The sequence below is a fragment of the Barbatula barbatula genome (genome assembly GCF_947034865.1).
Source record: "Barbatula barbatula genome assembly, chromosome: 5".
Lineage (NCBI taxonomy): Eukaryota > Metazoa > Chordata > Actinopteri > Cypriniformes > Nemacheilidae > Barbatula > Barbatula barbatula.
The window spans coordinates 11,875,820-12,116,290 of record NC_136769.1 but is presented as its reverse complement, the minus strand read 5'-3'; the positions used below and the strand labels follow the sequence as shown (position 1 = coordinate 12,116,290).

General features: G+C 39.3%; 18 protein-coding genes across 35 annotated transcripts; 13 read left to right on the top strand and 5 right to left on the bottom strand.

The window, feature by feature from the left end:
* The first annotated feature begins 3,334 nt into the window (after positions 1-3,334).
* On the top strand, positions 3,335-30,502 carry smg1 (SMG1 nonsense mediated mRNA decay associated PI3K related kinase). Of its 5 annotated transcripts, none has more exons than XM_079456755.1 (62): positions 3,335-3,501; positions 4,910-5,067; positions 6,266-6,418; positions 6,527-6,663; positions 6,750-6,808; positions 6,963-7,176; positions 7,271-7,396; positions 7,565-7,637; positions 7,719-7,816; positions 7,902-8,072; positions 8,203-8,424; positions 8,531-8,632; positions 8,714-8,983; positions 9,082-9,212; positions 9,519-9,680; positions 9,919-10,037; positions 10,119-10,206; positions 10,521-10,622; positions 10,737-10,877; positions 11,107-11,306; positions 11,485-11,681; positions 12,336-12,497; positions 12,631-12,785; positions 13,183-13,319; positions 13,402-13,603; positions 13,700-13,809; positions 13,973-14,117; positions 14,207-14,363; positions 14,469-14,589; positions 14,781-15,020; positions 15,166-15,435; positions 15,558-15,702; positions 18,317-18,455; positions 19,102-19,323; positions 19,411-19,591; positions 19,679-19,840; positions 19,992-20,212; positions 20,307-20,461; positions 20,577-20,799; positions 20,881-21,127; positions 21,215-21,444; positions 22,274-22,522; positions 22,727-22,865; positions 22,944-23,053; positions 23,127-23,345; positions 23,430-23,623; positions 24,119-24,291; positions 24,395-24,674; positions 24,891-25,163; positions 25,317-25,551; positions 25,664-25,890; positions 25,981-26,137; positions 26,257-26,446; positions 26,527-26,999; positions 27,103-27,240; positions 27,326-27,658; positions 27,802-28,029; positions 28,122-28,333; positions 28,439-28,539; positions 28,762-28,938; positions 29,046-29,152; positions 29,242-30,502. In XM_079456755.1, the coding sequence occupies exons 1-62, from the start codon at positions 3,425-3,427 to the stop codon at positions 29,317-29,319; spliced, it is 10,917 nt and encodes a 3,638-aa protein (XP_079312881.1). In that variant the 5' UTR covers positions 3,335-3,424; the 3' UTR covers positions 29,320-30,502. The 5 variants fall into 5 exon arrangements, with proteins under 5 accessions (XP_079312881.1, XP_079312880.1, XP_079312879.1 ...); XM_079456754.1 differs by having other exon boundaries at positions 10,734-10,877; XM_079456753.1 differs by having other exon boundaries at positions 4,859-5,067.
* Positions 30,503-30,579: 77 nt separating this feature from the next.
* Positions 30,580-36,439, top strand: arl6ip1 (ARL6 interacting reticulophagy regulator 1). Of its 2 annotated transcripts, none has more exons than XM_079456797.1 (6): positions 30,580-30,891; positions 32,516-32,649; positions 33,069-33,188; positions 34,768-34,885; positions 35,120-35,204; positions 35,551-36,433. In XM_079456797.1, exons 1-6 carry the CDS (start codon positions 30,859-30,861, stop codon positions 35,667-35,669), a joined length of 609 nt encoding a protein of 202 aa, XP_079312923.1. In that variant the 5' UTR covers positions 30,580-30,858; the 3' UTR covers positions 35,670-36,433. The 2 variants fall into 2 exon arrangements, with proteins under 2 accessions (XP_079312923.1, XP_079312922.1); XM_079456796.1 differs by lacking the exon at positions 30,580-30,891 and adding an exon at positions 31,301-31,538 and having other exon boundaries at positions 35,551-36,439.
* A 174-nt stretch (positions 36,440-36,613) lies between these two features.
* Positions 36,614-39,346, bottom strand: LOC306894057 (uncharacterized protein). The gene is made up of 4 exons (XM_079456286.1): positions 38,851-39,346; positions 38,487-38,648; positions 36,942-37,143; positions 36,614-36,789 (listed from the first exon to the last, which is right to left on the bottom strand). Exons 1-4 carry the CDS (start codon positions 38,974-38,976, stop codon positions 36,677-36,679), a joined length of 603 nt encoding a protein of 200 aa, XP_079312412.1. The 5' UTR covers positions 38,977-39,346; the 3' UTR covers positions 36,614-36,676.
* LOC306894055 (uncharacterized protein) lies at positions 39,295-43,347 on the top strand. 6 transcript variants are annotated; one of them, XM_079456284.1, is made up of 13 exons: positions 39,295-39,512; positions 40,416-40,614; positions 40,752-40,778; positions 40,902-40,960; positions 41,071-41,173; positions 41,263-41,316; positions 41,403-41,489; positions 41,580-41,819; positions 41,911-42,014; positions 42,115-42,280; positions 42,440-42,527; positions 42,632-42,676; positions 42,834-43,332. In XM_079456284.1, exons 1-12 carry the CDS (start codon positions 39,424-39,426, stop codon positions 42,661-42,663), a joined length of 1,248 nt encoding a protein of 415 aa, XP_079312410.1. In that variant the 5' UTR covers positions 39,295-39,423; the 3' UTR covers positions 42,664-42,676; positions 42,834-43,332. The 6 variants fall into 6 exon arrangements, 4 of the variants coding, with proteins under 4 accessions (XP_079312410.1, XP_079312408.1, XP_079312407.1 ...); XM_079456282.1 differs by having other exon boundaries at positions 39,339-39,512; positions 41,263-41,334; positions 42,834-43,347; XR_013786653.1 differs by having other exon boundaries at positions 39,347-39,512; positions 41,263-41,334; positions 42,115-42,284; positions 42,834-43,114.
* Positions 43,188-47,251, top strand: elob (elongin B). The gene is made up of 4 exons (XM_079456287.1): positions 43,188-43,743; positions 44,788-44,922; positions 45,418-45,526; positions 45,624-47,251. Exons 1-4 carry the CDS (start codon positions 43,588-43,590, stop codon positions 45,734-45,736), a joined length of 513 nt encoding a protein of 170 aa, XP_079312413.1. The 5' UTR covers positions 43,188-43,587; the 3' UTR covers positions 45,737-47,251.
* Positions 47,252-47,693: 442 nt separating this feature from the next.
* Positions 47,694-49,617, top strand: LOC306894052 (uncharacterized protein). 2 transcript variants are annotated; one of them, XM_079456278.1, is made up of 3 exons: positions 47,694-48,291; positions 48,369-48,609; positions 48,796-49,617. In XM_079456278.1, the coding sequence occupies exons 1-3, from the start codon at positions 47,968-47,970 to the stop codon at positions 49,512-49,514; spliced, it is 1,284 nt and encodes a 427-aa protein (XP_079312404.1). In that variant the 5' UTR covers positions 47,694-47,967; the 3' UTR covers positions 49,515-49,617. The 2 variants fall into 2 exon arrangements, with proteins under 2 accessions (XP_079312404.1, XP_079312403.1); XM_079456277.1 differs by having other exon boundaries at positions 47,697-48,276.
* Positions 49,618-51,407, bottom strand: LOC306894053 (uncharacterized protein). Its single transcript, XM_079456279.1, has 2 exons — positions 50,878-51,407; positions 49,618-50,514 (listed from the first exon to the last, which is right to left on the bottom strand). The coding sequence occupies exons 1-2, from the start codon at positions 50,969-50,971 to the stop codon at positions 49,877-49,879; spliced, it is 732 nt and encodes a 243-aa protein (XP_079312405.1). The 5' UTR covers positions 50,972-51,407; the 3' UTR covers positions 49,618-49,876.
* On the top strand, positions 51,396-57,205 carry armc5 (armadillo repeat containing 5). Its single transcript, XM_079456276.1, has 8 exons — positions 51,396-51,690; positions 51,923-52,308; positions 52,390-52,420; positions 52,528-52,638; positions 52,793-53,684; positions 53,923-54,713; positions 55,168-55,300; positions 55,399-57,205. Exons 1-8 carry the CDS (start codon positions 51,615-51,617, stop codon positions 56,684-56,686), a joined length of 3,708 nt encoding a protein of 1,235 aa, XP_079312402.1. The 5' UTR covers positions 51,396-51,614; the 3' UTR covers positions 56,687-57,205.
* Positions 57,206-57,446: 241 nt separating this feature from the next.
* cox6a2 (cytochrome c oxidase subunit 6A2) lies at positions 57,447-58,882 on the bottom strand. Its single transcript, XM_079456280.1, has 4 exons — positions 58,750-58,882; positions 58,257-58,334; positions 57,842-57,984; positions 57,447-57,650 (listed from the first exon to the last, which is right to left on the bottom strand). The coding sequence occupies exons 2-4, from the start codon at positions 58,330-58,332 to the stop codon at positions 57,561-57,563; spliced, it is 309 nt and encodes a 102-aa protein (XP_079312406.1). The 5' UTR covers positions 58,333-58,334; positions 58,750-58,882; the 3' UTR covers positions 57,447-57,560.
* Positions 58,883-67,369: 8,487 nt separating this feature from the next.
* On the top strand, positions 67,370-78,701 carry LOC306893740 (uncharacterized protein). Of its 7 annotated transcripts, none has more exons than XM_079455750.1 (21): positions 67,382-67,528; positions 69,489-69,536; positions 70,002-70,058; positions 70,341-70,358; positions 70,480-70,545; positions 70,633-70,749; positions 70,832-70,864; positions 71,246-71,281; positions 72,459-72,515; positions 72,790-72,861; positions 74,161-74,220; positions 74,328-74,378; positions 74,854-74,910; positions 75,387-75,512; positions 75,694-75,843; positions 76,045-76,080; positions 76,192-76,251; positions 77,379-77,453; positions 77,570-77,626; positions 77,723-77,779; positions 77,976-78,546. In XM_079455750.1, exons 1-21 carry the CDS (start codon positions 67,462-67,464, stop codon positions 77,978-77,980), a joined length of 1,305 nt encoding a protein of 434 aa, XP_079311876.1. In that variant the 5' UTR covers positions 67,382-67,461; the 3' UTR covers positions 77,981-78,546. The 7 variants fall into 7 exon arrangements, with proteins under 7 accessions (XP_079311879.1, XP_079311876.1, XP_079311875.1 ...); XM_079455749.1 differs by having other exon boundaries at positions 70,477-70,545; XM_079455753.1 differs by lacking the exon at positions 75,694-75,843 and having other exon boundaries at positions 67,370-67,528; positions 77,976-78,701.
* Positions 78,702-78,709: 8 nt separating this feature from the next.
* prf1.1 (perforin 1.1) lies at positions 78,710-82,160 on the bottom strand. Its single transcript, XM_079455748.1, has 5 exons — positions 82,139-82,160; positions 81,185-81,738; positions 80,903-81,041; positions 80,006-80,223; positions 78,710-79,929 (listed from the first exon to the last, which is right to left on the bottom strand). The coding sequence occupies exons 2-5, from the start codon at positions 81,694-81,696 to the stop codon at positions 79,062-79,064; spliced, it is 1,737 nt and encodes a 578-aa protein (XP_079311874.1). The 5' UTR covers positions 81,697-81,738; positions 82,139-82,160; the 3' UTR covers positions 78,710-79,061.
* A 3,600-nt stretch (positions 82,161-85,760) lies between these two features.
* paqr4a (progestin and adipoQ receptor family member IVa) lies at positions 85,761-97,587 on the top strand. The gene is made up of 3 exons (XM_079457395.1): positions 85,761-87,768; positions 91,864-92,082; positions 92,925-97,587. The coding sequence occupies exons 1-3, from the start codon at positions 87,603-87,605 to the stop codon at positions 93,356-93,358; spliced, it is 819 nt and encodes a 272-aa protein (XP_079313521.1). The 5' UTR covers positions 85,761-87,602; the 3' UTR covers positions 93,359-97,587.
* Positions 97,588-100,148: 2,561 nt separating this feature from the next.
* On the top strand, positions 100,149-107,249 carry coro1a (coronin, actin binding protein, 1A). The gene is made up of 11 exons (XM_079456910.1): positions 100,149-100,310; positions 101,842-102,045; positions 103,529-103,651; positions 103,770-103,899; positions 104,864-105,042; positions 105,142-105,261; positions 105,568-105,672; positions 106,128-106,273; positions 106,411-106,468; positions 106,585-106,800; positions 106,896-107,249. The coding sequence occupies exons 2-11, from the start codon at positions 101,848-101,850 to the stop codon at positions 106,983-106,985; spliced, it is 1,365 nt and encodes a 454-aa protein (XP_079313036.1). The 5' UTR covers positions 100,149-100,310; positions 101,842-101,847; the 3' UTR covers positions 106,986-107,249.
* cldni (claudin i) lies at positions 107,127-109,643 on the bottom strand. The gene is made up of 3 exons (XM_079456911.1): positions 109,515-109,643; positions 108,311-108,443; positions 107,127-108,217 (listed from the first exon to the last, which is right to left on the bottom strand). Exons 2-3 carry the CDS (start codon positions 108,440-108,442, stop codon positions 107,714-107,716), a joined length of 636 nt encoding a protein of 211 aa, XP_079313037.1. The 5' UTR covers position 108,443; positions 109,515-109,643; the 3' UTR covers positions 107,127-107,713.
* A 7,702-nt stretch (positions 109,644-117,345) lies between these two features.
* On the top strand, positions 117,346-124,205 carry ppp1caa (protein phosphatase 1, catalytic subunit, alpha isozyme a). The gene is made up of 7 exons (XM_079456652.1): positions 117,346-117,835; positions 121,194-121,325; positions 121,780-122,010; positions 122,179-122,283; positions 122,619-122,842; positions 122,940-123,074; positions 123,351-124,205. The coding sequence occupies exons 1-7, from the start codon at positions 117,781-117,783 to the stop codon at positions 123,462-123,464; spliced, it is 996 nt and encodes a 331-aa protein (XP_079312778.1). The 5' UTR covers positions 117,346-117,780; the 3' UTR covers positions 123,465-124,205.
* Positions 124,206-126,639: 2,434 nt separating this feature from the next.
* kmt5c (lysine methyltransferase 5C) lies at positions 126,640-137,549 on the top strand. The gene is made up of 9 exons (XM_079457189.1): positions 126,640-126,930; positions 128,061-128,193; positions 128,403-128,568; positions 129,443-129,552; positions 129,655-129,818; positions 130,001-130,020; positions 130,227-130,363; positions 130,493-130,653; positions 130,872-137,549. The coding sequence occupies exons 2-9, from the start codon at positions 128,081-128,083 to the stop codon at positions 136,280-136,282; spliced, it is 6,282 nt and encodes a 2,093-aa protein (XP_079313315.1). The 5' UTR covers positions 126,640-126,930; positions 128,061-128,080; the 3' UTR covers positions 136,283-137,549.
* Positions 137,550-143,342: 5,793 nt separating this feature from the next.
* Positions 143,343-221,119, top strand: shank1 (SH3 and multiple ankyrin repeat domains 1). The gene is made up of 26 exons (XM_079456612.1): positions 143,343-143,395; positions 173,209-173,736; positions 181,708-181,911; positions 182,632-182,703; positions 182,804-182,912; positions 183,973-184,127; positions 184,207-184,374; positions 185,225-185,341; positions 185,555-185,632; positions 186,005-186,071; positions 187,050-187,219; positions 187,460-187,584; positions 187,743-187,891; positions 188,807-188,920; positions 189,232-189,307; positions 207,701-207,783; positions 207,998-208,122; positions 208,254-208,389; positions 208,699-208,779; positions 211,372-211,398; positions 211,488-211,544; positions 212,054-212,166; positions 212,253-212,373; positions 213,237-216,771; positions 217,437-218,339; positions 218,601-221,119. The coding sequence occupies exons 2-26, from the start codon at positions 173,260-173,262 to the stop codon at positions 218,686-218,688; spliced, it is 7,350 nt and encodes a 2,449-aa protein (XP_079312738.1). The 5' UTR covers positions 143,343-143,395; positions 173,209-173,259; the 3' UTR covers positions 218,689-221,119.
* Positions 221,120-222,964: 1,845 nt separating this feature from the next.
* On the top strand, positions 222,965-232,496 carry LOC306893736 (protein kinase C and casein kinase substrate in neurons protein 3). Its single transcript, XM_079455732.1, has 10 exons — positions 222,965-223,549; positions 225,260-225,327; positions 227,655-227,811; positions 228,199-228,434; positions 228,724-228,879; positions 229,054-229,229; positions 229,966-230,086; positions 230,667-230,740; positions 231,086-231,165; positions 231,253-232,496. The coding sequence occupies exons 2-10, from the start codon at positions 225,268-225,270 to the stop codon at positions 231,360-231,362; spliced, it is 1,170 nt and encodes a 389-aa protein (XP_079311858.1). The 5' UTR covers positions 222,965-223,549; positions 225,260-225,267; the 3' UTR covers positions 231,363-232,496.
* Positions 232,497-240,471: the final 7,975 nt, after the last annotated feature.

The window sequence follows — 240,471 nt, the reverse complement described above, 5'->3', positions numbered from 1 at the left end:
AATACATCTTACAGCATCATTAACCTGTGTGACCTCTATAATACTAATATCAAACTAAATCTTTAAACATTATATTTATAGAATCTAATTCCTATCACTGGATCACCAAGCATTAAACAAAGCCAACAATGTTTCTAGACATTTCCAGTGCCTGTGTACCCATGATCTGTGTGAGAAGATGAACTCAGACAAGTGAGCTAAAAATATCCTGTTGAGTCTAGTATTGATTTTTAGTCAAATAAGCTGATATGCCAATAAGATAAAACATTTCACTCTTCATTATTGTTGTAGAGCTTACAAATGATACCTGCTCATACAACAAAATTACATTAAATAGCGATTTATATGGGTGATGACATTGGTGATTGGTGGTAATGTCACAACCAGTTATTATGTCATAATTGGTGATGATATCATGTAAACTATCAGATATAGCATAATGAGTGCTTAACAATTAGCACAATGAGTTTGATTTGCGTGTTATACATTCTATCTGAATTCATATTTTTCAAAGAATGCTAAAAACTGTTTTATTCATCCTTCTCCTTTAAAAACATGTCCAGGAATCCTGAAAGACAATGAGATTAGGACTGTTTTGCCTAATCTGTCTCAACTCCCAAAATAATATATGCCACATTAACTTTATTTAGTTCAAAAGACATTTTCCAAGAGTTGAGGCAAATGAGGGCTTTTATAAATAAATACTTACCCACTGCCAAAATAAATTTGGCTATACTAAAGTACCATAGGCTACTTTTTAAGTGCTCTTCTTGGTCTTGCTGATCCTAAGGTCTGTGCAAGCCTAAATTTATATTTTTCTTCTAGGTAGTCTTCTGTGATAATTTATTTTCTTCAATTGGTTGTAATCCCTCTGGTGTTTTGCAGACGATAATGCGTGAGAGATATGCAACATCTATTACATGTCCTGTGTCACTTCCCGTAGATTACTTCAGCCGCTTTTAACTTGCTGTAGATCAGAGAACACGTTTACAAATAAAAAATGTTTTCCATGTGCAATTGAAATAGGTCATTTTGAGAGTAGTTATATCTTATGTTGACCCGAACACTAAGAACAGACAGATCATCTCCATAAACCTCCATAAGTTACCAGCTGTTATTTCTATGACCTTTCTTGTTTGACATCCTCTTTATTGCCACAGTATTTATTGTGCATATTGTTGCTTAGCAACCTGCATGCATTAGGGTGGGCAGGGGTTGGGCCACAAACCATAGAATCATATTTAAGCACTGCTCTGAAGGACAGAATGTGCAGCTATCAGAGAACATATTTTTTGAACAGCCGAATGGAATGCCATGTTTCATGTAATTGCAAAATGTCATTGTATACCTGTATATTTGTCATAAAAAATAATGAGTAAAATTTTTTATTTCATGATGTCTCAGAAATATCTTTAAGCTCCTTGCTGCCATCTTGTGATACGATTATGCAGTGTGGGTGTGGTGGAAAGATATACAAATATCAATATCTGACCTTGGACAATGAAATGTAATGATATAGCAAACACACCCCGTGAACCTTCAAATAATTTTTTTTAATATTTATTATTCCTCCAATCATTTTGCTTTAGCCACTGAATGATTAAAGTGGTCACAGTTGGGATTTGGTCGGACCAACTTCATGTGGTAAATGTCCAAATCCACAACTCACTATTTTATTAGAAAATATGTTGAAACAAATTCCTTGCTGCAAACTCATAGGCTGGGTAATGAATAGAGAGAACGTTGGAGAAATATGTACTATAGTCCCTACTGAAAAAAAAACTGTCAAACCCTGCCCAAAATACAAAAGAAAATTTATTTAATGGTTATAATGGGAATTGTAATGGTTTTAATGGAAACTATAACTGGTATGTGATGGATTATATTGTGGTGTGTTATATTAAACCTATTGGAATAATTCCCAAAGCAAACTACAAAAGGAAATGTGTATCTATTTTGTTGAAAAAGCTATGGTTTATAATGCTTTTTTAATGGAAACCATTAGATTCTCTGTGATGTTTTCTATTGGGTATTTTTCAGCAGTGTTACTTGCATGTGTGATATGAAAAGCAATGTAGCAAATATAAAGCCGAAAAATTGAATGGGGATATCTGACTGGGATATAATTCTCCCAAACATCCCATCAAAACAAAACCTTCTTTATAATTGTTTTAATTTACTTAATGCAGAAATCCATTTCTTAGAATTAAATTTTTACCCTACTATAAATAAATTTGAAACCATAGGTTTTTCAACAAAATACATATACATTCCCTGTTGCCGCCCGCATACAGTTCAAAGCTTTGCTCCTGGCCTACAAGACCACCACCTGGTCTGCACCATATCGTATCTTCACTCGCTAATGCAGACCTATGTTCCTGCCAGAACCCTGCGGTCTGCAAAGGAACAACGACTAGTGGTACCATCCCAAAAAGGAAAAAAGTCACTCTCCCGTACCTTCTCTGGATCTGTTCCACATTGGTGGAATGATCTACTGCTACAAGATCAGCAGACTCTGTTGCCATCTTTAAAAAACACCTGAAAACGCATCTCTTCCGTCAACATGTCGCGGATTGATTTTAACCTAATTATTTTCCCTTTCTTTCTTCTTATTCAAAAAAATATATACTAACCTCACTATTCTTAGCTTTGTATACTGTGCTAGGCTTTAATGGACTAGTTTTGATGCACTTATGTATTTTGTTGCCTATGTTGATATAATTGCTTCCGATGTTTCCTTATCTGTAAGTCGCTTTGGATAAAAGCGTCTGCTAAATGACTAAATGTAATATCTTGAATAAATATGCCACATAAGTGCCACAAAGAGCTTTGATCACCTGAAGGCAATAGGTAACATAATATCCTTGTAAATGTATGACTGATTGACTAGACAAGTTTTAACAGCAATGAATGCGCTGTTTACAACGATTTCTTGCTCCCATGGTGGTTCCACCTGCAGATCTCCGTATTTTCAACACATTCCTGGTGTCACTAGGCAACCACACAGTAAGAGAATATAGCTAAAGCAACAGATGTTTCCATTTTCTCCTTCGAGTCAAATAAGGATCAAATGTCACATTCATCTTTTGTTTGTTAAGCTTTCGTATTATTCACCTTCAGCTACGAATAAAAAAACAACTAGATTAAAAATTCCATGTTTCTGCCATTGACAATTGTGCATTTACACCGTGTGAAATGCGTTTGTCTCAGCGACACTCCTATTAACAATAGAGGTGACGCTATTTTATTTACCGGCAGATGGCGCTGACGCTGTGTGAACTAACCGCCCGCGCTGAATCGAAGAGCGGAGAAATAGATGGGAGGGTCGGTGTATTTCAAACCTGTGCATGGACAAAAAGTGAAAGCTGAAATTAGGAGTTGCTTTTCCCCGTGTTAGACGGGTCATGCTGTCTTCGTAAAGGTAATGAGCCGCAAAGCCTTCGGGTCTCGGCTGAGCAGCGCCCACAAACTGCAGCGAAACTGGAATGACTGGCAGCACAGGTCAGTAGCGCAACTATCGGTTGAGTCCTCGCACTATAGACCGAGGCTATAGCGAGGCCTTGCTCTCGTCCGTCCTTTTATTGAACAGCAGCGCTGTCTTTATTCAAGTGAGGTGGTTTTTCAAACGCCATTTCGAGCTAGTAACCTTTCATCACATTTTACGACGCCGTTGTTACTAAAGTGTGTGAAAATATTTGATAAGATGTCACGCGGCGAAGCTGACAAACGTTAAACGCTCACGTTCTTTGAGGCTGGCGAGCTAGCGCTAGCACAAGCTAACGTTAACCCGATAATCGTCGAACACTGACGAAATTGACCATGTGGATTTTTGTCCTCCAGCTGGATTTCTATAAATTGAGCAAAATGTGACCTTACGTGCCGTGATTGGTGTGTCTTTGGCGGACGTAATGTTGTGTCGTGGCATTCATTTATGGGTTATGAGAGGAAACACGCGTGTGTGGTCTTACACGTTTAGCCATCAGCTATTGTCTTATTATTAGTGAGGGTAAAAGTGTGGTGGTTTTATTACGCGAGGTACAATAACGTCACTCGTTTTAGAGAATTGAATTCGTTTTCAAGTCGTTCAGTAAGTTAGCGTTACAGCCTAATACTATTGCCACATGCTCATGTCACTTCGCAAACCAGCAACATATTTTTTGCGCTCTTTGCTCGTGCAACGGTTGTGTGATAAACGCATTTAAAACATACACATTTTTATCTTCATATTTCCATATTTGAATCAGCTTAACGATCAGAATTTGTCTGAATGTCAAAGTCAGCTTTCTGTGTGCTTGTGTTTGCCAGGAAAGCAAACGGATCAGAGGTGAATGTGAGTGCATTGAACTTTGCGTGAACACTGTAGTTACAGCGTGTCTGCCAATCAAATAGTTAGCCATATAAGTATTAACCTCGATGCCGCCAAAACTACATAACATACTTGTAACTTATCGATGAATAAATGTTAAACATCAGGCTGTTCATTGTGGATGATTATTAACAGGTTGTACAATAACGTAAGCGTCACGGAAGTCAAATTTAGATTTTCCTCGTTAGTTAGGTTGCTGTGTAGAATGACATCTCAGTAACGTCAATTGACGTCATCTCCATCATTTCTGGATACAGAGAATTGCCTGTGCGATTCATAGATAACGTTAATTTGCGGTGACTGCGTTTTATTAGTTCGTAGTTTCTACAATGTAAAAAAAATAAACCAACCTCAGAGATAATGTTACTTGATGTGGGGTTTTATACGTGTGATGTTATATATCTGACTGAGTAACCTCCAAGGCTTTTCTATCTAGTAAAAAATAACAAATGTAATGTCAGTCATCATTGTTATGCCCTCCTCTTCTGAAAGTGGGGCTCAACTTGGACAGGTTGGTCTGACCCAGTATGGCATGGTTTACAGAAGCGACGGTGTGTCAGCCAGCCAGGACGGTGTGAAGTGCAGTGTCTCTAGAGACCACGGTTCAGAAGTTCTTTTCAACACTCTGCCCTCTGACCGGCCTGGCACCCCACCACTGCACAATGACGACTTCCCTGCCTCAGACATACACGAAGAAGGAGGTGTGTGCTGCTTGAGACCTTAGCCTTATGTTTAAGAAACTAAATTACATCCAGTTTGTTTTACCGTTTTTTATTAAAGGATCTTTGGTCTCTTTCACTGTTTAAGGTTTCAGTTTAGAGAAAGAGAAAGAGAAAGTGTCCAAGGCGATTGTTTGTTATTGCTTGGAAGATCCCTGTGTTTCCTTGTGTGGATCTTTTTTTTACCTAAACAAGCTCAACTTGTTCACATATTTTGATATGTCAATCTGGTGACGTATTATGAAGCATATACCACTGTATGATTTAACCCCAAAAATAAAATTTTTCGATACGTGAAGTAAGCTGGGTCCTTCGCACGAAACCACGCTGAACATCACGGAGTAAAGATTTGAATTATAAAACATACAAGTCGGTAACACAAAAAAATTATCATCATATAGATAATTGTGTTCTCTACCTTGGACAAAACATATTTTTGACATGAGAGTTAATTTATTCCCTCGCTTTTTCTTCTGAAATTCTTATTACTGTAACGCGTCTCGATTTGTCTGAGTCAGTAAAAACACACACAAATATATTTACATTACATAGATTTTATGTGAAGAAACACATCTACTAGTGCCTTATAAATGGCAAACAAGTTAACAGATTACTTTATATTTGTTAAGTTAAAAATGTAATATTCTGTTTTCAAGCTGTCTACACAACTTTTTCCATTCTTATACCATACATAGGTAGTTTTCTGCATGTTAAGATGTTAAATGTATAATTTTCTATCAAAAAAATATTCATGTTGTCTTATGTATGTATGCTTTTAGCTTGCTTAGGCATCATGGCTTGTTTTTATTTTTAAATGGTTACGGTAATGAGAATTTTGAAGGCCTTAAAAAATTGTGTTAGACTCCGTTTTAAAATGGCCATTAGACAATCAAACCTTGTTTCAAATAAATATAATGGATTTTTTGATAAGTGTTTTTAACAAAATTATGTTTACATGATCTTGAAACCAATATTTAGTAAGAATCGCCCAACTAAATGAAAAATAACTCTCCATTCACAAGCTCATTATTCATGTTTTTGTTATTTGTGCAGATCTCACAAGAAAGTTTTCTAGATTAGGAAGGACACAATAGATGGATAGAGCCTACATTTTTACATGTCTTTTTCTAATAACCATTCTTATGTAAATTTAGAAAAATAACAGTGTTTCTGTTTGTAGGAGGATATGACGCTGATGGAGGCCTTTCTGAAAATACTTATGGTTGGAAGTCGCTGGGGCAAGAGTTGAGAATCAATGATGTGACAACTGATATAACCACTTTTCAGCATGGAAACCGTGCTTTAGCTACAAAGGACATGAGGAAATCACAGGGTACATGTTTTGAATAGATTACTTTTATAGATAGTGCAAAATTTATGACAAAGAGTTATGGAGTTCAATGTATTTATTTACTCTGTCACATTTTCTTTAATCTCGCAGACCGACCGTTGGCTCACTCTGAGGAGTCTCGTCTGGCCAATCTTCTGCGGCGAGCATCACGGGAAGATGACCGAGAACGCAGACTGGCCACTGTGAAACAAATGAGGGAGTTCATTGTGCACTCAGAAAATAAAGTGGTAGGTTAAAAACAAATGTATGTGTAAGGCTTTTAAAACCGTCATTAACAGTTGTATTCTGTTTTGTTTGCATATATAATTTACAGGTCCTTGTGAAACAGTTGGATTCCATTTTGAGTACCCTGAATGACATATTGAATGAGAGGTATGATTGTGCGCTCTATTTCTAACACAATGGGTGTTGTCAGAGCTCACTTTATTTTTAGCTGTGTTCCTGGAGCTAATGATGATGCACTTACGTTGGCTAGTTCTCAGATGTAAAAGCACTGTCGGACAAGTGTTTCTGTTTGGCCTTGTAGTAGTAAGCTCCTGCAGGAGCTCAGACAGGAGGCTGCATGCTGCCTGGGATTGCTCTGTGCCGCCCTCAGTTATGAAGCCGAAAGGATCTTCAAATGGATCTTCCTCAAGTTCAGTGTGTCCACAAAGGATGAGGTGAAGCTTCTCTTCCTGGTGGCAGTGCACAAGGCACTTGAAACGGCAGGGGAGAAGAAAGCTTTTTCGACTGTGGTGCAGGTATTTTTACAGCTCGGCCCATTCAATGGCACAACAATAGAGAATCTTATGTATGATTACTGTGGCCTGATCGCTGAAATGTTTTGTTGTTCAGTTGGTGATGAGCAGCCTTCAGTCAATTTTGGAGAACTTGGACACACCAGAACTGTTGTGCCAAAGTGTGAAGTGTATTTTGTTGGTGGCCCGATGTTATCCACACATATTCAGCACCAACTTCAGAGTAAGTAGACTGACTTAACAGAAGAGTTCATATTAATCATTTGTAGTGGCATGTCTAAATTTAACTGCATGATCTTAATCCAGCAATGTGGTTTCAGCTTCTTTTAATTTGTATTTGAGACTTGTATTAGAGACTGTGTGAAAATAAACTCTTGTCTTTGTTTTGCAGGACACGGTGGATATTTTGGTGGGTTGGCATATAGATCACACCCAGAGACAGTATCTTACTCAACAGGTGTCTGGTAAGACTTGTTATATTTTTAGTTTTAACCTTTTTTATAATGTTAATATTTAAGGCTGATCTGTTTTATTGTGTCTTCCAGGCTGGTTACAGAGTCTGGAGCAGTTTTGGGTGGCAGATTTGGCCTTTTCTACTACGCTGTTAGGTCAGTTTTTGGAAGATATGGAGGCGTATGCTGAGGTAATGTTAAGTTTCTTGTAGATTCATTTCCTGTTTTACAGTAATCTGAAGATGTTTGAAGTCACTCAGGTTTTTTTTTTTGTAGGATTTGAGTCATGTATCAGGAGAATCAGGGGATGAGGATATTCCCCCACCCACAGTATCCCTCCCCAAGCTTGCAGCCCTGTTAAGGGTCTTTAGCACTGTAGTGCACAGCATCGGAGAACGTTTCAATCCTCTCCGAGGACCACCAATCACAGAGCCATATGTTGCTGATGTATGTATCCAGTCATCAGTCCTAATCAATTTCAACAGCAAATATGTTTGGTGTTTATTTGGAAGTATTTATGCATAGTCATTTAGTGATCTGTTTACAATCTCACGTTTTCCCACTCTGTTCACGGCAGGTTTTGAACCGTGTTTTGGCTTGCGTCACTGCAGCCAAGCAGGTGTTCTTCTCCGAAATAGTGCTGACTGCTGGAAATGAGTGTGTGTGTGTTCTGCTGGTAAGCATGGACCTTGGCAGTCAGCTGATTGATGCTGTAATCTCTTATGGACTGGACCAGCTAGACTGCTGCCAAGGCTGTGGGCCAGAATACAGCATGTCCGTCCTCACCCTGCTAACACTGGTAAGTGTTCAGTCCATTAACTGGCTCTTAGGTGAACAATATGTTATGATCATCTACAATTGGTGTTCGCTTACACACTTCTTTAAGATTTGTTTGGTTTTTGCAGATTGTCGATCAGATAAACACCAAACTCCCCGGCACTTTCGTGGAAAAGTTGTTGGCCCCTAATTCTCAACTACTGGAGCTGCGTTTCCACAGAAAACGAGAAGTACGTCTTTATAACATCACATTAAATGAATTCACTCAGCGTGTCGAGTAAACAGCACTGAATCTTGGGTTTCTGTTACAGGTGATGGCAGCAGCACATGGTGTATATCATGCTGTACTGAGTCTGAAGAACATCCCTGTCCTGGAGGCAGCTTATAAACTGGTCTTGGGAGAGATGGTTTGTGCGTTGAACAGTTTGCTGAGTCCCCTGGGTCTGCCTGCTGCATGTCCCCATATACAACACCCTGCCTTCAGCCACCTGCAGTTCAGCCCACAGAGAGCAGAGTTTATCCTCATCTTCAATCTCAGTGCTCTCACCACCATTGGCAACACCAAAAACTCACTCATCGGGGTCAGTTGTAACTCACTTTTTTAAAGGAATTCAGAAAGGGTTCAGCAATGTACCTATAAACTGTAAAAGTAATGACATGAAATTACCTTTTTTTGCAGATGTGGGCTTTGTCACCTACCGTGTTTGCCCTGCTCAGTCAAAATATGGTTGTGGTTCACTCTGAATTGGCAGTCCATCACCCGGCGGTCCAATATGCAGTTCTTTACACCCTCTACTCTCACTGCACCAGGTAAAATTGTTCACAGGATTCTCTATAAATGTAACCATTAAAACCATTGACTGATGTTAATGTTGTTTCAAACTTGTATTCCTTTGATCTTTTTTAACGCAAGAGACATTTTGAAGAATGTTGACTTTTATTCAATGGAAGTAAATAATTTACTAACATTATGTGTAGTATGTCTTATCCTGGAAGTCAGTGTCGGTTCTCAAATAGTGCCTTATGATTGCATTGTGACCCTTTGTTCAGCTCACACATTACAAGCCTCTCTCTCTCTCTCGCTTTTTCTGTCTCTCTCTCTCTGTTTTACCCAAGGCATGATCATTTTATCTCAAGCAGCCTGAGCACCTCATCCCCATCCCTTTTCGACGGTGCTGTCATCAGCACAGTTACCACGGCAACCAAAAGGCATTTCAGTACGCTTCTTAATTTGCTGGGTTTGCTGCTCAGCAAGGATCATCTCAACCCTGAGGCGAGGTACACAGCTGACACGACCTCTCTATAATGAGGCCTGTTCTGATTTCATTCATCTGAACCACTGGCTCTTTCAGCTGCTGTAATCACTTACACACTGATGAGTGTAATTACACCTTTCTTTTAGATGCCTTCCTTGTTTTCTTTTAGTAGGGCAACAGGATTTAGGTAAATTAAGGATTGTTATTGGATAATCTACCTTGAATCAAGATGAGTTTATTTAGTCTCTGTTGGTTTTTAGGAAGCTGTTACTTACCTGGTCATTAGAGGTGTCTATGATGATGAAGAAATCAGAAACATACTCCCCCCTGTTCTCGCTTCCATCCTTTCACAAATTCTGCAAAGGGATACTGGCCAATTGTGAGTGTTTTTCTGTGTTAAGACTATATTGTACTGTAGTCTGATGAATGAACATTAATGTGATGGGTTTCCTCTCTTTAGCTTTGAGTGAAGACCCCACCATATGCCTGCAAGCATGTAACAGTCTACAGGTTCTGTCAACCTCCTTGTCCACAGAGCTTCTTCAAAGGTAATCATGCATTCTCTCTCCACAGGAACATTCATTAGTATTGCAGCTTTTTCTCCTCCAGCTCTTGTCAAGTAAAACTTTGGGTCTGATCCGCACTGCTTCTGTCTCCTCTCTATAATCAAATTTTATAGTTTTATTTAATTAACACTGCATATAGGCATTTATAGTCTGTCTTATATTTGACCTGTGTTTTGACTCGCATAACCTTATAGGTTTTGCTTTTAGTCAATGTTTTCTTGTACAGCTGGTTTGTTAAAATGAAAATTGTAAACAGCCCTATATAAATAAAGCTGACATGACTTGACTTTGTGCAGGTGTGAGGACGTGTGCCGAGTTCAGCTAGTTCACTCAGCAGTGCGAGTCCGGCAGGCCTTCGGGAAATTGCTGAGATCCATTCCCATGCACGTCGCATTAAGGTGACTGTCTAGATTCCACACGATAAAAAAAACAAAGTGGGAAAAATCTCACCTCGTAGTTGCACCTCAAGCTGGTGTTGAGTCGGTGGTAATTGTCAGCTTGTCTCCCAGCAGCGCTCAGAGTCACTCTGAGATTAAGGAGATCTCACTGGCCATCCGCCGACACATGAGCAAAGTGCCTAGCAACACCTTCCACCCACAGGACTTCTCTGACCTTATTGGGTTTATACTGTATGGAACTGTCCATCGTGGGGGGTGAGTAGGAGACTGATATGTACATTCATTAATGTGGCCGCCTTTTCGTTCATCTACAAATATGTTGCACATGCATGTTTGTTTGCCTATTGAATATAAAGTCCCTGTCTTATAAACGCCTGCAATGTGGCTGGATTCTCACTTAAAAGCAATTTGTGTCAAATTAGTTAAGTTAAAGTGTTATATTGTAAATTTTGATGTCTTTGTTTTCATTCCATGTGATTTGCAGTAAAGAGCCGTGGTTGGAGCGCCTTTACCACAGCTGTCAGCGGCTGGAGAAGAAGGACTCTGCCATGGTGCCTCGTGCCCTGCTAAAGACAGAGGCTGTGCTGTGGCAGTGGGCCGTATGGGAGGCTGCTCAGTTTACAGTGCTTTCCAAGCTCCGCACCCCGCTGGGCCGAGCCCAGGACACCTTCCAGACCATAGAAGGTTACTTTTCAAATGTTTTATTAAGATGTGCATTGCAGAAGGTGCTTTGTAACTTAATTTCAAATTTTAATTAACTGAGATATGGTATCCTCAGGGCAGGCGGGGGACATACTTATACAAAGTATACAAATATATACTTCATGTGTGTGTACGAAGTCTCTTAATCTCTGTGTTGTAGGTATGATCCGCAGTCTGGCGGCTCACAGTCTGAACACAGACCAGGAGTTGAGTCAATGGAGCGGTGGCGAGAGTGATGAGGGTCACCACACCAATCAGCTCCGCCTGGCTCTGCTGCTGCAGTTCCTGGAGAACCTGGAGAAACTCATGTATAACGCTTACGAAGGCTGTGCTAGCGCGCTCACTGCACCTCCAAAGGTCTGTGTATATGCAGCTATCTATTAGGGGTGTAACAATACATCAATATGGATCGATGTATCGATTAATTTTCGAATCATACGATGCATTGATACCACATGTAAAATATCGATATGAGGTACCTTCATTTTGACACTGTCTGTGTCCCCCATTCCTCACGTAACGTCATCATATGTGTATTTTTTGTTAGTTCAGTTTTCGCTGGATTTGTTTTGGCGTGGAGAGCGTTCACACCAAAAATCCAGACCACCGCGGCTGCAGCTTCTCGGAGACGAGACAATTAATTCCAAATTTTTCTCACCAGTGTTGCTAAGTTAGCTACTCTTTCACTAGTTTTAGTGGCTTTTTTTCAGTAGTAGTATAAAAAATATATAGCATATAAAAAAAACTTAGCATTTATTTTGGATAAACCGTAGCTTTCATTCAGTGGGAAATTGTCGGTAGTAGTATTACCCTGCAAGCACAAGGTCTCCCTTTCCTGGAGCAGGGATCACCTCTCTAACTTGTCTAACTTACTACTCTGGGAAGGGAGAAGCCAAAACCACTAGAGGTTAAGCCTACAAAAAGCATAAAGGACGAATTGCATGTCAAAGAGCGGTCTGCGAACCTTTCATGAGCTTTTGTTTGACATACTTGTCCTTACTTCTTATTTAGGGCATAAGAACGTTTTTCTACACAAACCGACAGACGTGCCAGGATTGGCTAACAAGAATTCGTTTGGCACTGATGAGGGTGGGCCTTCTCTCTGGCCAGCCTGAGGTCACGGTCCGGCACGGCTTTGACCTGCTAACTGAGATCAAGAACAACAGTGCGCAGGTGAAATTTTAATCACACGTCTGTATCTAGGGTACTTTGCGCTACCATTTTAAGATGTCAATCCCTTAAGTGTAAAGCTGCTTCTCCAAATCTGCACCATTCTGATTTGAACCTTATTTGTTTTCTCCTGAAGGGGCCAGAGATAGAAGTGCCAATCACCATGCTGGTGGAGGCATTGTGTGAGCTGCGATGCCCGGAGGCCATACAAGGTCTGGCAGCCTGGAGTCTAGCTAACACTGGCAAGAGTCTGGGCTGGCTGAGCTCAGTAGCCCTGCAAGCTGAGGGAAAGTAAGCGATATTTGTACTGAAAATAAGGAGTAGGTCTTTTCATGTGAATTATAGAATCTTATAGCTTTCCTGTAGCATTTCCTGTAGTTAACAACGCAAGGTTGTGGGTTTGATCCCAGGGGATTGCAGATACCTATGTATAAATGTATAGGATAATGCAATATAAGTTGCTTTGGATAAAGGCGTCTGCCAAATGCGTAAATGTAAATGTTACTGAACTGTTTTATACTTTATGTATGATAATGGTGTTGAATTTGAAATGGTATCTCATAACTTTTTAGGTTTGTATGTTAACAAAAATAAAACGTCAAAGATCATTTGCATATAGAAAATGTTGCTTCTTTTGTGTGTCATGTCTTTAAATAAGATTTACATTACACATTTCTTCCATGTCAAGGTTTGAAAAGGCCGCTTTGGAATACCAGGAGCAGCTGTGTGCTGTTACAGGAATGGACTGCTCCATTAAAGGCTTTGATCGATCTCTTCTCAAGCTCACAGGCACCATCTCGTCCAGCCCTAAACACACCAGCAACAGTGAGAATCTTAACAAACACTTCAGGTCATTCTTTATATGGTTTTTATATTTGATTCTGGTTGTTTTTATTTATTTTAGTAGCAGAGGGTAGAAAGACTGTCCTGTTAAAGTCCAGTGATTGTTCTCAAGAGGTGCTGAACTTCCTGGCCAACAAGGCGTGTGAGTGTTACATGGCCCTGAGCGACTGGGAGTCCGTACAGGAGTGGCAGGTCAGCATGATGAACCTCAAGAAGAACAGCAGCAGTTCTGGTGTCAACCTCAAGACTGACTTAAACTTCATCAGGTGTGCAGCACTGGTGCAACTGTCAGTCTCTATACGTCTCGTGATTTTAGATGAGCGAAATATTCATGGGAATACTTGTGTGTCTTGCTGCTCCAGAGCTCTGAGCAGTTTCGAGGAGGGAGATTTTGCAGAATGTCGGGCCCAATTGGAGTTGTTGCCTGGGGAGGATTACTGCCGGCTTAACTCCACAACAAAGGATAAGATTGGTATGCTCACAGTCTGTATTATCAACATCTGGATAGCCGAAGAAGCTTGGGGTCAATGAAAGCCTAGCGATATGCAGAAATGTTTGTGGTGTTGTTGCTAATGTCATAAAAAAAACATTAGTTTCACTCGATGATTTAGAGATTTGGTCTCTTGCTTTGACAGACCTGAAGAGGCTTCTTCCTGCTGTGTTGAGTCCAGACCCCTCAGAGCTCCAGAAGGCCATTGAGGTTCAGCTGCTCAGAAGCGCTGTAGGAACCATCACCTCAACCAATCACGAACAGGACCAGAAGGTTCTTTCCTCATCCGAGTAAGTAAATACAGCTGGCTTAGATTTCCATATTAAGCTGTGTGGTGTTTGTTCATAATGGCGGTGCTCATTTTGCTTTTCACCTTAAGCAATCTGGTGAAGTATCTGAAGCAGACGGGGCGCATCTCTTTGGGTCCCTTGCGTCTCTCCACCCTGACACTGTCTGCCAACCTGCCAACCCTCAGCACACTACAGCTTCACTGTGCCAACTCTCTGGAGAACTCACTTTGCAACCAGCAGCCAGAGGTTCGAGTCACCACATGAACGCAAGAAACATCCAAACGCTCAAATGTGTTTTCACATTATTGCTTGGCTCTTTTGTAAGATATTTTGTTTTCTGTCTGTATGTAGGACTGTCTTATTCCACTGTTCAGTGAAGCCTTGATCACCTGCAAGCAGCAGGACGTTCAGCCATGGCTCCATGCTCTTCGATACACCACCTTCCAGCGCCAGCTTTTTCAAAAACTAAAAGGTAAGGTCTCCTGCACCTACGTGTGAGTGTTTCAAGTTTGACTACTTTTGGCCGGTGGACTTCTAGAAAACACACCTTATTGCATTTCCTGTAAATTAATTTATACCTAAGCATTGTCCAAACGCTTCTAGGTGAACAAACTGAAGTGTCTGCCATTATAAGAAGTATGATGTCTTTTATGGTTCTCCCAGGTTCCTCTGCTCCGGTGGACTCGCATCTAATGGAGCTTTGTCTGACTGCAGTCAAGTTTGCCCGTAAGCAGGGTAATATCGCCCTGGCCACACGTCTGCTTGGTCAGTGTGGCGCACCCTCAGCAAGTGATTCTGAAGATCTGGTGCAAAGCTTCAAGCAGCTATCACTAGTGGGCATTGTGGGAGAGAAGTGGGGACCCGAGCTGGAGATTGAGAAGGCCAAAGTTTTGTTTGTTGCTGGTAAGTTTCCATTATTGACACAACTAAGATGACTGATCTTCTAAATTAACTTTAGTACTTTTTTCATAAAATGCTGTCTGGTTCTCATTGTATGATCTTAACAGAATACATGCTTATGTGTGGATATGTCTTTGCTGTTATTCAGGCCAGACTGTATCTGCTATGGAAATGCTGAGTTCCTGCGCGCTGTCATATTGTCAGTCCGGGAAGTGTGAACGCGCTGCCTGTCGCTCTGTGCTCACGCTGTGCAAGTGGCTTTTGGCAGACTGGAAAGATCTGACACCGCAACTCAAAATGGTGGTGAAAAGAAACTCTGGGTCTACCAGTCTCTCCAACCTCTCCAAGAACATCGCTGGCCTGTTGGAGCTGCCACTGGAGGATCAGGGAATGCCAAACATTACTACAGAGACCACAGGTAAATCTGGCCTGACACTATTTCCATATCAACATAGGGTTTCATGTTTAGATGTTGTGTAGTTGATTGTTATTTGTAATTTTCCTTAAATATGATGAATTTAATGTTTATTATGTCTCCAGTGAATGTTGGTGTTGGGGAGCCAGATTTTGTCTTGGGGCAGCTGTACCAGCTCTCCACAACTCAGGCTCCTGAAATGGCCAAATCCTGGGCTGCTTTGGCCAGCTGGGCATACAGATGGGGCAGGAAGGTTGTGGACAATGCCAGGTACTTAACCCTCTTGATCCATTAACTCAGTAAAGCTGTTTTAAAGGTCCCATTCCGTGCGATCACATTTTCCAACCTTTAGTTAGTGTGTAATGTTGCTGTTAGAGCACAAACAATACCTGCAAATACCAGCTCAAAGTTCAGCGCCAAGGGAGATATTGTCTATAACAGAAGTCGCTTTTCAATGACTACAGAGAATGGCTGGAATCGGACTACAGCCCTCTACTTCCCGGATACATGTTGTCACTATTCCGAGTGCTTTTAATAACCCCCGCCCACAGGAATATGCCAAAAATGGGGCGAGGCCTTCTTTAGAGAAGAGGAAGAGCCGCTGGAGTAGTGTTTGGTTATCAGGGATTGTAAACATTTGACTGAGCTACGCGCTAAACTACTTTCACTTTCATCAGTCCTACAGCTTGTAATGAGAATTCAGCTACATACATTCTGGTAACCAATGGTCAAATAACAGATTCCAAGACTTTAACATCGGTTGTAAAAGCTGTTCTGTGTAATACACTGTTATTGTGTGTGTGTGTGTGCGCGCATATCTCTCAAACACTTCTATGAAACTTCCTTTCAAGTCCTGCTGGCATATGTGTCTTGGTCAATCTGCTTGTTTTATTATCCAACTCGGGTCCAATATAAAATGGCAAGACTAACGCTTCTGTTATTGGTGTTAATTAATATATCCGGTCTGACGCCATTCGGTCCGGTGTCATTTCCCTCGCCGCAGTAGGACTTTTTTTATCTCTAGCAAAGATTGACGTTTGCACATGCAATTGCAGACTTCCGTTACACTTTGATTGTCACTGTTTATTGCTAAATGCCAATCTTTATAAATACACATGCACTGAGAGGGTACCGACCATTCACAACAGCCTGAGAAGCGGAAGCTCGCTGATATGGTATTGGTCGGACATCTTCACACACACACTCTAAGCAGGAAACCAATCACGACAGACCAGTCGTTTTGTTAGCAGAGGGACAGCGGTGAACAATGGACTTGAAATATAAAGCCTTTTACTATATATAAACGTGAACATCTATTAAAAAGCATAATTAAAGCCTCAAAAACAAGAACAAACGGGAGCTTTAAGTTGTTTTATCTGCAACCACTATTGTTGTGAAGTGTAAGGGTGCTCCGATTGATCAGTGATCTGTATAACAGCTGATCAAAAGAGCCGATCAAATGACACAAAACGTGTAGAACGTAGGTGTGTTCAACTGCTGCGCTGTGCAGACCGAGTCAGTAACTCACTCGGTCTGTATTTATATTTTTTAAGATCCAAAAGTCTCTTATATCCGCTAATGACCATTTTTTACACTTAGGCCCTATTCACATTTTGTGTCTAAAACCGTGCGGCGAATGCAAGCCGTACTGGATTCTTTCTTTAAATGACCCGCTGTGCCGACCAATTGGTTCACCGCACTCCAAAAAAATTTACTATTTCCGTCTCGATGCAGTGCCGACATACCTAGAAAAATGCATTGCCTGCTGCACGTCTATATTTAAAATAATAAATATGCACGTGTTTGTCAGAGGTATTTTTGTTTTAATTGATGGACCAAGCGAATCTTGGCTGAAAAATAACAGATACCAAACGGTTTGTATTCTTACAGCTGCGAGACTTCAGAACATTGATATGGTTACAAGTGTGTCAATCATCACAATTGTGGACACATGGAACTATCTGGGCATTGTCATCTCTCAATTCATTAGGGAATATTAAGGGCATGCTTTGGCAAGGGCCTTGCGATATGATACATATCACGATAATTGAGTCACGATACAATATATTGTAATGTATTTCAGTCCAATACACACTAATAGTAGACATCACTATAGTTTCCATTAAAACCAATACAATTCTAAGTATAACCATTAAAGCCATTACATTTTCTATTGTGCTTTGGTCAGGATTCTATGTATGCTCACTCCTGCTTGGCTGTATAGACTGTTTATGACGTTAAATGTGATTTAAAAAAATGTAGATGTTGGACTATCGATACACTATCGTGAGAATTTTTTTGTGGTGGTTTGCTGTATATTTTTGCCCAGCCCTAGGTAATATACACTGGTCTTTAAAATTGTTATATAAATAATATACTACATGATAAATGGAAGGCTTCATATAGATCGTGTGATTATATCAGCCGATACTGGTTCTAACCATCGTTATCGGTAATCGGCCCCCAAAAAAATCGGTAATCGTCGACTTAAAAAGTCGACTCTCGAACGACAGATGACTCGTTCACATGATTCAATTTAAGTTCTGGGTCAGATTTGCATCACACTGTGTAATGTCCGTCTGTTTCATTTGCGACACTGCACACGTTAGACCAATCACAGCAGACTAGACCATCTGACTAATCCGACCGATGAATTGCCGAACAAGTAATTTTAGGGTCAGTCAAGAAGTAAGGTAACACTGCCTGTTATTCGAAAATTAGTGTGTTTTTACACCGTGTATGTACGTTAACTTGTTGGACATTCCATAAACCAGATCACAAAAATATTGACTCTTTAAATCTACAAAGTCCTTAGCATCACATTATCCCACATACTCACTGGTCACGTTTTGTTGTTTGTCTGTTTTCCTGTGTTTGCTAATAGTCAAGGACAGGGGGTTCCTCTGCTGCTTGAAGAGAAGAAGGACATCGAGGAATTGCTCCCAGCAAGCACAACCGATGTGGACAAGGACGCCATTTTCAGCATATTGGGTCAAGCCATGTGTCGCCCAGCTGGAATTCAGGTCTCAGAGTTTGCAGTATTATGCAGCCTTTTGAAATTCTTTCCTCAATCGTTGTTACTTTCCCAGCTTTTTTTATTTCTTGGTCAAGTGAGTTTTTTTTAGCCTAACGGTTCTAGATTAAGAGTTGTCAAGCTTGTGGCGTGACATGTCATTTTGCAGAATACAATTTAAAAATGGCTATTGCGCATACAGATTTGGAACAACTCGAAGGTGAGTAAATGATGACAGCATTTTTTTTTTTGAGTGAACTATCCCTTTAATCTATGTTATAATGTTACTCACACGTCAGTTTTTAAAGGTGTTTCTTGGCTTGAAAAGCGTTAAAGTGAGGTTTCACCAATAAATGAATATTCTGTCATAATTTACTCGCCTTCAAGCTGTTCCAAATCTGTATAAATTTCTTTGTTCTGATGAACACAGAGAAAGATATTTGGAAGAATGCTTTTAACCAAATGGGTCTCAAGCCCCATTGACTACCATAGTAGGAAAAATTACTTTGAAATTGTAGAACACAAAACAAGACATTTTGAAGAATGTTGGACAGCAAACAGCATTTTTGGTGCTGTATCACTTTAAGACCACTGGATGATTGTTCCTGATTGTCTGGTTCTGTTTTAATGTTTGTACCTGTTGGTGTTTACTGCAGGATGAGGACATGGCCCTGCAGAATGAAGAGAATGAGGAGGATGACATGGTGGATGTGATTGGAAGACAGCTACTGAGTGCCTGTCCATGGCTCTCTGATGTAGAAGACATTGTGCCTGATGGGCTTATTGGAGTTTGGAGGCGAGTGGTTGATCGGATCTTCAGCCTTTATCGGGTGTCCTGTAAAGCGTACTTCACCTTCCTCAAACTCAATGCTGGACAGGTTAGATGATTCTTATGAAAATTAGACCAATCACTGATCAGAAATTAAACCGGTCCTCTTTTGTACTAAACATGTTCTGTTTATCAGGTGCCCATTGATGAAGATGATCCCAAACTGCTCTTGAACAGTCAGAGCAGCAAACAGAGTAGCGACGATGTTATTGTCATGGCGACCCTCCGTCTGCTACGCTTGCTCGTGAAGCATGCTGGGGAGCTGAGGGAAGGCCTGGAGCATGGCCTGGCATCCACCCCCACTGCGCCATGGAGAGGTAAAAATTATTTTATGTAGTAATTAACCCCTTCAACTTGCCATCTTGAAAACAAGATTTGGATTTATATGTCTGTTTTCTCTTTAGGTATCATCCCTCAGTTGTTCTCCAGACTGAATCATCCTGAGGCCTACATCCGCCAGAGCATCTGCAGTCTGCTGTGCCGAGTGGCCCAGGATTCACCCCACCTCATCCTCTACCCTGCCATCGTGGGTTCTATCTCTCTTGGAGGAGAGGCCCAGACTGCAGGTACATGTTTGACATACAGGCATCCTGACCTTCTTATTAAGCATTCTATTATCTCATCCGTCAGGTTGTTGTACCTGTAGCATTTGCTGTAATGAGTTACCACATGGTTTGTTGCATCTGGTATAACTGACAGCTGTCCTGCTTTTATCAGGTAACAAGCTGCCATCGTCTCTGCCCACGTTGCTGGGCAACATGCAAGGGGAGGCTCTTTGCGGTGGGGAGAGTGAGATGGGCAGTGGTCCGACCTCTCAGGAGAGCAGCCGTGGCGAGGAGATGGTGATGTATTCCAGCGAGGACCAAGCCATGATGCAGGACTGCTACAGCAAGATCGTAGACAAGTTGTCCTCTGCCAACCCCACCATGGTGCTTCAGGTATTGCTGTACAATTTGATGCTGATGTTCTTGGATGTATGATACTTTGGGAGTCAAATTCAAACCTTGTTGTATGAATCGTGTGTGTGTGCAGGTGCAGATGTTGGTGGGAGAGCTGAGGAGGGTGACCCTCCTTTGGGATGAACTCTGGCTGGGGGTCCTGCAGCAGCAACACATGCACGTCCTGCGCAGGATTCAACAACTGGAGGACGAAGTGAAAAGAGTCCAGAACAACAATACTCTACGCAAGTGAGTCACGACCCCTGCTAGACAGTTAAATGCAAAGAGAGCATGACTCATTTAGCTTCTTGGTCATTTTAATACAATTCTTAACCTCTTGCTCTCTTGTCTCATTGATGAAAAGGGATGAAAAACTGGCTATTATGAGAGAGAAGCACTCCGCTCTAATGAAGCCTGTGGTTTTCGCACTGGATCACGTTCGTAGCATCACAGCCGCTCCGGCAGAGACTCCTCACGAAGCATGGTTTCAGGAGACGTACGGTGACGCCATCCACAATGCGCTAGAGAGACTGAGAAACCCTCTTAATCCCGCTAATCCTGCAAGCAGCTGGGCGCCCTTCAAACAGGTCAGGACTGATGCGTGCATATGTTCTGATTGTACATGCACCACATTTTGCAGTTTGTAAATATATTTTATCCTTTTGCAGATCATGCTGAGCTTGCAGCAGCGGGCACAGAAACGAGCCAGTTACCTTCTGCGACTGGATGAGATCAGTCCCCGTCTGACGGCTATGGCTAACACTGAGATGGCATTGCCGGGGGAAGTGTCTGCCACAGATGCGGTCACCATCCAGAGCGTAGGCAACACTATTACCATCTTGCCTACTAAAACCAAACCCAAGAAACTTTACTTTCTCGGCTCAGATGGAAGAAACTACCCCTACCTCTTTAAAGGTTTGAGAAAAGTTTTAGACACAGTTACGGGCATCGTCTTCCAAATGCATTTTGCGGTGAATTATAATGTGAACCTCTGTGGTTTAGGACTAGAGGATCTGCATCTGGATGAGCGGATCATGCAGTTCCTGTCCATTGTCAACACCATGTTTACTAAAATAAATCAGCAGGAGAGTCCGAGGTTTCATGCCCGTCACTACTCTGTCACGCCTCTGGGCACCAGATCAGGACTCATCCAGTGGGTAGACGGAGCCACTCCTCTCTTTGGACTTTACAAACGCTGGCAGCAGCGTGAGGCTGTGCTCCAAGCTCAGAAGGTAAGGGAAAAAAGAAAGGTATCGCACTTAACACTTAAAGGTCTAGTGCGTGATTTTGGGGATGATCTGTTGCTAGAAATGCAATATTATATACATAGCTATGTTGTCAGAGGTGTATTAAGAGCTTACACAATTAAGCGTTATGTTTTTATTACCTTAGAATAAGCTATTTCTATCTACGTACACAGAGGGTCCCCTTGCATTTAATTTGTCATGTTCTGTCAGCTGTGTTTCGAAGGGGAGGGGGAGGGGTGAAGTGAGCGGTTGGTTGCAATTCGCAACCTTGCTGCTAGATATTACTGACCAGGGTTTGTCCTGGCTCAAAATGAGTCTGAGGTGGTGCCATTCTGACCTTGTACATATGCACATTTGAAGGCCTACCGTCCCTTTAAGTGGATTAACAAAAAACTACAAACAACATATAAAAGTTCAAACAATTAGATGAAAATGACAATTATTAAGTAATATAAAACATAAAATGTATCCAACCAACAGAAAAGTTGCTTAAAATCAAATATAAGCTTTTTATCATTTCAACTAGCTTTTCAGCCCACAATAGCCTGAATTCACCAGTTTTACTAAATGAGTGACTGGACCTTTACAGACACAGTTTACTTTAAAAAAAACTGTAATCATGTACTTATCCTTGGTTGTTCTAAATCTGTATAAATGTCTTTGTTCTGATGAAAACAGAGAAAAATATTTGGAGGGATGTTTGTTACCAAACAGTTCTTTACAGCAGTAGTCAAAAGTGTCCCAGATTTGTTTTCTTTCCTACATTCTGCAAAATATTTTATTTTGTGTTTAACATCCATTATCTTAACTATAGGCACAGGACTCATTCCAGCAGCCCCAAAACCTTCCAATGGTGCCCCGGCCCAGTGAGCTCTACTATAGTAAGATTGGTCCTGCCTTAAAGGCTGTTGGGCACAGTTTGGATGTGTCACGCCGGGATTGGCCGCTAAGTGTCATGAGAGATGTTCTGAGAGAGCTGATGGAATCCACGCCCCCTAACCTCTTGGCGAAAGAGCTGTGGTGCTCCTGTACCACCCCTAATGAGTGGTGGAGTGTAACTCAGGTTAGAGGAGCCCAAGTTACACCATGTCTTAACCATGTGCAGCATGAGATGTTCCCAGTGACAAGTGATTTTACTGTGTGGGCTAAAATAGCTAGATATAACCAGCTGGATTGATTATTGGTTTGGTTAGAGATTTGTTAAAAGTCATTGTGGACCAGCGACAAAACAAGGACATTATAATAGATTCTTGCGTGTTTCATTTAGTCTTACGCCAGATCGACTGCTGTAATGTCAATGGTGGGATACATCATTGGTTTGGGGGATCGTCACCTTGACAACGTGCTGATTGATATGACAACTGGTGAGGTGGTGCATATTGACTACAACGTCTGTTTTGAGAAAGGTGAGTGTTTGTTCACTAAGAATCAAATCCTAACCCTTGCATACATTTTATGAACACATAAATGCTTTATCCTAACAGGAAAGAGCTTGAGAGTACCCGAGAAGGTTCCTTTCCGTATGACGCACAACATTGAGACTGCTTTGGGGGTCACTGGAGTGGAGGGCATCTTTAGACTGTCTTGTGAACAGGTGAGTCTTTTTCGTGTTGTTTAGAAAATGCATGCATGTCAAATTGGTGTCTTTACTTTTACGTGCCTTTTAGGTGATCCAGATAATGCGTAGAGGAAGGGAGACCCTCCTGACCCTGTTGGAGGCATTTGTGTACGATCCCCTGGTGGACTGGACAGCTGGTGGGGAGGTGGGGTTTGCAGGGGCCGTATATGGAGGAGGAGGACAGCAAGCAGAGAACAAGCAGAGCAAGAGAGAGATGGAAAGAGACATCACCCGTAGCCTGTTCTCCTCTCGTGTGGCTGAGATCAAGGTAAAAATACATGAAGTGTTCTGCAAATCGTGCAGAATTTAAATTTTGCCAGTTTTTACAGTTTTTTTCCCCCTTGTTTCTTAGGTGAACTGGTTTAAGAACCGAGATGAGATGACAGGTGTGGTACCACAGATGGAGGAGGCGGTGGACGAGTATCTTAGCCTGCAACAGCAGCTCTCACAGGTGGAGAAAGTACAGGGCAAGCTCCTGGAGGAGATGGAGTTTCTGGAAGGAGCTGACACCAGAGCGGATCATCCCATCCACACCCTGGAGCACAGGTCAGCAGAAGAATCTAGATTTAGGCCTAGTCCACATGTACAAAATCATTATCATTAACACGAAAATGCCAAAACACGCTGTCTAGAGCATGCCAAACCAACACCTGGCAATATAACCCTGACCATAATGCCACGTTGGCCAATCAAAAACCTGGAATCTGCCGTCAAACAAAGGAGAAAGCTGCATGCATTCCAACATCATATACCAAAGCTCTGGTTTCACCATCTGCTCGACAAAACTAAAACTGTAGTTTATAAAAATCTTCACCCTGGTAGGATTTTTCAAAAAGAGTTCAGTTTCAGTGACCGGGTACTGCGTGTGGACAAACTGCATTGAAAAAGCTGCAGTTTTGAAAATACATGGCCTTAGATTCAGCTCATTAAAATCTCTTCTTGATCGTTCATCTTACTGGATCTGTTTCACATTTGGTGTCTTAATATTTGTACAAGCATACATTTAATGTAACAGTTTGAAGGTCCTTGTTCTCTTAACAGATACTCTGAGCACACTCAGTTGCAGTCCAGGCAGAGAACAGTACAGGATGCCATTCAGGGGAAGCTGTCTGATTTAGATCAGTGGATTTCTCAGTATCAAGCTGCCTTTGCCAGTCTAGAGGCCACTCAGCTTGCCAGCCTCCTGCAGGAGATCAGCAGCCCTATTGATTTAGGTAAATAGAAAATTACTTGAACTATTCTGGTGGTCAAGTAAATGATCATTCCTGTGCAAACCAACCCCTTTCCTGTTTTTGTTTTGGTGATTTTAAACTGTAGGACCTCCAAGCTATGTGCCTGCCACCACCTTCCTGCAGAACGCAGGTCAGGCACACCTGATCAGTCAGTGCGAGGCTCTGGAGGCGGAGGTGAGCGCTCTGTTACAGCAGCGGCGCTCTCAGCTGCGTGGCTGTCTCGAGCACCTGCATAGCTATGCCACAGTGGCTTTGCTGTACCCCCGTGCCGTGCTGCACAGACACAGAGTCCATGCGTGGAAACAGTGGATGGAAGAGCTGGTGTGTGACATGACAGTGGAGCACTGTCAGACCATGTATCATCAGTAAGTGCAACTGCTGCTTGTCTTCAGTTTAAGTTTAGTATATGTCAAATTATAATTTATATTCACTACAAAACTCAATTCAAGCATTTTAAGCATTACACTTTTGAAGTGTCTTTCCATATAAAAACTTAAAATGGAAACCGGGAAAATTCCTGTAAAATAATTGTTGGAAAAGCATACATGTTAATGCACTAAAGAGACGGCTCTTTTCTCTAGGTATGAAATGCAGTTTGCCCCTCAGCCCCCTCCCACCACATGTCAGTTCCTTTCCAGCATTGAGTTGGCACTGCAGCACCATGCGGCAGAGACCAACACTCGTCTGCTGCGGCAGGCGGAGCGTCTGAAGGCAGAGGGCGTCAGTGTGCCCGTGTGTGAGGAGCAGCTGCAGGAGATTGAAAGATGCATTAAAGTGTTTCTGCATGAGGACGCTGAGCTGAGTTCCTTAAGTCAGGCTGCAATCATTATCTCTGCTCTCTGTGCCCTCACCAGGTCTGTGTGTGACATTGAAAGGCTATTAAATATTAAATGTAGGAATTGTAAAAGCCTTTTAACGGAAACCCAAGTTATGATCTGTATTTAACTAGTTTCCTCACAGTCTAGTGACTTTGTTTTTAAGTACTCAAAATGTCTTTGTGTCAATAGGCGTAACTTAGTCATGGAGGGAGCAGCAGCTAGTGCTGGAGAGCAGCTGGTGGAGCTGACGTCCCGGGATGGCGCCTGGTTCCTCGAGGAACTCTGCAGCATGAGTGGAAACATCACATGTCTTGTGCAGCTGCTGCAGCAGTGCCAACTCCTGTCACATGACCTGGACATCCTCAGTCCTTCAGAGACCTTGCAAGCTGTCTACCTGTCCAATGGTGTCTACACCTGCCTCCAGGTACGAATGTTTTCTGTGTTTAAAGTGCAAGTTGTTTTGCTCACCAAATCCTAAAAGGAGTAATGTAGTGTTGTGCTCGGGTAATAATTTAGTTGTCTTTTTATATTTGCAGGAGCTTAACACAAACTTCCGTCAGATCATCTTCCCAGAAGCTCTGCGCTGCATGATAAAGGGCGAGAGCACGCTAGACACAATGCTAGCTGAGCTGGATGCGCTTATCGATCAGTGTGCAGACGGGGTTTCGCTGCAGGGTCTGGGGGAGGTTCTGCAGGCTCAACTTCGCAACACGGCTATGGGTCTAGATGAGGATGCGGATGACCACTGTCTGGAGGTCACCAGGTAACATGGAGTTTAGAAATGGTTGCTGTACTGTCTATGTTTAGGTGTTGTTACTTCTCTGTAGTCTTAACTTTTGTTGTTTTGTGTCAGGGTTTTACGGGCCCAGTATTCAGAGTTGATCCAGCCACGCAACATGGAGAGCTCAGTTCAGGAAACGACCAAGATGAGTGCTGGGCAGATGTTGTTGGTAGCCTTTGATGGCATGTTTTCCCAGCTGGAGACTGCTTTTGGACTTTTAATAGACAAGGTAAAAAATTTAAAGCTATTTGGTTATTTATTTTGGATAGTTGTAAGGGTTTTAGGAGATCTTTTGTGCAACCCGCATTTGAGGAATACATCTTATTAGAGTGATCGTTATTATTTCAGCTCCACTTTATGGATGTGCCTGCTGCCTGGAGAAAGGTTGATGTGATCCGGGAGGCTAGAGCTACACAGGTCCATTTCTTTGATAATGTGCAGACCAGACAGGTGTTGGAAGAGATCTTCTTCTTGAAGAGACTCCAGACCATCAGAGATTTCTTCCGTCTGTGCAGCTCATTTGCACAGACACTCTCTGGTAAATCACTACCAAATAGAAAATTAACAGTGTTACTATTTCACATTATAATACTTTGTTCCTCCCATATTGTCCAATAGGAGCCTGCCCTACACCCACTGATGAGCCTCCGTCCTCTAATGGTCCAGTCCCCACAGTGAAGCCCTTGTACCGTGGCTCCACTGTGGTCAGTGAGGACCAGATGACGAGGCCAATCAAAGCCTTTACCGCTGATTTTGTGAGGCAGATGCTAATGGGGCTTCCTATTCAGGCTCTGGGCCTGGCCATATGTAGTGCTCTTAGCGCCCTTGGCATGGATCTCATCGCCCAGGTAGAGGCCAAGGACTTTGGTGCTGAAGGAAAAGTGTCTTTGGATGATCTTTGTAAGAAAGCGGTTGAGCAGGGCGTGCAGTCTGGGCGGCTGTCCCAGCTGCTACTCAACAGGGCTACGGTGCTGGCTAGCTCTTACGACACAGCTTGGAAAAAACTAGACCTGGTACGACGTCTGGAGGTCAGCATTGAAGCCTGTAAAGTCAGCCTGCAGAGAACTCAGCTTCATATTGCCATGTTTCAGGTATGGATATGTTTCAGGTTCCTTGACAATGTGTATGTAATGTATCTTGTTAACACACCAACACAATATTTTGTGGCTGTAATCGTCTTGTGACTTTCAACAGTGGCAGCACGAGGACATTCTTGGTGTGAGAACTCAGCCCATGACAGTCAGCCCCCCTCCTCGATCCATCATCCTCAGCAACATGAAGAAGAAGCTTTACAAACTCAGTCAAGATGAAGCTTCTATAGCTGGTGTCCAGGTTAAAGGCCTTCCTTGCTTCCAGAATTTAACCATTTTGTTTGATTCTACTCCAACTGTGTTTTGTTTTGTGGTTTGTATTGCAGGACAAGTTGGCATCTCTAGAGGGCAGTATAGAGCAAAGGCTTAAATGGGCTGGTGGTGCAAACCCAGCACTTGCCCCTGTACTGCAGGACTTCGATGCCACTATAGCAGAGCGCCGTGCCCTTGTGATGAAGGAAAGTCAGCGAGCCAATCAGGTCACGTTCCTCTGCAGCACCATCATCAACTTTGAAGGTCTGCGTACACGCACCCCAGATGCTTTGAACATGGATGCTGCGCTTTTTGAACTTGTGAAGCGATGCCAGGCCACGTGTTCCTACGCTGCCCAGTTTAGCACCTCCGTTTCCTCTTTGGAGCTTCAGCTGCTGCATCGACTGGTATGTGTTGCTCCTAGTTTTACTTCCATGTATAATTGACAGGGATTGTTCAATTTCAGAATCTATGTTTGTCTGCACAGGATGTGGTGATACAAATTGTTTAACCTTTTAAACCACATTGATACACTAAACTGTCCTTGCAGAGTCCTGCCATGGATCTGTCTATTGGTGGGCCTGAGTGGCTGGTTTATGCACAAAACCACCTCACCCAGGAGATGTCCGGTCAGAGAGCAATGCAGGAGGAGAGAGAGCAACAGCTGGAGAATGTGATGGAGACCCTGCAGCTGCTGGTGGACTCCATTAAAGGAATCCTGTCCAATCACAACCGCCAGCTCGCTGATGTTAAACACTTACTGCGTACTATGGCAAAGGTATTTAATGACATTCTGTAAACAATGGCATGTTTAACTTTTTTTGCAAACTGATTTAAAAATAGTAAATGTTTTTTTGATGATTTTGGCAGGATGAGGAAAACGCACTTGCAGAGGGAGAGGAAGTAACATATGAGGGCAGTGTTCGTCAGTTCCTGTCAGAATACAAGGCATGGCAGGATAATGTGCAGATTGTGCTGTTTACCATAGTGCAAGCTACAGGGCAACCACGCAGTCAAGAGCAGGTTGAGCTGCTTCAGGAGATCCCAGCCACCCTGAAGGAGCTCAAAGTTCAGAGCCAGAAGTAAGCACTTGCCCACAGCTCTCCTGTGATTAATTTCAGTGTTGTGTTTTGCTTATAGGAGAATTTAATACCTTTTATAGTTTAAAATATTTGTTCTTTTCATAGCATCTACAATGGCCTGGTAAGCTTCGCCTCTCCCCTGGTTACAGAGAGGGGAACTGACTGTGCAAGTCCTACTTCAACAGTCCAGACAAGCTTTGCTGCTGGTAAGTTTAAGATATCGCATAGTTTTTCTGTCATCATGTGTTCAGATTAATTTAACTTTGTAGCTTTCCTGTAGCTCAGGAGAATGGCGCTAGCAAAACCAAGGTCATGGGTTCCATCCCAGGGATTGCACATAATCAATACAAATGTATAGTATCATGCAATGTAAGTTGCTTGATAAAAGCATCTGCCAAATGCATAAAATGTACAAATGTCATAAACAGCAGTGCGCTGCAGTGGAGCGAAGACCCAGCCTGATAACATGTCCCAGAATGCCCGCAAAGCTCTTCCTCGGAACTTTGGGACACCAGTGGATACTCCCTCAAGCACCCTGATGATCAACAGTAAAGGTCTAGCACCCAGCCCCAAGAGAGCTGTGCGTGATCCTAAAACTGGCAGAGGTTAGTACAGATTCAAATGCCTATCTATGAAATGCTTATGGATCTGATCGACTTAAAACTTTTCTCTTCAAAACAACGTATATGACCGATTATCAATTTTCTCTCAGCTGTGCAAGAGAGGAATTCCTATGCTGTAAGCGTGTGGAAGAGGGTCAAGGCCAAACTGGAAGGGAGAGATTTGGACCCTAACAGGAGAATGAGTGTCACAGAGCAGGTACTTGCTCAAGAAAGCAATTCCCTCTTTTGATCTGTTACCTTGTGGCTCCTGTTCTTAATGATCCTTTGGTTGGTTACTTGCTTTAGGTGGATTATGTCATCAAGGAGGCTACGAACGTAGACAACCTGGCACAGTTGTACGAGGGATGGACGGCTTGGGTGTGAATGGGATCCTTGTAGATCACTTTGGTCCAGCGAAGGTAGAAATATACCAAAATCCACTGGGTCTGGGGCATTGGAGCCACAGAGCACCATGCGGGAAAGGGGGAAACCCTCCCTCAGGCCCACATCGGATCCCCGTAGCACAGCTGCACCCGGCGATCCAGCTAACACACATGGGTCTGCATCTGTCTCCCTGAGATGTGTAGGGAGGTCACAAAGATGGGGAGGCAGGGTGGGGGGAACAAGGCACATGGCTTGAACTACCCCCCAACCAACCCCTGTATCAACAACAACAACAATAAACATCTGTCAACTATCAAAATAAATATGATTTGCAGCAGGGAAATGATTTTGCAGGGACAGTTTATCCACTCTTAGAGCAGAGGTCTGCATTATTTAGGAAGCTTCTTTACTATATTTGCGAGCAAGTGGAAGGAAGAGAGAGTGATCCAGTCATCGAGGGATCCTCCGGCGTCTGTTTTTGGAAGCCTCGGAGTCGGGCACAGGTTGCGGCTGAGCTATCTTCTGCTGGAGCGAATGTTAGAGGGCTGTGGAGCCACAAGACTCCAGGGACTCCATTTAAAGTCAGAAGACCTTTGTCAGACCTTAGAGTTCTTGACCACAAAAGACCTTTTCCCCTCAAGTTTAAATTGAACAACACTGAAAAACTTATTTTACACTTCACTAATGTAGTGCACATATTTCACAATTAAAAGGCAAAATGCAATCAAGTGGCTTTGGGAACATTCACTGTCGTGCGAGTATGTGGCAAAACAAATGTGCTTCATGTTGGTAAGTTCTCGGTCTGAGATCTCTTTGATTTAATTCTCGATAAAGAAGAAAGCCAGACGACTGAGATATGAGGCCCAGACTCAATATGATGAGATGTGTAAATCAGTTTCTAAATGCGTTTTTTCTTAGTATGCATCTCTAGTCTTGTTTGTATATTGTAGATTCTTTCTCCCTTTCCTTTACTACAGATTTTGTCTCGATTGCTTCTTTTTTGACTTGGCTGTGGAGGTGTATCATTTGATACATGTCCCCATTAAAGCTTGCGTTTTACTGATCTTGACCTAGTTTTACATTTTTAGTGGGAGAAATAAGTATTGGATTGTGATGTGGTGATGGTTAAATTGTTGTCTCTTAATGCTTTTACGTTAATGAAATAAAACTATAATTAAAACTTTCTGGTCTTCACAAGAGCATTTGCTTGTATTACAACCGTTGCGTTATTGACACTTTGACCTTTTTAGACTTTAACCCACAATCAATTTGTTGGATGTTTAAAACCGCTCATACTTTACTGTGTTAGTACACAGTAATTTCATTTACAGACCTTTGAATGCTGTAACTACCCTGATTTACAATAATAATACTGAGCAACACCGGATTAAAAAAAGCACTCCCTCAAAATGTGTTCGTACAAGACTAACCATGGGTACGGTTAAAGGGGAACTCCACCGAAGAAATGAAAACTCAAGTGGTTCGATATGTCTATAGGCAGGAGTCAGAAAGCTTGCTCAATTTGAATTGCGATGATGAATGGATGTCCTAGGCTTGTCGAACGACTGGAGGGTGAGTAATTCCCCTTCAAAGTCCCTGTGAACTGGAAGTTGCGATAATTTTTACTCGTGTATTCTGACACATTTCCGAGTGAAATGGAATTTAAAATGAGAAAAAATAGAAATAACCAAGAGAGAAAAATGCGCGTGACTTGTTTTTCACTACGATTTTATTGTAGGCTATGTATAAAACAGCCCATTTTGAAATGGTACTGGCAGCAGACTGACAGGAGTTAGTCAAACTATATCTTGTCACCAGGGACGCAAGTGAATTTTCAAATTTTAGCTGCAGATTATGAGGGCACGTTAATTTGAATAAGAGTGACCCATATTGGTAAGATGTTTATAATAAAGGTTGATATATTTCATGAAAAATAGGAATTGTTATTTTTATTTCACAGGGACTTTAAACGTAGGCCTATGGTTCAAAGCTTATTTGTCCCCAAGCATCGATGAGAGTTCGTTGGTTTTGAACGTAAACTACACTTCCCATGAAGCATTGCGATCTGAGTTTACATAAAAACATCCTGAAAATAACGGTCAGTTGACAGACCGCCGCAACAGAGACTAGCCGCTTTCATGTACTCGTGCTCCCCTAAAAACACAGATCCTAAAGACTAAACAATGGCTGAGGGCGACAACAAAAGCGCAAACCTGTTGGTAAGATGGCTGTTAACGTTATTTAGACGTTGGCCTGGCGTCGAATATGCTATTAGTCGAGGCGTGTACATTAGCAGTATGCTAAACGGACTGCTGCTGGCATTAGCTTGGCCATGTTGAAAAACGACATGAAATGAATGTGTAATGCTTTAATCGGTCGTTTATTTGTAAATGTTAAGCGTGTGAATACAGTGAATGTGAGGTACGTATGAACTGCGTGACGTAACTTAATGTTACATGCTAGCAAATGAACATATGGAGCTAAAGTCCTGTGTGTGATTGGTATACCTACATTAGTGTGCATAAAAACGGCTAATGTTCGCAATACAGGGTGAATTCAGATTGATGATGACGGGTTTGACAGTTCCAGTTTATTCGTATTCAGTATCGCAATAGCAAGGGTATTATATAACGTTAGTCACATTATTAAGATTAGCTGTCTGGTGGAATAACTTAATCCAATAAATGCATTTTAGTTCTTGCAAAGCATTAGGTGTTTTAAGTTTATCGGTTGTTTCGCATGGTTTATGTACAATTTAATGTAATTTATAGATTGTGAAACTGTAGCCAATATACGCCTGCCTTTCTGCGGGTTTTGACGTAATGATTCTGGGAGGGGGGGTGTGGCGTATTGGGGATTTTAATTTCAAACTACCCTATTTTTAAGTAATATTACCATCTTATCACACAAGTGTCTTGCTGTTTCAGCTGTAGTTGCTCATTACAGAAGAAACAAGATTTGCTAGTCGATTTTCTGGGTGTTCCTTTTAGTGTGTGAATACATTTACTAGCGTTATTCCTCCTCACAATTCACTTCCTGCCTTCATTGATTTAACATGCTTCACATTCCACTTGGTTGTGCAATCCCAGAACTTGTGACACTCCCATGTTACAACAATCACCTATAATACCATGTCATCTGTCCTAAATGACGCCCATTGTTCATACTGTGCTATTGACGGTAAACAATCTTCTAGGCTCAAGAGACGAGTCAGCTAGAAGAGCAACTGCAAGGATGGGGAGAGGTCATCCTGGCTGGAGATCGCTTCCTGCGTTGGCAGAAGCCCTGGTACCCAGGAGCATTAGTGGGCGCCACCACAGTCATCTTCCTGTGAGTGTGCAGCACGTAAAAGCATTCGTCCTGCTTCTTAAGACTAAATCTTTCAGTTTAGCTAATCAGATGAAGCCAGTCAGACAAAGTGAAGAAATATTTTACCGTCATCACTTTCTCACTGTTTCCCAAGCTTCTGTTCTTCAAAATCTAATAGGATTTGTTTATTTATCATGCTTTTAACATTTAATGGGTTGTTCTGAACCCTTGTGCAATGCAAACATGTTGAACTTCACAAGGTTAACTAAGGTTAACTGTTTTTTTACTTCTGGTACAGCACAACAGATGCTTCCATGCAATGCTGAGTAGAATGGGAGCGATTTAGTTTTTATATATGGCAGTCAGATCTGGTTTTAACACTTTTTGAAGAACTTTTTTTTAAGAGATCTTTCACCACAATTTTTCAAAAAATTTTACAGGTTGGTCTACTACTTGGACCCATCTGTGCTTACTGGTCTGTCCTGCACTGTAATGATTCTGTGCCTGGCTGATTACCTGGTGCCCACTCTTGCCCCCCGTGTCTTTGGTTCCAACAAATGGTGAGTGATAATCTTCAAAGCCTGTGGATTTAATACCATCAGTTTATCATAGTAGCCTCTGAAGAGGGTCTGCTTTTAGGATTGAATGGATACTCGCCTTCAGTTGTTCCAAATTTGTATACATTTCTTTGTTCTGATGAAAACAGAAGAATGCTTATAACTAGACAGATTTTGTCCCCCATTGACTACTATAGTTTGAGAAAAGGCAATGGTAGTCAAAAGTGACCCAGAACTGTTTGCTGTACATTCTTTAAAAATATCATCTTTTCTGTTCAACAGAACAAAAATATGATATAAGTATTTTTTCCTGTTATGGCAGTAAATGGGGGGCAAAATCTGTTTTGTTATAAGCATTCTTCCAAATCTCTCTGTGTTCATCAGAGCAAATACATTTATACAGATTTGGAACAACTCAAAGGTTTGTAAAATGTGTCCCCCTTAATCTAGTTAGCAATTCTAAATCAGATCATCTATGACTATGAATATTCAAAGATATTTGTACAGCATGTGCAGTTCCCCCCCTCTGGTTTCATTATAGTCTCTCAGTACCCCTGGCGATTTCAGTTGCTCCAGTTTGGGATCAGAGTCTTGAGTGGCAGCTTGCAGTTGCTGCTGAATATCCAGTGTCAGACCACGGTGTTAATTTGACTCAGCAGATGTCCACTGTGCTGATTCGGCCTGTACGCTCTGCACAGACGCATCAACTCTGAGGTTGTGATATGCACCCCCATTCTACAGAACGAGTCTAGATGAGAGCACTGCTGTTTATTTTAGAGTCTGGCAGCATCCCATTGCTCCTAACCTTGAATATGGTCATGTATGTCCAGAAATAAAATGTAGTGCATAAGCACAAAAGGATGCTGCTTCCCTGTAAAACTGTGGACTCTTTATAATCCTCTACTGCAATTTTTCTGTTCATAGTTATAAATATTTATGATTGTGTGCTGCATTTAACAAGTTAATTTTAGGTATCAAATGTTGTTATAAAAGACTAGGGCAGGCCGGTATGCCGGAAATTGCCATTACCGCGGAATAAAATGTCAATCGTGATAGTGTTCACACCAAACGCGACTTGCGCAAATATTCAAAAATGCATTTGAGTAAAAATTAAGCTTTCGCTGGGTTTTTGACCTGAGGAAGGGGTTCAAACAGACCAATCACAGCGCTTGCGGTTTGTGTACAGTCTGCGTTGAGTTGACGCATTGTTCCATTTTTTGGAGATCAGGCTACGGCGTAGGGTATGCAGGTCAGTGTAGGCTACGGTGTAGGACCTACGCACAAGCATGAACTGAACTTGAAAGTAGTGGAGTCACCCGTGTCACCAAGCTAAATTATGATGGGAGATGTTACCGTGAAATATATCATTGCTGTTAAATAAAAAGACTCATTCCGTGAAATAGATTTTTGGTCATTCTGCCCACCCCTATAAAAGACCATTATTGCTAAAGAAACCCTGTCAGGGTGAAGACACTCTGCTTTGCATCATGGATCTTATCAAGACTGAAGCGATTGCATATTATCCTTTGCATATTTGGTATAAAGGAAATTTTAAATATGGTATTTTGTAATCCCTGTACAGGACCACAGAGCAGCAGCAGCGTTTCCATGAGATCTGTGGCAACCTTGTGAAGACCCAGCGGCGTATGCTCGGCTGGTGGAAACGTCTGTTTGCTCTGAAGGAAGAAAAGCCAAAAATGGTACACGTAAACTGTTTTCACTATCACTTGAAGAACAGCAGCGTCATTGTTTCAACGCTAATGACTCATAAGCTGATTTACCACTCTGTGCGGCCTCCCATTTCACACCACTGGGTCGACTTTATCACTGTTAGAACACATGAATCAAAACCTAATGTTTGTGTCACAGTATTGTAACTTCTGAAGAAGATAGGTTGCAGCTGTATGTAATGCATTTGTTTTTCTTTTCTGCAGTATTTCCTTTCTGTGATCAGCAGTCTTCTGGCAGTAGCCTGGATTGGGCAACAGGTTCATAACCTCTTTCTTACCTACTTGGTTGGTAAGTACTTCGTTACATGAGAGCCGTACGACCCATTTTAACATCACAAAATGTGTGTAAATTTTTTCAACCAATTACTAAAAATTACATTGAAAAAATATTTTGTATTTGTTGCAAAACACTGGGACTGCCTTTTGGAAAGTGTAATCTATGCACAGAAAGGCCATTGTATTTCAATAGACACCGTTCTAATTCAGAAATATGCTACTTATTCTCTTCCCTGTACACAAAATTGATGTTTAGTTGGAGTGAAAGATTGCCTCTATTTCCCCAACTGTTGAAGGTTACTTGTGGGTGTACAATTTAAAATGCCGATTCATACAGAGCTTTCTGTTACTTTTCACAGTGAGCTTCCTTCTCCTTTTGCCTGGCCTCAACCAGCATGGCATCATCACCAAATATGCTGGCATGGCAAAGAGAGAGATCAACAAACTTATGAAACAAAAGGAAAAGAAGAATGAGTAAGAAAAAAAGTTAAAGGTGGAAGAAAGAGTTATCTTCCCTTACTTATTGTCAAATCTCCGTAGACCACAGAACTTGGTTCTTGCAGAAACAAATTCCTAAAACAGTGAAAATTAACCACAAATAGCCTGCTTATTTTAGGCAGATAGTACTTGAGGTTCACATGTCATTTTGTTTGCTCTACAAGTATCTTTAAAACTATGATTGGCATTTTTTGTATGATTGGTAAGTTTTTTTCTTTGCCGTCAGACTCGTCACCATTTGTTCCGGGGTTTTTTTACATCCACGTATTTGTATGTCATAGTAAGTGTGGTAAGTGCAAAATAAAGATCGCTTTATTGCTTGTATTCTGTTTTTAAGCCAATAAGGCAACTACTGAATTACGTTAGGTGCACAGAACACAATCAGAGGGCTTCAAATGTTGCCTTGTGATTCAATGGCTTGGAAACATTCATTTCTGCACTGTTCTGAAAATTGCACTGTAAACGGAAGTAACTGGAGTGAGACGGTTGTTTGTGTAAAGGAATTCGACCCACACTGCTGTACTAGTACTGTTTGGACCTTATGACTGTCCTCAAGCTCTAGCCTCTTCTTAATCCAACACATGTTGCTGGGCTGTAAATATATCTTCAGTTTCACTCCTGGTCATGTGTGTTTCTTTGTATCTACTGGCTTGTCTTAAGTTTGTCTTCTCTATTTGTTCTTTTAATTGTCATTTTTGTTTTGATTTTGTTCAGCACAATAATAAACTAAGATTAGAAACTATCAACTATATTTGTTGGTGTTTTAATTCCAGTACGCTTTCATTTTGTTTTTGGGCCACGACAGAAACCATTTTCCAGATAGCAGCTCCATGCTAGCAGAGAGGAAATGTGGAAATATGCTGGCAAGCTAAATATCTGTTCCCCAAACAATGTGTGGAATGATATGCACAAGATAGAATTCTTAGTTGAAGAGTTCTGATCAGACGAATGAAGTAAGACTTTATTAGTTGCTTACTAGTACTTGCACTAATTTGATTGGTTCAAAGGAAAGTGTCTGTCCCAGCGCCGGGACGCCCACAGAACCATGTCTCCAGACTGTCTTCTAGATCGCCCAGGTCCAGCTGGAGTCTTCTCTTCTCCTGTTGTCCAAAATAGCAATATAGGTCTTAGAAAAGTCATTTTAGGGTGCTTGCATATTGAAGCACACAAACATCTAATGCTTATCTAGAAATGAGTTATATGACCTCTGATTTTTTTCTAAATAATTAGGAGCAGTTGACTACTGAAGTACCTGTGATAATATTATGGCTGTGCCAGAAGATTGGCTGTCCACTGGATTCATCTGTTAGACGTCTAGGGGAAGTGTTGCAGTGCTCCTTGTGATATGTGGTCTGGTACAGAGTGATCTCGTTGGGGTGTGTGATGCCTTTCATCTCAAGACCCCTACGGTTCCATGTTTTGTTCTGTTGCCCGGTGCTGTGCAGTACATGATGCTGTGTGCATATCGGGGTTGTACAAAATTCAGAATTGAATTGAGAATGACCCCTAAATTCCAATTCAATTCTTGAATTTGAATTGAGATTGCAAACAGGAAGCTGTAAAGTACTTGAATAGATGATAATTGCATTTACCAAAACATTGTCTCACTTGATTACTTTGAAGTGAAGATATTGCTTATTATTCAACATTAAGGGAATGTATGCTTAATGTTAGTGCCTGTACTTCCATCAGGAAAAGAATGTATGTGAAAAGAATGAAGTTCTCGGAATTGCAATGAATTCAAGTCAATATCCTGTAGGTCAATACAAATTCATTCATTTAATTCAATTTGAATTGTGCACATCCCTGGTGCATATACAAAACAGCGGCGTAGTTAAGGGGGTTAAGTAAGGCTATTCTAAGGGCCCACACACTTTTGTGGCCCCCAGAGATCTGTTTTATTAGTAGTAACCGTACAAAATACATCTTCGCATTATCACTGCATATCTCTTTATTCAATATGGCTCGGTTTCAAAGACACAGCTCAGCTTAAGCCCAGACTGTGCCTTAATATCTAAGATATTTATGTAGCTATTATAAAAATGCCTTAGAATAATACATTACTGGTGTGCATATCAAGAACAAAACAATGGCACTGATATATTTTAGTCTGGGACTAGCCTTAAGCCTTGTCTGTTGAACCGGGCGTGTACCTTATGTACATATACGCCGATTGCCAACAAAACACAGGCATGTACCGTTCATGACCGGAATCTTTTATCGTTGGGACCGCTCCACCTTTCAGACAATCTCCAAATCCAGCGTTATCCACCGTTTATACAACATCCCTCACCAAAATGCAGTGAACAAACAAGCAGCTGATCTTCGCGAACGAAGAAGCACATCTCCGTGGTTGACGTGTGGTTGTGCTTTTCCATAAGAATCGTCCAATAAGGAACTGAGAAAAGTTGTTACTTAAGGGAATTTCATGTTAAAAAAAACTTTCCGAAACCTAGACGAACCTTCTCGGAGTGTATCAAGCACAGAAATACGTCAAACCACCAAGTTGACCATGAGAAGCCAGCACGTTTAACGCTGTAAATAAGTCAGAATGCATGATGCACAGACCCTTTTAGAAGAAATCTTAGGACTTTGGCTCAAGAAGGAACTAAAGCACGATTTTGTGGTTCAGGATGACTGCCGTACTTCGATAGCAAGGCACATACCCAAACTCAGTTTTATTAACTTCAACCTAACACCGCCTCCTACTGTGAATATGTGATACTACATGACTGTAAATCGCGTTAAATCGACCGAAATACTATCTGCTTTTGAAAAGTAAGCACTCTGCGCTTACTGGTACAATGTCCTTCGGTCCGTGCACATCTCTGGAGTGTGTATTGGCAGGTGTTAAAGTCATGTTACTTGCGTCCAGCTTTCCTGTTTGCTGCGAAGGATGGAGGGAATCTCGAGACAGAAAGACCAGCGGATGACCATCGCGTCCTCTCCCAGAAAAACTCTTTGGGGGAAAAACAGGATTGAAACTGTACCTACCGTCACCATGATCATCTATCGTACTTCAGTGGCATATACTTTATAATATATGTATTTGGATTACATTACTTTAAATAAATTCATTTGGTAGAAGCTTTTGTCCGAAAGTGCCCTGGGAATAAACCCATGATCAGCCTATTGTGTTACAGCAACATCTCGCCTCTTACCTCTGCGTGTGTTGTAGAATAAAATGAATTAATCTGATCGCCTAGAACCAATGTGCTTTGGTGCATGGATCGTTTGCCCTTCGCGACAGCTGTGTTCGGCGTGTCACGCTCTTCAATCGATGTCATCGGTTGACGGTTTAATGCTTTGTTAAAACGCAAAGATCACAAGAACACGAAATCCCGCTACGATATTCCCCAGGATGTTGGCACGTGAACCTAATATATTTCTGTTTTGTTCACTGTAGTTGTAGCAACGTGCAAACAAACGACATGTGCCGCGTCAAATATCAGGGAAAAGTGCGCAGACAGTTTCGAAAGGAAACTTTAGGATCATATCAACGCAGCTCATCTCCAAACAGAGTACCTGACAGAGTCAGTGATGATATGGAGCTATTCCGTCTGTTTACAACAATTAATTTCATATTTGACATCGGGGATGTTAGTTGCTGTAATCGCGTGAAATGTCCGATAGGTGGCGTAAATACAGCTCACGTGTGGCAATCCGCATTATCATCACACGAGAAGAAGACCAAACGCCTTTTAAAATAAAATACAACTTTGTGCATTGGAACGATGCCTGTTTGTTCAGCTTTTAACTGTAAGAAGCGTTCAGACGGGTTATATAAAGAGGCATACAAACGGGGCGAGTTTTCTTTCCACACGTAAGTTTTATATAGGCTTGTTACGAGTAATGTGAATGAAGCTTTGAGTAAATCGCATATATTTACACAGCTCATACAAATATTTATCTTCGAAACTAACCTTAACAGTATCTATTCAGTAACGCGATGGTTTTGCCAAAATGCTAGTGCGCGTCGCTTTGTGCCAGTACGCGTGTTGTTGTACGTCTGATAAATAAAGTGGATTGTAATGTGTGCAGGTATGAGAAGGCAAAGAATATGAAAGTGCTTTTAAGTTAAAGAACCTGCACAACGCAATTGTATTTGCCTAAAACAAGAAGAATTGTATTGATGTATTTGTGCAGAGCTTCCAGAATACCTATCTCGCATCAATAAAATCGTTACCAATAATAATAACGTCTGATTACACGAGTACACTCCCATCAGAACAAACAAAAAACAGACGAGACAGTGGTTTTAATCAGAAAGTCAAAAGGATATTGTTATGTATATGCACCAATATGTTATAGCATATTATATCCACGGCCACAGCGATATGCTTAATTCTTGTCAAATGTCCAGTGTGTGGCAATCGCGATACTCCATGCTGTAAAATCTCGCGCGAAGAACTTCAGCTTCCGGAAATACAAAATACGTTCAGTGATGTTTGTCACGTTACAGTTGCTTTAAGTAAGGCATTCCTGTTTCTTACAATGCCTGTCTGCTCAGCTTTTAAGTGCAAGAAACGATCAGATAGGGAGTATAAAGAGGCATACAAAAGGGGAGAGTTTTCTTTTCACAAGTAAGTTTTAGATTGTCTGATGTGCGTGTTTGCTATGAGCTGAGTTTTAAGAAACATTACAACACCCTCTATACACAGCACGTTTTCATCTGTAGCTGCTATATGCATTTACATGCTTGCGTGTTTCTGTATGCATGCGTAAGGTTTCCATTAGCAGACGGCTTGAGAGTGAGAGAATGGCTCCGGCGAATGAGATGGAAGAACTGGTGGCCAACTGGGAACTCGGTGCTGTGCTCGGATCATTTCGAGAAGGATTGCTTCGAGCAAGTGGGAAATCATAAACGATTGCGTCGCAACGCAGTCCCAACTATCTTTAATTTCCCTAAACACCTCCAGTGGAAGGTAATTCTTCAGGTCATTTGTATATTTCTTTAAAGTGTTGCAAGTGTAAGGTTTGCTTTAATTTGTCTCTTGTTCATAAGTGCCTAAGGAGGCAATATTGGCTTTTTGCATTTATTTTTAAATGTATCCACACACAGGTGCCAGCTGTCAAAAGACGATCCGTGGTTCGTATTGGAGTTTAAATGAATTTCTCTATGAATTAATAACCGAATAGTACTAACATGACATTATTTATAATTTCGTATTATTTTCAAACCCAATATTTGTATTTATTTTGGACGTTTCAGAACCGTAAAACAGTAGTGCCTGTTATACCAGAAACAACACCAAAGCAAGGAACACCAGGGTAGTGTATTTTCAAGCATCATATTTATTTCTGACAAAATAAGTCCTCAGTGGTTGTTTCCCTATATATCTATATATTCAATATATCTCTTGTGTTTATGCTTTTGGCAGCCTTGATGGGAGGTTTGTACGTGTGGCTCAACCGGATTCTGATGGTTCCAGTCCTGGCCCTCTTCATGCTGGTAGCTTTCATGATGACTACTGTAAACCGCAGGTTTGTAATTGTTGAGTTTTGGTTTCATGTTTATAATTGTAGTGCATGTTAATTACTGGTACACTGTGACATGTTTATTTTTTCTATAGAGCATACAGTGGATGAAGCTGGCAGAAGATGATGATGAGGGTGTTGACACCAGTGTATTTAGACCTTTCATTGTATGTATTTCTTTATATTTGAGCTAATACCCTGGCAGTGTCCTGAATGGTGTTATGTTTTTCCACAGGACTCTGGAAATGATGTCACTTGTCATGCTGCATCTTTAAATACACCTAAACATTCAAACAAAGTTCAAAATTCAAAGTTTATAAGGGTATGTTTTTCTTAGAGATTTACATGCATGAACTCATTCTGTAACTATTTTAGTACCACTGGTCTTTTACGTAATGTCTGCACTTTACAGGTGACAGAGAGATGGCAATGGCTGAGTATAGATGTAACCGGGCCATTTCCAGACAGCAAAGGCCCCTATAGCCACATAGTGGTCATCTGTGATTATTACACCAAATGGATTGAAATATTTCCATCAGAAAAGCCTAACTCTGATTCCATAGCCCTGCTTATGTGCGATGCCATTTCCCGATATGGCTTTCCTTTGGGATTTCTCACACCGTGGGGGGCCAGAGGAGTTCAGGTCAGAACGGTAAGTCCTGTTACCTCTTAGGTGCAAAAAAGGTAATTCAACAGACAGATTTTTGATTTTGTCTCGCCTTTTGCTTACTTCTGGTGTCAAGGTTAACAGAGCACTCAGTAATATTTTGAAGATGGAGATTTCCCTTGCGTTTCACCATTATCAGGCCTCACAACTTGAACCATACACCCAATACCACATTGTCAAGTATGTTTGAAATTGTACAGATTTTATCATAAAGTTAAGTGAGCAATTGGGCTCAGAGCAAGACTTATCAGTTTAAAAAAAAAATCTTGTTTGTGTACAGAATGGTGGAAAATCTGATAAAGAAGTATCCAGACAATTGGCATGTACATTTACCCATCGACGTGCTGCGTTTCAACTGCAGTGTTCACCCAGACACCAACTACCGCCCTCTGTTCCTCCATCGTTGCGAGGGAACTAAACCCTCTACATCACCTAAAGATCAGCCAGTATGTATGTTTAAAATGAATTTCTCACACAAAGTATGGGACATGACATCCTAGTCAGACTTGCAAACTTTGTGTTGTTGCTATCCATGCAACAATCACACCAGTAGTGTCTAAATTGTCTAAATTATATATGTGATTCATTGCTTTTGTCCAATCAAGCTCAGTGAAGACCACCTTGCAAAGTGCACTTTCAAAATAGAGAAACCAAACCCTTTAAAAGAGGTCGAGGCACTGAAACGAATTTTCAGTGAGTATAAGTACAATGATAAATCATTACACCTCTTTGTCAACCTTACCTTCACATTTGTTGTCATTATCCTGTAAGTTAGAGGTCTAATTTTGTTTACACAGGAGAATCAGCTGACTGCATAGTTGTATCATGAAAGTGGGAAACTGGTAAGTTTAAAACAGAATGTTATCTAGATAGTTAAATAGATTTTTATATATAAATATGTTATGTGCGTACCTCTCATAAAAAGAGAACAGGATATTTATATTACAAAATAATTTACATAATATTTTTTTCATTTATTTTCTTTTGTTTTACTTCCAGTTTGCCTGATTACTGTTATTGGTTTGTGACTTCAAACTGGAGGTCCAGTGAGAAAGAAGCTCAGTACAGATGGATAACAATGACCAGAAAGTCTAAAGAAGAAACCTAGACTGATGTATTATTTATTTGTGACTTTCATATTGAAATGTTATGCATCATATTGCGTAGATGCCATTAAAGATATTTAGAAAAAAATGACTGACATAAACCAACAGTTTACAAGCAAGATAAAAAATACATGATTTAGTCATTTGTAGTTAACCCACTGTCAGATTAAGGCTAATTAAAAATTGAATGATGGTAATTATCCACAGCAATGTTGTTAAAATAAATGATGCTTTCCGAAAATCTCTTGTCACCAAATTTTCTTAAAATAGACCGTGGTTTAGCTTATGCCAGGACTATGCCTTAGTTGAATTAGCATATTAAAGTATCTTTTGTAAAATTCTTTAAAAATACACTACTGGTGTTAATCTTAAAATAAAGCAATGGCACTGACATATTTTGAGATATGTTAGGGTGAATTGTCTTCAGTTAAAACAGCTCAAACATTTTAGTCTGGGACTATAGTCTGTGAAACCAGGCCTGAGTTTGTTCTGAAATCCGTGATTGACTAAATTTACGATGTTCTCAGTCAATCTTTTCAACCCTCTTGACCAAATGTATTATCAGTTATTAAAAACAAACCATTTTGCAGTATGTCAAGCAGTTTAGGCGCGAGGATAGTGCATTAATCTAAAAATCAAGTTTAGCTATGGCCGATAGAGGGCGAACGTCGTCATCATACAAAAGAGTTACGGTAGCTCACGCAAAGACGTCTGGGATTTTGGAGGACTGGATCGAGCGCTTTGATTTCCGCAGTGCAGCGTGGGATAGTGGAAGAAGTCAGCGAAACAGTCATTCAGAAATGGTGAGTGAGAAAGGAATATATAATATATCTAGTTTATTTTGATGTTTTGCTGTCGATTTTTTAACAATAAAGGGTTATAACAAAACCAGCGGCTTAACAAAGTCGCTAGCGTGTTTAAATGCGGCTTTATACAAAGCTCTTTGTTTCGCAATATTTTTAGCATTTTGGCTAACTGTTAACATTCCCGGTTAAATCGTCTAATTTACCTTGTCACTAAGTAGATCGTGAATAAATCGCGTGCGGCGTATGAGCCGTTAGCTTATATTAACAAATAGGCCATCGATCCATTGCTGTTTGTGTTATTTATTTGTAAGCTAACGTTACGTATCTGACTGTCGCGGTGAGGATTTCATGACAGCGCTATAATGTAGGAACGGGTTGGTCCTGCCACGGATCATTGTGGACTGTGACTGTTAGATTTATGAAATGACTTATTTTAAAATAATGTAGGATATTTTTTGTTTTTCGATTGCAGCGCTGTAGAGTTGATTCGCCGCCTGATTCAAAATAAGGTGTTGTCAACTCCACTTTGCGGTTCTTCAAAAATGACTGAAGGAATAATACATTTGCTCGTCTTTAAAGATTCGCGGGGGTTGTCCAGTTGTTGTTCACATATAGAGTTTGATAAGTCGGTCCTACATAAACAGCACAGCAACGCGTTACATTTCCTAGGTGTAGCCAGTAACTGTGTACATACAACGCAACACAAACGCAGCTGGCAGCGTTTATTTTGTATAGGGTCGATCATGAGTCCCCTAAAGTGTAGATCTTCACAGTTGTCACTGTATAGTTAAATGTCCTGACGAGTTTCAGCTGTTCACCATCTGCTTTTCTCTTTATTAACTTGCATTAAAATGCCAGTTCTAGTTTGATGCTTATTCTGTTGCCATTCATTTGCTCGGTTTAAGTAGTTTGGGTTGTTTACTCAAAATGACAAAATAATACTTAGAAGGACAATAAATGCTCTGAATTGGTTTATAACCAAACACATTTATCAACTATAAAACAGTTTCTCTTTAAGTGAACTCTTGTTTTTTTCCTCAGGATGTGTTTTTAATGATCAGACGTCACAAGACAACCATCTTTACAGATGCGAAGGAGTCTACCACAGTCTATGAGCTGAAGCGAATTGTGGAGGGCATCCTTAAGCGAGCACCAGAGGATCAAAGACTTTATAAGGTCAGCAAAAATGGTTATTATAACTCTACCGACTTTTGTTTTATTTTTAATTTCAAGGTTTGATTTGAATACCTTTATCTTCACCAAAAAATTCACAATGTCATTCACTCCCATTTTGTTTTACCTTTACGTTTGGAATGCATAAGGACGTTTATTATACTTAAAATTGTATTTGATCTTTGTCTGTTTGTTCCACACTTTTATAATTTGACAACCCCATTCACTTTTAAATAGAAAATAATAGCAAAGATATTCCCTGAAATGCTTTTTATGTTCTATTGGAAAAGCCAGACAGGTTTAAGCGAACAAAAAATACTATATTTGAGGTGAGCTGTCACTTTCAAATAATACGGTAACTTTTCATATGTTAAGCATTTCTTGCTCTATACAGAAACTACAAAAAATCTTGAGATTGTGCTAATCCCTTGCAATTGAGTTTGTAGTGCTTTTGAGCATTTAATTAATTTTATTAGATATTTTCTCTTTGTTCCCTAGGATGATATGCTGCTAGAAGATAGTAAGACTCTTGGGGACTGTGGATTTACAAATCAGACAGCCAGACCTCAGGCTCCAGCCACAGTAGGACTGGCTTTTCGTATCAATGGTTAGTTCCCGTTCTTCTGCGTTCTTCTTCTACTTGCCTTCTTATTATATGATGTTTTCGTTACTGCATTTGTTTAATGTGTGTGCTTGTATCGCAGATGATGCTTTTGAACCATTAAGAATAGAGCCCTTCTCCAGCCCTCCTGAACTACCTGATGTTATGAAGCCTCAGGACTCGGGCAGCACTGCCAATGAACAAGCCGTGCAGTGAAGAAAGAACAGATAATAAGGGGGGGGGGATGTGTGGGGGAAGCGGTACAGGGTATAGAGTTTCCAGAACAGCGGACAAGCAAATGTGTTTTAAGATGGTGATGTGTATTGAGTTCTAAAGGATGGGGAAGCATGAGTGAGAGTGATCCTGTGTGATATTGTAACTTTGCTGAGATTTTGAATATCGCTCTCCCTGTTACCCCTCACTTGCCATCTAGCATTAGCAGCTTAACTTTCACTGAATTGTCGCAGTTCCTTCCGGCATCAAGTCTTTGCTCATCTACAGATGAATCCACAGGCACAGGTCCCTTTTGATTTGTTAAAGTGTTCCCCCTCATTGCTGAATGAATCTGTCAGTCAGCTGTCATAGCTTAGTCATATTAAAACCTGTGCTTATTATTTAATTCACGCATATGTTATGTTTGGAGAGTTAAACGTCTTGTGCGTTTTTTTGTGTGTTTTGATCTGTTGGGGCTGGGGTGGGTTTGTGTTGGTGGTTGTAAGCTTTCACAAATGCCCACTTTACTGATTGCATTTACAGTATGCTGTTGTGTCCTAATGAGTAATGGTATTAAAATTATTCTTATTTAGAGCTGTCATAATTTTACTAGTGCAAAGGCCACAAGCTTAACAGTTTTATGTTACCAACTTAAGTGTAAATGCACTTGGAACTTACTGGAAATCAGAACGGGCTCGGATGCCGCCAGGTTATACCTGTACATTAATATACAGCATATGAATTTGTTGAATTCTGAAATACGGTGGTTTCATTGTAAATACATTTTTCCATTTGCATCATTGCTTCTTAAAGTGTGTGTTGCTTTTCTTTACAGTTTTGTGTTGTTCACGTCTGCTTGTACCTTTTGAACTTTTGTTTGTAGTATTGACATGTTATTCTCTGATTTTGTATTTAAAACCAGATCATGGGAGTGTACATGCTTTTCAGTTTTTCCTTTGTGTGAGGCATTTTAAAATGTGGCAAGTTTCAAGTAAAAATCGAATGATCAATAAGATTTTGGGCAAAGTTGCTTAAGTGAATGTTTAACTTTAACAAAAACGCTGACATTGTGTTTATCCCCCAGACAAAAGCCCCTGATGTTTTTGCGAACACTTTTATCCTGCAGTGTTCTTTCACGATGCTCTCGCAAGAAACAAGTTACAAATGATAATAATAAAATCATGCTGCAGTAACTGTAACTGCATTTCAATGAAAATTAAAATCAGCCCTTTTCCACTCCTTGTCTAATGTTCAATGTCTGTTTATTATTGCCTTTTTCATAGTTGTGATTCAGAACTATATTTTACAGGAGAATGGACCGATTACAACAATTAAACATGCGCATGGTTTTCTCTTTCTTGGCATCAAGGAAACCCATGCAGAGGTTAACCTGTGGCACTGAGATACAGTGAGATGTATAAAACTAAATATGGCTATAGGGGATTTGGATGCATTCATACAATATGCAAAAAAAAGCTGGGGCTCAGACAAGTCAATATAAAACCTTTCTAACACTGTGACTAGTGAATCTTTAATATAGTTGCTGTGATTGTATGGTACAGCATGGCGAAGTGAAGCCTTTAGAAAGACTAACGAATGAAGCATAGATCATTTGTGATTAAAGTGTGTTCCTTAATGCACGCCATGAAACAACATCATATCTACAATGATCTGTAAATATACTCAAACAAAATGATAAACTAGAAATAGTTGGTTTGCCAATCGTCATAAAACAGAAATGTTGTAAGTTGCCGTAAATATGAAATAGAAATGCAGGCTATAATAGACGAAAGGCTACAATTCTAGGACTAAGTGCTAAACTGGTGATCACGGCAATAGATTTGTTTTGTAATAAAAAAATATGTTGTTAAAACATTTATATTATATATGAACAATAATATATTGTTATATTAAAACAATAAATTATGACTACATTTAGGAGTAGTTATCACCGGAAGATGGCAGTGTAATGCAACACATTGGATGCAAGCTGCTGTTTTAACTAACGAAGAAGTCTAAATGTTTTTTTTATTTTAGCTTCTCGCGTCCTTTCTTATCACTTATTTTAACAAAACACATATGACTGAACTGACATATGGGACGGTTTTTCGTAAATAATTGCTCCTTTTGAATCTGTTCTGTAAGCGGAATCACCGCGTGCTTTTTTGAAGAGACTCGTTTTGGTTGAAATAATAACGTTACGTTTCTCCAACTTTAACACAATTGTATTGTAGATGGAGTCACGTAATACCTTTGTGGCGGCAGCAGGACGGGGGATTATGGACCTCATGCAGTCTGAATGGGAGCCACTGTCTTACTGGGAGCTTGATCAACGTCTGGACCGGGCAGTTGAGGAAATGTTAGAGGCTGACCTCATGGCACAGGCACAGGGGCAGTCCTCTTCCGTTTTTATTCAAGTGTCTCCAAAAGAAGGTTCAGAACCAATTCAGCTGACAACCGAGTCAGGGCCACCTGTGTACGAATCTGTCTCTGGTTACCGCGCACAGCTTCCTGACCCCACCGAGGGACACCCTGCAGTTAAAGTGAGGTTACTTTCTGTAAGTACATTTGGTATTTCTATTGCTGTAAATAAATTATTTATTTATTGTACTTTTATTATTATTATTGCTGTCAGTATGTGACCAATCTTCTGCAAAGATCCAGCACAAACCAAAGCAAGAACCGATTGTCTGGAAGAGCTCGGTTGTCCCTGTCTCACACAGTCCTCCTGTCCCTCACCCTCCTTTCCAAACGCATCAGCTATCGCAATGTGTCCTCTAGTTTCCATCTGGAGAAAGGAAACATACATAGGATTTTCTTTTCGTTCTGTGAACGAGTGACAGCACTACAAGATCAGCTCATTCAATGGCCTACAGGTATGAATCAGTAGTTCATGGTTAATCATTTACAGTGTCTTTAAATTATTATCGGGCAATAAAAATGCAGTATTGGTTACTAAATGCATTTAAAAGATTCAGCTGTTTACATATTTTTAACCACATACAGGTCATAATTTTGGTCAGTCTTCTTTTTTTTAATGTTGTTGTCTCATCCATTTGTAGGACAGGGGGCAGTTCATCTGCTTCCTTTCTCCAGCTGGCTGGCTCGCAACGAATGCCTGGAAGAGAGAGGTCTCCCTCAAGTGCTTGGGGTACTGGGAGACACACGCATACCCATCCGCATACTCACTACTAAGCAGGATTGTGAAAGCGACACTCCTGATGCAAAGAGACTAAAGAATGATCCCCATCCGGATTCATGGCTGAACTTGGAACTGGTCTGCAACAGAGAGGGGAGGTTCATTTACTGCCACATTAGCAAAGGCTCAGAAAAAAACAGAGGAAGTGCATTAGTTGAACATCTTCAGAAAAACCCTGAGATGGTGCCTCCAGGGACCTGCCTTATAGCCGGAGTTGGATACCCACTCACAGTGCAAATACTTACTCCATTTGCTACAGGTCAAAGCCCTCAAGAAAACCTTTATAATAGAGTGTTGGCGACCCATCTGGGCCGATTCGAGCAGGCGGTGGCTGACCTAAAACAGCGATTCCTGAAACTGACATATTTGGATATGGGAAACTTTGAAAGGGCAAAAGCTGTTGTTCTGACGGCTTGTATATTAAATAATGCTTTTTTGGATATGGGGGATGTGACAAAGGGACTAATTGAGAAAACCACAAAAGAAGATATGAAAGAGGTGAAAGACGATGTGGATGGGGTGGAAATGAGGGAAACTGTTGTGAATCTGCTTTTCAGCAGATTGGAAACAGGGTCTTCTTAAGCAGAACAAAAGCATTTTATGACCAATGTAAAAATATTCTAAAATACCAAATATTTTGTGGTAAGAGTAAAAATAAACACATTTTGTATTCACTTTTTTTATTAAAACACAAAAATAACATGAACAACGTTTTTCATTTACTTCTGTTACATGATTATGACATGAACTGCTCAGTAATGTTAACTCATTTTTTTTTCAATGGATGAAAACAGAGGCTACTTTGAAGAAAGTGACTAAGCAATAAGGTAACACTACGTTATTCATTTTGTTACATGTCGGAACAGTTCTATAAAGGGATTCACAATATCTCCAAAAATAGAAATCCACTGCCTTAATCTAACATGAACATACCAAAAACATGACTATTGTTGGGAAATCTTGATATCTGGCATGACACATTCTTGAGTCAGCTGAACATTACTGTCCTGTGCCAGACAAGTAATGGCACGTGCCAGATTATTGATGGCTTCAATCTTCCTCTCTTCCAGAGCTTTTTGCTGTGCCCACATGTTCAATTTCCTGTCCTGCAGCTCTAGGTACAACTGCAGCAAATCCTGAGGGGGCTTGGTGTTTGGTATCTGTGTAGCTGTGACGGAGGTGGGCGTTGGTAGTATTGGCGTAAAACGTTTACTGGCTATTGCCTTGCCAAGCTTCGTGCCATTAAGCTTTGCCTTCCGCTGAGCCTCGATTTCCTCATAGCTTCTACCCAGCACCTCGTGCATCTCCTTGAAGAACTCCCAGTGTACGCTATTGATTCCCAGTCTTTTGGCTCGTTCAGCATTTTTGCGGTATGTTGCTAACATGTTTCTCCATTTCAGGTCACATTCAAAGGCTTTGACTGGAATGTCTGTGCAGCCGTCTGCCTTTAACTTTTCAGAAACTCTCTCAGCCACCGTCTCCCACAGCTTCTTCTTTTTGCACACAGGCTGGTCAAACTTTTGGTCCATTTCCAATCGAACATGGACCAGATGCCATGTTGCTTGTAGTGTCCACACAAACTCTAAATAAAAACCATATCAAAATTATTAATAGCAGTTATTGAATGAAAACAAGACACCGCAGAACGTTTTGCAGTTTTACAACATTTATTAAACGTTATTATAACTTTTTATTAAAAGTTAAAAAAATTCTCTTAACAATAAGAACACAATTTGTATATTCTCGTTGTGTTCATTAGATATAACTAACGTACAATGCTGTAATAAGCGTATAAAAAATATGTGTTGGGGGAAATCGACCAAAATGAAAAACTACGGAAGGTTTAGAACTCTCCTTAACAAGCCAATGCATCAAGCTCATCGTATGTCCTCCTCGCTTGCAATCCCCAGTGCGCATACTGCTGCATTGCCTACTCCAAACTCACCTGTTTTTGACTTTTCTGTCTCCAAAGTTGAAATTGTAGTCGTTGATTCTTCCACTTCAATGCCGTCTGTGACAATTGATTCTATGACCTCCATTCTGAAATTATTTTGTATTTATTGTCTGATACTTCGATTAACCGTGGACTTTAACAACTCCAGCGATGATTTTCCGCGATAGTCCAAAACAGCGATGATAATAACAACGACCTTGTTCGCACCAGATCCAGCGCTGAAAAGGGTGTTGTTTTTTCCGGAAATAGACAGATCGTGCCACGGAGGATTGTGGGAAATGGATTCCACTATTTTCTAAGCGATTCATGCGCATGGTAAAAATCAAGGTGCTCAAAATATTTTCTTTATTGGGAGTACATTTTACCTTCGTATACATAATATTCACATGTTCGTACGTTAAGGTATCCTATGTATTATATAAAGCCACCGGCACAGTTATCCTGAAACTACAACTCCCATTTTAAGAGACCGAGTCTACATATGCCCCCTCCCCTTTCTGACGAACCTTTCTGTTTGTCGCTCTGCTAAAGATGGCGCCTGTGCTAATCTGAGGCGATTGCGCTTTGTTGCGCATAGGAAAATTGACGTGAGTAGGATGAAAGGTTAATAAAGCCTTCTTACTCTTCATCGAAACACCAAAATACACCCAAATAGAGTACTCTTAGGCAGCATTGTCAGTGCTTTAGTCGTTGTGGCCTACCTTTCGAGGCGTAGGCCTTAATGAAGTATGTCGCACTCTGAAAAGACTCAATTTCCCAGAAGTCAATGCTCGGATGTTGCGCTAGCTCTGATTGGTGAACACGGTAGGTGTAGTTTTAAATGTTTATTTCTCGGTTAGACTTAATGTACCAATTATTTACTACTAGTTTAAAATATTGTTGTTTCAATTTGTATTGCATCTTGTTTAAGAATATCCTTTTGGCGTTGTACTTAGCCGTAACGTTATTTAAAGTCACCGAAACGTATAAAACTAAATAATTAAGCTGCTGAGAAATGTGGTGGGGTTCTGCAGTTTCATCATGTCCACACTTTTAGGACAAGAAATAAAAAAAAGTTCTAAAGGTTCAACCAGCGCTCCGGAGGTCCCAGAATGCTCTCTCACCTGGTGTTTGACTCAGTTGTCCAAAGCAAGTACACTGACAGATAGTGGACTGACTGAAGCTGGCAATAAGCCCATCAATGCAGGAGAGAAATCCAGGGATGCAGACAAAAGACTTCGAGCTTCACAATGGAGGGCGCTGGTGGCAATTCGAACCCAGCACATCAAAGGAGGTGGCAGTAGGATCGCAAGGTACAGAGCACGAGGAGGACTGCCACCTTTGCTGGATCTCCTAAGACGACCAGAAAGCTCCAGAAAGTTACTGGACCTGGCACTAAGCATCCTGGCCAATTGCTGTACTGAAAAAGGGACGAGAACCGAAGTAAGAGCATAATGTATCATTATTATCAAATTAGCCACATTTCATATGTTGTTTTATGTTTGAGTTTATTTGTCCTCGTAGGTACGGAAGCTTGGTGGTGTATCTGCTGTTGGTAAGTCAGTGTAGGTTTTTTTGAAAACCACATTTCTATACTACATTTTATAAACAAATTCTGTATACATAAAGTAGTCAAGTCATAATAATCTTGAATTGTTCTAGTTGATGTACTCCAGAGGAATGTCTCTGTGGATACGGTGCAAAATCGAGCTGCAAGAGCTCTGGGAAATCTCGCCATGGACCCAGAGGGTTCAGCTGAGGTCCATTCTGCAGGTAAGTTTATGGATTTTTTTAACTTATAATAGTCATCACAAATCTTAAAAAATGTCTCCGTCTATTCTCAAGTATAATTTAATTATGTACTGTCAGCTTTTTATTTTAAAATGCTGAGCTGGTAAATTAATATGTTGTTGTCTCATTCTCTTAGGTGGTGTTCCACTTCTCCTTCTCTGTCTATCTCCACCCCCGTCCTCTCCCTCGTCCCTGACTCCAACTCCTGAGCTCTCCGCTCCGAAACTGGAATGTGCACAGTCTGCTGCTCGAGCACTTGTCTACCTTTCAGACACGCCTGCCAACCGACATCTGCTGCTTTCAGAAGGAGCTCTACCTGCTCTTGCTTCATTCATTGCTCCAGAGTACCCTTTAGTACTACAGCGGGCTTCTCTTCGTGCCCTTCATGAGCTTACCAGAGGCTGCAGTGCAGAGTGTGCCAGGGAGATGTCAAGGTCTGGGGCAATGACACAGTTGGGTGTCTTTGCCTCAGGGGAAGACAGTCAGCCGTTGGAAGAATTAGCTCTGAAGACTCTGGCAAACTTGTGCTCTCAAGGCTGCTTGAGGCCACTGATTGGTTCACTGGGTGTCATTCAGAAGTTTGCAGAGGAAGTGAAGAAGGAGCCTCTTAAATCGGGTGTGTTTTTCAAGGCCCTGTGTTTGTGCTGCAGAGAGGCTGTGAACAGGGCCAAAGTCAAAGAGTGCGGTGGTCTGGAGGTGCTCATCGGCTTTTTATCCGCCCATCAGAATCATCCGCTCACGCGATTTGCCTTTTTAGCATGTGTTGACTTTGTCTATGATGAATCAGCCCTTGAACAGCTGCAAGAACTGGGGTTGGTGCCTCTGCTGATCAAGCGGTTGGTAGAACTTTCTAAAGAAGAGGAACTGACTGCTGGAAAGATGGACGCTAACCTGTCGTCTTGTTCTACGAGCTCCGAACTGATGACATCGTGCTTCGAGTCGTTTGACTTTTCACCCTTTGAGGGGAACAAGAGGGATGATGTGAGCAAAGACCAGGCATCAGGATCTTCCAGCTTTCTCAGCCTCAGGTTAGCTATGAGTCACTATTTATATTGGTTACATTAGATATACAAAATTTTTGCAGATATCTACTGCTTACTTTTCACAAATTTGTATTCCTGGCAGTTTGGTGATGGTCCTAATTTTTAGTGACATAATATATACTTGGTTCTTTGTTTCAATTGCATTTTTTATTGATATGTTTTATATTTAATTATTTTTTGGGACTAATGTTGTTAATTTTCTTTGTGTTTGCCTTCCTTCCAGGTCCTGGCTGGTTTCTGAAGGTCTGATCTCCTCTGAAGGAGAGCTGACTGAATCACAGAGTGGAAGTGATGTTGTCGGTGGCAGCCCTCAATCCGGTCTCTCGCCTTCACTATTTACGCCTTCTTCCGAGCTCCCCGAAATGCAAACAATGCGTCAGCCCCACTTGTCTCCCCCCTCCCGCTCTAAATCCAATCGTCTCTCTTCACCCTCTTCTTCAACTCCTGTATCTCCTCATACCATACGACTGAGAAACCTACCTGCATCACCATCCTCTATACACCCTTCCTTTACCTCCACCCCTCAGCCTGAGCAACCAATAATAAAACTTTCCACCACCCCCTCATCTCCTGTCTCGATCTCCTCTCCTCCCAGAAAGAGATTTCGTGCATCTTCATCCTCTTCTACATCTTCACGCTATAGCCTTGTGGCCCTGGACAGTCCCCCTATGCTGTCTAAAACCCAAATGTGTCATCATCCATATCACCCTGAGCCCTGGGCCCCAGAGTCCCCCATTCTTCTGCTTCTGTCACGCTTCTCACATGCTTCTGACCCTAGCACATCACTCATTAACGCAAACGTGTTTTCGGGGCTGTTGTACTACCTCACCCAGCACCATGACCCCAGTGGGAGGTGCTTTCGGATGCTAGGAAGGCTCAGCTGTAACCCAAACTGCTTGCAGGCTCTGGTTAGAACAGGAGCTGTTGCTTTGATCAGACAGAGACTGTGTGTGAGAGGAGAAGAGACTCAAAACAAACAGTCAGAAAAAGGAAAAGCCAGAATTACGCAACTAGGTGTGTGACGTTTTATTAATATACAATTATATTGCATATTATTTGTAAGTTCTTTAAGGGATAGTTCACCCTAAAATGTAAATTCATTTATTCGCCTTCGTGTGATTCCAAACCTGTATGAGACATTTTGAGAAATGTCTCATTGGTTTTGTGTCCAGATAGTGGACGTCTGTGGGGTCCAGTGTTGTTTGGTTACCAGTGTTCTTCAAAATATCTGTTGTGTTGTGCAGAAGAAATAAATGCGAAGACAATGATGACACATTTTTGTGAACTATCCCTTTAAGAACTTTTGTTATTTACACGTCCTAATGAAATTCCAAACAGACTGTTTTTTCTGTAGAGCACAAATATGCATAGTTTAAGAATTTTATGCTGACAGAATATACATTTTTGGCTTATTTATACTCTCCAGACTGCTCTTTATTCAAAGCTAACATGTTCTCTTGTTCCTTAGGTTTGGGTCTGCTCTGTAATCTGAAGGTTCAGGGTGAGTCTGGCTTTGGCTCTGGAGTTCTTACTCATATCATGCTGTCAGGTTCCGAATCCGACAAGTTGTATTGTGCTCTTTCTCTGCCTCTGATTATTAGGTATGCTTTATTATCACTCTTTCAAAACTTTGCATATTTCAAGGACTAATGTGGTATGTAACTGACCTGATCACCTGAATGTTTGTTTCCTGCTACAGCAACAGAGTTATTTTAAAGAAGCTGCTGTTGGACAATGGAGGGCTGGCAGCAGCTCTTGATCTGATTGGTTGTCACAGTCAAGATGATGATACGCTTGATAAGTACAAGTTATTTCTTGCTGCTTGGTTACATCCTGTTGAGCAAGTGTCCTCTTTCAAACTCAGTTTCTTGTACTTCTCCCTCCTGATTGGCTGCCTCTCCAGTCTTTTGTCAAGCTCCAATGAGGGCAGAAATAGTTGTAGCATAGATTGTGGGACCACCTCAAGCCCCATGAAAACAACCCAAGTTCTGGACAGAAACTCTTATTATTGTTCCCAACCACAACAGAACCAATTGTGTCCGTACCAGGAGGCAACACATGACCTAAACTTCCTTCTCGACGATGGAACCCTTGTTCCAGCCAATCATCAGGTTGTTGCTGGAGAAGAAGGAGCAAAAGAGGTTGGGTCTGACTATTTCAGAGCCCTGTTGACGGGAGGATTCGGTGAGTCCCAGAAAGCTAAAGGCGAGGCCATTTGTATCAAGGATGTTAACAGTGGGATGCTTTTACCAGTTTTGCACTACCTGCATGGATGTCGGTTGACTGATGGAACTGAAGGCCAGAGGACAGAAGAGTCAAAGCAAGATGCAAATTGTCCTGTTTTGGGATCTCTAGGCTCTGTTGGGTTGGGAAGACAAGAGGATGGATTTGAGTCAAGCTTTCAAGCAACCCCACTTGCCAAAGTGATGATTGGTGCTTGTAGATTTTTAGTACCTTGTTTACAAAGGGCAGTTGAGGACTTGTGTGTTGGCCTTCTTTCATCGGCAGTCTCATCTGTCCTAAAAAGTCGGACCAGATGTTGCTCTTCTGATGATATCAGTACAGATGTGGATTTGGCTTGCAAAGTCCCAACACGCCCAGTTCTAGAAAGATCTCAGTTGTCTAAAATGAAAGCATCAGATGCCCAGCCAACAGTCACAAGATCTTTGTTGAAACGTTGTAAACATCATCCCATAGCCTCTAAACGGGTTGAAAAATCTGTTTCATCTTCCTCTTTGGAAAATGACACTGAAGGAGCTTGGCTCAAGTCTTTTCTGCCCCAGGTGTACTGGTTCTCACAGCGCTACTCATACCTGCGACTGGGCAAAGCGTGTCTCTCCATGCTGCTGGGTCCTCAAGGGTCCCTCCCTGCTGCTCTTCATCCCTCTCTTTCTGCTGACTGCTTCCTGCGGTTAGCTCAAGAGGCAGATTGTACTGAAGGGCTTAGACAGGACATCTTGAACCTTGTCAGAACAGCCCTCAGCTAAAAAAAGCTAACAGTTGTGGATAGTAAAATGTATGTAAAAATGTGAAAATTTGGTAGCTGCTGTAATACACAAATTATAGAAAGGGAAATACTGTTTTTTTTTTTGGTGTATTGATGTTGATTTTTTTCCCCTTATTAAAATGTATGTAAATATATGTTATAACATAGGCCTACTCTAAATATTTGAATATCTGCAATCTTGAATATTTTTATGCAAATCTTCCCCGAGAAATTGTGTTTGTATATGAAGTAGAACGAACGACCAACTGTTAGTACCTTTTTTTTTATATATATTGTATTTTGTGTTAATTTGCTGTTAATTCTTTCATCTTTCTTTTGCCAAAAAGGGGATGGATGCTAAAACTACACATTTATTAGAGTGCATCCAGATATATTATGCGTTTTTGTACAGAATGTTTTTGTGAATAAGATGTCAGTGACAGAGCTGTTTATGTTAGATATATTTTCTTTTTGTACATGGCTCTATACAGTTCATTTTTCAGAAAAATAAATGAGCTCTGCAGTATTTTGTCTAGGCTATCTTCTTTACAGTTGTGTAATACATGTTGGTGTTACTATATTTTGTATCTTTTCCATAGTTTAAAATAATGCTGTTCTATCGCAAAGGGTAAAAATGCTATGAAATATGGGATCGGTCATATGTCTAACAAAAAACTGTTCTAATGACAAATATAATTTCTGCAAGGAAATAGAATCTTTGTGTATTTAGATTAAGACAAAATTATTCTCACAGTGAAAACACTTCTTTATTTCTTTTAAAAGTGTCAAAGGTTTGTCAGTCATTCTGGTGATTGACATTACAGGAGACACTGTGAAGCCGTTCAGTATAGTGCGGACAGTAGAGGGCGTCCTGCTCAGTGATGAGGTCCCTCATAACCGGTTGGCAGAGCGTTTGTGTGTTGGTTGTGGAAAAGAGAGTGATTTCCATCACCCCAGGGCCACGGCTTCGAGACAAAGAAAAAGCTAATTGAAAATTCATGTTCTAGCTGTTAAACATAAACCCAACATTTTTGCCTTGTTTTGTTTCAGCATTTTTACCGTTTTAGTTTTGCTTACAGACTACATAAACGGAACATTTGCTGATTCACATTATGGCACATATACAGGTAGGGGTGTACGGGGAGGTATGCGTCACCTTCGTTCGAATCCGCAGGTGTGGATATGGAACAAACTCTGGGTTGTCGTGTGAATGGGCCTGCATCTTCAGGTAACAATTTGCCATGCAGACACTCACACCGGGCAGGGCCAATACAAAGGACAGGATCTTCCAGGTCCTTGCTGTGTATGATTCAAATTATTAAACCATCAGATTACATAATTTAAGGTTTGTAATATATAACAATATGCTTGTTCAAGTAAAATAAATCATATTTAATATTAATATGAATAATAATGAATAGATAAATTCATTTTTTGATTGATGTATCTTCACAGTGTTTTGAATGGTTTATATGTTTTGTCTATGAATCAGCCATTGTCATAAACCAAGAGTGAGTCCAATTTAAACCCCAATCTTTTAAAAATAAACTTAAATACACTAAATGTCAAACCTCCTCCTTCATGACCCCCATGTGAGGCAGCTGTGAGGGCCCGCCTGGCCACCATAGCAGTGGAAGACATGGTCATATCTGTATACAGACAATAAGCAATGCCTAAGGTTATTATCCTTTACGTATATACAAAGATGATTATGACTGAAAATGGTACAAAAATACTTATTCTCTTAAACATTATGCAAATGTTGCAGATTTCACGATGAAAGTCCCTTTAAAGAGCTTCAGCCCTGAATGCTATTTGATATTTGAGCTTCGACCCCTTTTGAACTATGTAGCACCATTAATATCAAAACTTTATTTTGAAACACTTGGATAGGACTGTTTATGATCATCACATAACCCACATGTCCCTCGCACAAGGACAAACAACCTTTCCGTTGTGTTGCATTACTGCTGTTAAAAGAAGGAAATTCTTCCCCATTGCTCTTAATATTTTACATGCACAGGAAAAACAGCATAGTATGCATCTAATGCAATAAACACTTACATTTTCTTCTTCAAAAATGTATGAGGAGACCTTTTTAATTCTTTGTTGTCGCAGTTATTAGCCACTTTCTCTTTCTACGCCTCTGTCTGTTTGTCCTTCGGTCTGTCCTGGCCTAAACCACGAGACTCCTCCCCCACCGATCTGTCTGTCTGCCAAGAATCATGAAGTTTATATTTGGTCAAGTGCGTGAGCAGATCTGTAGAGAGGAAGGTAATGAGTACAAGGCCCCTGCCAACAGGGAGAATTCTCACAGGTGCAGGGCTATGTGTGAGATAAACTATGAATAAAGTAATGAATGCAAATGAGATAAAATCAAATTGTCACTTTACATTTATAATGAAACTCTGTTTCTCTCTTTGCGGCTGTTTCGGGTTATACACACGGGTTGGGTTTCTACATGTGTCCTCGCATGACCGCAGTGGCGGTTCTACATTGAATTGCACCCCGGGCGAGAACATCTTTGAGCGCCCCCCCCTCGAAAAAACTAAATGATGTCATAGTTTTCTTGACCTAAACTACAGTGGTACAAATTGAATTTGTCATTAAAATGTAATTGTACCACTGTAGTTGAGGTCAAGAAAAGTATACATGACATTGTTATAAAACAATTTGACAGAGTATTAACACTTAATGATATTTTACTGACATTCAATTTGTACCACTGGAAAAAAGTGGTCGGAAAAAGATTCATGACAGTTATAATGGCCTCATGACAGCCAATGTCAAAACCAATATGACGGTTAACCCAGCTGTAGTGGCCTTAATTCATTTATCTTCTTATTGGTTATTTGTAATCACGTGTTTTGTTGTGTTCACTTCCGTTTCCTTTATATCCGGTGTGTTATATTGTTTGTCGTGGTTGGTAGGGGGTGAGCGATGGGATGGCCAACTTTCTGTTGACCGTACAAGTAAAATGTTTGTTCTGTCAAATAAAACAACTGTGACGCGTACAGAAGTGTCTCTAAGGCAATATGGTTAGATGCCGAAACACCAGCTAAGCAGTGTCTTACATTCAATTATTAATCTGCTATGTCATGTTTTTATGACAATTATGACAGGTTAAGATGTATTGGTTAATGTAAAGTTGTCAACAAAGACCTCAAACAAACAATATTTGCATTAAAAATGTCATAATTGAGCGAATGACACTTAATGACTGTTGTCATAAACATGCATAAAACCTTCATATTCATGACATGTGTGATGTAGCAAATAAATAGCAAAGGTTATGTTCGTCTTAGAAACTAGCTACAGATTGGAAAATTCTGTTTGCTCATTACGGGACCTTACGTTAACCCAACTGATGGAAATAAATAATAATAACTGAACTTGTAACAGTTTTGTTGCAAAGCACAATATTATGGTGAAATTAGATCTCGTGTTTGTTGACTTAAAACCAAATTTGTGTTTTCAGCTACCTGCCCTGCGCGGGCGCCGAACCGGCGTCCATCCGAAATGAAAGTCGGGCGCTCTAACGACAAGGCTAAACAGATGACAACATGGATACCGTAATCATAACACTGAGAGAACATAATAGTTGCATACCTTTATCTTTTCAGCATGCAGGGGCGCCAATTTGCCAATTCCCCACAAAATGAATGAATGATAGATAATAGATAACCGATTTGCGGCGGCCCAGAGTTTTTTTTACTGCTCGTGCCGGTGCCACGTGACATGAAAAAATGCCGCCCCGGGCGACTGCCCGGTTCGCCCGTGCCGAAACCGCCACTGCATGACCGTGTGTCAATCCACTGTCTGTCGCCTTTCTGTTTATTACTAGTTTGTCATGTGTTTGACGCATTACCTGTAAAAGCAAAATCACGTTGCGTTCCCCCTCGGTTTTGGATGTTTTCCACTTCAACTCTGAAATAATTTCTTTTCATGTTAATAAAAAGGCTAGTTTTAATGTGACTACATCTACGTAGGCTAATTCTCGGTTTTGAGGTGGGAAATGCTCCGAGGTTCCCTTTTTGATACGGTTCACTCGCATTGCGTTTAGTAAACGCTACGGGAAAACCAGTGTTATCTGTGAAGCCTATTGACAGTAGGCTGGGAGTCGTTGAGAATCGAGAGTCGATTCCAAAGGTTGCATTAAGGGAACCGACTCCTCTTTAAGCGTAGCAAAGATATTAACATTTGGTGGTTCAAATACCCATGTGAGATCTCTTCAAATTTGTAAAGCACTTGTAAAGCATTTATTTTATGATCTTTCATAGTCCGATAAGTGCCATGAAATTATGATTATTATTATTTTACAATTGTGCGCCTATACTGCTAAGTATTTTTTTCCAAAAAACGAAAATCCATACGCGTCTGTGCAACTTCTCTGTTCTCCACTTATTATGAGAAGCATTCGGCAGAAGTCTGTGTAAATGCCTCACACGAGCACAACACGCATATGAAGGTAAATCATTAGCTAAACTTGAGAGCATTTCGATTTTAATTTCTGAACTTGTAAAGTATTTGTACCTGTACACTAAAATGTACATTCACAGCCCCAACGCTAACTTGTGCGCTTGAAAGCAAAAGAGTCAGAGAAGGAGCTGCATTTGATGACGGCTGAGCCACACCGCCCGGTATAATGGCAGAATATCACAATGAAAGAATCAAGCAAATAATAGTTAAAAAAATGTTTAAATGTTTTAAACTAATTTCAGTGGGGCATATTAAACAATTTACATATATATCATTTACGTTTTTTTTATTATATTCACAATATTACCATATTATATTTCTTATATGCACTTCTAATATAAATATTTGAGTCATTCACATAGGCCTATAGTTAATTTTTTTACTTTCATTTACACAATTTAAATAGTGTATTTAATTAATTCACAGCTTTTAAATTTACTCAAATATTTTGTGTAAATAGTTTCTCGTAAAATCACCGTATAAATGTTTTGAGTGAATTCTTGCACAGCCAGACGTTTTATTGTCGCTTTTCTTTGCAGCTTAAACTGGACAAAAGCGGTTTCTAAGAACCATCCGATTGATATGCATTGCGATCACTAACATTTTGTTTTGCACATTTAACTTAAAGCCGCAGTTGCATAATTCCACAATAGACCAGCATGGAAATGAGTGAACCACAGGCGATAGTAGAGAATAGATAAAATGCGGTGAAATGGTTGAAACTTGATAAAACAGTGGGAGTTTGCAAACCAGTCCATCTGATTAATGTCTCTTTGTGGGCTATATGCATCAGGCGGTTATTGAGCAGACTGTGTGTCACGTCTGACTACAGCCATCCAAAGTGTGAATCTCTTTTGCACACGGTTAGGAGATTCTTTATCATCACTGTCTGCATAACTTCCATTTCCAAAACAAACATATACTGTATATAGCGCCAGACATGAAGTCAGCCTGCAGCCCAGGCAGCAAAAAAGTAGCCAGTCCAAGGAGTCCAGTGATAGTGGGCATATATGCATAGACACTCACAAAATCACATTCACACAGTTTTCATGGAGATTAGATTTCTCTCTCTCTCTCTAAAATAATAATATCTATATCAGATGTACATTTTAGGCAGAAACATAATTAAAGTAAACAGTGCATATGTGGATTGATTGTAAAAGATTAAGGCAGTAGGGGGTCTGAGGCTGTGCAGCTGATGGATGAATGTAGCAGCAGCCGACGTCTGTCTCTTCTGCCCCAGTAACATTTGCATTCGCTCTGTTTCTGAAGACCTATGAAACTCTGGCATTACTTTTAATAACTTTTTAATAATTTTATCACAATGAGCGGCAGTATTTATGTCGGTTTTTCTAGTCGTAAACTGTGCTATTTGAAATTTACTCATTTGGTTGGAAATCTCTTTTGAGCTAATTGCAAATTCAGATTCACATTTAACCATTTGAGTGTTGGGTTCGGTTTGATAAGATTGCTGGGCTTTTGGTTAGTTCTATGAGGTTGCAGAATATTCTTTCTTAACACTTGACAGTGATCTGATAAGGTAGACTGCGGTCTGACTGAATGCACGTAAAGAGGACGGATCTAAATCTGTTATGACGTAATCAACAACACTAATACCAAGAGCTTAGCAGTATGCGTATCGACCTAAAGAGTCCCCTCGGATCCTACCATTAAGCATATACAGACCCAGACCTCAACAGTCTCTCTCTCTCTCTCTCTCTCTCTCTCTCTCTCTCTCTCTCTCTCTCTCTCTCTCTCTCCCTCTCTCCCCCTCTCCCCCTCTCCCCCTCTCTCCATTAATTTCACATACACCTGTTTCTGTAAACTTGGCACATTTCTTGGTTTCAGGAGACGTTTAGACTCAACACAGTAGAAGTTGTGTATACACAGTGTAGTAAAGATTTCTTTGGTTTTGACTGGATCCACAGTAAAGAATAAGGAAATCTTCAACCATAAAAACTGGTAAAAAGCACAACACTATATCATCACTGCCACAGTAGAATTTTCCAGCATGAATTAGAGAACATGCCAGCAACAGTTGCTGGTCAATGTCTCGAAAGGATGAATGTATCTAATTTGTATATCCTGCTATTCCTCATTACTTCTAGTCTTGCTGTTCATTTTTTTTCCTTGTCTGCTTTGTTTTTTTATTTTATTGCTGGTCGTTCTCATGTTCTAGTGTGATTGGCTGCTGCACATGATGCGATAAAGGATATCAACATTGTTTCATTTAGGGATTTATGAATGGAATGGGCATTGTAGTACACATATGTCTCTCTAGTTTCAATATCCCTTCCATAATAAGGTTCATTTAAGCAAAATATAGCCTACTGTGCTTTTTCATTCTTAGTCATTTCTCTATTATTTTCTTAAATATTCTTATAAATAAGCTTAAAGTGTGTCATTTCTTTGCCAGTTTCCACAACTCAACTTTTGTTGACGCTAATGGTGTACAAATAACACTTCACATTTGACCTGAAAAGAAGTCTTTAACGGCAACAGACAAATATAAACAGTCACATGCAATTTAAATGTTTATGTCTGCAAGAAATAGACAGTAGTAATTGTATAATGTCTAAAATGACGAACACGGGTATTTTCAAAACCGCGCAGCTTTTTCTATGTGGTTTGGCCGCCGTCCACACGAAAACGCAGTACTGAAACCAAACTTTTTTGAAAACTCCGGCCAGGGTGAAGATTTTTAGAAGCTCCAGTTTTAGTGTGGTCATGTAAACGGTGAAACTGAAGATTTGGCGTATGACGATGGAATGAGTGCCGCTATCTCCTTTGTTTGACGTCAGATTCCAGGCTTCTGATTGGCCTACCCGGCTTTATGGTTAGGGTTATATTGCCACCTGTTGGTTTGGCATGCTTGTGAAAGTGCTTTACAGAGTGTTTTTTGTCTGTTCCCATCGATGCAGTGTTTTTTTCAAATATTTGTCAAATAAATCAAAATTATTTGTTAAAAGTTGATAAAAGACACAAGTGTATGAAAATTCGCCACGTTTCTGTGGTTCAGTGTGTTTTCCCGCCATATACTGCACACTCAGTGGAGCGCAACGCTAACACAGCACCAGTGCAGGTGTTAGCGGAGTGACTGCAGTACCTGTACATGTGCTGGAAACACAGCATGTTAAACACCATACCAGAAAACACCCTAGACTGTACGTTATGTGTTAGTATAAAGCTAACACTAGGAGGCTAAGAAAGCTAAAAGGCTAAGGTTTATTATACAACCTGACCATATAAGACGAGTTTTAGAGTGATACAAATGTTTCTACAGATCAACACATTCTTACACATACATGTGAAACTTATAGCAGCCTGTGATTATTTGTCTTTACCTCATCCTCAGTCAGACACCCTCAGACTGTGTGTGAGGTAGGCTATATTTAGGAATGTTAAATGTGCTTATTAATGGCCACCAGCTATCAGGTATTGTCCTTTACGACAGTATGTGGTCTGTTCTGTTCTGTTCCAAACTTCTGGGTGGCTTGTGGTTTGTGTCTGGGTGTCCGTTTAAGTGGAGAATTGAACCCAAAGATTTCCAAGTAGCAACAGACTTGCCAGTGCATACATTTGTTTATTTTTCTACACCTCTATCTTCTTAGTGTATATATACATACACACAAGCATATGTGCGATCCCTCTAAGTCTTATTTTTTTATCCCTGTGACATACCTTTTGCCTTCTTTCACTCATATTCATTAAAAAGCAAAAAGTGAAATTAATATCACATGCATAATTAGTTTGACATAATGTTGTTCATTGTTAGTTAATGCACTTAACAATATTAATATATACAACCTTTTTGTAAATTGTTACCAAGAGAATAATTGCTGCTTAAATAAATATATTGGAAAAAGTAATTTCCACAAGATAGTTTTACACCTGTTTATTTTCATGTCTGCTGGGTGTCTATTGCTTAGGGCATTAAAATGAACGGATTTAAAAGGTTGAAACTTTGTCACTGGGATCCAAATACAAGTGCTTTGTCCTCTGTATTTACTTACTGCATGTTCTGTGTTGGTTTGCAAAGTGTTCCTTCATGCCTTTTGAAAATATAAAAGCGGAAAAGAGTGAATGCAAACACACCAAAACGTCTAAAATGGACCTAAACTGTTGAGGCGCTGGCGGAGTCTCTAAATTGCTGTTTAAACATGACTTCACCGGAGTAGGTCTCTGCCAGTGTCTGTCCTTTAGTGGAAAACAAGCTTTTATAAATGCCTAATGTGGAACCTTGCATCTTGACATCCTACTCTGGTTTGTATTATTCCAGGGTATTTCCATGGTCATTAAATGGGAATTGTTTGCAGAAAGCCAATAGCCAGGTCAGTCTTGACTTCATAAGGTCCAGGTAATAACTTCTTAACTTTATTCACAGCAGACTGTGACTGTCCTTATTAATCATGCATGATATGGATGTCATCTAAATATTCTTTATGTCACTTGTAGCTTTTTTTGTTAATGTTGTCAATATACATTTTTAACTTGACAAAACTGTCAAAGTTGACAAGCTCTTTTTAATGCTTTTTATTGGTTAGATATTTGTAAAACCAAGTGACAAACATATAGGGTGACTATTAAAAGTTGACTATTGCGTTTTGAACGAAATATGGAGATACAAGGTTTCAGAAGGACAGCAGTGACATGCTTTTTTAAATGACTAAGGCTGGTTCACACTGACTTGACAAACGCCAACAAACACAGACAATCTAGTTTATCAGTTGTATTTACAATGTTGGATTGGGAATGAAAACTGTCATGGTCACACTGCCAACAAATGGCAATGAACTTCTACACAGGGCTCTCCTGATTTTACCAAATGGTTGATGACCTTAAGGCAACATCATGTTGACCCTGGTGCAACATTTAAATCAACCAATCAGATTTCAGAAATCTTAAAACCAGACGTTAAACCGAGGTCCTGATTCCCTGCAATCATTAAAGATCCCATGGCACTTCTCTTTAAGAGTAGGGGTGCCACCCCGGTGTCCTGGTCAGATTCCCTCCACTAGCCCTTGTCCATCATGGCAATAATCCCCAGCCTCTGAATTGGCTCTTTATCTCTCTCCTCTCCGCCTATAGCTGGTGTGTGGTGACTGTGGCTGCAGTCGCATCATCCAGGTTGATCATACATCCACTGCTGGTAGTTGAGGAGAGACCTCTCTCAGATGATTGTAAAGCGATTTGGGTGTACAGCAATACACAATAATAAATGCCACATGTTGGACACTTGTTATGTTTTTCAATTTGACACATATAACTTGCGAACCAACGGCAACAAATGCCAACATGCGTACCACACTGATTCGACAAAGCCTGACAATTGTGTGATCATTGGGAACTACCCAGTAGTACTAAAGTAGCCTTTAAGGGCTTACAAATATATCTTTATGGCTCAAACGGAACCTCTGAGGACGAAGTTATTGAAAGCAAAAATAAATCCTGTGAACCTGTAGATATTTTTTTCTGATTCATTGCAAACAGGAGCTCTTGCTGTGACTCATAGTGTTTTAACTGCCGTAAATCACGACACTTTCACTCTGTGAGGTGGAGGCCTATCTGGAGTATCAGGCCATGTGTGTGGTAGCAAGCGGACTGATGTGCACCTTTGACCTCAACTGGTTATTAGATCAGCCGACAAGAAAGATAGTAGAGTGACTAAGGAGCTCTGTTTAGAGTTATCTGTAACTGTGTGGATGCAGTGTAAGAGGATTCACTTTGTTTAGATGACTCATTGTGCACATGTTCAAAAAGATGATTCACTTTGTACAGGTTGTCTTAGAACAACAATGTTTGTTATGGTGATGCTATTGTCCAAAATACAAAATGACCAGCTCCCAAACTTATTTTGACAATTCTATCTGAACACCTTCCAAATTTATCAAAGACACCTCAGTGCATGAGTTTTCTCCCACCTCTGTTTCTAGTTTAATAGCGCTTTGATGGCTGCCGAATTGGCATATGCTTTTCCTCTAACATTGACTTGTTAACATACCTGACTGCTTAGAATGTGCATGATTTTTCGGGAACTGACTGTCCTCTTCAGGCTTGGTAGAGCATGAGGAAAGGAGGTGGAATAATGGGATGTGGAGAAAGTGTAAGGGCAGGTGCTTGGTCAGGGGATGCCCAATGGCACAGCAGAGGGCAGGGCTGGTCCGAGGAAAGACACGGCATCCAGAGAATATTTAAAGCACTGGACAGATTACCCAGTAGTGCTACTTGCATAAAAGACCATTTGAAGCTCTACTTGCATTGCACCTGTGAACCTGTCTTTCTACAGTATCTGCCATCATGTTGGCACGAGCCCTCCTGCAGACCTCGCTGGTGCTGTGGCTAGTACAGAACACCATACAAGGAGGTAAGTTATGTCTTCTAAAGTACTTTTCTTGGAGATTTAAAGATGTGGGAAAGATAAAGGTATTCTTTCATTGTGTTTGAAAGAACACAGTAAAATTGCATTGGGATAAGGGAAATTGGTATGATATTTGAGAAAAAATTTATATATCTGATTAATTATAAACAGATTATTAGGAAGAGAATACGTTTGATTTTTATTAATTTTTATTATTATTTATTTAGTGTAATAATGAATATTTGCAAACATTTCCCAAAGGCGAATAAAAAAAGAAATAATGGTTGCCTTTTGGTAAAGACAAAGACCAGGGCAGATCACAGGTGATTGACACAAAGGCTGGAAAGATGCTGATAGTACCAAAAGCATTATGAGAGGGAGGTTCATCAGGTTTAGGGTGGGGTTAGGGGAGGGGCTTCTGTATTGCTTTTTTAATAAATGAATGTTTAATATGATTCAAATTGTACAAATTTATACAAATAAGTCACCTTGTAAAATAGTCACGAATTCCTGTGAGATCACACTCTTAAAAATAAAGGTGCCTCACAATGCCATAGAATCTTTTTTTACAAGGATGTGCAGTCATCGGGTTATACATTTACCTATGCTAGCTTGTTTCAACCCATGGTTGGGTCAAGTTTGAACATTTTTCAACAATGCACTGTGCTTTACATTTACAGTTTTTCTTTTGTTTTTCTGTAAAATGTGGTTTCCCCTTATTTCTAGTAAATCTTTCAGTAATTTGAACATTTTTCAAAAATAAAAGAAAAATCTGATAATAAAAAATGTACATGTAAAATAATGTTTGGCAAGTTTTCCGTACAGATACGTGAAAAACTGTAAAGAAAGTTAAATTCTTTACATTTACGTATTTTACAGTGTGGTTTTCTTACAATGTCAAAAAATGGGTACAAATTGTCAAACCTTCTAAAATAACACCTTTGCACCTATAGAGTAATAATGAGTGCCTTAAAGATACATATAGATTCCGCATCTGTACCTAAATGGTACGTATAAGGACCTTTTTAAAGAGTTCTGTTCTAGTGACAGCATGGGACAATTTTTCAGCGTAGAGTGTAATCTCTGCCATTCTGTCCTTAAAACAATGCATCCTCCTCAAAAAACTAATAAATACAGTGGCATTCTACTGGTGTGAAGGTGTATATTCATGCAGCAGTCACAGATCATAGCATGTCAGATTTAAAGAAAACCTTAGCACTAAAGACATATGACGACTTCATGTTACATTTCGGACAGCTTCGATAAATGGAGAAAAAGCACCTCTGGATGTGATTCAATGTTTGACACATCTGGATCTTCTCCAACCTCCGTTTCCCTGAGTGGAGCTTAAACACTCGTATTTCATGTCTGAAGATCAAACGCTGCGTCCTGAAGGTGGCAGGGTTGCTCAAAATTTGTCGACCTTCTGTCAGTGGTGACTTTCATGAGCCGCACACAGTCCATCTATTTTGTCCCACTGTGTTTGAAAATCAATAGAGGCCTGTGTTTCCTAATATGCTGAGACAGCTGCAGATGCGATGAGATCCACATTGTTAATCGCTTATTACGTCAGCTGTCATAGTTCTCTTTATAGGCTTCAAGAATTTTAACAGGAAGGCTTCAGGAGAAGGGAAGAAATAAGTCAAGCCTTGTTTATCCACATGTTGAAGGTTTTGATCAGGAAATGCCACCCAAAGCCAAAATCTGCCAGCCAGTGTTTACTTTTTTTCAGCTGTTGCTTCAGGACTTTCATTTTCCCACTCAATAACAAAAATTAGCTTTTTTGGTAGTTTTGTATTTTTATTTATTCCACTGATTTATTCTACTGAATAATTGTTATAATAACGTATCAAAACTATTTGGAAAGTTCTGTCACGGTACATGGATTGAAATGTGGCATTATCATGCTAAATGGTAATTATTGTTCTTTTGTAATTTCTGATTGTGTTTCTTTTGTTTTAAACAGGAGTTAGACCACAGACTGGAGCCTTGGGAAGGTTGGGGCAAAGTCGAGGTATATTACATTTATCATATGTAACTGGGATTTTCAGCATAATATATATTACATATGATCATACACACGAATCCTGCCTTTTAACCAGTGGCGAAGCTTGTCTTAAAATGTGCAAATAAGAAATCTCAAATTAGCTAAAAAATTTAAACTTCAAAACTTAAATAAAATAGCTTAGATTTTAGCTTATTTTAGGATGTTTAGGACATATTAATATATTTAGCGCAAGCTAAATTTTCCAAAGTATTATTGCTAGACTAATATACCAAGGCCTTATCTGCATTGGTGCGTGTCACTGTGCTTCAGCTGTGAAGCTTCTACCTCCCCCCTTGATCTCGGTGTGGGTGAGAAAGCCATATTGTGACATCCTTATCTGTATTGCTATACGCCTGCACGTACGTCTATTTCCATATGCATGTACAGTACTTTTTCCTACTTAATTCATTATCTTTGTGTTTGCATGTTTAGTGGCTGGTATTCTTGGAGCCCGTGCATATGGGGTGGGCAAGCCAGGAAAGACTGCTGGTAATTCAAGAATAATCATACTCTGCTACAGTAAAAATAAGTTACAAAGGTTTTGTGAAAATGGGTGACAAAAAGCATCTTCATTGAGTGTCTTTCCCACCAGTACATGCTTTACCGTATAAACCGTATTTACCGAATATACTTTTTTATTTTTATTATAATGTACACTCCAAAATAATGTTTAACATAAAATTACCTTTACATTTTTAAAAGTGTAGCATAAAGGATTTTTATCATTTTGGTTGATGGCAAATAAATATTTTCCATTTTTTACACAAACAGCTGGTCATTATCTTGGAGGTGAGTTAATATATTCTGATTTTGTGTAATTGGTAAAAAATGCATGTGAGCATGGATGCGTGTATAGTATTTTAATATGTGCAATGTCTTGCATTTGTAATTGTATTGTGTCTTTCAGCAGGAGTTTATAGACCCACTGGGATTACAGGAGGACTGAAACAAGGATATGGAGCACTCGGTTATGGAGGTAAAACAAATGCAGATTAATAATTTATTGCCGATACATTTTTGATATACTTGCTTTATTACTTTGCTCTTGTTCTGTTGGTGCTAGCGGGCAACTTTGGAACTGGTCTTGGAGCAAGCCATGCGGGAGCAGGACTGGGACTTGGAAGAGGGTTTGGCCTGGGCAATGGGCTGGGAGCTGCATTGGGTTACCCAGGTGGAAGAGGTGAATACCAAATTTTTTCTTCATTCAGCAAAAATGTAATTTAATTGGAAAAATTATTCAGTAAATGCTTCGTTTTTTTCAGGATATAACGGCAATGGCTATGGTGCCCCACTAGGTGAGTGCATGTGCCATAATGCCACCTCTATGCAACCTGAAGTTGTGTACAAGATTGGATTTAATAAAACCAATCAAACCTGACCCATATATATATAGAGGAGTCAGCTGTGGCCTAGTGGTTAGAGCGTTGGAGCTTGTATTCAGTAGGTTGCCAGCAGGTCATGAATGAAGTGCGCTTGAGCAAGGCACCTTACACTTGATTGCTCTGCAGTAATGTGCCACTGTAAAAAACTTTGTCGCTTTGGATAAAAGCGTCTGCCAAATGAATAAATGTAAATGTAAAATGATGTATGCTCTCCTTTAGCCATGATTATGTGTCAGCTTAAACAGGCAGTTATATCCTCTTCTAACCTTCTCATCTCTTTGGTGTTGTTGCCAGGTTACGGTGTAGGAGGATACCCTGGCGCTGGACGCGGTATGTCCCTTACTCATACTTGTGTGCTTATAATCGGATCTGACCGTCTTTTATATTCACATGATCGTTCACAACTGATTTACCTTTTACGGAATACTTCCCATAATCCTTCAGATTGCTGCAATGGTGATTGACTAGAGGAAAAACCCAATAATTGCAGTCACATAACCACATAATATTTTAACTATTTATTTATGAAATAATGTTTGGTAATAAATAATATTAGGTGTAAAAATTTATATATGAATAAGTATTTAGTAAAGACATACTACAGATCTCCCTTAAGAAGAATAACAATGTTTAACGTTTTATCTAGTTTTTGTAATTTTTTTATATCCTCAGTACATAGTATAAAACTGGCATTAAAGTTTTTCAATATTTTACATTAGTAAGGTATACAAATTAATTTCATGGTATTAAACATTTTTCTGTTCTTGGCTGAAGCACCTGTGTATGCCACTGGTGGGCGCGGCAGGAGGGTGTGCCCACACATGCCAGCCCTCCCATTTCCAGCATTACTTTTGGTCTGCACTTTTTATAGCCTTTTATTGTTTTACCATGATATTGCGTGCCAAGCCTCCCAAAACAAATATGGATTAAATGGTCACATAATTTTATTTTAGGGTGTGCCAGTGTTATCTATGAGAATGCATGTCCTGTGTTTGTTGAGGATGGACGTTTCTCATCACATGCACATCAAATTTGGGAGTAACTAGTTTGGGTATAGTTCCCCCCAAAAAATGACAATGATGTCATCATTTACTTACCCTGTGTGTCTTTGTTCTGCTAAACACAAAGGGAGATGTTTGGAATAATGTCAGTAACCAAACTGATCTCATCCCCCGTTGACTCGCATAGTATTTATTTTCCCTACTATGGCAGTAAATGGTATCGAACTATCTTTTAAGCTAAATGTTTACTGTGGATTTTTGACCCACAAATTTATTGAACATACAAATGAGTTTATTTTCTGTGTTTAACGTCTTTAATGAGAATGCTGAGTTCTTATTCAGATTTTTATGACAAGGTGCTAGAGCTTGATATTGTCCATTGTTTTTTATGACCATAAAGCAGTGTGCACGCTATAACAAAAGAGTTACAGAGAACAAAAGTGCTCATTCTCCTCCAGATCGAGTGTCACAAGACTATGAATAACAAAAAGATTTGTGATCTTCAGGATATGGTGTACCAGCAGGAACGCCCACAGGGCAAAGGTCAAAACCGTCAAAATCGGGTAAACTGTCCAATCCTTACCATCAATCATTGTCCAATCATTCTTCCAGTTTTTTCAGTTTATATTTCAGGCATGATTCACCAGCAAACATTCAAAAAGCTCTAGATTTTAGATATTTTAGACAAGCGTCACCTGCAGATAAGGACGCTTCCTCCACTAATGTGTAAAATTGGATTAATTGCTAATCAAATCTTCAGTAAATCTCTGGTTTTTAAATTTCAATAGATGCAATATGTTTTTTTATATTTCTCACAATTGTAATCTTTGTTTCCAGTTGGTGTGTCTAAATTTACTGGTGTTGGTCCCAGAGTAGGTCAATCCATGTCACAGACAGAAAGGGGCAATGGTAAAACTGCACGTGTGCACACTGTGTGGCTTTCACATGTCTTTTATAGCCTTTAAAGATGTTTGTTTACAACATCTAAGCTGTTTACACTGCATGATGCACTGATCCCCTCAATAGGAAAACAGGCAATCCCGCTTATTGCATCACTTTCGCACCGTTGTGTAGTGTTATGAGAAGTGTTACTTTAGGAAATGCTACCTAGTATTGTGGTGTTTTCTGATGAAGTCATAGAGGAGTCTCAGCTGGACAGGGTGCTGTAACCTTTATCCAAGAATTTAAATTAGATTGATTCCATGTGGAAGTAGCACATTGTAACTCTGGTTGTGGTTCAGATGTTACTCATCAGGACCAGGAGTGACCAATGGAATGCTGTAGCAGCAGCATTTAGCTACAAGTGATGTTTTTGGAGAAGGAACCGTGTAGGATAAGTGATAGAAACTATTCAGCACTTTAACTGTTGAGATTAACTGTTACTGAAATAATACAGGAGCAGTCATGCAAAATGGAAAAGGCACCAAACCAAACACGATTGGAAAACTTTCATAGTTGAACTTTAAATGCATGACACTAGATGGTGTTTTCCAGTCTTACAATACATCAATCCATCCATAAAATGAATTGAAATAAAGAGATGGCAATTAAAAGAGAGTGTTCAGTCAAAATGGACTGGAAAAATGGACCACCGCTTCTCATGAACTCACTGGAGTTGGGTCAATCTTGAGGTGCCCCTCTCTACCACACCTGTTTCTATTACTTTTCATTGTTGTGTGTGCAGAACTGATGCCTCAAAATTTGGTCATTGAGGCTGTTCTGTTTACTTTTCTCTTCACTCTTAAAAATAAAGACGCTGTATGATGCCATAGAAAAAAAAAACATTTTTGCCTGCATGGTTTTGTAAAGAGCCTTTAACATCCTAAGAAACGTATTGTTTTCAGCAACGTTTCACTAAGAAAGGTAAGAAAAATGTTTTTTAAAGAACATTTGACCTAATGGTTCTATGGTGAACAAAAATGGTTCTTCAATGGCATCGGTGTGAAGAACCTTTTATATCACATTTATTTTTAAGAGTGCTTCACCCAAACCTTTGTCTTGCAGCTACATCTAAACCGATGTACGTCCACATGCATGCTGGAATATTTTTTCCCACAGGCCACAAGTATGGAATTATGCTGTGAAATACTTGCATGATCATTCTGTCCTACAGGCCCCCGACCATCATGTCGTTCTGTACCGGGCATGCTTTCTGTTACAATATATTATTGGGCTACGTTTTACAATTGATGTGCTTGTATTTCCCAGGGTACGGCCTTGGTGCAGGTGGCTATCTTGGAACTGGTCTTCCTGATGGATATGGAGCAGGTGTGCATTTTTAGTATGTAAAAGTAAACCTGTACAAAAATGAACTATAGTATAGTCTGTGTATAGTATTGTATGCTTTGATAACAGTTATGTTATTGCTGATGCAGGTTTTGGGGCAGGTGGATATCCACAGGGAGTGCGAGGAGGAAAGCAGATTGGTAAAATCTTTTTTTCTTACAGATGTGCACTTTTTGAAGGCGGGGCTTACTGTCACAAAAGTTGAATGTTTATCTTATTTCTATTTGAGACAGCTGAACTTATATTGTGTCCCCTGGCAGTTTCTTCCTGTGTTTAATCTGTTCTGATCTCTTATTGTACTGAAGTGACACCTTTTGTAATTGGTGCAGCATTGTGGTGCATTACACACATGGTCCAAGTGTGGTCAGTTCTGCTTGTTCAGGACAAAGTCAAGATGAGCTTTAGATGCAGAGCTCCTCTAAGGCATCTTAAATTTCACACTGTTTGTTTTTTCTTTTCTCTGATATGTTTTGGTTACCAAGCGGTTGACCTTGACTGAAAGTACCCAAGGCATTTCCTGTGTTACTTTTACACATCATCGGCTTGAAAAAAAAACGTTGAAGACTTTTTTGTTTTTCAATAGAAGAAAAGAATATAAAAATATCTTCTCAATAGGCTACGGTAATGGATTTGGCAGTGAAATGTACGGTGCTGCAGATGGATACGGGGCAGGTGAGTCAGATCGAGTTGTTACAATGGAGTCTTTCCAAAAATATAGACATGATTAAAATGAAAATTTTAGTCATTATGTCGAAGGGCCCACTGTTTCAGATTAGGTATAGGTGAATGTTTCCAGTGTGATATAATATAATATAATAACATCGCATTCACAATAAAAATGCATGTTTTTTATCATTTAGCCACATTTTGCTAGATACCTCCTTTCAAGCTAAAATTACACATCTGCAGTGACATGATGATACATATAAATCATTTTTTTGGTTGATGTAATCTAGTTAGGTACAATAGTTTGGCCACTAGGGGGAGCAGCACTGTTTTCCCTTATGCAACGATAATTTGAAAATGTTTGCAATTTGCAGCTCAGGAAAATGCTAAAGGTTAGGCCATGTATCTTTGCATACCTTAACTCAAGGCAACATCATCTGCATGACCAGTCAAATTACAGAGACCGGCTTTCGCTCTTGCAGGTCTTGGAGCAGCCGGTCTCGGACATGCTGGCCTTGGAGCTGCTGGTCTTGGTGCTGCGGGCCATGGCGGTCCAGGTCTATTGGCAAGCGCTGGTCTGGGTGTTGATGCCAAGTCTAGAAAGTATGGTAAGAATGTGGAAAGGTCTGCTGTAAGCAAAGACAGTTCACTGTTTGTGGCCGATTCTTGCCAACTCGTATGATGCTTAAGACCCATGCTTAAGCTTGTTTCCCTATCTACATATGTCCTTTATATGACATTACTCCTCCTCCTGTGTGGTTTCGAGTAATACCCCTAATTTGTTTGAAGGGGCAGGTGAGGTACTTGGGGCTGCGGGATCTTTGCCCTATGGAGGCCACCCTGTGGTTTCAGCTGGGCTGGGGCCTCAAGGCATGACTGGTAACTATGGTGGAACTACATTCGGAGAAATTCCAACCCTCGGGCCTGACACTGGCCTGGGTTCGTGCAGTGCACATGTTTGTTATTCAAATGCAGCATGCAAATTTCACTTTTCTGGCTTTCCTAATGCTTTGCCTGAGGATTTGACTCGTGAACGTGTACATGTCTTAGCTGTATGAGAGAAAAAGAGGATTAAGTGAACATGAATACAACTCAATGAGATTAAACAATCAAGCAACACATCTTTTGTTTGTCTTTTAGCTGGGGCAGGTGCAGGAGCACTGGATCCTTTAGTAGGTAAATGCAGTAAATATAGTGATGTCTTCGTAAACATATTTGTAATATTGCACACTATTTATTAAAAGTCTCAAATTCTGATGACCAAATATTGCTGTATTTATCACACAGCTGGAGGTGGTTTAGGTCAGCTTCCTTACAGCGCACCGGTCATTGCAGCTGGGCTTGATGGTAAGTCAATGAGATAAACGCAACACTAAGAAGATGTCTTGAATCAGTCAGTCTGATTTAGACGTACAGTATCCATAGTTGCCTATTTCTATTCGTGTTCTAGATCATTAGATCTACTTTGGAAGTTTGCCTGTAGTCAGTGTCTAAACAACAAAGTTTCAGCCAAAAAGAGAGAGAGAATTGATCTATCGCTAAACCCCTCCTCTGAAACGCAGATGAGCCAATGGCAGCTGAGTATCAGCCAGAACTTTAGGTTTCAGGACCATAGAGAAGCATTGTAAAATCCGATTCGATTTTTACAGTGTTTATGCTTCAAAAATGGTAAAAACAATGTGTTTGTAACACGGATTCCAGGTGTCCTGAGAGGATGGGAAATGTAATTTACATTTAAAAAAAATGTACACTAACCCTCTCTCTTTCTCTCAACAGGTAGTGGTATAGCTTTTGTTGAAACTAGTAACTTTTTATTTGCACCTAGTGTATTATTGCTCCTTTATGACATATCGCTTATTGGTACCTGAACTTTTTATAAGTCACTTGGGATAAAAGCGTCTGCTAAATGACTAAATGTAAGTGTAAATTTTATTATTAATGTCATCATGTGCTTCAGCAAGGTATCAATGGCTAAAAACGGTAAAGTTAGCGAATCCATACTAACATACAAACCTAAATAGCTAACTGTTCTCACGTCATGTTCATGACAGCTGAAAAACGAAGGTCTACATCCCTCTCCACATTAAACTGGTTAAATGTAAATGAATGGAATCTTACCCTGCGGTAAATGAACAGTGTTGTCACTTGCGATCATGACGACCGGCTTCTCCATCTTGGATTGTGATTGTAAACCCTTGCTTCAAAATTGATCTTGTTATCTACCATATAGATGTAAAATATTTGAGCTATCCTTCCATGATATATTTAAGGCCCACTAAAATGCTCCCCAATGAGTGTGTGGGAGCAAAATGTGTGAAAAATCTCTAGGGACAAGGCTTTCACACTGACAGCTCTCATTGAACGGCATTAGGGAACTCAGTATGTTTGTCCGAGCTAGCGAAAGGTCAATTAGAGATCATTATGGATTTCCTGATTGTAAGACATCTCTACATGTTTATGTTTACACCCCAAAGGTGATGCTGGATACCCCTATGGTGCTGAACAACTAAGTTTGGGTGCTGAAGTTGCAAAGACGGCCGCCAAATTTGGTGAGATACACATGTCACAAAACACTTCTTCACACTCAACACATTAGTGGCTAGTAGACATCAATGACTAACACCCTCAAACAAAATATAAATATCTTTGACAAATGTCCTAACAGGAGGTGCTGGAGGTTATGGAGCTGCGCTAAGTACCGGAAGCCATGGTGCCTATGCTGGTGAGTACTGATGCAACTCCAATTACACAAACTGGCAGGTTATGACATCTCTAATGTGTGTTCAACATGACATTGTGTTTCATTTTCCTTCTACAGGACAGAAGGATGGAAGCAAGTCAACCCTAAGTGGTGTTTATGGGAATGGGTACAAAGGTAGATGAAACAAGGCCCGTATTGTTTTTACTTTATTGCATTTGGCAGTTCATTCAAGCTCTTTGTTTTCTCAGTTATATGTTTCTTGGGAATCTACCTCAAGTGTGCTACAAGGACATGCATTTCAAAATCAACATTTTGATTGTCCTGTTTATTTAACTTCGTCTTTTCATCCATCTCTCCTCTGTTTCTGCAGGTTGATTCCTGAGGCCAGACTGTTATTCTCTGCAGTGTTTTTTGGCCCCTTTTCACTAGTGCTCCTCACCTCACCATTGTGCAGTTTGTGACATAGTGTTGTAAGGCATCTTATTTCAGCTTTACTTGTGCCCATTTATGTGGGCATGTGTGTTGTTTGTTTTTTTGTGTGGTGTTTAGAATTGTGGTCCTTATCGTGTTTGTATCTGTTCCCCTTAAATCTTTGTTGTTAATGTGTCTTATGTTGTGTTTTTGTCCCATGTGCCTCTGTATCTAACTAAATCATGCTAAGCATTTCATTGGCTGTTATGTTAATTCTTATGAAACACTAAATCTTCCACCTTCGTGTCCATAGTGTTTGTTTGTGAAAGACACCATAAGGTATATGAATGCCAACAACTGACAACTTCTGCTTAATGGGGTTCAAACCTGCACCATTTCATAACACTGACTAATGAAACTATCCACAACTCAAAGCCTATGTTTTGATCTTATTATGTTGAAGGTATTACATAATGTCTCAAGGCGAGTTAGAGAAATGATGGAAAATAAAAAAAAACTGGTTCAATACCATGAGCTCTCACATATTGTTCTCACTTATCATCCGTTTACAGGAAAACCACATAACATGCATCCTGTTTCACAGCACTGTGGCAGTTAAGATGAATAACCTAATCAGAGTTAACTTTCTGTTACATAAACAACAAAGTTTTGAGTAAATCAAGCTGACGATGTGTGTCTTTTGAGTTTTTATTGATGAAATGCTGCAAAGTTGATTTTGATACATACATTTTATTTGCATACACATGTATCTGACAAATGATTTAAAGTACCATAGTCATAGGAGTATTTATTTATGCTACTTTCGATAAAAAGACAATCAAAGCACTATAACATCGATAACTTCTGCAAAAAAGAAAATAAACAGTGCTGCAAAAAGGACAGAAATAAATACTGAATGTGGCATCTTAAGCTGAGTAATGTTAAAGAATGATAATAAATAGGATATTAAAAAGTGATAAATACACAGAGATTATATCTCCAATGCCTATTGTATTATAAGATCCCACCCAAATCTCAAACTGGACTACAGAATGGTTTTATTGTAAATTGTCTTCTGATTTAAATAAAGCTTATCCAGAAGCACTCCTTTCTCCATCAGCATTTCTGCTGGCACAGGCCTTGCATTTCGAGACACGTATACCTTCTCCAGGTGAAAGTTCATAGGAGAACCAACATACTTTGAGCAATAAGGTCCAGACAAACTCGGGCCGCACGTCACTTCTATTTTGTAGAACAGCTCGCCATGATTCAATACGCAGAAATCTTCCATCAGACCTTGTTTTGTTGGTACTTCACATGCTCCCAGCAAGTCATCATCCCATTTATTATCTTCATCCCACACCTCCAGTCTCAGTATGTTATTTTGCGCAAGTACAACATCACCCAGATCGAAGGTCTTTGCCCAGGAGGGTGAGTTGTTATTCATGATCACATCAGTACGTCCAACCAACATATTTTGTTTGTCAAACACTTTAACATACCCGTCGGTCGCTGTGGAATGGTCACCCCACAGGCCCTGCGCCCTAACAATTGTCACCATTACCCGAGCAAGTCCACGCTGAGAAGGACAACAGCTGGGTGTAATCCCAGGATTGTTGTGACACGTGCAGACACAGGGATCATTAGAATTTGATTTAATGCCGTTCTTGCAAGATGCAGAACAGTTCCTCAAAAGAGATTTTTCTAGGATGTAGTCATGGATGGCTTGGCGCAATTGTTTGCGCACTGATTGTTTGGTGGAGATCAACTCGTGCAGGGGCTCCAGAGAATAAGTGATCACATCAGGGTTTGATGGGAGAGAAGCAAGCCATTCTTTGTAGGCGGATGGGTCTTTGCTTCCTGAGAAAAGAAGCTCAGGCTCTGTTGTATGACCTCCAGTGACCTCAGTGAGTCTTAAATAAAAAAAATATTTCAGTCATTTGAGATGTTAGGACAAGGAACGTAGAATTAACCCTGAATTAAACCCACCTGTCTTGAAAGCGGTTGGAGAAACTGCGTTTGCTCTCTGTTTTCTCCTTATCTTCATTACAATGTTTCATTTCTGCTTTCATGTCTACTTTGCCAAGGACATTGGCACTTGCCTCAACATCTAAACATATCTTCACTTCGTTCACACTTAAGCCTTGAAGAGCGGTCTCACACTGTTTGATGCTGGTCACCGAGTGGACACTTCCACCAAGAGTTACCTGTCAAAAGTGAGAAAAACTAAACATTTACAGGGCTTCAAGGGGAGTTCATGTGTCAGTCTTTGTTAAAACATTTTAGGCCTTTATATATTTGGCAGACACTTTTATTTAAATCAACTTTGTTTATTTCATATTATCCATTCATAAGATCGGGATCTATGACATTGTTAGCACCATGCTTTAGTAGCTGTGCCATTTCAACTAGTGATTTCATACATTTAAAGGGATCCTCCACCCAAAAATGAAACATTAGTGTCATAATTTACTCCCCCTCAAGTTGTTTCAAATCTGTATACATTTCTTTATTCTGATAAACACAAAAAAAACATATTTGCAAAAACGTTAGCAATTAACATTTCTGCGACGTCATTGACTAGTGGAAACATTATTGTTTAATATTTTTGTTCTGTTGAACGCAAAGTAAGACATTTTGAAGAATGTAGGAAAGTAAATCCTTTTTGGAGCACCTTTACTTACCACTTGAATTGTTCTTACTATGGTAGTCAATGATGTTCCAGAAATATCGGTTGCTAACATTTTTTCAAATATTTTTCTATTTTTCTATTTTTTACAGAAATGTATACAGATTTGGAACAACTTGGGGGGAGTAATTAATGACAGAATATTTATTTTTGGGTGGAGTATCCTTTTGATGTATAGGGTATAAAACTGGAATTACCTTAGTGATATAATGGGTTCCATAGGTGTTAATGAACTTGTAGAAGCGCTGTTTGAAATCAATATTGTACGTCTTGGGAAGCTCCTTTATAGAGCGCTTAAACTCAGGGTGGAGACTAGGTTTGTTAGAGACCCTGTAGCTACAGATATAGAGGAAAAAAAAGACATTTTTAGACATTAGTCATTTTTGTCAATGTAGGTGCAGAATACATAATGACTGATTTTTCTTTTTATAAAGAATTCAATATTCAACAATGAAATGAATCAGTGAAAAGGGTTGTACCTGTAAAAGGCACACGATATACTCTGACTGGCAAAACTGAACTTGTCTTTCTTGGTCTTCTCCATCGAGTACTCTGCAAGCTTGGAGTTAGTTCCAGCCATAAGGAACGAGCCTGTATTTTGACGGATGTCTACCCCCAAGTTCACTGCCCAGTTGTTCTCAATGGACGAGCTGCTGGAGCTGACCAGCTCTTCGCTGGAATCATAGAGAGAACTTGAGATTTTCATGATGCACTTCTGACTGGATCTCCAGTCCAACACAGATATAGGAAGCTTTTGTTTTTTCCCATCCATGTAGGGATTCTTGCAAATCATGCACGATTTATCTTTTTGACTCCAGGTGTACGTGTTGATTACGAAGGCTCCTTTGCGCTGCATCTTGGTCACATCATACCCTTCCCCGGCCAGGTTTGACCCAGGGGCAAAATCTGCTTCTGCACATTCTTTTGGTGTACCTTTTGAGCATGACTGCACATTTGGCAGCAAAAGGTAAATGACAAGCCCTACCCACATGACTGAAATAGGTGTTGTAAGGTGTATAGATGCTCTTCTTTCCTATAAAAGAAAACACATTTTTATTGTAATAAAATTTGGTTATGTAAGCATATGTCTATGCATTATTTCAGCTTTAAGTGACCCGTTTGTCATTTCAATCCAGTGCCTTTCTTTCTTATTTAAAATACTTAAAGATATTTCTAAAAATATTGGTAACTTATAGTTCACTATAAATCGCTTTACTTTAATGTTCTAAAATTGTACAAATTCTGAAATATTGAGAGGCCCCAATGTGCTACACAAAACTACTTGTAAATCAATTGTTTATTTGCATAACCATACATCACAGACAAAAATCTTTAAAAAAGCACAGCTAACATTACAAAGACTACACAGAATGTATCCTTGTATATAACATATACAGTATGTTCTTACAGATGATGTCAAATAATTGACTTACCTTGAACCTTGATGTTGTGTTCTGACGCAGAAGCAAACACTGTGAGAGGGCTATATGTAAGCAAGTGGGTGGGCTTTACCGTTAACTTCTACGAATGGCAAAACACACACATATGGTGGGTAGGTGGGGGTTTGGTTATTTCGGTTTAGGAGAATCATGTGGTCTTGATTAGCCACTGCCGTGCTGAAAATGCTCAGTGGTGAGACAGATGGAAAATATGCGTATTCATTAACACATTGACCTTTGCATTGTTAAAATAATTCAGAATGTGTGATGATGGAGGTTGTAAAACTTGATGTACAATACAGTCAGATCAAAACGAATCTACAAATGGTGACTAAGAGGAGCTGTTAGTCACATGGGGCATTGTAATTTCTATTGTGGTATAAGTCAGACCTTTCCCCCCACACTATTTGCAAGTAATAAAGACACAATTATTCATGCTGCTTTTTTTGTTCTTTTATTAACTGCAAAAATGCTTATTTGATAGAATGTAACACATATCTTATATAAATGTATTAAGACAAAGAATAAACAAAGTAAATGACAAAATTATTTGAGCTGCTGCATTTGTTCTTTTATTAACTGCAAAAATGCTTATTTGACAGAATATAGCACATATCTTGTAAAGGTATTAAGACACAAAGAATAAACAAAGTAAAAAAGGCCAGCAAATGCTGTAATGCTCAGATTATTATCAGAGAAAGTTTTCACTCATTTTGTGATTTTCTTCTGTCCCTTTAAAAATCGGTGAATCACTTTTAAGATGACCGCTTTGTTCATCTAACAGCACCCCTCTTTTCAACAGCACATCTTTCGGAAGAGGCCGGGCGTGTCGTGACGCGTATATCTTCTCTAGCTCCAGTGGTTACTGGAATGCCAGTGTACTTTGAGCATGAGGAGCCAGTTAAACCAGGAGTACAAGTTACTTGGGTCTTATAGTACAGCACACTATGGTTAAGTTAGATGTATTACCTGCTTTAAGCTCAATATTACATGCCAGATCATCATCCCACCCGCTGTCCTTATCCCATACCTCTAGTCTCAAAACACCAATCGTAGACAGAACATTGTTACCAAGATTAAAAGCCCAGTTCCAAGTAGGTAAGTTCTGATTCCAAATCACCGCTGTTGACCCGAAAAGAATCTTGTGATTTCTCAGGACTTTGACCACGGTTATCTGAGCATATCCAAGCTATGCCGGGCAGCAGTTGGCTTTCACTGCTGGGTTGTTATGGCAGCTGCACTCACAAGGTTCCTTTGGGTTTCTTGCGATTCCGACCTTGCATGGGGTAGAGCAGTTCCTCCAAAAGGCCCTCTGCAGTATGTAGTCACAAATGGCTCGACGTAACTGGCTTTCCTTAAGGTTCTTGACCGGCAGCAAAAAGGAAATCACATCAGGGTATTCTGGTACTGAGGAGAGCCACTGTCTGTAAGCGCTAGGGTCATTACTGGATGAGAAGAGAAGGGCAGTGTCTTCAGTGTGACCCCCAGTGATCTCCGATAACCCTTAAAGCAAAATATAACTTTTTATTTAGACCGATGTTTACAATTAAATCAAAAGTTTGATGCTAAAATTAAATACGTGCCCTTTCAAATTAAATTATGTTAAAACTACTTAGTTTGGGATAGTTCACACACAAATGAAAAACATTTCATAATTTAATCTCCCACTTTTCATTTCAAACCTGTATGACTTTCTTTCTTCCGCAGAACACAATGGAAGATATGTTTTGAAGAATGTTGGTAACCGAACAGAGACTGTACCCATTCCTTTCTAATGAATGGAAACAAAACCTGTGCAAGTTAATGGATACCGCCACTGTTTGTTGTCACAACATTCTTCAAAATATCTTCTTTTGTGTTGTGGAAGAAAGTCAGACAGGTTTGAAATGACAAGAGGGGGAGTAAATAATGACAGATATTTTTGGGGGTGAACTATCACTTTAAAGTCACTTGACAGCCTTAGGCAAAGAAGTCAATATATAAAATAATTTAATACTTGTGAATATAACATAATACATTGTTAAAATTACAGTATATTAAATAATACATTAGGACTTGCCGCTTTTAATTTATTGAAAACTATAAGCACTTGGTTCAAATATACGGAAGTGTATTATTTAAAATATTGCATTATATCTTCCAATGTATTTTTATAAAACTCAAGTTTAGATTTCCCACTTCTTTAAAGGTCATACAGATAGAACGTTTTAGAAAAGATGTATAACATATTTTTCAGAACACAAACCTGTCACTAATAGTGTGAGCAAAACTGTCCTTGTTCAGTTTTTTGTCTCTGGACTGTTTACAGTGATGGAATCTGTATTTAAACCCACCCTCCCCTTAACACTTATCTCTTTAAAAGACAGTTTTTATAAAATCTAACACTTTACAGGTTAAAATAGTTATCTCTGTATATGCTTGTACATAGTTAATTGAGCTAAAATGTCTATAAGATATTCTGTAAGTAGTCAACCATTATCCCAGAGCAACTTATGTCATCATACCAATTCTGTTCAGTAGCCTTAATGTGGAAGATTTTTAGAACACAGGGCCAGATGCATCTCATGCACCCTCTACTCTTGTCTATTTGTACTCATGGTGCTTATTGTCCTGTAGCTCAACATGAACATTGATCTGAGCTAAAGTGATACTTCACCAAAAAATGAAAATTCTGTCATCATTTACTGACCATCAAGTTGTTCCAAATCTGTATAAATGTCTTTGTTCTGATGAACACAGAGAAAGATATTTGGAAGAATGCTTATAACCAGACAGATTTTGCCAGCAGTTTAACAGCAGTTCTGATGCACTTTTGACTACCATTGTATTTTTCCTACTATGGTTGTCAATGGGGGACAAAAGCTGTCTGGTTATAAGCATTCTTCCAAATAACTTTCTCTGTGTTCATCAGAACAAAGATATTTATACAGATTTGGAACAGATTGAAGGTGAGTAAATGATGATAGTATTGTTTGTCTCTGAACACCTCTCAAAATGATTGCTACGGATGCCCAAAACACAGGAAATCGAACCCAGTCTGAATTTTTTTTGACAGATGAAAATAGCGGAGGCAGTGTGTAAATGTGATTGACACAACGTGAGTGTGACTCGCCTACATTTAGCTCACACCTTTTAGTGGTTGGAATTTTTTTAGGGTTTTGTGTTCTATGTATAAGTATTATTTGTTGATACCTTTATATCTTAAAAAGGAAGAAGATATGTTTAAATACAACAACATATTCACTTCAAGCGAGAATAAAGATCCAGTGTCATTGAAAACGCAACCCTGATAAATTTTTTATATACACCACGTTTACACTAACACTGTTAATATAAGTAATGCACACAACAATTAATTGTAGCTTTTATATTCCATTTGCAAACGAATTCAATCAACTGTGTCAGTATGCCAATATGTCTTCTTCCCTCCCCTTTCATGATAAGTGAAGTCCTGTAAGTAGCGATCCTTGCATTCTATTGGTTGAACCATCGCGTGTTCGGGTGAAAATAAATGCTATTGGCTTGCGTTCAGTGGGTCAGGTACCGATAACCAATCCGCTGGAGTTGTATTTAAAATTACCTGCTAAATAAAGGGATCTTGATTGTCTAACAATTCGACAAATTGTACATCATACTTTTACGCGATAGCCCGCCTTTACAAACGATGCGAAGTAGTCATTTTGACTTTGTATTGTCTCATTATTAGGCCTAATAATCTTAATATAGGCTAATCATCTACATTTGCTTCCTCCTGCTCGAGCTTTCATTATAAATACCATGGGCATTTAAATACAATAGTTTTCTTTTCAATTACTACAAATTTTCTATACAATTATTGTCAGTAAAACAGCTAAATTGAAAAGCATTTAATTTACGGAGCACAAAATTAATCTCTCGTGTCCACGTGCCACCCCCGCCTCTTTCCCGTTGGTCCAGGCGGAATCAAAGCGCTGTGTGTGCAGCATCAGTGGGTGATATCGAGTGAAGGCCGGCCCGCTGCGCCCCTCCACCAGCCGCATGTTCCTGCACGACGCTATCAGAGCGACCATAAGAAATGTGCTGAGGGAATATAAACTTTTGCATATCCGCCTATCAAATCGGATTATTTTACCAAAGCATTTGTTTAAAACTGCTGTCTGAAATCACTGCAAGCTAGCAGCAACATCACTCGGCAACACAGGGAGACGTGCGCCTGGGCTGACCACCGCGTACGTTTCCGTTTGCTGGATGACAGACTCCAAAACGTACGGATGCAGATATTTTATTTGAAGCAGATGGAATACACGGACGCCTTTGCTGCTCTTTTGGCAGACCGGTTGCGATGTCTAACCGTGTAACTCATGTGTTTTGCAGTCAGCACAATCAAGGTGACGACGGCTAACGTTAGCCCGTTAGCTCACGAGGTATTTGGGTAGTGTAAGACCGGGAAACGTATAACGCACTGAGTAAGATATAGAAATATCTTAAGTGAGGAAACGAAAGAACACGCGAAAGTGTGTAAAGATTGTCCTCCGGCTGCACTTCCTCGTAGGATATCAGCGCTAGTCACCGATGGTGTGAGGAACACCAGGCGATGCTTGATATCTGGTGAAAACTTGACATCTGTGAGAACTGTGTAATGTTACATATCCAAGCCGCACGCTTTTTTTTGGCGATTGTTAACTCCATAAGATCCCATGTGGGGTGACATTTTGATAGAGGCTAGTGGTCGGTGCCAAGCAATACAGTCATAGCGTCACAATGTAGACATTATTTTATACAGTAGCGTCTATTTGTCCCAAAAACACAGATCAGGTTGAAGACTTCTGTTAAAGAGTCCTATATTTTTGTACACACGGGTCCTCAAGCGCTGGTAGCCGAGGTCAGAGTGTATGCAAAAGCTTTGGATGGACTGATGATTCACCCTACGGGAATATGAGGAAGTTACCCTCATGCAACGAGGCTACGGCGAGCAATTCCCTACCGCATACAAATTAATAAAACGCCCGTTTCCTCAAAAGCCCAGCGGTTCCCGATGGTGAAACTACCCAGCGACTGTTTCATGAGCAGCAGCAGAAGAAAGCCGCCCGTTCTCGGGTTGCGTCTGAAGTCGAGCTGACAGAAGCTGGTGGGGTTTGTTTGAAAGGGTTTAGCAGGGCGTGACCGCACTTCGTTTAAATGTTACACGCAAAACTGGATATATTAGCGAAGCTCACTATGAACGCGGGCTGCAATTTCTACGTCAACTTGTTAGGATGACACCGCCGCTGTTTAAAGCCAACCAGTGGGATCGAAACGCTCGAAATATTGGTATTTCAGATTAAATTTTTTGTAAGTCATGTAACTGGACATGACCGGACTGGACTCCACCGAGTAATGTCTAGGGTGTCAAATCTTTTTTTAGTCTGTGTTGCACGCGCACGTGTAGATGTATAGTGTAGTTCTTTTGGCGTCGTCGTCGTGACAGTTTCTGGTTGCTATGGCATTTTTAAACGGACCCCGACTGCTGGATTGGGCAAACTCTCCTGCACATCTACAGTTCAACAGATATGTCCTGACCGGCTATAGACCCATCTCATCCGTCCAGGAGTGCATTAAAAGTCTCTTCTATCTGCACAATGAGCTGGGGAACATCTATACTCATGGTGAGTCTGATACTGATGTCAAATATTGTGGTAAGAGAGGAAGATGACCGCAGGACGACTACCTCCGTTTTCGTGAACTGTAAAGTTGATGCACACTTTGAGCATTGCGTTGTATCATTAGGCTGCTTTTCTTCTCCTTGTTGAATTAAATTCCTAAAATCATATCAGAAATGGCCTTGCCCATCCTGGCAGCTGATACCCATTCAAATGTATAGACTCGATTATTTAGCCATTAAGTAATCAGAATTGTTAAATCATCAGTAAAATAAAAATGTCTTCACTATGTCCTCGCATGTGCATTTGCACATGCAGGAATCTCCGTCTGTCATCACACTGTCTCAATACTGTTGTTGTGCTCTATACAATGCAGTTTTCTGTAGCCTATATGTAATTCATAGTTTTTCAATAACCATTTTCTGTCAATAGCACGGCTCCAGAAACAACAAAAGGTCATGGGTTTGTCTCCCTGGAAACACACATGAATGCATGTTTGTCAATTTATGGATGTAAATAACTAGTTTTTATCTTCCACTGACATGTATTAACATTAATCATGCGTGTTGTAAAGCCGTGTTTAAATAAACATTCCAAGGGAACTTGTTATAGAGAACAAATGTTATTATGGTAAAGTCAGGCATAAAAAACAAAGTTTTGCTCCTAAGGAATTTCCGCATGTAAACCTGTTAGTGCAGCGATCAACTGACTGGATCTTTGCCTGCAGAGGCATGTCTTTGTTTCCCTTCTTAGAAATAGGTAAAATGTCACGCTACTGACATTTCTATTGTTTGATGGGAATAGATGGCACATACACCCATATGCTATTGTTGCATTGCTCACATAATGTGAGGTCACGACTGTTTCAACTCGAGGAGTGGCTGCGTGTTCTACATAGAGTACATAGAGTATGTCTGAGAGTGTTGTGGCCTATTGTACATGGTAGTCAAGTCAGCAGAGATCATGGGTTTGAAATGCGTGACACAGCTTAACCTGACCCAAAAGATGACGTTGCTGTTTGAAGTTTGGCCCAAATGTTTGTTTTTTTGAATGCTGAAATACAGGTGCATTTTTGGGAATAACAAATGCCTGATCGGGGTGAAGATAAGTTTGCTTGGGTATTGTCACAGGTGTCTGGTCCTCTGGCTGACCCGAACCAAATCGGATGATTTACATTCTTGAAAAAAGTCATATCCTCCTTTACATTGTTTGCGTAGTTGCATTTGTGTTTTACTTTGCATGATATGTTTGCACACCATGTCTCCACTCCAAGATTTTTCATAGGTCTATTTTTATCTGCAAGTGCTGTTTGTAAAAGGTTCAAAATCAAACAGAATAATCTCATTAACCAACATGTTCCCTCTGTAACCACTGCTTCACTCATATCTTAGTGGCTTGCAAAGCATGTGGGTTTGAACAAAAAACTATGATCTGATAGCAAGTGTTTTGGTTTTTGCATGTACGCACATACCCCTGAACCCCTAATAATTGAATAAGATTAGGAAAGCATGCATCAGCTGTCCAATTACTGCCTTCAATGTATTGACTTGAATATTAGCTATCATTATTGTCAGTAAAGTGAAAAATCTGAAACACTTTAATTTTACACTTTACCTACAAACGGTTTGCTGCCACCCAGATGCAAAAAAAAATTCTGGTGGAGAGTGTGTGTCAGATTGTAAAAGAGTTGGCCAGCAGAGATTACTCACTCAAAATAGACGTGCTAGATGGGATTGATGCTTTTACTTGACCAGAAAAAATCATTTGACATTGGGGAAAAACAGGCCTAGAGAGAGAGAGAGAGTCATGTTTACTCAAAAGCATTTCCGAATGAATTATCCAAGTAAATGTTTTTTTTCTTCTGTATTTAACATCTCAGGCTCATTGCCTCTATCACTGCTGATGCTTCTCAAAGGAGCTGATTCTTTTTTGGCTCTTGTCTTGGTTACACAAGCTACATGGGCACGTGCATTGCCTGTAGACGCAGATGTGTAAATGAAAACCGACACGTACCCTACGGCGTAAAGGGTACAGTGAAGGTCTGACGAACAAGTCAAAATCGGGCTAGACGTCACGCCCACAAACCGTTGGCTTAATGTCTGATACATATGGCACACTTAACTGGAAACAGTTCAGGAATGTCGAAGTCGTCATATGATTAGTAGGATTATACCCAATTTCCGGGAGACGCGAGTGTCGCGTTTATTTTCAGTCCGCCGGTAAACAAAGTGCAGACGTGTGATCGAGGGAGATTACATATAGCTAAACTCTATTGTAACTCCGACCTGAATACAGTGATTTTTAACACAAAAGAAGATATTTTGATAAATGTAGGATAGCAAACAGTTTTGGGGCACTTTTGACTTCCATTGTAATTTGTCCTACTATTGTAGTCAATGGGGTCCATGAACTGTTTGGTTACAAACATTTGTCCACATATCTTTCTCTATGTTCAGCCAAAGAAATGTTTACAAGTTTGAATCTAGAGAGCAGTGATGTATAAAGTACCTAAAATCAATACTTGACAATACTTTTACGTACAATACCTTCCCGGAACCACTTTGGCATTAAACGTTAAAGTCACCTTTTACAATAAGACTTGAGTAAGTCTTAGAGTAACAACTAAATATTGTAGTTAAGTATGAAAAGTACTTTTTTAATTTTAAATGTACTTAAGTATTCAAAGTTAAGTATAGACACGTTTTGTTAACCAAAATGAAATAAAACAAAAATTTAATCATGAAGACCAAAAGTTCAGCTTACATAACAATTCACAACTCTCTCAAAACTTTAAACATGGCAGATGGGAGAAGGATTTCTGACTAAAGTTATTTTTTGTATTGTTTTGTGGATTGTTGTTAAATTAGTACATATTTACATATGTGAATAATTTGAAGCCTACTGTATGTTTTATACACAGCGAACATAGTTGTATTTATTGCACAAAAATTCCAGTTAACACTATACAGGATATACGGATAAAAACACACGCAAGCATGAATCTGGCATCTTCCATTTTTTCTGACAACAAATCACCTGAACACAACCAGCTCGGAACTCATGACTTAAAAAGTGGGAACTGACGAATTTCCAATATCATGTGAAAGCAGCATAAAGCACAGCAGCAACGTTTGGCTAATGTTGCTGGTTACATATCCGAACCAACATAACGTTAATTAAGTAACTGCTGAGTAACTTGGCTGTTAACTCGGTTTTTAAATGCCAGTAATTCTGTATTTTTAGGTAAGCATCTGAGTCAGTGTCTTTCATTCCAACTAAAACATTTCTTGCAAATACGGGCATTGGTGTTTGTCTTCATTACAACCGTTGTTTACCTCTGGAGTAGGAGGTGCTGCTGTGTTCTCTTCTTTTATAAAATTTGTGTCATTATTGTCGCATGGAACTGCGCCATATGATTGTTTGCTACTAGCATCCGACTTGTCCAGGCTTGTGTTGTAAATTCGGGTGTGCCTGTCTGTACTTGCGCATTAAGATTTAACAAATGCTTGGTTAAGCGCCGTCATCATGACTGGATCATTTATTGGTCTGTTTTTTTAAGTAGTAACGAACATACTTAGGGGAAATGTAGTAAAAGAGTAAAAGTATACATTTTGTTCAGGAAATGTAGTGGAGTGAAAGTAAAAGTTTGCAGGATGGTAAAATCTCAAAGTACAGATACTACCAAAAATATAATTAAGTATTTTTAACTTTGTTACATTACAACACTACTAGAGAGTGAATAATTCATGACAGCATTTTTATTTTTGAGTGAACTATCCCTCTAAGATATATCTTTGTTTCAATGGGTAGTTGACATTGTGGCAGCTGTTGCTAAGATTAGCAAAGCAAGCCACTGAAACCCTCAATGTAGTGGGCCGTACCCCAGGCCTTACCCCATAAATCCATGTGTTGTTTACACTGAGATGATTCAGCTCACAAGACACAATAAACCATTGCAGGGGATTGTTTAAGTCTTAGTCCAAATACTGATCTTCTCACACTTTTCACAGGCGGGATGTTTCAGCTGAACTTTTCAGCACTTTGCATGTCAAACTTATTTGTCTCATTCTGTTGTCATCTCTACCATTCCTCTCTCCGTAGGAATCCCTCTGCTCTGCTTCCTGGTGCTGCTCCCACTTAACATCCCCTGGTCTCAGATCAGCGTAACATGGCTCGGCATAGTGCACTTCCTTGCCTGTTTATCTCCTCAGCTGGGATCAGTGGTCTACCATCTCTTCATGAACCATGAGGGCGGCGAGCCTGTCTACAAAAGACTGCTTACGCTCGATATGTGCGGAATCTGCATGATCAACACGCTAGGTCAGCATCTCAGACTGGTGTCGGATGAATCAAAGCTCAGTTAAATAAAGTGCATGATTTTTTGTTTCTTGACATGAGGTTGAATTCTGCATCTGATCATTCTGTTCTTTGTCACATGATGAAGTAATGTTTTTTCAGTGTTTTAGAGCAGCATATGAATAAGTTTTAGAGCAGCATATGAATTTGCTTTTATTGCTTCTGTAACCGAGGAAGTAAAGAAGCATAGAGAAAAACTTAACGAAACAGAGATAGTACACTGTAAAAAATCTACTTGAATGCTTTGAGTCAATTGAACTTCTGTCATCATTTACTTCGATTGTTCCAAACCTGTATACATTTCTTTGTTCAACTAAACACAAAGAAGATATTTGGAAGAATGTCAGTTACCAAACAGATCTCATCCCCCGTTGAATCCCATAGTATTTATTTTCTATGGCAGTAAATGGGGGATGACATCTGTTTGGTTACTGGCATTTTTCTAAATGGGTGGGTGAACTTTCCCTTTAAGGCAGCTGAAATAAGGACATATTTTATAGCGTATTCTGAGGAGAAAAGTGACAAAATAGGCCACAATCACTTTGCATACGCATTCTGACCAATGTTGTATGTTTTTGTATTAATGTTTACGAAATATATATTTTTTTGCCATTTAAATTCTAAAAAACAAAACTAATAACAACTTTCTCTGAGTGTAACATGAAAATGCATCAAAATAGCCATGCCTAAAAAATGTATAATACAATAGTAAGCATATTTTATGCTTGAAAAATAATAAGCATGCACTTTTTATTAAACTAACAAGAGACTGTATCATCACAGTAACGCTGTGCTTTGGTTTCCAGGAGCTCTGCCCATCCTTTACAGCACTCTACTCTGCTACCCTTTCATACGCACAGCAGCTCTGCTGATGTACATCCTGCTATCCAGTTACGCCATCTACTGTGCAATCACAGCGCGCAGCAGAGTGCGGCGCCTGCGTTCCTTTGCCTGGCAAGCACTTTTCCGCTTCTCGTTTTTCATACTGCGTTGGGCGGGTGTGGGCGGAGGGAGTCCCACCTCGTTGCGTCACTTCGTCACCATGGATGCACTAGCGGTGTTGGGCGGGATCATAAATATCACCCGGATTCCTGAGCGTTTCCGCCCGGGCCTATTTGACTACTGGTGCAACAGTCATCAGATCATGCATGTGCTGGTGGTGGTCTCTATACTGTACCTGCACTGGGGGGTACTGGACGATCTACTGTGGATCAACAGCCATGACTGTCACTCTGACTGACAATGACCCTGCTGGTCTGGATTTGTGGGGCGTGAGGACCTCTTTTAGAAATGAAATGTAATCGTAATCGGGCTTGGAAAGGGTGGGGGTGGCTGTTGTGCTTTGTATATATATATATATATATATATATGTGTGCACGAAAGAAGTGTTTTACATGTTTTTAGGGGACACCAGTGCCAGCCTCGACACACATGCTTGTTTGTGGCGTCAGAATGTACATATGTGTTTGCATAAACATTGTCTGTGCATGGCACTGTTCGGATCTATTATCTCAGAGGCAGGTTTTTTATTTATTTATTTTATTTTAGACTTGTGATTTGTAAGCTTACACTCACATTTATATGTACATGCACACACACACATGCATACACAGGGGATCTGACATTAATTGATGTCATATGTTCACCAGCATTGAAAGCGTTTGTTAAATAGCCTCTAGCCGATTCTTTTTCTGAAAATATTAGACAAATCAAGCCCACAAATGATTGGCTCTCAGATTTACAGCATCACATAATCTCAATCTCATTACCCGAAGTAGCTGTTTGAAAGCATGGCTTTTCGGAAAACAGATTATTCTCAATTTTGCTGGTGACACAAACGAGATTACTAGTGCAGAAATGATGTATGCACTGAATTAGACAACCTGTTACACTATTACAGACTATGCAGCATATCAAATGTTACAGCATTGCTCACAGCTAATGCCACACGCACACAAAATGTACTGCATGACCAGTCTAACAGGAACAGTTACTGGAAATACTTGAGTTAACTTTTTTGGTCACATTTTTCTGTTGTCTTGGTATGGGTCCATATTTATTGTGCGAAAGGCAAAGGGGTCGTACTTTGGTTTGTAGCCGTGCCATTTGTATGTTTTCTGGCTAATTCAAGTTGTCGGATGCACTTTACTCAGTATACACTTGTTACCGTCTATAAAGGTCGCCATGTGGAAAGTTACACTACAATAACCTGCAGAAAATGTTTTCTCTACTGTGCCTCTGTATAGTCTAGTTCACCATGTCAATTCGGTTCAATATCCTAATCTACTAGATTGGATTTTGTACTAATTTCATTTCTTTTTGGCCTTTAACCTCAATTATCTGTGTAATCTTGGATTCAACACTGAGCAAACAGAACACGATTATAATACAGTTTGCCTAAAGGCATCAATACTTTGCCGGACATCATCCGCCCTTATGTTGTTTTTTTTATCAGATGTGATGGAGGAATTTTACACATGCCACTATACTATGAATTCCCCATTGAAGATATATATGTTGTCATTGCGCTGGTACTGCTCACTTGAGCCCAATTGATGCCATATATTTTTATCGAAGCAACTCATCAGAGTGTTCTTAGGGTTTGATATCAGCACATGTTAATGGCATGATTTGGATTGCAAATCATGCAGAATGGCTGTACGTTGTAAGTTTAGTTACTAGAAAACATCAGGTTTGATGGAGCTGTATACAAGCTGAACCGCAATCATATTCTACTTTATATCTACTTGAGAATATGATAAAGTGTTAAGTAAATCAGTTCTTAATGCGGATTGCACTATGGAGATGAAGTTCGAAATGGATTGTATTATACGCCTGCAGTTTTTGCAGATTTGTAACCCTTAGACTGCTTATGCACTACTGAGCAAAACAAACCAAGGATGACTCCTCTGACCCTTCCGACTTTATACGTTTTATTTAATGGGTAAATCAACAACAAATTTTGATAGAAACATCTCAATGATTCTATCACAATGTAGCTTTTACAATAAACCTCAATGAGGCCAGCTATTAATTTATAATTTACCCCATCATTTCAGATATTTTTTTATTATTTTTATTATGGTAATTCTGTTTAAAAGATGTTTTATTTAAATTATGTTTGACGAGACCAACTACTACTGATAGTTCTTTTATTTTGATCCATAGGAATCACGTATCTTCAACAGACAACCACACATTACATCAACCAATAGCACTGGTCCGATGTATAAGTGTAAAATCTGTGCATGTTAGATAGAATGTTGCTCAGATGTATCTGACAAACACCGACATAAATATACTCTATGCCAAATTTGAGTCTTCAGGTGTCTGGTGAAGGTGTTTTAAATGCAAGCCGCTGTCACGCAATATCTTTCAGATTTTTAACACAGTCCCTCCTAAGAGGGCCTAGTAACCCCAACCCCTTTAATGTTATGAAATAAAATGGTGAACAATAGGATGTTTCTGAAATAAAGTGGTGCATGTAAATAGATAGAACGCTGATAAATCGATCCCCTTAAATGCAACATAGGATTTGCAGATCTCTAGTGCTTGTGCAATGCAACCACTGACATATGTGCTTAATGTGCAGAAACCAACAAATACATCATACTGTACATATCTGTCTAATGAAAGGGAACGGAATGATATAAAGAGAGCAGCCTAGAGGCAATACAACCATATCAAATAATTAACTGCACTGTTTATTTTATTAACCAAAAGGGCTTTGGGACAAAGTAACAACCAGAACTTAAAATCCATATCAGTAATGTAAATACCTGTATGAAGACTGTATATGCATAAAATGAAAGCAGCATACATACTGACATTTTTACACACGAGTTAGTATATAAAGCAACAATTTAAGAAAATATATGAATGTTTATGTATTTCAGATGTTGATGCTCAATATGAATTGTCCAGTATCCTTTCAAAGATATAGTCGAGATTGGTCATTTAATTATTGAGTGAACAGTTCGAAAGTCATTGAAAAGCTAAAAATTATGATATCACAATGACATTTATTATGGTTGGGGTCTGACAGGGTTGTTAACGCTGTTTAGAGTGATTAGCATCATAGTAATGTGTCTCTATGTATGTCATAGTCTTTTGATTTACGATTAGTGGATTGCAGTTAAGTTTAGTTTAGTTACGCAATTTTTTTACGTAAAGTTTGGAGAGGTCGCAATACAGACGTTTTGGTTTGAGATGTGCGGTCTTAATATGTTCATACCTCTGAAACACACTGGATAACTATGCATAATTAAAATATGTACATATATATATACACACACACAAACATGTTTGTACATGTGAATTCCAAAAAGGAGATGTTTTACCAGTCCTGAAAAGAAACAATCTGTGTATTTACACTAACATATTTTGCTCAGAGTGACATCTTTGCCATGCCATCCTGGGGTTTCTTCTTCTCAGGGTGCCCTGTCAGTGCTCACTTCTACCGAGTGACCTCAACAACTGATTTCGGGCCAGTTTTCTTTTCATCCTGTTGTCTTTTTTCGCTTGAACTGCTTGAAAAGACTGAAACAATGACGGTTTCATAGTTATTTGAGGGGCAGATGTCACAGTGGAATATCATGCGTCTGCACAGTGCATCCTATTTGATGCGTATTGCCTTTGTTGGGGATTGAATGTGTCCGTAAATGCTGATCAAGAATGTGTTTCTTTTTGTAGTTAATAACGTGAGAACTGTAAGAATGTGCAGAGCATGTTAAACTTGAGCTGATCTCTATAGAGGAAATGGATTGCATCACAAACCATGTTTTAGAAGAGGAACAAGGATGTTCTCATGGATGATGTTCTCCTGTCTGTATATTCTAATGTCCTGTGATAAAAAAATAACGACATGGTGTGAAACTATAATTTGTTTTCTTAGTATGCAGGTGCTGGATAGCCTGTTAATAATTTATGACACATTAGTTTTAACATTATTATAACGATGGATATATTGTTATTATTACTATTAATCAGAAACGGAGCCGCTGTCGTTTATAATCTTAATTTACGTACAAAGGCTGAGAAAACTAGTGCACATGGGATGACCGAAGGTACCTGAAAGATCTGTCGAGTTTTGTTTCCACACTGTCCAATATACTTTTGTTTCTGTTGAATTTGATTACTACTTGCCGCCATCTTGTGGCCACGAGGCTTTAGTGACGCTCGTGCGTTTGTACCTGCGTAGTTTTCAGTTCAACAATTGACCTTTGGGAAGATTTCAGGGCATTCGCTGAGATCCATGCGAAATTCATCTTTATTTATTGTTTTTATTTATTTATTGTAGCGTTCAACTTACATGTCTGTAAATGGTTTTATCTACAAGTGTGTATGATGGTTTATTATATGGGCCTAGCTCATGTTTTTTCCACGGTTACATTTGTTCACACAGATCAGATCTTCCAAACCCCTAAGTCTCCTGCAGCGATTGTGCAATAAATTGAGGTTTATATTTTTAAATTGTCTTTGACTCTCATTTTACCCTTTATTTCAGTGAATACTACCACTGACGAGAACCGCATTATGTCTACTTGTTTATTTTCATTTAAGCTCCAGTAGCTTGTGGTGTGACTAGAAGAACAGGTATATATATGTATGTATATATATATATATATATATTAAATAAGGCTGTCAATGTTAACGCATGCGTTTAATATTTTAGCCTTGGTCGGACTTGACTTGAAGTTAAAATTTTATTGCAATTAACGCAGCATCCTTTTGTTTAGTTATCATTTGTCTAGCGTTACATTATATAATCACGCTCTTACAAGTATACTTGAATGAACAGAAACACGCAAGATTATGCCAGATAGCCCGTTTTGTCTAACATTTGTCTAACGTAAGCACAGATTTCCACGTGTTAAATAAAATGAATGAATTAATGAATGAATGAAGAGTTGTGAAAACGGGAAAGGGCCTCAGATCTGCAGGGGCTGCATTCTTAAACCTGCTGCTGTGACTCCTGTCATTAATGTTAATCTAAGAACAAAAGAAAAGAGGAATTCAACATGATATAGCTCTCAATCATACTGTAGGCCAGGGGCGAGATGGGATTTTTTAACCGAGGGGGACCAAGATGTCAGCAAATGATCTCAACTCAGTTCGTTATTTTGCGTAATGTGGGCTTTAACTAGTGCTCAAGTAGTAACTTTGCGTAATTTGGGCTAATGGTTTGCCCTAAAAAGCTATTGGAGGATTTCTATTTGAAATCATGGATAAACAACAATGAACAAAGGTCTACATGTCAAGTTAGCAATGCATGATCAAACTGTTTGTCTAGTATGCCGATCATCCACCAAAACTTCATGCCTTCTGCATAATATGTAAATACATAAATTATGTAGGCCTACATATACATAAATCAGTCAATTTACCCTAGTCAGTTTATACAGTAATTGGGTTAGATGATAATGTTATGCCAGGACCCTAATTTTAGTATTGAAGTCCAGATAAAACATTATTTCCTGATGATAAATTGTTCGATTAATCCAGCTATTCTTTTTGTGTTAATTGGCTATTTACCTCTGTCTACTCACCTTATTACATAGTCATGCTCTCCACAGTCATGCTCTCCACATTTTGCTGTGTTTGCAAAGATCGAAAGACTAGCTACACAAATAAATAACAAAACTAATCTGCCACATATAGGAAAAGTCAACAGGCATAGAATACTTACATTGTTTGTTTTTGGAAAAAAGAGGGGATTGTTTTTTGTTTCTTCGTTGCCTTTATGTGGCAGTTATGCGGTCCAACTTGTTTCAGTCCAGAAAAAATCACCAACTCAGTCTTAGACAATGACATTTTATCACTATGGTTAAAGCTACTACGGGCACAATTGAGGCAGCTAACAGCTACTCATAGGACCCCGGGGGCAGGGTCAGGGGGAGTCGTAGCAGATTAGCAGCAGCAGACAGAGACTGCAAAATTGAGGAGCAGCTGGCCTTTCAGACACTTATTGGCTAATGTACATATATAGCGGAAATCATGGATTAATCCTCAGTTTCACAAATGTTTTTCGCCTTTCATAGGGAAAGTGAGGGGAACAGATCGGGTCACTATGAATCTAAGGGGGTCATGTCCCCCTGTCCCAAGTGCTATCTGCGTACCTGCTGCAAGCTCCTCAATGTTGAACGGCTATAGTTTTTGTTAAAATAAAGAAAAATAAATCGTTGTTGTGGACTACTAATATTATTTTAATGTAAAAGTATATTTAAAAACATTGATGATATTTAAGATGAATCTTAATTACAATGTGTGATTAATCAAATACATTTCTTTAAGCACTAATTATTATACTTTTCAATATAGTATTTTGGCTGCCAAGTGTAATAGATTTGAGGCCTTAAGGGGTAGTAAAAAAACTAAATAATTGATTCTCTCTCATGCTTTTGAAAACCAATGTGAATCTTTATTTTTTGAAACAAAAAAAGTGTTTTTGTGTCAATGGCAGTAAAAAGAGGCCAATGTTAGCTATTTGGTACCAACTTTCTTTAAAACATCTTGTGTTCTGGAAGAAACAGTTATAATATGTGAATAAGGGAAATAATTTTCATTTTATCGGTGAACTATCCCTTTAATCCTTGCCTACAGCAAATTCCAACATATCTTAAAAATTCTGAATTATTATGATTATATTAGTTTATTATAAGATGTTGTTATTAAGCAATAGTCATAATACACTTTAGTGTTTTTAATAGCCCTAAAGTACTTTGTGTGAGCTTAATCCCAGCTTGCTTTGTATAGCATAATTTCTTTTGGGCCAATAAACATAAAATATATTTGACTTTATTGTTTCTGACATCTTATCTGTTTCTGCTAATATAAGATAACTATGGTTACCGTGGTTTGTCATTTATTTCAAAGGTATTCACTTTAATGCAGCGTTTAAGTATTCTGCCATTTAGTACCCTAAAGAAAGTGTGGAAGAACATAAAACCAAACTTGAAAGGTCGCGTTTGTAAAAAAAACGCTTGCAACGTAAAGCGCTTTAAAAGGAAACATAATGCGAAGACACCTCCCATCCTCATCTACATTTCAAACTCTCACTTCCTCCATGATTTAGAGTGAGCTCTGGCCACAACTGCTGGCAATCACCTTCTTCACCCCTTCTCTGTCCGCCGTCAGAATCCAACTCTTCACCCTCACACCTCAGGAGCCAGAGGCCCAGCCACAGCTCTCAGGTAGGTTACGGTGCCCGTCCCGTTACATTATATGTAAGTAGGATGCGCTCGAGCACGGAGCTCAGTGATTTGCATCCCATTGCTTATCTTCAGATGCGTTTTAACTAACTACGAATGTGCCTACCTAGAGAACCTTTTGAGCAGACGTGACTCCAGACGCAATTATAATAGACTACGCCAAGTAAACGGTGTCAGTATGAACCTCAGCACGAGCCTCGAACAGCTCACGCGTCTTAGATTTGAAACACATCCATCTTTAGTTACTAATAAGCGCTGTGTTTTATTTATTTTACTCGTTCTGTTTGATGTGTTTTAATGTTTTATATGGCAAAAGATAAACGGTATTTTAATAATTGTTTAAAATATAATATGTAAAGTGGAACTTCATTTCATATGAGTAGGTGTGCTTTCTGAACTGTGGATGCGGTTGATCGTTTGAGGAAGTTGTGAAGTTGATATATGTTTGACAACAAGAAAAAAATACATGTAACATTAGCGAACTTCAAAAATCTTTCTAGATAAAACGTGGCTTGCTTACATCGACCATAATCGTTGCACAGAAACTAAGGAGCCAATGCAAGTTGCTGCTTTCCATATGCCTTAAATGAGCCATATATGCATGAAAAGGAAAAAACCTGATAAATAGCGATATGTATTTAAAATATACAGTATAGGTAGAAATAACTGTTGGTCGTTTGAGTGGAAGGATGTGGTTTAACTGAACGTCGGTGCTCCCACAGTTGCTGTGGTATTACTCCAATTCTGCTATTGTTACTTTCTATTGTTTCATATATTATACAAAGTGTTGTAACATTTCATATTTCAAATAAATGAAACACTATTGATGTATGCATTGGCCTACAGTGCATTTTTACACTAATGAAATAAAAAAGAGAGCAATAAAAAGGGAGATGCATGAAAAAGGGGGTATACTGTTGAATGCTTTTTGATCTAAATCTCCAGATAACGTGGCATTAGACTTGGAGAAGTAGACAGAGCATTTCCTTCTCTAGTTCTTCATACTAGTTTCCTCTTTCCTTCCTCTTTCTTAGGGTTCATTACCTTCATGTAGTTTGCAACACAGAATCATGAACAGGCAATTGGCCAGATGCTTTCTCTCTAGGCTTTATTTGTTTTTTGGCGTTTCAGTGACTCACAATTTTCTGTAACTATACATTGGTGTTTGTTCAAATCAAAGGCATTTAGGTATTACACCAATAAAACAACTTAAGTGCAGCCAACCTCACCACCAAATTTGAGTCAACCAGCTTCAATGCAAATCACAAAACATAACAAGTCATTGTTACATTTAGGTATTTTGTAAAAAAAAATACCTTTACATTTAAGTCCCACCTTAAAATAACATTCAAGGTGTAAAGTGTGATGTTAATGAATGAAAGGTATGTTTTCTTTTACATGACTAAAATATGTTTTACACTTTATGAAAAAACCATAATATGCTTCATTCTTGTTCATATACCTCTTATGTACTGTGTGTATTTTTTCTCTTTTCGCCTCATCTTTTGTTCAGGTCACCATGTCTAGGAAGGTGGTCAGGTCCAGCAAGTTTCGCCACGTCTTTGGCCAGGCGGTGAAGGCGGATCAATGCTACGATGACATCAGGATCTCCCAGATGACTTGGGACAGCAACTTCTGTTCTGTCAACCCCAAGTTTGTAGCTATGATTGTGGATGCCAGCGGCGGAGGAGCTTTTATTGTCCTATCCCTGAACAAGGTGCATCTACATCACACATTATGCTTTAATTTGTCGCACCACAAAGGCCTAGTGATGGCAAACTAAATATGTGAAAGAAATGGGGACTGGTTACAATAGATAAAGAATATACCATTTGCTCCATAGATTGTTGATTCAATCTGTATTTATATCCATGTTTACATGTGTGTGTGGGCCAGTGTTAAAATCAGAGTTTAATTGTTAAGCTGCAGTCAAGTTCTTATTCAAACTCAAGCACAACTCAAATAGGTACCAGACTGTTACCTGTATCGAATGTTCTTCTGAATGTCAGAATTTTAGACATGCATGAAGTCTAAATAAGGAAGTTCACGGTTGGGTTTCCTTGTTACGTGTCACCAGATCTAGCATCTCTTCTCTTTCTGCTCTCTTGCACTTGTTTTTGCCATATTTGGAGTGTATAGCTGTCAACCCTGCACAGGATGTGGTGACAGCTTGCAGATCGAGTGAGTGAGTGAGAAAACAGTGAGAAAAAAGACAGCTGCCATTTAACGCTTCAAGTGTAACACATGTGATGTGTCTGCTTTCATCGTGTGATTGACTTTTTGTTAATAAGTCAAAATGTGTACAAAGGTCTTTATGGCAAAATATTAAAACCAAGATGAATTTTATTTTAAAGATCTATATCACAAACACATTTTGGGGTTTCTATAGAAATTTATTTTATACCATTTCATTCAGATTTCTTTCTTTCTTACCATTGGTTGCTTTATCTGGATCTTATACTAGAATATGAATAAACATTTAAACATCTTCGATCTGCTGTGCAGTGAATTGCCCAATGGTAGTCATTGTTTCTCTGTGCACACAAAACATTTAAGTCAAGTCAAGGCATTTGTTTGGCTTGAGAGCATTCTTGGGTTTATTGATCATCACATTCCAACAGCTTTCCTGCAACCAAATGTAAATGTAATCAAGTTTTTTATTTTAGTTCAAAAACTGACATTTCATTTAAATGTGAAAATTGTGACGTTGATAATATATGAAAATCTTTACACCCGACTGTATAAAAAGTAAAGCTACTGGTAAAGTTTGAGAACCTAAACTGAATATATTAAAGAAAAGTATTGGACATTGGAGAATCACTTCCACTGTAAATTATCAAATTTTTAAATTTGTTTTAAAGGGAAGTGATTATTTATAAATGCATCCTGCACATGGACATCCACACAATAGTCACATTTGACTTTCAATCTTTCCATGTACATGATGGGAACTCCAGCAGAATGCTGTCCTTTCTAACTGGGTTAGGAGTTAATAGGTATAATTGAAGGCATAGTTGTAAAATTAAGATCAGATGACCAAAGTCACAGAACTCTTTCCCTCCACAGCTCCTAAATTCGCTCCCTCCAGCTCGTTTATGAAAGAGCAAGACATGTTTTATGTTGCAGCTGTGTATTGAATTGTTTGTGTATTTTTTTGTCTATATTTGTCTAAGTTTGCCTCCCTTGGTTCTGTTCCATAGACGGGTCGCATTGACATGTCCTTTCCCACTGTCTGTGGTCACACTGGACCGGTATTAGACATTGAGTTTTGCCCACACAATGACAACATCATTGCCAGTGGCTCTGAAGACTGTAGTGTCATGGTGAGTTACATGTCCTCATATGCTTAACTTCACTGAAGTGATCTATTGTTTTATTTAGCTAGTGTTAAATGATTTATACCAAGCACTTAAATTATTGCATGTTGTTGTTATCTAATAGATCTGGGAGATTCCAGATGGTGGTCTGGTGACACCTATGAAGGATCCTGTAGTCAAGTTGGATGGCCACTCTAAACGTGTGGGCATCCTCAGCTGGCATCCCACTGCCCACAATGTGCTAATGAGTGCAGGTAACCTAACATCTGGTATCCGCTCAAGGGCTAAAAGGGCATTCATTCATGATCCAAACTTTGGATGAAACAGAACAATATCGCCCTCTGCTGTTAATTTACATATACTGTCAAACTCTCTGAAGCCGCGGGTATACTGAACTTTCCGCGTCCCTGTCCGTCTCGTGCACAAACGCATCTGCACAGCTTCTTGACCATACTCATCATGGATTAAGCGCAGACATCTGAGTTTGACACATGCGCAATACAAATGAGTATTTGTGCTCAACCAGACCGAAATGGGAAAAAGTGCACTAGTCCACTAGGGGTCAATACACACACAGAAAGTGTGCAGTGTGCGCTCAAACACGCTCAAACCAACAATAGTAAGATAAGCAGCATATCCTTCTCCATAATGTTTGGTTGTTGTTCTTTGTTGTCTTGCTGTTTGACTTCCTCTGTCATTAATTAGCAGTGGGTCTGTGAATGACGCGACTCAGCGCTGCCCTCTGACGGTATGGTAGACCACACATACTCATTTGTACTGCACATGTGTCGAACTCTGACATCCACGCTTTAATCCGTGAAGAGTATGCTCAAGAAGCTGTGGGGATGCGTTTGTGCTCGAGACCGACACGGATGCGGAAAGTCAAGTATACCCACTCCTTTAGCTTAGTGTTCTTGGTTTCAGCATATTCGTTTTGTATTCTTCTTCTTCAACAATGGCACACTTCCTGTGTGTGTATTGACCCTAGTGCACTTTTCTCACGCATGCGCTTTTGTATGCGTCACGTCTGCGCGGTCTCAAAAAATGCATGCGGACAGGGTATGCAGATAACCGCTGACCCTCCTGATGACGGAATTTACGTCATTGGGGCGGCACGCGGACGGAAGGACCATACTTGCAGCTTTATCTTATCTCTGGATTCCACCACTATGTACTGCACTCACCATATCTCCCTTGTCTCTTTTTTTCTCTCTGAAGGGTGTGATAATGTGATTATTCTCTGGAACGTGGCCCGTGGAGAATCAGTGTTGCGCATTGACTCGCACAGTGATCTGATCTACAGCGCTTGCTGGAACAGAAACGGTTCTCAGATCCTCACCGCCTGCAAGGATAAGAAACTACGCATCTTTGACCCTCGCAAGGGCACGGTCATTTGTGTGCGTGCCTTCTTACAGTGTGATTGAATTGCTTCCATGGCAACTCATGGTACGATCAGTCACATAAATGTCACTACTCATGTGATCTCTGTGTTTCAGGAGAAGGACAAAACTCATGAAGGCTCCAGGCCGATTAGAGCTGTCTTTGTGTCTGATGGGAAGATCCTGACCACCGGTTTCAGTCGCATGAGCGAGCGGCAGGTGGCGCTGTGGGACCCTGTGAGTACATCATGAAGTACACAAAAAAATGTTCTGTCTAGTAACTAATAAAGTTATACATGTGGCAACAAGTCAGAATCTATTTGATTTCATCCTAATCATGTCAAAAAATATAGTTCTCAAAAAAGAACAGCTGCATGTTACCACAGCATGCTAAAGAGTTGCTTATGAAACAAGTGGGAGGTTTTTTTGAAAGTTGGATTTACAGGTCTCCATGGGGTAACTGGGCTCCATAGATTAGGTCAATTGGAAAATCAAAGAAGATTATAAATCAAGTGGTTTCAAACGTGTTCTCTGTGCTTGCAGTTGAACTTTGGGGAGCCTTTGACTCTGCAGGAGCTGGACACCAGCAGTGGAGTGCTGTTACCGTTTTTTGACCCAGACACCGGCATCGTTTACCTTTGTGGCAAGGCGAGAAACATCCACATGCTCTTCTACAAACAATACTTTCCACAAAAGGCCATATTTTAGATGTATTTACTAATTTCATTGTGATTAAATTAGGGCTGTCAAACGGTTGATCTCATCCAGAACATTGTTTGTGTTTATATAATTAATTTCTTTGTGCTGTGCATATATTTTGTATTTCTAAACACATACAAATACATGAATATATTCAGGAAAAAAATTAATGATTTATTAAGTAAATAATCATATAAAAAATATTGCTATATATACATGCATGTGTATGTTTTTGTGTTTAAAATACAAAATGAATATGCACACTACATAGAGATTATGGGATACTTCACCAAAAATGAAAATTCTGTCATCATTTACACACAATTGTAACTGGATTTGTTCCAGTGTAAAGTCTTAAAGTTTTGTTGTTTTTTTAACCCTCTGTACTGTATATAATTCAACAGGGTGACAGCAGCATCAGATACTTTGAGGTGACAGATGAGGCCCCATACGTTCACTATCTCTCCATGTACAGCAGTAAAGAGAGTCAGAAGGGCATGGGCTACATGCCTAAAAGAGGTTTGGAGGTCAACAAGTGTGAGATAGCAAGGTAAACGCATCCAAGCTGTAACACAGATCTATAGTGTACTTGCTTGCAACCATAAACATCCAAAAAAAATATTATTCAGCGTAGCAGAATTCCTTAATCTTAAACCCTTTTTTGTTTGTTAAAACACTTCTCTGAAGGTTCTATAAACTCCATGAAAGAAAGTGTGAGCCTGTTGTGATGACTGTGCCTCGTAAAGTAAGTTGGACTTACACATTTATTCATTATACTAAATCAAACAGCACATGCATTGAGTTGTTATTGACTTGAAATGTAAAAAATTTATTGAATTTATTTCTGTTTCTTTGCTCTAGTCTGACTTGTTTCAAGAGGACCTTTACCCTGACACGATTGGTCCGGAGCCATCGGTGGAAGCAGATGAATGGTTTGATGGTAAAGATGGAGAACCAATCCTGATCTCGTTGAAAGATGGTTTCGTAGCCATCACCAAGAATAAAGAGTTTAAAGTGATCAAGAGCTTGATGAGCACCACATCATCTCCCTCAAGCAACCGACACTCTGACAGTGCGGTAAGAGAATCGAGCAAACAGTGAATTATGTCAAGTATATGACTGAGCTTCAGTCTAAACTGAGCTAGTTCTGTCTTTCTCTGTTTTACATATAGGACGTGCAGGCATTGCAGAATGAGGTGAAGAAACTGAGAGAGATGGTTGAGGGCTTGACCAAGCGAGTGAGTGAACTGGAAAGCAAGTAGCTGATGAGAGAGATGAGACATGAAAGAGAAATTCAGATGGACGTGTAAAAGATTTGTGTATAATGATATAATAAAGAAAGGTGCATCAAAACAAGATAAATAGAATTATGTGAAATGTTTTAAGAGCATACAAATTGTTTTGCCCACATTCAGGGATTTTATTTTGTTAAAAAGATTTCAATGTGATCAGATTTGTTTAAAGCTCATTTACAAATATATGTTTTATAGAATTTGAAATAAATATCTGTTATTTTAACAAATTCATTCATGTGATGTTTATTGTAAAACAGAAATGACTTCAATATTTAACATTTTATTGAAATTCAAAATACATGAAATCTAATGTTAATCTAAATTCCTCAAAAAATAAGTTCTGTCTGAATATTTAGCAATTTAACAGCTTTAAAAAAATGGACAGACACTGTGTGTCCCATGAGTTTTGACCCAAAAGAGTTTTGCACATTACATGCCTTGTGTACATAGCTGCTGATATCTAAACCCGCTTTCTTAGCAATATCATGATACAGATGTTAACTCAAAAGATACGCTTAACATTATTCCACAACAGTTCAATAGCTCAAAAATTATTATTAGCTCAAAAAAGAAGAATTATTCACAGATTTCTAGACTAACCTTGTCTAAACCCAACTACTAAAGCATTTACTAGCACAGATACAGTACTGCAGTTACAATTACCTTGGGTATTCCCTAGTTTAACCAACTCTTATCTACACATAATTCTTGTTTGGAGCGGAGGCGCTATTGCTGTAGTATTTGGCAGCTCCACTTGATCCTCCAGAGCGGGGTCTGCTAAAGCAGCACAGCAGACCTCCAGCCAGCAGCAGCAGGACTCCACCACCCCAGCCCACAAAGATGCAGGCACCCAGCTCTCTCTTATGAGATTGAGGGACCAACGGATCATTGAAATTGCGCACCACGTTGTGAGCAGACCAGCTAACAGGAATGATCAGCAGCAAACCCGCGAGAAGCAGCCCAATAGCGGACAATAGGCTGATTTTGGGTTTGATGTCCTCGTTCTCAATGCAATTGGTGAAATCAGCACCAGCACACAGAATAAGCAATGACAGGCAGATGAGCATGCTGCTGATGATGGTCATGGCCCGGGCTGCCTGCAGGTCAGAACTCAGGATGAGGAGCGAGTCGTAAGCCTTACACTGCTGCTGTCCGGTACTCTGGACCACGCACTCCATCCACAAACCCTGCTCCTCAGTCTGCGAGGGGAAATAGAAAGGTTATTAATGCCAATAACAAATCTTGAAACAATTTTTTTTTTAGATTTTGTTTCTTCAGAAGTGGTTGTGTACCTGGGCAGTGATAATGTTCTGGCCAGTGAAGGAAGAAACTTTCCATCTTGGAACAGCGATGGTTACAATGGCAGCGATGAGACCCAAGATTCCCAGCGCTGTACACACAATCTGTACACCAGATGAGCCCATTCTGAAAGGAAAATAATAGAGATTCTTATAATAAAGAAGAGGTTTTAAATTCTCACTTGTGTTATTTTTCTAGAGCTTCTCTATTTGTTCCTATGTGCAATGGCTCCGCCCTTCAGACCATACAGGAATTTGTACCTCTGAGCTATAATGAAAAACAACGTCTTAAACCTATCATGAAGCAAGCCTCAAGTCTCAACAGGTCCAAACAACCCCACCTATCTTTCCTCTGCTCCTGACCACACAAAACTGCCACTCCCTGAAGAGGGTCTTGAGTTGATCTCTGTGTATTCTAATCTAGTGGCGGGTGCCAGTACAATAATAACTCATTTCCATTTTCCTACACACTCACCTACAAATGTTTGTGGCTGTTTTTCGGAGTTCATTGTGATTAACTTTTTGATTCTTTATAGTATCACTGCATTGTTTTACTAGCACAACGCAAAACTCAATAGATTGGTCAAGAACAAGAGGAGGTAACCAGATTGCGTGTGGGCACAAGCAAAATGACTAACAGTCATTGTAGCGGTTTTTAGTCGTGGGTGAATTACACAACAGGTCTCTGGGTGATTTACATGCTGCTTGCCTAGTAATTATTATTCAGCCGTTTTTAACTGTGCAAAAACATGAATGAGTGAGACATATTGGTGCTTATTTTTATGTGTGCTATAATGTGTATAATTTGGTTTATTCTAAAAAGAGCAAGAGGAAAACAAAGGTGCGCCCTTTATAATACATTTTCATATAAATTACGTATTATATATTGTTACAGTACAAAGAGTTGTATTTTTTAAAAGAGTAATGTTAACATTCATCTACACAGCTTTCTGTCATGAAATAACTGTTTGGTATCGAAACACAAGGGAACCACCCTTGTAACCTTCTTTATTCACTCAGAAGTCTGATCAAAGCTGAAAATGACTAAATTGTGAATTGTTACAGAGATTCACAGTTTTCACTTATTTTGTAGATTATAAATTATTACCTATTTCGCAGGTAAATGATACGCTACTTGATTATAAAATCTCACTATTTTATTCTTTTAGCTATTATTTAAAGAACATTTTATTATTACCTTTTATTGTAGTAAGTGTGGAAAATATGAAGAATTCTCTTGTAGTTTCCTGTTGTTACTTCTCTAAGTCGTCCCGGTTCGATTTGTGCCTTTTTCTTTGTTAGTCTCTCACCTCTGATGAAGTTGGTGTGATATGAGGATGCTTATGTAGAGGAATGCAGGGGGTGGAGTAGAATTGAGAGGCAGGTGGGTCGGTAACAGTAGAAAAGGCCAGACTAGACTTGTTCCTTTTTCCTTCTTCTGCTTTCTTTATCCCCACCATTTACAAACTTTTCAAACTGAAGAGGTCGATCTTTGACTTTTTTCATAATTTGTTATCAATTAATTTTGTAATTCGAAAGGCCTTAAAGAGATCTTTAATAATAAATACAACGTCTTATTTTCAATATCATCATTTGATTCCTTGTACGTTTACATTGTCCATACATTTGTTTTTCATTTACCATCACATGCTTTCTTCTTGCATAATCTATATTTTGAACATACGCATGAGTTTGGGGTTTTGGACCCAACCTCATAATACTTCCTAAAATTCCAAAACATTATGACCTCATAGACTCTGACCAGTCACCATCAAAACTACACATGACGTATAGAAACGATCATGAGATGATTGTGTGGGCTTTGAATTGTGAAACACAGAGATTGGGAGACCCGGGATGCTGTTAGGCAAGACTATGTAGCTAAAATTAAACCAAACAGAAGGCAGATTATCAAAAATATTTAAAAAAATGATTAAGATTAAAGATTTCACAATTTAAAACCAAAGGTTCCTTCAACTTATGCAATATGTCTGGTTTCTGTCCAACTACCTTCTAGTCTTAAAAGTTATTTTAATCACTTATAAAGCCTTAAAGGGTTTAGCCCCTACCTACCTAACAGAGCTTCTATCACACTACAACCCATCACGCTCTCTAAGATCTCAAAACTCAGGACTTTTGATAATACCTAGAATAACTAAATCCGCCAAAGGGGGTCGAGCTTTCTCATACGTAGCACCTAAACTCTGGAATAGACTTCCTGATATTATTCCAGGATCAGACACACTCGCCCAATTTAAATCTAGATTAAAGACACATCTTTTCAGCCAAGCATTCACTTAATGCAAAATATGCTAAATAAATCACCAGGAGATGCTGACATTAGATATTTTTTTTCCCCTGTAAAGCTGCTTTGGAACAATGCAAATTGTGAAAGGCGCTATATAAATAAAATTGAATTGAATTGAATTGAATAGTCTTGATATGCTGTTTTGAAGCATTGAAGTAGTTTCCAAGTATTCTGGGATCACATAGCTGCCTGCTTTTCTTTATTACTCAGTCGTGCATTTCAAAAGGATTTCTATAATAAAATTCTGTTTTCTAAAGAAAGAAATATGTTGGCACAATTATTTATTATTATTTATTAATCAGTTAAACAGTTATTGATAAGCCTAAAATGAAAAGAAAAATCAATCACAGGCAGACAAACAGATACATGTTAGATGTTTACTGTTGAGTAGGCCTACATTACATCAGGAGAGTTGTGACAGTTTCACAGATTTAGATTTTGGTTATTAGTATTTAAAAAAAACATGAATTTACAATATTGATTTGCAAAATTACATATTACAAATCATATATGTGACCCTGGACTACAAAACCAGTCTTAAGTAGCCAAAAATACATTGTATGGGTCAAAATGATCGCATTTGTTTAATTCAAATTGTTTATTAATAAAAACACTTGACGATATTACGCCACTAAGGAGTGTTGATCATAAAGTAAACTCATAAACCAGCCAGTATATAACTGATTTAACTGTAAATCAAGAAATAAAAAAATAACCATGTTTGTAGTGATCTATGGACAGTGATCATCACGGGATAAGTATCACTTAATGTGAAATCTAGCCAAATTTTACTAAACAAACAGAGCCATATGTTTTGTTATTGATATATGTTGATATCTGGCATATTTGACAAACATTATTTATTGGATGACCATAGGTGTAGCCGAAACATCTGGTATTCCCAGGGTATGTGTTTCACAGTGAATAATCACTAAACGTTCCCATCTCATGCCCAGTATGAAACAAGACCATTTAATGCCTTCAAATCCTATAAAAAGCTATACAACATAATAAAAAAATGAACACATAATGTATTATTGATCTTTATTTAAATTTAAGCAATTGAAGTGGCTTGAGTGGACATGATCAAACATTTACAGCCTTTTTCCGTGTTCGAGAGTTAGCTTTAAGGGCATTTATAAAGATCCAGCATAAGTAAAGTATTTCCTACAACCTATGACTGAAGTACACGGTTATGATATATGTAAATTGATGTACAAGGAAGAAGTAGGCTACGTCCTTCAACAGCAGAGCAAATAACTGCAATAAACAAAAAAAATGTTTTATGTAAAAATGTGAGACATTGTGGTTTGATTTATTTTATTAGGCCTATTTTCATTTTTCACACAGTGCCAAAATAGCTCATATCATTTACAATGAAGAGCCTAAAGTTTACACAACCAGGCTCGAGCAGTTGTCGGACATAAAAAACAGTTCTCAATTAAACGAACGCTTCAACCAAGACTCAAATCTCCGACGAGCACACAAGCACCCTCACGACAGACCAGTGGCGGTTCTACGCGGAGGCCTAGGGAGGCCCGTGCCTCTGTAGAAATGTCCCTGGCCACCCCTGTGCTGACCAAAAAATAAGTATCAATTAATGATGATTTTACATGCGAGCGCCAAAAGCGGAACTAATACGACTCAACGTTCTACACGGGTAAATTAAAGCGGCGCACCCAAACACTGTAGCCGCCTGCGCCCTGCGGTGCTGCTCGGCTCAACAACTACTCTTGGAGAGCGGAGCTACAATTTCTCCTGGTGCAAGAGTCGAAGCAGGTAAGAAAAAAAAAAATATTTGATCTCATAAGTGACTTGTTGTTCTTGCACATAACCATGTTACTTTTGCTCCTTACATTGATAATAAAATAAAGATTGTAAATGTCTGGTTTCGATATGTTTAGAAACATATTCATATCTAAGCAAACTTATTGAAGCAGAAGCGAATATCTAAATGTCAGTATCCTTGCTACTAGGTCTACACAATGCCCTTACGGAACAAAAATATATGGGAATGTACTTCAAAATGTAATGCGATATATTACATAATGCATCCTTTTTTGCCCGAATAAACAAAAAAGTGAGAGAAACAAATAAAGGTGTTGAGGAGCAGGAAGAGGCAGAGCCAGATGAGTCAGTGGAGGTTGGAGAGAGAGCATGTGATTAAAGTAAGGGCTCTGACACAGAGAGGGAAATTCCAGAGGGTGATGAGCATGAAGAAGAGGGTGAGGAGGATGAAAATATACAGGGACAGAGAGGGGAACAGCCAGAGGGACAGTAAATGGATCCATGTGGATCAAGTACTGCACCATCAGGTTTGTGATGAAGAAGGTCTTTAGTATTTGCAAAACAGTGCAATGATAATTTCCTTCTTGGCCTACTGTGTGTCCTTAAAATGGTCCTTTCTGCTGTAAATTCCTTTTTGTGACAATATGACTCTAATGTTTATTTTTTTAAGTAAATACTTGGCTTATAAATTTAAATACATGTAGATATACATGCATAAGTCATTAAATGTGTGTTTACTGTACATCTTTCTACAGATATCAGCAAGTCCAAGAATGATGTACCAGTCTTGCCCTGCCATCTTGAATTTATTCCCAACCACTTTGATGGGGGACAGAAAACAGAGCTTCAGGCCAAACTGGTATAATCCAGCATTGTTATGCCAAGTTAAGTGTGGACTCAACTGTCCACAATAGGAAATGGCACGTTGTTGTTCCCTGGATGCATTTTTTATTTTGTATGGCCCTACCTCTTTTGCACCTGCACTCACTCTTGCACTACTGTACAAAATAAATGTTTATATGATTGTAAAGTAAAATAAAGTTTGTAATCTTTAAATATCATTTGTTGCAATTTTTTTAATGTGCCCCTCTGGTTAAACACTGGCCCCTCCTTGGCCCCCCTAGTAAATTTTGTCTGCAATATCCGATATTCCTCGAAAAAGCTATCATCACATGTGACGCGACAGTCTCACAATGGCTTAGCTTTGTAAATAACTGGAAGAGTTTTGAGGGCAGACCTGACCTGTTGAAAAGTGATGGTCTCCACCCCTCCTGGGCTGGAGCTTTTCTTCTGTCTAGAAATATGGCACATAGTCTTAATGCTAAAACTTGACTCACTGGGGCCCAGGTCAGGGAGCAGACAGAATGGCTTAACCAACGGTCTGCTTGCCGTCTCACGTTGCAGAACACACTAAATACACAACATGCGATAATACTTTCTCCCAAACATCATAAAATAGAGACTGTGTCTGTCCCCCGGATTAGCAAACATAAAATAATGCGTAAACCTCTCAAAGGTAATTTAATTAACGTTAAACTAACTAAACATGAACATAATACAGAGAATCAACTGTTTCGACTCGGATTGCTAAATATTAGATCTCTCTCTAATAAAGCACTTTTTGTTAATGATATGATAACAGATCATAAAATAGACATGATCTGTCTGACAGAAACATGGCTGAAGCCAGATGATTATATTGCTTTAAATGAGTCTGTCCCCCAAGATTATTATTATAAACACGAGCCTCGCCTAAAAGGCAGAGGGGGAGGTGTTGCTGCACTTTACCGTAACTCTTTTAGCATTTCTCAGAAGTCTAATCCTAAATATAATTCTTTTGAAGTCATGGTACTTGATGCATCAATACCTAATGCTAAGGACAAAACATCTTTAAAAAAATTTCTGGCTATTGTATATAGGCCTCCAGGGCACCACACAGATTTTATTAAAGAATTTGGTGGGTTCTTATCAGAACTAGTACTAGCTGCAGACAGAGTCCTTGTTGTTGGTGACTTTAACATTCATGTAGATAATGATACAGATGCTTTAGGAATGGCTTTTAAAGACACTCTTAACTCCATGGGCGTTAGTCAACATGTGTCGGGACCTACTCACCTTCGTAATCATACTTTAGATTTAATATTGTCTTACGGTATAAACGTGGGCGACGTAAATATCCTTCAGGAGAGCGAAGACATTTCGGATCATTATCTGGTATCATGCTTGCTTCACTACCCAATGGTGGCAAATCAAACTCCAAGTTACTATTAATATTGTAGAACAATAACTTCAACTACAAAAGATGCGTTTCTTGATAATTTGCCTGAATTGTCTCAAATCTCTAGCATTAGTAATAACGTTGACGATCTTGACTTTACCATTGAAAATATTAATGCCACCTTCTCGGAAACGCTAGACATAGTTGCTCCTCTGCGCTTAAAGAAGATTAAAAATGACAGACCGACACCGTGGAATAATGAACTCACTCAGGCTCTAAAGAAAGCGGCACGAAAAATGGAGCGCAACTTTAAGAAAACTAAATTAGAGGTATTTCATACTGCCTGGAAGGATAGTATTAAAAAATACAGGAAAGCCCTAAAAACGTCTAGATCTGCCTACCTTTCATCACTAATAGAAGAAAACCAGCATAACCCTAGGTTTTTATTTGATACAGTGGCTAAATTAACCAAAAATAAATCGTCAGCGACTTCTGATTTTGTATACCAGCATAGCAGTGATGATTTTATGAACTATTTCACAAATAAAATCCAAGATATTAGAGAAAAAATTATAACTATGCAACCAGAAGTGAATCACTCAGAACAAACGACTAACTACAGCGCCTCTAAGGAGAAATTACGTTTATTTTCTACTATAGATCACGATGAGCTCTCTAAAATCATTAGATCATCTAAATCAACTTAATGCATGTTAGACCCTATACCTACAAATCTACTGAAACTATAGATCCTCTACTCCCAGAAATTATAGATCCTCTACTTAGCATTATTAACTCATCTCTGACATTAGGACATATGCCTAAAGCATATAAGGTGGCTGTTATAAGGCCCCTTGTCAAAAAAAAACATCTGGACCCTGCAGAACTAGTTAACTACAGACCTATTTCGAATCTCCCTTTCTTATCTAAAGTTCTGGAAAAAGTAGTCTCAATTCAAATATGTTCCTTCCTCCAAAGGAATGAGATTAATGAAGATTTCCAGTCTGGATTTAGAGCACATCACAGTACAGAGACTGCTCTGATTAGAGTTACAAATGATCTGCTTATGGCGTCCGACCGAGGTTGTATCTCCTTATATCTAAAATATATCTAAATTACGTCATATGCTGTCACCATCGGATGCAGAGAAGCTTATACATGCCTTTATGACATCAAGACTAGATTACTGTAATGCACTATTAGGTGGTTGCCCTGCAGGCCTATTACAAAAAATCCAACTGGTCCAAAATGCGGCAGCTCGAGTTCTTACGCGTACAAAAAAGTATGAGCATATTAGCCCGGTTCTGTCAACCTTGCACTGGTTACCTATAAAGCATTGCATAAACTTTAAAATCTTGCTTATTACCTATAAAGCCTTGCGTGGTTTAGCTCCTCACTACTTGAGAGAACTTCTAACTTATTAGTCCATCACGTGCACTACGCTCTCAGGTGTCAGGTCAGTTGGTAATACCCAGAATTTCAAAATCAAGTGCAGGCGGCAGATCCTTTTCCTATCTAGCGCCTAAACTTTGGAACAGTATTCCCTGCACTTGTCCGGGAGGCAGACACACTCTGTCAGTTTAAATCTAGACTAAAGACGCATCTTTTTAATCTTGCATACACGACACTATCATATTATATATTTTTCAAAGATCTAGGCTGCACTAGTGAGATCAACCGGAACCAGGGACACTTCCAATAACAACTGATGCATTTGTTGCATCAAAGAGTGCAGAACAGTACTCTACTCTCAGCCAGTCTTGTCTCATTGTTCCAAGGTTACCAGAGCGGGCAGGACGCAGTCCAAGGCTACCGGAGCGGGCAGGGCGCAATCCATTCCCAGACCTGACAAATGCTGGACGAAGGACGTGGCGACTCTACAAAACTTCAGTAGCTATTAGATTATTAATGATAATTTTAAATCTAAATTTGTTTTTTATTTTGCCTTGTTGTGCAAGCACTGTCGAGCTTGTGCAGAGGCAGCAGTTTTTGCCAGAGGGGAACTGGAATCCCCTGGTTAGGCCTGGTCTCCCTCTGAGGTTTTTTTTCTCCTCCAATGGAGTTTTGGGTTCCTCGCCACCGTTTGCATACTGTTTTGCACTGTTTGCCTGGCCGGGGGGGCTGCTAGAATTTGATAGTCTTATTTAATTAACTCTGCATATAGTAATTTATTGTGTGTCTGATATTTGAACTGTGTTTTGACTTCCATTACCTTTTATGTTTTACTTATAGTCAATGTTTTCTTGTACAGCTGCTTTGTAACAATGAAAATTGTAAAAAGCGCTATATAAATAAAGCTGACTTGACTTGACTTAACTTTATAAGAAATGAGATACCGTTTGCGGTTATGTTGAGTTATCTATAGAGGGCAGTGCTGTGTTGGAAAACTGTACTGTAAATGAAAAACGACGAAGCTTAGCACTAAAAAGTTAATATTTCTTTAAATGTGGGCGTCTTGCTAATTATGTGACATTAAAAGTCATTAAGTATTACAATGCTATCTTTGAACATAATGTACGTTATAAGACCAACTAGGTTTATCGTTTTTGTGAATACATCCTCTCACCGTTCTCTCCCTTTTTTTTCTCATTGACGTCATTACTTTACAACTTGGGGCAGGGCTTTGGAAGCATGACGTATGTGAACAGTAGCCAATGAATTACCCCATCCTCAGTTCAAATGTGATATGTAGTCCAATCGTCTCGCAAGATTTCCAATTGAAGGCGGGCCCTACCACCTCCGTCGATTTCGCTCTTCGACAACACGGTCTTTTTTTAAAGTTCCTTAGACGATGAGAGAAGAGGCCGTCAGAATATAGAAAATAAGGATATTCCTTACAGTGGATAGTCGTAAGGCATAAACAACATCAAAAGAGAAAGCGAAGGGGTATTCTTTGTTGGTTTTCTATCATACAAATCGTTTCCTGGTTGGTGTTTAAATACGGGTAGTCTTTAGCTAGCTAGCTAACGGCGGTAGCAGCTAGAGATGAACCAAACGACAAAGGAAATATAGCCAGTCAACTCTCATTCCCATTACGAATTCTTTTATACGAATTGCCTGTTTGTATAGGGGCATTATTTTTCACAAGTTACCGAGAGCATCAAAACAGCGGACCCGACGTTTTTGAATAAACGCGACAAACCCACTAAAATGGCGGAGCCGGACAAATTAAACATCGACTCCATAATACAGCGTCTCCTGGAAGGTGAGAATCGCGCACATCTTTACATGTAATCCATTATTTTGCAGTTATGTCTAAAACAAATAATTGTATACTTGTGTGTGAATTGCATGTTTGTCTTACTAAAATTGTAATTATATTTTATATCCATAAAAACAGCCGAAACGAACAATTCTTGAGGAAGTGGATTAGCCGTTGCTATTCAACCAGACACATCAATGTCCTAAAACTGCCAACGAACAGATAGACAATTTAAAATGGCTATAATTTTAGAGAACGGGTTTAGATACAATTACAGGTTGTTTATTTTCTTTCTTTATGCTCCCGTCTCTTTGAGGTCATGACCCGGTGTGTGTGGAGAATCTGCTGGGTGCTTCAAGCCAATCCGTGTATTAGGCCGCCAGGTTTTATTTTTGTCTGTCCACTGTAAATTGGATGTTTGAAGAACTTCTATTACAGCTGGGGAAACCCTGTGTCTAAAACCGGCATTAATAGGATTACTGTAAATAATGAGGATATAGTTAGGGGAAGTAAATCCTAAGCGATCTTTACAATAGAAGTATTCATAATAGAGTTATATAATATATAATTTCTGATATAATATATAATAGAGATATTTTACTCCTCCTTGTGTCATTCAAAACCTGTTTATGACACTTACTTCTGTGGAACACAAAAGAAGATATTTGGAGAAATGTCTCCATGGTATGGTGTCAATAAAGTGGAAGTCAATGTGGTCTTTAATTGTTTGGTTACCATCGGCATCAAAATATAATCTTTTGGGTTCACAAGAAGTTAATTGTGTCCTTTATATCTTATAGCCACTTTACTTGTTGTGAAATATTGTACAGATTGGCGAAAATACCTTAAGCAAGCACGTCTAAATCAAGATCTAAATCACAGCAAGCATGTGTGTTGCAAACAAAGCATATAAAGTATAAAAAGAGATGCATCGTGGTTGTCAAAACTTTAACTACTGCAGCCTTAATATAATTATCTTTAATGTTTTAATCCAGGAAAATCGTTTTCATTTGGTAGAGGAAAAGGGGACAGAAGGGACACAAAATGTGCACATTACCACGTATACCAAAGCCCTTTTACCTCGTAGCTTTGGGTCCCTTTGGCTGCACTGTTGTGTAAACTGCAGTAAAAGGTTAAAAAGTGCAGTAAAAGTATAAACAAGCCTGATAAGAGTTGTCTTTATATCTTATGTAATACTGCTGTGATTTTCCATCTTATTTCCTGATTCTCTTCGTGTTTTCTTTTTTTATAGTAATGATTCAGGTTTTTGCTTGTTACTCTTCAATTTACATCCATGGTTTACCATTGTTTACCAATTTATAGGTCTTAAACATGTCACAGGTTTTCTAAGCCTCATGGCCAAACAAGTGAAAATTAATTGTACTGCTTACAGGTGACATGATGCATATGTTTGCATTGACCGATGCTTTTGGTTGGTCATTGCTATTTTTGGCCAGCATCTGCTAACAGTTGTCATTTTAGAGCGAGTGTCAGTTAATTTGTTGTTTTCTTCACCTCAGGTTTTCCCTCTGATTGCCTTCATTGGATTAAGTGTTAGGGTATAACCTCTGAGTACATTAAAGGAAAAGAATGCTTGTCAATGTAAGGATGTGTGTGTCCAAACTGATTTAGTCTTCGACTGTCTGTTAAGTGTGTGAGATGCTAGATGTAGTGGACATTTGTACTTTTGTGTACTGAACTCTTGAAGAGTAGTGGGATTTTCCTGTATTGTTATTTGTGGTATTTAGCTTACTTTACCAACCAACTTTCTGCACCCTACCAGTTATATATATCTAAGTGGTTTGTTCTGTTGTTTATCTGACAGGTATACCCCCTCCTCGTGGATGGTTGAACTATTTTAGGCAGTCCTTTTAGCAATTTGGTATGCGTAGCTATAGATTTTTTTGTAGTTTATCAACTAGGTCCTCCTTTTATCAACTAGTTGTAAGCCCTATAACGTTTATTGGCCCTGTGACTAACATTAGTGCAAGTGCTGTCAGAGCATTAGCCGGCTTTAATCTGGGTTTAACGTGACGAGTGGCAGGATCCTATTTATACCCAGTTTTCACTGTTGGAGGCGACTGCCTGTCCCCAAATCACGTATCATCTCATCACAATGTTGGAGACCTCAAAGGCATCCTTTTTAGACACCCTACCCAATTGTTTGTTTACACATTTTGCACACATTGGGCTGAGTTGACTATTGTCTGGTTATTGGTTGCTCTTAAAGTGGAACTGAAATGCGTTTAACATTAGTATCAAATCAATAACCAAAACAAGAAGTGATAGTGCATGATATAAAAACAAAGTTGTTTCGGAAGTATGATCGTTTAATTTGTATGAGGTTGGCATTTTGATGCCATAACACTGATTCAGTGCCACAGGACTGTTTGTGTCCTTGGGGGTTCATCTGTTTAACCCTTATTTTAAAAATGTATTTCGAGGTAGGTTGTATGGATTGATTTTTGTGACAGTGCCCAAATTAGCCATCTCCAAAATTCTTGTGTAACTTCCTGATTATATGAGTCACTGGGATACGCTCTATGTTCTTGCCTGATGCCTGCCAAGTAAATGTATATTTAAACTGAGCATTCCTGGCCTTTCTCAAGATTGATCTTTTTAGAGAAACTCATCAGCTGGCTATATTGACCTTCCGGATATCAAGGAACTCTCAGCTTCCCCCAGGTTCACCACTGCTCTGTCCAAATAGACACAGTATTACTTCTCTCCAGATAAATCATATGCTCTTTAATTGTGCCGATGCCAGCTAAACTCAGAACACTGTGTTATGAAGCCAGTCGAAAAGGGCATGTTTGAATAGTGTCGTAGGTCTGTGTTGTGTGAGATGACATTCTGTTTAGATCCTGCAAGCCTTCTCTGTCACAAAGCAGCAGGAAATCTTTTTGAGGCTTTGTTTTTTTTTTTGCGTAGTTCTATTCTTCGGTTTCTTGTGCAGGCATGAGTACAAGATCTGATTGCTCTAAAACACAAATGCACATGATCTTCAGCAATGGGCAGCAATCCCTCTTAGCTTTGTAAGATCTGTACAGTTTTAATGGTGAAACTGTACACCCAGGTTAAAGTGTTTATGCTGGTTGTCCTAGCGTGTTTGACTTGACAAACACTAGGAAATGCGATAACTAACCTGCTAAATTCCTTATCCGGTTTAGCTTTGTTGGGTCACTTGGGTGCATGTTTCAATAGAGACACATGATACAATGTTTGAGGGCACAACATCTTCACATCACCAGACAGCGCCCCTTCTAGTTCTTCATCTTTGTTTTCAAATGGCAACCCGTTTGCTTTTTTGTTTTGGCTTGTTTCTTGCAACACATTCATTCTGTCCCCCTCTGATTTTCAGTTAAAGGATCAAGGCCAGGCAAGAATGTACAGCTGACAGAAAATGAAATCCGCGGCCTCTGTCTGAAATCTCGGGAAATCTTCCTTAGCCAGCCAATTCTGCTGGAGTTGGAAGCTCCACTCAAGATCTGTGGTGAGTATGTTTATCCTCTGGGGGATGCTCATTTCAAGCATGCAAGGAACGTCATGCATTGCTAATGTCAACGTACATATATTTTAACAACTAGTTTATACTGTGGTGGGTTAGAGTGGCTGGTAAATCATCCAATGGCAGACGTTTTTGTGGGGTTGTACTATTAAGATACTCGGCTCCTTGGAGAGGGTATTAATGTGATGAGTGTTGTGAGATGCAGTGTCAATCAGTTGTAATGGAAACTTATTATTATTGGTTTTCATTATACTGTGTTTCCTGTCTAATGTCCTGTGGAAAAATAAATAGAAACCGGATCGCTTAGCATACTTAGTTGAAATGTGCATATCTTAAGAACTTCCAGAGGGTCTGGCTATTAGATGTCAACATTTTCCACATGGTCATTTTTCTTAAAGTGCAAGGTAAAAAAGAACTTACAGATTAATTTCCTGTGCAGGTGATGTTCATGGTCAGTACTATGACCTCCTACGTCTCTTTGAGTATGGAGGTTTTCCACCTGAGAGCAACTACCTGTTCCTGGGGGATTACGTGGACAGAGGGAAACAGTCTCTAGAAACCATCTGCCTACTGTTGGCCTATAAAGTGAAATATCCTGAAAACTTCTTCCTGCTGCGTGGCAACCATGAGTGCGCCTCTATCAACCGTATATATGGCTTCTATGATGAGTGTAAGCAGTAGAACAATCACTACATGTGCTGCATTTATCGCTTTATATATGCACATAACTGATGTACCTCCACTTATAAGTTAATGTGTTATCACAACTAGGATAAAAAAAACATTATGTGAAAGATTTCTGTCTTCTGATCCTTCAACTTTTCTTTCTGATTTTCAGGTAAGCGACGGTATAACATTAAGCTGTGGAAGACCTTCACAGACTGTTTCAACTGTTTACCTGTGGCTGCCATTGTAGATGAGAAAATCTTCTGTTGCCATGGAGGTGAGTGCATAAAGGTCCTCCGTCCCCATGGTAATTACATGTTCTGTCATAACTCCTGTGTAGACATTGCGATTTTCCCGGAGAAATTAATTGTGGCTGTAGAAAATGTATTGGTTTATAACGTCACGTAGAGACCATGTTTGATTGGCATGAAATCCATTTTCTTAAGCCAACGGTAACAACATTGGATTGCAGGACCCTAATTTAACAGTTTATTTAAACTTCATTTTACCTGGATGCTGCTTTGTAACTGTGGGAGTTATGAAATGTTTACTGTTAAGCAAGCCAGGTTTTGCCCTCAAAACTATTGTACAGCTAATGTTTTTCTGCTCCAGGTCTTTCTCCAGACCTGCAGTCAATGGAGCAGGTGCGACGTGTTATGCGGCCCACTGATGTACCTGACCAGGGGCTACTGTGTGACCTGCTTTGGGCCGACCCAGACAAAGATGTGCTGGGCTGGGGAGAGAATGACCGTGGTGTATCATTCACTTTTGGTGCAGACGTGGTGGCCAAATTCCTTCACAAGCATGACATGGACCTAATATGCAGGGCACATCAGGTTGGTATACTCTGTGACAAGCACCTTTGATGGTCGTTTACAATGCATTTTGTAGACCATTCATGTGGCTAAGCTCTAAACTTCTCTATTTTTGCAGGTGGTGGAGGATGGTTATGAGTTTTTTGCTAAGAGGCAGTTAGTTACCCTGTTCTCTGCTCCTAACTACTGTGGCGAGTTTGATAATGCTGGGGCCATGATGAGTGTGGATGAGACCCTTATGTGTTCCTTTCAGGTAAGAAATTCCCCACGCCCTGTAACTGATTGTGAGGCGTTAGATGCATAAGTATGCTTGGACATAATGGGTCTGGTCATTTACGTACAGCTCTAGATTTGCATGAAATAATTTCCAAAAGTTGTCTGCCCTATAAAAGCAGTGACTCTATCTTGTTCACTATATGCACTGAAGTGCCTAACTCTGTGGGCGGCTGGATCTATATTTGGAAATCCTAGAGGCGAGCATTTGCTGTTGTGCAGTGTTGCTTACCCTCGTCCTATATCTTCCTTTCAGATCCTTAAGCCAGCCGATAAGAAGCTATACTATGGAGGAGGAGGTGGAATGGGCTCAGGTCGTCCGGTCACCCCGCCGAGAAATTCAGCCAAGGGTGGAAAAGCCAAGAAATAACACCTGCTGGAACACCTCCCCTCAACCTTCCTATTCCACAATTCCTCTCTTACCCCACTCTCTTTCTCTACCTCCCTCTACCTTTCATTTGTCTCCAAATGGCTATAAAGCAAAACAGTTCCCAGGGTTGAAGTCCTTTTTTTGTCTTTTACTTTCCTCATGTAACTTTTGAAATGTGTGTTTAATACGTGAGACTGCGTGCGTGAGAGTCGGTTATATTTGTTACACTTTGTGTTTGTCTTTCCGTCCTTCCCCTCCACCGCTCATTGCCCCCTCCATCTCTCCACTTGTCTCTCTGTCAGGGAGCCTCCAAAGAAGCCTCCATGTGAATGCACAGCCAGGCTCTGGGAAAGAGCGAGACAGAGGGGGTTGATAGTGTGTAGTTTTTTGAAAGTCCCTCACTGTTTATGTGCTGGCCCCATTGTTGTTTTAAACACACAGCTGTACATCCCACATTAGTTAGAGAGCCAGTCTGAGTGTAATGTTATACATATATCTGCACACATACACGCACGCAGAGAGAATGGATGTGCAGGAAAAGTGTGAGGTAGAGAGACTGTCACCGGTGCATAATTTCCATTTAGAGATCCAATGATTTCAAAACAATCATGTTGGAACTTTTTACTTTTTGTAGATGGATCACAACAAAAGCTTTGAAATTTTTTGCTTAATGTGTGTTTTTTTAGTGTCTTTTTTGAAAGACAATTATCAATAAAGAGAACTTTATTTAAACATTCTGTACTATCTATCTTACTGTGTCTTCAATTACAACTCCTTTCCTCAGGTGTAAGTTTACTTGGTTTTTTGTGTGTGTGTCTGAATAGAACTCGATGTAGTTTGGTCAGGGTTGACCAGAGATTAGCTGAGATCGATTGTGCTTATCATGACCTGATCATTTTTGTTTGTTCTCATTTCCTGTCTCCTGCTTGCTGTCTCTTTCTCTCCAACTCTACTCCGACTCATTCTTTAGAGCAAACAGTAAACTTGTTTTTATTTTTTTTTCCTTTTAGTTATGCTTCTTTATGGCTCTTTTTGCATTTTTAATCACATAAAACCGTTACGCTTAACCGACCTATTGGTCCTTCTTTTTTCCCAGTTAGCATTATGTGAATTTTAAAACGCCAAGCAATGCATCCTCCTATTTTAAACTGCTTTTGTTGCCAGGCAGAATGTCTGGCTTTAATTAGGATTAAATATCTTCAGCTTGCTTCACAAACTCTTAACACTGATTCCAACAGGTGGTGGATTGCATAAAAAATGGAGTCACTAGTTCTTTAATTTAATGTAGGAATAATGTAGTTATTGCAAAGCAATACATTAGTGCCATCTGCTGCCTCAAAGAAACACTTGAGAAACTAATTTTGTGTGTGTATAATTTAGTTATACAATTTTAACATTACATCAAGCCAGAGTGCTTGATGCTCAAAATAAGTTGCAAAAAATAGAATAATTATTATATAAATATTTAACAGTGGCCAAGTTTTTGTAAATGTAATTACTATGGCTAATTTAAAGATGCTCAGTTCTCATAATTGAGGTGTTCCGGTCAAAATGTGTCTGTCTTTGCTGATGTAATATTGTAGTTAGAGGTGAGAATGCTGATGAATATATTCTAGTGTCAAAGTGCTATTTGTCTTAAGATAACATTTATCGCTTGGCGTCTGATGATCAATGATTCAAATTACACCAGTTGGAGGCATTTCTCTTTTTCTTGTATGTTTTTGATGCTATATGTAGTTGGTGTATTTCCTTTGTATGACAGCGATTCTATTATTGCTGATCTCAGCAAGACTGGTAAATTTGTTAAGATTTGTGCTGCTGTTCAGAAAGATGGTTTACGGTGATAATTGATTTGCCCAATATTGTTACCATAGTAAATTTGAAATGCAGTGAATGATTTTAGAAGACATTAGTTTACATATTTTTATTACAGTTTTTTTAAATCACAGTAGCTTTTTAGTCAAGTCAAGATTAAGAATGAAGAGCAAGTGTAAAAAACCTAGGATGAGAAGAATTGATATATCTTTTTAAGCCTCCTGATATCTTTTTTTGATGCAATTAACAAATGAAAAGCTATGGTGTCAGTTGTAAATCAAAGTGTTGCTATTGACAAGTGAAAGTATTTAAATTTTATATTGTTGTTATCGTGAAAAATGACACGATAATACGGCACATCGCGATTATCGTTATGATGACGTTTATTCTGCCACGCCTAATTTGTGCACATCATAATTGCTTAACAGCAATAGAAGATTGAGTATTTTAGTTGTCGTTGTTTATTGGTATATGATAGTTATTTTATCATGTACCTCTGTTTTATTTGACAAAATGTAGTTAGTTTAGATAATGTGATTCTTCTTCTTAAAACGCAATCAGGGATATTTTCCTCAATGCACTGTAGTAGATTACAAGCATTTTATTTGTACCATAATAACAAACAATACAGGTTAAATAGAAAAATGGTTAAGGTTTTTTTTTCTCAATGCATTTGATTTAAAACCCGAAGTCATGATTCTCATCTACAAGAAACAAAAATAAAACACTATTTCTACTGGATGTTTTGATATTCCTTCTATAACATAGTAAAGCCTTTTAAGTATGAGATGAAGACATTAAAAGAAACTGTTAAATAGTGAGCTGTGTCTTTTAGAGTTTTTTTTAAATACCGGAACCTTACCTTTCAAAGCAGATAACACGATTAATGTCAAATTTAGTCTTAAATAAAACAAATCTTAAAATATGAAAGCTGTAGTAATTCTATTGTTGAGAATTTAAAAACACGTTCAACCCATGTAACAGTATAGCTTGCTGTACATTAAAAACAAAGCATACCTTTGTGGCTTTGGGGAAATAAACGACATAGGGTAAGGTCGGAGCGAGGGAAATCTACATGTTAACATAAAATACGAAGAAGCATAATACCTTAATTTCATCAAAGAAATATTTTAACCCAACCAACACAGCCCCGATTTCCCGTCGCATAAGAGGTCAACAGGACGCAGTCACACAGACGAGGCGGGAAACGGTGTTTCTTTCTCTTCCACTGATTGGAAGAACCTTGTGCTAATGTTCACATCCTAACTTCCATAGGTTTACCTCCATGCCATGTTTTACAACAGCCAATAGAATGAAGCAAAAAACGCCGAGATACGTGTCACCGCTAACATGAACCAATAGGAGAACTAGGATCACGACCGCTAAGGATTGGTTGAATTCACCGCTAGGAGACTTGTATGTTCGAAAACAAATAGAGTACAGAAAAATGATTGGTATTTTCTACGGAAAACTCTTCAATTGATTTCGTTTTATTTTATTATCATATTTATTTTGCACCAGACAAAAAAATTACGTAACATGACCGCAATTGGACTGGCTCTCGTAGCCAACAGGAAGAGCTAGCCTGCTAGCTTTAAAACCAATTTCACTACGGACAAATCGATAAGAAATCTGAAGAAAAGCCCGTCAGGTAACAAACAACTTGCATTTTTTATAAATGGCACTTATTTATGTCGCTATTTACAAAAAAACTCCGGTCAATGATATAGATAGATATTATGCATAGGGATTTTTCCACATGTACAGTGTCGGTCAGGTTATTTTGTCAAGTTAGCTAAGTGGACCCTTTCGCTTCTGGCAGTTTCAGGCTAACTTTAAAATAATTTGCCCCGACTTCCCTTAAACAATCGGTTAAGAAGACGTTTTTTGAGGCGATTACTATTTAGAGTATTTAAACACCAAGGCTCTTTGACATAGTTATGTAACTCTTTTGATCAATGTTTGTTGATCATTCCCTAATTCGTGACAGGATCAACGTTGTTTGACAAGACCATGTGACCTAATTGTAACGTTTAAACCTTTAATGTATGCGCTGTACGTATTTGTTTTCCCCATGGACTGCTAACTGACGTTGTGATCTTTCAGAACTGCTTTTTACAGACAGTCCCGCGTTTTATATTTTCACGCTTGCTTACTATTCAAACTCTTTTACTAGTGTTTTCTCAGTAGCTGCACCGATAACAAAATGCTTTCTGCTTTAGCTGCACGGGTCTATACTAGATCTCATGTTGTTTGACACCATGTTTTACATATGTTATAGTGAACATGGTGTTATTATTGTATCTGTTTAAAGACTTGACTGATCGGCACTTAAAATATTTAAGTAAAGCATTTCATGTGTTTTAATATAGATACCACCAGTATCACATTTTTGCTTTGCTGTTATTTTGAAACGTGATCTTATTTCAGATTTTGATTACAGTCACCCTCATTATGTTTGTAACACTTTCACTATCTCTGTTGCATGTCAATAATATCTAAAAGTCAATGATTATAATAAAGAAGCAGAAGTTACTTGTCACAGTGAGCTCCAAAGGTCTGAAAACACAACGAAAACTTGGGATTAAAAAATAATTGTAAACCTGTTTGCTAGTGGAAGTCACCGTATATGTTTTCTTTTAAAGACCTCGTAATGTTTGTTTAACCATAAGGTGGTGTTGTAAAAGAAAAAATATGCCCTGTTTCCCTGCATTATTGTTCTTGTATAGAATGACTTGCAGCTGTTTGAATGTGTAAGTCATTGGCTACATTTTGTTCCAGCATGTTGATGGTGGGTGACCATGGAGGGATCCAATAGAATGAGTGTGAGAGAGCTTTGCGAGACGGATGATCTGGCAACGAGTCTGGTGCTGGATCCCTTACTGGGGTTCAGCACCCACAAGATGAACATAAGGTGCTTATTTTGCTTAATTCCTTTTATGCCAGTACTGCCACTACTTGCTTCATGCTGCCTGATATACAGATTGAAGGCAAAGTAATTGAAAACAAGACTTAAGCCATTGACTAATGCCATTAATTTAGGGAAATGTTTGTTGTGTAAAACATATTAAAGTGTGTTTTTTTTCCCTACTTTGTCTGTCTGTTCTCTCTTCCTAAATGAAGTCCTCCTCCAGAGATCCGGCGGTTGGGCTACCTCAGAGAGACCCTGCTGCGTTTCAAACGCACTCATGACTTCCAGGTTACATTTGATGCTCTGTTGGATGGAGAATGGGTCAGTGAGTATTTCACTGGGCTGGGTTCACACCGACAGGAACTGTTGAAGCAGCATGTGAGTTATTTTTCTTTTATAAGTTCATGTAGCAGATGATTTTATCCAAAATGATTTACAAATGAAGAACATCACAAGACATTTTTGGGTCTTCAATTAAATTGCTGATAGTTTATCTATCTTCCCTTTTGTAAATGTGTATTCTTCACAACACTATTTATTTGCAAGAAGACTGTATTGTCTGGTTTTGAGGTTTAGCTTAGCGTGTGGCATTATTTCAGTCTTGGTTTGTATTTACAAAATCCATTTCGGTTCGGTCTCTGCACACAGAGGGTGTCAGCAACTGACAGCTGTTATGTGGACTTAAAATGGGAGTGGAGTGGTATTGGTTTTCAAGACATGCGTCTGTGCAGTAATTGTTACGGCACACATATGTTGTTTATTTTGAATTAGCAAAGAACAAGCAATATAGAAATTGCCAGGATGGTTCTGCAGCCTTTTTCCACATCAACAGCAAAACTGTTTTTCATAGATCAATGACTATGATTATTATAATCAATCTCATTATTATAATCAGAGTATGGACATTTACATGACATGAGCAAATGGGTTACATGAATGTTTTATTAGTTATTTGCTATAATACATGCACAAACAATGATCTCAAGAGACTGTAGGTGTGAATCTCTCTATAATCGCATTATGAGGGTACATATACATGTAGTCAGTGTTTATGAAGTTTATTTTTCCACTGGAATTGTGGGGTTAACATAATCTCGAGACCCCTGCATTCTATTTTACTCTGTCGCTTACTTGCTAACTGAATAAAAAACCTGGAAGGTGTGCTGTACATGTGTTGCTGATTCCTTTTTTTAATAGTTGTCATTTTGTTATCATTGTAATAACAGCCTTAATTTCTATGACTTTCTTTTAGATGTATCGGTATATGAAAGCTTTTCTGTTGGACAGTGGGGTGAATATTGAGCCGTGCAACCGGTATTCCTCAGAGACTAATGGAGCTAAAATTACAGCCACTCGACAATGGTTAGAATCACTATTCGCGTTAAACTGTGACTTTTTTTCAACATTTGCATTTTGTTCAACCTGGATCATTTAGAGTATGACTCTACTTTTGAAATTCTCCAGGAGTGTGGGAGAGCGGGTGGAGGTACTTCAGGGTTGCATAGCTGAGCTGAGCCCTGAAGATAGTGCAGTGCTGAGGGCGGGAGTTAACGACTTCAGTGTTATGTACTCTACACGCAAGAGATGTGCTCAGCTTTGGTTGGGGCCTGCTGCTTTCATCAATCATGGTGAGAGAGACTTTTAATTAATTTACTCTTGACTGCCATGGGCAGAAAACAATGAAAGGCGTTTGGAATGTGTGCAAATGTTTGATTTCACTGGCTGAACTCCTGTTATGAGATCTTTGATTCAAAAGGCTTTTCATTAAATATCTGATCATGCTTCTTCCTTCTTCCATGTTCGGGAGAAGACTGCAGGCCGAACTGTAAGGTAGGCTGCTAAATTACAATTTTTACTTGTAAAAAAATATTTTCTGTACCCACTGTATATATATTCGTACAAATCCACCTTGTTTGAATCCGCCATTCCTATTTTCTGGTTTTGTATTTCCTGGTGTGAAAGGAAATTATGAGACATCTTATTAGTATTAATGCATAATTTGTTAATATTGTTTATTTGTGTATTCCCATTATTAGTTTGTCCCAGGAGATAAGAATGGAGCTTGCGTGAAAGTGGTTCGACCCATCTCACCAGGGGAAGAGATTACCTGTTACTATGGGGACAGCTTTTTTGGGGAGAATAATGAAATGTGTGAATGTTGCACGTGTGAGAGGTGAGAGAAAATACATAAATTTAGCTTTAAGCTATAGGCATTATTGTTGGGACAGTAAAATTGAACTGTCGAAATTTTAGTTTAAAAGGCCTTTATTGCAACACGATTTTATAATTTCTATCTATGTAGGAGAGGAGAAGGATCATTTAAGAAGAGAGAGAATTCACCAGACTTGGTTTGCTCCAATGATCCACTTGGACAGAAATATGAGTTCAGAGAGACTGATCTGAGACTTAACAGAAAAAGGGGAAATGGCACTCTAAAGCCATTTCTTACTGTATCAAATTCAGGTATCTATGTATTAATTACTATTTATATTTGCTGATGTATTTTCTTTAACCTAACTAGGGTAAAGGCGTAAAAATAGTTGAATTCATGGAAATGTTCTGTAAGTTAATGATTACAATAAGTCCAAAACATTTTCCTCATGCTTTTGGAGATGCTTTTTAATCTTAAAATTGCCAGCCTCTTATCTCTAAGCTGTCTTTTTCTTCTCACTTTCTGTCAGCCTTGCCAATGAGGAATACCTTTTCCCAACGGGCGAAGAGAAACGCCCTTGTTTTGAGCAAGATGAGAAAGACTGATAGGCGGAGAAGGGAGGAGCAATGCAAACAGGTGGAAAAAAGAACACAAAACCTCCCATCATCTTTGTCTCACCTTGGATTCAAAGAGCTAAGTGTCTGTCTTCATCAGCACACTGCAGAATTTCTGTTGAGCTGTAAGGATCCCACAAGCAAAGAAAGGGCCCTACTATACCTAATTGAGAAAGAAAGACCAAAACCAGAGACGATCACAAGGAACAATAACCAGGATGGACAAGAGGAAGGAAAGGATGAAACCTTGTTAAGGAAAGACCCCATTATTAGGTTTGAACCTTTTACACTTGGATATATTTCTAGTTTCCGGGAAGGAGACGGCATGACAGCCAAGGATCGTAACGTTGATGTATCAGTCAGAATTGTTCACCAAAAGGCTGCTGCTTCAAGGAAAAGAAATATGCTTTGTAGTCGTCTGAGGTGCTTCAGAACACGGAATCGATCTGCACTCTCCATGTTCAATAAAAGGAGGACCCGACTGATCAAGCAAAATTCCAGACTCGCTTCAGACAGAAAGGAATGCTCTGGCTTTCATGCTCGGCAAAAAGAGAGTGAGGCTGAGTGCAAAGACATCCATAATCCTGCTTTAATCTCTACAGGGAAAGCAAGTACTGTTAAACATATTCGCATTGGAGGGGAAGGAAGTAATGATAATAAAACATCAAAAACAGAGCACACAGTGATGCAGCAGAGAATTTTGACAGATTGCCACAGGGAGGTGCCTGGCGGCAAGAGACACACAGACGGTTTCAGTGCTTCTAGGGAAGGTGATGATAGTTCTTGTGCAGCTTCAGGGACCTCAGGGGACAACAGGCAAAACCAGTCACAATCTGTTGCTTCTAGTACTGTAAACATTACACCGTCTCCTTTTGTTCATAATCCTGTCTCTCTCTCAGGGTTAAATCGTTACCTCAAAGTCAGTCTGGTCAGGGTACCCATCCCTGGAGAACCAAAACTTGAAAGCACAGGTCAGAGGCATGCAGACAGTGGGAGAGATGAAAGTAAAACACCAGCAGCAGAGTCAGTTCAGTTAGATGGGAGAAAAGAAGCCAGTAAAGAAGGTAAGAAAGGGGTAAAGGAGATGTATTTCACACCAGTAAATGTTAAAAGTGCAGATAAATTCTTGAAAGTGACATGTAATTTACTACCACATTCTTCATATACCGACACGGATACTAGCGTAAACGCAGATATTTGTACTAAGGCTGATCACAATGAGATTGGTAACCAAGTTAGGGAAAACAATGTTAGTGTCACAATTCCAGATAAGGATAACAATGTTAATGTCACAGTTCCAGAAGATTCAAAAGATTCTATGAGGTGTACGTTTAAGAATGCTTTAAAGAAACTAACACGAGCATCCACAGATAAGAAAAGTGTTCGGAACATACCTGTAGTGCAGGATAAATCAACCACAGCCACCCAGCAGGGAACGGTAATTGTTGGGAGGGAAAATTTTAATAAGAAAGAACTAACTGTGATTTTTGGGAGTAGGACTGTTGTTTTTAAAGAGGCAAGGGTACTGCTGTCAGATATTACAAAGGGTTTGAGTGACAAGTTTAGTCAGCTACATAAAAATGTTAATGATCGCCAGCCTGCACTTGGAACCTCTGAAGACATTGGTGAAGCTGATAATATGAAGACATCATCACTTGCTCACAAGATGGACAAGGATGATAAGCTCAAAACAAGAAATAAGCTTCATAACCAGGACCTCACTTCAGCCAATCAGCCAAGTATACATGAAAACACTCAAGCATCTCATATGCCACAGTCAGAAAGCATGTTGCTTTCGTCCGAGTCTCTCTCCATGGGTAGGGTTTCTCTGGATAACAGCCCACAGAGCAGCATTCCCCTAAAGAAACGTGCATTTCGTGAATCCGCTGATACAGAGCCGGATCAGGATTGTAATGTAACAGCAGCAGCACAATTGTGTATAGATGCCGACAACAAAGAAGCCACATTGGACAATCTGTTACCAAAGCCAAGCGACAACAGTAGTGATGAGACAACAGAACTAAAATCTCAAGAAGCAGAATCGGGTTTAATTCTTCAACACAAATTTGGTGTTGTATCCGTAAAACAAGGTTCTTCCAGAACTTTATCTAAACAGCACTCCAAAGGTCTTCAGAGAGCTCAGTCTAGACCAGTGCAAGGCAAAGTGACATCCCCTTCATCAAAGGATGACACACACAATGCATCTATTGGAGAAAGACAAATCGGTCAAACTAAGAATAAAGCATCTAAAATTAAAGAAGAAAAGGTGGAGTGCCAGAAGAGTGAACGAAAGGAGAATCGAATCGTTTCCTTAAGCAACGAGGAAAGAGTAGAAGAGAAAATAGAACGAATGAGAACTGATGGAAATGAGTCATCTACCTCAAGTGTTTCTGACAAGATGGAGGATGAACACAAACAAAACTTTAGAATCCGCCTTAAGAGGAAAAGGGGAAAAGAATGGGAAATGGAGAGTGAGAATGAAGCTGGAAGTAGTGTGGATGAATCAAGCCCACAGCAATGTTATCCTGTAGTTGACCCTTTTAGGGCCATTTTGGATTCAGTCTCAATTTTAAATGCAGAAATGGAAAAGATTCGCGGTCATGGGGAGACAGATAAGGGCGTTGGATTGAAGAAAGCCACCAAAGCAGTTCAGGACGTCCTTGAGCATTGCAGAAAGGAATGCGCCACTAAGCAATGGACAAGCCAACAAAACCCTACAATGTTTTGCATCAAGAAGCAAAATGTTTCCCCACTGAAGAAAGTCGTTCAAGATGTGTGTGATGTTAGAGATGTGCAAAGACAACAAAATCTGTCTGCCGTAAAAATCGAGGCAGACATCAATGACATTAAACCATTACCACCAATCAGATTGCGGAGGAGGGCTGAAGGCAAGTGGGAGGTAGAGTGGAAAGAAGCTCAGAAACAAGATGGGAATATGAAAAACGATTCAGTGCACACACAGCCAAAGAAATTAACATCTGTCTCTTCTCAAAATGCAATACTTGACCGGATGCTGAACATCAAAGTTAAAGAGGAAACCCTGCCTCTCTGCCAGGAACTGATGATGTCACATAGTTGTGACAAGAGTACAGAGGCCCTCAGAGATCCACTGGGCTTCAAGAATTCAACTCTACCATTATCCCTTTCACCTCTATCGCTTTACTCACCCTGCTATGATGGGCTTACAGAAGTAAGTTATATTGGTGGCGGTATTCAAGCAAAAGAGGATGGTAAAGAGCAGACGTTGGACAACATTGACATAAATGATCGAGGTAAAGAAAGCAACGAGGTATGCTTGAGTCACAACCTGTTTCAGATAAATAAAAGTCTGTCGAGACTACAGGCTCTGAGCCAGCCACAGGTATCTGAAAAAAGTGTGTCTACCAATATAACCTCTTCTGAGATTCAGTCTCCTCCCATATCTCCCTTTACCACAGACTGCAGCTTTGGTAACTATTCAGATGTCGTCCTTGACTTTCCATGTTTGAATCTAGATGGCTACGATCAAATTGCAGCACAAAACATCTTGACCAACTCTTTAATAGATTACTGTCCTGGTGAACCAAACAACACAGGGTCCTTCAACAGCCCCTTCTCTCAAAGTCCCACTGATGGATGGGATCCAGAGACCCCTTACTTAGGATCGCCAAGCCCAGTGAGTAACTTTAGTAACGGTGACGATCTTAGCTTCCCAGACCTTGTCTTCGCGCAATCTGATACGTCCTCATCTAGCAGTGCTCCTAACCTGCTCTTCAAAGATAAATTATGTAATACAGCCATGAGTTCCGCTCCTCTTCAAGACTCTGAGAATGATTTGTACTTGGCGGATGTTGAGTTATCAAAAGGTCCAGAGGTACACCGGGACGATTCAGCAACCCAGTTTCTACGCAAGGATTCAATCATTTTTAATAACACTGTTACAAACGTAAAACAGTCAGTAAACCCAACTGCACGCTCACAGGATAAAAAGTTAAACAGTTTTGACTATCTTGTTAGCACAAAACTCCTATCGTCCGAATCAGGCTGTCCTAAAATTGACGAAAAAGCTCATGGAACTCTCAGCGTGCCCAGCTCGAATAATAAATCCCAATCTGTGTTACTTAGCCAGTCAACACAAAGCCTGACTGGAGCAGGACCTCAGAGTAACCTTGTCACGCCCTTCCATTCCCTTCACGTAGGAAATAAGTCCACCACACATGCTGATTTCCTAGAGGCCTTCAACTCTGGTAATTCACTTTTTCGTGACAGGAAACGTCATTTTTTTCCCAGCTCCAAGAATGTCTTGAAAACCGAGGGAGGTTTGAATGCTTCTAGAGTTTCTGTGGATGCAGGCAGCCCCATATCTAACGACAGCATGGATAACACCTTCACCACATCCCCAGGGCCATCGAGTTCACACGGTGGAAAAGATTCTTCATGCCCTAATGGTGGATTCTCTAAATTAACAGAAAATTGCTCTAAGAATGCCCCGATGAAACAGTATTCTGCCAATCCCCGTCAGCAAAACAATCACATTCACCCTGTTTATTTTGTTAGCTCCAGCAAAACCACAAACGCTTTCAAGAACATTGCAGGTGTAAAGCCCCAAATCCCCCAAAATGATCCTTCCTTGCCCTCATTTTTGTTTTCCTCTGCCCAAAGTCCTCACTGTTACAATGTACCACAAAGCAAAATCCCCAAATTGGAGAAACCCCATGCTGTTGTGGCTCCCACCCAAAACATGCAGCTTTCTGGAGGGTCTCAGCCTAATAAGAATGGGATGGGTCAAAATGTCGCTCATTGTGAACATGCTACTGAGTTCAACTTTAGCTCTACCCTATCACCTCCTTTATCTCAGCACAGCAGTCCTCAACTAGGATACAAAGAGTCAACCCATGGGGTCCCAGTGATTAAAACCACCTTTGAACACACTCAACCTTCTCACCAGTCTTACGTTGTAAACTTTACTGGAGACCATTCTCTTACTCTGGGTTACGGCAATGATGGCCAATGCTTGAATTACTCTGGATCTGGACCTGCAAATTACACTTACCACTGTCTCATGGAGCCTTCGGGGACTCAAGGAAGGCTGGTCGTTGAAGCATGTGGTTCCTCAACCTTCTCACAGTCTCCCTCTGTGGGTAAAAGTGCAGGGTCTAAAGTCAATGGAGGACAAAATGGTAAAGATGCACAGCAGCAGGCCCAGTCTGGAACTCACCCATATAATTCTCTGCACTTCTCCACCTCCCACTCACAAAACACCTCCATAAACGATCGCAAGCCTAAGAGACTGAGACTTGTGGTTACTGACGGTACAGTAGATCTGGACCTACAATATACAGATTGATAATGACCATTTGTTGTTGCAATGGTATTTATTTAAAACAACTTTAATGTGATATGTTTTTGTTTGTTTTCATAAAACATTTTTGGCTTATGTAAATAAAATCCAGTTTTCGCCATCAAATAAGATTTTGTTTGGAAATTTAAGATAAATATTTTATTAATAAATCTGCTGAATTATTATTTGTATGCTACATTTATAATGTGTTCCTGTTTAGTACATTATTTTTAAGAATATATTTCCACACAGTGGATTTAGATCTTGTGATTATCCTGTAGTACATAAGACTTTCCACATGATGGTGATGTGGTGCTCCACAATGTGGAAATTCTCTTCCCACCTAGCGTTTTCATTTGAAAGTTAAATTGCAGTTGTTAAAGATATAACCAGAAGTTAAAGCACATAAGGCAACATGCTTTAGTAGATTTGTTTTTTCTATGCCCATCTGTCAAATGAAATAAGGGTATGCAGTGAATTTTTTTAGGCGGTATCAGGTGTCCTACATTTGGCTAAAGATGATTGTGTACTGGAACACTGTACCACTACAATAAGCTAATACAATTAATACAAAAAATGCAGTTTTACTAGTCCTGTAATGTTATTTAAATTACAATTAATCTTCTACAAATGTCACACACCTTGCAAGCACATTATTAGAACACCCATGTGTTTGGGCATTTGATGCATATTAGCATCAAGTCATTTTTCTCGGGTCAGTTTTTATGTTTAATAGGTATTACTATGGTACATATTGTTTAATTTATTATTTACCACTTGTGTTACTTTAAAAAGATGTTTAGTGCATTTTAAAGCCGATCTGTGATCAGATTTTTCTAGCTAGAATACTGTCATGTACTGGCGTTCTGTAGGTCACCGTCATCCAAAGCCAGACATTACTCACTGACCCTATGTAAGCGTTCATTAATTTCCACTCAGATTTAATAATTGCAGATATGCAAAAGTTTTTGATGTACTTGTATTCAGCCTTGCCTTGGTCTATAAAAAGCCAGTGTATTGTATTTATTTCAATATGTTTATAACATGGTGCTTTAATGTAACATTTTGGTTGATCGATCTGAACAGAATATATTTTACTCATTTTTTTTAAATCTAGATCTAAATGTCTAATGTCTCAAGTCTAGACATAATTACCTTCTGGTATGTCTTGTATAGCCATCTTGTTTGTTACTTAGAGAATTTGAGATTGAATTTTAAATTGTAATTGTTCTGCTGTACAGTTGTAAAAATATGAAAACATTGCAAGTAAAATGATTTTAAAACAAGGTGTTTATGGTGTTTGGACGTTAATGGGTCTTTTAGATATTTTTCTGCAGAATATAACTTTGCTTAATTGCAGCAAAGTCATTGATTAAGACATGAATAGCCTGATGGTGAACATACGATTTATATATTGTCGACATCCTTCCAAACCTTGGATGTAAAAATTAGCTGTTTATCAAGAAAGGGGGCGATTCAATGTGTTTGCGAGCACTTTTTAAACGTATTACTGGTTAGATATTTGCAAAACCCCGTGACAAACATAAATGGTAAGTAATATTAATAATTTATGACAAAAAAATATAAAATCACCAAATATGGACATAAAAGGTTTTATAAGGACTGAATGCTTGATTTTAGCATCTCTTTGCCCACTGGAGATTACCCACAATAGATTTTTTATCTGTAGCGATGTCTTATAAATCACTCCAGCTCATTCAGATTTCACCCATCACTAAGCCTCTTTTTGTTACTTCACTTCGTTTCATCTCATCCTGTTCTTCTGGCGTGTCTCATTTCCTTTTTTCATAATTTTTGTCAAAATGTTAAGCTCCGACTTTCCCTCTTTACCATTGCCCATATACATCTCTATACAGCATACATTCGTATGCATTTTGTTTGTTGCTTTTTTATGTCATGTTCCGTTTGTCCCCTTTTCCCACTTATGACCTGTTTTCTCTTCCCTCAGCTGTGAGCTGAGGGTTAATTCTGAAGACGAGTGGAGCAGCTTTTTTTCATAATGAGGACACAGGCAGTCGAAAGAAAGTGAGGCGGTAAAATGCTGAACCTTGGAAGCGCTGCGGAAAACACCAGGATCCAAAAAAATCTATAATACCTTGTTATCCTCACACTTTTAGTTCTAAAGCACCTTAGCACTTTGACTTATATCAGTGCTATACATTAACCATCAATTCAAACAACTGTCTTACAGTGACCCAAGGAAACATTGCTTCTTTTGAAGGCACTGCTCAAAGTTACAGACAGCTTTGTCGCACAAAAGAGATTTACAGTAGCCTCTTCCATTTTATGTTGCATGTGATAGAGACACTAGCCCACTTGCTTTCATCAGTGCTTCCTTCTGGTTTTGAATTATTCAGTAATCCTTTCCTACACCCACCCAACTAACCTTCCTCCCACCTTCCTGTTGCCAAACACGGGGTATTTTACAATGGCAAACTAAACCGTACTGATCCCTGATAGAATTTTCCTCTCTTATGCCGTTTGGCAGGTGAGATTCGGTCATACTGGTGGTATGGTGAAGCAGAACTGTATTAGTAGCTACAGATGCAGGTCTTTAGAATTGCATGAGCCACTGAGGAACAGTTGAGGTTAAGATTATCCTTTTAATTATGATTATGTTGAATTAAAATTAAAGATGAAATCTTATTTCAATATTCTATGCCACAATGCTTAATTTCCTGTCTCTGTTTTACCTGTCCCTATTAGTAGATATCAATTTCTTACAGTTTCCTTCAACTCAATAGTCTCGCCTAAATTGTCATTATTTTTCAGCCTTTCTAAATCCAGTGGCTGCCATTCTGTTGTGTGCTTACTATTTAATGAAATGTATTTGAATGGTGGTCACGGTACATAACATCAAAAATGTATTTTAAACATTTTGTCCCTCCACAGAAGGAAGTCGTATGGGTCTGGAATGGCATGAGGACTACAATTTTGGGTGAGTTATTCATTACAGTACATCATCCATTGTCAATAACTCTTTCACTGAACAGCAATGCACATCCCAAAAGTTGGAGCAGTTACCTCCCTTGAAGCTTGTGCACAGAACTCTTAATAGAGCACCAAGGCCCTGAGCAAATATGACGCTCTTTACCAGGACCTAGGGCAGCCTGAGCACTTGTTGTCATGTCTATAAAGGGTGGAAATTAAAGGATAATGGATGTATAAGACATAACGTAACAGAATAAGCACTTGCGCCCATGTTTGTTTTGATCAGACTAAGCTGATAAACTTGACACACAGTATTAGTGAGTAGAAGGATTTAAATGGACCTTAAGATTCCACAATGATTCAATGCTAATTTAGCAGAAAATGATATATTGACTTTTTAAGCCCACGACAGATTAAGTTTTTTAAAGCCGTTATGCTTAGCTGTCAGCTGTTTATTTGTGCATGTCTGCAAGGAACAGTACTATGAAAATGAGTTTGCAGAGACAATATGTTCAAAAATATATGCAAAGGCTTATTAACCAATGCTATTACATAGTTTCACACTTTAGGTTAACATTAGTTATTGCATGATGAGCAACATATATTTACAGCACTTATTAATCTTTGTTAATGTAAAGAAGTGCTCAACTTCTGCACCTGTTAACAGGTAGTTTGGCCCACTCTTCCTGCGCAAACTGCTCCAGCTGTCTCAGGCTTGATGGGTGCCTTCTCCATACTGCAAGTTTCAGCTTTTTCCATAGATGTTCGATAGGTTTCATATCAGGACTCATAGAAGACAATTCAAAATAGCCCAATGTTTTGTTCTTATCCCTTCTTGGGTGATTTTAGCTGTGTGTTTTGGGTCATTTTCCTGTTGGAGGACCCATGACCTGCGACTGAGACAGAGACTAATACTATCACTGGGCAGCACGTTTTGCTCCAGAATGCCTTGATAGTCTTGAGATTTCATTAGCAAATTCCAGTCTGGCTTTTTTGTGTTTTTCTTTCAAAAGTGGGTCCTCTTGGGTCTTCCATGGAGCCCACTTTTGCTCAAAGAGCGACGGATGGTGCGATCAGAAACTGCCGTACCTTCACCTTGGGGTTCAGCTTATCTCTTTGGCAGTAATCCTTCTGTTCAATCTGGGGTCGATTTTCCTCCTGCGGCCACAGGAACACCAAGCTGCATGGAGATGGTCTTGTAGCCTTTACCTTTACCATGCTTGTCTATGCTTTTCTTTCTGAGCTCCTCAGACACCTCTATCTTTTGCTTTCTCTGGTCCATGTTCAGTGTGGGGCACACAATGATACCAAACAGCAGAGTGACTACTTTTCTCCATTTATATAGGCCGAATGACTGATTACAAGATTGTATACATGTGTGATACTAATTAAAGAAACAAATTATTTTGAAATATCACTTTAATCCAATTATCTATGATCTTTTCTAAAGGGGTACCAACAAATGTGTCCAGACCATTTTAGAATATCTTTGTAGAAAAAACAATAATTCATATCTTTCCACGGCTTTCTTTGCTTTATTCTATGACATACCAAATGCGTGCGAGTATACATGATATACTAGCTTTTAATTTCATCACTCTTCAGGAGGACTGAAGCATTATTTCAATGAGCTTCCTTCAGTAAGGATCCCCACAAATCTGAGCATGTCTGTAAGTATTATTTGTTAGTTCATGTTAATTATTAATCTTAGTTTACTAATGTTAACAAATGGAAAGTGAAAGTTATTGTAAACCTGAGTTTATTGGTGTATGTGCTTGGGGGTGTGTCAGGGGATAAAGACACGAAAGTACAGCTGCATATTTTGAATCAGATGCAATCATGAACAAACACTATCCCTAATGCTAAGACATGGTTGTATGATAAAGTGAAGGGAGCAAGGAAATGTGAGTGCAATGTATCAGTCTTCAAGAGGAAGATGGGTAGTGAGAAATGAATCATTATTGAAGAGAAAGGCATACGGGTGAGTCTGGAGACACAATACCTGTTGTAGAGTAAATGATAGTGATAAAAGCAAAAGAGCTCGATAAAGACAGAAACTCACAATGAAGAAGAATGGAAGAAAAGATTTGTAGATAGAAGTAACAAGGATGATGGGTTTAGTAATGGAGGAAGGACCATAAACGGACTTCTGGTTAAATATGTGTCCATGTTGCAGGAGACATGAAAAGAAGTCATAGAGCAGACATTGGGTGACTATTAAGTTCACTTTCTTTGAATTTTCTGTTTCTTAAAGAGGATCTCAGGCTTGGGGGCAAAAATGTCATTAAATTAGTGATCACAGAGAATTAAATATAAGCATTTGAAAAAATATATTTAGAAGATAACTCACAGTGCTGTGCTTCCTTATCGCTAATTGCTAGCATATGTTTTAGCATCATTCGATTAACACATGGGTATATTATTTAATGTTGTTAAATCTTACACACAGTCTACAACTAACAACTTTTTCAGTTAGTTTCTTAACATTTATTGACGGTTTCATTGGACGCTCGTACACACCTGGCCCAAAGTTAACTTCCGGTTTTTGTTTATCCGTCTGGCTAGTGGCAAACTTTATTTTAAAGTTATTATGTAGTCGCATTTAAGCTTAGCCATGTAACGGTTCTTGGTAACCAAATGGCTAGAAACTTTTACTTTTTATTTCTTTTGCTTGTTATCAGAAATAATCTGCAGGGACTCTATTCTTTGCAGATGTGTACCGGAATTTCTGTTTGTGCCACAAAGGCCTGCATGTGCTGTAACGTTTGTTACTTTGAATCTCTCATTTGTATTACTGTATATACTTTCACAAATGTAATGCAGACTCAACACATTCTCATGCCTATTCATGACTATTTTACAAGAGTCTATAAATTCTAAATACTTATTTTTACTATACAGATTCCAGTCCTGAATGCTGATTGGTCAATAGCAATGCTGTAGTCACAATATTGTACGGTAAGACTTCTTTACACTGCGCAGCACCCATAGCACTAATATTTTTGTTGCATAGCAACGTTCTGTTACAGTTTACATGTTGTGTATGATATCTTTTAGCAGAATAACAGAACTTTGTGAATAATAATGATTGCTTTCCTTAATAAAATAACATAAAAGCAATAAGATAATAGATTTAATACTAACATGTGATTTAAATTGTATTATGATGTCTTTGTTTTGCCATTATAGCAGTGACTATATTATATATATTAACAAACGGCCTCTGCTTAAATAACCCTTCACCACACCCTCTTCCCCATTGCCCACACATATTTTTCATTTCTACGTTAATAATTGTTTCCCTCGTCCTTGTGTCTGCTGTAGACTGCATCAAAATGTGCTCAGTCATAAACCTGCTATTACTGTCTTCCCTCCATGCTGCGACTCGCTTTCAAGTCTTCTGTAATGAATTTAGTCAAGTTCATGTTATAGATTTGTGCAGCGACCCTCGTTTCAGTGCAAAATATGCAGTGTGATTCATTTTGCCCCTCTTCTCTCCACAAGCACTATAGTCTGTCAAGGACATCTTATTTCTTATTCTCCGCCAAGAGTCTAGAACTCCATACAACATCAAAGAAAGAGAGAGAGGGAAGGAGGGGTCTGCCTTGTATCTGGGTTCCGATGGAGAAGACAGCAAAGGCGAAAAGGGAGGGGGAGGGAGGAGGGGCGTAAGCAATTGAGAAAGAATGTTAGGTATGGAGGGAGGGAAACAAGAGGATGAGAGAGAGGAACGAAGCCAGCCAACCAGCTGAAAGAGAAAGGGAGATCGGGGCTGTTTGAACGTGGCAGGGAGGAAAGGAGGGAGGGGGAGAGAGACAGAGAGGGTGAGATCGATTGTCAGAACCAAGGAAATAGAAGTGTTACTATTGCACGGTCACTGGAACGGTGTTTGCCCGCTGAGGATATGCACTGGCTCTCAGCGCTCACCGGCTCGCAGGACACACACTAAAATGTAATTTCCAAAGGCCTAATTGTTTCTGCGGTGATTTATTTCATTCATTTCATTTCATTTTTCTTTCTTTTTTATTTTATCTGCCTTGTCTGTTCTTCTCTTTTCGCTGTTTGGTTTTTTTACCAGCTGCTGGATTTTTTCCGTCTTTATAACTGCTATCATTCTCTCCGTTTACAAAGGAGGGATCTGCAAATAGAAACAACCACAGCAAGCCAGTAAGTAGGGCTTATTTCTCTTGATGTCTTTGACTGGAGATGCATGAAACACTCTACGAAGCTTGTGTGAAAAGATGAAGAACGATTCTTACGGAGATATTTATTGTGGAATCACCATGTTGGAGTTTTTTTTTTGGGAGGAGTAGATGCTGAAATCTCACTGGTGGCTTTGTTATTTAAACTTTAGCCATTTCTGGATTGGGTTTGGCCTTTGGAGAACAGAGCCAAGCTTGCAGTGTATCTTCTGTAGCAACTGAATGGTGTGTTGGGGAGATCAGACTGTGTTGGTATAGTTTATTATCTGTACTTGGGCTGCAGCAGCGTGTCTGATATTAGACAATGTGGTTAAAGGATACGTATGCCTGGGATTGAGGCACAGAAGAAGGTACATACCATACCTGCAGGTAGTAAGTTCATCTGTGTCTTGGATAGAAAGGGAGTGTCAAAGCAAGAGATCAAAAACGTCAAGAGTAAAATACGAATGAGTTTTTGAGTCAATTTGTGGAATGATGTATTTTTGGTCCTCCGTATTGTAAAGAGAGTGAGCATTCGTAGAACCCTGATATGCTGTGTCCTGATACTCCCTGAAACACACCCACACACATACATTTGCATGCATGCAGACTTACCCAGCAAAGCTGACTGATCTGCAAGCATGGCACCTCTCTCAAAATGCCTTATCGGTTCCTCTCTCTCTCTCTCTCTCTCTCTCTCTCTCTCTCTTCTTATGAATACACAAAATGAAAAACTTTGCTATAAAGTTATGCTTTGTCTGACAAATGCAATTTATTCTGGCAGTAATTTCAATTAATTCAATATGAAAGGCTGTAGATATACTTACTCAGAGATAGTTTTGTGGCTCAGGTGTTGCTCTTTAAACGCTTAGGATACTTAATGACCTTTGGAGTGCTCAGTTATGTGGTTTATAAGGCCTTTGTCTAAGATGAAATGTCCCCTGAGAAATTAAAAGAGAAACTTATGGGACACATTCAGTATACAGTAGATCTTCTTATTTGAGTAGCATATCATTTAGTGAGAGATACCCTTGTTCAACACACAGTTTCCAACGCATCTTGAGAGATTATTGAGATCTTTTCTCAAACTGTACTGAGACAGATGACATATTTGCTTGTTTGCCATCTCAGAAAGAAGCTATATACAGGTATAATGTTCATTTAAATTTTGGCCTTTTTACTTGATTGATTTTTTCTGGTACAGTGCATGCAGACAGGAGAATAGAGTGAAAGAGGGGGCGTGAGATTGGGACAGGACCCAAGTCGTACTTGGAGCCGTGTCCTCATGAGTGAGCGCCTCATATACGCCGGGAGCATGTGCACCAACCACTGTGCTACAGCTCAGACAGAGACAAAATATTCTAAAGATTTTATTTAGATTGATTTAGAACATGGCTTATCATTAAATCAATGGCTTTTATTTGTAAGATAATTATAAGACAGCAACTGGTTAAAGGGATAGTTCACCCAAAAATAAAGATTCTGTCGTCATTTACTAGCCTTCAAGTTATTCTAAATCTGTATAAAATTATTTGTTGTGATTAACACAGAGACAGATGTTTGGAAGAATGCTTGTAACCAAACAGTTCTTGGACTCCATTGACTACCATAGAAGGAAAAATTACTTTATTTTTTTGTTTTGTTGAACACAAAAGATGTTTTTTTGAAGAATGTAGCAAACAGTTCTGGGGCACTTTTGACTTCCATTGTCATTTTTCCTGTTGTCAGTGGGGTCCAGAAACGTTTTGGTTACAAGCATTCTCAGGGTTCTCAAGTTTTATCAAAAGCTTGGAGTGAGATCACATGCGGTTACGGGAGGAGCCCCCCCCCAATTTTACCCATTGTTCATAATTAACCAGCACAAATTACATGTAGCATTATTGATGTAACTAGAAAGACTATTAATACAGTATATAATTTTAAATAAAATAAAGAAATACATCTTCATTCCTTCCCAAATCCTTTAACATTTCCCTTAGTTTTCAGTTAATGTTTTGACTGCATCAATACGTATACGATGGGCTATATATGAAATGTTCTAGCCTAAAATTTTAGATAAGCTTTCTTCAAATTTACCTTCACCATGACGTGTGTTCGCGTGATATTGTTGGTTACCTAGTAACGAACGCAATCTGTCCGAGATACGTGCTGGCGGCAGGAAACTTCACTTTGTGTGCCTGCGCCTCGTATACAACGTTATATATAAAGCATGCAGGACAACTTGGTTATCTAACTGCAATGATAATATTCAAACACACATGTTTGGTTTTCATTTTTATGGGGACTTTCATAGACATAATATTTTTTATACCTCACTAACTGTATTGCCTAACCCTCCATCTACCCCAAACCCTGACTTTCACAGAAAACTTTCTGCATTTTCAAATAAACATGAGTTATTTAGCACACAACGGAACCGCAATCTTTGTGACGTTGTATGTGTGTGTGTGTGTGTGTATTGTTACACGAGAAGTGTGTTTTTATTATATTTGGGATTGTCCCCTGTAATTATCTGCTGAATCTATTTTTATAAGCATTTATCTCCCATGTATGCCCTCCTCCTATATATCCTGCTCCTGCACTCAAAAGAGAAAGATTGCTGCAGGTCACACTTAATTATATGATGTATCAAACTGTAGCTGAAAGACAGAGAGAAAAACAGAGACAGCAATAAATCCAAAGAGCGAAGAAGATATGTGTTATATTGTGGCATATCTGCCATGAGAACAAATATGACAATATTTTTTCCATTGTTGTTGTTGCAGACTTGTATATGAGTGCTTTGAATACATGTTCTTCTCTTCATCTTCTCGAGATCATAAATAAAGATGTAAAGAGACTCAAATATGCTTTCCTGGCACAGATACAAACGCAGAATAGTGTTTCCACCTATGCTTATAATAAAACATTCTCCCTAGTCATAACATAACTGTCACACGTTCTCTTTTCGCACACTCTCTCTGTCTACCTTTCAAACACACACACTGAATCTCTCCGATTAGTGTGTGCGCTTTAGCTGCCGGGGGATTGGAGGTTGAATAATCAGACAAAGACACACAATAAAGCTTAAAATTAGACACAATGAATGGCCATTGACACAACAGGAAAGTGGAACGGCACTGGCAACCTTCCACTCGATGGTGTGGTAAACCCCGGCCTCTCCCCTCATCTGCATTGTCCTCTTTTTTTCATGCATACACTTGAATGTGGGCACGGTTGTTCAGAAGGACTTTTTTTCGTTTAAAAGTTGGTGGGTTGCATGAACAAGTTGAATTGTCTGCATTAAATTAATTGAGTTATTTGGCTGGTTTAGGATCAAATTCCCAGAGAAGTTGTGTCGATAGATGTATCTTCTTCAAAGAACTAAAAAAAGTCAGATGTTGGATAGTTCTCACAAATGTATTGGATGGTTATTGGACAGTCAATTACATGAGTATCCTGACCCTTCCCGGCAGCAGAGAAACTGTAGAAGAACTTTGTGATGAGCTATTTAAGGTGTAAATGAACGCTGTAAATGTTTTTTTTTCTAAATACCTATTTGTGTCCCATCCATCCATTTTCTTCCGCTTATCAGGGGCTGGGTCGCAGGGGCAGCAGTCTAAGCCCAGACATCCCTCACCCTAGACACTTCCTCTAGCTCTTCCGGGGGGACACCGAGGCGTTCTCAGGCCAGCCGAGAGACATAGTCCCACCAGCGTGTCCTAGGTCTTCCCCGGGGCCTCCTCCCAGTCGGACGGGCCCGGAACACCTTCCGGGGAAGGCGTCCGGTAGGCATCTGGAACAGATGCCCAAGCCACCTCAGCTGACCCCTCTCGATGTGGAGGAGCAGCGGCTCTACTCCGAGCTCCTCCCGGTTGACCGAGCTTCTAACCCTATCTCTAAGGGATCACCCAGCCACCCTGTGGAGGAAGCTTATTTCGGCCGCCTGTATCCGGGATCTTGTCCTTTCGGTCATGACCCAAAGCTCATGGCCATAGGTGAGAGTAGGAACGTAGATTGACCGATAAATTAACACACCTATTTGTGTGTTATTGCATTACTTTTTTCCGTGTTTTCACAGGAATGGTGTTGATAAACAAAAGTACTCCAGTTTCTTTTTAGTTTAAACACTCAGTCCACTGCAGTACACCCTCACACTTGGAACAGTGGATGATAAGAAAATATCTTTAAACCATTTCAACAGAATAGGCTTAGATAAATGATCACACACTCACATAACACCTAACTGAAAGATTTGTATAACTGAAACACCACAATTTGATGATTATAACTGACAACTAAGGAAAATCCCAAATTCAGTATCTCAGAAAATGTGAATATTGTGAAAAGGTTAAATATTGAAGACACCTGGTGCCACACTCTAATCAGCTAGTTAACTCAAAACACCTGCAAAAGCCTTTAAATTGTCTCTCAGTCTAGTTCTGTAGGCTACACAATCATGGGGAAGACTGCTGACTTGACAGTTGTCCTAAAGATGACCATTGACACCTTGCACTAAAGGTAATTGCAAAAGAGGCTGGCTGTTCACAGAGCTCTGTGTCCAAGCACATTAATAGAGGCGAAAGGAAGGAAAAGATGTGATAGAAAAGTGTTATGAACTGTGATGGAGAACCCAATTGCAGGCAGCGAAACGGGGATGAAGGGGTTAACAAGGACTTTAATAATATAAAACAGAAAACAAAAACCCACGAGGGGGTATCAAGACAGTACACAAAAACTAACACCATAAACTGAAAACTAAACACTCAAACTGGAACTCAACTATAAAGACTAAACAAACACTCACAAAGACTAGCATAAACTTCAAGGATTCTGACACGACAAGGCTTAGGACAGGGTAACAAGTACAACGAACGAGCACAAGACAATGAACACGAGGATGTTTTAAAGGGAGACAGACAAAGGATAATTAACAAGGGTCAGGTGCGGGTACTGAAACACTCAGGGAAGGTTAACGAGGAAACGAGATGGCGGGAACAAAGACACGGACCAGAGAGAGAGCAAGAAAGCCGATCGACCCAACATCTCTCTCTCACATAAAACAAAAGACTTTGTCATGAATCTGCCTCAAGACCAAGAATAGACATGACATGAAGGCAGATTCATGACAGAAAAGTGTAAAAGCAATAAGGATAACCGCACCCTGGAGAGGATTGTGAAACAAAACCCATTCAAAAATGTGGGGGAGATTCACAAAGAGTGGACTGCAGCTGGAGTCAGTGCTTCAAGAACCACTACGCACAGACGTATGCAAGACATGGGTTTCAACTGTCGCATTCCTTGTGTCAAGCCACTCTTGAACAACAGACCGCGTCAGAAGGACTAGACTGCTGTTCTCTGATGAAAGTCAATTTTGCATTTCCTTTGGAAATCAGGGTCTCAGAGTCTGGAGTAAGAGAGGAGGGGCTCACAATCCACGTTGCTTGAGGTCCAGTGTAAAGTTTCCACAGTCAGTGATGGTTTGGGGTGCCATGTCAATTTGCTGGTGTTGGTCCTCTGTGTTTTCTGAGGTCCAAGGTCAACGCAGCCGTATACCAGGACGTTTTAGAGCACTTCATGCTTCCTGCTGCTGACCAACTTTATGGAGATGCAGATTTCATTTTCCAACAGGATTTGGCATCTGCACACAGTGCCAAAGCAACCAGTACCTGGTTTAAGGACCATGGTATCCCTTTTCTTAATTGGCCAGCAAACTCGCCTGACCTTAAACCCATAGAAAATCTATGGGGTACTGTGAAGAGGAAGATGCGATATGCCAGACCCAACAATGCAAAAGGAGCCCCAACTAAGTATTGAGTGCTGTACATGCTCATACTTTTAATGTTTATACTTTTCAGTTGGCCAAGATTTCTAAAAATCCTTTCTTTGTATTGGTCTTAAGTAATATTCACATTTTCTGAGATACTGAATTTGGGATTTTCCTTAGTTGTCAGTTATAATCATAAAAATTAAAATAAATAAACATTTGAAATGGATCAGTCTGTGTGTAATAAATGAATGTAATATACAAGTTTCACTTTTTGAATGGAATTAGTGAAATAAATCAATTTTTTTGCTGATATTAATTATATGACCAGCACCTGTATATAAACCGAAATTTTCTGTATTTTCTTTTACAGATTTTCCACATATAATGTTAAAACTGTACTTTTACTGAATTTTCATTTATGTAAAAAAACATGTATACAGTAACAAAAGCAATATTACAGAAAAAGACCACAGTTTTACAACATCAAATAAAACTGGGGAAAGTGTAATTGCGAGGGAATTTTTTTATATTACTATTTATTTCTGGCGTCCCAGGTGCTGAAATTTTTTTTATAAATTACTTTAATAAAATAAAAAGTTATTTTATAAAATACAGTCAAAAATGGTAAAATTGGATTTAAAATTTACAAGAAAACAGGGAAACAGTTTTTACGGTTTATTTAAAATTATTTATACATTTTAGTTTTGCACTGGATTGTTTACATTGTTTATTTTTGATCATTTTGAATCGTTTTTTAACTTTATTTTATAGTGCTCCCCAACCATCTGGTTGAGAAATACTGGTGCAGTTAATGCTGGATTTCACCCAGGTTTCCTCAGACATGGGCACTGGCTCAAACTGAACTTTACGCTTATTGAACTGCATCGTGATGTCCCAAGTTCAACTCCCACTTTCCAGAGAAATTAGTAGATACAGATGTCTGTTAACAAGCATTTCCATCCTGAGTGTTTCCTAAGAGAGAGATAACAACGCATTTGCTTCCCCAAGCTGAATCCAAACAGTGGGCACTACCTGACCTCCATGGATCGATTACATTGGATCCGTTTGAATTAGGGTTCTGAATTAGAGGCTTGACATGCTGTTCACTCTTTCGTTCCTGTTCATTTTACTCAGCTACTGTCAGTTTGCATTTCCTCCCTGTACCATCCCATCTTTTTGCTATTCTTGGCCACTCCTTTAGGTCTTTGTGCTTCCGTTTTTATCAATATCCCTTGTACAATTAACGCAATTCACAAACAGTTATTTTGGTATTTTACCTATAAAAATAGCAACACCTTTGCTTGTGTAAACAGCACTTTTGTGCATTTACCATAAAATCTGTTCTGGTAATTTACGGCAATTTACTTGGATAACTTTAAGAATTTTTTTGTTCTATTAAATTACAGACAGTTATTTTTTTTCATAATCTTGACAAAACCCCAGGCATTGTTTTTACTCTCATATGCTCTCCTTTCTACCAGTGTGTTTGAACATGGTAAAATCTCTCCCGATGCTTATATTTACTCTCTAGGCTCTTGGGGGGACAGTTCAAGCTGTCGGTATGTAGCTCACTCGCTTACGCACTTCCGCTCAAATTGTTCCTTCTCCTCTCTCATTCTGCTTGAGGTAGAGGACTGATCTGGGACAGAATGACTCCCTTGCGCTCTGGCCTACTTCAGCTCTGTCCTTTCTCACTATTACCTCCCCTTCTCTCTCTCTATTCCCCTCTCCATCTGTCTTTCCCAATTTTGCTATGAGACCGTTGCTCTGTCTGTCTTTGGCCTAAGAGGTGATGAGGTGCTGGCACACACTCAAAATATAATTATTTGGCTGAACTTTCAGTTGTGAACAGTGGTTCCACTCATTATAAATGGTTTTCTTAAGTTAAGTTTTGATGAAACTCTAGCTTGTGAAAGGGAAACCTACATGAATGTAACACAATTTGACATGTCAAGTAAACTAACTGCATCTTTATTACTGTACCACAAGGTAGTGTACTAAATGTAATTGTACTGTTTTGGACATTTTTTTCTAGCACGAGTAATGTACTGTATGTTTCAGTGGAAATATGCTATTATTATTGAATTTAATTCACCTATAGTTATCATTTTTGGATAGTTAACACAGAAACGTTTTCATAAATGAATAGATATACCGTATCAAGGATGCGTTAAGAATTATAGTAGTAAAGCAAGCCAATATTTTTGACTCTTCCCAAACTTTTACAGAGTTAAACATGCAGTAAAAAAATCCATATTTTTTCCATGTGCATGTGTTGTAAGTGACAGAGCACTATGCTGGTGCCTGTGTGGTTTTGGCAGACACGGAGTGCTGGAGTAAATCTACAAACCTTGTCGCACTGACAGAGCTGTTCTCTCCAGAGTACTGTGACTTCATTCTGGAACCAAACGCAGGCACTGCTGTTGAGATTGGTCTAGCACTTTGGACGCAGTGTGTGATGGTGTCTGCATTAGTGCGAGTATAGGGCATAAGGGTTTTTCTCACAGCATCTGTTGCGTGTGTGTAAGTGTTTGTATAAGTAGAACACAATTTCTATGTTGAATCTCAGAGGACGACATTACTCCCAATTGCTCTTTGTCTTTCTCTCTGCCCATTGCTTCATTGCAACCAAGTGAAATATTGTGGCAATAATGCAGCTGCAGTTTACCTTTCCCCTACTTTCTCAGTCGCTCCTAACTTGCTGCCCGTTTGGCGCATGAGGATAAGCTCACTCATGCAAATTGAACTGAGCGATTGGCCAGGATCTCCTGCACTTTTATGGACAAGATTCCGTGCTAATTGCACCACTGAGAGGAAACGAGGGATGCAGCAAAAGAGGGGGAGTGGGACATGAATTTTCCCAGCAGTCACCAGTGCATCATCAAAGTAGAGCTATTTTTAGACATGGAAGCAGTGTTGGGGAGCCGATCGGCCCATAACAGCAGTTTTGCTGCTGTGGCAATGCATTATGGGCGTATTGAGTTTCCTATAGGCAGTTTTGCTGCTAATGCATGCTTATGAAGCACAAAGTTAAGGTTGGTGGACTATTATGAGTGTATGTAGTTTTTCTTTAAACCAAGGATGTTTAGTTTTCCATGAGCCATCTTTTAGCTTCCAAAAGTCTAGCATATTTTTCTGTTGTCTTGGTTCAGTTTTTGGTCCTAATGAAAACATGTAAATAGACAGCCTCTTAAAAAAATCAAGAGACCACTAAAAAACTGTATTCAGTTTTTCTAAATGAACTATTTAAAAGCTGGCAATTTTTTTAACAGGACTGGTCAAAATTACTATTTACAAAATGTATGTATTTACCATGTAGTTCGTAAATTAATATTATGTTTTTTCACTTCTTTCATGCATCACATTGCTATTGGGTGACTTTATGTCACTGAGGTTTGTTTCTTTCGAAATTCAACAGGCACTGGATTGGAATGCATGAGCCATAGCTTGAAAGCTTCTGCCCAAAGGTGTTTATGAACATGTTTATTTCCCATATTAGCAGTTGATGTCATCATCTAAAGCTTTTAGATGTACTGTTACATCACAAAATAGGCCTAGCCTGTGTGTATTGTATTTTATCATCTAATCTGTGAATCAGATTCTACACTAGGTTTCACGCTAATAGTTTGGGTTGCTGATTTTGGACAGTAAACTGTATACAGGATTACCTGAACAAAACAAAAATGTAATCTCTGCATTTGTGTGTGCGCGTGACTGAACCGCTCGTTTTCATCTAGCGTGATTGTTTTTTAAATCTGCTTAATGCATACAGGAGACAGCCCATTACACTCAAATGCTTCTGCATATAATCCCATTGTTCGCAGAATCATAAAGTTACACCTAAAACCTGTATCCACCAGTGCTACATCCAGCATTCATCATTTTTAGCAGTACACCGCTAGTGCTTCTGATGAGAATATCAGTTAGCTAAATGACTTCTGCTCACACCCCTGCAGATCTTAAAGATCTCGATACCATTAGAGCAAAGGACGCCATCCAGTTTGTTTATTAGGAGCGTGTTTTAGGGTTGTGCTGAACAAATTAACTCTGCAGGCAATACACAGTGTTAGCTGATGAATAGCCCTTTGGAGATAAATGACGCATACCTGTTATCTTTCTGTCTCTGCTCATATGCAGTAGCGCTAGCCCATTCTTTGGGTCACAGCTCTCAATACTTAAGACAAAAGGTTTGCTCCTCTTCCATACACTGACAGCTTTGGTTAAATGCATCAGTGCCACATGACCATCAATCACCCTTCAAATGAGCTCTGGTGGCAGTTCCAGCTAAAGTGAACAACTAGATCTGTAGTCCCTTACAACTTTCTACACACCAATCATAAATCTCCTTATCTACATTAAAGGGCATTTACTTACCAAAATTTGAAATAAGCTTGTTTTGTGCAAGCTTATTTGGTATTTTTCTAGTGTGTGTTTTTTCAGACATTTTAAGCACAGTGTTTTTTTCACTGTGCAGTGTCATTAGCATTATTTCAGAAATGTTTCTTGTTACGTTTATTATGCATTTGGCATTTCTTTTCTATGCAGAGTGATCAGTTTATTTGATCATGATCTTAGCATTTCTAGCACCATGCTACAGGAAGTAGTGACCATATGTAGGGTATTTTGTTAAAGGGATATCATCATTTATCATCATTCATTCACCCTCGTGTTATATGACGCAAAAGAAGAAATGTCTCAGAAATGTCTGTAGGCCTATAGAGCTCCGGAGGTTGACGTCATGCAATCGGAACTTTGCCATTTTGGCAGGCATTCAGGAGAGTGCTAGAACGGCTGTAGCATTGTTATTGACAGTGGTCAAACAATAATTTAAAACCAGGCTGTTTAGACTTTACAAATGGTACTATTTTAACTTTACAAATCGTACTATTCTAACATGGTGGACAGCTGCTGTGCGCCAGGATGCCAGAACAGGCAGGGGAAAGTAAAGGGCAAATTTCTTTATCATATTTCTAAGGATCCTGAATCCCTGATAGATGATTAAATGGTTAACCGAAATAAAACGTGCTAACCAACACGTCACCGCTATCTCTTCCTCTCTGTGGTTATGCTGCCAAATCCTAAACAAGAACACATTAGAGAAGCACTCGCCTAGTCCAGCTGTGCAATAGCAGTGGGCTCCTAACACAACCCCATCGTGTCTGACCACCACCAATGGCTTCAATGGAAGCCAGGTCATTTAGTTTTTTGAGAATGTTTAACCTGCAAGATCAGTGAAATAGCTATGCCGGCTACCTACAAACAAAGACAGCTAGGGTCAATGCTGTTAGCTAACAACACAGTTGAATTTCCCTTCCAAAAACGACAAGCAGGTTAAGCCGGCAATTTTTTACCACTTAGACTTTTCAGTCTCCGGAATAGGACGATGAATTTGATGAGGTAGTTGTAGATATTAGGATGCTGCAGGTCAGGACAATTTGTCAGTTTCTTTATTGATACACAAAGCATCTCGGGGCATTATAGGGATCTGTTATGTTTGATCTATTAAGGTTTGCTATGCACAGGTCTATGTCTTTTGAATTAAAGTGCGCAGTGAACTCTGTTGCCTTGAAACTCATGTTGGCGCCATTCATTTCATATACGTTCCAGACTGTCCTTGCCTTCCAGGATGGCGGTGTAAACAGAATAGGTCAGGTGAATGCCAGAGCTCTATTGTGTCCATATAATGGAAGGCATTATAATGTTTGGTTACCAACATTATAAAAATATATCTTATTTTGTGTTCTGCAGAAGAGTCATACAGGTTTGAATTTACATTAGGGTAAATTAATGATCATTTTGGGTAATCTATCACTTTGGAGACCACTGACATTATGTAGTCAGTCATATGTTTTAAGCAAAAATACAAGCCTGAAGTTCTTCTCTGATTTTTTGTTTTTATGACAAGAGAATAACAACAGGATTCAGAGCGTTTGTTCATTCACTGCAACAGGTGCATACTCAAGCCTGTAGCTATTTGCCTGAAGAGACTAAATCTATGTGGCAAGCATAAATTATGACAAAACCCCATATGTGCACTTGCAAGTTTTAAACACAGTTGATTTATTCAAGGTATTTTTTACACATCTTTTTAAAAGCAAGTGGCAGTGACCTAACTGGTAATTATGGCCAGATTCGCCAAATCTATTAAGTAATCCACAGAAATGTGTCAAAAATGCCTGCATTTCCTTAATCATGATTTAGCAACCGCATTGCATAAGATAGAACTGTGCTCAGAGACAATTTTTTTTTGTTTAAAGACAAAATTACCAAATAAGAGAGATAAAAGTCTGGTAAATAGTTTTTTTTAATACGGTCAAAAAACAGACCACAAATTTACAAGAAAAATTGGGAAACCATAATTTTACAGGAAAAAAATGTTATTGTATGTTTTTTTCTACCGCCCCCCAGCTGCCAGAAAAGTTTCTTCTTTTTACAATGTAGATTGATAAGCTCATCCAGATGGTGTGTCCTCAGGTGTGTCAGTGCATTCATATTACTCATCATGTGCCTAGTCCTCCGTTCACTCCATTTATACAAGAATTGGGTGAATGCTTTAAAACCAGCAGAACTTGTTTAAAGGGCAATGAGTGGGTCCCCTAAACAGGCATCTAAAGGTAGTTGTGTTTAGCCTGCGATGCTGAATTCTGAATTCTGGATAGATTGGTGTGATAGGCTATGTGCATTAATAATGGAGGAACTGCTTGTTATATTTATAGAAACAGTGGAGGATGACGGTGCTGTGAATGGAGAATGATATATAACAGCTCCTTCCTAACCACTCAGCTGCCCGCCTGCTTGCTTGCAAGACCGGTGTGTGAGCGGACGCCGATTGCTGTGACTAACAAATGCAGAAATAGCAGGCACAGGGTCTAAGAGATATGCATTCGAGATGCACATAAAGACACACGCACAAATATAGACGAATGCAGTTTATATTCTCCTTTTATCTGCAAATACTTTAAGTAGCACTGAAATAGTAAAGCACAGAAAGAAAAGAAATAAACGGACATATTGGATCACTATATTCTTTCCTCATTACCAAAGACTTCCTTTGGCTTTCTGTTAACACAAGGTCAGTGCTGTTGGCTCTTCAGACACTGAGGTTGGCTTTTTTATGTCATTTAGGTCACAGATTCACTATACAGTAATTATGGACGGCATAATGATAGCCGTAATGATAAAATTAACATTTGAAAGCAAAAAGCATTCACACCAGACAGGATTGGTTTCATTATTCATCCCTTAAATGTATCATTGCAAGATTATTGCTTTATTTTCCAATCAGCTATGGGCTATTGACTACAGATGACTGATTGATCACAGTCTTGTCTAATCTGCCTGGTTTGTGAGAACAGACATTACATAGTAAATTGATTTGCTAAAGCGCAAATCAACAATGTTTTCTTTAAGTTAGACTTTAAATAACACATTAGGAGATCAGGAGATTGACAAAAGCTGTTTCTCTTTAATTGTACTTCCTATATGTCTGTGAACACAATACTGCTGTGCTTTCACAATTTGATACTCTAAATCCCAAACCCGGTTGCAGCGTAATTACTCTTTAAATAAAAAAATTCGGATTCTTGCCATTCTTGCTAAATTTACTACGCAGAGATTGCAGCTGTTTCTTTCTCTCCAGACTAGATGCAATCACATTAGTTTGCTATCAGCAATTTTGTATTTTATTTGAATTCAACACTTGTAAAAATTGATAACCTGACTCTCACTGATGTAAGTTAGCAATTAACATTTTTAGAAGTTGCCTTAAATTTTATTTTCCAAAACAGAATCAAGTTTTTTTTATAACAGCAGTTTTACTTGAGTCAGAGAGTTGAGGACTGTAAGTAATGCAATTGCATAGTTTAAAAATCGTTCAAAATCCAGTTTAATCTCGGGGAAGCTAAGAGTCTTCTTCATTCTTTTATTGCGTTGAATAATTTAGACTTCAAACACAATTCAAGGGGGTTTGGTTGAAGCCGCGAGGAGAATGGGGGAGGTGCTGTTTAAAGTGCTCAGATATTGATTGACCGACCTAGTGTCCGTTAAACTGAAATAATGAAAAGCCCTTGTTATTGGGTTATCTCCTATCATCCAAAGTTTGACCATATGAAATAAGTTAAATCTCTGCTCCTTGACGTTCTGCTTGCTTCCCTGTGTCACAATCTGACATTCTTGACAACATTTAATAAGAAAATAATCAACTATCAAAGGCAGAAGATTTTAGTGGCATTATTCAGACTCTGTTAACGAAGAAAGATGAGAATTAATACGAATAAAAATGAGACAAGACAAGAGATTAAAGACATGAGCGGCACTCAATCCTCTTCTTATCTCTCTTCCTTTGTTGAACTCGTACACATGCGTCTTAAGCTAATGACTCTGATTTTATACAGCTAGCCTGTCAACTTCATTCAATTATATGACAAAGTGTAAGACTTGTTCATGCTAGTAATGAAAAATAAATTTATACTGGTTGGCCTTGCCTATTTTTGATTCAATATGAAATAATTGACAATTGAGATGCATGCTGGACACAATGCAGGGCAGCCGTTACATCAATTAGTTGTGCATATATATACTAATTGTGTGTATATATATATATATATTCGTGCATTATATGTACAATTAAATGTACTGTGACAGAATATATTACAGCATGTATGCATGGTTGCATCTCCATTGTCAAATTACACTTTCAGCGGTTCATTAATATTTTACGGACATAATGCCACAATTATTGATTATGATGAATGCGGCTGAAGGTGCCCACAGAACACTACATTAAATCTCAGACAGCTTCATTTTCTCAGGAAAAGACCACTCTAATATCAGTGACACAAATGTCGTAACACTATTGACAGAGCCTAAAACAGCCTTTCCAAAGTTTAATTGCAATGATTTACCCAAGCTGCAGCTTCTTCTCACTATGTTATGCCTAGGCGTTGTTACAAAAAAAGAGAGAAGACACTACAAAAACGGCATGATATTATGAAACACACAAAGTAATAATAGTGAATTATGTTGTGAAGTAGCTGAATTAAATATAGTAAAAGAACAAATAAAAATGAGTGCAATAACAATATATTGAACAGGGCACAATAGAAGCTTTGAACTAAGTGTAGCACTATCAAATCATGTATATTGGCATTTTATAAAACCCAATTGGGCGTATATAAATTGTTCATACATGTCTGTGTACAGTAGTTCAATATGTCAAATCCCACTGGGGAAGATAGTTGCTATGCTGCAAAACCTAGTAAGCTGCCTTCGGGGGACATCATTTTGAGGCATAGGCGCTTTGCTGACATGAAGACTGCTTGGAAAATTGGCATATTAATTATGCTGCCTGTAAACGTTTTTTGGAGGATCTATTGTCAAAAACACAATATAAAATACATAACGATGTCTTCAGAGGTGTATTAAGACCTTATATAGAGAAGCATTATGTTTTTATTACCTTAGAATTAGTTATTTCTATCTACATAGACTTATTTACCATGCTTTACCATCTTCTCATGCTTGACATGGTCAGCTTGTCAAAAAAACTATTAGGAACATTGACGTAGTAGTACTCGACACACAAAAGTTTTTTTTCGGACATAAAAATCTGTTTCGTAAAATTGTTTTAGTCCCTTATTGGGCAATTCTCGGCAAGGTGAAATAAATAGCCCGCCTACCAGTCAACCTAACGAGACCTGCTTACCATCAAGATTGGTTGTCAGGCATCAAGATTGGCTGCACTGTGGGCCTGCAGCTGCAGCTTGTTACTCTTGCGATAGTGAGAGGTGTGTGTTTCTTTGTTCACGGCATTTTAGTGATGGATGTTGTATAAATAGTGGATATAACGCTGGATTTGGAGATCATTTGAAAGTGATAGAACCGACTGATGTGAACCGCACACGGTAAGTGAAACAGAGTCATATGTCTGTGTTTTGTTGGCAATCGGTGCCAAAAATCGAATGTGAGTTGAGAGCGGATTTTGAGTGCTTGTTGAATTGCTTGTGCAATTCAAGTGACCATAACTCAGACAGTTTCTGCATATCTCATGGTAATCTTGAGTAATCACAGTATAGTATCGTACCCTTCAAATATCAGGAGAGTCTTTTGTTTGATCAGATTTCTAAAAGACAGATAAAGCTGTACGATTATTTCCGAAAACATACGAAGTGTGGGGGGGCATTGGGTGTAGGAGAGGCTAAAGCATGTGCATATCCATTGCCAACAAAACAAATACATATGACTCAGTTCAATTTACCGTGTGCGGTTCATATACGGGCATCTTTTAGTACTGGGACAGCTCCATCTATGAGTTTCAAAAGATCTCCAAAATCCAGTGTTATATCGACCGTTTTTATGACATTCATCACCCAAATGCAGTGAACAAGCAAACGTAGTGCTGTCTGTCTCTCCAGCACACAAGTGAAAGTGACACATGCGCCTTCTACCACTCTCTGGGGGACTGTATCCAGCACAGAAATACTACATCATACGTCCAACTCGATCTGGATTAATGCATCAAATAATTCGAGCCCTTACTGTGCTAAGAGGTGTGCTAACTTGACAAGTTGACCAGGTCAAGCATGAGAAGAAAGCACATTTAGCATTGTAAATAAGTCTGAATGCATGAAACACCATTGCATCCCCCCGTTAATTCAAATGGCACCTAGTGAAGGAAGTAGTTCGCATAGCAGCTCACTAGCTAGAGCACTTCGAAGTGACAGCAGTTGGTATAGAAAGGTTTAATGGATGGCTCAGCAGGTCAGATCATTTAAAGTGTGTGTGTGTGAGGGTGTGGTCATTCTCATTTTCCCCCCACATTACCTTTGAGCGGTCTGGCCTGTTTCTTGAATTGAGTTTTGACATCTGGAGTGTATGCGTGAAATACATTCTTGTGGCGGAGTGAGAGCGTGTACTTCAGAGAGCAAGAGGATATTCTAAACCACCCCCCGCCCCACTTCACAGCCATCTCTCTGAAACAGACATACAGTGATGTTTTAATCCTGTGTTTGCCCATTCAAATCCTTCTGAAGGCCGTATCATCACAAAATATGTCTGTCACAAAACGCTAAGTCAGCTTTGCATGCGCCTGAGGGAGCTGTGGAAAAACAGCAACCTGAACTGTTTCAACTCTGCCTCTCTGTCAAGCAGCATCACTTGGAGAAAGTCCTCAGGCCATAGTCATGACACATCACCTCTTAGCACTGTAAGGGCTTGAATTATTTGATGCATTAATCGAGATCTTTAACTGATTTACCCGTGCCTTTCTTTGTATATTTGTCTACTTTTAGTCTGGAGTAAACTCTGGACTTTATTTAAATGTGTCAGCCCTGTACTAATGCATATTGCAGCCGAAGAGGAATTTTCAATTTCTTTTCGTAATACTCTCAAACACATTTATTTATGAATCAAACACTCCACGTCAAGATCAGATAAGAATGGATTAAGTTCTTCAGTGTGAAGAGCACAGAAACCAATAAAATATAATGACAAAAAAAAGCTGGAAGTCCTGAAAATACACAGCATCTTCAGAGAGCTTTTGAGGGAGCTTTATGAAAACACTTGAAGCGTTAGTCAGTGGGGGATTTTCTGTAAGATTTCATGTTTTTTTCTCTTTTCTGACAATATCAACATTCTTTTCCTCAGCGTACTGTATGATTAACCTCGGATTGTCAGGAATATATTTCATTTGTCTTTTTTTGTGATAGTTACCTTGCTTTTGAACAATTTGCAGTAGCTAAACCCAAGCAATAAAGCAGGTCACTTTGCAATGTTGGTTTATTGTGAAAACATTACATTTCTAATTCTTTCATTAGGCCTAATGTTAGATAACGTAAGATTAACATATTCCCTGTCCATTAGCTCTGCTTTAACATAGCATTTAGACAAAGCTCAGTGCATTAGCTTAGAAAACCTGCAAATCTCGCCACAATGACCAATGATCAAAAGCGTCCTATCCTGTCAAAGTTCGCTCGAAAGAGTTTTTTTTGAGACGTGCAGGCAAGAGAAGACAATGAGGGGGGGATTGTGTAACGTGGTCATATGACTAAAAACATCAATACATTTATTTCGCCTCTTCGCACAAGCCAAACAAAAACACTCACCTCATTTATTTATACATGAAACCTCCTACACAATCACCTAACTCATTACATCAGTATTTCTTTTTTTTGGTGCACAACCCATTTTTTAGCTTCCAAAACTCAATGACCTCACGCACCCACCCCTCCCACAATCTAGACTCATAGACGTAACAACTGGCAAATAACTCAAAGTAGCAAGTTCATAAAAATGACACATTTATCTTTCTTGCTAGGTGTATTGTCATTGACAATGAAATTCTCAGGGCTTTTATTGCGTATTTACTTTATCTTTTGTGTTCTCACGGAATGTACAGGTGTTTTGTTAAGGTTATAAGATTGACTTCAACTTTTGACATGGGTCATGTTACATCTTGTATTTCAACAATAGAGCTGTATTTTTGTGTAGGTGAAGTCCATTACTAAACATGTTATGTTTGACATCAAGAACATTTGAATATGTCAAAAATAAGAGACAGTTTATAAAATCTCATGTGACCCCATCTGTATCTTTAGCCTCCAAAGTTTAGCATTACATATTCATAAGATGCTCCACTTCTTGATTGGATTGTGAAGTCCATGATGTCATCAATTACCAGAGTTCGTAAAGGGCTATAAATACTACTTCTTTTTTATATCTTATATCTTTTGTATTGTGATAAACAAAATGACAAATAGAAAGCAGCATGGCGTTATTCTGTCTTGTTCATAGTGGGAAGAGCCGTCCTGCATTCGTGCCATCCAGCATGGTGTCTCCAATCACTTTTAAGCATAATAATTTCAGAGCCCACACACTCTCTACCCCTGCAGCTTTCTGCTCTGATTTGTGTAACCACTTTATGTGCTTCCATTCACATGCTTTTTTTCTCCATTGAGATGTCTGTGGTCTCATCTGGCTAGCGGGAAAATACAGGCTTGTGGAACTTCGTTCGGCCCCTCAGATCTTATCTATAAATATTCTTGTAACATTGTCAGTGAGCCACATGTGTATCCAATGTCACATACCCAGTGGTTGGCTGATCGCAGGTCACAGGAGAGCAAATGAGAGGTGGAAACCCCTTATCTCAAAGCTTTGTGACCTTTCCGCTGTTGATCTACACAAGACCTCGCTCACCTGCACCCTCTTGTTTTTTCTGTGTGAAGTCTCTTTGAAACACAGAACACTCACAAACACTTAGTCGTGACTTTGTATGTGGGCTGTTGCTCTGTCTAACAATCTCACGCCCTCCTTATAGATCCAAGGGTCACTGGTGATTGATGCTGAACTTAGAAGCATCAGCGCGTGTATGGAATATGAAATTGTTCAGCTGGAAAGTAGGCTAGATGCTCAGGTGTTTCAAGATTGTCCTTTAAAATCTCCTTGTCGTCTTGATTCCATTGTAATTAAGCCAATCTTCCCACCAATTTTACACAGGTTTATTTAAAGTTAATAAAAATGGTGTGCCAAATTCCAACACTCTCTTTTTTCCAGATAATTGGAAATTAATTGAATTTCTTTTGTAAAAAATGCCTTAAGGAAAGAGGAACTCCGTGGTAGACCGAGTTAGGTTCTCTGATCTGTAAAACGTGTTTTCGGAACGTGCAATATTTTCTGAAGGTCCTGAATTTTTGCAGTAGTCTGCTAAAGTGTGTTTGAAAGAGGAGGATCTGAGATCTTAATTAGTCCCATGGTGAAGAGTTGTCTACTCAAAGAGAGAGTTTGATTTGTAGCTTCCCTAGAGGTGCATCAGTGTAGAAGTTCAGCTGTTTCCTGCTATGCTGTAGTCTGTATTATATAACAACACCGGAAATCCACAGCGCACAGTAGTCATTTCGCGGCATGCATGTTTTTAATAATTTCCATACAGATGTCACCTTGTGAGGTGGTTAATTGACTTTTGCCAATGAAAATGGTTCTTTATGCATACGGTCAATTACATAATCAGAGATTCCCAACACTTAAAAAAGTGTTCGGGAAACAATGAAGTATAAAAGTTGGAAGTGGGTCACTGTTATTAGACACGTCATGAAATAGGGTTATAGTGTTATGAACTCTGGTGTAAGGATTGATGAGGGAATGGGAATTAGCATGACTTGCTTTCATTATGCAGAGGAGATTGCCAAAGAACTCCCTGAAGACTTGAAGCCTCTTAGGGGGCGAGCTTGTGTCTCAGCTGTTTGACTGACGTTCTTCTGACACATGAGATTGCACTGCGGGTCATGAGAGATAGAACTGAATAGTGGTGAACATATGTAATTTCCTGTCCTATTCAAACTTAAACACATCAGCCTATGTGTAGATGAGTTTGTACGCTTGTGCATACGTGCATCATCAGAGTGAAATTGGACGCTCCAGTTTCGTAGCGTAAAAGTGGGGCGGTCTGTTCCTTGGAAGTTTCCCAGTTTAATGTCCTAGGGGCCGAGATACTGAAATATCTATCTATATAGATGCTTTGTCCTACATTAAAGTGAGGGTGAAAGAGTGCGAGAGATAGAGATAGAGAGAGAAAGCGAGAGGGCAGAACACCTGAGAGTGTGTAAACGACACAAGGAGAGAGTGATGAGAGAGAAAACCATGGGGAAGCTTTAGAAGTATTTGGATTTTCCAGTTGTGAAAATTCACAGGAGGTCTTGATGGCCATAAAGACCAGTTGGTTGTGTTCAATATTTCAGAATTTTGAGACTTTGTCTAAGCTTTCTATATACTGTACAGTATATGATGGTGATGAGCTAATGACTTGACTAGGTTAACTCTATTATTTTAAATGGGGGGCAATGTCCCTCCGAAAGCAATATCAGATATTGAGGTAATAACTCAATTTAATTTAACTTAATAGCATACTTTTCTAACCATTCTTTGTCTCTAACCTTGCCTCATCCTATTATGTCAAAAACGTTATTTATCTCATATTCTCTGTCTAGATAATAAGCATGTGACCTATGAAGTTAAATTGACTTGACATGAACTCTGTAAACTTAACAGACAATAATGACTTTAAAAGTAAAGGTGATAAACTGATATGTCTTGTGTTTGCTCAAGCTGTGGTTTTCCTTATCAAAAAAGAAGGTGGTACAAACTCAGAATAACAGAACATGACAACTACACGAAATCCTCCAAGATTATGACCTGAAGTATCATGTAAAACAATGATATTGAGTAATTACTCTACAAGCTACAAAACTGTTGAAGCTTATTAAAACTGTATAGAAATATGGACATGTTGACGATCTCTTGGACAGTAAATAAGAGAAGAAGTCTTGGGAGAAGGTCCAAAGAGAAAGAGATGGGTAGAGATATTGTTATCATGCTCTTCTCATCTCTCCGTTTTCCTTGTTCAATAAAGAGGACATCAATCACTTCCTTTGTCTTAATTCATATCTTTAACTTTAGCTTATGATTAATTGAGATATGCTCAGTTCATTGTGTGCTTTCACATTCTTAATATCCTATAGCCTCATTCCCATGGTCTCTTTAACACTGTCTTGAGTTATAAGCATAACGGTACAACATTGTCCTGTGATTTTATTACAGACACAAATCATGTCTTGTTTGGTTAGATATGTTGCATAATCTGTTATATAACATAAGATTAACATGAAAAGTAGGTAGTTTTAAAATCCCATTTTTATGAGAAATTGCGGCAAGGTTTATGAGAAACCCTTTTTGACTATACAACACTCTACATTAGCTGACTTTACTAGAAAATTGCGTGGAAACCCGTTGCACTAAACTGTTTTAGTTTTTACAGAGGAAGAAACTAAACAGGTTAAGTTGTATAAACATAGAACCTTAAGTGGGTGCAATAGACCAATTAAGTTTGCATTAGCGGGCGATCACATAGAACACGCCTATTTTTGGTGTACATTTCATAAAATAACTTTCATCTTTGAATAGCCCCCCATTCTGGGGCTGTGCTGTTCTGTTACCAACATTTTTTTAAATAATACAATTCTGGAGAAAAGTCATAGAGGTTTGAAATACCTAAATACCTTTGAATAAACTAAATAATAATAATAAATAATAAAAAACACTCCCTATTTTTCATAAACATTTGCTGTGCAGCTGTGACACATCATCGGAGACCTGGCCCTCCCGGTTGAGACTGGTTTCTCCCAAGGTTTCTTTTCTCCATTTATTTATCAATGGAGTTTAGGTTCCTCTCCACAGGACCTTGTTGGCATGCTCACCAGGAGACTGCATTTATAAGATCTTATTTGCTAGAATGATCCTGCTTGTTCTATAAACACTGTGCACTGTGCTGTGTTTTTCTTTTTTGCTCCTGTAAAGCTTCTTTGAACAATGCACATTGTGAAAAGCGCTATATAAATAAATTGCATTCCATTGAAATGAAATGACAAGAGGGACTAAATTATGACAGAATTTTCATTTTGAAGATGAACTACTCCATTATGTTAAATGTAATATTTAAGTTATTTATAATATAAGTTTCATAATTAAACAATGAAACTATGCTTCTTTAGCAATTATAAGACATTAAACAATTAAAAAATTCCGTGTTTCAATTCAATGTTTCTATTGATGATAAAAACATGTCAACCAAGTAAAGTAATCAAGCAAAACATTGTTGTATAAACAAACCTGGACACACATTGGAAAAACTGGATAAGCATTAACACTTTAACGCCTTTAAAACTTTAAACTTGAGAGTATTAAGGTAGCAAGTAGTTGAGTGCATACTGCATGTCCAAAGAGTCCAAAGAGAATGCATACAACTTTTGGCAAGTTTAATGCATTCCGTCAATGATGATCTCAATTGAGAAGATGGGAACACAACACCCTTCTCCTCAGGAAAGATGATTCCAAAGTCAGTGGCGAAAGTATCACCAGAGTCCTAAAAACAGAGCACATTTAAGACATTTTTATAAAATAGCCATCAATAATGTCAAACAAATAGTCTTGTAATGGCATGAATGTTAAAGTGTAAATTGGTATTGACTTCTGTACTAAGGGTTAGTTAATCCAAAACATTTTGTCATTTACTTCCCCTTGTGTCATTCCTAACCCATAAAACTTAACTTCATCTTAAAAACAGAAATGATGATATAAAAACGTTATGCAACTATTGTATCTCTTCAAATGACTTGTATAAAACCACTTGATTCTTATGGATTCATTCTAAATTGCCTTTATGACCATTTTAAACTTTTAAATTTAGCTTACCTCGACTTTAAATGACGGAACAGAAATATTTCATGTTTTATTAAAAGAAAACTTAAATTGTGTTCTGAAGGTAAATAATGGTCTTTTGGGTTTGGAATAGCATGAGGGTCATTTTCTACATAAAATCACCCTGCATGATGTAAAGAACATTTTGTCAAAATATAATCTTGATATCTGTAATATTGAATGAGTAAAACCATGACAAATATTAAAAATTATAGTGAAATCAATGCTTGAAATCAAACTTTGATGCTTTGTTATGTCAAAATTGTGACTTTTGTTATTAAGTTCAATGGTTTAAGCTTGAAGTACAATTTATAAAATAAGGACTATCAGATAATAAAAGGATTACAGTATATTGCCATGGTCCTTTAAGGTGCCCATTGAGAAGATGTCTGTGGGGTAGTCACCAAGAACAATTAGGAGCCTTCTGAGCACAAGTGACCTAGTCGCTGTTGGCTCCTGATTCTGTTGTGTAGTAAAATAAAAACAAGAAATAGCATTGCCTTCAACACTATATTAACCTTTTAGAGTTCGACTAACAATGGTCCGGATTTTCGGTAATCACTACAGATAAGACCATTTATGATACAATTTTACATACTCACCGATTCAAGTTGCTTTCTAATATCCACACATGGCGCGCAATAGACTACTTTCAATGGTCCCCATGAAACGGAAGTTGCTATCGTTTTCCCTTCTGTATTCCGACACATTTACGAGTGAAAAGGAATTTCAAAGGAGAACATTAGTGGGCGTGGCTTGTGTTTTGCACTGCAAATTGATTGTTGCATTTTGAAATGAAACTGGCAGCAGACAGACAGTTAAAGGGGAGGAGTTAACAGATGTCTTAAGCTGTCTAATTGATGTCATTTGAGATCGATAGTCCTTTCAGGGTGGAATTGCATTTTCAGATTTTAACTGAAGATTGTGAGGGGTACATGAATTTTAAAAAGAAAATGACCCACATTGATACGCTATTTACTATAAACACTGTAATATTCATTTCACTGGGACTTTAACATGATCATTGCATTTAATATTTCGTCTTAGTAGTGCAAACAACTCATTTAATTTAGAAGTGAAATGTATTTTGAAAAACTATAACGAATAAGCAATGACCACTTAAAATGTTTCTTTAACACAAGAATCCATTCTTGGTTTAGAGTGTTAAGTTCTGAAAAAACATAGTAGATTTGAGACACATATAAAAGGAATATTGACTCCTTTACTGGTTCTGGCAGGGTTTATATATAGAGGAATTTGTACGCACCCCTTATTAATAAAAATTTTAAATGTCACTCAAAAATATTGTATTATCTCCTTTTGTTTAGTTTTTTTCACAATTTAGACCTATTTTAAGAAAGGACCCTCTCTTTCCTAATTTGATTTAAGATCGTCCTCACATGCTTCTTTCCCATCATGCATCTGAGTTCAGCTCCTCGGTGCTGTCCTTTTTAATCCAGCCTTTCATTTCATACTTCTCTTCCCCTGCTGTGCCTGACTTGCCCTGTCTAGGATCTAGAACATGCAGAGACTAATCCCTCTCTATCTCAACATCCTGGCCCTCCTCTCTGCCTCTCTTTTTTCGTTCAGTTTCTCACTCCGGCTCCCTCCAACCGTTTCCATTTGCCCTCTATCTCTGCTCCCACCCACCTCATTTCCAATCCCTCCAATCTGTGATTAGTCAGCAGGAGAAAATATACTTTGTTCTTTTGCCCGTTTTTCACTCTTTCATTTTGTCCTTTTTCAGATTGTGCCAATTGTTTTACCCCTGTCGATGTGTGTTTTTCCTCTCTCTCTTTCGAAACAGTGCAGCCTCCTCTGTCATTTTTGGCTATGTTCACATAGCCCCGGGTTGTCAGTTATTTTTGGAGGGCTAAATACAGTTCGTAGGGGACAGTGGGGTAAACTGTGCCACTTTTTCTTTACAGTGATAGTTCAACCCAAAAATTTAAATTCTGAAAAATTCCTCTTGTGATTTCAAACCTCTATGAATTTCTTTCTTCTGCTGAATAAAGAAGATACTTCGAAGAATATTGTTATGTGGCCCCCATTCACTTGCATCAATTTGTATCCATACAATAGAAGTGAATGGGGGCCAGTACTGTTCAATTACCAACTTTAAACTTGGTGAACTATGACTTAAAATTGTTGTAGAGGCAAGTAGATATCTAGTTGTAGACATCTGAAATCTAAATATATTTTAGGATGCCAATAATCAGCTGGTATTTTAAGATTCTAAGTGTATATGTGGCCACACAAAATCGAAGAAAATAACCTGTTTAAGTTTTTTTCCTGTATATATTTAAAAAAATACACTGTCCCCAAATTTAATACACTGGACCTTTGAGCCAGTTTACCCACAGAGTTGGGATACAAACAAAGGAACTGTCACTTCTTTGACATATGTATTTTTCTTTGACAAAAATTTGACATCTTTGACATTCTTTGTTCTATATAAATCAGATTTTAAGTCTTATGGCTTCATCTTATTAAAAATGCTAGAATGTAGCAGTACTTTATTGTGTGGTCGGAGAGCCAAAACTGCTGATTCGTGTTTGAGCAGAGGAGAAAAAAAGAAACCTGCAACTGAACAGAAGCAGAGAGTTTTTGGCTGCATGTGTACTGTATCTGAAAGGTTAAAAGCAGCAGGAACTGCCTGAAATAAACATTGGGAGAATTAAATCCTTAGATAAAATATACAGTCTCAAAATGTATTCTATATTAAACAAAACCTTCACAAGTGTTTTCAGGAAGGATCTTTCTTTTCATTGCTCTGCTGAACTGTCCTGGGTGTTCAGTGGTTAAATATGGTCAGCGTGCCTCAGGTTACAACACGCAGCAGCCCAAACAATCCAACATTTGTGGCTCTGAATCTAGAATGTCTGTAATGTTAAAGCAGGATTTCACAAAGAACAGAGCTAGCCAAAGGGACATTATTTCGATCTCTGGTTGTAAAGAAAAGGGTTATTTGCTTCATTTGTTGTATTTCTTTAATATTACTCTCTCGCCCCACTCCACTTCTCCCTCCCATTGTCATTTATTTTCTCTGACAAGTCATATTATTTCTTGCACGAGCCCTTAATGTTCCCATCACATATTTTTTGTCAATTGCTCACCCTTCTGGCAATATCTCTCTCTCGATGCGGTTTTCGGTTTTATGCATCATGCAGTCACAATTTACACTTGAATTTACATAAGTCGTCGTTTCATTTAGAATAAAGTAAATTCTGCGTATTAAATACATTTAGTTTTGGGTAAAATATCAAGTTATTGTTACACAAATGTAAACAATGTAAACAAAAAATGACGTTGTACAAAAACATTTCTCTAAATCAAATTTAAGGCATCACTTACTTTCATATTGAAATATAGTATTCTTTTACAACATAGATGGTCAAGTAAGAAGGGACTGGTGGTCTCTGTACTGGCATTAGCACAGTTCCTGTTCAATAAGTGAAATAACACACTTCATGACTAATATCGTGCCTCCCTCCCAATTGAGTTGGATTTACTTAATAATTTGTTCAACTAAAATTACTCAAACAAAATGATTTAAATCTTAACAACCAAAATTAGTAGATTTTATTTCCAAAATGTTTACGTTGTTTTAACTAAATTGTTTGGTTAAAAATAGGAACAAAATTGTATTAAGTATATATTAATCATTTCTTTTCATAAAATCTACGGCACATCATTTTTTGCAGCGTACGAACAACTGGGAAAAAAGCTAATCAGTGTTGTAATTGCTTTGAACACATCCTTGTTCATATAAACATTTAATGATGGTCAGAAGCCTGAGGGTCATGATATTGGATTGAATTTACAAATAAAGCTCTTAGGCCAGCATTAAGATAGTCTGACTGTTTCACGGAGTCTCACTGGGGCAATTCACAACAAATCCACAGGCTCGCAGCTATTATATTCTGTGTGCTTTGTTGAAGATGCAAATTGGATGTAATAGTACTTGGCACGTTGTCAGCTTTGATAGTGTTGCTCACTGTATATTTCACACAGCGTTTATTAATTGGATGACTTAAACTTCAACGGTGATATTGCGGTTTGTTTTCTCTGTGAAGATCAAGCGATTGTGTTGCAGGACCAGCTTTTGAATTGGGTGTCTGCAGAGACATTAACACCAGCTGCCCTCCAGTATAGTGTCAATAACCCTGATGGCGGCCATGCAATGATATCTTGTTCAGTGGTTTCAATTGCTTCCTGTCTCACTGAAGCAAAACATGCTGCTCATAACGAAAACTTGTTTAAGGTGCTAGAAACACGAACGTTGGGAATTTGTGTAAGTTTTGCTTCAAGCTGAATAATGCTTTAAGTGAGTCATTAAAATACCATTAAAGACTAGAGACGTGTTAGAATTGTAGGCTAGTGGTGTTTTAACACATTGGGGGCCACATGAGTTTAAGTTCGACTAATGCCTTTTCTCAATCATTGCTTGTCTCTTTTATTACTTTATAAAAAAGTGGCCAAAAAATAAAACCATTTTTTCTTCTTTAGGTTTAGACACACGTTATCAGGTAAAGAGCCTTGATGTATGAGGTAAAGAGCCTTTGTGTATGAGATGAACAGATCAGCCTATTACATACTGTCCAATGGCTGTAATACACTACAAGACTTTAAAATCTGAACAGATTTTGTACTCTTGCTGACTTTTTAATAGAAACACTGATAGAAACACACTAACTGATCAACTTCAGACTGAAAATTCTGGGCAAAATCTGAGCAAGTCTTGTAGTGTTTTTAGCCTTAAATTGAGTTTTGCAGGGTTTATATGTTGTATTGTAAATTCATTTATTTACGTGCTCTGTTATAATTTACAATACTTTTTCATAGTTTTGCATAGTCATACACATTTTAATTTTACTTAATACATTTTAATGTAGAAGGGTCAAGCTGATCTGATAGTTTGCATGAAATGCTTTATTTATTTTCACTTTATATTATATTTCATTTCTCTCAAAAGCACAATCATTCCCTGTCCAAAACACAATAGAAAATGTAATTGATTTAATGGTTATAATGGGAATTGTATTAGTTTGGAAACTATTATGGTGTCTATTGGTTTGTGATGGATTCTATTGGTGGTGTGTAACCTGGCCGATTGGAACCTGTAGAAAATTCTAAAACCTTATTGGAATAATACCAAAGACACACTTCAAAGAGATTTTTATAATGGGTTTAATGCATAAGCTGTGAATTTCTGTGATGGTTTCTATCGTTTTTTATTAGGTTTGCCAGACCCCCAGGGGGTCACTGACCTCCTTGTGTAACGAAGGTCAGCTAGTGAAGAGCTGTGCAGTGTGTAAACCTCACTCCCGTGGTCTTTAGCCTCCTTGTTACAGCACTCGACTCCAATTCCGGACCGACCCGGTTCGAGGCGAGTAGATCCGGTTACACTTGCTTGACATAATATAAAAGATACCCTGTAAAAGACAACAGGAAGGTTGCAGTATAATGTGCTTTTCATAATAGGTTTTGTTAAGAGGCAATTATATGTGTGGATATGTGCTAATGTAGAGAATATTCACACTCTTCTCAGACATGTCAGCTGACTGGCACAATACACGTTGTTGTAAGATCCTCCACATCTAAAGTGTTGGAACAGCACCTGCCACAGAGCAGCTGGGAGTGAGTAGCACTATAGATACTTGTTCCCTCTCCCAAACACAGTTATCCTGTTTTGAAGAGGTATATTTGAAGGAGGGATTCTCAAGGGTCTTAGTGGATTGCTTTTTTTTTGCAGTTTTGTTAGCGATCTAGGACTTATGAGGTGTTACAACATTGCCCTGAGTAGTGCAGTAGTGCTGCAGAAGGCCAGGTCTCATAAAAACAAACCTGCAATAAGCAACCTGGGGCCATTTATTGATTTCAGAGAATTGCAAACATTTTATTGATCTTATTATGCTGCTTAGTGTAGCATTATAAAGAAACAAGCCACTCGAAATTAGATTTTAAAACAGGTAGGGTGATATGCCCATGACAAAGTGGGTAACTTCGCGAACACAAGAAGTAAAATTACTCCTGTTATCATATATAATTCATGCTAGCAGTGTGATAAAAGACACCAATGTGCAAAAAACACCTTTATAATGAATAATTATAACGGAAGATTATTGTAACGTTAGGTGTTTTAGTTGCTAAGCAACATATAAACATATTTTTTTTGCATTAATACAAAATGTGTGCAACTGGTCTTGTGTATGACAGAATGAAAGAATATTGTACAATGTCTTACTAATAATTATAACCTTAGATCCCTGCAAGTTGGGAAAGGGCAAAACACAAGATGAAAAAGGAAACAAACTATGATGATTGATGATGTAATATAGAGGGCAACTCTCCAAAAGCAGGCGGGGAGATTTGACAGCTGCAATTAGGGGTCGGTCATGCTTTATTGTGCTACAGGGGCCAAAAACACGGAGTAAAATGTTCCACAAATCTGTGACTGCTCACATTTATGAAACAGCTCTATGAACAAACAAGCCCCAAGTCGATTATGAAACTTAGGCATGGCTGTGTGTGCAGAAGATGCTCTTCGTTGTAATAACTGTGTGTTTTGCATAAGGGCAAGTGGGACATGAGGGCTACTGTAGGTGGAAGCCTGTGAATGAGAATCAGCTTCTTGCTGTGTGGTGCTGAAGGGAGAGCGTCTGTTCCTATAGCGACCATCGGCACTTTCCAGATGGGAGCTGCCGACTATCTGATTGAGTGATGTGGGATTGTGTTTTTTTAATTCTCTCAAACTCCTACTTATGTTCTCTACATCTCATCTCTCACTCCTCCTCTCTTCACAGTGTGTCTCTAGAGATGATGCCGTTGCCGTTGGTGCCACTCTCCCTGTCGCCATGACGATGCCGCTCAGCCCCCTCTCCAGCGACGAGGAGCACCAAAGGATGCTGGGAAACAGTCAACACCTATATCCAGGGGCAGAAGAAGAAGAGGAAGAGGAGGAGGAGGAGGGAGAGGAAATGGATGATGACGGCATAGACGAGGAAGGAGAGGAGGAGAACGGAGAGCTGGATGACGAAGAGGAAGCGGATGATGATGATGACATCAGGCGTATGAGGGGAGGCAGGGAAGAGGGGCACAGGCAGAAAGGCACAATGGCTGGACGAAGCCCAGGAGACAGACAGATGCGGCCCGGGAACCCGGGCCACGCCGCCAACCCTTATTCATCCAACCCTGGACCCACTCACCAACAGACAGCTACTCAGCAGCAGCAGCAGCGTAAGCTGAGGGAACGGAGTTCTAGCAACCCATCCGACGATGCACATGTAGCTATGATGGTGTTTCGCATTGGCATTCCTGATATCAAACAAACGGTTAGTCACAAGCACTTACACGTACCCACACCTGTTCCCCAGTTATACACTAATCTGCAACATTTCTCTTTTGCTAACTATGCATGGTTGCAAAGCCTACTGCATTCATATTAACCAGGCTGTCAATGCACCATTAAACCTCTTTTCAGGCCTTTGTGGGGAGAAAACTAAGGCAGGGACTTTGTCATATTGTTAAAAATTTTGTTAAAAGAGTTAGTTCACACAAAAACAAATTTTTTTTGTCATCATTTACTCCCCCTCTTGAAGTTTTAAAAGCTGTTTGACTTTTGTCTTCTGCAAAACACAAAAGAAGATATTTAGAAAAATGTTGGTAACCAAATACTGTTGGTCCCCATTGCCTTCAACTGTATGGACACAACAAAATGTAAATCAATAGGGCCTGACGGTCTTAGTTGACCAAAATCCTTCAAAACATCTTCGATTGTGTTCTAAAGGTTTGACAAGTCAGTAGGGTAAGTAAATGATGACAGGATTTTCATTTTTGGGTGAACTATCCCTTTTAGTGTTGCTTTTAGAAATATCAATGGGTGTAGTATAATATAAATGTTTTAACATACTTTCTTATGATGCTTACATTGCAAAGCCATTAAAATAATTCTTTAAACACTGAATTTTACTGTGAAAATTAAGCATTTGTGTCATGCTTATTTTTTATCCAATTCATAATTTCTCCAGTTATTAGGCTTGTGGGTGAGGAATTATATTTCTCTGAAAAAGAGAAAGAGATGAATGACACCGACAACAGACTTTAGAAAAGCTGTTCTCAATTGTTTAGTGCCAGCATGAACATCTGAAGCAGTCAGGAGCATGTGTTCTGTTGTGGCAGATCAGAGTCTTCTTTCACTAAAACAGGGCCAGATGTTCTCCAATCAAAACACATCACCTCCTCACACTTTCTTTTAGTTGAAAAGGTACTTTTATACTATACTTACCGCCCTTTTAGTATGTGAAATACAGTATGTAATATGCCATTTGTTTCTCAGGCTGCCAGGCGATAGTTCACATATTCGAACACAAGCAAAAAAAGCGTTATCTGTTCACTGCACACAAACTGAGAAAACATGAACCTTGAATGCACTGTTAGTCACTTTAGATAAATGTGTCTGCCTGCTGCATAAATGTAATCAGGCATTTGAAGGTCCAGTGTGTAATTTTTGAGGATCAATCGACAGAAACACAATATAAAATACTTAACTATGTCTTCAGAGGTGTATAAAGACCTTACATAATTAAGCATTATGTTTTTATCACCTTAGAAGAGTTATTTCTATCTACATACACTGTGGTTCCCTCTGCATGGAATTCACCTTGTTGTTTCTACAGTAGCCCTAAACGGACAAACTGCTCTTCACAGCACGTTTCCTAAATATTTCATTGTAACAAAGGTTCAATAAAAGCAAGGAAGTAAACAGGAACCGGCGAACGTGAAACAGGCATTTAATAAAATAAACAAACAACAAGAGAAAGGTAAAATGCCGGCAGGTCCCTCACGGTTGACTGCCTGCCACACAAACACAATAACACATGACATAAAGTCCAGGCCCGGTCCTCTCTCCCCCTATTGTCGCTCCTCCGTGAGAGACGCGAGACCGGTGCATGCGCGACTCTCGTCCCGCCCTGCTCACTTAAGTTATATCCTTTGGCAAAGAAGCGAAAGTGTGACGACATCTTAGTCCTGTGTCAGCCACCATAGTGCTTCGAAAGGGAGGGGTGGAGTGAGCCGTGGGTTGCAATTCGCAACCTCACCACTAGATACCACAAAATTTCATACACTGTACCTTTAAAATCACCACTGCATCTTATTCGTAGATTGAACCAACCATTTTAGTGGCTAGTGTGGTGTACTAGTGATGCACTCTATATAATTAATGCAATTTTTCCATTGCCAACAAACCTATTTTCCATGAAAATTAGTCTCAGTTGCAAATTGAACCTTCATCCCAAAATTCTGCACTGTTTGCCTTGCAGAATTTACGCTGCACTGTATAACCACGGAAAGCAATAGAAGTGTCGAGTAATTCATTATATGATGGAGAAGAGCTTAATAAATGGCCATACATCCATATGTGCAGTATAGACAAGCACATTTTCAGCATTATAAAAAGCTGAATCAGGTGTCTATATCGCATCACTGCTATACAGGTATAAAATCTCAATAGTGAGCTGCATCTAAACCTAAACGGGAGATTTAGCCGTGTAAATGGTGTTGAGCCCAGATTTGGTTATCTTGTTGTACTGTTACTTGATTTGCATCATTTGTTTAGTGAATCTAGAGCTACAACAACGAAGGCAACACAAGCAAACCTACAAGGCTAATAGTGGACAAAATTCCTTTTTTACATCTGAATAATCAGATCTAAATCTATTAATTCAGAACTGATCATTTTAATTAGCCAGGACTCATTAATGTCGGGAGAGATTCCAATAAATCACTGACCTATGTAATTACCCTGAACTCCTAACTTTCTAACATTTCATTCATGTCTTTATGGTCTATGGTTTTATGTTTGCTCAGGAATTTATATTTAAATGTGGGCTGATGCTGGCTAGATCTGCTGAAATTGCCCTCCAGTGTATGCTTACACAGTCTGCGTGTGCTTGGACGGGTGTGTGTGAACGTAAGTAGATTTTATCCCAACATCTCTATGCAGATTTGCAAACCTCTGCAAAATCTTCCCTTTGGTGCTTTATCCCAAATAGAGAGAGAGAGAGAGAGAGAGAGAGAGAGAGAGAGAGAGAGAGAGAAAGAGAAATAGAGAAAATAAAGTACATTCTGCTAATAAACAGTGCCAACGCTCAGAATTAAACTTGACTTTCGAACATACACAGAGAGAAAATATAATACAAAAAACTGAAAATGATACAAGTAAAGCTTTACTCAACAGTAAAGCAGAGTGAGAAAAAACGAGAGATCAAAAAGACCTGAGTATGAAGTGGCCCAATAAAAAGCCTGTGATGGCGTTCAAGTGAAGCTCTTTCTCACAAGGCAGATTAAGAGGTTCAGTGGCTTGAAGAATGAAATCACCACAGCTGTAATCCGTTTATTGTACACCACAAATTAAAGCGGGCACTTTTAATTAAAGCCACTGTGGACCCACTTACTGATGGGGACTCAAATGATGGTGCCGCCCCCTTCCAGAAACACAGTCTCTGCTAACAATCTGCTACGATCCATAACTTGGATAAAAATAAACGGAAATCAATTATTGACCAAGAACATGAAGAGATTTGTGTTCAAAGCAGTAAGTGATTTATTATTTGTGTGATCGGGTCATTTTTCACAGGAAATTGAGTTTGTGCCATCATATCAGTAAACTTTGAATGTTGAGGACCGGTTAATATATCACACATGTGGATGCTGCGGGTAGCAGAGCGCTGTTTGTTCTTACAGCAGTCACTTAGAATTGAAATTATCATCTAGATGGTGCGTTTAATATTGATACTTTAACAAAGCAATCATCTGAGGAATGTCATATCTTATTAAGTCCTAACTGTGATAATATCTGGTGAATAACCTGTTGATAAGAACAAGAAACCTCAAGCTGTGGTTAGCCTGCATTCAAAAAGGGAAAGTGATAAGAGTTAATATTGACAGAGCTTTTAAGTCTCCAACATCTGAAAGATTAAATACGGATCCAGGCGTTTTTCCCTGAACAGGTAAGATGCCTAACATGATTTATTTTAGAACATTAATGTTCTTTTGCTTTGAAAAAAGTCAGCAGATGTCATAAAGATTACATTTTTAGAGATATCGCTTGCATACTCCGTACTGTCTCTTTTACTGTTAAATATCATCTTATCATGACTTATAATGACAATATCTAGGCCTGTTTTCCATCATGCCCTGTGGCTTGTCCCAGATTGTTTCACAAATAATTTGATTATCTTGACAATTGAATTAGAAATGTTTGGAAGATTTAGACCCAGAGTGTTCTGCATGGGTTCTTTAGAAGATCCTCTGTGAAACTCGCAAAGAAAATAGGACCAGTTTGTATTTGTCTCTGTTTCTCTTTATTCTCACACTTTGTATATGAGTGTTCCCAAAAACTGAACTGTATCTGCTCATATCTTGTTTTGTTTCTTCTCTTCTTTTGTGGGAGTCTTTAATTAATGTACTGTAGGTATGAAAGGAAGAGAAAAACAAGTCTTTTTAGTCCAACAAGCTGCTAGTAAATTGTAATTAGCGTAAGATGTGTAGGATATCTAAAAGATGATGGCAGTAAAACACCTGGAAGAGATCAAACACTCTGCCAAAACACATTCCTCATGATTTTACTGTATGAGTTTATCTGCAGTATGTCTATACAAAGACAATATTTCACTCATTTACGCACATGGTGGAGGCCTTTATTTTGTAGGATCGTACCCACGACCTTGGCATTTTTTGCACCATGAGCTTCAAGTTGCACAAGAAATGATTCAAATGCTGCAGGAAAAAAGTATATTCATGGAAATATTATACTAAAATAGATCAAGCCTGTGTTTTGACACAGTGAATCATTTTTCTGCTTTTCTGTATACATCAATGAAGCCAGTCAGGTGTGACCTGAAAAATAAAAGACAGAATGACATTCTTCACTCCAGATTCTCTTTAATTTGTTTCAGGGTTTTTGTCTTACCTCAAACGGTTTTCTTTCACCACTCTCTGTCCGTGTCTCTCATGTGCAGTGATATGTGCAAATCCCTGCTCTACATATCAGTTAATTTTCCCTCAATAAACTGTAATTGCTGGTTAATTGTGGTTTAATGAGTTTGAAGAGACAGGGTTCACTAACACAAACCTTAGTGAATCTAGGGATTTCAGGGCCACAGAAATGCCCACACATCCTGAATACACTTGTGAGTATGATGCAGTGATACTGTACATGGGGGACAGGGTTGGTAGGATTAGAAAAATAGCCTAAAACAGCTTATATAGAGTCCGCCTGTAAATAGTGGAAACCTCTGCTTTACATTAAAGCCTTTACACAGCACCCCTGCATGTCAGAATCATTAGCCATAGAGCTCCCATCAGGAGTACATACACAATGATGATAGGGAAAGAATGGTCACAAGAAAAATGCACATCAGTGGCTAAATGAAACGTGAAGTAGACTATGTGGAGTCAGCGGAAGGGCGTGGTCATGAAAATATCCATAAGTGGGAAAGGGGGGGGGGGGGTTGTTCTGGAAAAGTTTCTTCCCTGTAGATCTCATTAAAGGCTCTTAATCCACCTGATACTGTCCTGCAGAAATGGGCCTTAGGGAGCTCAGTACACAGACACAAAGAGATGCATGGGGGGAAAATAATGGTGAGAGTGAAAACAAATCATTCTTTCAAATGGTTTGGAATGGTTTAAGATTACAGCAATAAGACATTATTTACATTTTTTGTGATGTGTAAACTATTTTCAATCTTTCTAATAACTTAGGATTTATACGCTGTTGAAGCTGAATACAGTAATGTTTTTCAATTCGATTTTCTAAAAATAAATACATAAATACTATTTACTCCTTAAAATGTAATTTCTCAGGTTATTTCAGCTTAAAACGTTCCTCTTTTTAAAACATTGTCATGCAGAAAAATTAAGAAACAATCTGTTGAATTTCAACAAGGTCAAAACCGACTGACATTAAGTCATCTAACAGCAATGTGAATGACTGACAGAATGACAAGACACATGAAACTGTGATAAGAGAAATACAGGTTAACACATAAAAAAAAATAAGTTTGAACTTTTCCTAAATACGTGTTCAAATATTTCTGTTGTATTGCTTAAAATTGAATGTGAACTTGTTTTCTTTGCAGCATTTGGGGTCTGACAAATAACAGAGCATCTTTCCTGTTATTTTGACCTGTTTCTCCAGTTTTCTTTTTATGCAAATAAAAGCAATATTTTTATTTGAATTTTGGGGAAAATATTGTTAGTAGTTCACAGAATGAAACAAAAATTATTATTTTACTTAAACGCATACCTATAAATAGTAAATTAAGGAAAACTGTAATAATTTTATTTTATTAAAATGTATTTATTAAAAATTATTTTGAAATTATCTCTTAATTGTTTTCTGCAGATGTATATACATTTTTAAATCACGTCTATTAGTATTAAATGTAATTGGCCACATGCCATCAGTCTTTCTTCCAATGCCTTTGGTTTAAATAATGCATTAATGCGTTTAATTAGACCCATCATAGATGATGAACGAACATGACTTCTGCAACCACTATATAAACAACTGCGGCTGAATTTTAAGTTGAATCGTTTCAGGTAACAGATTTCAGGAAAGGCCTACATTAACCACATTTATCTGCAGCCATAGGAAATCAGGATCCTGAGAAAATTGCAATTAAACACGTTGTAATAAAAAATATAAATAATAAATATTTAGTTTCTTGATTTCATAAGTTCAAAAAGTGTATTTTTAAATACAATTAAATGCAGAAGCAATTACTCAAGTTATAGTAAAGCACAGGAGTAATATACAGTATGTTACTATTCAGCATATTCTCCGTATAGGCTAATTTATCATACTTTTGTAACACCCCGGAGTTTGTGCTTTACTTTATTGAACATATTTGCATGATGAAATGGGTGAAAAAATACAATTTTTAAGACGGATTGGAAATGTATTTGTTTAAAACCAGCTTCATGCTATTTTAATGTAAAAAAATATTTTGCCGAAGATAATGGTTCAAAAAACCTTTTTTTAAACCTATACATAGCAGGACATCTTAAGTGTTTTTTAAAATCTTTTTAGACATCCAATTACTCTTTTAATAGACAATATGAAAGTAACTGTACTGTGCAGAGGTCTGTTGCTTGAACCTGAAAATAATAGCATTTAGATTACCAGCTAAATTAATTTAATTAGCTATCATTACAATAAATTATTTTCCAGGTTTATTATCATTCAACCTAAATTTTTTGTAATTGCACAGGTGCAAATTTACTTGCATCTATATATGAGTTATGTACCTTTAAAAAAGGTAGTACATTTCGAGTGCCAGGTGATATGAGATATTTTAGCAAGGTACTGTAAATGGTCTTTGTACTCATCTACTACACCTGCAAACTCTCTCAAGAAGAACTTCCTCCAGTACACACACTCTCCGTAAGATCACACTGAAACACATACAGCATACCATAGCCCACCAAGGGACTGCTGAGATGTTTCTATGGCAACCTGCAGCTTGCTCCATTAATGAACTGGTTGCCTTGGTGACGGGGATTGGCTGTGCGCAAAGTGAGAGACTGAATAACAGAGGGAGGAAGACATTTCACAGTTCTCTATGCCATTGCATGGACACACACGATCTAGAGGACAGGGGTAAAAAAGCTTCTGACATACATTACTGCACACAACCGTGGACCAATCGTTGCAGCTCCTCAAGGTCAGAGAAGGGGATCTCATTCCAGCACTACCGCAGAGATGTCCCATTTTCACTGTTCCTGGAACAGCGCTGCTGTGCCAAAATTCAGAGCGGCCGCAAGCTAACATGTTTCTTAGCCTGGGGCCAGAGCTCAGACTTGTGCTCTAGGAGGAGAATTTTAAGCATTATCACAGCAGTAGGCATCAGCTTACTGTAATGTGTCGGATCAGAAAGCCTAACAATTCAACATCTATAACAGTACAGGAGAAAGTTACAGATCATTGTTTTAACTGCAAGATATCTCATTTATAAGCTACGATATTTAGCTAATTGGATGTTAATAAAGCTAATGGACTTTTGCTGGACAGGGATCCACTGACCCAAAGGTGCAAGTTTATATACAACTACAATAATTTTAGCTTATCACAATGTCTCCCCCTAGTGTTCATGTAGTTGAGCTTGTTCTTTTGGTTCCAGTCGGAATGTCAGAATCTAGTATGCTTTCATTGACTTTTTTGTACCCCATTTGATCGCGCCAATCAACCGATTATGTCTTTTTGTTCAATATTTAACAGCAGCTTCTCTGGTTCTCTGTAGAAATGTCTGCGGTTCAACCCAGATGCAACAGTGTGGAAGGCAAAGCAGCAGGTGCTGTGTAGTCTGACCGAATCTCTACGAGACGTTTTGAACTACGGCCTTTTCCAACCTGCTACTGATGGGCATGATGCCAAGTTTTTGGAGGAGGAGCGGCCACTCAGAGAGTACCCCCAGTCCTTTGAGAAAGGAGTACCCTACCTGGAGGTATTTGTCTGGTTGGAGTCTTCTTGATTTGTTTGTTTTGCTTCTATTTTTAACACTAGATCAATGATGTAATGCGATTGCTGGTGCTTGGAAACATGAAATTGTTTGTTTCCTAGATGATATGTACGTTTTTTTAAGCAGCTTCTTTGCTAACCATGAATTTTAATAACCTGATATGCTTTTTCTTACAGTAAAATTATTAAATTGGTTTATATAAGGGGATGTAATTTGTAGAAAAAGGCAAGACATTATTAGGCATTATTAGGGGCAGACAATAAGTCCAAGTCTAACAACAAGAGCTTTTCCCCTGGAGTTTACATCGCTGTGCAAGGCAGAAAATGATGGTCTTTGTGGACAGCTAGAAAATATGAAAGACTACGTATATTTACAAGTATAAACATTTCAGTCAAAAATGTGAGCGGAATCAACACAAAAAAGGTAAAAGACAGTTTAACATAGGCTTTTTGACGTCCGCATCTGTGACATGCTGAATTACTACCACAAAAAATGTGTAAAATATAATCAACTACATTCACAATTACAGACTTTAAGATGACAAGACTCAGCATGTGTTAGATTAGTGTATCAGAATTTACCAACTATATTTTCCATAGAGATCAAGCACCATACTGTTGACGTGAATTGTGGGATTGATTGTGTTTTTGGTTGAACTGTTCCTTTAACCCTCCGCTGATTTTGACTGGGTTTCCGTTCACACAGTTCCGCTACAAAACCAGGGTGTACAAACAGACTAATCTAGACGAGAAACAGCTGGCCAAACTGCACACTAAGGTAGGCACCACTACAAAAGTGAATCATTCTGTATGATGTGTAGGATACACGCGATTGTCAAGCAAATTGAAATGTGTGTTGTATCCACCTCAACCTACAGGCTAGTCTAAAGAAGTTCATGGACTACATTCAGGCTGGCTCAGTGGAAAAGGTATCCAAACTTATAGACAAAGGGCTTGACCCCAACTACCACGACCCTGATTCAGGAGGTGAGGTGTCAGACACTGCGTTGTTTACTTCCCTTGAGGTAATGAACTGTTAGCAATTAGCGATCGGAATAATTAATAACCGCCAACAGAGCATGAACTGTCACACACACATGCTACATGCATATGGAGATCAGGGTGCATGAATATTCAATTCATGTTTACATGGTCATTTGCATTGTGTTGGTGCATTAAGCTTATGACAAAAGTCACCTGGAGTTTAAATTGTGCAAAGCGCGTACTTTAAGGAAAACAAAAAACAAACAGACAATGAAACTTCATGCGTTTTCTGTTCAATGAGTTGAAACCATTTGTTGTTGGTTCAGTATAGTTTGTGTCAAAAGTGGAAAACCGCTGAATATTATATATCATAGCATAATAATTCCCATTTTTAACATTCACAACTTCACACAATATTCTTTAAACATTTGGTGAACCGTTGACTGGCCAGACGTGCTGTGAAAGTCATGTTGTCGACCAGATGACAACGCAAAGTAATATTAGAGACCGGCTACCTTGAGTGTTATTCACAGTTTGTGTCATCTGCGTTGTCACAGATCTGATGTTGTGCTTGTCAGACTGACAGTCACTTCTCAAAGCAGACCCTGCTTACTGGGGGAGTGAGAAATGCTGCTTCACTTGCAACCTCTAGGTGGAGCATGAACAACTTATTAAATCATTATTTTATTTAAACACAAAATCCTTCAAGCAGAATCCATATATCGGTCTATCTAATCCATATATCTGAAGCTAAAAGATGGCTCTGTTTAAAGTGTTTCTGTGGAACACAAAAATGGTTATGACCATACATGGAAGTCAATGTGGGCCAATATTTGGTTGGCAACATTCTTCAAAATGTCTTCTGTTGTGTTCTGCAGTTCTTAAAAGGCAAACCACCACGTATGAAATTTTTAGGTAATTGAAAACAATGTGCAACTCAATTTACTTGCACAAGTTATTGTGATTCAGGACATTCATGATTTAAGCACTTCCACATGGCTTGTTAGTATGCATTAACCTTTTGACACATGAAAAATGTATCATTGCGTTTTGTGTATGGCAGAGACCCCACTCACTTTGGCAGTACAGACAGAGCCGGGTGGAAGTGAAAGCATCAGAGTTCTGGGGATGGGGGGAGCTCACATTGACTTCAGGGCAAAGGATGGCTTGACACCTCTCCACAAGGCCGTCAGAACACACCGACACACTGCCCTACTGGTAATCTTTACTTCTGGAACAGATACCTGTAATTGAGATGAAATTGTTATCATATTTAAAATAATGTCATTGTTTCCAGACACTGTTGTCTTTGGGTGCGTCTCCTGATTATAAAGACGGTCGTGGGCTGACTCCCCTGTACCACACTGTGCTGATTGGAGGCGACACCTCCTGTTGTGAGACCCTCCTGTACCACAGAGCCAAGCTGGGGCTCCGTGATGAGAATGGCTGGGACGAGACCCATCAGGTACAAACACAGAAAAAGAAACGATTCAAACTGAAGCCAAACAGAACTGATGCGTGTTAACGTAAACACAGCGAAAGTTAACATAGTTAATGGTATGCTGTAAAATATTTAGTTATAAAATGAGCCAAAATCATTGAGATTTTGTACTTTTTTAAGGTTACTAATAAAATAAAATAAGCTCATTTAAAATTTACCATGTACCGAAAAGGCGTTTGTATAGAAATATATATTTTTAATTCTTTATATAAACCCAATACTGTTAATTTTAGCTTGAAATCTTAAGTCAGTAGTTGTTTTTTAGTCTACGTTGTATTTGTCACTGTATATCATCATTTCATGTCATACAGTTGCTGCTTCTCTCTCCCTTTCACCCTCTCTCTCTCTCTGTCTCTCATTTATGATACGTCATTTCTCAATCCCTACGTGTCTCAGGGCTGATGGGAAACACCATTCATCTCTGCATCTTCATCACACTGGGTCTGTGTGTTAATTTTTTTACTACTGTACGTATCAATGCCTCTCTTCTAAATAATCTCTTACATCACCGTGCCTTTCACTCGCCGTCTGTCTTTATCCTTCTCTCCCTTTGTACGTGTGCACTTCTATTTTGATTCTTTCATTCCTTTCCTCTCACTTACACATTCAGTCTGGTGTTAATTAGCGAAGGTGTCTCTTCTGACAATGTATAAAATGTCTTCTTCTCTCTCTCTTTTCCCTTCAAACAACTATTTCTGCCTCTGCCTTTATACATCTCTTTATTCTCTACTCCTCTCCAAATGGTCCTGAATTTCCTACTCTACTCTTCATCCATCATATTTCATTTCCTTCTTGTCTATCCCTCTATTTCCAGGCTTGTCAAAATGGAAACTCACAACACTTAGAGCACCTGCTTTTTTATGGTGCGGACTCTTCTTCCCAGAATGCCTCAGGAAACACTGCCCTGCACATATGTGCTTTATATAATAAGGTAAGTTTACCAGTCTAGACACACAAATCAGGTCAAACAATCACATTTCTCAGTGGATCCTACTGAAAAGAACAAACTTATGTCGGCGTGTTGAGCTTAACTGTTCTGAATCCAAAAATGTGTTTACAGAGAATGTCGCTTGCTACGTTTAATGGTGAGTATCAGATGTCGACAAAGTTTTAAAAGCCATTATTGTCTAATATCACCATTTAGGAGAGCTGTGCTCGCATTCTGCTGTATCGCGGAGCCAGTAAGGACACAAAGAACAACAGTGGGCAGACCCCATTCCAGGTAATTATGAGACTTTGTTTATTCAACACTCTGCATCCGAGTAGTTAAAGAAACCTAAACTCACACAAACCCTCCTGTAGCATTTATTTTGTTAACCTACGTGTGGTGTATTGATTTAGGCTGTTTTTGTGAATAAGTGTTTTGGTATGCGTTGTGAGACTCAGGTGGAGCTGCAGCGAGCCAAAATTGTTCAACTTAACCTTCCTCATTTCTACACGGCCAGCTGTGACTCTAAGCATATGTGCTTGTGTTTAAAATGAATGGAAGGTTGTGGTGTGTGTGCGGGCTTTATATTGTGTTGTTCCAAATCTTTGCGTCACTGTGCGTCATTCACAGATGCAAATTTTAAACGCGTGTGCACTTCTTTTCTAGGTGGCTGTGATGTCTGGTCATTTTGAGCTGGGAGAAATCATTAAGAACCATCGTGAATCAGACGTAGGTAAGGGGCAGAGATTTATTTTGGTTGTGGTGGTATTTTTATTTTGTGTTTGATTTGTTTTTTCCCCTTCAAACTGTGTGACATTTGGAGCTGGATGCTTTTGCCTTTCTTTAACTTCCGAAATTCAAAAGCTTGCAAGTTCCGAAAACAGTAGGATTTACTTACTTTGGTTTTCATTTATTTAATTTTTGCACACAGTTTTAAGCAAATTTACTTACAAAACTATATACAAAAACACTACATAAAATATGAAATGTTACTTCACAGTGTGAAAAAATTAAGCAAATGAACACACAAAAAAAATTTATCCGACTAGTTGTTTTTTCAGTGCAGGTTCCCTACACAGCAAGTAGACAACACTTGTTAAAATAAGTAGTTTTGTGTAAGCCGTACCATACTTTCTATATTAAAGCGCATTTAAAAGCAACAGCAACTGTATGAATTCTAGCATGCTTTAATATAGAAGATATATCTATCGTCTATTTCCCTCCATCCAAGATCGCAAATAATCTGTCCAAAATAGTATTCAAAATTAAAATAAGTATGTCACAAATCATGTTGAAATTAATATTCTCAAATGAGCCATTTGGTTTACTGTTTCCGTTGAAGTGTTGCTCCATGAACACTGAAAAGGCTGATCTTAGGCTACCAAAAATGATTTTATAAAATTGTGATGTTACTGAATGAACAATGTAAGTGCTGTAACACATAAAACACAATAAATAGATAAATACTCAAGTGCAAAGAAGAGATGTCTTTTTAAGTGTCTGACTGTTAATGATCACAATGTCATCAACAGCCACTTCTGTTGTACATTAGTCTGTCCCATTGCATGCATGCTATTTTTCTTTGCACTAAAATGTACATACTTCTCCATAGCAAAAACAATGCATACTTTCAGGGCATGGTATAAGTCGGCGAATTGGAATGCAGCATTTGCACCTTTTCAATTTCTTATTCGTCTCCATTTGATGTCAGTTCCCTTTCTGGAGTCTCCAAAGTACGCCCCCCAGAGGAGGGAGAGTGGCCGAACTCTTGGATTGCCCCATCCTCACCCATTCCTGCGGGCCAACAGTGATAACAGCATGAATGTACCAGACTGGATTGCCTTTCCCAACGCTCCTGGATCAAACATTGTATCTGTGCAGGTAATCGATTTGTGCATGTACTTTTACATTTTCATCAACAGAAAAATGTGTGCTGACAGATTATGTAGTTATATACAGTACATATATCAACAGGGGCTATCAGGGTCATGCTGAAAAGCCAAACCTTAACCCCTTTGCTCCACAGCACTTTTTAACACTGTTGGATTCCCACATGTGGTCTCATGAAATCACTTTATCAGTGTTACCCGTTATCTTTGTATGTGTGTGGTTATCTGTCAGGGTCTGAAACACGGCGGCACCTTGCGCAGCTCCAGCAGTCCCCGCGGTGCCCGAACCCGTTCCCCGTCCCGGGGCCGAACAGGAGACAGAGATGATCGAAGCAGACAAACACGGGGCAGGCAAGGGTGAGGGAAAGAGGGAATAGAATGACAAGATTATATCTGGTCATTCAGCAAACTCTTAATGAACATTAAATTCAGATCCTCTCGAGCCTGTAATAGATGAATGTTTATAGATGAATGCCCATAAATGAATGTTTTGTCATCTGCGTGTCTTTGTATAGGGCGGGCTCCATCAGTAGTCAGGGCACAACGAGCGGGCAGCGGCGACGTCTCTACAGCGCCGTACCTGGGCGTGTGTTTGTGGCCACCCGCTCGCATTCTGCCCAGGGGGACCGTGAGATCAGCCTTAACAAGGGAGACAAAGTCAAAGGTGAATGTGTGTATATGTATGTATGTGCGTGTGTGAGTGTGAAGGAACAGCGTCTTACGTTTTTTGTGTGTTGCGAAGCGCCATAAAATGAGTTTTTTGTATGTTTTTCACAGGTGTGGATAAACGTTGTCTGTGTATGTATTCTGGTGATATGTGTTGGTATGTCAGTATATGTCTGTTTTGCGAGCAGTTTTGGCGTGCTAGTGTATGTGTTTGCAATTGAAGGGATACAAGTTTAGTTATGTTAGCCTGCACATGTGCACGTGCCATCATACTTAAGTAAACTATTAAACAATAGTTTGACCTTGCATGATTAATGTCAAAATACTCCTTAACGTGCATGTATCTGTGCTCTAGAGGGAATAAAACAGGACTTAAAGGGATGGTCCACCCAAAAATGAAAACTCTTTCATATTTTACTCACCCTTATGTCACTAAAATTTGTATGACTTTCTTTCTTCTACAGAAGATATTTTGAAGAATGTTGGTAACCAGACCACATTTGGCCCTCAATGACTTACACTGTATGGGCACAAAAACATTTGTCTTGGTTTTTGGTTTACAGAAGAAAAAAGTCAAACAGTTTTCGAACAGCATAAGGATGAATAATTTAATCAACTTTTTGGGTGATCTATCCCTTTAAGAAAAGACACTTGGCAATTCAGGTAGTCCATTATGTATAAGTGTAAGAAGACTCACTCTCCAAGAAACATTTTTAACTACAAGCATCACACAACTTAATCATCAATGATAACTTTTTATCAACATCGATTTCTTCAGAAAGTCCGACAGGGCACGAATGGGCATGGCCTCTCTGATTTACAGTGTGTGTTTGTGTCTGTATATTGTTCACATGTTTACTGTTCCCAAACACATGCACACACCTATCTGTTGTATCTCTCTTGTTTCTCTCAGTGCTGAGTGTAGGTGAAGGAGGCTACTGGGAGGGGACGGTTCGAGGGCGCACCGGCTGGTTCCCTTCTGACTGCGTAGAGGAGGTTGCACTACGCAGCCTGGACAATCGCTCGGGTGAGACTCCTTTCACAGTTTCAAATATCAGTTGCTTACCTTCTTTATGGTCTCGGCTATATTTGTGGGCTGTCAGACTGATACAGCACCTCCGATGCTGTGATGTTAACATCAGTGAGAGAGAACAGCCATGAACACTATTGATAGTTTACGACACTACCAAAGTGCGACTGACCGTGCCGTTTCACGCAGGCTCGAATTAGAATACACAACTCTTCCAGATGAGGAATTTTGAAATCAAATGTATTTTTTGCAATCCTGTAGCTACAACAGCATAATGATGTGGATGCATCTGTGTGTGCATGTTTCAGAAAGCCGCAGTGAGCGAGCCAAGCGACTCTTTCGGCATTACACCGTTGGATCTTACGACAGCTTTGATGCGCCCAGGTAAGATCACTTTCACAATTAATGAATCCATTTCACGAGGTCGTCTAGCATATAATAGAGAGGGCCCTGAGTCCGGTGTGTGCCCAGGCTCAGGTCGTTCCCCCCATTATGCTGAGGTAAAATAGGTTGATGGTGAGGAGTTGGGGCGGAGGAGGGATGCTGCGAAAATACAGAGAGAATGAATGTAAGGCATCTTGTCTATTTGTAGGGGTTTTTCTCCCGGGCTGAAAGATGATTGGTGATATTGGTCGTAGGAAAAAAACACCCGGGTTAGTTATCTGCACGTACTCCTCCCGAACTTTGTTAATAAAACCCCGTGAAGAATGTTTTTCCGTTAACTTAAGCTTAAAGGAGCAGTGAGGAAATGTTAGCAGTGTAGCGGTGAGGTTGTGAATAACATCCAAAGGCTCAATCCACCCCTCCCTTTAGAAGTACTACGGTGGCTGTCACATGACTAAAATGTTTTCCCATTGTTGCTTCTTTGCCGAAGGAGATACCATGTTTACGAAATGCGTTCTGTAGAGCAATTTGTCCATTTAGGGCTACCGTAGAAACAACATGTTGAATTCCATGCAAGGGGACCCACGGTGTATGTAGAATAGAAATAACTCATTCTAAGGTAATAAAAACATAACACTTCATTATGCAAGGTCTTTATACACCTCTGAAAACATAGTTATGTATAATATATTGCATTTTTGTCTAAAGAAAGTTGGGGAACCATTATTTCTTCTGGTGAAAGAAAGTCAATTCAGGTTGTTATTATGTGTCCCTTTCTGCAGCTTCGACTGTAGTCTGTTTTGTTTATGAACAGTTTATTCTTATTTTTGAGGAATTTATATTTTTGGGTGGAATATACCATTAAGGCTGCTTGCTGGTCTTTTCAGCAGGGATCCCGGGACCTTCTCTCAATTGTCTTTATAATCTGGTGAGTGATGATTGAGGCTTTCAGCTAAGATAGACACAAGAATCCATATACAGATTCTTCACTCGCTTCTGTCAGGAGTCGTGAGGAGATTTGTGCTCTTTCTTTCATCTACTTGCTCACGTTTCTTGTGGGTTTCACTGAGTTTCATTCACACCCAAGGATAACTTTCTGTTGCTTCTAAAGTGCAATATTTTGAGCTATTTAGCTAAATTAAAATGTAAAGACACATTGCGAATTTTGTGACGAGACATATTATTTAAATATTGTTTTCTCTTTTATATTCTGTTAAGTTTAAATAACTTTACATTTTAAGTAGTAAGCACATGCATAATCAAATTATGTGTTAACATAAGGTCTGATGTCAAAATTTTATGTTTGCTTTTTCTGTGGAGTTGTTGTTAACTTGTTTTTTTAGCTATTTTAACCTGTTATTCTTGAAGTTGAAATGTGTCCATGTTGGGGTTGTAGTAAAGCCCAAAGTATGCCTCGATTACGCATACGCGATGGTCAGCATACAGTATGCATGACGCAAATTTCGTTATACAATTGTACACACACTCCGGGAATTTGGTAACTGCACATGCTTCAATTTAAAATGTTGTAATTTTTTTACAAGCTTGCAACCGTGTTTGTGTCATTCATCACAGTGCTAAAAATAACTGCTCCCTACTGAGAGATACTATGCACATGCGTTGAACACCTGTAAAGTACATGAAGTATACTTTCCATGGCAGGGCATAAGTTGTCTATGCTATTTGGTCCTGGAAAACTCATGGTGACTTTTATCCTCAGTTCTGCACTCAATGGCATTTAAAAGACTATGAACAGACTTTATAATATCTGTTTATAGTGTCCATGTCATGATCTCTGAGAGGCATTTCTCTCTTTCTGTCTAGCTGTCTGTGAGTCGTGAGCTGGTAAATGAACACGGCTGCGCTCTTTTCATTAACACCTCGCAGTAAACAAAGTTTCATGTGATCTCATTCTGTCCCTGTCACGGATGGAGCTCACACTCACCTCATCTCAGCAGCCTGTAACACAACACAACACAAGCCCAGCAACGTATTTACAAACAAATATACACATTAAAATCACATCTATTATTAACTCGCTGAATCTCGCTCACCAAATACTCACAAACTGATCTCATTTCAATTAAAGTTTTTATTTTTTTACTTGTCTATTTTTGGATTAGATTACTCTCTCTTTTAATTCCTCCCATTTTACTCACCCCCTGCACTCTTTCATTTTCTCTCCATCACCCTCCCACCCCTGTGGTGACTCCATCTGGAGGTCAGACGATGAAGGGCGCTAAAGAAAAAGAGCGAGGGAGAGAAAGATGTGTGGATGGATACATAGATGGTGATCACACAAGTGAAGATTTGAATTTAAGATACATGCATTACGAAACCAGAAGGGAATGGGGTGTGAAAGGTGGCTGATATTTGTTCACTTGATCTCCTTTTTCTCTTAAGATGATCTTGAGGTGTGCTTATCAAACCTATAATGTCTTGATAACAGACCATTTAACTCAAAAAATCCCCTCTCCCACGCTTATTGCTTTCATTGATTTTTTTTGCTTTTACCCCTTTAATATAGAACAGCGATTCCCGACTTGTGCTCCGCATACCTTAGGGGCCATTTAAGCAGGTTCCTGTGAGTACTTAGGAAGATTCTGTCTTTGCTTTGTTAAACCTTTAAAACAGAAATTACCACTTAATTGGATTTCATTTTTTTATAAATTCACAGTTAGGTCTTTGTCAGAAAAATTATTTCTCTGTGATTGCGCCAAAGAATTGTCAAAACTTGTGAAAGACGGAAAAGCTCAAGCGTCTTATTAAAAAGACGGAGGCTACATGGTCATTTTTTACCAAATGAATTTTTATGTGACTCATTGTAGTATTTGCAATAATATAAATTGTAATGCTCAGTGATATCCAATATTATTGGAGTAAAGAGAAATAACACTTTTTTGGTTTGGTCAACTTTTTTTCCAACTTTGACAACAAAGTGATTATTTAAAGACAAAACAGCTTTTTTTATTTCATGAAAATGAGCTGTTTTCCTCCTGACAACATAGAAATAGTCTGATAATACAGACAGTGTGTTATCCTATGCTCTCTGTATTCCACTGTCATTGCGTGTTCGTTTGGGTCATAATCTTTCCCACGAGTGTCCATCCTGCAGCACCTAGCAGCTCTCTCTGCCTTTCAAGCACACGTGATCTCTTTGTAGGGCAGTGGTCTGTGAAATGGGGTCAAGGATGTACACTGTCATTCCAGGTAAAAGCTGACTAAAGACCTCTGCACGTATTTCGTTTCGGTGCATGAACACACCAGGCTGTGCGGTCTTGCACGGAAAACATACCAGGCGAGCAAGTTTTCTGGCATTGATGCAAAAATGGGAACGCGCACAAAAACATACTGTACAGGCTAACACATATGCCTTCTGCCACCATACACACTTCCTTGCCCCCTCTCTCCTGCTGCTTCTCTTTCACTCTCCCTCTCTCCCTCCTCTCTCACACACATGCTCTGAATGAACAGCGGTGTGGTGTAGTCTACCATGCTGGAGGATAGAAAGAATGTCAGAGTGGAAGGAAGAGGGAGTAAAAGGCGTTAGATTGTGGATACAGCAATGCCGTAGAGACAGAAGAAGGAGGTGAGGGGGATGAGAGTCAGGCAGAGGAACAATATCGACACCCAACGAAAGAGGCTTTGACAGAGATGATGTGAGTTCTGGATTTCTCTTTTCTTTACCTTTCACTTTCCTCTCCCTGTTTTTCCTGGCGTTCTCTTGCCTCATCCCTCATCATTTCTCTCCCTCCCTCAGAGATATGCCGTTGCATCTTTCTCTTTTTCTATTCTCTCGCTTCCTCTCCTCCTTCATTCATAGGTTCCGCTTTGTTTACAGACATTGTTAAAGGAAGGGGGAGGGGTCAGGAGGAGGGGGAGGGGTCTCATGCTACCTTCCCGTGCATGGCTTGTCTGGTCTGCACAGATTGTGTATGTTTAAAGGGATAGTTCACCCGAAAATGAAAATTCTGTCATCATTTACCCAATCATGATGTTCATCTGAATGCCAATGGCTTTTGTTTTTCATGGATCTCCATAAGAGGAACAAAGCATTGTAGAAGCATGTTGAAAATAATGTTTATGACACTGTATTTTGAAGCTGTATTAGTCAATATTTACAGAGCATCTTATTTGACAGCTGTGGTCCCTATTACCACTTTCACAGGACTGCCAACTTTTCATCCTGGAGTGAGATTTTGCTATGTGTTGTGGTAGGTGTATATGTTGTGGAGGAACTGCAGAGGGCATGGGATGGCAGGAAAAAAACACAAAAACCTTTCATTAGAAGTATTGTGATAAAAATTTCGTAACATTTTACATAAACTGCCACTTTAAATTTTGAGCACAGACCAGACAAGAGCAAGATCCTCTGGAGGTCACATTTGTCTACAGCATATGTCATCGAGGTTGTCTCATTTAATTAAAAACATTATAAAATTAACATTTATTTCTCTTAAGACGTAATCATTGTAATTTCATTCTTACCTTGAAATGTAACAGCTGCCTTTCTGTAATAAAACCAGAAATAATGACGGGGGTTGTTCGTGTATGTGTAGATTACATGAATCACGTAAATTAAACATTTTCCATTTAAAACGGCATTTTGTAGTTTGCATCAGTGGATAGTACCGCTAAACATTTCTACTGTTAACATTTTTTTTTAATATTGAATGTTTAGCCTCTACAGTCATATGTTGCACTGGTTGCACTCGAACCTAATGGGTAGGTGTGAGATCGAAAGATAAAAAGAGGAGACGGGAAAAAGGACAGAACGGGATAGGTGTGGGATGACAAGCATAGGTAGGAACAATAGTCAAGTGGACAGAAGGAAAACGAGGAATCAGATAGGTGTGGAAGTGTATGCATACACATGCAGTTAAAATCTGAAACTGCACATTCGTCATTCTCCTCCCCTTCAACTGTCAGTCTGATACCAGTTCCAGAGCCGTTGAAAAACAGAGTGACGAGACTCACCTATACGTCCGTTGGAAGAATGCAATGCGGAAGTAACTCGTGTCATGATGCGACCAATAGTTCAAAACCTTGCACTGAAGCCCATTCATTTAAATGTCTCCCAAACGCATTTGCTGTACAGTTGGTGAAATAACGGCATGTTTATATATTTTAACGAGTTGGCGGACATATTTTACATTCATAGATCGTATATTCATATTACTCCCCATACAATATGCTAGTCACTTAGTATCCCGTGTACACAATGTGCATATATATTTAGAATATAGTTTGGTACTATTGAGGGCTCCATGAACCACGTGACCACACACATGTGTGTGACAAAATGAACAGTGATTTTATATATCCAATCAATTCGCAAAGCAAGCCACGTCCACTATTTTTCTCTCTCGAAATTACGTTTCACTTGGAAATACGTCACGATATTGAAGTCAAAACGATATTGGTTAACCCAAAAAAAGATATTCACTCTTATGTCTGAAAATCAGACCGGTATATGACTCTTTCTTCCATGGAACACAAGAAAATATATTTAAAAAAATGTCTGGTAACAAACATTTTTCTAAATATCTTCTTATTTTCTTAGTTATAGTTATAGAGGTCTGTAATTACATGAGGGAAAATTAGAAATTTTTGTGTGAACTTTAACATGGGGTATTCAGAGAAATCTAATATTATTTGATTTACACTGCAACACAACTGTAATCTGAATAATGTCTGTAACTTTATTTTGTAATCAGGTTTATCAGTAGAAACCTACTTTAATATTAGCTTTAATGATAGCATAGAAATATCAAAGCATTTTCAAAGCAAAAAACATTTTTCCTAACTAAAATTGTTTATTTTTATTCTTTTAAATAAGAAAAAGTAGTCAATAAAGTAATAAACTGGAATTCAGTTGAATTCATGATATCTTCTCTGAAAACAAGTCTTACCATCCACAGATTTGCTTTCCTCATTTTGACGATGTTGTAAAACACGCAGAATCCTGATTCCGAACCCTGAAACTAATAAACCAGGATTCAGAGCAAACAGATAATTCAGCTATATTGTGTGTCAGTCTGCAAGTAGTGAATCTGAAGATTGTGAATCAGGCGTGACCAGAGGCAACAGCATTGAAAAATCCACAGATGTAGAAATGAATAAAAAAAGTTCATTCAGAAGCTGGTGACGACCGGTGATGATGTAATAGGTGGATGGTAGTTCAGAGCTGTAGTGCTCTATGGCTACGCTACAAGAGCACTAGAAACAGCTCCCTCTCTCTCTTTTTCTTCTTCTCTTTACCTCCGTGCGCAGATGCCAGTTTTATGAATGGGAAAACGGTGACTGGTGGAGGCAGTGATAGAAACCTTCGCTCTATTAAACTCACACGAGGAAGAGGTGTACATGAGAGAGATGAGGGAGGGGAGTAGAGAGACAGTTAGATAGATAGATGAGCGTGTGACAGTTGCCCTAGTGAAACCAGTGCTTGGCATTTCAATTGCACCTTCTAAACGCTCTGATCTTGTATACCACAGCAGGCGCACCTGAGTCCTTACATTCAACACATGCATTAGCTAATCAGCAAACAAACTCGATCACCCCCGGACCCCCTCCCTTCATCAAATTACATCATTTCTATCCTCTTCCATGCCAAACCATGTCTTCCAACCACACGTTCTCTTTCTCTCTGTCCCTGTATCTCACCCTCCCTCCCTCACTTTCTCCTCGCTTCGCTCGCTCGCTCTCCCTCCTCTGTCGCAGCCACAGTGAACCATCTCTCTCACTCTCCCTCTCTCCGTCTTAAGTATGAAAGGGTTGGGAGAGCTAGGCCCTCGTTCTCTATCTCTCCGTCTCTCTCTCCTCCTCTCCTCCCCTTGCGCCGCTCTCGCTCGCTGTTCTCTGGCTGGAAGAGGAGCAGCAGTAGGAGGAGGTGGAGGAGGAGGAGGAGGGGGGGGAAATGGCAATGGGAGGATGCGGAGAGGAGGATCTCTCTCTCTCTCTCTCCCTCTCGTCGTCCTGGCCGTCGCTAGGCCCTATGAATCGCAGCGTCTGGTTCATTTACAGGTACTGGCTGTTCTTCTGTTTTTCTGAGGGATGAAGAGGGAGGTGGGCAGAGGGAGTGCCGCATGTGGGTACAGACATGGCCCGAGTGATTGAGTGGATCGGCAGGCAGGGATGTGTTGCAATGCGCGTTTGGACGTGTGCGTGTCTGCGTGAAGGAGAGCGTGCTTGCTCGCTCAGCCCCAGTGCATTAGCCAGTGTTGCGCGTCTTCGCTGCTGCATGTGTGTGTGTGTACGCTTGTGTGTGAAGCACGTCTTCTGTTTCTCTGTTAACGGGTGTGGAATACAATGTCCTGCCTCCAGCCAGAGCTCTGTACTGATACACAGATGTTCTGATGGACAGAATGCTAAACTGGTGTGTGTGGGATGGAGAGAGAATGTGTTGGGCTTTATTAGCTGCTGATTTACAGGAGGCTAGAGGAGTAAAAGGGATTGGACAACTGTTCTACTGTGTTGTTGCCTGTGTTGCATGCGAGTGTGTGAGTGTGTACTTACGGTGCACCATATGTACTTCCACAGTGTGTGATCTGCATGTGTACAGTAAAGGGAATGACCGTTCACAACAGGATGCTTGCAGAGCTTGTGTGCGGCATTTTTGCACATTTTGTTGTGGAGTGTATTCAGTTTGATGTTGGGCTCATTGTCCGACAATTTGCTTTGCTGCACAACGCTTTGCGTTATCCTGAGCTGGGTTGTACGCGGCTTTGATTATGTGTTGGATCTATCCTGTAGCTCAGTGGTTAGAGCATGGCGCTAATAACGCCAAGGTCATGGGTTAGATCCCAGAGATTGCACATACTCAGAAACAAATGTATAGTATAATGCAATGTAAGTTGCTTTGGATAAAAGTGTCTGCCAAATGCATAAATATAAATGTATTGTTGTGCTGAGACCTTTATTAACGTCCCGTGTTGTGTTTTTTGGAAACCGGTGTTAAATGGATAGTTTACACAACGGTGAGTGAACTGACTCTAGTGTCATTTCAGATGTTCTATCTGACATATAAAGAGAGTCTTCTAGCTCAGCCTTCTTCATTATGTGCAATAAAAGTGAACAGTGACCATGCCAATCACTTTTAGCCATTAATTTTAAGCATATTTTGCAAAATATTGACAGCGTGTTTCAGCTTGACATGAGGTTGAGTAAACGATTACTTTTCGGGTACATGATGTGTACAGTAATGCATGTCTGTTACTGTTTTCCTTGGTTTAGATTTGTCATTTTGTGTAAAATCGGTGACATTGTCTTCAGTACTCGCGTTTAAGCTTGCTGCGTATACTTACTGTATAGTATGAGACGCACTTGTTTGATAAACTGTGTGGTGTACGGCATGGAAGGTTAGCAGGGTGTGAGATGTCTGTAAGTGAGATGTCTGTAACTTTAAGAAGGGAGTGCCAACTTGAAGCGAGACCATCACTTTCTACCGCACATCAATTCATTCCTGGCTGTTTTTTTTATCTGGGCAGAGATGAGTGGGTGATATGGAGAATGGCCACCATTGGCATCCCTCTGTGCAGGCGCGGCGAAAGATAAGTGAGGAGGAGTGTGGATGGACTGTTGGATAGAAGAGAGCACTGAGGTAGGAGGTGACACTCAGAGGAATCCGAGTAAGAGTTAAGAGGAAGATATGAGTGACCCTGGCTGCGGGTTCATGATCTCCGAGAAAGCTTTTAGATTTGGCTTTTAGTTAGTGGTTTAGATGGTTGGTCGAATTCTATGGCATTCAGGGTGTAGAGAAAGACTGTGTGTTTGTGTGAAAGAGAGAGAGAGATGAACAGATGGAGTGGGTTGATGGCCGAGCATGTGTACAGTGTGACTATCAGCATGTGGGTACAGTATGGTACAGTTGAAACAATATTTCACCAGCTGCTGACTGGCACTGGACACATACATGTTTCCTGTCTTGTTTGATACTGAGATTTTTATACGGAGGTAATTGTAATTTACCTCTAAACCTCACAAAAGCCTCTGTGCATTTTTATGTTTTCATTAAGGCATTATTTAGTATGTTTATTAAGCCGCTTTCTTGGTCGGGGACTATTGACTGGTTCCCACAATGTTGGTAATTTCATCTTTAACTGTCCTTGGGGGGACATAAGGTCTTCGCAATGCATGCAAAATCAGACCCACAACCACATATAGACACTCACAGAGGCTCACTAACAGTAGAAGGCAAACACACATAGCTCAATGTTATCCCTCCACAGTTAAAAAATACAGATAATCAGGCTGTATCAAATAAGTGACTTGGCATGGCTCTAACAGTGTGGATTTGTTTTTGTAGTTCAGATTTCCCTTCCACAAACCAATGTTTCACTTTCATAATAACATGTTTATAAATATTGTGTCAGAATATATATATTTATATATATATATAATATATAGTTGTGACAGGGGAAAAAGTAACACTGAAGATTTTTTTGTGTGATTTTAGATTATAAATATTAATAATAATAAGTTTGTATTCTTTTTTTTTGCAGTCATACCATAGGACACAGATCTTAATACCCATATGCTTATTGTTAATTTTATATACAGTCGCAGAAACAATTATGAGAGCATTCCAAATTTTCATTTCAGATCAGCATTTCTAGATGTATTGTGGTTATTCCAGTCCAGTGTTTGTTGAATTTCAGCTAAATCAAACCTCAGGATTGACATTTAGTTCTCCAGAAGCAATGTGAAAGACTGACAGCATGACAAGGCACATGAAAAATGTGATAAAAATCCAGGCTATCATATACAAATAAATGTTGACCTTTTCCTAAATTAATTTCTGTCATGACAACTCTCGGATGGTTTAGCATGGTAGTGTGCATGACACAATGTATTTGGTCTTGGTGGAATTGATCTGCTACGCCGCTGCGGCGGAGCAAGTACGGAGACTCGCTACTGCCAATACATCCACAACATGCTGCTGTGTGCATATAAGGAATGTTCCTGCTGCACATATAACATATATGAATAAACCCTGCATAGTTTACGTGATTAGGCCTACCTTGTTGTGGGGTGGGCGGAATGACCAAAAATCGATTTCACGGAATGAATAGTTTTATTTCACCGAAACGATATATTTCACGGTAACAATCTCCTATTTTAATTCTATATCTTATACCTAATATTTCTTAGACTGTTTAATCAATTAATTTATTACAGTTCACTTAAATGCAAACCATAGTTAAAATGGATATCTAATTATGTTCTGATAATCAGATTTATCATTTATTTTTATTTATATTCTGGATATATATATGTATACAGCAGTAAGAAATATGTATAACAATGAAGTATGAATATGCACAAACAATGAGAGTACAGTATTTGATTGATGTTATAAACTGGTTTTCATGGGGTCTGTACTGTAGGTCTTCCTCGCTCTTCACTCTCTATCAGATGCGCACTTTTAGTGTGTTGCGGCTCTCTGTCTTTATTCTCGCGCTCGTCTTTGGTGACTCCACACGCGTCTCGCAGCTCGTCCCGTAAAAAGCGCTCACTTGGCGAGTATCATCGCACGTTCCAGCGCAAGTTTAACCTTGGCTGGCCTAAAGTTAAACTTTATTAAAACTATTAACAGCTTTAGAAAGCGACCTGACTTCTGAAAGACGTGAGAATTAGCTTTTTTATATGCACGCCTCGCGCAGATCACTGCACCCCTGCACGAGCCCTGCGGGTGAGAGAGAAAGGGCCGGACTGGCGCGGATCACAAAACTACAGACTGACAGAAGGTCAAAAAAGTGTTTGATTTGTTAATTTGTGCATTCATTCACATGCTTTTTCATAAGAACGCCAAACATGCATAGCACCGAGTTAACCACGCCTTCTTATTTACATTCTGCGGAATTGTTGTTGCAAAGTACATCACTATTGCTGAGTACATCCGAGGCTGAGTGACATTATAATAATTTATAAATTATTTAGTTTAATATTACAGTTGTGCTGTATTTAAACACGTACATTGGATGACACAGGAAATAAACACTATTTCAAACATTTACAACATTTTGTAAAAGATCCAACGCGATGTGACCATGTTTATTTATATCTGGTGTGGGTATCAAAATCTTTCCGATAGATTATGACTTACCTGTTAAGAACACTGGACTCAGCAGCTCCGCTTTGGAAATGTGAACTGTTAATGGTTATGGCAAAGAATCCGTCCAATGTTAACGCTGTGCATAAATACAAAGCTCTTGGCTGTCTACACATGTGACGATATATCAAATGTGCCTGCTGGCTGGAGTTTAATGTCATCATCGCTGTAGATGTCGCTGTCCAACTTCGTATAGTGAGAAACAACGTTGTTTTTTACGGTCTAGGTTAACTAATGCCCCTATGAAATAATTTAGACACTGCTCTTTGACATAATGCTGTTTTAAATTACATGAAAGTATTATAGCGTCCGTTTAAAAAGATTTCAAGCTAACTTGGTAATGCCTAACTAATGGGATCACGCGGCGAACCGGAAGTCTTAAGCATCAGCCTACGCACAACGCAAGGCATAATGGATCATTTAGCGCATCGCGAAGAAGGTGGTTAGGAATGCGCCATGTAGTGAAGTTATTATGTCAGATTGGTTTAGACTTTAGGACTGCGCCATCCAAAGTTTCATGCCAGAACTTTCTGTTTCATGTAGAAATATTACTGTTGCATTGCTTAGAAGGGAAATGAACTTCTTTGCAGTATTTGAATGCTCCAGTTTTTTTATGCAAATAGAAACATATTGTAAATAGTTCACAGAATGTCATTAACATTTGTTGTTATCGTTTTACATAAAGAAAAATATAAATCTTAAATTTTTCATGTGGTGTATTTATTATTATTGATTATTATTTTATTGTAAAAATGGCTTGTAAATAATAGCCTACATATTAGTTTTCCTCAAAAGTTCTGTTTGTGTACTGAAAGGTTTTGATTGTTAACAGAATGCACTGAAACTAGCAACAGATCCTCATGCTGCTACTAAACCAGCCATGACATACACTCACCTAAAGGATTAGGAACACGATACTAATACTGTGTTTGACCCCCTTTCGCCTTCAGAAATGCATTAATTCTACATGGCAATGATTGAACAAGGTGCTGAAAGCATTCTTTAGAAATGTTGGCCCATATTGATAGGATAGCATCTTGCAGTTCATGGAGATTTGTGGGATGCACTTCCAGGTCACGAAGCTCCCATTCCATCCCAAAGATGCTCTATCGGGTTGAGATCTGGTGACTGTGGGGGGCATTTTAGTACAGTGAACTCATTGTCATGTTCAAGAAACCAATTTGAAATGATTCGAGCTTTGTGACATGGTGCATTGTCCTGCTGGAAGTAGCCATCAGAGGATGGGTAGATGGTGGTCATAAAGGGATGGACATAGTCAGAAACAATGCTCAGGTAGGCCATGGCATTTAAACGATGCCCAATTGGCACTAAGGGGCCTAAAGTGTGCCAAGAAAACATCCCCCACACCATTACACCACCACCACCACCACCAGCCTGCACAGTGGTAACAAGGCATGATGGATCCATGTTCTCATTCGGTTTACGCCAAATTCTGACTCTACCATCTGAATGTCTCAACAGAAATCGAGACTCATCAGACCAGGCAACATTTTTCCACTGTCCAATTTTGGTGAGCTTGTGCAAATTGTAGCCTCTTTTCCCTATTTGTAGTAGAGATGAGTGGTACCCGGTGGGGTCTTCTGCTGTTGTAGCCCATCCGCCTCAAACTTCTGACATTCAGTTTGGAGTTCAGGAGATTGTCTTGACCAGGACCACACCCCTAAATGTATTGAAGCAACTGCCATGTGATTGGTTGATTAGATAATTGCATTAATGAGAAATTGAACAGGTGTTCCTAATAATCCTTAAGGTGAGTGTATAACTAGATAGCAATCTATAAAATATACATGTAAACATAACATCACACTGAAGAAAATTCCTATATCCTAGATAAATATTTTCAATATAAAGGTCTATTTCTGCATTTTTTAATTCAGGTACTGTATATAAAATGGCAATTTCATGTGAAATTTATGTTTACTGTATGTTTTGTTACTGTAAATTCCAAGCATTCAACACATACAGGGGCTCCCAAGGGGTGGTATAAACTCTGGCCACCCCAGTGTGATTTTGCAAAAATGTGTGATTGATTGGCGCCACCAGAGTAGCGGAGTAGCAGGGCTGTTTCACACCCCCTCTCCTATTGCGTCGATCTTTGACTGCTCAGTTAGTGCAAGAAGCAGGACTGACTGATTCGATCACAAGACTCACCAGGGCATCTATTCTACACTTTTTGGAGAGACGACAAACGTTAACGATTATGTATGACATTCAGTAATCTACTGTATTAATTACATTCCAGCTGCTGTATGAAGAGGCTACAAACGATCTGCCAGCGGCTGCATCTTCACACGCGACAAATTTATTTTTTAATTTAAACCTTAAATTTATAAAAAGGTTACAGACTTACAAACAAGTATAACACACATTACACTGACTTTTTTGTTTGTTTTTGGTGCCACCCCAAGATTTTGCTGTAGCCTCCTAGTGGCCACCCCTATTAAAATTTTCTGGGGGCGCCACTGAACACACACAACAGCAATTGTATGCATACACATTTGTAGTAATTAATTCATTTCATGACTTGCCCCCATGAGGGCAAATGTCCATCTCATCAGTGACAAGAATCTGTCCTGGCCATCAAGCTGACATTATTGTCAAGCTCGGTTTTATAGCACAAACACAATAATACATCAACCTTATCCCTCACAATAACCATATAGTTGATCACAAACAAATGTCTTCCCTGCTGTGATGTACACACATATCTGCAGCACGCTAGGGTTTGTGGCTGTATAGCATGAAGGTAATGTTTTTGGTGTGGTTTTTCAGAGCTGCAGCACATGATTCATGAATTCACCGGCCATATGAGTCATGGACTGGCAGAGTCACTGTTGGACAAACAACCACACTGACTCATCTAACTCACTCAAACCTATGCCATCTACATAACTGGAATAGCAGGATCACTGACTATACACAGATGTATCGGTCCAGTGATTGATAATGGAATATGGTAACCCACTGAATTAGGAAGCATTTTATCCTTTCATTTTTTCGAATTCTCCTGACCGGTAACAGCCTGCTTCCAAAACCTAGCGAGCTGCCTCCAGAGACAGCTTTTTAAGGCATCATAGGTGTACTTCAGACATGAAGGTGGTTCCAAAAGGTAGGGAACTTATTTAAACAGCCTCCTAAGACACTTGCTTTGTAAAGACTTGCTTTGACCAAATTTGTAGGGCAGCACTGCATGCATCCTCAGATTTTAGGTCAGTTTACAAAATCCAATATGAAGAATGATAAATTATTATTATAAACAACCATTTCATTCAAAGCTATTTGTGTGGTGCGCTGAGAAGGGCGATCCAAATCCTTTATTATCATTCATTTAAAGAAAAAATATGTGTCCCTGGACCACAAAACCAGTCTTAAGTAGCACGGTTATATTTGCTGCAATAGCCTGCAATACATTGTATATAGGTCCAAATTAATGATTTTTCTTTTATGCAAAAAAACATTAGGATAGTAAGTAAAGATCAAGTTCCATGAAGATATTTTGTAAATTTCCTGCCAGAAATAAATTCTAACTTTTTTGTGAGTGGATGCGGCAAAATTGCTAACAAAATGCCTGGAAACACGCCTACATGTTTGGTATCTATGTAAAGCTTCAAATTTTAGCTTTCAGCTTCATCTACTCGGTACAGCGGTAAGCCAATAGAGAGCGTTAAAACAAACCTTTTTCTACGTAGCAACGGCCTGCTACAACGCTTCTGATAACAACTTCAAAGGAGATTTTCTCAATATTTTGATTCCAGATCTTCAAATAGTTTCAAATAATAAATAATCCAAATATTGTCCTATCCTAACAAACCTACCAAAAAAGCTTATTTATTCAGCTTTCAGATTATGTATATATCTCAATTTAATAAAAGTACTTTTGTGAATAGTTGTGTGGTCCAGGGTTACATAAACTGTACATTAATATACGATTTCAACTTTTTATTACACGTAGCAAACTGTCCTTTGTCTAAATATAGACATTCAGGCATAACAACCCGGCTTTGCCATTTTTTAGAATTGTTGCTATGAACAGTTATGTAATTGGCCAGCATACTGTACTCTGTAAACAATATGCTTGGGCTTGTTGCTGAGATTATTTCAAAGTGAACATTAGCGTGGGGAAAGATGAGTTTTGTTCAATATGGTTGCCAAACCTGTGTACTGTACTGCATCACTTGTGCATGTCTACATATTACACTGTAAAAATAAAAGGTTCTTTGAGGAACCATTTGGGGTTCTTCACATGGCCACACCGGCGGAACCCTCAGGGGAAACTCAAGGTACCGTTTCACGAAGGGCGATTCTCTGAGGAACCCTCAAGGCCTCTTCAGTAACCCTTTCATTAAAATGGTCTGGAACGACCTTGGGTGCTTCAAGGCACCGTTTTTCAGTTTATCCTATTTTTTGTTTACCCCTGTAATGTATTGTTCTGCTGTTTTGCCATCCACAATATTGTAATAAGTAGAAATACTAAAACTAAAAATACAAAGCAAACTGTTTATTCATAAGCAACAACAATTAATGAATTTTTCAATAAATGTAAAATCACATGTATAATTAATATTGTGTTGGTAATATTGTTATAAATTAAAGGTTATTATCTAAACAAAACTGTAACAAATATTTTACTTAACTTTAAAATATAAATATAGAAACAGTTCAGGTACTTTCAAAATGTACAATTGTGCAAATCAGATTTTTCCACAATATACAATGCAATCAGTAACATTTTCACTGGACATTGATTACATGGAACATTTGACATATTTGATAAGACTCAAGAAAGCTGAAGATGACTTGATGCTCTGCTTCTCAAAGTCCAGCTAGGAAGTAGTCCTCATAGCAAGTCCTACACCCATGGTGACACAAACACAAAGGACAATGCATACAATGGGTTTTCTGCTATCACCAAGGTATGAGGATCCATCAACCATGTTGTCAAAGTCCAAATTATTTCCATAGCACATTTCACAATTTTGCACTGTTGTAAAGCCACTTCACATATACGTATGGCCGTTGGCCCAGGTAGTATCAGGATGACCATCAGGGTGGGAATAATACATTGAGACCAAAAGAGGGATTTAAATAGCATCTCACAATTTATTAATTTAGCACATCACACATTGGTTTACAATAAACAAAATATTACAATGCCTGGTATTTTATTCACTTCTTCAGAACTTTTCATTGTCAATGAGTATTTTTACATTTGCAAGTATACAGTAACAAACAACATAATAAAAAAACTCATAATGTGCAATATCTTAATAAATATTATACGTATATTTTTGCTGCTCAATTGGAAAATATTGAAAGTTCTTAGGAAAAATATAAAAACAGAACTAAATATGATAAAAATTATAATGTAAATTACATACAGAATTCAAGAATCTTATAAGTTCCTGGACGAACCACCAAGACTATATAGATGGTTCCACTAACAACCCTGTTATGAGGAAAAGTGTTTTGAAGCACCTAAAATACAGTTTAAGGTTCTTTGAGTACACAACAAGATATTTGGGACACATTTTATCTTTACAGTGAAGTCTGGTTAGTCCCTATATTCAGTTCTGCCTGTTGCTTAGGCAACCACCAACATCTCACTTACAGTGCCTATTCCACATATGAGCATCTCTTATAATATCTGGACCCTGTGCAACATCGAACAGTTGTGCCAGTGTTGCGTTTCAGCGTGCTATGTGACCTTTGAACTCAATTCAAAGCATCTTGTTAAAGATTATACTTGTTGATCACTGGATGTTCAATAATAATAAAATAAGTTAGGTCCCTACTTTTCACTATTCAGTGACAGAACTATTGTCATGTCTAAGCCAGACAGGTTTATGACACCTGTTTACACTTATCCTTCCTTTTATGTTTCAGAGATGGATAAAATTCACACATCTTTCAAATAAAGCCCCAGTGACTGGTTTCCCGCCAAATGATTTTCTTGTAACACTGTTTAACGGAGGAGAATTGCCATGTGTGGTCTGACCTGCTGTTGTGTTTAGTATCGGCTCTGTCTGTCCCCCGGTTTCTCTTCTATAGATCTCTGGCAGTGACAGCGAACAGTTGGTTAGGTCTCCTGAACACAGAGCTGAAGTATGAGGATATTGTGTTCTGAACAGCAAGGCACTTGTTGATGCAAGAGCACAGAAGCCAAAGCATAGTAAACAAGGCTGTGAGAATAATCTGAGAAGCTCGATGTAAATGAAAACCACCAGTGAGTAGAAAGTGTCAGTGTAACAAAGAAGTCCACAGTAATGTAATAAGATTAGGTGTGTGTACCTTTAATATTTCTTCGCCATTAAATGCTACAAATGATGGTGTTAATTAGGTTTCCAAAACACTCCTCATTCTTGGACAATATAGGTAGTCCCACTCCTATTTCATGCCATTGTTTGAGTCACTGTTGTTATATCTATGTCTAGCCTTATAAAAGCAGCAATATGACTCAAACTACAGTGCAAAAGCTGTGGGTTGGAACAGGCAAGTGAGGAGTAAATTACATTTGAAATGTATATGTTTTATAGTTCACCCCAATATGTTTATAATGTAGATTTTTACTCACCCTCTTGTCATTTCAAACCTGTTTGACTTTCTTTCTTCTGTAGAACACATACTAGTAGTCAAAACCAATACTACAGCCGCTTTAGCACTGAATGCCTGCCAAAATGGCAGAGTTTAGATTGAGTGACATCAACCTCCGAAGCTCCATACTACGTTGACTAGTACAAGTATATATTTACAAATATGAATACAAGATATGTCTGCCCAGTCGTTAGAATGTATTTCACCAACTGTACAGCAAATGTGTTTGGTAGACATTTAAATGAATGGGCTTCAGTGCAGTGTTTGGAACTATTGGTCACTCAATGACACAAGTTACTTCTGCATTACATTCTACCAATGAATATCTATGTGAGTGTCATTACTCTGTTTTTCAACGGCTCTGAGTCAGACAGATGGTACAGGCCATCCTGTAATGTATTTATTCATACACTGTACTTTTTTTCTCTCTCTCTGTCCCGTGACCCCCTTCCTTGCTCAATTGCGCGTTCAGGATTTACATCTTGTCCTGGTGCAGTGAAGATATTTACTTCTACTTCTATCTTTTAAATCTTCCTCTTACCCCCAAATTCTTCTGTTGTCCTTTCTTGGGATGCTGCATTCCAATATGACTGATATTTTGATCCTCCCTCTCTCTCCCTCTTTCTCTCACTCTCTCTCTCTCTCTTTCTCTCTCTCTCTCTCTTTCTTAGTGACTATATAATCAAGGAGAAAACGGTCCTCCTGCAGAAAAAAGATAATGAGGGGTTTGGCTTTGTGCTGAGAGGAGCCAAGGGTAAGATGGCTCATTCACTCTCTCAACCACGCACACTCTTCTGATGTTTCAGATGAGACTCATCTGATCTGTTTTAATCTGTTGGGCATATTAACTTCTATCAATATTACTTATTTTTATTTCTTCTGTTATTTAACTTACTTTCTCTCAATAGAACATTCTGGAAATGCTCACCACACTGTAAATTGATTGTATAAATGTCCCCTCTTTGTAGCTCAGACCCCTATTGAAGAGTTTACTCCAACCCCAGCCTTTCCGGCACTGCAGTACCTTGAGTCTGTTGACGAGGGAGGCGTGGCTTGGAGAGCTGGTCTACGAATGGGAGACTTCCTTATTGAGGTGCCTGCAAAACCGCATTGTGGAATTTTTTTTCTCGAAGTTTCTCTGTATTTTCACATCTGTCTTCTTGTTTTTCACTGTCTTTCTCGTTGTCACTGTCTTTCTCTGTTTTTCTGTCATCTCTTCTCCAGGTGAATGGCCAGAATGTGGTTAAGGTGGGACACAGGCAGGTGGTCAACATGATCAGACAAGGTGGCAACAGCCTCATGGTCAAGGTTGTTATGGTTACCCGGAATCCTGATATGGAGGAAGGGGTCAGAAAGAAAAGTAAGAATTACAAATTTACAATGGCAGGATTGTACATACGTCTCTGATATTAACTTTTTTAATAGTTTTGTATGGTTCTCATGCAATATGGGGTGTTTTTATACGATTAAACACCTACCTACTTTTTTTTAGCAAATCAGCTATTGCTGGCTGAATGTCAACTAATTAATATAAACCCCATCAGCCTGGCCATGAATAATTTATCAGATTGTTCCTACCCCCCAGTGCAAACAATCAAAATGTTCACTATATAATAATAACGGTGATGATGATCACAGCTGTTGCGACTCCTCTCCTTTTTCTCCATAGTTCCACAGCAGAGCAAGAGACTGAGCACACCGGCTATCGCCCTGCGCTCCAAATCCATGACATCAGAACTGGAAGAGATGGGTAAGAAATACATATGAGAAGGATAGAATAAAAGCACTGCTGGACAATACCTGACATTTGAGAGAGAGAGAGAGAGAGAGAGAGAGAGAGAGAGAGAGTGAGAGAGAGAGAGAGAGAGAGAGAGAGAGAGAGAGAGAACAGTGACTAGATAAGACATTAACTTGAGAGAGGATTAAAACGGGAGAGGAGGGGTGGACAATGAACTATCGCATTAAGACAATGACACAACAAAAGCAATTATGAAAAGAAGTGTCAAACTGGATGTCAGGAAGGGAGACATAGAGAGCGACAGAATAAAAGTGAGAGAGAACGAGAGAGCATCACTGTGAATGAGTCTCAATGCATTTCACTGTTCTTTCAGAAGTTCCACAACTATGTTGTCACTACCAGCACCCCCTACTACAGGTAACCCCCCAATAATTGTCCAACCTCCCCAACCCTTATACCCCCCTCCGGCCTATCACCTGCAACCCCTCTTAGCTTTAACCCTCAACCTGAATCTAAACAAGCTAATGGTCACACATCTTTGGCTGTTAGAAAAACGGGTTCTTGAGTACTGTGTGTGCTGCTGTAGTAATGCTGCAGGAGGTGGGCATTGCTGGAGAGGCACAGGATGGTGAGGGACACTCAACAGTGAGGGACCCAGACAACACAACTAAGAAACAAACTGCTTGTTGTGGTACACATTACACTTCTTGGTCTGTTTCGTAATAGATTCACATGACCCTATTAAACTTCAAAAAAACACCTTTCCTCACCTGCAGTCCACTGAGGCATGTTTCAGGCCTTTCCCTTCTCTTTAGCTCAGAGTTCACAGTCCCCTGTGCGACTGTAGATACTGAAGGTTGGAGTGTTTTTTTGAAATATTGTTTTTATCAGTTGTAAGTAGCAACATAATTATGTTGTCAAGGTACCAGACTGTTACAGTACAATAAGGATGTATAAGCAAGAACTATAAAGTTTACAAGGTTTGTGGTGTTCAATCTATAAAGACATTCAGAGTTTTGCTTGATGGCAGTTCACCCAAAACTATAAAATGTTGTCATCATTTACATTCATGGGGTTCAGAAATTGTATATGAATCTTTGTTGAACACAAAAGAAGTGCTTTTGTCTATACAATGTAAGCAAATGTGTGTCAGTGTTATTCGGTTACCAACATCTTCTTTTGTGTTCTGTAGAAGAAAGTCATACAGGTTTTGATCATGAGGATGCAAGCATTGTCATTTTTGGGTGAACCATGCTAAATTAATAGTAATTCAACAGAAAATCCTTCAGCCCAACTGTATATTCAGTTTTTAAATATGACATAATCGTTATATTTAATACTTTTAGACAGGCTTAATTTTGACTGTGTTGTCAGTGTAGTCATTCACAGACAGAACTATGTCATTATCTTAAAGGGGTGCCAGATTTGTTGCACCACAGTCTGCTATCGTGGATTTATTGTTTTCAAATGTACCTGCCTCTAAATGTCACAAACAAAAGTCTAAATGCGATTGTTTTACCTGTTGATCAAAAGTTCCCTGAATATGCAACAATGTAGACCACACTGATAAGTACACTATCTAGGAAATACTAGTGTTAGGGTTTAAAGGGGTAGTTCAACCCAAAATTTACTCACCCACTCAAACTATCCACCTTTAAGAGTGTTGCATGTAAACCGTTATGCAATATGCTTAAGTCAATGTGAAGACAGTTGTGCGGCGTGTAAATATAAAAGCTATATTTTCAGCTGCATCTTCTCAGTATCCTGAATAAGTCTCAGGTGTTAAATATGTGCAAGTGTTGTCATCTGCAGATTAAACGATTTAATGGAAGTGAAGGACTCACATTTTTCAGATACATTCACCTCTCCAGCTGGTGCAGTGTCCCACCTCACAGGCTTTCATGATCTTAAGATAGTCAAGATCACTCTAACATGAATATAGCTATACCAGGACTTTATTAAAGAGATACTCCACCCAAAAATGACTTAAATTACTCACCCTCGGGTTGTTTTAAATTTGTATAATTTATTTGTTCAGTCGAACACAATGAAATGTGTTAGCAAATGACAATTCTGGGACATCATTGACTTTAGTACAAGTAGGAAAAAATATTCTGTTGAACAGAAAATTTGATATTTTGAATGTCAGTTGCTTACATTTTCCAAATATCTTTCTTTGTTTTCAACAGAACAAAGAAATGTATACAGGTTCATGACAGAATTTTCATTTTTGATTGGAGAATCTCTTTAACCACAGGGTAACTGTACAGAACAATTTTGTTATATGCAAAGGCAATTATTATATACACACGCTCCCTACACACTTCACTTGTGGCTCTTATGAACCCTTCCTGCACACTTGTGTCTCACGAGGTGTTTTATAATAAATGCTATTCTTACTAACCTATCTAATAACCTCCCTAATCTTTCTGTCTGTCCCTGCATTCCATACACAGTGGACAGAGGTAAGAGCCACCACTTCTCTTTTCACATTAATAAGTAGCCTATATTCATAATGTTGTGTGTGTAAAGCATTGGGAGAAATGTAATCGCAGTATTACTGCAGACATAACTTTGCATGACTTTCTGTTTGTTTGATCACAGCCTCAGGCCCATGGAAAAAGAAATCAGGTAAAACTTTTTTTCAGTCTTAAATGAAACACTTGACCTGCAGATCTGCAGATATTTTTAATATGATGATTCCGGTCTGTTTGTTACAGAGTTCGAGTCTTCACAAGCTACAGAGAAGAAGAGGACTGTTTATCAGATGGCTTTGAGTAAGAGGGTCAATGCGTTTTAAGGGGCACTGTGATATTACATCAGGGAAAGATATGAGAAATTACTTGAGAATTTTAGCTCAATTTCAGACGAATATGCTGAAACGTTAAAATAAATGGAACAAATTGAATCTCTTCTCATTGTCATCCACACTGTAAACCCTGTTTTTAATGTTTGTTAACTAAAAAACTGAAAATTGGCTTTACCAGTCACTTGAACTGACTTAAAAAAAAAATTGCAATCGGCTAAACTATATTTTTAACTATATAAGTCAGTTTAATATAATAAAAATTTTAAGCAGCTTTTCAACTTCTCAACAAGTTTTTAAGTTCTTAGGATTTTTTATAAACTGAATATTTTTAGCAGCTTAATAAAAAAGTAATTAAGTGACAAAATAAGAGACTTTTCTTTGTCTCATACCAGAATGTTTATGTACATTTATTTCAAGCATCAACGGGGTGTTTAAGAATTTCATGTGAAAGATTATTTTCGCTCTCTCTCATGTCAGATAAACTGGATGAGATTTTAGCTGCAGCACAGCAGACCATCAGTACCAATGAGGCCCCAGGTCCCCGTGTTCAGGGGATAAAAAGAGAACGGGGCAGAGGCTTTTATAATGAGGTGCGTTTGTGAGTGAGACCATTACAGGGAATTGTTGTTAAACTAGTACGTTGAAAACTTCAGATATTTCTCTATTTTTCCTGTAGCCAAGTTTTGACCAGTCCGGAATGGGAATGACTTCATCTGGGGCAGGGCTAGGCTACGACCGTGGTCAGTTTGTGTCTGGCCGCGGCCCCCCGCACGGTATGCTGCGACAGAAGTCCATCGGTGAGGCTGTCTGTTAGATTGTTTGTCTCTCTGTACACCTCTCTGTCTACCATAATGCTGCACGGCTGTGGTATTTGCGTTTAGAGCGCTCATAAGAGTGCAGCTGTCAGTGTGCTGTAATGCTTATCATTCATGTATTAATGCTTTCATGCTGTAGAACAGTGAGCACGCTTTTTAGTTTGTTGCATCAGTCCATAAAATCCTTTTAGCTGTTTGATGGGTTTATAAGGGAGACTAATTGACATATAACGCTTGGATTTATTAACTTTTTCAGTTCAGATTCATCAGTGTTCATTTTTATTTGGAGGATCTCTATTTGTAAAATCCAGTCTTTGATTGTATTAATTTGATGTTAGGAGCATTTTTCATTTTTGCATACCATGTTGGTAGTTTGGTCTAAATATTGTGTTTTTATGACTTCTATGTCATCGGGTGGAGGTAATTTGTGTAATGCATTTGTCTTCTTTAATACAGTGTGACTAAAACTGGTGTGCACTGACACAAAAGAGCTTTGCAAACATGGAGAAATGAATAGCTTGTACCTGTTTATGCTGGAAGAATACCAGTAATGGTAACAAACAGATAAGCTGACCAACAGACAAACATACATACTACAAGATGGACTCATCTCATTTCTGAACCCAATTTTGTTTTCCCTCTGCTAATTTTAGGAAAGGTCCTTTCCCTTCATTCGTGCTCATTTTAACTGTTGTACATTATCTCGCCCAAGTATAACTTCCCTTAATCTTTCATTTGTTTTGTTTTTTAACAAGTAGCACATTTTTGTTCTGTATTTGTTCTCCCTGCATTTGTCTTTTTAAGTGTTTAAAAATAAAAGTTTATATTTATTTTATTTTCTGCAGGGGTTCCAGAGGAGGAGAAGCAGTTCCTTCATCCTCCAGCCATGAAGTTTGCACGGAGTCTTTCAGTGCCCGGCCCAGATGATATCCCTCCTCCACCTACTACAGCTCCCCCTGAGCCCCCATTCTCCTCAGCACCCCCGCTTGGCTTTCGGGGCAAGACATCCCAACAACCTTCTGTTTCTGTGTCCCAATCCACTTCCTCTTCTGCACATTATCAGCTCTACTCACAGTCAGTACAAGTCACCCATGGAGCCAGAGATAGGTCCCCTGGTCCACCAACTGGATCTGGAACAGGGGACCAACCTCTTCCTTACTCTCATGCTCAAGCTCACCCCTCTGTACCTAGCAGAACTGCCTCCAGGAAGGTGATTGGGTACACAGGGGACCTTGCAGGAGCTGGAGGAGCGGCGGGGGCCAAGGCAGCAGCATTGAGAAGGGGCTACAACAATGCAGTGCCAGCCACAAGTGTCGCTACAGTAATTCCCCAGCAGCAGCAGCCTACTCAAAGCCAACCTTCCAGGTCGGACCGCAGTGCAGTTGGGGCAGGGGGTGTACCAAAAGGTGGTGGACGGAGAGGGAAGGGACCCTTGGTAAAGCAATCAAAAGTGGAGGATCTACGTGGAGGCCAGGGAACACTGGAAGGAAAGGGGTCAGTGGAGAAGAGCTCCATACCTATTCCCACCATTATTGTTAAAGCTCCATCTACCAGCAGTAGTGGTCGCAGTAGCCAAGGCAGCAGTGTGGAGGCTGAACCACCTCCCCCAGAAGAAAGTGATAGTTCAAAACCCCAAACAGTTGTTCCCCCACCTGCACCTACTGTTCCACCGCCAGCCCCTCCCTCTATGCCTGCTCCTCCACCTCCATCAGCATCATCACTTCGTACTCAAGAGAGTTTGGACTATACCAGCCAGTTTGGCGCTGCCATAGTAGGGGCAGCTCGCAGGGATCGTGAGCGATTTCATGAAGCACGAAGGAAGAGTGCCTCATTTTTTCTCTCTGCTGAGGAAGAGTTAGGTGGAGTAGGGGTTGTTGGAGGACGAACCCAGATGTCCCAACAGCAGCCAAGCAATCAGCCTTCACCTCGCCTGCGACCATCCAAATCTATAGATGAGGGCATGTTCTCAGGTGATACCTTTATCCACCACACACGTAGTATGCCTCCTGCATTTGGCTTGCCTGAGTACTCCTCACCTGCTCCTCTTGGGGACTACCAGCCAAAGTCTGTACCCGCTGACTTCTATGGAGCAGGAGGCAGACAACAGCAGCAGCAGCAGCAACCTTCCACCACAACTTTTATTCACCCGCTAACAGGGAAAGTTCTAGACCCTTCATCCCCACTAGGCTTAGCGTTAGCGGCACGGGAACGTGCCTTGAAAGATGATGGGCGCATACGTCGGGAAAGGACCCCAGAACATCACTTTAGCCGTCAGCTGTCCAGCATTGGAGCCTTTCCCTCTTCCACTGAGCAACCCACATCACATCTCTCCTACTCCATGGCCTCATCTTCCTCTTCTATTTCCACTGCTGGCCAGTCCACCAGCTCCTCGTCATACCTTGTTACCTCCTCTTCACTAGCTGCAACCACCACATCTACTCGGCCTCCCTCACCCAGAATCCTGCGTGGAGCAGGGAGCAGTTGGGGTGAGGAAACAGGGGTGGGAGATCGTGCGGAAAGGGAGGCTGCTGCTGCCTCTGCTCCCAGAGAAGGTCTAAGGGTTCGATTCTCTGAAGATAAAACCGTCCACACACACCACTACCAATCTCAGCACTACCAGCCCACCTACAAGGAACGTGAAAGAGAGCGTCAGAGAGAGAGATCAAGAGAAAGAGAGATGGAGAAAGCTCAGACCCAGTTACAACAACATTCAATTCAGCCATCGACTCAGCAACCTCGGCGCCCATCATTTTTGAGGATGGAAAGTGAGGCTGGGTCATACATACTTTCCCTAACACCTCCATCTCCTCCCCCAACAGTGGTATCTACACGTCCTTCAGCTGGAGGTGAAGGTGCAAGTGGATCAAGTTTGATGGTTCTCCCTCCCCCGGCTCCCTCAGTGGATGCAGATGATGAGTTTGTGTTTGCTGAGCCTCTTCCTCCACCTTTAGAGTTTGCCAACAGTTTTGATCGTGGTTTGGGTTACCATAGTATGATGTCTAACAATCTGTCAGCCCGTCAACAGCTTCACCAACCTCCTCCACCACCACCTCCCCCGCCACCTCCTCCACCTCCAAAAGACGCCTTTATGACAGGGTTCCCCCCTCAAACGCCTCTGCCTTCACCCCAGGCAGGGGATTCCACAACTTCAAGTCTAACTTCCTATGACAGTGAGGTTGCCAACCTGACCCAGTCTGCCCCGTCTCCTTCACCATCATCCCCGAATCCTCTCCCGCCTCCATCTCCCTCCATGTTGCAACCGGCTGCACCTCCGCCACCTCCCTCTGTATCACCTCCCCCCCCACCCACATCCTACCACAGACCATTTGGTCTATCCCAATCACAACATCTGTATAACAATACACACCTGCCAGAGCGTTCCTCTTCTCCAACGCCACCTTCCCATTCTATCCCAGCTCCATATGCCTACCGGGGGCCCCCAGTATCCACCCCTGCAACCTCTGTCTCGCTTAGAGGCTCCTCAACTGTGACCGCAAGCTGTTCCTCAACTGCTTCTACAACTGTTTCCGCTATCACTACTACGGCTGCCATTGTCACCCCGCACACACGCATGGCAACTGTCTCCACAGTATCTACAGGAAGTAGCAGGCGGCCCAGTACAGAGCATCATCCACCGCCCAGTGCAGCAGCAGCCAAGACCGGTGAATCCCAGGAGACAGTAGTGGATTCTGGCATTGAAGAGTTGGACAGCCGAAGCAGCAGTGACCATCACTTAGACAGTATTCTATCACTCAGTGGGAATGGGGTCAGAGAGAGGTTGGAGAGAGCAGGGTTGGGGAGCTTAGGTGGAAGTGGAGGCACAACAGAGTCTGACAGAACGAGTGGAGCAGACTTTTTAGAATCTTACATGAGCTACCTTGATGGACAGACTTTTGAAATGCACAATGCCAAAGCCGCCAGCACTGCATCCACCTACCCGAAAACACAGAGGTACAGAGAAGGTAGCCGGGCCGGAGATCTACGACGGCAAACCAGCACAGCACCGCCTGCATACCACAGACGTAGGGAGGAGGAAGATGAGGAGGATGAGGCACAAGATGCAGATGAGGAGTATATTAATGCGCGAGATGGTTATGGGATGGGGGAAGGGCCAGGGATTGCTCGCTCCTCTGTAATGTACTTTGATCGACCCCGCACTCCAGAGATAAAACCTCTTTGGGGTGAAGGGTCGACCGGGGTGGCGCAGTCTGTGGGAGAGGGAGCGTGCCAGGCTGGAGGGACTTACATGGAAGCACGTAAGCTCCATCCTCCCATGTCCACTATGAAGGCGAACATCATCAATGAGCTAAGCTCCAAATTACAGCAGAGGAGCAAAGGAACAGAGAGCTGGGGAGCTCAGAGGTCACTGAGCAGACATAGGTATGTGTTTGTTGTAAGTTTAAATGCATGGCTAAGTGTCAATGTCTGCATGCTGGCTTTAAAAGAAGGCATGTGGCATGAGGATCTCTCAGCTGCATGATCATTGTGTGATTTGGGATGTCATGAATTAAACTGTAGTAAATTACATTTGAATAATTTTGTCAAAGAACTGTTTGAATGAGTGTCATTTAAAACAAAATTTTAAAAGTCCATCCCTACTTTACTGCACTATAATTAAGATTCGTTTTATTTTTGCAAAATCTCAAACACCAGTGAACTGTGTATGTCTGCTGTTTAACTGTTTGTGTATGTGTTTAAACTGTTTCTCTCTTTTTGTGATTTGCCTTTTTCACACTATCCATGTACATCTGTCTGTCCCACATCAGACACAGGTAACTGTTACAGTACAAACCTGTCTCTATCTCTTTAACTATCAGTCAGTTTCAGTTTTAAGGTGCTCTATTTTCCATGACAAATGTATTGCCAAACCGTTTACAGCTGAGCTGCGTACAACAAAAACAGTGCAAATCAAGAACTTCAAAAGTAACGATAAAAAAATTCTCTCTCCCTACCCTACTTCTTTCTTTTTCTCTCTTCTTTTCTTTGTCTTTCTCTGCCTATCTTTCACGATCTTAATTTGTTTTCACACTTTTCTTTCTTTTCAGGTTCTCAGAGGACTCCACAGGTGCATTGAGTCCTCCCTCTGTCCGCTCTTCCTCCCCATCTCCTGTTCAGCTCTCTCAGCCTGCATTGTCTCCCTCCCCCACCCCTTCCTCCCAGCCAATCTACCCAAACTGGGCTCGATCTTCTTCTCCTCAGCCCCCTGCTACCTCATCCCAGCTTCCTCCCCGATCCCACTCACCCATTTCTCCCTCTTCGTATTCGCCATACCCCACCTCACCCAAACACCGTCCCGTGTACCGCACCAAAGCCCTTGAGTTCCAGTTTATTCCCAGCCGTGAGTCACGTAAAGCTGAGTCTCATCACGCTCAACGCAGACGAGCACCCAGCCCCCTTATTTCTCCTTCTGACCGTCCCAAGCTTGGCCCTCCCCGTCCCTCATCACTTCCCATTCTCCCCACCACTCCCCTCTATAGCAGCCTTTACGATCTTCGTGGTTCCGTCACTCCACCCTCACCTGCAAATCCCCTTGGGGACCCCTACTTCTCCCCGTCTCCTCCTCTCTTTGCCCCCTCAGGTGCCCCGCCACCACCAAATTCCTCTCTGATTGTCTCTCGCTCCCTTTCCCCCACCCACTTCCTGTCAGGGACTTCTTCCCCGCCTCTCCATCCCATTCCTCCACCCACTTGCCTCAGTTACCCCCACCTACCTCCCCCTTCACCCACCAAGCCCTTTGCCTCTAAACCACTCCCATACTGGAACAAGTACGATGTGGCGGATTGGCTGGGTTATCTGAACCTGGGTGAGCACAGGGAGCGTTTTCTGGACAACGAGATTGATGGCACACACCTTCCCTCTCTTACCAAGGAGGACTACCTGGACCTGGGTGTAACCAGGGTTGGCCATCGCATGAACATAGAGAGGGCACTCAGGAGAGTGATGGACAGGTGAGAGGAGAAACAAGGGAGGACAGCGATGAAGAGGGATTAGGGCATGAAAGGGGTAGTGCATGAACAAAAAACAAACAACTATTACAGAAAATATTAATAACTTTGGGATTGGTAACTGCAGGAAACATCTGGATTGGGCTTCTGCATGAGCTCACATGGGGAAAGAGATGAACAGAAGAGAACAGGAAGAAAGGGATGCTGAAAAATAAGAAAAAACACTTTTTTGTAAACATTTTTACGCCTTCCCCACACCTTCAGGCTGTCTTCTAGCCCTTTCCCCTTTTTCACACTCTCCCCTCGAGATGAACGGACAGACAGAAGGAGAGAGGAGGCCATCCAGAGCTGAGAGGACTGGTGAGGTGACAACAACAGCTGCCATCCGAGATTATTCCCTGAATAGAAGAAAACACAAGAGGGACCTTCGATATCAACCTGCTGTCTCAGAGATGATGAGGACGCGAGAGATGGGAAAAAGCAAAAGAGTTGAAGGCCTGAACTGTGAACATATCTGTGTTTACATGTTCGATTTAGTCGACTAAAACATAAACACCCACATACATATCCATACATACAAATAGAAAACCATTAGAGCTCACAGTAACTCACAATGGAAATGATTGAATGAATGACTCACAAAGTGAGTTGATGTAATACATAACTGAGCCAAATAATTTAAAGGGAAACAATCAAAACACTCTTTAACTTTTCTGTGGTTCTTTAGCGATAGGGAGAAAGAGAGATATTTAGCCCACATTTGCTGTCTTTCTCTTTTTCTCACAGTTTGAACCAAGTCTGTATTACTGACTATAACAATTACTATTGGTCTTTTAGTATAGGTTCACTGGAGACCGACGCAGAGAAGGCAAGTAGTGAAAAACCTCTTGTCCTGGCATGACTAGTTCTTAAAATACAGGTCAATTTTACAACAGGCACTTATTTGGGAAGAGTGTGTTTATGCGTGGGTTCCTGTTGCTTGTGTGTGTGTGAGCGTGTTTGCATAATAATGTGAAAGGTTGTCGTTAGAGGCATGACCATGATTTGTTACGTGTTTTTACCTCACCAATGGAGGGATTCTATTTTGTCGAGACAGATTGGGGATGGTGTTGATCCTGTATTTCTGTATTTCACTAGAACTTTATCTTCTCATGTCTTATAATGGAATAATATAAATATATCTATACAGACTGGTCACTGTATTACAAACCCGTAGCAAAAATAAGTGCCCAGACCAACAGAACACAAGCTCTTTACCACACATACACACACACACATGAACAGGACACCCTCACTATTACTGATTCTGACACATACATTGAATTACACATACATTTTATTTCAATAAAAAACAATGGGACACAGTAAAATATCTATGTATGGATTCAAGATGTTAAAACGCAAAAAATCTTTTGAAAAAGAAAGATGAAACAACATTGTAAAAGAATATATATATATATATATATATATATATGCTGAAAGTTTATCAACGTTTTTATCACAGACTCTCAATAAAGAGATGACTACAACTTTTAAAAAATTCCATTTTAGAAGAGGAGACACAGAGGAGAGGAAGAACCAAACTGCCTGTATTTTTCTTTTCAAGTCACTGTCCCGCTCTCCTTCCAAAAAACACTCTTTTTCTATGGAGGCAAGGCAAGATGAACATGCAATCTGACATGGTCGAGGGGTACGTGCTAATACCTGTTTTAATACGATGATTGTTCCTATAACAATTTTTAAAACTGGAAATGGGTCTGAAATTCTGTTGCTGATTTAAGAAGAGACAATGTTATTTATTGCAGTCACTGTTCACATCGTCCTTGCTGTTATCGCTGTTGACTGAGCTGCAGTCAGAAGCTGCTGGGTGTTTATGTTTGACATTTGTGACCACATGCAATGTGTTCGGATCTTCTGTACATCTAGGATTTAACTTTGAAAAAATTATTTCATATCTAATAATGGTCCTCACCCTTTCCTACATTACCATACAGAATATTGTAACTTCATTTTGTATGCAAGGACTATCCGTGATTGATCGGAGAGCTTGTTTGTGACAGGACACACCTTTCACATTCATTTCCACAAACTTACGATTGAATCCAGTGACCTCCAGCCCACATAACAAATAGTTTCTCAATCAATTAAAAGGGCTCCCCATTGCATTGCACTTTCTTTTATGGATAATTACTTCCATTTTATCATCTTATTTGCATGCATTTCCAGTCCATGCAACCACCTTTGTGTTGAGGCTCATCAGTTAAGATCTTACCCCTCCATCATGGCCTGCTCATTTTGCATTTGTTCATCCATGCATCATCATCAAATTGCTCACTTATATTGGACATAAAGATCGAAAGAAATAATTGTATTTTTGATGTTTAAGCTGGTAAGTATAGTGTGGTTGATAACAGTAAGGACAATGGATTAGTTTTAATTCTAAGGTTTTGAGATGGAAAAAATATTCAAAGTTTTAACGAATCTCTGTCTTCCAAACATTGTTTATAGTGTAATCAAATCATGCTTTCTACACATCCTGATTCTCGCCTTTCCTCAAATTCATCGAGCAAATTGCTGGTCTGTGGTCTCCAGAAAAATATACCCACTCTTCTGTAATGATCACTAGATGGAGGTAAAGTCACATTTTTGTCATCCAATCTCAGAATGTCTTTAATGGTTTAAAAAAGTAATCGTCTGTAAGCCTCAAGCTCCACAGAGCCTAACTTTTCAAAGTTGAATAGTTTGAGCTTCGAATCGCAGTAATGAGTGTATTCAAACATGCCTTCACACACTGCAGGGTTAACCACAATCATTACATGTATATCGAAGATCACAGCGCCATTAATGGTTGATGCAGTAAATGTCCAGGGTGTGCAGAAAGCAGCTCTTATTTTAAATTGAAAATTATGAACAGATAAAAGTTATTTACAGAATATATATGTATATGCGATATTCATATACAAATGTTTTAAGAAATGAATAAAGGTAACTAGAATCATAATAAATGATGCAGGAATTACTTTGGAGTGAGCTGTGGTTTGTTCTGTAGGCTTTCCAAACACGTGCTCGTGTAAATTGTGTAAATGTCAATGTTTCTCACAGATATTTATACCTTTAATATGGCAGATTCAGAGTCGGAACCCAACCATACAAAAGAGAAAATGTGTTCTACTTTACAAAGACTGCCACTACTTCAGCGCAACTCTTGATGACCAGAACAAATCACATAGCTTTATATTAGTTTAATGAAGGCATTTAAAACAAGCAAAATATACACAAAACAAATGTCGATTTTACACCTACAAAACTACAAGTATGTTTGCAAACACTGCACAAAGATAGGGATAACCTGTAACTTAAGTTAAAGCAAACAAGTTTAAGGTAAATCTGTTATCTTCCTTTCCAGGTCCACGTTAGAAATTTGCATTGATGAGGTCTGCAGGATACATATAATATTACTGTCCTATGTATTCACAAGTCGCTATATATTTCTTAAGTGTGTGTTGAGTTGTGTGTGACACTCAAAACGGGAAAGATACCGCATGGGCATAATGTGCAGGAAGCTTGACTTTAAACACGTCGTCCCGGTCTGCTTTTGAATTCTTTGCTCTGCAAGTAATGAAAATCATTTTTAGTACGGATTCACATTTTGTATCTTTTTGATTCAATGATGCAATTTACACTTTTCAGATTCTGCCATGTCAAGAGCAAAACTGCACGTTGTCAACATTTGTTCAGAGCCCAGTGCTAAAACATCACAAGTGTAACTTACTTCGAAAAATCACAATTTTAATTTAAAGTTATGCAGTCATTTCTCACCTCGAGACAGAAGTGATGAGTCCTGGGACACAATCTGCAGAAGAAAATGAACGCAACTATGAACATATATAAATTCCCAATTTAACGTAACACGTCGGTTTAACCGTAAACAATTTTAAACCATAAAGACGAACGGTCTAAGCACCAGTTCTCACCAATGAAGTTTAAAGTAACTAGTAATATCCCGAAAATTATCTACAAGCCAACCCTCATTCCACGTGGTCAGGAGTAAAGAGTAACTTTACATTGAATAACCAATATTACGATTCACTTCATTAAGATATGTTGTAAAATATCTTGTTTTGTTTACAGGTTTAAACAAGTCCTGCTAAACACATTTTTAAAGAAAATGAGCGGTCGAGAGCTTATGTACTCACCCACGTACAGTCCCACGGCTCCAAAAGAAACAGGTCTCTCAGGGCGGCAGTGTGGCTGTATATATCACGAGTAGGACCTTTAGGAGTCCGTTGATATCGCCTTTTCGAAATTCAACGAGACATAGTACATGTGCAGCGTGAAAGAAATTCGTGTTTCTTTATATATGCACAAATACTTTTTATATTGCTTTTACATGGGAGCTGTTTTTTTCTAGATAAAAACAATAACTTTTACATTTCTCATCCAATTTGTGCCTGACGAGCTTTTTCACAATTCTTTAGGGCAATTATTAGAGAGCGAAAACCATAGGAAACTATACAAAACATTGAAATCGGTTAAGAATGTAAATGTTATTGTATATTTATACAGATAAACAGGGCAGCTCTTCCATTCACCAAAATGTTTTGGCCCTTCCCAATATGGCGGCTGATTCGTCACAGCCATGAGTGGTCCATACAGCAGCTGTATTTTTGTCTATGGAGCCATAAATGCAGAGATAGTTTGGGGGCTATGCCAGTGTGGGTAAATTCTTTGCCCTGCACAATCTGATCTCTAGGTCTTTTCCCATACAGTACAGTTGTTCTAGATCAAATAAAGTTTCTTGATTTGAATCTTTGTCCAAATCGAGGTAGGATGACAATCTATGATTGTGTGCTCAGTTGAGAGAGAGAGAGCGAGAGCGAGAGAGAGAGAGATAGAGAGGGAGGAGTGTTGTCATGAAGTATGATCCACAGAGCGAAAAGTCTGGCTGACTGCAGCTGCTTTGGAAAGAGGCGTTCTGGAGAGAGAAAGAGAGAGAGAGAGAGAGAGAGAGAGAGAGAGAGAGAGAGAGAGAGAGAGAGAGAGAGAGAGAGAAAGAAAGAAAGAAAGAAAGAAAGTGACAGGAAGCCGGTGACTGTGGTTCAAATACAGAGAATACACGTAATATAATCCGTATGGTGATTTTTAAAGGGGAAAAGCAAGCAGGAAAGGGATAACCTGTAACTTTTTTAAAAGTCAAAGCAAACAAGTTTAAGGTAAGTCTGTTATCTTCCTTTTCATTCTCCGTCATATATTCTTTGTGTTTTATTATGTCCACATTAGAAATTTGCATTGATGAGGTCTGCAGGATACATAGACTACTACTGTCCTATGTATTCATAAGTCGCTATATATTTCTTAAGTGTGTGGGTGTGTGTTGAGTTATGTGTGACACTCAAAACGGGACAAGGGGAGGAGAGAGAGCGAGCCAGGGTGGGTGAGGGGTATTGGGGTTTGTGGGGCTTTGTAAAGGGGAAGACAAGAGCAAGTACACTTTAAGTGAAGAGATATGCAGATTCACACAAACATCATTATTGTATTTTCAGAGTACTCCGTCCTCACCAAATTACAGTGAACCTTTTAAATCTTTTAGGAAATAAAAAAAAGTTAGATTTCCACTTTATTATGACTTTTGCCTAGTTTGATCCATTCAAAAGTACTTTGTTCTCTCTAAAATCAGATTATGCCCTTCTTTATGTCATGCTGTTCTTGAAAAATTTTCCTTTTGTACTTGACGACTTCCATAGTTCAAATTACTATATATAGTAATCATTGTCACACCATTTTATAAAACAGGGCCACCAGTGTTCTCACTCCAGCAGATGTGTTCATCAGGATCATTCTATACTTTGAATCCACATTCAATAGTGTCAATAGTAAATGTGTACAGCAGACATTCTTTACGAAGAACATACACACTTCTAAAATCTGTTTAAAACATGTTGGCCCCACAGAAAATTGAGATGAAGATTGTTAGTTCGGTAGTTCTCTGAGACCTCAAAGCTGTCTGGAGGGAGAAGAACAGGAAGTGAGGTCAAAGGTCAAATATAGGGTAATTTATGCTACCCATGACCCCTGCCGTGGGAAAGGGGGATAAGACCCCTGAGAGGGAAAGACAGGAAACAGCAATGACCACTCATTTCCTTCATCTCCTTCTTTTGACATGTTGTGATAAAATGTGGTTTATTGCATTTACAGACACAAATGACAACAGGCGCATGTATGGTTGTCAATGGCGAGGTTTACAGCATGTGTGTGACAGCTTGTGTTGGCATGTTTGCCATCCACATGTGTTGGTGTTTGCAAGCACATGTGTCAATGAGCTCATGAACATGTGTTCCTTCAAGAGGTGCGTGTGTGTTTGAGTATGTGTTGCTATTGGTGAACTTCACCCCTGTTTATTTTGGGATGGCTCAAGTTTCAAAGCCAGGGTTTGTGGATCAAGCAGACACCAGCAGAAAATGACTGTCCTTCTGGCTAATAAAACCCATCCCTTTAGCTCTCATGTACAACATTTAGATTAAAATGTTTTGAGCAATTTCAGATTTTTATTATAGAAATCTAGAAAGCTCTTTGATCTACTGTAAACAGACTTAAGTAACTGTCTGTATTTTCATAGGGAATAAGACTAGGAGGCAATTAAACTTGGTAGCTGCGCTTTCTGCCGCAGTTCGTAAAATGTCGTTTCAATAGAAGAAAGCTCGTAAAACACCAAACTCTCCCAGCTTGTTATTAGACTGCACAGTATGAGATTCAGCTGTCACACATATCTGACTTTTGCATTCATATTTACCCCACATTCGGAAAAAATTCCATCGGTGTCTCCAGCCTCCAGCCACAGAATGTATGGTCAAATGAAGAGGACTTTAGCTAAATAAAAACTAAGATTGATATTTTGTTATTTAGTATCTCGTTCTCTGTTTTAGACACCATCATGTCAACGGTACCGGCAGAGACGGGCCCAGAGGATGCCAACAATCAGAGTTTCTGGATGGTAAGTGAGTCAGACAGCAGTGAGTCAGATAGGGTTATGAACCTTTTGTTTTGGGTTTTGTATCATCTGACCGATTATGTGTAATGTGGCTGAAGTAATTTGTCTTTATACAAATATACATTTTATAGTTAAGCAATAACATGAGAAGATTTTCTTTAGATGTAAAACAATTTTTTTTTCTTTTTTGTAGTTGTTGAGACTATGCTGCTATGTGTTATGCAGTTAAACCTTTAATCTCAGTCTATAAATCTTGTCCTTTGTTCCTCCACCCATTTTAATTAGCTCAGCTTTTGTCTCTCAGCTCCTTTATTGGTTCGCTTTTCTGTTCTCCAATAATTTGTTGGAATATTGCGGTAATTTGCCATTTATATCCCATTTTCATAGCTTTGCTATTCATTTCAACATTGTAAAAACCTGTTTGAAAAAAATACTGTAATTCTACTATTTATATGTTATGTTTATACAATAAAATGAATTTATTTTAAAGTGATAGTTCACCCAATAACGTAACCATTTACTCACCCTCTTTTGTGATTTCAAACCTGTATAGCTTTCTTTCTTCCGCAGACCATAAAAGAAGAATGTTGGTAACCGCACAATGGCGGTACCCATTCACTTCAAAACCAAGGCAACTGAGCGGGTAGCGCAGTTTTTCGGTTCCCAACATTCTTCAAAAAATCTTCTTTTGTGTTCTGCGGAAGAAAGTCAAACAGGTTTAAAACCACAAGAGGGTGAGAAAATGATGACAGAATGTTTATTTGTGAGTGAACTATCCATTTAATATCCATATCTGTTTGTTTCAGGGGTTTTCAAACTTTTGTCAGCTGAACCCCTTTGACCTAAATAATTTACTTGAAGTTCCCCCTGAGATGTACTATCCCTGAGGAAGTAAATATTTCAATAATATCACAAATGCATGTTGAACTTTAAAAACAGTTTTTTTTCTGTTTTGCAGTTTTTATTAGTAGTATTCACATAAACAGCATTTTTCATGCATCTGATTGTGTCTTGCATATGTATTCAAGGGGACCTTTCTTCTGCTTAGCATTAATGCAGAGTCTTCTGCAGTGATTGATTGTTACTTATCAGTGACATCTAGAGCTCTCAGTGCTGCGTTGAGAGCTGCGTGCAGCTGTTTAAGATTCTCATCAGCTCACTTCTAGCCTCTCTTAGCCTGTTTTGCTGAGTTGCCGTCTCTTCTGGAGCCAGGCCAGTGGTACAGTTTTGGTAGAAGCCTTGTACTCTCCAGGCAATGATGTTCGGTTAGCAACCAGAATTATTTTGTTTTGGACGGCCTGCGGAGGTTTCAGTTGTACGTCGTACCTTGAAATTGCCTGGCTGCTGACCAGAAACATTTTTTTGTGTTCCTGTGAGACACTGTGATTGCTTAACCCCAGTATCTGCAGAATATTGCTGCATGCAGTAAGGAAATCTGATGTGTTTAATCCAGAACTGTCACAGACTGAATGGGGTCGATTTTAAATGGGCTTGTCTGTTCTATAAAACTGTTCATCTGATTTGAGGCTTGCTGAATGTACCAGGGTGTCATATTCTCTTTGACAGGGGTTTTGTTATTTGTTAGATTTTTGTAATGCTCTGATTGGTTGGCAGGTGTTGCTCTGCATTGCTCTTGGCCTGAGATGAGATTCCTCAGCTGTTTTTACTTTTTCTCAGACCGAGGAAAGAACGTGGCACAAACCGCAGCTGAAGAAAAGAGCAAATCTGAAAGAAAGAAATTGAGAAGAAACAGCACAGATGGAAGATGCAAAATAACAGGATGAACTGATAAAACTGTAGGAGTTTTCGGTTTACGGTTTACGGTTACCGGCATATAAAGAAACAAGCTCCACATCAGCAAACAAGATGACCACTCTGGAAATGTCATTATGTTTACTCTCCTCCCTCATTTATCCTTTTATTTCAGTTAATCAAACCCTTTCACAGCTCTGCCCATGTGATGCTCCACTTACCGTGGCCTGAATTCTCTCGACTCGCTGCTGCTCATCTAGTCACAGATGTTTTGGGGGATAATGTTTGAATTGAGCTCTGTTTTTCCACACCACATGCTGTCTTCAAGCGTTTGTATAAGAAAAAAAGCTCACACTACTCTAATGGTTCATCTACTCCATAGCAAACAAACCCAGTAACCTACTGGAAGAGAAATTGGGTCAATCACCCAAAAGTAGAAGTAAAAATATTTCCGTGTCTTGCAGTAAATGCCTCATTTTGGACAGCTCCCGTTAGGATAGATGTCATTTATTTTCTCTCATGTTTGTCTTTTCTCTTTGTATTACAATCCTTCCATGTTCTCTCTGTTTGTCTATCAGCCAGGGAACTACCATCGGACAGTGAAGCGGACCGAAGACGCCTTCCAGGCATGTAATGATATAGTGGCATGTTTTCAAGAAAGGGCCAGGGTTGAGCGGCAGTATGCTCAGCAACTGAGTGAATGGAGTACCAAGTGGAAACCCCTAGTGGATGCCAGTGAGTACTGCAGAATTGCATATATGTAAAGAGTGTATTTGCAAAAAACGTTTTTAAAAATGTTTAACTTCGTTAGTTAGCTGTATTTTTATATTATTATTTAATCAAAACAACCAAACTGCAGTTTGATTGGGATTACTTGGAAAAACATAAAAAACATGATATTATATATAACTAAGTAATCTGTTTTTGCAAAAAAACTCTTAATTTATATTTTTCAAGTATATATTGTGTATATATGTATATACTGTGTGTTATATTTTAAAACATAGTTTGTGCAACAGAATACTACTCTCTGTGTTATGAAAAAATGAACGCTACGATGTCACAAAAACACTATGATTGAACGCTGTTGTAAGGGCTTTGCTATGTTGCGTCTTCTTCCAGGTCCTCTTTATGGCTCTCTTATACGAGCATGGCAGTGTTTTCTGTCTTCTGCTGATCGTCTCTCCTCACTGCACTCCTCCATCTGTCGGTCTTTGGTGTCGGAGGATGGAGATCGCATCCGGACATGGCAGAAGGAGACTTTCCATAAGAAGATTTTTGGAGGTTTCAAAGAGTCCCAGGATTTTGAAACGGGTTTCTCACGTGCACAGAAGCCCTGGGCCAAGCGACTGAAGAAGGTTGGTAGTAATGCATACACACATTTTTCATTCATATCATGGGCATCTGTTTAAAATTAAATGTATTAATTAAAATTTTCTATATTTAAAGGTCAATATCAATATTTACATGTTTTATTATATTTAATTATTATCCGTCACATAGCACCTAGTTTTAATTCCACCATATTGTTTGTTGTTAATGTGCTATTTGTATAGTAAGTAAAAAATACTAGAATCATAGGGTTATAATTCCTTTTAGAAAGTTCAAAGAAACCTTACCTCCATAAACGTGCATGTCTTGTAACAGCTAGAGAAGGCCAGGGCAGCTTTTCACAAAGCCGGCCGCAAGGAACACATGGCACGCGAGCGGGAGGCCCACGCCCAAGGCAACCCTGACATTGCGATCGAGAAACAAAGGAAGATCCAGGAAGAGACGGAACTGGCCCACCAGGAAACCGAGAAAGTGAGTGAATTGGGAAGATGGGTTATGTCAGATCTGGCCCTAATGGTGCAGTGAAATGTACTGCCAGCCACAATATATGTCACACTTAACAAGCAGGGATTTATCACCACACTCTAGAGAAAAGGCAGTTCAATGCAGTGACTGCACCGATCGATTGCACGTTCCTCTTTGCAGGTGCGAGCCCGCTACGAGAAGGTTTTGGAGGAAGTGACACGTTACGCTCCACGCTACATGGAGGAAATGGAGTCTATCTTTGACCAATCGCAGGAGGAGGAGCGGAAGAGGATAAGCTTTCTTAAACAGGCTTTTCTGTCAATCCACAGACACTTGGATGTCACTAATAATGAGAGGTGTGTGAGATGTGAATGCAAGTGCATTTTATCTACATGTTTTATATTTACTTTCTATAAAAACACCCCTTAATATCTAAGTTTTTCATCTAACAGGTGAGGTCTTTTTAATATCTCTATTATTTCTCTTAGACATCAAGAGTTTAATGGAAAACGTTATAAATATGTTTTTTCTGATATCTTGAAGAATATAGGGCAGCAAACATTTCTGGGGCCCTGGGGCATTTGTCCAAATATATATTTCTTTGTGTTCAACCAAACAAATACAATTATACAGGTTTGGAACAACTAGAGAGTAATTCATGACAGAATTTTCATTTTTGGGTGAACTATCCCTTAAAGTCTCCTGCATCTCCGTTACAGTATTTCTCCTGAGAAAATTGTCAAGTCCTGAATCGAGATCATATTATTGAAGATTTTAACTCCTCATCACATTTCGCAAAATCCAGATTATTAGACCTATTTATAATTCTACAATAGTTCTCCATACATGTATTGTCACATTTGTTTCTATATTTATATCTCCAAAGCAATTTAGGAAAAACATCTGAGTTGATAATTAAATAAAATAAAGAGCAAGCATGTTTTACATATTATGTAAGGATATTAAGGATATTACCAAAATATGTACAAAATAACATGATGATAATTTCTGTTTTGCAGTGTAAATACTGTTGACTTACAATTTATTTACCATATGTGCAATATAGTTTTGAGTTTTCTCTCTGTCTTAAAGTGTGAAAGCAGTCTATAACGAGCTCCATGACACTCTGATGTCCATCAGTGAGCAGGAAGATTTGCGCTGGTGGAAGAACACACATGGGCCAGGCATGCCCACAGACTGGCCTCAGTTTCAGGTATTTATGTATTTCATTTGTTAGGGGTTGCCAGGTTATTTCTAAAATAGCATTTTCAGGATGGCTGCTAACATGTTCTCAGATGTTACTACTTGCTTACTGGACCAGTCTTGAGAGCCCACCTTCAAATATTTACATTGTGGTATCTTATAGCTGGAGATTTTTAACCATTTTATCATGTGTTATGTCTTCATTTATCACTAACAATCTGTGATTTCGTACCATCTGTATGATGGGTCTGGATGAGTTACATGCCAAATGGCAGGCCGAAGAGTTGTCAAAATTTTCCGTTTCCCCCTGGACTAAATGACTAAACAATGTTCCCAGCCTCCTTGGCACTCACCACTAATAAACTTTGTTCAGTTTTAGAGTGGCAATTCTTGTATATTTGATTAATGTGTGGGTATTGTTTTGAGGCTAATTTATTCATATCAGTATGCTGTGAATGAGGGTGTTAAAGTTGTGTCATCTAGTATATTTATGGACCTCACAAAGGCGCATCCACAAATAGACTTTGTTCTGTAGTGCCAAAACACTTTTACTCCTTCACTGACTCTGTCTGTTGTTATCTCTATTTTAGGAGTGGACTCCAGACAAGAAGCATAAAAGGGGAAACAAGGAGGTGGAGCAGAAGGTAGCGGTGATGGAGAGAAGGTCAGTCGATTGCTCTTCATTTGGGTTTGCTACTTGAATGCTGTGGGGCTCTTATAACACAGGACATGGCTGTTGTTGTATGTGAACAGAGACGTTTCCACAACTTAATACTGTGAATTGTTTGGTTGTTTTCACATCTATAACCTAATACTGAATCTATACAATATTGCTTTCTCAATCAATAACTGAACGTTAAGTTGTAAATTAATTTATATTGGATCATACACAAGAATGCTGGGATATTTGAACAGTATGACTGAGAATTTACGTATTTCAATTCGTTAAAATCTTCAGGTTAGCTGTAATGTTATTGATGTTAATGTATGTTTTCCCTCCTTGGGTCAGTGTTATGATTGGAGGAGTGAGGGTCAGAGCTCTTTATGACTATGTTGGACAGGAAACAGATGAATTGTCCTTTAAAGCAGGTAAGATGTCTTGATGTCTCGTGTCATTGAATGTGCCTGTCCTCACATTGTTTTTGACACTGTTTGCCTGTATTTTTATGGGTACAGGTGAGGAGTTTCTGAAGATTGAGGATGAGGATGATCAGGGTTGGTGCAGAGGCATGCTGGATGGTGGAAAAGAGGGCTTGTACCCGGCTAACTATGTGGAGGTGGTGTAGAAGCACAGGACAGCACAGAGCTCCATCTCACAGTCCTGATGCTAATGCTTGTTAAGAGACCCCTGCCTGTAAATGAATACAGCTTTGGGGTCCTTAAATGTCTGCAGGTGCCCAGGTTTATGCCTGTTTTACAGCCATTTTTATTGAAGTTTGCTTTGTTTTTTCTGAATCGGGTAATGGATGCTATGCAGATACGCGATAAAAGTTGATGTGTGAAGCTTAGGATGGAAAAAATGCTACCAAATGGGCTTTCAATAATATCTTGAGAAATAAATTATATTGTGTTATTGTGTGCCATCCCTCCTGAAAAGACCATCATAGCTGGTCACCAGCGTATGTTGTGATTTTGCTACCACCATCTAGACATCTTCAGTCTCGCATAGAGACGGCTGGCATGTAATGTAATTTGTGTCTGTGATGGACTTTTCATTAGGGATGTTGTGGCTTTAATGGAGACGATCAAAATAGAGAATTTTATATATTATTTGAATAGGTACTGAAATCCTATAATATAAAGACAGAATATGAAGAGCATTGGTGCATGAGCCTACACGTCAGTATTTTTGATGACACCAAAGACTTTATTGCTTATTGACATTTTATCAATAACATATTTCCTATGATGACTCACACTATGGACATTAAATGATATCTGATCCCTGTGTAAAGGGGGCCATGTGGTTAGTGATGTATTCATTGATTTGACATTGTGTCGTGTTTATCTTCTGTTGTTTTGTTTGTTGTTTGTTTCACATAGCAGTTTTAGTTACACTAAGGCAGTATTAATCATCACCCCTTTAAAGTGAGACTTATGAAGGCCTCTTCTTGTTCATTTCTTTTATGTGTAATGTCATGATATCCAAAGATTGTGTATGCAACCGAGGGTGATGTCTGTACGAGTACATGTAAGTATGCACCATCCCTAATTTAATGCAAATACTACCAGTATTAAAAGGGATACAGATTACAGTGAGGCTTTGTCATTTTCAATCATCTTGGAATATCTTTTATTACATGCAGATTATACATATGCATTATGCACATTTCATATTTCCCGAGGCCGTGTTCCGCAACTGCATCTGCAAATATATGGGGCTGTAAATAAATTTGTGTCATGTGAGAAATACTGCACTCATATCTCGGGATTTTAGATCATGTGCACCCTGTAGCACGTGTCTCAATTATGATCATTCAGTGTGTTGCAGTGCTTGTCGCACACATTCTTCCTCACATACACAGATTTGTCCCGCATCACAGAGTACGTGAGTCAGAAATGTGCCCACTCTGAGCTTTTCACAGGGTCAGTTTTCTTCCCCGCGCTGTTTTGATCAACATTAACCTTTCACTTTTGCGAGCAGAAATAACGCTCATGCTAAGCGGTGCTGGCATGAGCTATGAGTAGATTAATGACGCAACCGATTTTGTTGTTCGAGAAATGTGGTTTTACTTCACAGTTTCGTAAACTCAACAAACACGGTGTTTATTTGGTAAAAATGATTCAGAACACAAAGGAGACGGTTTGCTTATTCACTCTTGTTGTCTGCACGCATGCATGGACTGCACAAATACAAAATTATTGCACAGTTTCACAAAAAAGCATCAGTGTCAAAGTATCTACTTATAACATGTAGGCCTATATTTTGGTGAATATCTGAGGTGCAGAATATTCCGCACTAAATAAATTAGTAGGCATGAGGAATGTTGGGGGTTAATAGGGGTATAGATGCTGGAGGCCATGTTAGCGGGTCCTGTAATTCAGCCGATTAATTAGACATGCCCCTCACCCGCCCTCCAAAGATTAACTAACTCGTTCATCACAGGGGCACCTTGGGGGACGGATTTTGCCAGAAGAGGAGCAGCATCAACGGCACACTTAAGAGACATAAACACAAAGAGTAAATACCGATATTTACTCACCTTATACAGGTATTATGACGTTTGCAAAATCAACAGTAACGAATGTTCACAACGTACCGATCTGATGATTAACAGGAAGCGTTCTGATTCGCTTAAGAGAGATTACGACCGCTGTCTGTCCACATTTGTGTTTGTTGTTTACGGAGTCTAGGGGCGCAATTAATGTTTATTCAGTGAGATCTCCCTCGCGAAATGAAATGGCACACTACACACTCTTAGCAATATACAACAATGACAAATTAGATGTTTATGTTTGCTGTTTGATCACTGTCTTACTGGACATTATTGTGTAGGCCTACTGTTGCTGTCAGCAGTTGGCAAAATTTACCTGAACACTTTACAGCTACTGCTTTAGCCAAAGACATTTCACGTTTTTTCACATAGAACATTAGCCCGCAAAGTAAAAATGTGGGAATCTTCAAATCTATTTTCTTATATTTCCTTTATTCACAGAACCCCGTCTAATCGTGTAATGCATTAATACATTTTATCTATATTCCAATTCATCGAGCTGGATTTTATGGGTCTGTATTATTTTCAGTGGGTAGCGAGTGCCTCTCACATTTCACAATTCGCTTGCCAGGATGCTTTCATAAGCTGATTACCTTACAATCCTGATGTGCTGTATTTATTATTTAAAGTGGGCATTGGGCAGTTGTTACGTAACCCCTACAGAAATAGATGGCAAGGCCTAAATCTTGTAGTAGAGTAAGTGGATAATCTCAGCCAGCAGATGGCGCTGTGGTTTCATACAACAGTCAGTACACGGACAGTTGTGCACTGTACCCTGTACACTGACATCTAACACTCACTTGTACATTTTCCTCCACAAGCACGTTAGAGCCCATAAAATGCAGATTTTAAATTGAAGTGAGAAAACGATATAATTAATTTGATGGGATGGTTGTGCGTGATGCTTTTGCAGCCAGATAACTCCAGACGTCTGTATTGATGTTTATTTGTACAGAATCGGATCGTGAGGTCTACTGATCCTTTAAGAAGACAAACATGTGTGCGTGGATGTATGTTGATGATCTTAATTCCATAAGTTTCACGGTTTAGTGATAAATGCACATAAATGTCTATATATGTGGGGGAATGACTCACGCAGCATATGAGCAGTTGAGCAATCTGTCATTCACAGACTCCCCCTCACAGTCCCGTGTGTGTGTGTGTGTGTGTGTGTGTGTGTGTGTGCGTATTTATGAAAGAAACATAAACCGAAAGATCAAGTGGGAAAAGGTCGGTGTACAAGACTACCATATAGAATATCTTCATATTCATATTTGACTATCAGGAGTTTCTATTTCTTGGCTTTATACCAGTGTTTTTCAACTAGGTAGCCTGAAGATGACTTAAATTATTTAAATGAAAGGCAAGCATTTATTTAAGTTAACTACAAACCAAGAGATTTTCTTCACATTTGTTTATATTTCTCGTTTCTGTTCTCTGTCTGTTTTTCAGCAAATATAAATCTTTCTATTTATGCCAAGCTATAGAATATTTTCGCTGGCTAGAAATTCTGAATGGGGTGGGGTGGTCTGGCGCAAAAAGGTTGAGATCCCCTGCTTTACACAGGATTGCTGTGTTCAGTTCTTTTAAAAATGTGCCTGTCTTTTCAGCATAGGAGGAAGATAAAACGCAACTAGGCCTATGTGTGCAACAAAAACGATGTAATGAAAGCGTAATGAAATACTTTCAATCTAGAGCAAGACATCAGTCTTCACTGCTGCACAGTCAAGTTTCCTGACCCCCTACCTGCTTCCATTATTTCTGAAATGGAAAACTCACATTAGGCTGAATTGTCATCCAAAAGGAAATATCCACCAAGATGACAAATTCATCAGTCACGCTGATCCCTGAAGCTGTAGTGAGAGAGCACCGAGTTAGAAGACAGCTGGATTTGTCATACAGTCAGGGCTGTGTGTTACACTGTCAGCCTAATTCCATGTAACCCAGTTTGTGTGTAAAGAAACCCATTTTTATTCCAACTGGCCTATAGCACACAACTGGCATGTGGAGTAGATCTGGAAGCTGGAATCGAAAAGGGTCAGTTCACCTAAAACGCTGCCATTATTTACCACATTATTTATGTTGTTAAATCAGAAACATGTCATACAAGACATGGCATTTGTTTTAGTCCTTTTTTGAATCAGGGTTCAAGGCTTAATTTAGGACTTTCTTCACTTCCCCCATAATGGAGTCCATTTCCTCCGTGTGTTAAGAAGCTTATTGTGTCACATCATATAAAAACCTTTGACAGAAAGTAGTGGAGCTTGGAGTCATCTTTCACACTAACAGCATGAGTGGGATAGACAGAAAGTGTGTGTACTGGGTAGGTTAAAGGATGTGAAGAGATTGCTGACTTCAGTTCATCTGCTCAATTCTTTAACTCCCTGAAATCTGTAATCAGGAAAATGGTTATTCTAGCCTCTCAATTAGCCTAATTAAGATGTTGGCTAGCCACAGAGGAGAGACGTTATTCTTTGTTTATTTGTGTGTGTGTGTGTGTGTGTGTGCGTGCGTGCGTGCGTGCGTGTTTCCAAAACCATGTGAAAACTCTTTAGTCACAGTTGTATTTTTATTTCTAATGCTAAAATAATTGTTGTTATCCATGAATTTTCGAATAAGCTGTTTCACAAGAAAAGCACTTTATTGTTTTTGCATTCGGATGAACAATTACAGTTATTTGATCACACTCCTTAATAGAAACTTAAGTTTTTATGGTTAAACATTTTGTGATATTAATTTCTTAAGTTGAATGGCTGGCTCAAATTGGGCAAAAAATATAAATAGACTACTTAGTTATTTTAGTTATTTGCCTAATAAATTAGAGTATTTGACAGATTACTAAAATATAAAAAAAAAACTTTTTATTTTTAATTATGATTTAATATTTAAATTTTTTTTACTTTATTTTAAAAGAATAAATTGTGACCCACGGCAAGTCTTTTTTTGTGTGATTTGCTGTTTTCTATACAAAATCATCCTACATAATGTAAACATTCTGTGAAAGTATGACCTTGATATCTGAGCAAATCCATTGATTGAAACCATGGTGAAATGAATGCTTGAATCAAACTTCAATGCTCATTATCTCATAATTAGATTTTGAGACTGGCCTGGATTTCACAGACAGGGTCAGAATTTGTATAGCACTGTATATAAGTGTGTTTGTATGCGTGAATGTATAGTTACACACCCTTGGATATCAGTGCACGATTTGCTAGATTTGCTAGTCGTAGATAAAGCTGCGGGAGGAGGAAGATATCCAAGAAAGAAAGAAAGAGAGTTATGGCGTCCATTAGCAGAGAGCTGGAGCATTGTAGAGGTTAATCATTACTTCAGCATCACTTCTTCAACTGAGAGCCAGATGGCTGAATGGAACCCTCCTGGATATAGTGCAAGAGCTCAGAGTAGCACCCCCTGCTGGACTACACACACACACACACACACACACACACACACACACACACACACACACACACACACACACACACACACATACGCGCATACTCCAGATTTCTGCTCCTCCACAGTGAGTCTGTTCCGCCTGAAGACTGGAGCTCCCCAGTGCCGAGCAGAACGGCAGAGTGAGCACGAAGCTTATTTGCCACAGTGATAGCTGTGTTTCCACAACTCTAACAGGTTTAGGGAAATATCATGTGTATTGACTGACCGACATCACTCAAACTGTTGGTACACAGAGCGCTCTGAAGGCCTGATGTCTTCTTGTTTAGAGGTAAACAGATTGACATTGATCTTTGTTAGATTTCCAGAATTTGTGTTATGGGTAATTATGATGCTTATATTTTCTTTCTTGTTTTCCCCTAAAGCCTAAACAGTCCCCTGTCACTCTTCCACCCCTCATCAGTATGTCTGTCTTTCCCCATCCTCTCAGTCACAGTCTAATAGTCATGCTTAATTGGCAGCTGTCTAATTGCTTCTCATTAGCTTGTGAAACCAAACACAAACCTGACACAACAAATAAACAAAACCGTTTCTCGTTTGCTCAAGTTTGTCATTCCTTCGGGTCCAACGCCACCCCCTTTTCTCTGCCCCAAACTGTTTGTCTTTCCCTCAAAACCACCCATGTGTAAAAGACACCATTAAATCAAAATTGGACATTTAGTCCATGTTTGTAAACTTTGAGGCCATCCGAAAGGTTGTGTATTCACAGATAAATGAACTAGAAGACACATTTTATATTTGTAATCTCTCTTGAGTAAATGAAACAAATGACATATCAATGAATCATCTTGCATTACAAATTTTTGTCCCGTCATAATTGTGTAGAACAGGGGTCCCACATAGACAAGTACTCAGTATCTCAAGACCCACCATAATATTTTTAAATGGAAAAAATCCTGATTAACAACGGAGGGCAGTTTTTCATATGAATGAAATATACCCACGCACTTTTCCACTGTAAACCCTCGGCCGTTATGTATCCATTCAAGTAGTCAAAAATGTCAGCAAAACTTAAGATAATCTTAACCACACCGACAAAATAAACAGGTAGGGTGATTTTACAGTGCAAAATGCCCTGTCAGATAGTCCTACCAGCGTGAAATAAACACATAAAATACATTTACAGCACAAATACCCTGTCAGATTATCCTAGCAGCATAAAAGAAACACGTAGGATTAATATTCAACGCAAAACCCTATCAAATTGTACTACCAGTATTAAATAAACAAGTAGAATGATTTACCAATGAAAATATACAATCAGATTCCTGTAGTATCCAGTATAAAATAAACAGATAGGATGATTTGACAGCGCAAAAATGACGTAACATTGATGTGCGCATGCCTGGTATCATAAACTGACGGGCAGGATGAAATTTCGGGACACCGGCAGAAGAAGCTCCTATCCAATAGTGTGTGGCCTTTTGGATTTTGCGATTCAATATGCAGCTAAAAATGGGGCTCGCTTTGCTTTTCCTGGGATGCTGGTTGTGCCTTTTATCGGACGAAGATATTCTTCTTTTTTGAAGAAGAAAATATGATATCCCTTTTGTTGGCGTATGCAGAATGTTTTGTTGTACGCTGCCTGAATGCTGTAGTGCAGGGCTAGTCAACTGGCGGGCCGCATTTGGCCGATCATCTTCACCTGGCCCGGCTTCACATTTCAAATAAGTGGAGAGACTTTTAAGAGCAGTGTGCTTTAAGAAATGCTACATTCCATGCAAAAGTAATATTCATAACAATACTGACGTCTTATAAGAGCAATTTGATCGGCCTGTCCAGAAAACGTATCTTATTTGCTACATTATAATCGGCAATACAGCCACTGGTGCATATGAAAGTTACTGCAGGAATTTTACACCACGAGAACTGATGTCTCAGATAAAGGAAAACTGTGTTGTTTTTATTGCAGCATTCATTACCTATGTATGATTTAAACGGCTAAATTTACAAAAACAGCTGTTCATCTCCCTCCAGAACTCGCACTACAAAGGATCTGCCCTTTTAAATGCATGGAGCACATGAGTGTGATTGGAATTCGCCTGAAGATGCGATAATAGCATTTAGTTTTTTGCACAGAACAACTGATTCATTTTATAAGACGCAAGTTTAACGTCACAAGGACCAGGGATTACTTTTGTGCTGAAAATATTTGCGTTTTTGACTTTCATTGATTTGAGTTGTATTACTTCAACCAAATATATTCATAAATATCTTCTTGAAAAAACAATGCCACCCACATCTTGGTGGACTGGGGGTGAGCAATTTAACATCTATTTTATTTTTGGTTAAACTAATGCATCAAGGAATATAAGATACAATTTAAAAGAAAATATCCCTTTTAATAAAATATCATAAAAAGCACATGCAAAATCTGACTGCATGTTTTAATATATTATCTAAAAGTAACAGCAACAAAACAGTATAAAAGTAAAAAAAACTGGCCTGCATCCCATTTATACTTTTAGAATCTAGCCCTCCAGGAAAAGTAGTTGAAGACCCCTGTTGTGGTGCATCCTACATTACTAATGCGAACATGTGACAGTTCAACACAAATGAATCAGATGATTTATTAATTGAGTCATTCATTGAGTCCTGAGTTGATTCAGACTTCTGATTCTTGCGTGTGTGAATGCGTTTAAAATTCAATGATTCATCTGAAAAAATAATCTCTAAATGGCCGTTTGATTATCTGGTTTTGTTTCTTTCACCGTAACATAAATTTAGCAGCAGCCAAGTGATTTTGTCGCGACCCACAGTTTGAAAGCCCCTGGTCTAGAATATGAATGCCGCTCTTCATAATACTGCCGGCCTTTTACTAGTCTCACAGACCTTCAGACTGAAAACTTTGGACTCCATAGCAGCTTACACGGGCCAAGGCATGATGTGTGAAGCAACCATATACTGTCTATTCAACGTTGTGAGAAGGTTGTGGACAAGTTGATGTTCTCACGGCTCATGGAAAATGTGTAGAATGATGCTGATGCTGAGACTGGACTTTTGCTCACAGATAGAATAAAAAAATCAAGCCATAACTTAAAAATAAAAACTATTCACTCTATCAAGCTCCCTTGCTTTTGTCAGTCTAAATATTTTTTTTGCATTTGGCAGTGTATGATTTTGGGTAACCCATGTCACCTTTAAATCTATCCCCTGTGTATTTCCATACAACTCCTGATTCTAATTCCCTTCTCCGTGCAGAGTGCTTTAACAGCCTGCTGGCCAACTCCACACACACTCAGCAATGCATCAAGCTTTAAAATGGACATCTGAACAACACAGAGCAAAAAAGCCAGAGCCACATGAAATATAGCGGTAGATATATATCTGGTGAAAAACATCAGCCCCTAAGATCAGCAATGCCTCCCCATATACCACCACTCTGCTTTTGCCACAGTGCGTCCCCAGGGGTGTGAGAAATGTGTGAACAGCGGTATTTGCTGTGAACAGAGACGTTAAGGAGATGACTGCTCCGGGTGAAGTGCACTCTTTCTTTTTTTCAGGCACTCCATCATTCCTATGCAAACAGCTCTACGCTAAGTATGCCAGTGGATTGAATATTCATCATTTTTCTCTTCACCTTAAAAGTGCCAGTAAGTCTGAGGGCTGGATTTTGTCCTGATAACACAGTAAGATTTTATTTGTCTCTACTCTTTCCATGCCATTTTTGTTGGCTGTTGAAACGAAAATCCAGTCTTAAACCTACTTAAATCAGCCTAAG

Excerpts from the sequence above, each read along its gene's own strand:
- smg1 (XM_079456751.1), top strand. The coding sequence starts at position 3,425 with ATGAGCCGCAAAGCCTTCGGGTCTCGGCTGAGCAGCGCCCACAAACTG. Across the intron at positions 26,138-26,256 it reads TTGGACTTTTAATAGACAAG|CTCCACTTTATGGATGTGCC; the intron begins GTAAAAAATTTA and ends TTATTATTTCAG. Across the intron at positions 29,153-29,241 it reads GAATGAGTGTCACAGAGCAG|GTGGATTATGTCATCAAGGA; the intron begins GTACTTGCTCAA and ends TACTTGCTTTAG.
- paqr4a (XM_079457395.1), top strand. The coding sequence starts at position 87,603 with ATGGCATTTTTAAACGGACCCCGACTGCTGGATTGGGCAAACTCTCCT. Across the intron at positions 87,769-91,863 it reads GGGGAACATCTATACTCATG|GAATCCCTCTGCTCTGCTTC; the intron begins GTGAGTCTGATA and ends CTCTCTCCGTAG. Across the intron at positions 92,083-92,924 it reads CTGCATGATCAACACGCTAG|GAGCTCTGCCCATCCTTTAC; the intron begins GTCAGCATCTCA and ends TTTGGTTTCCAG.
- cldni (XM_079456911.1), bottom strand. The coding sequence starts at position 108,442 with ATGGGCTCATCTGGTGTACAGATTGTGTGTACAGCGCTGGGAATCTTG. Across the intron at positions 108,218-108,310 it reads AGAACATTATCACTGCCCAG|ACTGAGGAGCAGGGTTTGTG; the intron begins GTACACAACCAC and ends TTCCCCTCGCAG.
- ppp1caa (XM_079456652.1), top strand. The coding sequence starts at position 117,781 with ATGGCGGAGCCGGACAAATTAAACATCGACTCCATAATACAGCGTCTC. Across the intron at positions 122,284-122,618 it reads AATCTTCTGTTGCCATGGAG|GTCTTTCTCCAGACCTGCAG; the intron begins GTGAGTGCATAA and ends TTTCTGCTCCAG. Across the intron at positions 123,075-123,350 it reads CCCTTATGTGTTCCTTTCAG|ATCCTTAAGCCAGCCGATAA; the intron begins GTAAGAAATTCC and ends TCTTCCTTTCAG.
- kmt5c (XM_079457189.1), top strand. The coding sequence starts at position 128,081 with ATGGAGGGATCCAATAGAATGAGTGTGAGAGAGCTTTGCGAGACGGAT. Across the intron at positions 130,021-130,226 it reads ACTGCAGGCCGAACTGTAAG|TTTGTCCCAGGAGATAAGAA; the intron begins GTAGGCTGCTAA and ends TCCCATTATTAG. Across the intron at positions 130,654-130,871 it reads TCTTACTGTATCAAATTCAG|CCTTGCCAATGAGGAATACC; the intron begins GTATCTATGTAT and ends ACTTTCTGTCAG.
- LOC306894057 (XM_079456286.1), bottom strand. The coding sequence starts at position 38,976 with ATGACATCGATTGAAGAGCGTGACACGCCGAACACAGCTGTCGCGAAG. Across the intron at positions 38,649-38,850 it reads ATTCTACAACACACGCAGAG|AGTTTTTCTGGGAGAGGACG; the intron begins GTAAGAGGCGAG and ends TTTCCCCCAAAG. Across the intron at positions 37,144-38,486 it reads GACCGAAGGACATTGTACCA|CATCATGTACTGCACAGCAC; the intron begins GTAAGCGCAGAG and ends ATATGCACACAG.
- coro1a (XM_079456910.1), top strand. The coding sequence starts at position 101,848 with ATGTCTAGGAAGGTGGTCAGGTCCAGCAAGTTTCGCCACGTCTTTGGC. Across the intron at positions 105,043-105,141 it reads GCAAGGGCACGGTCATTTGT|GAGAAGGACAAAACTCATGA; the intron begins GTGCGTGCCTTC and ends TCTGTGTTTCAG. Across the intron at positions 106,801-106,895 it reads ACCGACACTCTGACAGTGCG|GACGTGCAGGCATTGCAGAA; the intron begins GTAAGAGAATCG and ends TTTTACATATAG.
- LOC306894055 (XM_079456282.1), top strand. The coding sequence starts at position 39,424 with ATGCCTGTTTGTTCAGCTTTTAACTGTAAGAAGCGTTCAGACGGGTTA. Across the intron at positions 40,961-41,070 it reads CCAAAGCAAGGAACACCAGG|CCTTGATGGGAGGTTTGTAC; the intron begins GTAGTGTATTTT and ends TGCTTTTGGCAG. Across the intron at positions 41,490-41,579 it reads AAAATTCAAAGTTTATAAGG|GTGACAGAGAGATGGCAATG; the intron begins GTATGTTTTTCT and ends TGCACTTTACAG.
- LOC306893736 (XM_079455732.1), top strand. The coding sequence starts at position 225,268 with ATGTCAACGGTACCGGCAGAGACGGGCCCAGAGGATGCCAACAATCAG. Across the intron at positions 225,328-227,654 it reads ACAATCAGAGTTTCTGGATG|CCAGGGAACTACCATCGGAC; the intron begins GTAAGTGAGTCA and ends TTTGTCTATCAG. Across the intron at positions 229,230-229,965 it reads GATGTCACTAATAATGAGAG|TGTGAAAGCAGTCTATAACG; the intron begins GTGTGTGAGATG and ends TCTGTCTTAAAG.
- LOC306893740 (XM_079455749.1), top strand. The coding sequence starts at position 67,462 with ATGTTGGCACGAGCCCTCCTGCAGACCTCGCTGGTGCTGTGGCTAGTA. Across the intron at positions 67,529-69,488 it reads ACAGAACACCATACAAGGAG|GAGTTAGACCACAGACTGGA; the intron begins GTAAGTTATGTC and ends TGTTTTAAACAG. Across the intron at positions 76,081-76,191 it reads AGCACTGGATCCTTTAGTAG|CTGGAGGTGGTTTAGGTCAG; the intron begins GTAAATGCAGTA and ends TTTATCACACAG.
- cox6a2 (XM_079456280.1), bottom strand. The coding sequence starts at position 58,332 with ATGACCATGTCTTCCACTGCTATGGTGGCCAGGCGGGCCCTCACAGCT. Across the intron at positions 57,985-58,256 it reads TGGGGGTCATGAAGGAGGAG|CAAGGACCTGGAAGATCCTG; the intron begins GTTTGACATTTA and ends AATCATACACAG. Across the intron at positions 57,651-57,841 it reads ACCTGCGGATTCGAACGAAG|CCGTGGCCCTGGGGTGATGG; the intron begins GTGACGCATACC and ends TTTGTCTCGAAG.
- elob (XM_079456287.1), top strand. The coding sequence starts at position 43,588 with ATGGCCGATAGAGGGCGAACGTCGTCATCATACAAAAGAGTTACGGTA. Across the intron at positions 43,744-44,787 it reads GAAACAGTCATTCAGAAATG|GATGTGTTTTTAATGATCAG; the intron begins GTGAGTGAGAAA and ends TTTTTTCCTCAG. Across the intron at positions 45,527-45,623 it reads ACTGGCTTTTCGTATCAATG|ATGATGCTTTTGAACCATTA; the intron begins GTTAGTTCCCGT and ends CTTGTATCGCAG.
- prf1.1 (XM_079455748.1), bottom strand. The coding sequence starts at position 81,696 with ATGTGGGTAGGGCTTGTCATTTACCTTTTGCTGCCAAATGTGCAGTCA. Across the intron at positions 81,042-81,184 it reads ATATCGTGTGCCTTTTACAG|CTACAGGGTCTCTAACAAAC; the intron begins GTACAACCCTTT and ends CTATATCTGTAG. Across the intron at positions 80,224-80,902 it reads GAACCCATTATATCACTAAG|GTAACTCTTGGTGGAAGTGT; the intron begins GTAATTCCAGTT and ends CACTTTTGACAG.
- LOC306894053 (XM_079456279.1), bottom strand. The coding sequence starts at position 50,971 with ATGGAGGTCATAGAATCAATTGTCACAGACGGCATTGAAGTGGAAGAA. Across the intron at positions 50,515-50,877 it reads GACAGAAAAGTCAAAAACAG|AGTTTGTGTGGACACTACAA; the intron begins GTGAGTTTGGAG and ends GTTTTTATTTAG.
- arl6ip1 (XM_079456796.1), top strand. The coding sequence starts at position 31,503 with ATGGCTGAGGGCGACAACAAAAGCGCAAACCTGTTG. Across the intron at positions 32,650-33,068 it reads GCCACCACAGTCATCTTCCT|GTTGGTCTACTACTTGGACC; the intron begins GTGAGTGTGCAG and ends AAAATTTTACAG. Across the intron at positions 33,189-34,767 it reads GTCTTTGGTTCCAACAAATG|GACCACAGAGCAGCAGCAGC; the intron begins GTGAGTGATAAT and ends ATCCCTGTACAG.
- armc5 (XM_079456276.1), top strand. The coding sequence starts at position 51,615 with ATGTCGCACTCTGAAAAGACTCAATTTCCCAGAAGTCAATGCTCGGAT. Across the intron at positions 52,309-52,389 it reads AAAAAGGGACGAGAACCGAA|GTACGGAAGCTTGGTGGTGT; the intron begins GTAAGAGCATAA and ends TTGTCCTCGTAG. Across the intron at positions 55,301-55,398 it reads TCTCTGCCTCTGATTATTAG|CAACAGAGTTATTTTAAAGA; the intron begins GTATGCTTTATT and ends TTCCTGCTACAG.
- LOC306894052 (XM_079456278.1), top strand. The coding sequence starts at position 47,968 with ATGGAGTCACGTAATACCTTTGTGGCGGCAGCAGGACGGGGGATTATG. Across the intron at positions 48,292-48,368 it reads TTAAAGTGAGGTTACTTTCT|TATGTGACCAATCTTCTGCA; the intron begins GTAAGTACATTT and ends TATTGCTGTCAG. Across the intron at positions 48,610-48,795 it reads GCTCATTCAATGGCCTACAG|GACAGGGGGCAGTTCATCTG; the intron begins GTATGAATCAGT and ends ATCCATTTGTAG.
- shank1 (XM_079456612.1), top strand. The coding sequence starts at position 173,260 with ATGACGATGCCGCTCAGCCCCCTCTCCAGCGACGAGGAGCACCAAAGG. Across the intron at positions 208,390-208,698 it reads GGAAGGGGTCAGAAAGAAAA|TTCCACAGCAGAGCAAGAGA; the intron begins GTAAGAATTACA and ends TTTTCTCCATAG. Across the intron at positions 211,399-211,487 it reads CCCATGGAAAAAGAAATCAG|AGTTCGAGTCTTCACAAGCT; the intron begins GTAAAACTTTTT and ends TGTTTGTTACAG.